A 278,808-nucleotide genomic window follows, 5' to 3' on the forward strand; every position below is an offset into this window, starting at 1 on the left:
TCCCTTTACCTGTTAAAACTAATAAATCTGCCACTGGACCACTTGATTTTTTTTTCCACTTGCAGTTAATTTTTAACAAATACTTGGAACAACAGCTTGTGTTTTGTGGTCTCACAGAAAGCAGATTGAATCGATGAATAGTCTTGAGTTCAGGCATACCGCATCTGCCCAGCTGTGACCTGGAAGAGAATGACCCAGTGCATCTGGAACATTGACTTGAATTCATGTTTTTCTTCCACACGTCTGTGAGCCAGATGCCTGGTTGCACTATGGCATTCCTCATCAGGGAAGAAACTTTCTCCACACTGCTGATGGTCTCAATGTCTCCATCCTTTGCCTTTCTCATGTCTATGTCTACCAGTTGGATGCAACGGAAGCAAGGACTGTGCCACATACATTTCCTTGTACTACAAACTGCGTTGTAGCTGGGAAGGAAGGCACAGCTTTCACCGTGGACCTCCATGGGCTGCAGGGGGCCAGCCCGCCCTCTCGCCACAGGCTGCAGGGGAGTCTCTGCTCGGGCAGCCCCCTCCCCTGCTCCCCAAATCCCTGCCACACACACAAGCCCAACAGGCCAACCAATGCCAGGACACCCTGAGGACAGAGATGGGCTGAAAACACGGGCACCGCGGAGCGAGGCCAGCTCAGGCCTCAGCTGGGCGGCAGCAGGAGCGCCGGAGGCCCGGGCAGAGGCCGAGGGCGCGGGCCCTGCCCGGCCTGGGGGGAGCACTGGGGCTCTCCAGCTCTGCCTGCCGGCATGGGCCTTGCCTGCACCCGCCCTTCTCCCGAGAGGGACCAGGCGCAGACGAGCACTGGGGGAAAATGATCATCTTTTATTGGCCTCAGAAAGCACCCACGGCCGAGCGGTGGCCGGCAGCACGATGGTCTCGGGGCAGCTGAATGCCTGGGGCGCCGTCCATGCACCCATCCCTCGCGTGCTGCTCCCTCTGGGGCCTGCGCAGGCTCAGGGCCCGCGGCCATCTCAGGGGACCCGCCGGGCGCTGGCAGCGGGGCGCTACTGCTCCTGCTGTCCCGCGATGCAGGAGCAGCAGAACGCCCCGCGCAGAGCCCTGAGCGCCCTCCTGAGGAGGGAGGGCCGTCGGCGCTGAGCCGGGGCGTGCGAGAGAGCAGCGATGCCTGCGGGGGAAGGAGAGTTGTAGGTGAGGGGCTGGGCGGGTGACGGGCAAGCTCCTGCCTGCCCCCCGCCACCAAGGGCTGTCCCCAGGGAGCGGGGGCCGCGGCACGGCCAGCCCCCGTGCGCGCAGTGCTGCCCACCTGGCTCCAGAGGCAGGGGAGATGCTGCTGCGTCTCCTCTGTCATCTGCCGGGTGGGATGTGGCAGTGTCTGTCGGAGGGTTCTGAGGGAATGAAGAAGCCGCTTCATCCTCGTGCACCGCCAGGGAGTCAAGGGCTGCGCTGGCCTCTCCTTGCTGGGCTCCAGACATGGGAGACAGGTTTGGATTGTCCTCCTCTTCCTCGGGCGCTCCGGCCAGGGCAGAAGCTGCCGGCTGAGGGTCCATGGGACCCGCTGGGGCAGGAGATGCGTCCTGCAGGTTGCCAGCTGCCTCTCCTGCTGCCTCTGGGCCCATGATGCTGGTCCTGCCAGGCCCCTCCTGGGGACAAGTTGGGGGGGGACCTGGAAGAGCTCCAGGATAAATGGGTTGATACAGATGCTGTGGATGGTAATGTAGGACTCTTGGTACATCTCTTTGTTGCTGAGACCTTCCTTCTTAGCCAAGGCCCCTCGCTTGTCCTCTGGCACTTGCTAGGCTGTTCTCATTGCAGCCTGGGCCACTCCTCTCCAGATCCTCCAGAGGGTCTGTCTTGATGGAAGGGATGGCCAGATAGACCGCAACAGCCCTGTCCTGCATGGGCAGCAACCTACTACTGATGTAGCACTTGATACGCATCACCGGCATTGCCAGATCATGCTCTGATGCTTGACCCAGGCACCTTGGCACGACGTCCCTGCATGGAGAAGCTGGCACAGGGGATCTGTCAGATGCACCGATGCCCCCACCTCCATGGGGACCAGGTGTGGGCTGAGCTGCGGGGTTCTTGACGCTGTTGGCTCCCTTGTCCTCAGCTGTTCTTGCTGCTGCTGCCTCCCCCATGACTTGTGCATGGTCCCGCTGTGCCACCGGCTGCTGGCTGTGTCCCTCGATCGCATAGAGAACCTTGTCCAGGACCTCAGTTACAACACACTGTGCTGTTTCCATCAGATCTGCGACATGGGAAGCGGGGCTGCGTGGGGCAAGCCCCCAGCTCTCCACACTCCAGGCTGTTCCCGAGTCATGACAGATGCCCGAAGAAGATGGGAACAGCTGTTGGTGGCCACTGGCTGCGGTGCCGCTGGTGGTTTCCCTGATGCTGGCAGAAGATGCAGAGGGTGCTGCTGGCAAAGGAGGCAGCCTGGGGCAGGTGCTGGCAGCTCCATCTGGATGAGCTGCAGTGGGCGCATGCCCAGGTGCCGCTGCCTTCCTGGAAACAGGCAGCAAGATTTCAAGAATGGCTGTCTCCTTCCTTGTTACCCTTCTGTGAGGCAGGGTCCCCCTGCATGCCAGGCTGTCCACCTGCAAAAGAAGCCAAGGAGAGGGGCTGCGTGAGTGCGGTCCTTGCCCCTGTGCCCCCCATGTCCCCACTGGAAGAGCTCCTGCAGCTGGGCGGGCAGTGCTCAGAGAGTTCTTTCTGCTGGGAGACCCTGGAAGAAGGGCTGGCTCCCTGCTTTGCTGACACAAGTTTGTTAGCTTGGCAGCAGAGGGATGGAAGGAGAGGGAAAGACTGGAGCCACCCCCATAAAGCAACACACTGGCAATCTTCCGCGGGAGCTCTGGCCAGGGCAGAAAAGCTTTGTGCAGAGCCTCAGTCACTCTCCTGAGGAGGGATGGTCGTTGCTGGCCAGCTGGGGCATGTGAGAAGGCAGCGGATGCCTATGGGACAAGTAGAGCTGGAGCCAAGGGTCTGGGTGGGTGAAGCTGCCCAGCTCAGTGTCCATGGGACCCGCTGGGGCAGGGGACGTGCTCTGCAGGTCACCAGCTGCCTCTGTGCCTGTGCTGCTGCTGGGCCAGCATGGGGGTCCTGGAAGAGCTCTCTGGGACCAAGGGGTTGATGCAGGTTACCATGTCTTCCCCTTGGGACAAGCTCTTTGTTGCTGACATCTATCTCCCAGCTTGTCCTCCTCAGTGGCCCCCCAACCTTGGGCCTTGCTGCACTTGGCTGCCCAGACTTCCATTGTTCTTGCTGCCCAGCTTGCCTCAACCATGCAAAATGGCCATCCCCTGCTGTTCAGCCAGCTGCTTGCTGGGTCCCTGCTTGGCAGTTGCAACCTTGCCCACAACCTCCCTCACGAGGTGCTGGACTGTGTCCTGCAGAACCATGGCACAGACCTTGGCACTCACCTGCCTGGATCTGATACTGAGGAGCCATCCTGGTGCCAACTGGGGGAAACACTGCTCCTCACCTTCCTGCTGCTGCTGTGGAGCTGCTCTGGCCTTGCGTTCCTGGCCAGGGAAGCTGGCACAGGGGCCCTGCCTGCAGCACCAGTGTCCCCATGTGCAAGGGGACCAGGCACGGGCAGAGCTGAGGGGGCCTTGCCACCGTTGGCCGCCCAGACCTCAGCTGCTCTTGCTGGTGCCGCCTCAGTCGCGCTGTGTGCCCAGTTCCACTGGGCTGCTGGCTGCTGGCTGGCTCCCCAGCTCCCCAGGAAGACCTTGTCCAGGACCTCAGTCACAAGGCCCTGGGCTGTCCCCTTCACAGCTGCAGCATGGCCAGCATGACCCTTGCAGCAGTGTCCCGGTCATGGCGGATGCCCCAAGAAGATGGGATGAGCTGTCGCCAGCCACTGGCTGCGGTGCCGCTGGTGGTTTCCCTGCCGCTGGCAGAAGATGCGGAGGGTGCTGCTGGCAGAGGAGGCAGCCTGGGGCAGGTGCTGGCAGCTCCTGCTGGCCGAGCTGTGGTGGGTGCGTGCCCGGGTGCTGCTGCCTTCCTGGGGACAGGTGGCAAGCTTGGCCAACGAGCTGTCTCCTCCTGCACCACCTTGTTGCGGGGAAGGGTCACCCTGTGTGCCAGAACGTCCATCTGCAAGAGAAGGCGAGGAGAGAGGCTGTGTGAGCGCAGCCCTTGCCCCTGCGCCCCCACGTACCCCCACCACTGAAAAGCTCCTGCGGCTCTGCTCCCCTCACAGCGTAGGTTCTCTGTGATTGTGCCTTTCTGTTGGAGCCCTTGTGGTGCAGCGAGCCCCAGTGCTGCCCAGCACTGCTACTAAGAATACCTGCTTAACAGTTTTATTGGATTCCAACTGTTGAGTGAATTTCTGTGTTTCAGTCTGGCGACCCAGGTGGGACCCTCTCTACCTGGCTGCAGGACCCGTTGAGATTGGGACTCTCTTGGGTAACCCCAGGGATTTTTTTCCCAAGAGACTCCTGTCCTTGATCGGATTGCTGCGGGGATGGACAAGGACCATCTAAAATAAAGGTATTCTTTTTGGAACTGTGTTTGGGGACCTGTCCATTTGGGAGCTACCCGTAAGTCGTTTTGTGTAGTGCAGGGTGAGCATATACTGGGTTGCTAGCACCTCCAAGTTATATCTGGAATTTTGTGTGCCTGCAATTGCCTGCAATGATCTGGTTGTTTAGGAGTTTTGGGGACAGGTTTTTGCAAGAAACCCATGAAGAATTTGCAAGCAAAAAACCCCCGAATTTATGTGGCTCTGCCTGTAACTTTTGGCATATTACTGCAGTAGTTGTTGCAGTTCTTTCAGGCACTGCCTAGTAATTCTGGATGCCACAACGTTGTGCTTATAAACACAGCCTTGTTTGGGGGGTTAATTTAAATATGCATGCTTAGTGCTATCCTGTCAATGCATCCTCCTCCATTTCTGGTTGGATGGCAGCCTCTTCCGGTGGTGTAATGCTGCCCTAAAATGAGAGGATAGATGCTGCTAGCATCAAAGATCAAATCAATACCAGTATGTGGGTATAAAAAAAGAATGGCCCTGCTGTTCTACCATTGAAAATTAACCAGGCCAATTAGCATTCTGTTCCTTCAGGCTGGAAACATTGCAGAAACAACTGGTAGAGTGGTGAATGTTTGGGAATGATGAATGTGTGCTGGGATGGTGGAGAGTCCTTCAAAAATGCGTTACTTGCCTTGTAATATGTTCTTCAAGGTAAATGGATGAAGAAACCATTGTGTGGTAATCTGGAGTATCTCCCTGTACTTCCTCATCTTCAGGAAGGTACGTGACTGTGCTTGCAAGGCTGGTGGTGCTCTAGTGTCGGGGGAGACAAAATGGAAATGCAGGCTAGGCCTTGGAGCAGGCACCTCAGCCTGAACACAAGTACTGAGAAGCTCCTGCTAAGTTGACCCTGGGAAAAGTAGAGTTAATATTTCTCTTTGGTAATTAGAAGAGTGCTGTGTTATGAGAAAAATGCTGATAAGCACACTGATGTTTTCGGCTGCTGCTGGGAAAGAAGAAAGCAGGAATACTGCCAGGACTGCGTAATTAGCACCTAACCACCTGGCGTTGTTAAGCTGGTAGGAAAACACTGTAACTTGATGGAAAATTTCTGTAACTTACGAAAGGTATATAAGCAGCCTGTGTACTGAAATAAAGCATCTCAGCATCACCCATGATCTGAGTCTGTGCCTCAATACGCCACAAATGGTGCCCGAACAGGGACCGACCAGCTCCTGGGCCTGAACTTGACTCCAGTGGCATAGCCTGACTGAACGCAAGGATCCGGTGGGGAGCACCGCAGAAGTCCGTACGGCATAATCGCCTGAACTGACAGGTGAGCAGTCAGGAACTATGGGGAACCAACCGTCTCAGGCTGAAGAGGCGGTGTTAGAGACTTTTAACCAGCTTTTGAAAAAGCATGACTGTAAATACAAAGAATTTGATTTAAAGCTAATGCTTAAATGGATGAAAACCACTAACCCCGATATAACTAGCACATCGGTTTTTGACTGTGATATCTGGGATCAAGCTGGGGTTAAACTGTGGGACTCAGCCACGCAGAATAATGCTCTTGCTAAAGATCTGTTATCCATCTGGTGAACAAACTTTGAAATGCTTAAAAAGCACATAGCTTCTAAAGCTGTATCAGCGCCCACAGCACCTGCACTATCAACTGAGAAGAACACTAATGATGATGATCCTTTAGATCCTGGTCCAGTAGACCCTGAGCAGGAGCCTGATCTTTATCCTCCAGACCAGGCTCTGGCTGCAGCAGCCACTGGCGGTTTTGATCTTAGACGTCATTGGGAAAAAATCCATAGGGAGGCTGCAGAGGCTGGAGACTCTGATATTGCAGAAGCACTCCAAACATATCCTGTAATATATTGTCCAGGTGCCCCACCTCAGTGGGAAGGGTTGCCTTTCTCACTAATTAAGGAACTTCAACATACGGTCATGGACTATGGAATAGGGTCATCTTATGCCCAAAGCCTTTTAAAGAATGTGTTTGATGGATATATTCTTACTCCACATGATTCTAGGACCATTGCACAATTAGTCCTCACTCCCGCTCAGTTTGTTCTGTGGGAAGCTCACTGGCATGGAGGGGTCCAAGCAGACACTGTGGCAAATTTGGACAGGGGGGAGGATGATCCTTTACAGGCAGGAGGGGTGGATCAGCTGACGGGTATGGGTGTTGTCACTACCCCTGCTTTGCAAGCGCGATTAAATGTCGCTATTCTAAATCAATCAAAAGAATTGGCTTACCGAGTGCTTCTTAAAGTCACCGATACTGGCAAACTGCAGCAATCTTTCGCTATCTTACGACAAGATGAATCTTACAGCTATCATACGCTGATGAATCATTCATGCAGTTTATCGACCATTTGAAGGAAGCCTTAGATAAACAAGTGGACAATCCAGAAGCAAAGGAAATTCTGCTAAAGCAAATTGCTACAGAAAATGCTAATGAGGATTGTAAAAGGGTGTTGTGTCCTCTACGAAACCCCATCTGTAATTGAAATGTTAGAGGCTTGCCAGAATATTGAGTCCTTTTCTAATCAGGCTCGTGTTATGGCTACAGCTTTTGCCTCAATGTGGCTGTCATCTCAAACGTGATTCCATTGTGGGAAGCAGGGGCATTTCAAACGAGAGTGCCCATAACTTAAAACAAGAGCTGTAAGCCCAGCTAATAATAAACCTGGAATATTTTCCCAGCGTAAGAAGGGACCGCATTATGCCAATAGGTGCAGATCTAAATGGGACATTCAGGGTAATCCACTTTCAGGAAACTGGACACAGAGCACAAATTGGAGGCGTGCGCCGACACAAATACCTCCACAGACTGTCCTGAAAAGCACTTATCGGGTGGATCAACAGAGCTCTTCACTTGCACCACAGGAAGTGCCGGGATGGAGCTGGCCACCTCCTCAGCAGTGGCACTTTTAGATAGTGCTGTTGCCCTTGCCTCTATAGGAGTGTTTGGACTGCTGGGCAACAAATTAAGTGCCTTGCTGTAAGGAAGATCCTCCACCACTCAGCAAGGAATATTTGTATTACCAGGGGTTATTGACGCTGACTGTCAGGGAGAAATAAAGATAATGCTCTGGACGCCTTCGCTGCCGCTCACTATTCCTGCAGGCTGGTCCCTTTTAAAGTGTCAGTCACAGCTCGAACATAACTTTCTCAAGGAAGCCGCGGATTTGGCTCCACCAGAGCTCCCCTTGTAATGTTGTCACAATCAATCACAGAAAAATGACCCCTGTTTAGATGCAGCTTACGCTTAGGCAAAGGATCACCAGAGAAGGTTATGTTATCAGGTCTAATTGACTCTGGGGCCAAGGTGACCGTAATAGCTCTATCATATTGGCCCCCACAGTGGCCACCAGGTGCCGTTGTGACCCCATTAACTGGGATTGGTGGGTCATAGATACTAGATACTCCCGTTACCTTGTGGGGCTGAGATGCTTTGAGTCAAGTGCAGATTGAGCTTACAGACACGGGGCCAGGCAAATTTATTTTAAGGGCCACTGAGGTGCAGAGAACTTTACCACTAACTTGGCATACAGATAAGCCAGTTTGGGTAGACCAGTGGCCCCTGCCTAAGGAAAAGCTGCACCACCTATGACTGTTAGTCGAGATTTTGGGACTTGGACTGTGTAAAAATGGTATCATGAGAAGCGAGGGTGGGGAATGCCCACCACCAAGACACCGAGAATCAAGAGGACCCACGGGACGCTGCTGCATCCACGGGTGGTGATACCTTTCAGGAGGTTTACGTTCTGGGATTTTGAAAGCCCCGCGCTTGCATGTGCCCCTCCTGCTTGCCAAGCCGTGGCACGGGCTGCCCAGGGAGCCTGTGGGGTCTCCCCCCTTGGAGATGCTCCCCAGCCCTCTCTGCGCATGGTCACGCACAGCCGGCTGCAGGTGGCCCTGCCTGCGCAGGGGGCTTGGAGCAGGCGACTGCACCCCCAGGAGACCTCCCAGCCAGCCAGCCTCGAGTAGCCTGGGATTCTGTGAAATGGCTGCCTAGAAGAGGCGCCAGCCCCCAAGGCTGTCCCGCTCAGGCGGCCACGGCCAGCGCCGGCAGGAAGCTGCAGCCCGCGGAGAGCCCAGGCCCGAGCGGGACCCTGGCAGGAGCTGCGGCCCCTGGCGAGGAGCCCAGGCAGCAGCAGGTTCTCCGGCCGGAGCCGGGGCCTGCGGGGCCCAGCCGGGAGCAGGACAACAGGCTGCGGAGGAGCGGGTGGCAGAGGCGAGGCGCTGCGGGCCGCCCACAGCCCCATCCCCGTCCCCCTGCGCCGCTCGGGGGGGCACAGCGGGGCTGGGGGAAGCGGTTGCCGCTTGGTTTTGCTGCTGCTCCCCCGCCCCCTTTTTCCTCGGCAGCAAATGACACTGACACCCCCCCCCCGCCCCCGCTCAGGCCCCGCTCGCCGGGGCGGGGGCGCAGGGCGGCTCTGGGAGGAGGGGCCCGCCGGGCTCTGCCCGCCCACCATTGGCCACGGCCGAGCCAATCAGCGGAGCTGGAGGCGGCCTGACAGGCCCAGCCGGCCGGGGGCGGGGCCGGAGGGGGCGGAGCCCGAGGAGAAGCTGCGGGAGAGCCGGGGCAGCCGGGGCGGGGGGTGGCCCGTTCCCCGTTCCCCGCTCCCCAGCCGAAACCAGTTCGCACCAGCGTAGCGCTGGCTCGGGACGCCCCAGGCGAGAGCAGCCCGAAGCCGGTTCCCCGTTGCCGCCCTCCGCCCTGGCTGGCTGCGGGGCGCAGCCGAGGCAGAGGCCGGGCCGGGCGGGGCTCATCCCGCCCGCAGCTGCTGAGGGCGGCAGAGGAGAGAGCGGCCTGAGCCTGCTGAGCCCCGGCCGCCCCTCGGCCCGGCGCTGCCGCACACAGCCCGGGCAGTTTGCCTGCTGAGCGCTGGGGACGGCTGCCCCAGGGGAGCGGGGAAATGTCCCCGCTCCGTCCCGCTGCGGGAGCGGGGCTCGGCCTCGGTGCTCTCCGGCCAGCTCCAGGCAGGAGCGGCGGGGCAGCTGCCTGGCAGTGGCACTGCCCGGGGGCGGGCACGGGAGTGACGTGCGGAAAACAGACTCCACAATCTGATAGATTGTAAAGTAGGTATGTTTATTCAGCGCTGGGCACACAGGGGATCGCTCCTCCAAATATGTGTGCTACCATGTGGCACCGTTGCCTTAGATTTATAGAGCAAATGATTACATATTCATAATATTTCGCAATACGCCTATACATATGCATCACCTATCCCGCTTCGTATTAAAATTAGCATTTCCATAATCTCCTCCCAGTTGAGTCTGCACAGTGAGTTCCTTTGGTCCTGGGCAGGGGTCGTGAAGGGCTGGGCGGTGGTCGTGGGAGGAAGTATCTCCTCTTCCTCAGTGCTGAACTTTTCACCCCAAATTCCTGCGCAGTCTCTGTCACCTCCTGGACCCGGGCTAAACCTGCAGAGCAGGTTTGTGCCGGTTGTGGGGTAATCTTCTGCTGACACCCACTTACTCAGGGGTGGAGGGGGCTTTGTACTTAAACAGGAGATAGTGGTCGAGCAACACAAACACAGCAATATCTATCTCGTACAAGCTAAGCAAACTCTTATCTCGACTATTTCCCTCGTCATCCCCTTCTTGCTATTCCCATATTAACCCTTACATCCCCTGTTCCTATCTAGGCCCTGTATCAGGAGGAGGCTGCTCGCGTGCTCCCGCCTCGTCCTTTTCCCCTCCTCCGTTGTGCTGAGGGAAGAAGGGGGTTGAGCCCTGCGTTGAGGAGATCCTTTCTGCTCGGAGATGTGCTCTTCTCCCGCGCAGCTCACTGGCCCGGTTTCCGTGGGGACGGAGTCAGTTTTCTTCCTCGGAGCTGGGACGGTTTTGGCTCTTGGGTTTAGTGTGAGTCCAGCATTGACAAGACACGGGTGTTTTCATTGTTGGTAAGCAGTGCTTATCCCTCAGTTGAGGACTTTTCCCTTTCCCGTGCTGCCGGCGAGCAGCAACAAGTCTCCCAGGAACGGAATTCTCTGAGGTGGACTCAGGAGCTTTAAATGTGCAGTGTCCTGCAAGTGTCACATGATTGTCTTTTTTTTTTTTTCTTTTTTTGGGGCATGATGCTATTGTAGCAGGAAACTGCAAGTCCCAGAGCTCAGCTGGTGAGGGGATGGAATCAAGTTCACAAAGTGGGACCTGCCGTGCCCCTGCACAGCCATTCCTGTGAGTACTTTCAGGAACATCTTGCAAATTTGTTGGGCACTTCCCAAGGATTCCCAGAAACGCCTGTTAACAAGGCGCTGCGTTTCTCCTGCAGTGCCATCCAGCCTTGGGCTGTTGTCAGTGTCCTCACACATCAGCCATTTCAGGTGGTCTTTCCTAGCAGGGCTCTAGGCTGCTCCCAAGCACTTGTGAGCTCTCTGAAGCTAGCTAATGTAGAGAAGAGGAGAAATGGAGGCTGTAGTAGGTATCGAGACAAGGTCTTGCTCTGACAGGGGCTTGCTCTGACCTGGTGGGAAGGCCACAATTGAATTTCCTATTTGTAGACGTGGTTAAGTCTTCTCTCTGCCCTAGAAGCCGCTCCAATCCAAGGGAATGGCAGGCTGGGACTGAACCCCAGCCAGATGAGTCTGCAAGAACAACTCTAAACAGAGATCACGCTTTTCTCCAGGCACTCAGATTTGCAGCTCGGAGGAAGGGCTTCTCCTCATCGGCACCATCATACGCCCGTTCCTTCCTCGCTCAGTGGGGGGCTGATAGCAAGCAGGCGGGTTCTGTGGGACCACAGTGTTGGCCTGGTCGGAATAAGGTAACTCTGGGGGTTGGGTCACGGCACCAGATGGACAGTGGATTTCTCTCTGGGATCTTGGCACTGCTCTCTTTTTCCATCCCACGCTGCAGCTTTCTTCACATCAGCCCCTGCTGCAGCCACACTCGCTCCATGAGTGGCTGCTGCTAAGCTGTGAAGCCATGCTCTTTCAGGTCTCCACCCACGGGGGGCTTTCTAGAGCCTGCAGTATGAAGCCCCAAGCATCATGGTCAGACCTAGCAAGTGCTGCTTGGAGCTGGAGGGCTGCAGGACTGAGGCTTTCCTGGTATCCTATCCAACGGGAATAAACCACTGACCCTGTCATTTTCCTGCTCTTCTTTTCCACGCTTCTCCCGCTCCTACCCATACCGCCTAGAGCCATCCTGTTCGTCTGCCTTTGGTCCTTCCCAAGGAAGGCCCTGCACCGTTTCAAAGACCCTTTTGTGTAAAGAGCTTTGGGAGTTTAAGCAGGAGAGCTCTTGGGAAAGTAGGTTTTCTGCCATTCTTGTAGGAGAGAACTACTAACTTCTTACTTAGGAATAGAACATTTTGTGCCTGTCAGGCAGGAAGATTCCCACAAGTTCTTACAGCGTACTGTCAATGCCATCATACAGAGAGCTTGTCTGAGTGGAAGCAGCGAGTAAGCACAAAAAAAATCACCTTTTCCATGTACCCAAGCCCTTTGGACACCTTGATGTACTCCCATCGAGTATTGATTTCCAGCTTTGAGTATGAAAGTAAGAGGGTTTGTAATTGTGCTTCAAGATGTATCAAGGTCCCTGTAGCTTTACAGAATAAATGCAGTTGACTTAAAAATGTATACTGCGACCAGAAGAGAGCTTGGTGGTGGGTGGGCAGTGGAACGGCCTGTGGAAGTCGGGCCTTAAATGTAGCCAGTAAGACATATTAATACTAGATCCTGCATGAAGGTGCTGCATGTCATCTAGCGAGTCACTTGCCACGTAGGATTAATGCACAGTGATGTGACGCAGCTGGTTTTTGTTGTTTTTTTTTTTTTTAATATGGCCTTATGCAACTGAATATGCTTAAAATGGCATAAGATGTGTGAGACATGAAAGTTTCTCTGGCTTGCTGGGGAGAAAAAAGGGTGCATTTCAAGGGTGCATTTCAGCCCCTGGCTCTGTGCTTGGTTTCAGGGCATGACAAGGTGGCTGCCGCCTGCAAGAGGTTTACAATGCCTCGCGCACCCGAGGTTCTCGCGGTGTGTCTGAAGAGGTTTGCTGATTTCTCCAGCGGGAAGAGCAGCAAGGTGTGTACGCAACTGGAATGCGACTTGCTCTTCCTGGAGCAGGAGAGTGCGCTCTTTCCCATGTTGTTCATGTTGAGTTTCTCGTGTTTCCTTCTGGGGAGAGGAGAGTTCTGCTCTGACAGAGCTGCTTTGGCCAAGAACAGACTCCTGCCTCCCAAACCATGACTTGTTGCTTCAGGGAAAACGAGGTGTTCATGACCCCCAGAGATGTATTTATACACCTCTGGCCCCTGGTCTGGGAAGGCTATTTCATGTAGTATTTCAGGATGATTTCCGAGCCCTCTTGGTCTCTCTGTAAAGAGCAACTTCCTAGCACAGGGAAAATGTGTCATGGTAGCCAAGGTTTTAGTATCATAGGATCATGGAGGTTGGCAAGGACCTCTAAGATCCTCGAGTCCAATCATTAAGCCAAGACTGCCAAGTCCAGCCCTGTCCCATGTCCCTAAGCACCACATCTACACGGCTTTTAAATACCTCCAAGGAGGGTGACTCCACCACTTCCCCAGGCAGCCTCATCCAGTGCTTGACAACCCTTTCAGTTAAGACATTTTTCCTAATATCCAATCTAAATCTGCCCTGCCAGGCAGGGTCAGCATAGCCTCTTATGTGGGTTTCTACACACATCACTTCTTCCTGGGCTGTGATCGAAAATGGATTTCCAAAGAGAAACTTGTTTCTAAGCCTCACTCCTGCCTGCAAGTTTTACAGTAAATCCCTCCACAATGAATTAATTGGACTGTCTTGTGTGATCACAAACTGATGGTATAATAAATGTGGACCTACTTCTGCTAATAAAGGGATTTTTACCCCCAATGGATTTTTATCCAATGGAGCGATCCCCCTCGCACCCAGCGCTGCAATAAACATTCCTGCTTTATAACTCTTTGTGAGTTGTAGAGTTTGTTTCCGTGCTTCAATTTGGCAACCCCAGTGGGACCCTCTCTGCCCAGCTGCAGGACCGGCTGAGAGGGGGACATCCTAGGTTGGGGTTTGAGTCCCCGAAAGGTGGTGGCAGGGTAAGTAGGACACCCTGACCAATGGTAACTTGGGTTCTCCTGGCCACGGTGGCAGGAGCAGGGGGTTGCAACCATTGTTATTGTCATCTGTTGTAAAAATCTGGTACCGTACATCATGTGTTGAGGTTTATGTTGTGATCACTGGGGCCTCTTTGTGTGAGTGTGTGACAGTTGCATGAATGAGACGCAGTCTGACTGCGAAGCAAGTGTGGAGTTCCAATCTGCAATTCCATGTTCTCTGCAAGGAGAGCGGCCGGAGATGAACGAAGCGCATGTTTTGAATGTTTTTGGTGGGGAAGAGAAGTCTGGGTAAAGTTTGGAAGTGATTTTTGGTGTAATAAATGTCAAGGGAATTGGTCTGACTGGGACAGAATCGAGTGCTCAGGTCAGCTTAAAAGAGCATATTGTGGGAATTGGGAAAATACAGAGAATCAGTAAAATTTGGGTAGGTCCTCAAAGCCAGTAGTATGGGGGGAAGACAGAGTGGGGGAATTTTGAGAAAGAGCCCTTTGGGCTGCATCTTGGCTCACTGGAAAAATATAGGAGGATCACCAAGCAGGAGTGTGAACAAGAGGACTTTAATAAAATACTGTAACCAGTGGTGGCCCTTATACAAATTAGAAAACGGAGAAAAGCAGCCCTTTAATGGAACGGTAAATTATAACACCTTGTTACAGCTAATGTTGTTTTTAAGATGGGAAAGGAAGTGGGATGAGATGTATGAGACAAACCTACAGAAAGCTGAAATCTGGAAGTACTGTTGGATGAAGCAGGGAAAGTATTTAGTAATGGCAGGAGGAGGATCAGAGTGGAGATAAGTGAGCACTGGTAGCGACGTTGAAAGAAAGTAAAAAGATTTGAAGGTGCTTGGCCTAGGAAACCCCTGGGAAAAGACCAACGTGCATGGTATAGACACCTGTGGCACCTGTGGATGAGGATTTTGTAACAGTGAGGGGAGCTACTGGCCAAAGTGAAAAGGCATACTTTTTAAAACCTCTATTAGGATGAGATCTCCTAGAACATTTGGAGGCAGAAATAAAATTCGAAAGAGGGTAAGTGGAACTTCGAGTAGGAAATGACCAGCTAATTGAAATTTTGAGCCTCATAAATACTCCTGTCTGCTCGGAAATACCTGAGGAGTTATCGAATAGTACAGGATTTCAGAGCTATTAATAAGATTGTTGAGGATCTGCACCCTGTTGTGGCAAACCTATAGACATTATTGACCAAATTAGTAGCTGAATTGGCTACCCCCCGTGGGGCACAGAGCCCACGACTCCCCCCTCCTCAGGCTTGGGGCTCTTCATCGGTGCCAGTAAAAGGACAGACACTGATTGTTATTAAAGCTTTTTCACAGACTTTCTCCTTATCTCCCATCCGCCGTCAGCGGTGTGTACTAGGGGGAGATTTACTTGCCATACCGCTGTTTAGTCTGAACAGACTGTGACCACCCACTCTTCTCTGACCAGAAATTTTGTCCAGAAAATATGCACAAAATGCATGTTGTTGCCTTCCAGAGTGTATTCTAAAATTTGACATTACTCAGTAACTTCTTTCATATCTGAAAATTGCTGTTGAATCAGTTCACTTGCACAAGTCTCCTTCCCTTTATCCTTCTCTTCCTCTTACTGTTCTTCCTCCTCTTGCTCCTTGTCCTCCACCTCTTCCTCCCCTGTTCTTACATTTCCTCCTGCTGTTATTCTTTTTCCTGTTCCTGTTCCTACTCCTCAACTTGCTGTTGTCTCCTTCCTCATCCTCCTCCTTTTTCCTCTTCCTCCTCCACTTCATACTTTTGTCTCCTATTGATTCCTCCTTCTCCACCTCCTCCTCATCATGCTGTTCTTTCCTAAATCTTATTCCTCCTCCTTGTCCATATCCTTGTGTTTGTCAGCATTGTCCTCCTCCCCATTCTCCTCCTCTGCCTCCTCCTCTGCCTTCTCTTTTTCCTCCCCCTCATGTTGGTGCCTCCTGCTGGTGCCTCCTGCCCCTCCTCCTCTTCCTGGTCTGATGTCTCTTGCTCCTCCTCCTTCTCATGCTGTTGTCTCCTGCTCTCTCCTCTTCCTCATCCTCCTCATTCTTTTTCTCCTTCTCCTCCTCCTCTAGCTCGTCATGCTGCTACTTCCTTCTGAATCCTCCTCCTTGTCTTTCTCATCCATCTCTTCCACCTCCTCCTTTTCCTACTCCTGCTGCTCCTTTTCTTGGTCAGGCTGTTGTCTCCAGTTGCCTTCTCCTCCTCTTCCTCCACCTCCTGCTCATCTTCCTCTTCCTTCTCCTCCTCATCCTCCTTCTTCTCATGGTCCTCCTCCTCATAATGCTTTTCTTTCTTGCTACCTCCTCCTCTGCCTTATAATGCTGATGTTTCATACGGCCTCCATCTCCTACTCTTCTGCCGCATGCTGTTCTCTAGTGCTAACTTCTACTCATCATCCTCCACCTCCTCGTTCTCCTACTCATCCACCTCATCGTCCTTCTTGTCCTCCTCATCCTCCTCCTTGTCCTCCTCATCCTCCTCCTTGTCCTCCTTGTCCTCGTCCTCCTCCTAGTCATCCTCCTTGTCCTTGTCATCCTCCTCGTCCTTGTCATCCTCCTCGTCCTTGTCTTCCTCCTCATCCTTGTTTTCCTCCTCATCTTCATCTTCCTCCTTGTCCTCCTCCTAGATGTCCTCCTCTTCATCCTCATCTTCCTCCTCGTCCTCCTCATCCTCTTCCTCGTCCTCTTCCTCATCCTCCTCCTCGTCCTCCTCCTCGTCCTCGTCCTCTTCCTCGTCCTCTTCCTCCTCCACATCCTCTTCCTCCTCCTCGTCCTCCTCATCCTCCTCCTCAACTTTGTCCATGTCCTCCTTGTCCTCGTCCTCCTCCTCATCCACATCCTCCTCCTTGTCCTCCTCATCCTCATCATTTTCCATGTCCTCCTTGTCCTCGTCCTCCTTGTCATCATCATCGTCCTCCTCATCCTCGTTGTTCTCCTCCTGGTCCTCCTCCTCATCATCCTCCTCCTCAACTTTGTCCATGTCCTCCTTGTCCTCGTCCTCCTCCTCATCCACATCCTCCTCCTTGTCCTCCTCATCCTCATCATTTTCCATGTCCTCCTTGTCCTCGTCCTCCTCATCCTCGTCGTTCTCCTCCTGGTCCTCCTCCTCATCCTCCTCCTCGTCCTTGTCGTCCTTCTCATCGTCATCGTCCTCCTCATCGTTCTCCTCCTGGTCCTCCTCCTCGTCATCCTTCTCATCATACTCCTCATCATCTTTGTCGTCTTCCTTGTTCTCGTCATCCTCCTCCTCATCTTCCTCTTTGTCCTCGTCCTCATCCTCTTCCTTGTCCTCCTCCTCATCTGCCTCATCGTCCTCATCCTCCTCCTCATCTTCCTTTGTCCTCGTCCTCATCCTCTTCCTTGTCCTCCTCCTCATCTGCCTCATCGTCCTCATCCTCCTCATCTTCCTTTGTCCTCGTCCTCATCCTCTTCCTTGTCCTCCTCCTCATCTGCCTCATCGTCCTCATCCTCATTCTCCTCGTCTTCCTCATCCTCTTTCTCCTCTTCCTCATCCTCTTTGTCCTCCTCATCATCTCCTCCTCATCCTTCTCATCTTCATCCTCCTCCTCGTCCTCCTCCTGTTACTCCTCCTGCTCCTCATCCTGTATTTCCTACTCCTCTTCCTCCTCTTCGTCCTCCTCATCCTCGTCCACCTAGTCATCATTGTCCTTGTCCTCCTCATCCACCTCCTCTTCCTCCTCCTCCTCTTCCTCCTCCTCCTCTTCCTCATTCTCCTTGTCCACCTCCTCCTCGTCGTCCTCCTCCTCCTCGTCCTCCAGCTACTCCTTGACCTCCTTGTCCTCATCCTCTTCCTCCTTGTCCTCATCCTCTTCCTCCTTGTCCTCGTCCTCCTCCCCCTGCGCGTCCTCCCCCTGCTCGTCCTCCTTCTCCTTGTCCTCCTCCTCCTCGTCCTCCAGCTACTCCTTGACCTCCTTGTCCTCATCCTCTTCCTCTTTGTCCTCATCCTCCTCCCCCTGCTCATCCTCGTCCTCCTGGTCCTCGTCCTCCTCCTCGTCCTCATATTCATCCTCCTCGTCCTCTTCCTTCTCGTCCTTGTCTTCCTCGTCCTTGTCCTTGTCCTCCTCTTCCTCATCCTTGTCCTTGTTGTCCACTTTGTAGTCATCCTCCTCCTCTTCGTCCTCCTTGTCCTTGTCCTTGTCCTCCTCTTCCTCATCCTTGTCCTTGTTGTCCACTTCGTAGTCATCCTCCTCGTCCTCCTCGTCCTTGTCGTTTTCCTTGTCCTCCTCGTCCTCATCATTTTCCTCATTCTCCTCATCCTCATTGTTCTCCTCCTGGTGCTCCTCCTTGTCCTCCCCCCTCATCCTTGTCATCCTCCTCATCATCCTCCTCATTGTCTTCCTTGTCTTCCTTGTTCTCGTCATCCTCCTCCTCGTCCTCCTCTTTGTCCTCATCCTCCTCCTCCTCGTCCTCCTCCTTGTCTTCATCGTGCTTCTCGTCCTCCTCCTCCTCCTTGTCCTGTTCCTTCTCGGACACAGCTCTCCAGATAGCCATGACCTCTGGAAAGCAAGGGAAGGAGGTGGCAGGCTCTGGGCTGGCCAGCTCACACACTCGGCAAGCTCCTTGCCTGGGGCTTTACAGATGCTGGGGTACACAAACAGCCCAGAAAAACACTGCCATGGCTGTGGAGCTGGGCTGTGCCCCCAGTGCAGACTGCCAGCTCCTAGAGGAAGCTGACCCTGAATCATTCCCCCTTTTGGGGGGACCACCCTATGCCCACGGGAGACTCGGTCTTCAGGGCAGCGCAGGCACCGTGACCTGGCAGTGCTGGCAGCCACGTTGTCCCCCTGCTTTTGGCAGCTGACAGCCCACGTGTGACTCCTCAGCTCGGAGCTCCCGAAACCCTCCTCCTTGGTGGGGAGCTGCAGGAGTGTGGGGAACAAGCAGCTGAGCTCTGAGCTGACGGCCATGGCGCAGCAGTCCTCCATCGCACTTGCTGCTTACACTCGGCTCAGGAAATGGGACGCCCTTCCCAGCTCCTTGCCCCAAACTCCTCTCTGACGTGCTCCCCTTCTCCCGCCTGTCAGCCAGGGTCCCCCAGCACCTCCCTGCTGCCTCCCGATCCTGCTCCTGGCTGTGGAGCAGCAAAAAAGGGCAGCGGTGGGGAGCCCCTGCGCAGTGCCCAGCAGCGCCCAGGCCTCCCCGGGAAGTGCCGCCCCTGCCGTGGTACCGGGGAGCCCTCCCTGTGACGCAGTGCCTCCCCCTGTGACATCAGCCCAGGTCATCTGGAGGTCCATTAGGACACCTGCCTGCTCCTACCCTATCAGCACCTCCGGCAGAAGTGACCTCACCAGCCCCCGCCCCAGCCATCACCTCGCTGCCGGCCCCTCGCTGGCCCCCCAACCCGCCTCTCCTCTGCCCCCCCCCCCCCCCCTCGTTTCTCTGTGCTGGCACCGGCGGGCACCCAGCACCTCAGTGCCACCTGCTGCTCCTGACCAATCAGCTTCCTCCCCCACAAGTGACGTCACCACCCCCCGGCACACGCAGCACTGCAGGTGCAGAGAGCTTTGCAGATGCCACGGCAGGTTCAAAGGATGTTGCAGATGCAGAGGCCGTGGCAGACACTGATCCCACCGCAGCTCTGGACAGCATTGCACACACCGACGGAGGTACCGACACCGGTACAGCTGCACACACAGCACAGCGGGGCATCATCCCCCAGCTAATGCCGTGAGCCAGGCAATATCTAAACCAGTAAAGTCAGCACGCCCCCGCTGTCCCTGGCTCTGGGAAATGGAGCGGCCAGAGCATAGGAGTGTAGCTGATGGGAAAAAGAAAAAGTCAAAAGAAAAAAGTCTTGGGGAATCTTAAGTTCTAGTTAGAGTGACACCTCCTCTCCCAATGCACTGAGACCCTGACAATGATTTCTTCTGATGGAGCAGAATAAAAAGGAAAAACAAAAAGAAGCCAAGAATTGTATGCAGAACAGCTTATGTTCCAAGATTTGGAACTTGTAGACAGATGCAGATGCCACTGCATATGCTGATACCAGTGTAACTACCATTACAGATGTAGATACCATTTCAGATGCAGACAGCATTACAGATTAAGATGACATGGCAGTGGGCAATGCCACTGCAGATGCAGATACCATTGCAGTTATGGTTGCACATACCATTATGCCAAAGATTTTATATTCCAAGATTTTGTAACTTGCATCCAAGCTCTGTCCTCCCCAGAATATTTTTCTGCGTTTTTTCCACCATCTCTTTCTGAGATCAAGACTCATACAAATGCCTGCCACTGCAGAACGCCCAGCTCCGTCGCCTGCCCTGCGCCAGGCACACTCAGCTCCCAGGGCTGCCGCATCCCTCGGCGCTGCAGGGGCCCGGGGCCCTTCATCTTCCCCTTTGGCTCCTTACCTGCACGGCTTCTGCTCAGGCACCTGGCCCTTGAGGCACAGTTGTCTCCAGCTGCCCATGGGGGAAAGCAGCCTCTCCTCGCCCAGCGTTTCACTGGCCCACCTCAGGAGGCTGGGAAGGAGGTGGGGAAGCACTTGCCGGAGCTCCTCTGTGCTGCACATTGGAGATAGCACGGCTGATCTGCAGAGAACCATGACCAAGAACCACCTGCTCAGGCAAGGCCTTTTCCCACCAGCCCGGTTCCCCCACCTGCCTGGGGTGGGGAGGGGGGGTTACTGTCTGCAGTTGTCACTTCTGCGACAGACTGTGGCTCAGGAGCACAAAACTGTCCTGGCTCCCCACATTCCTCAGAGGCCGGCCCAGCACCGTGCCCTGGGAGTCTCCTTGGGCACAGGGCACCCGACTCCCCTGCGCTGAGGTACGAGTTAGAAAGCAGATGCAAAGCTGCAGAAATGTGTCTGCCATTGAACTCTCTGTCAGTCTCCAGAGCAGTCCGATGGTTGTGCCACTCACAGGCGGAGGAGTCAGTCCCCAGGTGGTCCTCTCCTGCTCTGTTCAGTTTCTCCACTAAGCACCTCAGGATCTGAATCCCAAAGATGCTTCTCCCCAGGCTCCTCCACACCTCCGCCGTGTCACTGGAAGGGAAGAGACCTTCACCCCCTAAGCCCACCTCCTCGCAGACCTGCAGTGCCCTCAAACCTCTTCCGCTGCAATGGGGTTTACAAAGCTCCACTCACGGCAGAGACACAGGCACACAGTCTTGCAACACTCCAGACTGTTCAGGCAGAAAAAAAAAAGACCTATTTCTCAACCAGACCCCCCCAGAGCAAGCAAGCCGCAGGGTCCCTACTGGACTGCAGCGGGGAAGTGGGTAGTGCACGTACCTGCCCATGGGCAGACCTGTCTGGAGGAGACACCTGATCACGGGCACCCGGTGAAAGCGGGTGAGGAGAAACACTGCACGGAGCAGGAAGGGCCTGAGGGTGCTCTGCTGCATGGAGCTGTAAAGGGTGTTGAGGATTTGGGGCACCTGAATGGAAGAAGAGGAGAAAGAGGCTCAGTGCGTCCTTTACCCTGCCCTGCGGGGCCCAGACACAGTCACTTGGCACATGAGCAGTGCCCAAGCCCTTGACACAGCGTCCAGATCCCGCCCAAAACCTCACCCCTTCCACCTTGCCTGACCCTGACGCACGTCTGGAGCCCAGTGTGCTCTTGGCAATCGTGCACACGCACACACGCACACACACACGGGCACTCACACAGCAGCCTCAGGTCGCTGGGTGTGCCTGGGCCCGACCGTATGCGCAGCTGCGTGCCCTGTGTGCACACAGAGGACACTGAGACAGTTCACACCCGGCGCTTGAGGAGCTCTCCCCATGTGTCTGGAGCGATGCAAGACCAAAACCAGACATGCTCTTCGAGAGCCTGAAGATGCTGTGCAGGACCTTTGCAAGGGCATGTGACTCCTTCCAGCGGAACCCCGCTCTCCAGGAACACTTTCCCTTGCCTCTGCCCTCCTCATTTCCCAAAGCACAGACCCCTTCCCCACACAGAGGTTTTTCCCCCAAAGGAAGGGATATTTGTCTGAGCCTTTCACAGCTAGAAGCAGTGGCTGTGAGAAGGACAAAGAGGCAGCCAGGTCCCTCCTCCCGGGGAAGATTCCCAGCTCCTCCCACAGCTGCCTACCTCTGGCCCGTGGTGCAGACACAACCTGCTCTGTGCCTGGGGAAGCAGCAAGGGGTGACCCCGCAGCCCACAGATGCAGCGCTCCCGCTGCCCAGAGCGGCCGTGGGCCCTGCAGGGACAGCGCAGAGACACCCTGCCCTGGCTCCAACAGCAGCAGGCCTTACGGCTGGGTGAGCTTTAGCTCAGCTGGGCGTGACCCTGGGGCTGCCACCCATGGCTGTCCTCACGGGGACCCACCTCTGTCAGCGGCGGACGGCCACGGAGGCAGCCTGGGCTGCGCGAGCCACTGGTGCCCCTCGAGCCCGAGGGGAGTGCAGCCGAGTGCCAGTGGAGGAGGAGAACAGGAGCCTCGACAGGGCAGGCACAGCACAAGGCCAGAGGCTCCCAGGCTACAAACGGGCAGCAACTGAGGGCTAAAGGAAGGGCAGCTCGCAGGCTGGGTAACACCACAGCCGGGGAAAACATTGAGAACAACGAACAAGTGTCCCACCTGAGGAAAACCTAGCGTGCCCAGCAAAGCTCAGAGTAGAGGCAACTGGGGACCAGGGAAGAGCGAGCAGCGTGAAGTGGGTCCCAGGGCAGGGAGGACTGTGAGTGACCTTGGAAGAAGAGGAGGAACGGCAAGGTTGGTACCTCCTAGTGCCTCACTCATGGGAAGGACGTGGACCAGTGGGAGACTTTGGACAAGAAGTGCCCATATCCTGGTCACCAGCTGGAGCAGGTGCCAGCAGCAGGTGCTGATGCACGGCCCAAACCATCAGTAGCCTCTTGGCTCAGCACACAGGCAGCATTTCTTGAGCCCATGCCAACTGAGCGGGGTGTACTGCAACTGCCAACAGGAGAAAAGACCAAGTCAAATGGAGAAAAAGGTCTCATTTACCTCCTGGAGTATTTCCTTTCTGCATTCCACCTGGAAGACAAACACCCACTTCCAGGCTCCTCTTGCACTTGTGGGTAGGCCACGCAGCAAGCTGTCCAGGATGGCAGTCAGAGAGTCTGTAGCCCATGCTGGAGGGATGCGTTTGCAAACAGCCTGGAGAGAAGCCAGGAAGAGGACAGACCGCGTCCCAGCTCTGCTCCAGCAATTCAGGAAGGAAAGGAAGCTTGACAGGACTCTTAGCTCAGCAGTCCTGGAGGGGGCAATCACTTGACCCTCCTGCTGTGCGTATAGTGCTGTTTACATCTGATGCAGCTAACCCATGTGGAAGTGTCTCCCCCATGCTGTTTGCTGAGATACCAAATCTGTATTCTGACAAGAGCACTCACACACAGACGTGCACACACACACACACACACATCATGGTACCTGCTCCATCATGCCTAAAGGGTAACTCTTGCCTCAAAGGCTCCTGCTACTTGCTAACACCAGCTGTCCCGGCAGCTTGCTCTGGTGACAGAGAGACAGTCTGGAGGGGAGCAGGGAGACGTGCAGGACCCCAGGAGCTGGGCCCCCACCCTGCTCGTTTGGGGCCAGTTACCTTTCCCGTTTTGGTACAGGTCTCCACCACAGTCTCAGTGTCCGGGATGTTCAGCTCCTCACAAAGGCACCTGATCTCATCTGCCTGAGGCACCACCTTCATGGTCTGGGCCGGAACAAACACCAGGAGAAAAGAGAAGTCACATCTACGGAAACTCAATCTCTGGCCCCAGATACCGATGAAGGAAAACCCAAGCGGTGGCAGTGAAGGCCACAGGGAAACCCAGGGCCCTCCTGAACTCGGGGCAGCAGGATTTCCCCAGCCTGATAAATGGCTGACAAATCCTGGGCTGGAGAGAGGCCTCTTCCTCCTTGAACCCTTTGCTGGGGCTTCAGGCTTCCAGCAGCCTCTGCTCCCAGCAGCTGCGTCCCCTATTCCCGCACAGACCACCAGCATCTCTGGGAGGCAGGAAACCTCCCAGTGACTTCCTCGGCACAGGCAGACCCTGCTGCCTGAAGAGGAGAGGGTTCAAACACAACCCTTTGCAGCAGGCTCGGGGCCTGCAGCTCAGAGCCCTCCTCCCTGCCCACTTTGCTCTGCGCAGCACATTGGTTTCCTCTCTTGTGCTCAGCAGGAGGTTTCTCCCCTGGCAGGGATGAGTTTGGAGACTGCCTGGGTAGCTGCCTGTCTCTCCAGGCTGAAGGCAGGCAGCGAGAGGGAAGACGCGCTCTGTAACGCTGGGGACCTCATCACAGCGCGTTGTCTGGCCACCTTCTGTCTCTCCTGGAACGCGGAGGGGGACAGATGTGGAGGGGAACAGTCGCCAGCATTGGTGACAATGTCCTGCTCTCAGGCAGCAGTGAGGGATGGCCCAGACCACCCAGCCTCACACATGCCCCAGGGAGGTGGGACTCAGTGACCCTCTCCCAGGGATTCTTCCTGAGATGGCCGGGGAGGCAGAAGGATAATGGGGTGGGGACACAAAACCAGCTGAGCACCTTGCCTCCCCCTGCCCTGCTGGGGATGGGGCCCTGCCCCGTGGGACCCCCGTGGTGCCAGGCCAGGAACAGAGAGAGGATCAGGATTAGCGAGGCTGGGAAGCACCTGCTCTCCTCACCCTGCATTTGCAGAAGGTAGCCAAGGCAGACCAATGCCTTCTGGCGGGATGTGGCCAGACAGTCAGTGATCAGAAACCCCAGCAGCCCCACCACGGAGATGAACTGCTTGCAAGGACATCCTCTCTGCAGGGGAGAGCAGCAGGAAAAGGGTCGCAGGCAGCCCCAGCACCCGCTCGCCTCTGCTGCCCACCCTGCTCCCTGAGCAGCGACCGGGCAGAGGGGCAGACAGAAGGGCTGCCCCGTAATCCCAGGAGCCCTGAAACCCAGCACTCAGCCAGGCAGGGCTCCCTTCTGGGGCCAGGAATGGTGGGAATGGGGCACCAGGGCACACAAGGGTCTCTACTCACCATGAGCTCAAATTGCTCCTTGCAAGCACCCAGCACATGGGCACAGACCTGCAGGGCTCTCTCCTGTTCCCATTCCTTGGCTGAGGTGAGCCAGCCCTTCAGGACCTGGGGCAAGCTGCACCTCTCTCACAACAGGAATCTTTCTCTCCCTGAGATCCCTCCCCCTTCTTCTCTGGCCCCTTCCCAGCACAGCCCCCAGCCCCACCAAGCCCTGGCACTGCAGCCTCCACTGCCCCACTCTCTCCTGCTGACTCTGCCTGGAGCCAGGTGCTGCTTCCCTGCCAGCATCTCCCCGCTCCAGCCTTCCCCCAGGCTGCTCTCGCCCAGCTCAGGGCTGGCTCTTGGCTTTCCCTCCATCAGGACCCACTTCTCTGCCTGTCCTGAGGCTGCAGTGGCTGGGGGCTCTTGTGCCACAGCTCAGCCCCTGGCCCCGGCCAGATGCACAGCCCTGGAGCAAGGAGCCAAAGCCCCACCTTCCTCTAGGAAAGGTGTCCACCTCCTATCACCTCCTAAGGCCTTGATTCTCTGCCCCCGCAACACTTTTCCTGTTGCCTCATGGCTACTCACAGGGACCACGTAGTCAAAGCCAGTGGAGGTTACCTCTGCCTCCAGAGGGTTTCTCTGAGCAGGCCCAGATCTTCCAGGTTTCTCCCACGCAGAAGCTAAAATCAGGAAAGGAGAGCTGAGGTTCTGCACCCCGGGGGCTGCCAGGGTGCGCTGAGGTGGGATCCTGACCCAGAGGTGGGCAGGCACCGGCCGGGGGGTTCCCGCATGCTCACAGCTGCCCCCACTGTCTTCCTGTCCTCCTTCACCTGCTCCTCGGAAGCACAGACCAGGACACGCCGTCAGCACACTGACAGCAGGTTGTGATTTTCCTCCCTGCTCAGAGGTGGCCTCAGCTTGCTGGCCAGAGGAGAAAGGAAGAGAAAAGAGAAAGGGGATTTACTAGCCCTCTCCAGAGTGGCTTAAACCACAGCTGGGTTCACCCTAATCAAGGAACCCAAACCCAACACCTCCAGCCCTTCCTCAGCCACAGCCACCCAGCAGCAGCACCCAAGGGCCCCACCAGCTCAGCACACAGCTCCAGGAGCTCACATGAAGCCAAGAGACCATCGTACCTCTGGGGAAACCAGTCCGATGGTGCAGTCCAGAACCCCCCATGCGACCGCCCCGGCTACAGGCACTTACCAGCAGCCACCAAGGAGAGGGAGAGAGCTGCCACAGCACAGCGGGGCATCGCCCAGCCTCCTCTCCTCACCCTGCGGCACAATGCAGCGGGACAGCACTGCCTGACGGGCCGGGCCAGGCTCCCGGCTCACATCAGAGAGCTGTGGGAACAAGGTCCGTGTTAGAGAAAGTCACGTCAGTGCTGAGAGGGACTGAAACCAAACGGTGCTCTCCGCTCTCCTCTCCCTGGGGGGTCTGGGCACGGGACCCACAGCCAAAACCCAGCCGACCCCACGGTGGCCCTGGGTGCACACAGAGGCTTGCAGGACCCCGGGAGCTGAAGCTGAGCAGTGTTGAAAGGCAGTCCTTAGGGTGCTGACGCTCCGGAGTCCTCCTGTGGCTTGGCCAAGAGGGAAGTTGCTGTGGGAATGGGGCTGCCCCTCGGGCCCGTTCCAAACAGCCAGGGTCAGGCCTCCTGCAGCCCTAAGGATCACAAATCCTGGCGTGCTCCTGGACTTCAGGAAGGTCCCGGCGGTGGGACACCCTGCCCTGCCCCACCCTGCCCTGCCCTGCCCCACCCTGCCCCGCCCTGCCCTGCCCTGCCCTGCCCTGCCCTGCCCTGCCCTGCCCTGCCCTGCCCCACCCTGCCCCGCCCCGCCCTGCCCCACCCTGCCCCGCCCTGCCCTGCCAGCTGGCAGCTCTTTCCCCTCCACGGCAATGACACGTGTGGGCCCCAGGCCGGCGGCAGGACGCAGGCTCCCCTTACCTGGCGGTGCACAGCAGTGCTGACGGCAAGAGCCATGCCCTGTGGGACTGGGGTCTGAACTCCCTCCAGCACCTCCAGGACAGAGCTGGGGATTCTACAACAGAATGGGGGAGGAAGAGGAGGCTAAAGCCACCTAAAGGCACTTGGCAAAGGAGAAACCCAGCACCACTGGGATAAGGGGAGTTCCTAACACCAGCTCCCAGGGAAAACCCCACACCCCCCAGCACGGGGCTTCTTGTTTGCCCTCCCCTCAGAGCAGCACCAGGAGGGGCTCTTGCCTCTGAACAGAGCCCGGTGTTGACAACTCTGTTTCCTGGCACTTCCCACTCAGCAGACCTTGACCATCACTGGACAGCACTGGACATGGCCCTGGGCATGAGGGCAAAGCTCTTCCCACACAGAGCCCCAGGGAGGTGGCAGTGCCTCCCTTGCTGAGAAGATGAGCCCTAGGGGCTCTTGCCTCCCTCCTGCCCCGAACCCGGGGTTTTTCTTTTTGTGCCCAAAGAGCCTCAGGGCTCCTCTGCTCTCCCCGATCCTTCCCTAAGGTCTTCTCAGCTCCTCCTGGCACCGCACAGCTCCCCAGCGCCTCGTGGCACGGGCACAGACCCGCTCCAGCAGCCACGCCGGGCCCTGCGCAACACCTCACCTTGCTGACCCGGGGAGTGTCTCGCACCTCCTGATCTTGGTGCAAGAGCCAGAGGAGCTGCTCCCAGGCACGCTCGCGGTGCTGCTCCTCACGCAGAAGGACCCCCGTCCTGGCAGGCCACCGCCCCAAGGACAGCCTGCTTGTCCTGAAGAGGGAAGGAGAGGCTCTGCTTGGAGGGCTGAAGGTCTGCCTGGTGCTCAGCATCCCCTGCACACTGCCCTGCCCTTCCCGCTGGCAGGGGTTTCCCTTTCCCTTCTGCCCCACAGGAGAAGGGCTCACTCCGGAGGAGAGAGAGCATCTTCCCCATGCTGGTGGCCCAGCCCTCCCTGCAGAAAGGCCCCAGGACTCGGCTACTTCCCGTCAGGGAGCCCTCCTCCCCTCACCCCTCTGCTCACACCCCACTGGGCACAGACAGACCCCCCCACTGCGGCCCCAGGCGTGGAAAGCAGCACTTCCCACCTCTTCCTCCTTGCAGTCCAGCCAATTTACCACCACGCAGCAGGACATCAGGCAAATGATTTCGCAGAACTGTGCCACCCTTTGGCGAGGGAAGGGGCATTGCTCCCAGCTGCAGAAGTATATAGTGACCCCTGATCCAGAACTGTACCAGGAGAAAGGAAAAGGGAGCACGTGAAAGTCTGCAGCAGGGACCATACCTTGCACCCTTGCCCAAGCCTGTTTTAAGGATAGACCCAGGTACGGCAGGGCTCTTGCCAGGACCAGATCTGGATCCGAGGGCAATCTCTGCTCTGGAGGTGTCTGGATTCAAACACCCCACCGTTTCTCTCCTCCTCCCCATCACACCTTCTCCTCCTCAATGGTAGCTCCTCCCCTCCCTTGCCCTTCCATTGCTCTTCCCTTCCTGAGCAGGGATTTTAATCCCAGAGGAAAGCAGGGAAACCGGAGCCATGGGAAGGGACCCAGGAGTTTCTCCATGCAACACCACCATTTCCTGCCCCCAGAAACCCCCCGATACACACTTGCAGCAGTTTGGGATCACCAAGGCCTGACCATGCTGAGGGCTGACGCCCACCATGTTCCCTCTGAGATCACATGGATGCATCCAAGGCCACCCCAGCCCCTCTTCTGAATAACCGAGGAACATCTCTGCGCCACTCTCTATTTCCCCCAAAACTGGGGGCAGAGGCAGGCTGCTTTGGTGGCCTCAGAAGAGAACCAGCTCCCCTGGGCTGCTCCCTGGGACGCTGCTGCTCCCTTTTTACTTGGCAGCAAATGACAGCACCCCCGCCCCGCTCAGATCCCGCTCCCCGAGAGAAGAGTCTGGGGCTGCTCCCTGGGAGCTCAGGTTGCTCCAAAGGCAGCAAACAGACTGCGGTAGCTGCCTGCCAGGACTCCTAAGCAGCTCTCGGGCATGGACACGCCTCTGCCATCAGCAGAACATTTCGGGTAGGTGCCTTCCAGGACGCTGGGCCTGTGGAGTGATGCTCGTGCCCTGGGACAGGAGGTCTGTGAGCCAGCCCAAGCAGAGAAATGCACTGTGGCACCGAAGGGGCTGGGCTCTGGGGCAGTCTGACAGCTTTGGTGGGACTGCTGGGGTGACACTGGCGTGCTCACCGGGACCTCAGCTCACCGCTCTTGTGTCTTCCCTAAGCACAGCTGTCAGCGCTTTGCTGCCGAGGATTGCCTGTGCGCAGCCTGCTGGGAGCAGGAAATCCAGGCTGTTACCTATTTTTCTGCAGCGCAGAGTCTCTCCAAGGCTGGCCTGAGCCCTGGGCCCAGTCTGGAGGACCAGATGGAAGGACTGAACATCACCATGCGCGGAGAGGTGGCGGCAGCAGGAGCCGAGGTGCTGAAGGGCCTTTTGGAAGGCCTTGGCTCAGCTGGCAGGGGCCGGGCACAGAGCGTCTCTCCTGGCTCCGAGGGGACTCCTGCCCGCAGCTTTCTGCCTTGTTCAGGACCCTCAGCTTGGAGGGAGCTCCTGTTGTTTGCTGGGAGTGTGGGAAGAGCCATTCGAGTAGGAGCAGCTCCTGGAGCCCCGGAGCCCCCCCGCCCGCTGTGTGCCCCCGCCCTGGGCGTGGCCCCCCACGCATCACAAGGGGCACCAGTGGTGTCACGGACACCAGTGTCTCCCGGTGCAGCACTGTGCTGGCGCGGGCAGTGCTGGGGAGAGACGGGCTCTGGCAGGAGCACCCTGGCACGGGGACATCGCTGCCCAGCCTCGGAAGGCCTTGCGGGGCCTGGCTCTTCCCCTTGCTGAGCGCTTCCACAGCCCAAGTGTCTGCCTGGCCGCAGCACGATGGGCCAGCTGCCCTCCTGCTTCTCCCGGTGCGTGCCTGCTCTGTCCCTCTGGCACCGGGCACGGCCTGTTCCCGGCAGAGCCGTGTGCCTCACGCCCGCAACCGTGTCCTTTGCAGGGGTGGCTCTGGTGGCAGCCAGCCGGGTGCCCTCGTGTCCCGACGGTATCCCGAGCTCCTCCACTGCGACTGTGTGGAGGTGACCTGGCGTGGGAGGACAAGGAGGAGAGACCTCCTGCTTTTCCAAGGCGCCCTTGCTTTTGCCAAGCGCAGGTAAGAAGAGAGGATGGCAGTACTCTCTCTTCCCACCTCCTGCCTCCAATACCAGCCCTCAGGAGGCATCTCGCAAAGCCCTCTCGGGCTGGCCATTGCTCCAATGGCCCAGAAAGTCCCAGGGAGGCTTTCTGGGGAGGGTTGGCCGCTCAGAAACCAGGGCTACAAGAGCCAGGGGGTGTCCCCGGCAAGGATGTTGCCGATTTGGGTGAGCTGTGAAGCTGGGCAGCCCTTCCCAGGGCTCTGTCAGCTGCAGTGGCTCTCCCAAGGAGGATTTCCATGGGTGCCCCCCCAGAAGGCAAGCTCACCATCAGCCCCTGCTCTTCCTGGCTGCAGATGTGGCACCAGGTTCTGGCTGCAGCACAGGGTGCGTCTCGGCGAGCTGTGGGTGCTGTGCCAGGAGGAGGCGGCGTGCGGGTGTGCACAAGAAGACGCAGCGTTGGGCCTGGACTGCAGCTGTACCCTCATCCTCGTCTGGCCCACCAGCCTCTGCGGGGTCACTTTCGGGTGAGTCGCGGTGACGTGTCACCCAGGCGTTGGGCTGTCTGGCCCAGTGCTCGCCTTCAGAGCCCAGCTGGCTCCTCAGGTTCACGGCACGGGGCGGGGAGGGAAAGCAGAGGCACCGCTTTGCTTGGGCAGCGTTTTGCAGCTCGGCTTCTCTTCTGAGCTGAGCCTCTCCCCTCTGGAAACAGCCCGTGCACAAGGTGTGCGCTGTCAAAGGGGTGAGGCAAGGCGTGGGCTGAGGCGGGGGCTGTGTGCAGACAGGCGGTCCTGTTTGCTCCCAGGAAAACCCAGGTGCAGTTCTGGCAGAGCTGGGCTGTCGCTCCCCGCTCTGGAGAAGCCCCGTGTCTGCGACAGCGCTCCTCGGCCCAGGGGCATCCCAAAGGCTGCAGAGTTGCAGCATCAAAAGGGACTCCTGGAGAGACGAGGCTGCGTCATGAGCAGACGCTCCTTGGCGTTGACTTTGTTCTCCGGAGGGAAAACTGCACAACACCTACCTGGTGGCAGTGGGGTGTGACACTGGCTCTCCTGTCTCCTGCAGCTTGCAAGAGGTGAAAGAACTCTGGCTGGACGCCATCCTCAGGTAAGCCCTGCTGGAGTAACAAACCTCTGGTGCCACCGTGGCAGTTGGTGGGATGCTCCAGCTGCAGCTGCAAGGCAGCTCGAGGGTTGGGGCAGAGGTACCGACACTTCTGGGGCAGCTGCGGGGCAGCACTGCCCGAGCTGCTCAGCCTTGCCTTGGGAACGTAACGGCAAGTCAAGATCCGGCTGTCGCCACTTGCCCCTTTTGTGCCTGGACTTCTTCTTTGGCTGTTTGGATGCAAATGGTGCTGGACAGGCTGTCAGGGGAGAGGGCTAAGCCAGGCTCAGTGACACAGAGCTCTTCCTTTGTCCATTCCCTGTGCATAGGCAAAGCAGCACAGTCCAGGGAACGAGAGTGACCACACTGCCCTCGCTTAATCTCCTTGTGATGGTCTTGGGCCTCTGCAGAACTGTAAGTGTCTAAGTTGTTCCAGCTGGCTCAAGGAAGTGACGCTGCTTTCTAGCACAGACCATCAGAGGAGCGTCTCCCACTTGGCCTTTGTTCTCTTGTCTAGCCGGTGACGATGACTGCCCAGATCATCGAGACTCTGGTTCAGTGCCAGGCAAAAGTAAGCAGTGGCTACCTTTCTCCACCTTGGCATCGTGTATGGGTGGGAGAGGCCTCAGGAGAGGAAGGGCAGCTTTTCTGGGATGGGAAGCCATCAAGACAGAGGCCTCTTTCTCCCTGGCAGGGTTTGGGCAGAAATCTCCAGTGCCAGGGCGGAGAGCACAGATGGGCAGCCCGTGTCCCCTGTGCTCCACGCCAGTGACTGGTGCCCGGCTGTGGCTTTTCTGGACCACACAGCAGCCAAGAATGGTGCTGGGGCAGTGCCCTGTGGGCAGGTCCTGAGGAGCTGGGTGCAGCCCCAGCCTTGGGAGCAAACACCCCTGTGGGGCACAGAGACCATGACTCCCCCCTCCTCAGGCTCGTGGCCCTGAACTGCAAGTCTGTGGGGCCAAAGGCCATCGTCTTCATTTCCCTGTGGGGAGAAGGATTACCACTTCCACACGGAAAGTAATCTGGGATGAATTCTCTTTCCTGCTGCCTTCCCAGAGTATCCCACATTGCTGTCCTCAGGCTCAAAAGCACCGAGAAGAAGACTGCAGTAGAGCCGTGGCCAAGCAGCAAGAGAGCCCAAGCAGCAAGAGAACCCAGAAGCAGCTGGAGCCCAAAGCGCCTGAGCCTGAGGACAGCAGAGAACACACTGATGTGCAGACAGGTAGAATGCTGTAAAGCTTTGAATTTCAAGTCCAACTCAAAGCACGTGGATCCAGATGAACCTGGAAAAGGCGATTCATGGGGCATTTGGGAGCGTCCCCTTGGGTTGCGGTTCTCTCACCGTTGCCCTGGTAACATCCTGGAATTCACCGCTTTGAACATTAACACACGGGGCGAATTAGGGTGACCTTTCCCAGAGGTTAGATGACCTTTCTTCAGTTTCAGTGCACCTCCTGGCACACAGGCCAGGGCTTCTTGCTTTGGTCTTTCCAGATGCTCCTCAGACGTGGCCTGAGGTTTGTGAACAGTGCCACTGCCGGCGCCCTGCCAAGCCTGCTGCACTGCTGCCCGGCGGCCCCCAGGCTTTTCTCCCTTGGCATTGGGTTTCTCCCAGAACGAGGTGGTCTGCGCTGAAAGTTTTGGTCTCTTACGGCCTGACTGATGCAGGTTGTCTCGTGGACTCTGTAGCCCTTCTTTTCTGAGCAAGGTCTGTCAGCTCTCCTGTAGGAGACAGGTCCCATTCAGACCAAGTGCCCACATTTCAGGTGTGCTCTCACCTCCAGGGCTCTTCTGGCCAAGGTAGGAAGAGAATGTGCATGTTCTTCATGGTGAGAGCCAGCGCTCTGGACTGTGATGACCGACATCTGCTGAGTGACAATGCTGCGGGGACCGTTCCCAAGGGGGGCAGCAGATGGCATCAGAGGGTTGCTCCTCACTTGGGGTGCAGGGTTTTGCCAGTTTCCTTCAGAGGAATCATTTTGCAGCACATCCACATGTAATTTGGCCTGCGGAATCAACAGGCAGAGTCGTGGCTGTTAAAGCTCATCTGACCCCAACACGTGTCATTCTTTATGCCTTTGCTTTCCAGAGCTGTGTTCAGATGAGCCTGGGGACCACAGAATAGAGGCGGGCGTGGTATGTCAGGCAGAAGTGCCCCTTGAGCGACCACCCTCATTGCTCTGCAGCCTGGCAGAGGGCAGAGGAGCCATGGCCAGGGCAGCCGACGAAGGAGAGGTATGAGGCAAAGCTGGGCTCACAAACCCTGTAGCAAAACACCCCCTATCTGCAGTCAGTTTCTGTGGCAGAACCGAGGCAGCAGACTGCTTTCTTGGAAGCAGTCATGCTCTGGTGACTTTGCCTCGTTAGATGGCTCATCAAGAAGGCAAGCCTGAGAGCAATTTTTTTGTGTACCTCGTACAGTTTTAAGTCAAGCACTTAGCTGTGTTCCTGATGATAACGCCCTAAAAGAATACTCGCAAGGCTCTGAAATTCCAAAAAGTATCCTTCTACCTCAAAACCTAATAGTAGCGCACCTGCACCCGTGATTTCCAAGCTCTCAATATGAGTAATTCCCAATCAGGAGTAAGCAGAAAAGGAAAGCCTTTATTATTCATTCTTACTCAACCTCACACATTTGTTTTCTCAGTCTTGCCCTCTAAGGCTATAGTCAGATTTCCTGTTTGTTATAACAAACAGGGTAGAAAAACACCCATGAATGCTGGAAAGTGCAGAAAATCCTGGACCACCTTCCACTTGCCCCACGGCTAACTGTCATCTCTGTTTGCCACGCCAGTAAAGCCACGTGTCTGGAGATCAGGGCACACTAAAGCAGCAGGAAAGGCTTAGTCTGGCCACTCACCAGACGCTTGCCAGGCTTACCAAAAATAAAACCAGTACATCAAGGAAGAAGTTCCCCTCTAGCCCACAGGGGTTTTCCTACTGCACAGGTGCCATGCGAGCCTGCTTTCCAGAACTTTCTCCTGTGAATGCTTTTTGCGGAAATAGAGGTTGGAGGGACCAGGTGCTGCATATACTGATGTCCTCAGTCATTCTGTTGTTTGCCGAGTCGCTCCTCCAGATCAGAGAAGTGACAGCTAAAGCCTGAATGTTTCACAGGCGGCGTTGTCTCGGCAGGAACCTCGCGAACGCCAGCAGACACAACCGCTGCAGGCACGGGAGGAGAGCTCTCAGAAGTCGGCAGCCCGGGCATTTGCTCAGCAGGTCTTTGCTGAGCCTGACCTGGTCTTGAACAACCTTTGTGAGAGCAAGCGTTCTAATGACCCCATTGAGAGAGGTTTGTATTATTTTTTTTTTTTCTTTTTCACATGTGAGTGTAGCAATGTAACAGGCAGAAATAGCCATAAAACAGACTTGCCAGTCCTGTTCTGTGGTGTTATGTGTGACAAGGAGAAAGTGTTGGTTGCAGGTCTTGGGTAGGGTCTTCTGATGGAAGTGGGAGCTCTGGGGAACTCAGGCGTTTGGATTCCAGCACGTAGCAGGAGGTAATGAAGACAGGCAGGCATCCTACCTCCTGCAGAGGGCCATGAGAAGCTGGGAGGATGGGAACCCCGTCTCCTCGTCCGGTCCTTACTGCTGGATGCTGTGCGTGTCCCAGGTGGTGTGATGGGGGGGGATGTGCAGCCTCCTCCCAGTTCAAAGCTAAATGTGGCCCTGCAAATCCCAGCTGGATCCTTTCCCCAGTAAAGCAGGCAGGAGAAAGGACCTTTCCTCGGGCTGCTCCTGTGTGGACCCTGATATCTTTGGTGTGGTGTGAAACACCCACCCTGGTCTTAGAGAGGAGCCAGACACCGAGCTGTTGGGAGCTTTTCAAGCCAACCTGCTTCTCGGCATGCCCAGGCACATCCTCAGCTTCTTCCACTGACTTTAGACCTCATGGTCGTGGAGAGAATGAGACAGGGGCAGAGGGAGAATACAAAAACAACCTCGCAGGAGCAACCTCATATTAAATAGAATAGGAGCAGCATTAGTGCTTCCTGGGAACACACTGCTTATGCTGTTAAAGATGGGAAGTAGAGACATAGCTGTGAGTTAAAGATTTCTAGGATAAATTTATCTCAGTCTCTTAAACATGCAGGTCCTTCCAACAGTGAGCATTACAACTGAATTTGCTCCACTTTTCCAGCTGCTTCTAATGGCTTTGCTGGACCTTTTTACACAGTCAGGCCCTCTCTCTCCCTCTGGGCTCTCTAAATAAAGCCATCTACAGAGACAGCGTTCCAGTTATTCCTCTAGTTGCTGCAGCAGAGTGGTGAACATACATATTCATATTTTGGTCTCTTTCCCACGTGACAGGATGTTTTTGAAGACAAGGAAGCTCAGCAAATTTAGGTGCTTTACTTTTTGAGCACAAGCTGTCTCTGTCAGCACTGTTTTACTCACAGCTGTGTTTCACTGTGTGACTATATGCAAAACCCAGCATCAGGACTGATAGATGTATGTATACATATAACAAGGTCATGTTTATGCAGTAAGAAGAGCGGTAAGTTAAGTTCCATGGTATCTAGACTTTGGCAGCTATGAAATAGTGCTGAAGTTGCAAATACAAACAAGTTGCACAAAAAGACTAAACTTTCATAAGCTCGTATACATCCTGAGCTGTAGGAATCCTGTTCTTGTGGTCAGCTGGCAGCGTTCCTATCACAGATATTCCTTGACCTTTTTCCTTTTTCCCATACTGTAATCTTACCATTTAGATAGCCAATGGACAATAAAATGCACACGAGCAGGTTTGATCTTTATTCTTATAGCAGGAAAAATCTTCAACAGTCTAGTACAAGCAAAATGTTAATAGCAAGGCCAAGAGACCATCCAAAAAGGTATCCAACCACCTGTAATGGCCAGAAATAGCAGACTGGGATGCCATACACCAGGCGTGCATGTGGGGCTATTGTGTGACCCTGTGTAAGGAATGTATATGCTGTCTCAACACACATGTATACATGCATGACGTGGTGTTTCTGTGCTTGCATCCTGTCCCAGTAGAGCAAATATACCTAATCTGCTCTCCCCGTCAGCCCTCTGAATGCAGTGGGCTCTATGGTCACTGTGCTGTGTCATTATCCTTGCACACAGTGCAAAGAGCAGAGTTAAACGCGGGCCACTTCCACACCCAAACGTGGGTGCGATGGCTGCACCGCACGGGTGGGACAAAAGGATGTGTTTCTTGAGAAATGCTAACCTCTTTCATGGTTAACGCTGCTTCGGTGGGCTCTTCTGGGGCTTAAACGTGTGAGCTTTTGCAATCACATTGTCCCAGTGACAAAAACAGTCAACAGGCGTCCCTAGGGAGCTGTCAGCCGGGAGAGCGGCGTTAGGAGAGGTGAGAGGCCGTGTTCGGCTCCTGCCCGCACTGCTGCTAGGCACGGAGTTTCACCGCTTTGGTAGGGCGTTTCTAAGACAGAAGTCCCAATTACCCAGGAGCATATGTTGCAATTAATATTTTATGGATAGATGCCATGATGTTTTTCTTAGGGATGTTTACCAAATGGGAGAAAATATTTTTTAAACTCTCCTAGTACCAGTGCTGTTGAGCTCTGCTCTACACAGAGCTGGCTTGAGCATAAGTAACACACTTGGAACCAATATTAGCAGTGACTCCTTTAATTTTTAAAATGTTCTTGAAGAGCCTGTAAATAGCCACACACCTAATTTTAAGCAGAAGTAGTCTCCTGTGCTCAGTGTTAAGCTGGTGTGTAGCTGTTATCAGAATTGGGGCCAGATGGGTTAATTTATGCTTTGCAGACACATCGCTGGGTCTCAGATGCAGTTCACGCTCTCAGAAAGCTCAGCCTTTGGGGTGGTTCCATTTTCAGGCTCTGCTCACTCTTACCAGCCGTGCCTAGCTCGGCAGCCCTTCCCAGCACTACGCTGCAAGCCAGGCGGCTCAGGGAGAGGCTATTATTAAGCCTCGTTTCCTCAAAAAGCTTTTGATAGCGACATCTGGTTATGATGTGTTCTACTTAACCAGAGACGACTCTTGGCTAGGGCTCCTCTTCTCTGTGCCACAGCCAGGACGTGGCTTTGGAAAGCTGCTGGCATCTTTAAAGGGGTGGAATGCTATGGGGGCATGAACACCAGAGGTATGAAATCTGTACGATGTGTTTACCCGTTCAGGTCTTGATTGGAAAATTAGATTTGGGAGGACCGTGATACCAAGAAAGCATTTGGTATCTTAATCTCTTAGATGGGAATGTTTTGTTTATCAGGAAAAGACTGTTGCAGCTTCAGACATTGTGTCCCATGGGCATTTTGGTTCCCCAAGGAGGAGGGTCACTGACATCTGCATCTGTAGGAACGATATAAATACTCTGTGACACAAAGAGGGTTTGCTGCTTTCCCTCCCTTCCCTTGCAGACTTGCAGGTGGCTCTGATTTGGTTCCAGCTGTGGCCACTTGAGTCTGATCATCAGGGGTGTCGTACTGGTATGGAGTGGATTAGCGGTGGTGAAACTGGGCCCCTGGGATTACCCTTTGCAAGAGCTGGGCTGTGCATTTCAGCACTCAGCTCGGGCCGAGGAGTATCTGGGCTGGGCTGAACGAGAGGCACAGAGAAACAGGGGCTGATCCCAACACTGGCACATGGGGAGGCTGGGAAAGTGTTGAGTTAAATCCGAACACGGCTGATCCTCAGACCGCTGGCTAAGAGTTGCCAGAAGGTGAGGGTGGTTGGTGGATGTCTAACCCTCTTTAAGGCTGTGAAGACACGGGTCCCGGGTATGGAGGGGTGCAAGACATCCCCGCCGAGTCCTAACATGGCTTCTGTAGCATCAGGGGTTCGTGTCCAGATGTTTCTCCTGCTCCTCTGGAAGTGCCAGTTCTGAAGCCATGTTGAAAATCCAGTGCTTGCCCTTAGGGATGGTTGAAAATTCATGCAACTTCTAAAGTTCACCCAGCACACACAAAAGGATAATGCTTGTGATTCGCTGTTATTTTGAAAACAGTCTTTGCGTTCTACTTTCCATCATGTTTCCAGTCTTCCCTTTTCCCTTCCAGGGAGTGAAGCCAATTTCATCTCTTCAAGCAGCACAGGCACTATTTCAGCGCATCAAGTCCCCATGTCTGCTGCTGAAAGCAAAAGATCTTCTTTTTCTCTCGAGTAAGCACAGCATTTTTTTCCGGCATAGTGCAAGTGTTGCTAGTGCAGAGGTAGATGACTAGGTCTGGTCTTGCAGCTAATACATACACTATCAGTATTGTGAGTGTTAAAACAGTTTGGGTAACACTATGCTCTCAGGCAACACTTACACAGATAAGAACTGTGATACGAGAAAGAAACAAAAAAAGAGCTGTATTTGGAGGAAAAAAAAAAAAAAAGGAGGTTTTTTAGTTCTAAAAAGTTTTTGTTGTAAAAGTATTTTAAAGTTGAATGTCACATTTGATGGCATGGCACTGAAACCAAGGACAGCAGATAGTAAACTCTGCACGACAGCCACAAACCAGCTGTTTCCTCAGGGATGTTGATTTGCCAGAGGAGCCACTTGTGAGGACACTGGGGAGCCCCAAATGAGTCAAGCTTTGTGTCAGTCTATGGGAAGTCTTTCTTTTCGGCAGGACTGAAGACCTCTAGGAGTGATGTTCTGTGACGGTTCGGGTTTCTTCCCTTTCCAGGCGATCAGGGATATACATTTCTTGTGGTGACAACCACGGCATTGAGCCACAAAACCGAGAGCAGTACTTGAGTCATCTGCAGCAGAAAGAAGTTACAGTACAGCATTTGAAAACAAAGCTGAAGGAGTCTGAGAGCAAACTTCAAGAAAGGTATATTTCACTTTGGAAACCAGAGTTAGAATGATTTACTCAGGAGCGTTTTGGGGTGGGAATCCAGGACCTTTTTTCTCATTTTCTGACCATGTAAAGACTTCATGAAGAAATCTGAAATATGATCAGACTGATTAGTTGTTTCAGGTTTCATCGTGATGCTCAGTGCATACGTACCATGCGGCTTAGTTAAGAATACGGCTGTCTGTCTCTTTTCCCTATTTTTGAACTTGCCCAATAGAATATTTTTAAAGGGTAGTTTTTTACCAGTCTGATTTAGCACTGAGACCTTTTCTACATCAAGCGGTTTTTACCTGCAAGCATGTATTTGCTCCATCTCTTGTTCCACCTCGCTCAGAGACAGATGGCTACCAACGTCCCCCTTCTCCCCTAGCGAAAGAAAAGCTCTTACACACACCAGCGTGCCCACTGGTGGTTTTGCCCCTTGGGGACTGAATGGTTCACAACAGCCCTTTGTATGGACGCGAAGCGAGGCAGTGACACACAACCCAGGCGGGCACAGAGCGGGCTCTGCACGGAGCCCCAGGGCCAGAGGCCCAGGGAGCGCTTGGTCCCGCTCGCATCGCCCGACCTCCGCATCTGCGCGGGCTGGATCTCACGTGGGGGCCCCCTCTCCCCACTCCTCGCAGGCCAAGGCAGCAGCCCCTGGCCCCACGCGGGGCTGGGTGGGTGCAAAGCAAGGCGGGGGGCTGCAGCCCCGAGCCGTCCTGTGCCCGAGGCCCGTGTTGGCTCTGGCTGCAGGTGCCGAGCTGCTGGCAGGCACGGGGGACGCATCCGGGCAGCCGCTTCCCATCGCCTCCAGGGCGAGGCAGGAGGCCTGACGGCAAGCGCTGCACTCTTTCACTGACCGTCCACAGCACTGCCACTGCATTTTGCTTTTGCTGCAGGGAAACAGAAATAGAAGAGCTCAAGGCTCATCTGGCACGGATGAAGGAAGACTGGGTTGAGGAAGAGTGTAAGCATGTGGAGCTGGAGCTGCACTTCTGGGAAGCGAGAAGGGAAAGTCAGGAACTCCAGCAGGCTGTTGAAAGCATGAGAAACAGCTTGGCTGAGAAAGAGAAAAAATTTCAGAAATACTTCATAGACATAAGCATTGAAAACAGGAAACTGGAAGCTTTGCTGCAGGGCATGGGGATGGCTCAGAAGAGCTCTGTGAGAGATGAGCAGTGCCTGGAGTCCACGTGGGACTCAGAGGGGAAGCCGTTAGCGTTGTGTGCCACGATGCCATGCAGCCTCACCACGGAGGACCAAGCTCTGGAGGAGGTGGCAGGCAGTGGGCTGCTTCTTAATGAGGACACCGCTAACGGGACTGATTAATTTGAAGAGCATTTGACCACCACAACTTCTGGGTCGAGTGATCCAGCTCCCTCCAGTTCTGCTGTGTATCAAGAGATGCTTGAAAATGTTCTGGATGAAAAACCAACTTCTTCTCAGGAGGAGGAGAAAATCAGCAAGGTGATGGTGGAACAGGCCATCCTGACTGACCTGGTGCTGTAGAGCCTAGATGTGGAGTAGCTCATTGAGAACATCTTCAGAGCTTGAGATGCCTGCCCTCTAATCCCACCTGCTTCACTGAAGGAATTGGGTGAAATTTCTCTCGGAAGCGTCCGTGATTCTGCTACCCTAGTGGACTTAACTCCAAGTGATCCAAACTCTGCCGTCCTCTTGTCTCCTATGGAGGCTCCATGCAGGAAGGTGGAGCACAGAGTTAATAAAAACTGTTTTGTGAAAGAACTTGATTTTGCAAAACCTCATCATGCTGAAGCTTTTGGCTATGTCAATACCCTCTCTTGGGCAGCTTGAGTATTTCACTAGTCTTGTGCGTATACAGGGACTGTAACCGAAAATGTACATTGTTGGGAGCCTTGAAACATCTTACAATGATAAGTACAGGCGTGGATACGCTCTGAATATTAAGACCTGCCTCATCCTTGTGACGCCCAGGTTCTTAATTACTTGGGCTAGCCACAAAGATCCAGGACGGTTCCTTAAGCATTGTATTAAGGAAGGGAAGGGAAATCTAACAGACAAGTTGTCTCTGTCTCTCTCTCTTTCTCTCTTCTCCTTTCTTTAACAAAGTGTAACTAGCTCCAACTAAGCATGGGACTTGTTTACCTAGTTAAGAAGTTGCCATTGAGTATTTGTATCTAACCACTTGCCATGTCTTTTGTATTAATAAATTGTTAAATGGGTTGGCTGGTGGTGTTTCACCTCAATTCAGTATGAGGGTATCTCAAACTTGGTCGTAGGTCCCAAGGGGAGGGAGGGTGTTTTGAACAGCTTCTTTTGGGCTGCAGCATTTCTAAATTGATGTCACAGACAGGATGCCCTTGTGATATTGAACCAGCCAGAAGGGATCAGGGACCTTAGCATGGCCCCTTCTTTAAGGAAGTACCTGACAGGAGAGAGGACAGTGGATCTTGTTGGAAAGATCCACGCTGGGTCCATAAACGCACACTAGGCCGAATACTTTAGAGTAACCCCTTCGTATTGTGTAACAGTTGTTGTCGGGATCGATTTGGGGATCCAACAATGGTGGAGAAGCCCCTCCTTGAGAAATTGAAGGGCTATAAATCCCTGTCCTCTCCTCTTGGCATGGCTTGGGCCCAAGAGAATTGGCATGACTCGCAGGCATTGGTGGATAGGATCACACTTTTGGCAAAGGAATGAAAACTGGGATTGGGGAAAGGAAAAGCAACCATCTGTGCTGTTCTAGGGGCTGTATTAATTGCAGCTGGAAAGGAAAAGCAAGCAGAGAAAGAGACAATTGAGTGCCTGCAAGAGCAGATAAGAAACTTGCAAAGTCATCTCACTGCTGAACATAACACTCCTCAGAGGCTTCATGCAATTTTTTCCAAATTCACTAGACTGAGAGAGAATCTTACAGTATGAATTGCAAGAAAACAGGCAGGTGTTTGATGAGAGGATAGATCCGGGCTCTGATCGGGATAGCGAACTGGGATTTTTGGGTTTGGCCAAAATACAGGAAAAATACTCTCAAGCCCCCTGACAAACTGAAACAGAGTAGGTCTGGAGAGTCTCCCTCACCAGGAGAAATCATATTCTGTCAAGCTAAGATGAAGCTAGAGGATACTGGGGACCTGGAGTTTTATTAACTACCAGTGATAACCATGAACCTTGGTCCTTGACCCAGAGGGTGGTTTATTGGGCAGGAGAATTAGACCCAATGGAAAGAGGGGACCCTTTTTGTATTAAAACACCCACGTCAGGTCACATTTTGGAAAGCGTGCAGAAAACTGCTTGCCTCCAATTAATGCATGACCACTTGCTGTGCCCATGACAGCCCTCCCCCATGCAGTGTGTGGCAGACCCTAAGAGGTTTCATCCTTTAATCAGCAGAGGACTTCCTAATGTTTTAATAGCAAAAGTAAACTCTGCACTACAGCCACAAACCAGCTGTTTCCTCAAGGACGTTGGTTTGCCAGAGGAGTCACTTGTGAGGACACTGGCAAGCCCCAGATGAGTCAAGCTTTGTATTTGTCTATGGGATCGCTAGCCAGGAACGGGTGGGGTGTCAATCGACGGGTGGTGAACAATTGCATTGTACATTACCCATTTATACTGTCACCGTATTATTTTATTACTGTTATTAAACTGTTTTTATCTCAACCCGTGAGTCTCCCTTTGCCCCTCCAATTCCCTCCCCATTCCCAAGTGGCAGAGGGTGGGCAAGCAGCTGCACTGTGTTTGGCTGCCGACCAGGCTCAAACCATGACACCTACCAAGCCAGATTGTTCAGCCGTACTGGCTATCTCTCAAATGCCTAGATTCAGAGCAGGGAGAGAAGGGGCTGCTCCAGAAAAATCCCAACCCGGGCTGTAACACAGACACTGCCCAGGTGCCTTCCAAACAGAGAACATACAGCTCCTGGCTCCCAATGCCCTAAGGCACAGCTTAAGAGCAGTACTTGACCTAAGGTCACAAGTAGTGATACAGGGAAATAACTGCTTTGCAATTTCGGAAAAATTTTGTTTGCCTTGAATGTTATTTTGACGCCTTGAGTGTTCTTTTGAAACTTGTTTATTAGAGACTGGTGCCTAAGCTTATCAGGGACTGGTATTCGCTAAGGACTGTGTGTTAGACGCAGGGGGGGATAACAAGAATAACGGTGTCAGCTTGACCAAAAAACTGGTTAAAAGGCTGCTGAGATCACCAAGTACAAATAGAGCATGCGTGAATGGCTAAATTTCATCTAAAGGACAAAAGAGGAAGAGGAAGATAAGACCCCTGAAGAAGTAAATGACCACCAGAGACAGATCTGAGTCTGTGCAAACTAAGCCCACCTTGCTCATATATACGTATGTTTGTGTTGCGTAATCCCATGAATATGTATATCTGCATTGCATAAATTTTTGGCAAAGTGTGCTGTTGGTGTGCAAGCTAGGAGGAGCAATCCCCCTCACACCCAGCACTGCAATAAACATACCTGCTTTATGACTCTTTGTGAGTTGCAGAGTTTGTTTCCGCGCTTCAATTTGGCGACCCCAGTGGGACCCTCTCTGCCCGGCCGCAGGACTGGCTGAGAGGGGGACGTCCTAGGCGCGCCCCGAGGCTTCTCAGAGGACCTCCCTCGCTCATTCGATCACTGCGGGGGCAGACAGGGACCCTCGGGGGACCAGGGATGTGGATTTAGGAGGGGATATCTGTAAGCCCTGAGGAGACGTCCTACGCGAGGTAAAGAGCATTGGTGCTCACCCCGGGGAGGCTGGGGTTTGAGTCCCCAAAAGGTGGTGGCAGGGTAAGTAGGACACCCTGACCAACGGTAGCTTGGGTTCTCCTGGCCACGGTGGCAGGAGCAGGGGGTTGCAACCATTGTTGTTGTAATCTGTTGTAAAAATCTGGTACCGTACATCATGTGTTGAGGTTTATGTTGTGATCACTGGGGCCTCTTTGTGTGACTGTGTGACTGTTGTATGAACGAGACGCAGTCTGACTGCGAAGCAAGTGTGGAGTTCCGATCTGCAATTCCATGTTCTCTGCGAGGAGAGCGGCAGGAGATGAACGAAGCGCATGTTTTGAATGGGGAAGAGAAGTCTCGGTAAAGTTTGGAAATGATTTTTAGTGTAATAAATGTCAAGGGAATTGGTCTGACTGGGACAGAATTGAGCACTCAGGTCAGCTTAAAAAAGCGTATTGTGGGAACCTGGGAAACATACTAATGTTGTTTTTGAGGAGAGAGGGAAAGTGGGATGAAGTCTCATACACGGACATGTTCTTTACCCTCCAAAATCACCCCGAGTACCAAACAGCCTGTGGACTGATGAGCCCATAGGATCCAATGGTTTTGGCTTTAGAGAAAGAAAATATGAAGGAAGGAAAAGGAAAGTTCAAGAGGTGTTGTTCAGCATGCAGTATAGGTCAGAGATGTACGAGATTGGGGAAAATAAGGGATCCTGAAGCAGGAGACCTGCTGGAACATTACAAACCTCTGGTAAAAATACAAGAGAAAAGTGAGGACTCTGATACGGGAACCCTTCGGTAGTCCAGTCTCCTCTTACACCCAGAGTAAAAAAGAAAAAGTAGTGGTACAAGCACCTCTGAGGGAAGCAGTGGGACAAAGCAGAGAGCCTGTCTTAATAAAGGTTCCCTTCTCCTCATTTGATCTTGAAACATAGAAAAATGGGGCAAAAAACTATCGCAGTGATTCTGTGGGGGTCACTAAACATTTCCAGTTTCTGATAAAACAGCATAATCCTGACTGGGATGATATTCAATTGTTATTAGACCATATGACAGAAACGGAGAAACAGCTGATACTGAAAACAGTCCAAGATCTGGCTAGTGACTTTATTAAGAATACAGGGGAGGATATAAAAGAATATTTCCCCTTACAAGACCCACGTTGGAACCCTAACAGAGGGGCACACGTAAGATTGCTGAATACATACAGAGATTGGGTTGGAAGAGGAATGGAGCGGGCTACCCTGAAAACAATTAATTGGTCAGCTTTATATGCCATTTGGCAAGGTCCAAGGGATACCCCCTCTGAATTTTTAGATAAATTACAGGATACTATGAGGCAGCATACTCCTCTAGACCCAGGGTCAGAAATAGGGATTCAGCAGTCAGGGTCTCTGTTCATCAGACAATCAGCAAGCGACATCCGGAGGAAGTTGCAGAAATTGAAGCCTGCAGAAAGCAGGAACCTGGAGACTTTACTAGATGAGGCACGGAGGGTGTTTAGCAACAGGGAAGAGGATAGCTCCAAGAACTTCTGATACTGCACTGAGGAAGTTATGCATACCTTCAAAGAAAAACAAAACAAAACAACCCAGATCCAGTAATCAAGTTGTATTTCTGCTTTTATTCAAATAAATTTTAAAAAATACTTAGAGCAAATATTTACATGTTCAATCCAATTACTCTTCAAATCCTCCTGATTAATAAAGAACAGGTTCTTACAGTAATTATCAGAAGTTCTTAGAACAAAGCCTTGTACTTTTGGAAAAGCAATTAAGTGTTTGCTGAACATTTAACCAGTGTTGAAAAATCCACAAGAGAACACTGTTCCTATAATATGGTATTCCTCCATCTCCCCCTGAAGGCAGAGGCATTTTCAGACCATGAGCTGCTTTACAGGTATTGAAACCACCTAGTAATGGGTAAAGGACATTTCAGAAATATGGCAAATTGTATCACTGATCTGAAAAAACTGAAGACAGGTTTTTGTAATAAAAGTTTCATTTCAGTCATAACATCATTTTTCAGTTTTCTCAAAACATGATGGCACTGGAAAAATCTGATTTCTATCCAAGATAGTATCCAAACAGATGGCTTTTGCAGGCAAATTCACTTTGTATCTTTAAAGTCACATAACTAAAGCATAAATGTTTTAAGTTCAAACCTTTTGTCTCTTATTCCAAATACTGCTAGTTTTTCTGTGCTTCATTTCTCAATCAGCCATGTTTTCTGCACTAAGACAGCCTTTTATTCTGTGGCTCTATTGTTAGAGCCAATATGATCTGCATTTTCAGGTAAACATACTCCCGTGCTCTGTAAAATGTTAGAGGTGGGTCCTGCCAGTCCAGATTGAGCACTGTAGGATTTGATCAGGTTAGCTACCAGGTTCTGATCCACATCAACTGGTATCAACTCAGTATCATCAGGGCCAGCACTTTGAGACGTAGTTGCATTAACAGAACTTGCCTATAGTAAGTATAAAGACAAAGTTTTATAAAACTTTATAAGCAGGTTTTAAAAAAAAAAAGACAAACCACAAGAGAGAAGAAAACAAGGAGACAGTTCTGCAGCCAACAAAGTTCAGTATGTTCCACACTGTCTTGACAGACAGGAATTTAGTCACCAAATGCTCATGCCAGTTAAAAATCATCACTTTCCATTATACAGATAAAGTTCCAAGAGAAGGACATAGAGGGTTACTGAGTCCTGGCTCACTTTCCTATGGGCATGATCTTCTACAGGAACTCAAATAGTCAAGCTGCAGCTGCTTGCCTTACTACTGACACAGGGTAAAACAGGGAAATGCAACTAAGTCTTGGAAAGAATGTGCAAGTTAAAGCTTCCCTAAATTGGTTTTCTTCCCATGCCCCCACCCCCCCAGAAAAATACACCATGGTGCAGCTGCAGCACATTTTGCTTGCGCATGTGATTTTCGCTTTATTTTTTAATAATTAGTTAGCACATGATTAGAAGACACAAGTTTTTGATTACATTACTCGGAATGATCACTTTTAGTATACTTCCTCTTTCCTACCAAAGCTCTCAACACTTTATGCTACAAACTAGAACTTGAGGCATACTTACCCCTCTCTTTTGGACGGGGAAACTTTTACCACCATTGGTATGTGCCAGTTCACGGTCCATCTCACTCATGTATGACTTGAGACTGCCTATAAGCTCATCAGGCGGCACTTCCTGGTCTTGCCTTTGATCTTCCACATCTAAGTCTTCATCATCCTCGTTCGAGAAATCAAACTCCTCCTCTTCATCCAGATCATCAGAATCCAGCTCTTCTGAGTCTGCCCCTACATATATATTATTTTGTGTCAGTACAGATAGCAAACAAATCAGCACAGCGACCATGGGTGACGGATGGATGACCCAGGAAAGCCAAATAACCATGAGATATTCTGACAAAAGAAACCAAGAAGCAATCTCACCTAAAATTCTGTCTAACGCTTTTGTAAAAGAATCTACATCAAAGGTAACATGGGATTCATCAGGTGACCTGAAATCTAAACAAATTTTTAAATAAATAAAGCTTTTAGGCTTGCATAAGCTGACACAGACATAACCCATACGGCATACAGATTTCTCTCGAGCCTAGACTGAAGTTGGAACATTTGAACTGATGGTCTTAGAAGTGCTTAGAAGTCTGAGGCCTGTATGAACTAGGAACGAAACAGCAACGGGAGGAGTTCCTGGCATGAAAGAGAAAATAAACCCAACAACTTTAACCGTTTATTGTGGTCAAATAAAAATTGCACCGAAGGGAACCAAAATAAACATGCCTGAATCTTTCTGGAACGGAGTGGTGGTGGTACACCTTAGACAAAGATTTAAAAAGCTGAGAATCCTGGAGGTCTCCTGCCTAGAAAGAACACTGCAGGCTTCATTCTAGTCTCTTTTAAGCTCAGTGGTTTGCCTTTTTTTTGTTGTTTTTTTTTTTGTTCATTTATTTTTTAAATAACTGACAAAAGTCCACATTATAACTCAGACATTGACACTAACAGTAATTAAAGAGGATCAAACAATTAAGAGTATAAATTGAGTAGACCCTTATACGCTCGATACAGTCTACACAGCATTATTTTCTCAATATTAAAGCTATTAAAAAGAACTTGGACAATATGCTCCTACATCACCCTTTGGTTTTTAAAATTAAAGGCCTGTCCACACCACAGTCACACACACTTTCTTAACTCCAGCACTTAATCTAGCGGCATTCTGCTGTTGCCTAACTAGCTAGGTATCTTCAGTTAGCACTCCCACTGTTGGGAACAATGACAGGGATCCACAGTGACTTGATTCTTTGCTCCTGCTTCTAGGTGTACAGTATGTGCTTTAGGTGTGGAAAAGCAGGCCTAGTATATTCAAAATACTAATCTACAGGAAATCTAAATTCAACTGTACCACAAAAATCAATAGTCTTAATTCACAAGTTACCCCAACTTAAGTTTCATTTTTATTTCTTCACAGCTTCATCAGTAGAATCTTAGTCTGAACAGTCCTTCATGGCAGAAAAATTTCAGCACAGATGAACTTGAGATATGCATTTTAATAACAGTGCTAAGAACTACTGTAATGAACAACACCAAGCCTTCAATTTAAAAGCGTTAAAAAAATTTTAAAAACCACAAAACCAAACTAAGTAAGAGTGCTGGAAAATAACACAGCTTCCAGCATTTTTACCTGCACCACTGTCAGAGTGGTGACCAAACTGGTTTAAAAGCAACTACATATTCACTGGTAACAGGGGTTTGTTTCAGGCCTCTGCTACGCAGAACGCTTTCAAACGTTGATTCTGCGCATTACAGAATCAACCAAAGGGCTACAGCAGAATGAAAACACATTCTACACCACACACCAAACTTAAAAATACTACTGCCATGGCATTTCTGCTCCTTCATGTGGTGAGACTTTGGATACAAAAGCCTTCATACTTTCAGCAACTGCTTCCAAGTCGTATTTCTGCTCTTCCTCATTTGAGGAAGGAAGGGACTCATTTCTTGCCTCCTTCAGCATCTGATCTAGATCATCTGCTGTAATCTCCAGCCAACTGTCATCTGAAAGAATATAGGACATATTCGTTATTCGGCACAAATCTGTCAGCCCACAATGGCCACAAAACCCAATCCAGATGGCTGAGAGTACTGCTAGCATTTTGTAGCTTGTTTTTGCACTGTTAAGTTTTCGTGCTGATACAAAATAACAAGGGGTATAAGGCAGAGAGAGGCTGAGAAGAGTGTTCAGATTTCATTTGACTACTTTAAAACTCTGCTTTACATGCAGCTTCAAACTAGCAGAAATTGTTGTAGCCACAGGTAAACCTTCTGCCACTAAATGAACGAAGAAAAGGCTTACACTATAAAGGGAGACCTTCCACTACAATCATTAATGCTGAATGTTGGATTTGCATGCTAAGGGATCATTCAGAAATCCAGATGTGACCTGTGCTGCACGCTGGCAACAACTGCATTCCTGTGACATGAGTGAAAAGAACCTATTATATAAAGTTTATGCTGGTCTTGTATTGGCCATCAGAGTAGACCAGATAGTAATTAACTTTGTATTGTCAGTATTGGAATTGATTTATTATTATTCTTAAATGTTTAAATACCTCCTGTCTGGTATCCAGTTGACACAAAGGACTTGATCTGGTATAAGTGTGCATGGTGTTATCAATCTAGTGGTATCAAACCACAAACTGGACTGCGTATTTCGCCAATTCACAGCCCCGAGCTTATACAAACGAACTGGTTGCCTTCATCTTAAATGATGGCCCATGAATAACACCTCCAGCAGTCACATGGTAGGAGACTAAATCGATAAAGAGACTGGTACAGTGCTGTGAACATTCACCCTCTTCCCCAACAAATACTCATTTGTGATAGGAATAGTCCACCCCCCATCCGGCTCACCATCCTCTGGAGGAAGACAAGCTGCTTCTCTCTCAAATTCCTTCAAATCAACAGTTGTTGTCTGTAGCACTGTCAAGATTTCATCACCTGGGCTCACTTCAAAAGAGCTAGAAGAAAAAAATGCCATTTACTGAAATGGATTTTTACTAGCATTACGATACCAGTGGCATCACGCACACTACAAGCAAGTTTTCACTCCAATTCCTCACGATTCCTTCTGTGCAAAGACATCAAAAAGGTAAGTGAATCTGGGGGAAGTACCAGAATACTACACCAATAGCATTAGCCAAAACAGGACACAGTCAGTTACTGTTATTCCTTGTTGATGGCTCCAAAGCAAATTTCTCATGCTTCCTTTGTTATTTATATTTATTTTGTCTTGGTAAACATTAGGACTGCCAGATCCCAAACAGCACAAGACTGGAAACTCAAGCAACTAACAGTCAAGATATTATGAGTTGGCAAACCCTCAGATATTTTTGTGAGACCATCTTCCATAACAGTGGAGGATGAAATGTGCTAGGTCTTCTGATGGCTACGAAACATGTAGAGTAGCTTAGGTAGAGGGAGCAATGGTTTTAGTGCATAATAATACGATGCATTCTCTCAAGGATCCCTCCCAAGTTATTACTTTTCTTATGTTCACCTTCCCTATTGCCAAAGTGGTTTTACTTTGCAGAGTTGAACTCAATGTGAATAGAATGTTCTGGGAATTTACCAGGTGTGACTTTTCAAATATGGTGTTTATGAAAAAGATTGAGCAAGTAAGAAAGTGGGAATACAGAAGAACTTCATAAATCTAAGAGGCAGGCTACAGATTTTGAATAGTGTGATTAGCAACATTTTTATAGTTGTTGGATAAGGAATTTTTGTGAACTGCCTTTGGACACAGATGTATCAATTTAGCCTTTAGACACTAATTCATCAAAGCTAGAAATTATATTTTTGAATAATAAAACTCAACCTGACAATAGATGAATCATAAGGATTAAAGCTAAGATTTTTAAATGGTAAAATTTAAAATGATAGACTGGACGTTGCAATTAAATTGTTCATAGACAGTTGTGGTGAATGTTTTTCAAAGGCTATTTACCCCCCCCAAAAAATTATGGATGTTCAAACAAAGTAATTAAAATCTTATCAGAATTAATCAGAAAGAATACAGAATGATAGTATCTTAATTAAAGTAACTCAGTTACCAACTGATCTAATTTATTGTGAATCTTAAAAGCTCCCCTGAGAAGGACAGGAGCTCATATTCTAGAAGACAGAGTAGTTTTCCCTATTTAGCAATGACATGTTTAAATCAAGCCTTCCTTGCCATTTTTTTTTCATGCTGACAGAAAGCTGTATCTACACAGAACTGGCTTCCAGGGAGAAGGGAGCAAGATGATAGTGTGTCTTTTGAAAGCATCTATTGATTGTAGACTATATTATACAATTTTGTGGGGAATAGTAAAATAAAAGCCTTTTCATCTCTTTAATTGGAATCAATGGAATAGAAATAACAATAGTCTGATTTCACTTTAATCTCTTCATGGTCCAAATAATGACTGATACAAGGACAAGTCTTGTATAACCAAATGAAGATATACCAGAAAACAAAAGGAGTCAGTCCTTGCACCTTGAGTGTAAGATAATGTTAAAGCAAGACAGAAATCCCACAGGAGTTCGCTGAGTAGAGGCTGACAAGTAACAGGTAGCGTGTCACTGTAGAACCAGTGTCATTTAGTGACTGCTTCAAGCTTTTAATGGTTAAAAAAGAAAAACAACTCTAGCTTTAAAATCCAAACCCTTTTAGCACTCTGCCAGTCTGAGACTGGCATTGTGTACTGGTTTTATTTTTCTTCGTAGTAGCTTGTATGATGCTATGTTTTGGATCTGTGCTGAAATCATTGTTGATAACACAGGGATGCTTTAGTTATTGCTGAGCAGTGCTTACACAGCGTCAAGGCGTTTTCAGCTTCTCACGCTGCCCTAACAGCTGGCAGCCGGGGGGCCCACAAGAAGTTGGGAGGAGACACATCCAGGACAGCTGACCCCAACTGGCCAAAGGGATCTCTCATACCATATGATGTCATGCTCAGGAATAAAAGTTGGGGGAAAAGAGTAAGGGGGGACATTCAGAGTTATGGTGTTTGTCTTCCCAAGTAACCGTTACCTGGGATGGAGCCCTGCTTTCCCGGACATGGCTAAACACCTGCCTGCTGATGGAAAGTAGTGAGAGAATTCCTTGTTTTGCTTTGCTTACGTGCACAGGTTTTGCTTTACCTACTAAGCTGTCTTTAACTCAACCCACAATTTTTTGAACTTTTATCCTTCCAATTCTCTTCCCCATTGTACTATGGGTGGGAGTGAGTGAGCAGCTGTGTGGTGCTTAGCTGCCTACCAGGTTTAAACCACAACACGCTCCCAGTATCAAACTTCATTCTTGAGTGAAATTGATTTAATTTGAAACAAATAATGCATTTGCAATGACAGGTTGTAACATCCTGCATAATCTAGCAGTATGAATGGATGTAAATTGGATGTAAATTATGGGAATAATGTAGCATGATGCACTAATACAAACAAAACCATGAACTCATGTCACTAGTCCAACAGACTAGAGAGAGTAGCTTGTTTGAGGCTCTTCCAATTCTCTGTTTTATTAATTCAAACATAGTGCATATTAAGATACCAGTAGATTAGATGAGTTTACATTCTTCCAGGACTAAACATTTGATTAATAAATCAAATTACAACTATTTAAAGAATTTTCTTTCTGAACCCTGTATCAGCATTAAGATGACTCTTTATCTCTTACATCTACAGGTACAATTAAATATTTGAAACTATTCAATAATCTTTTACTCCTAAAGACAGCCCTTTCCACTCTTTTTTTACTCCACTTCTGTACATGTGGATTCAGTTTTCCATTACCTTGAGATGGACAAAACTAAAAGTCTGGAGAGAAGTTGTGTAAACACGCTGATGAGAGAGGCTAGGATAACTCTTGCATCATCTACTCCATGAAAGCTGCAGTCTTCCCGCACTGGACGGCGGGCGCCATCCTGTGCTTGCCCCAGGGCATGCCGGGAGCTGTAGTTTTCGCGGGCCCGGCCGCCGGACAGCTGCGCTGCTCTCTGCGGTGCGTGGCCCGGCGCAGCCCTCTCTACCGCCGCGGGCCCCGCAGCGCGGCTCGAGGTGCAGTTTTGGTGCCGGTTTTGGGTGTTTTCCTGCGGGCTCCCGGCTGCTCCCCGATAATGCGGTCCTGCAGCCCCGGGGCCGCGCCTGCGCGGTGGGGGCGCCCTCTGCAGCGATCGCGGCTCCCTCCGCGGTTACCGGCACCGTGACGCGGCGGTGCTTGCGGAGCGGCGCCGCCTCGCCCGTCGCTTCCTCCCGGTCAGGAGCCGCCGCCGCCCCCTCCCCCCTCCCCCCCCGTGCGCGGTGCCGCCGGGCGCTCTGCGCGCCGATCGCGGTCCTGCAGCCCGGCGGTCGCGCGCCGGCTCTGGCCCCTCCGGCGCAGGCGCGGTGCGCGGGAGAGAGAGGGGCGGGGCGGGGCGGGGCGGGGCGGGGCGGGGCGGGGCGGGGCGGGGCGGGGCGGGGCGGGGCGGGTGGCGGTGAGGGGAGCGAGCCCCTTGGGCGGGGGGGGGGGTGTCTCCTGGGGGCGGGGGGGCGGGAAGCGGCAAATTGGGCTGTTAGCGGGAACATTTTTGTTTCACTTTTTATGATAGTGCTAGATGAGTAGTTCTTTTTTCTCTTTTATGCTCTTTGAATTGTTTTTTTTTGCCAGTTTCTTTTATGATATATTAAAATTGCTAAGTGTTTCTAAAAGCTGTGGGATTTTTAAATAATTGTTTTCTGGTGGCTTTATCTGTGCAGGGCTTTTTTTACTTTATTCTTTTTTTCTTGTGTCAACTTTTCTGTTCTTCTGGTGGATGTGCATACTGTTTTCAGCTCCACTGGATTTCAGAAAAGGGAGGGAGCAGGGGAAAGCCAATGCATGATGTAGTGTAGACGTTTGGCCCAGCTCTTTGTGACTTTCTTTAAGCATGTGTCTTCCTTCACCTTCCTTCCCCCCGTGTACTACTTTTCTAGGATACTGCTTTGATATGTCTCAATGTTTTTTGATGAAACAATGATGACCATCATAAACTAAAGATCTTGGCACTCTTGGCTTGCCCAAAGGCTTTCTTATACTCTGAATTGCAATGGCATAGCTATCATAAAGAACAAACATTGCAGAAGTTGCTAGTGTGACTGTGAACAGTAAATGGGACAGATCCGTGGCAGCTGTATTAGGCTTCATACCTCACCAGCACTGAAGGAACCAGGCCTTTGTGAACTCAAACCATGAAAGGAGATGTCCAGATACAATTTCCAAGTGGGTGCAAAATGCTGATCGCATACATACACTCTGAAACACTGTAAATATTATCCGACAAGGAAATTGTGACAAATTCACATTTCTACTGACTCACACTGCTACTGTAATGCTTTAATAACAAAAGACTACAGCGCCCACAGTTTCCTTCCCACTGGAAATGGAATAGACTGCAGCATATGCTTTCACTGATAGAAATTAAAAGTATTCTGACATTAATTATTAACATTTAAATCACATTTCAAATATTAAATGCAAGAGAAGTCATTTTATTTCCTTGGGAAAGCTAACTGCTTTCAGGGTCTAATGACAGTGAAATGAGCCTTCAGTGCTGCCAGCCTTTCCGGCTTCTTGCCCTCCCAGGGCCGCAGAGGCCCTCAGTAGATGGTGAGGTGTCCTGCCTGCAGTGGCACTGAATGTGTTTGAGCCATTCAAACATGTTCATGTCACCTAAAACATTCTACCGGTGGTGATTAGGCAACGGATACAAAATGTTCTCCTTTTTCAGAAAGTCGGTATTCAAGATACTCCTGTGGGATATGTAAGTATTTTTTGGTGAGTGTGCTCTCCCACCGTGTGTTCTGTGGGTCTGCGTGTGCCTTTCATCACACAAGTGAAAAGGCTTCTGAGTAAAGGGCTGCAGGGTGGGGAACATCGACAGTATTTGGTTTACACCGCTTTTTGTTGAATTGTTTTGCTTAGTTTCAATTTTTTTTTAGTAGTGAAACGAGAACACAAGCTGAACCCATACCGTTTCTTTCAAGATAACTAGAATTCAGTAATTCAGTTACTGTGGAGGAACGCCTAGTGATTCCTTGTACAATTAAAAGTCATTAGACTAAACATTTGGCATTTTAGTGCACCAAAATCAGAGACATTAGGTGAACAGGATTTTAGATACTAGAGAATCTGCCAACCAGGATGGCCCTGCCCAGTCAAACCTTCTACGTACTGTAGATGGAGATAAAGTCCCCATAGGGCACATTAAAATTATGCAGGGGAAGACAGTCTGGGTTATTCCTGCCTCTGGTAAAGGTAAACTCATGCGTGGGATTATTTTTGCCCAAGGACCCGGGTGCAGTTGGTGGGTAATGCAGAAGGATGGGGAATTCAAATGTGTGCCTCAAGGGGATTTGGTTTTGGGTAAAAATAGCTGATGAATTGAACTGTATGATGTTAATTGCTAAATAACCCTGTTATTGAAGATGGTCATCACTACGGTTGGTATATATTATACTAACGACATCATATTAAGAATCACCCAGGTTAATGAGAAATGAACTTTGATAGATTCAGGACTGAATTGGTGCCCAGCAACTTCCTTGAGATCAACATCTTCAGCTCGCAATCTGTGAGCATGGACCACACCAGATACAGCTGCTAGGAGCTCCAGATGTAGCAGAGGCTACGTGCCCTCCTCCTGCTGTGCCCAAGACCACCCGCTCCACCCACCGAACCAACGCCACATCACCCCGCCTGACTTAAAAGACTGTCGTGACAGTGGACCCCACTTATGGACTATATGAACTCACTATACATGTTGGAGGGATGGCCTAGAGCCTAAGGGAATGATATCTGTGTGTATACCTCAAAAACCAGGAAATGGGATGGTGATTCCTTAGAACGTACTGGGAAACATGGAACCTGAGCATAACATAAATGGTATGGAATCAGGAGTGGATACTGTCCTGGTTTTGGCTGGGATAGAATTAATTTTCCTTCTTAGCAGCTGGAGTAGTGATGTGCTTTGGATTCAGTAATGGGTGTGGTAGGAGAAGAATCTTGCTAATACACTGATGTTTTCAGTTGTTGCTGAGACCTCAAAGATTCTCCAGCTCCCCATGTCCTGCCTGTGTGTGGGTGCACAAGAAGCTGGGAGGGAGCAGAGCAAGAGCACTGGACACAAATTAGCCAGTGAAATAATCCATATCATGTAATGTCGTGCTCAGTGTATAGAGGAGGGGTGGTCAGGAAGGGAGGGCTCTCGCTTCTGGGATTGCAGTTTTGGGATCTTCACTTCTCTGGGATCACTGGCCAGGAATGGGCTGGGCATCAGTGGGCAGGTGGTGAGCAATCACATTGTGCATTACTCCTTTGTATTTTACTGAAAAAAAAAAAAAAAAAAATTTACACTGTTTTTATCTCAACCTATGAGTCTCTTTAGCTTTACCCCGCCATTTCTCTCCCTCACCCCCGAGGGAGGGGAGGGTGAGTGAGCAGCTGTGTGGTGCTTGGCTGCCGGCCAGGTTTAAACTACATCAATCACTATCTGAAAAATCATTATTGGATTAATTAAGATACGCCCACTCACAACTTGAAAAGAAGTCAGTCAGAAAAAGGAAAAAAAATAATAATCTTGGTTCTGCAGTTACCATAAGGCAGTATATTTAGACATCTGTAAGGTTCCAGTTTCCAACAATGCTAGCTGCCTTTTGATTTTTTGAGATAAGTACTGTTAGCAGTAAAATCAAATGTTTCTATTGGAGTTGCATTCAGGGCAAGCATTCAGTATTCAAGTAGTTTGTATTTACCGTAACAAGTCATTCACTCATTCATTCATTTACGTAAGGGCTTTGCTATTCTCTATATATTATGAACTCCCTGGGCTTTCTTTCCAGTTTTATAAAGGACTCTTGTGAGAGGTTTCAGTGATAGCAGATACCACAGCCTGCAAGGAAGCCGTTCCTTGTGTCGCCCTCACTGCAGATGAAAGCCCTTCGTAACAGATAAGGACAGAAGCAGTTAAAGCTTTATTCCTATTGGACAAGACACTAAAAAATGTCTTCCACAACCTCAAAAAACGAGAATGGAGTTGCCTTTTAGATATCATTTTGTTTTATAAATAAACAAATGAGGGCATGTATTGAGTTTTCAGTATCAGCACCTAATTTGTCTTGTTTTTTCTCTATACTCAGCTAAAACAATGTAGAGCTTTCTTAGTTCAAAAGAATATTGGGTCTTGCACCCCAGACTGATATCAGGTATTTCTATTTGTGGCTTCGATGACTGCCTACAATCCATATTCTTCAAAGTGAACTTCTATTAACTGTAGACACTGGTATGGCCTGCAGCATTATGGAAATAGTTCTCCCTTTTTGCATATTAAGGGAGCTTTTAGAGCCAGCATCATTCCCACGGGGTCTTTGCCTGTGCCTCTTTAAAGAGAATGTTTCTTGGACCATTCTGGAGATCTCCTCCCACCTTAATTGTATTGTGAAGCCAAGAGAAATTTTACTTCAGATACTATCTGTCAGGAAAAGCTGAGATTGTTTGGATTTAAATTGTAAGAAGTGTTCTTGGCCTGTAAAGTAGCATTGCTGGAATTGAAGGGTGCTCGCACAGTCATTTTCCTTGGAGCAGAGCATTTTTCTGCACTTCATCACCACGTTCTCCAAAGGTTACTCTCCAGTCTTAACAGGTAGCAATGTTCACATATGCAGGAGAGGAAGAAGTGCAAAGCTGCATTTCCAACTTACACTAATTAACTAAGTGTATATCAGATACGTGTTACCCTCACACTGCAAATAAGCTACACTGCAGCAACTGGCAAAGAGCCTTAAGAAAATCACCATTAACGAGTTCACGGTGTCTGGCATTGGTTTTCTGTCTGGTATATGGAATAAAGCCCTGAATCAATCAATGATCAATACTATTTTCTCCAGTTTTGTTAGATGTATCAGACTGAGCTATAAATACTCAGTGTGAATTCCCCTAGTATCATTATTTTATTTCTTTGCCAATTGCTCTAACTATCTGTGAAGGATCAGTCAGTGGAACAAGGGCTGTGACCAAAGTGTCACTCTCCTGATGGGGTGTGCTGACTGTCATGCAGTGCAGTCATTACTACACCTGTTTACCCTAGCGTAATCTTGGAGTGACTTTGATATGACAAATTGAGAGTCCTCCTCCAGTGTAACCTGTAGCCATGGAGTTAGTGCACTTGTCTGGGAAGCAGAAGGCCAGTGTTTAAATCCTTGCTCCAAAAGCCTTAAGAGGGCATTTGAACCATGGGGTTGCTCATGGCCAAGATGTCATGCATCCTGTAGAGAGCACTGGAGTTGCCATGTTCATCAAGTCTTTTCTTTCCAAACTTTTGTTGCTCATGTTAAAGGCTCATGTTCAATACATGCAATTGAAATGAAACAGTGCTTTGGGTGGGAGAGGGGAGGATTGGACAATGTGCTATTTCTAATGTGGGTGTTTTTATGTTACCCTGGAATATTCGTAACTACAGGTGAACTTGAAAAATCATTTATTCACACAGTTGTAGTTTGGAAGGGATTCGAAGTGGCTCTTTTCGTGTTACTTAAAGGGAAATATTCTATCAGCCCAAGTGTACTGAAAATTTACTGGAGGTTCATCTGAAATGTTCATGAACCTTAGCTAAGTTGTCAACAAACTTGCCTTGGCTTTCAACCATGTCACACCATTTGACACCAGCAGACTCTTGTATGTGTTTGGAGCAGATAAAAAAAAGTTTCATCTCTGTGCCCTGCTGTATTAATTGCATTAATTAACTTAATCTGTAAACAAAGATGCTCGTAAGTGATCTCTAAATAGTCCAGCAGAGAATATGCATTAAGTGAAACAATGGTAACATAAAATGTGTGTTTTGAAGGCTTAAACACTTACACATATTTGCATAAAAACCTATGCAAATCCTACCCTGCAGAGAGTCACCTGCTCTGCTCCTTTCTATGTCCAAAACCAAAAGTAAAGATGAAGGGGAAAATGTCAGTCTTTATTGCGTGTATTTTTCTTGTGCTTCCTTCTGCTAGATGAGCATTTTCATTTTGAAAAAACACTAACTTAATAAACCAGAGATTTGAGACTGGAATAGTGAGTTTCATCTAATTACCTCCAGGTGCCTGTGAGAACTTGTTTTCCCAAGGCTCCCTCTGTAGACAGTGGAGACAAGAGGAAGCACTAGAGGCTGGGTCCTCCCAACCTATAACTGGCATGCGAAAGAAAGGTTACAAATCTCTTCCAGATACTCTTCTCTTGCTCTGCATTTAGGTCAGGACATCTGATAGTAACATCAATGAGCAACTGCTTGGAAACAACGGCATTTCAGTGCAGGCGGATGTCAGACAAGACTGTGTGACAGACTGTGTGGAACCATCATAAATTTCAGTCATTGTTGAGAGCACTAAAGAAGATGAGTGATACTTGGTCCCTACTCCACCCCCTCCCCCTTTGCTGAGGAAACAGAGAGCAAGAAGCTGTGGAAGAAAGCATGGAATTACAAAAGAGATACTTGATATTACTTATTTTGGAATCAAGAGATTCTCAGGGATTCCTAGTCCAAAAAGGCAAGCGTTGAAAAGTAGAAAGCATAGCTTTCAGCATACGGATTTGATGTGGTTTGATTTGATGGTCTAGCATTCGTGCAATAGAAGAAATGAGTCTGGCTCGTAGGTGAGAGGTGTGCAACAGGTCTGAGTGAATTTGGTATTTCCCATGAATAGGGTGAAACAGCTAACAGCCTCTTGAAAATCTTCTGTTCTGGAGAAAGGATCCTTTGTGAGTGTTTGAAAAAGGCAGAAAAAAGACAACAGATTCTCTGAGGACTAAATGAAATGTAAAACATACAAATCAGGGTGTGAGAAATGCTCGAAGGACTCTCTCTGCCTGTATTATGGAGGAAGACTGCTAGAAAGGAAAGAAGCAGAAAAGGAAGAACTTTTCACCCAGACTGTGACATTACCACACATGTTTGTTGCTGTGCTCCAGTCTCAGCAGGATGAACTGAAATTCCACATGGGACCAGAAAATGAAACTGCGGTTACTGAGTTCACCCTAGAGGGTTTCTCGGGGCTTGATCGACAACTACAGCTATTTCTCTCTCTGGCCCTTCTGCTCATCTACCTGACAACAGTGATGGGGAACGCAACCATCATTTTCCTCGTGTGTGTGGATCACCGCCTGCAAACCCCCATGTACTTTTTCATCAGCAATCTGTCCTTCCTGGAAATCTAGTTTACATCCTCCACAAGCATCAAATTGTTTCTGATCCTGGGTTCTGGTAGGAGAACCATCTCTCTAAGCAGCTGCTTTGCCCAATCCTATTTCTATTTTGCCCTGGGCTGTACAGAATTTGTTCTACTTGTTGTTATGTCCTTTGACCGCTGTGTTGCGATCTGCCAGCCTTTGCGTTATGCTGCCGTCATGAAGCCTCAGCTCTGCATCCAGCTGGTTGTTGCTGCTTGGGTCATGGGCATCACACTCTCAAGTTACTGTCGGGTCCTTCTCTACCAGCTGACTTTCTGTGTCTCAAACAAGATCTACCATTTTTTTTTGTGACAACTGTCCCTTATTCAAACTGTCCTGCTCTGACACCAGCCAGCTTTGGAAAATAGACTCTGGTTTAGTATCATTTGTCATACTGGCTTCCTTATGCTTAACTCTGGCACTTTACACAGTCATTCTCCTCTGTATTCTACACCTTCCAGCAGCCTTGGGGAAGAAAAAAGCTTTTACCACATGTTCTTCCCATCTCACCTCCTTGGCTATTGCATATGGGAGCTACATTGCTCTCTACGTGCATCATTTGGAAGATGTTTCCTTGGAGACAAACAGAACTGTAGCTTTGCTGAACACTGTCCTGTACCCATTCTTAAATACCTTCATCTACAGTCTGAGAAACAAGACTGTGATAGCAGCCCTGAGTGAAGCCGTTGGCCGTGCAACACTGCAGGTTTTCCCCTAATCATGATGCATTTCTGGACAGCAATTCCAATGATCTGCTATGATATGTTAAGTAATACCAGTGCAGACGTATGCCACCTCCAAAGACAGATGCCTCAGGAGATTTCTGTTCTTGGATTGTGTGAGGTTAAGTGATAAGAAGCTCGTCTGCACACACCAAGGAAGCACTAACCATGGCAGGAGGAGTAACTCAGTGAATATCCTGACCCAGCTGCTGCCAGGACCATCACAGCACAGCCAGCAGCTCATCAGGAACCCATCTCATCAGGAACCCAAGAAGAGCACAGAGGCACAGTGGCAGGTGGGAAAACAATTTACAAGCTCCTGAGCGATGAACATCTTGTCCCAGCTGCTGTCCTGGTTTGGGCTGAAATAGAGTTAATATTCCTTTTCAGGGACTAGATGAGTTCTGAGTTTTGGATTTAGCTTTGGATTTGGTAGGAGAAGAATGCTGATAGCACACCGATGTTTTCAGCTGCTACCGAGACTTCAAGGACTCTCTGACTCCCCGTGTCCTGCCCGTGCACAAGGGCACAGGGAGCAGGGAGGGAGCACGGACAGAGCACCTGACCCAAATTGGCCAGTGAAATATTCCATATCATGGAACGTCATGCTCACTATATAGAGGAGGGGTGGTCGGGAAGGAGCTCTATCGCTTCTGGGATTGTGATTATGGGATCTTGGTATCTCGGGGTCGCTGGCCGGGAACGGGCTGGATATTGGTTAGCGGGTGGTGAGCAATTATGTTGTGCATTGCCTGTTTATATGTTTATTTTTTTTTCCTATCATCATCATTGTTCTTATTTTATTGCCATTATTAAAATTCTCCTGTCTCAGCCTGTGAGTCTCCCTTCACCCCTCTAATTCCCTCCCCCATTCCCAGGTGGGGAGGTGGAAGGGAGGTTGACCAGCTGCAGTGGTTGGTTGCCGACCAGGCTCAAACCAGGACAGCTGCCCTGGAAGAGCCATCAGCCTTGTTGTCCAGGTGTGAAACCCTTCAAGATGAGCCACTGAGAGCAGCTCTCTGGATCACCATTTGGACTAAGGGGATTGTTGCCTAGGGGTGGAGGACATGTTATAGGATGTGGGGCACGAGCATTTTTGGACTGCACAGGACCTATTATTAGCTCTTTAGTGGAGGACCCTGACCAGTGTATTCCATTCTATCTTCTCATTAAACTTATTTTCTAATGCCTTCCTGTGTGAGGGAATCTCTCTTCTGAGTGAATGTGTGAGCATGGGGGTGTGAGTGCAGCAACTAGAGGTCAGATAGCCCACATCATTAGTGCCACCAACTGAGTGGCTGGAGTGAACTTAAAAGTCTGTGTGTGTGTGTGTGACTGGGGTGGTCTATACCATCATCTGGAATGGGGGTGCTGCTTTGAGGGCTTGTATGTCCAGATGCCTGCAACTGGAAAGGCTGGTATCCAGGGGCAGCTATTGACGACACACAGTGTCTGAGCCCAGCTGCTGGAGGTATCCACCCTCTACAGTTACATATACAATGAAGAATAGAAAGGAATGGAATGGAATGGAATGGAATGGAATGGAATGGAATGGAATGGAATGGAATAGAATAGAATAGAATAGAATAGAATAGAATAGAATAGAATAGAATAGAATAGAATAGAATAGAATAGAATAGAATAGAATAGGAATAGTTCAGTTGGAAGGGTCCTACAATGATCGTCTAGTCCAAATACTAGACCACTTCAAGCCTGGCAAAAAGATAAATCATTTTATTAAGGGCACTGTCCAAATGTCTCTTAAACACTGATGAGCTTGGGATGTCGACCACCTTTCTAGGAAACCTGTTCCAGTGCTGGACCACCCTCTTGGTAAGGAAATGCTTCCTAATGTCAAGTTGGTATCTCTCCTGTTGCACCTTTGAACCATTCCCGCATGTCCTATCACCGGATACCATTGCCAAATGCTCTCCTCCTCAGGAAGCCATAGACAGCAATGAGGCCACTCTTCAGCCTCCTTTTCTCCAAAATAGTCAAGTCTGGAGTCCTCAGAGGACGTGCCTTCAAGCCCTTTCACCAGCTTTGTTGCTCTCTTCTGGGCCCATTCAAGTACCTTCACGCACTTCTTACATTGTGGGGCCCAGCCCTGCACACGGCACTCACAGGGAGGCTGCACCAATGCTGAGTACAGCCGGATAATCACCTCTCCTGCCCGGCTGGTTATGCCATGTTTGATGCAGCCCAGGATGCAGTCTGCCGTCTTGGCTGCCAGGGCACACTGCTGACTCCTGTGGAGCTGCTGCTCACCTGCACCCCCACATCCCTTTCTGCAGGGTACTCTCCAGCCACTCCTCTCCCCCGTCCATACTTGTGTCCGGCATGATTTCATCCCAGGTATAGAAACTGGTATTTGTCCTTGTTAAACATGGTGACTCCTCTGGGTCATGGATACAGGTGTTAAACTGAACAGGATCCAGCACAGAGTTCCTTGTGCTGCCCTAAATGTGTCCCAGTAGGTACCCTTGGTAAGTCCATGCTGACTGAGTTAGGACACACTCTTTTAGGTGCCCAGAAGAGTCACCCAGGAGGACACTAACCGATGACACACTCCTCACCAAAGTGAGCTTGTACATCCTGGGGTTCCCTGGGCTACACTTTTGGCCTCTTTCAAAGATAGGTACGACATTGGCTTGTCCTCATTCACAGCAGACCACTACCAATCCCATGACGTTTCAGTAGGTTCATTCCAAAGAAATAGTGATTGTCCCCTCTAACTTCATTACCACTATGCTGCCTGTTATGCGGTGCATATAATTTCTCAAATCTTTCATACATTTTTCCCCCATCCTGATACAATGAACATTTCTAAAGTCATCTTTTCAGATGATGGCTTCCCAGACAAAGGCCCTTTCCGTTATTCTTCAGTTTTCCTTTCCCTTTTATTCTTTGTGCATTCAGACACCTCTCAGCTATGCTGCTGCTTTGAGTTTCAGGAACTAGAGGCCTGCCAGTCTTTCAGTATTCCAATTGTCTCTTAGCCAACTCTTTCATTATGTTTATACCTACCTTTTTCTATCAAGCTATCTAAACCATTTCTCATAAGATTATTCCTTGATCAAAGGCAATCCCATTAGAGAAATCTTGTGCTCAGCGTACAGCTGGGGAGTGTGTTTTATTGTTTACAAAATTGATGATGATTCAATTTTCTTTGTCTGCAAAGAGGAAAATTCCCTCTCTTCCTGTGTGCAGCCAGTTCTCTAAGGAAAACAGGTGAGAGGTGGTCCAATGGAGTTGGAAAATTCAGCTGCAGACTTCAGTGGAGAAATCTTATAGAAGGAAAAATGATGTAAACCCCAGCTGGACAATGACAGAAATGGTGACTAGGGGAAATGAGGAGCAAGGTTGTCTCTCCATATGCTGTCAGACCTCAGAGCACTGTTTTTCCTACCTGTCCAGACCTCCCGAGGAGAGACGCTGCATCAATATCAATTGCAGAATGTTTCCATCACCTCTTCTCTGAACAGAAATTGATGAAATAGAACCTTTATTTATTTTTATTAGGTGCAGTTTGAAACCTTCCTCTTTAACTGCGCTATGAAACTATTCCAATTAGCTGTACAAGTCTTGAAGGCTTGAAGAAAGTGGAAGGAGGATAAATAGCTCGTTAGGGCTTTCTCTATTTTAATGAGCCCCAGAGTGTGTTTGGCCCTGAGTCCATGAACCTCAGATACTGAGAGGAGCCTGAGCAAAGTACTCAAGAAGTCAATGTCAGAACCAAAACGCAAAGTACCTTGAAGCATTGATTGGCCCCACTGAGGGCCATTACTGACAAAGCCTCCCCATGGCCTCCTTAGGGCAGATAGTTGGAGGCTCTGATTGCAGGTAGGCAAAGGCACTGTGCAGGTGGCTGTAATGCTGAGAAAACCCTGGATTTGTTTCCTGAAGCAGAAAGGCCAAACCCTGACCTCAAAGGTCTTGGGAAGGCTGATCCTGACCATCACACATGGCTCAGGGCCCTTCCTGGGAGCATTGGGGTGTGAGGGTGAGCAATGTCAAGTATAGGAAAACTGTACAACACCTCCCGGCTTCCCCAAGCAATGGTGAAGAACAAATGAAGTCCAGAGCATCAGAATAAAGTGTTTCCTGGGAGGCCTTGGCAGCAGACGCAACAGCCATAGCCAAGTGGAGAAAGACCTAGGTCCTGTTGGGATGTTTGTCCTTGCCAGAGCCACAGGCCATCTCTACTGCAGGCTGTCCTACACTGCACCATGCCTGCACCTGGTAACACCCCCGGCCCTTCTCCTTGGGTGTACTCCTATGCCGGTCAGGTCCCAGCATGCCCTCATCTATGGGGTTATTCTGCCTCCAAGAAAGGGCTGGCTCCTTGTCCTTGTAAAACTAGGTGAATCGTCCATTTGCCAAATCTCAGAGTTTTTCAGGGTTCCACAGGGATGAAGCTCCATTGGACCGGATGTTAATGTGTATGTGTAGATGCATCACCCTGACATGGGGTACCTCTGAGATGATAACAGCTTCAGGAATTGCAGGATATAACAGATAATAAAAGGAGTCACTTGTTCAATGCTATTGTTCACAAGGTACACATTCCCATGGTGACAAGCTCAGACAAACCAAATGAAAGTACAAAGGAAGCCAGACTAGGACCTGGGAGGTCAGGGCAAATAGATATGGGCTATTTGCATGGGAGGATACAAGGATGGTCCAGGGGCATAAACTGTTAAAAGGAAAAGGAAAGAAAAAGTGAAGCAATGGAAATGATCAGGGCTGTTTGGAAGTATCACCCAAACAGCCCTGAGTCTGAGCAACAGCACCTGGAGAGGGACAAGACCTTCACAGATCATCTGACCAAGTGTTCCTGTTGACATAAGTGGTGACTAGGAACCTGAGTGATTTCCCTCCCATAATGGAGCAAAGATCCCTGGTAGATCAAAATGCAGAATCATTCATGCTGGAAGGGACCTTAGGAGGTGTCTAGGTCAAACTTCTGCTCACAGTGAGGTCACCTGTGGTGTCAGTGTTATCAGTCGCAGTTGTGAAAAGAACTTATCTACGCAAAGCAAATAAGCAGGCACTCTTTTATTCCAGCGCTGGGGAACACGGGGGATAGCTCCACCAAAGACATGTTCACCAACAGGTACAAAGCACAACGTATTTATACACTCTTTCAGCAGAGTCATGGTTACATAAGATCAACAAAATTCATTAAGTAGACCTTAATAATGATTGGCTTTCCGTTACCTCACCTCACCTATATTCCTATTCTACAGAAACCATTGGTCACCTTTACTGATTAATTGAATAGATTGAGGGGAGGGTAATGATTAGCATATTCATGTTATTTCCTGGAAGTCATTATCATATGCAAATGTCCCTAACACAATTGTGATTATGTGGGACGAGGGTCCTCTGGTGGTCATCGATAGTCTTCCTCACTGGCTCCGCTGCCTGATCTCCATCCTTGCACATGCTCAATTCATCTTTGGCTGATGCTCATTTCTTCTTTGGCTGATCTTCCAAACCAAACCCAGTATCTTCTGGTACCTACAGTTTTTGTGATAAATAACAGAAGAATTTTGCTTTCGCTAGAAGTAATTAAACAATTACTTTTATTGAGCTAGGCTAAAGCTATTATTAGTAAAATTATTATTATTAAATGTTCAGCAGAGCCAGAACAGCACTTTTAGGCCCAAAGCGAAAACTTCTCACAGAAAGCCCCTACATGGACGATCGTCGCTGTACAGCGCTGTTTCCTCCAAACTACCATGCTGCACATAGCAATCCCTGTCTAGCTGCTTCCTTTCACTGGGAACAAACAAACATTACCAGAGACTCTACAAGCTCTTTTAGGTTTACCACGAGCACTTCTCACAGAAAACCTTTATTTATTCTTGTTTTTGTTTAATGGTTTTTGGTATTAATTGTCAAAATGTTGTCTGTTTGTTAGCTGTGGAATAGAAGTGTATCAAGATCTCAATTGTTGTTTTCTTTTTAAAATACTTCGTTAAAAAATTTCTTCAAGGACAGAGAAGAGCTGTACTGTCTGATTTGAGCAATAAATATAAGCCAGTTTTTCTTCAGAACTTCAACTGTTTTGAATCCCTTATGTTTATCAGGTGTTTATGTTATTGCTCTCTAACGAATTCTTCCGAAGACCCTTGTGCTGCAAACTGGACAAGACCAGATTTGCCCTAACCTGTCTCAAATGACAGCTGATAGCAGCCTCTACAGAGGGATACCGGGAAAATCTCTTATGCATGGTTCTGGAAAAACATCTACTTGGAGGCTCTTTACTTCTGGTCTGAAATAGAAGGTGAATTATTAGACAGACTAAAATTAAGAAATCTTATGGATAGTTGGTGGTAAGTTTTGTGCCTGTAGTAATGTGATGTAGAGAAGGAAAAGAATACGAGAAGTATAATTTTGTGTTATGTGGGGAACAGAGCAACATATCTCAGTGAAGAGTGACAATATTAAAAAATAAACAACTCATATAATTCAGCATCTTTAAGGAAATAATAGAGCATGAAAACTTCTCAAGACTTTGGCACATTTTCAGCATTGTCTCGAGTCACCATAAATATTTTGAGTCTATACAAATTTGAAAATATTCTTTTTCATATTCTTGGATATTTTGCATTGAAAGGACTCCTTTGACATACGTGTTCATCCTTATCTGCATGGCTTTTGGTGCATGCAAACAAGTTGTCCCCCATGGCTGTATAGATTTTTATAACCTCTGGGGGACTTGCTCTCCAGGAGCTCTTCTGTACTGCCTTGTGCTGTGCACTTACCTGTCTGCAGCGCTCAGGGTGAGGGAACAGAGTGGGTGTTTGTATAAATGGAGCTCTCTGTTTGCGTAGAGCTTTCAGTTGCATCTTCAAAGAGCGGTGAAGAGCATCCGATTGTGTGTTCATGCACAGATGAAATAGGCCTAGTGAACTTTTGGAAGACACCTGCTTTCTTTATTTTATGTTTAACTGTAACGAGCAATTACCTAATTCTTCTCTTGTTCAGCACTTTACCTGTCTCACATTGATGGTAATGGCTGATTTTAAAATGTTACAAGTTCACAAGCAATTAGGGCAAAGATATATCAACAAAAGAAACTTTTTTGTGTGTTAAAAATTAGTTACAATTCAATTCAAATAGTATTAGAAAGAATAGAAAGTGTTGAGAACATGACTTTTGGTTGCTTTTCTTCAAATCTATTATACAGTCTGATTTATTTCAACTTGAGTGTGGTAGGACTGTCTACAAATGGCAGAATCACAAGCAAAATGAACTTCTAAAAATGCTGATTTTAGTTGCATGCACTAATTAGAACAGTGAACTCTTGGGCAGATAACAAATCATGGCACATCCATCATATCACACCTATTTGGTGAGGTACTAATGAAATTTGAACACTACACAGGTCTGGTTCTGGCCTCTGCAGCAAACCAGATAAACACTTCAGAAACATTTATTCAGTAGCTATATTAATTCTATGTGATATCAGTTACTCCCTTAATAATGCAGCTTTATGTTTATTGTACTGGATCGCAGACCTGCTTCTGTATGCAGAATCTTTTCTCTTGCCATTTTTTCTGTTGGCAGGCCAACTTATCTGGTGCTAGTACATCACCAACCACCTGCTGTGGGCTGTGTATCTGTTTTCATAATTGCAATTAAATCATTTATGCCAAATAATGCCACTTTACAACAGCATAATTTAATTTGGAGCTGTTCATTATAGTTTTATTACCCTTCAGCTCTGGCACCCTCACAGAAAAGGACCCATGAGTAGCAAGTTCGACAGTTTCCTGAAGTGATAGAAATGCACCCCACACAGCTTGCTGCCAGGTCTTTTCTGCTGCAGAATTCTGGCATAATTACATTTCTTGGGTACTGCTTGTGTCATGCTAAAAAAATAATAATAATAGTGGGGGTTTTTCTTAGCCCTTCAGGTCTATATCGCAATCTCTTGCTATTCTAACTTAATCATGCTGTACTATGAAAAATAAGGGGGTTTAAGATACGTTACAAATGTTGCTTACATTTGAACAGTGTGGCTTTTAACTTAAAACTTGTACAGAATTATGCTCTACATTAATAGACGCTAAGGCTAGAACAAGTTCAGGGTTCTTCACAATTATTCCCTAATAAGAATAGTAATGAAAGTTGAACTTGTGAGCATTTGGCTTTTTGTAGTACTTTGAATTTAATGTACCTGGTTTAAGGCATTTACTCCATTATAATTTAAGGTATTACCATGCAGAATGTAGTTTATTAACCATTCCACTGTTTCTCTAAAGGTATTTAGGTATTTACAGAAAACTTTTTACAATTAATCAAAAACAGACGTTGTAAAAACGAAAATCAGATTTATTGCCAAGTTCATAAATGTCAAGTATACTGTTATGCAGGCTTTGTATTACTTCACTTGCAACTTTTAAGAACATTTTAAGTGATTGGAAAAAGGAAGTTTATTAAAGGCTCAGCAGGTCTTCTCTGCACTCTACTGTTATTAATGTAAATCATTGCATCATGTGGTAGAGGAGCAGGCAACATGGTAGGAGCAGTTTTTAATCAGGTTTTCTCTGTGACTGCCAGTGCCTTCAGGAAGAAGGACCCTGTTTCCTCTGACAAACAAATGCAATGAGATTTCAGAAGAAAGGATAGTGCAAACCATCCAGGGTAGTTAATCGCTGAACTTGTCTTTGAATATATCCCTGTGGAGACATTTTACATCAATGAAGGCCATGATACTCTTGAAGGCTTCTGAATAACAGAAAAATAAGGGCTTTGAATAACAGAAAAATAAGGTCACAACAGACCTTGAAGGTTTGTGAATAACAGAAGAATAGAGTTTCTGAATAACAGAAAAACAAGGTAACAACAGACCTTGAAGGTTTGAGAATAACAGAAAAATAAGGTTTTGGAATAACAGAAAAATAAGAACATTGTCAGTAAACAACAGAGGACTTTGGAAGAACACCAGGAGCAAAAAAGTTATTGTGACAAAGGAAAAAAAAGACATGTGTAGTTAAGCTAGACAATTAAATGTTAGAATAGGTGTGTGAGTAATGTATGTTAACCAATAAGCACTTATGTTGAGGGGATTGACAACTTTGTAGGGGGTCTTTGATCTTAACATCGGAGTCCGTGTCGTCAATCTCCTCAAATGGTGACCCTGACATCCAGGACGCTATCCAGGACCCAGGGTGGACTAAGGGATCGGACAAAGCGCACTCCAGAGTAGCAGTGTCCGGGGGAGACGTCTCAGCTGAACGATCATCTTGCCGGCTGGACTGAGCTGACAAAGACCCCGGGGCCATATCATCACCTTTGCCATTACCAGGAGCAAGTGAGCAGCCGAGAAACGCGATGGGAGCGAATGTGTCAGCTGACGAGAGAAAAGTTTTTAAATTGTTAAAGCATATTTTAAAGAAAAGAGGAATTAAATATGAAGAACAAACTTTAGAGCTGTTACTAGCCTGGCTCAAAAGTAAGGGAGTACACGCGGAATCATTGTGTGCTTTTGATACTGTAACTTGAAAAGAAGCAGGAGAGTTACTTTTTGAGCATGCTTCAAAGGGTGATTCAAATGCAAATCAAGTATTAACAAGTTGGCGCTTGGTTTATGAGACCTTAAAAGATTTACGTGCATAGAAACAAGTAGGCAGCGCCACTCAGAAAATTCTTTTTGACGCGAGCGTGCTGCCTGAAGAACGCTTGCCAGGGATCGTCTGTAACGATCCGCCTGCAGAGACGACCGCGGCCAGCCTCGTCACAGCAGGCACTCAGACCATCATAGCGGTGATGGCCACAGGGAGTCGCGGGCAGATAAAGAATCTGACTGTGGGACTGTGGCTTCACGACAAAGTAACAAGTCACTAAGGTCGAAAAAGGATATCAGGCGTTCTTTGCAAAAAACGAGTGATGACAGCGGCAGTGAAGCGGAATACATTCAAGGGGCTAGAAAGACAAGAGGCCAGAGGAGAGAGTCTATTAGGGAAAGCTGGAGAAAAATAAGAATGGATGGGTTAAAGGATGGCAAGAAGATAGACTTGGCATTTCCAGTTATTCTCAGACCAAACCAGCTGCCTCAGTTCCAAGCTTTTGACTGGCAATTAGTGAAGGAACTAAGGAAGGCTGTTGTGCAGAATGGATTACAGTCTCCATTCTCACAAACGTTACTGGAAAATGTTTTGTGTGGGCAATTAGTCACTCCATATGATTGTCAGCAATTGGTATCACTAATCTTAACGCCAACACAAAAGCTACTGTGGAAAGACAAATTTATAGAACTCTGTGAAGTAAAAGCAATGCAGAATTTGGGACGCCAGCAGGGGGATCCCTTGCTAGGAATTGGCGTGGATCATTATGCCGGTATGGGTCAGCTTACAGACCTTCAATTGCAATCAAGAATGCTACCGGATGTTTTGAGAGAAACCGGACGGATGGCTTTAAGGGCATTTTTAACTTTGCCTGAAACTGGCAAGGCGCCAATTTCATTTACTTCCATCAAGCAAGGGCCAACCGAACCTTATATGACTTTTATAGATAGGCTATGTGATGCTGTAGACAAGCAAATTGAACACCTGGAAGCCAAAGAATCGTTATTGCTAAAATTGGCTTTAGAAAATGCTAATGTCCATTGTAAAAACATATTGATTGCTCTACCTCGAAATGCCACCTTAGTAGAAATGGTAGAAGCAGCCAGCCAGGTGGGAACTATGGAACAAGCATCAATGTTAGCAGGAGCTTTTGCGGCTGCGATGAAGCCCTTAGGAGCAAGGAGGTGTTATACCTGTGGACAGCAAGGGCACCTGAGCTTTCAATGTGGTCAAGGGAAGCGACAGAACAGACCACAAGGGGACAGCATGCCAGGGATGTGTCCACACTGCCACAAAGGACGTCATTATGCCAATCAGTGTCAGTCTCCGTTTGATAAGAATGGCAATCCTATTAATCATCAGCAGGGAAATGGGAAACACAGCGCAGGCCAGGGCTGCACCAAGACACAAATGCCCCTGGACGTTTTAAACCAAACTCCATCTTGGGAAAACAGCAGTCAGGGTGTTTGGACCAACTGACAGCCAAGACTAGTGGAAGCGCCAGAGTGGATGTTGTAAGTACTGAGGATGTTACTTTAACAGATAATAGTGTACATAGAATACCAATAAATGCCCATGGCCCCCGGGACATGGCCTTAGTGCCTTACTATTGGGACACTCTAGCGTAACTGTACAAGGAATTTATGTTTTACCTGGCATCATCAATGGGGATTATATAGGACCCATACAAGCAATGGTGTGGACACCTAGCCCCCCTGTTGCTGTTCCGGCAGGGACACATTTGGCACAACTTGTACCTGAAACAGAAAAGGCCCAAACAATAGGCCTCAAACCAAAGTTGACATCTGAGTGAATTCCCCGACCAGCAACCAGCATCTTATCAGCATGAAAATGCACCCCTGGGAACAATCCCTGGGAACTTTAAGTAAATAACAGGAAGTAACTATAAATCCCAAATGTAAAGAAAAACAGAAATTCCTCAGATGTGCAAATGTGCAAAATCAATGTGTAAAGATTCAGAAACAGAAAAATTAAAAATTTTGGAATGGCAGTTTTTTTCTCACCAGCCTCAAAAAACAATTATGACCAGACCAGAAATGTTTGCACAGTTAATCATGAAGGATAAGAACCGAATTGTGGCATTAAGTGGGAAAGAACCCGAAACTATTATCATTCCTATGGCAGAGCAATATTTGCAATGGTGTTTACAGAATAGTCAGTTTTTACAGATTGCTTTAGCAGCTTTTAGTGGACAGATAACGATGCATCATCCAAGTCATCGACTCATTATTTTTACGGAGCAAAAGTGTTTGGAGCAGAAGCCTAAGTGTAGTACCACTCCAGTAAGTGTGCTGACTGTTTTTACAGATGGTAGTGGAAAAACTGGGAAGGCAGCCCTGACATGGCTCAAAAATGGACAGCGGAAATCACATGTGGTGATTTTACAGACCTCTCCACAAATTGTAGAATTGCGAGCAGTAATTGAAGTCTTTAAAAAATGGATGAAAGAACCGGTTAATATTATCACAGACTCAGCCTATGTAGTTGGAGTGGTGTAGCGCTTGGAATGATCATTTTTAAAACAAATTAATCATGAATTGTTATTTAGTCAAATGAAGGAATTATGGTTGTTATTACAGCAACGAAACCATGAATATTATGTGTGTCATCACCGTAGTCATATCAACCTACCAGGATTTTGTGCTGAAGGAAATGTGAGGGCAGACAAACTTACACAACCAGCCTTTAAGTTACCTGTTCCTGATACATGGCGACAGGCTCACATATCACATGAATTTTTCCATCGGTCAGCAGAAGTTTTAAAAAGACAATATAATTTACCAATTTCAGAAGCAAAGTCAATCATACAAGCATGCCCAGACTGTCAGCAAATAACAAAAGGACCAACAGTAGCAGTTAATCCAAGAGGATTGCAGTCACTACAATTGTGGCAAACAGATGTGACACATATCCCAGAATTTGGGAAATTAAAATATGTGCATGTATCCATTGATACATATTCAATGGTGGTTTGTATGACAGCACTGAGTGGTGAAACGTCTCAGCATGTACAGAACCATTTTAGACATGTTTTTGCGATGTTAGCCATCCCCCAAAAGATAAAAACAGGTAATGGCCCAGCATATGTTTCACAATTGACAGAACAATTTTTTAGCAAATGGGGAATACAATATATTACTGGCATTCCACAATCTCTGACAGGCCAGGTGATTATAGAACGTAGACATCAAACATTAAAAAATTATTTGCAAAAACAAAAACAGGGTGAATCTGGAGAGACACCAGTAAACAGATTAATGAAAGTACAATATGTCATGAACTTTTTACGATTAGCAGGGGAAGACACTGTTCCTCCCATCTTGAAACATATGCAAGCCATGTCAACAGGAATGTCAACATATAAAGAACAAATTAAGGTGTTAGTGAAAAACAAGGAAGGAGTATGGGAAGGACCGTTTCAATTAGTAATGTGGGGAAGAGGTTATGCTTCTGTCATTACAGATAGTGGACCTACGTGGATCTCGGTAAAATGGGTGAAACCGGTGGTAGAAAAGGAACCTTTGTCGGATGGATCATCTTTGGAGCAGCAATCATCGCGACAACGACAGCAGGACCATGAACCATCCAAACAAGACAAAACTTATGGGTGTCTTTTGCAAACCTAACAGGGCAAGACTCATTGTGTCTGTAATTAGCCACACCTGGAGATCCATTCAGAACATGTCTTATTGGGAAAGCGGTGAAGGACTTTAAAGATTTTAGGGAGCATGTGAATGACACTAGAGTCTTAAATAACGTGCGAAATGCTAGTGGCATTCAAAAGATCCTTCAGGCATTAAATCACATTGGGCCAGACCCTGAAGAATTAAACATTCTTTCATCAGGAGGAAATAATAGTTGTGTGAGATTCAGTAAGAGAGGAAAAGTCACAGTGGAATCATTGGGGTTAATGACTCAATTTCTCAGTACAAGGATTGGGACAGAAGGAGTTAGGGCATGGCTGGACAATTCAGACATGCAAGTTGTAGACCCACATAACCCTATATATCAGAACACATCTTGGTGGTGTGGAGGACAAATTAAAATAGTTGAATCAAGGTTAATTGACAAACCAAGGATGCTACCACCAGGAGTATTTCTGATATGTGGTGATAAAGCATCACCTGGAGTCCCAGACAAACCAATAGGAGGACCTTGTATGCTAAGGAGATTAACTATGTTAGCCCCATCCATGATGCAGTTATTAAAACAAACAAAAAAAAAAAAAAAAAACCAAAGGCAAAAAAGAGATTTAGGATATCAGCAAGGTTGTAATTCAAAGGTGGTTAATTGGGGGAAAGCAGTAAGAGTATTAGTAGCTTTGTTTGCTCCAAATGTAGGTATAAGTAAAGCTTTAGGTAACATAGGTAAGTTGTCATGTTGGGTGGCAAAGCAGATGAATTTAACCTCAGCTTTAATATCAGAATTAGCGGTAGATATAAATTCAGTAAGGCACGAGATGCTTCAGAATAGAGCAGCCATAGATTTTTTTATTGTTAGCTCAAGGGCATAGATGTGAGGATTTTGAAGGAATGTGTTGTATGAATTTATCAGATCATTCAGAGTCCATTCACAAACAATTAAGACAAAAGATTTGACCAAAGATTTGAAGAGTAAAAAGGACGCAGAATGGTTAAGAGGGTTGTTATCTGGATGGAGGATCAGGGGATGGTTACAAGAAGTAATTCTCTGGGGAGGAATACTTTTATTGGTGATTTTGATTGTTGATATGATGTTACCTTATTTTTTACAGTGTATTCAAGGGATGATTTGACGACAATATCAACAACTGCAAGCCTCGGTTGTTGAAAACAAAAAAGGGGGAGTTGTGGAGACATTTTATATCAACGAAGGCCATGATGCCCTTGAAGGCTTCTGAATAACAGAAAAATAAGGGCTTTGAATAACAGAAAAATAAGGTAAAAACAGACCTTGAAGGTTTGTGAATAACAGAAAAATAAGGTTCTGAATAACAGAAAAACAAGGTAACAACAGACCTTGAATAACAGCAAAATAAGGTAAAAACAGACCTTGAAGGTTTTGGAATAACAGAAAAATAAGGTTTTTTAATAATAGAAAAATAAGAATGTTATCAGTGAACAACAGAGGACTTTGGAAGAACTCCAGGAGCAAAAAAGTTATTGTGACAAGGAAAAAAAAGACGTGTAGTTAAGCTAGCCATTCAAATGTTAGAATAGGTGTGTGAGTAATGTATGTTAACCAATAAGCACTTACGTTGAGGGGATTGACAACTTTGTAGGGGGAAAAAAATGCAGCTTTCTGAATAATAAAGGGTCTTCGATCTTAACATCGGAGTCTGTGTTGTCAATCTCCTCACCCAAGGATTTAAGAACAGCCCAACAATCTTTGGTAGCCAGGTAGCCAAACAACTAGAGATATGGACAAATTAAAAGACAGTGACTCCACGACCAGAACATCTGCTCTTACAATATGTGGATGACATCTTAATAGCTACTGAAGAAAAGACAGCCTGTATACAGGTAACCATTGAACTTTTAAATTTTGGGGGATTTAATGGGTACAAGGTGTCTAAGAAGAAAGCCCAAATAACAAGCCAAACTGTGATATATTTAGGCTTTGAGATTTCAAAGGGGAAAAGGAGATTGGGGACTGATCGAAAAGAAGCAATCTGTGCTATTGCGGAACCTCGGACTGTATATGAATTAAGAGCTTTTCTGGGAATGGGCGGGTGGTGCCATTTTTGGATTATGGATTATGGTCTTTTGGCCAAGCCATTATACGAGGCCCAAAAATCCACCCCTTTCATGTGGGGTAAACAACAACAAGAGGCCTTTCAAAAACAAGCTCTATTGTCAACACCAGCTTTAGGATTGCCTGATTTAACTAAAGACTTCCAGTTGTTTGTCCATGAATGACAGCACCTTCCCCTGGGAGACCTGACCCAGAGGATGGGAAGCTGGAACAGACCGGTGGGGTACTTTTCTAATCAACTGGACACAGTGAGCGAAGGATGGCCTTCCTGCTTGCGGGCAGTACCGGCAACAGTAATAATGATACAAGAAGCCAGGAAGCTCACCATGGGAAGAAACATCATGGTTTCTGTTCCACATATGGCTGTTACAGTGCTGGAACAAAAAGGGGGGTATTGGCTGTCCCAAGCAGAATGATGAAATATCAGATAATCCTTACAAAGCAAGATGATGTGGTCCTAAAAACAACTAACCCTGTAAATCCTCCAGTTTTTCTGAGTGCTTCACAGGAGAAAGAAGGACCCAAGCATGACTGCATAACGACTATTGAGCACGTGTATTCCAGCCAAGAAGACCTGAAGGATGTCCCTTTTGAAAACCCTGAACAGGAGTGACCCTGTTCATGGATGGCAGCAGCTTTGTACAGAATGGGACTCACTACACAGGATACGCAGTAACAACTGAAAGTACTGTGATAGAGGCAAATGCACTGCCCAGCACTGTGTCAGCACAGAAGGCAGAATTGATTGCCTTGACAGGAACTCTGGAATTCAGTAAAGGAAAGAAAGTGAATATATGAACAGATTCAAAATATGCTTTTGGAGTGGTTCATGTCCATGGAGCTTTATGGAAAGAACGAGGACTATTGTCCTCCCAGGGGGCAAATATTAAGCATCAAAAGGAAATTTTACAATTGTTATTGGCGGTTCAAGGACAGGCCCAAATAGCAATCATGCACTGTAAAGCGCATCAATATGGAACTACAAAAATAGCAGAAGGAAATAGATTGGCAGACCAAGCTGCTAAGAATGCAGCTCAACAATGAGGGTTGCAAATGGCAGTAATTCCTAATAGAACTGTAACTCTCCCTAAAGAATTACCAAAATATTCAGAAGAGGATGAGAAAGTAGCACAATTCTTAAATGCAAAGAAAAATTCAGACGGATGTTGGACAACCTCTGAAGGTCAGGCGGCTGTGCCCCCCATTAATTATGAGGGAAATACTAACAGGTAAAACATCAAGAATGCCATTGGGGTATAGAAGCCCTGGTGACATTCCCGAAGGGGCACATAGTGTCGGCAAGAATGTTAGAGATGGCTAAATCAGTTGCTGCAAAATGCAAAGTATGTTTAGAGAATAATCCAGTGGTACAAAAAAAAAAAGGGTTCAGACGGATAAATTAAAAACAGGAGTAGAACCTGGTGACTATTGCCAGATTGATTTTATAGAATTATCCAAATGCAAAGTTATCGATATGTTCTGGTTGGGGTTGATACCTTTTCTGGATGGCGGAAATGTTAAAATTGACTCTGAAGCATGATTAAGTATCTGAATTTTGGTTTTCTGTAAATTTGGGTTTCTGAATTTGGGTTTCTGTAAAAATTCTATGATGGTAGAAACATGGATGAAGGAAAAATAAAATCATTATCAGGCCTAGCACAGGTGACCAATGGTGTTCATAGTGCTTGGTCTGACATACAATTATTTGAAACATGAATTGACCCTTAAAGCAGAGTTTAATTGAATTTATACAAGCAGAGGTGAAGCAACAAGAGAAGTCATTAAAAGATACACCATCATATGACAATTTGGCATTCAGTGAGACCACAGTTTGATTATGTGAAAGTATTGAGTATGATTATCAATACTTTCAAAGGGGGAAATGTTGCAGTTACCTTAACAAAATAGCCTGAATCCTAGAATATTATTTTGATTTTAGTTTAGAATATGATTTTGATTTTAAAATGGAATTATAGTAGCTATGAGAACATATGATATGTTAAGATCTTAGGAGCAACTAGCATTGTGTTTGCCTCAATTACTATGGAAATCGTTATGGACTCTGAATCAAAACAATGGGTACTGGTTATGGATCTTGAGTCAAAACAATAGGTACCAGAAGATACTGGGTTTGGTTTGGAAGATCAGCCAGAGAAGAAATGAGCATCAGCCAAAGATGAATTGACCATGTGCAAGGATGGAGTTCAATCAGCAGACTCAGTGAGGAAGACTATTAACGACCACCAGAGGACCCCCGTCCAACACAACCACACATGTGTTAGAGACATTTGCATATGATAATGACTTCCAGGAAATAACATGAATATTCTGATCATTACCCTCTCCTCATTCTATTCAAATCAATCTGTAAAGATGACCAGTGATTTCTGTAGAATAGGAATAGAGGTAAGGTGAGGTAACTGAAAGCCAATCATTATTAAGGTCAAACTATACTTTATGAATTTTGTTGATCTTATGTAACCATGACTCTGCTTAAAAAGTGTTATAAATATGTTGTGCTTTGTACCTGTCGGTGAATGTGGTAGGATTTCTTGAGGATCAGGGACGTGCACTGATTCTACAGGGTTTGGACAATCCAGGCTGGGCCTCAGAGCAGAAATCTGCCGTATGATAATCTTGCCTTTGAGGTCACCTTGAAAGGCAAGAATGAGGAAGTCAAGCGAGTGCTTCCTTCCTGTTGAATGCCCAGATACACTAACCGCAAAGTAGATTTAGCTTGTACACGCGTGCTAACGATGCAGACCTATCACAGCACTCCCGGGGGCGGGATAAGTGACTTTAGCCAATAGATTGTAAAGCATAGAGCACGTGACCATGTGGCTCTGTATATCTTGGTGCTATTTGGGCAAAAAAAGGACAACTACTTTCATCACATCGGTGTGAGGTCGTTACTCGGGTCTTGCCTCCATATGGGGTCCTTCCTACAGGTGAACACGTTTTTTGGTGCAGTTGTCCCCCGTGTTCCCCAGTGCTGGAATAAAGAAGTGCCAGCTTATCTGCTTTGTGTAGATAAATTCTATTCACGATTGCGACCGCTAATATTACTGATTTTTAAACTCCTTTTAAAATTAAAAAAAAAGTGTTAAAAAATCGTCAGAACCAAAATGTATGCAATTGTCAAGCAATTCCTGCAGAGAAGGTGAAGAGAAAAATCAGATACAAACCATGTCACTTAAGGTACCCAGATAATACTTAGGTGAGAGCAGCAATGAGAAAATTGTAAAGAAGAGATCATGGAACTGCTAACTGCAGTACAGACTGTTTGAATTTATACTGGTGTAGTAGAAACCCTGTGCTTTAAGATAAACTTAAGTTTCTCTCTTACAATCAATACACGTTCTCTCTAAATTTAAAAAACCTAAAGCATTCTCTTTTGGGGGGGGTGGGGTGGGGGGAGAGTGGTATAGTTAGGAGGAGAATGCAATTTTCACTGAAAAGAAAAATAGCTCTTAGAAATATTTAGCCCCTTTTGTCAAATGAAGATTAGTGTTATGATAACTCTCCTAACCTCTCCTAATCCTCTGTCAAGATTCAGCTATACGCTGCACCACCATCTTCTCTGACAGATTACAATCTACCATCCTACCTCCAAAAACATTCAGGACAGAGAAAATATGTGCATTTATGTGGTTAATGCTAGAGTTAATCTGTAATGGTTGAATTTCCACAGTGACCATTGCTTCTGGGGACAGGAGGACAACAAGCAGCTGCTTTGTTCTGGCTAGGAACCCCTCACATCATGTCCCTGGAAGAAGGCTGATAAGCTCCATGGTGGCATTTCGGCTGGACAAGTGAGGTCTGAGCATTTCTAGCTGTCTTGCAGTCATCTACCATTGCAATAATTTATTAAAAACTAAACAACAAGCAGTTATTCATGATAGTTACCAAGGTAATAACACACATGTGCACCCATGTCCAAGTGGATGTCCTCCTAGAAAAGGATCTCACGTGTGTACATATGGATGCAAACAACATCACATGGATGCAAAATAAATTGCTGCAAATAAAACTCATTAACTGACACTAATCCTCTCTGCAGACATTGCACTTCAGAAGCCAAAGAGGCCTCAAAGTCTCAACTGAGCATGAAAAAACAGTCATCAGGTTTCAGCTCACCCCAGAAAAGGCTCATGGTATTGGTGCTGGCTGGGAATGACAACAGCATTGGGAGAGGGTAGACTGAAAGTACTCATCAAGGGCAGATTTCACAGCAAAGGAGATTTTTGATAAATAAAATATTTGCTTCATAGAAGTTGACTTCATTTTGCAGAGATTGCTACCTACACTCAACCTGAAGTCACACGTGACCTTTCGCACCAGTGCAACAAGAGCAGAGATGGCTTCTGCGCCGTGAGAGATGGACTTGCACAGGAACCTGAGCTCGAGAAGAACTCGAGGATAATGCGAGCCTGTGCTTCAGTTCTCATGACATGCCATGGTGTCCTGGGTTTGAGTGAGTGGTGGGGTTTTTTGGTAGCAGGGGAGGGGGCTATAGGGGTGGCCCCCTCTGAGAAGCTTCTTGAAGCTCCCCCAGCTCCAAGTCAGCCCCACATCTGCACCAAGGCCGAGCCCATCAGCTGCACCTCTGCGATAACATATTTAAGGAGGGATGTGGTGATGTGCAGTGGGACTTGTGAGGAGGAGTTGCAGCAGCTGCTTGAACACCAAGGTCAGTGGAGGAACGGAGGAAGAAAGGAGGGGGGAGGTGTGCCGGAGCAGAGACCCCCCTGTATCCTGTGGTGAGACGGCAGGGTGGCCCCCTCCTTGCCACACATGGAGATCTACGGTGGAGCAGACACTGATTTATGACCTGTGAGGGGCTTCACAAGGTCGACTAAGGTGACTGTGCCGGAAGGACACCGCAGACTTCTGGGAAGAAGTAACCTCAGCTGCTGTGGTTCAGCGCTGGGAGGATTGCAGCATGCGGGGGTGTCCCACGCTGGAGCAGCTTGGGAAGGGCTGCAGCCTGTGGGAGGGATTCCAGTTGGAGAAATTTAGTGACCCACAATGGAACAGTGTGGGGAATGCTGTGGCCCGTGGGAGGGACTCGCATCAGCAAAAGTTTGTGGAGGACTGTCTCCTGTGAGAGGGGGACCACGATGGAGCAGAGGGAACAAGTTCCAGAAGCTCCCCACACTGAAGATGGAGAAAGCGGCAGGACTGCCTGCACCCCCCATTCCCTGCCCCTGCGCCCCTGGGGGAGGAGGTAGAGATATCGGGAGCAGAGCTGAGCCCGGGAAGAAGGGAGGGCTGGGGGGAAGGTGTTCTCAACATGTGGCAGTGCTTCTCACTGTCCTACTCTGTTAAGTGTTGTTATTAGTGTCTGTAATAAATCTATGTTCCCTTTTTCTTCCCCTAACAAGTCTGCCTTTTGCTCATGACTATAATGGGTGATTTGCCCCTCCCAGTCCTATCTTGAATCCCAAGCCTGACTTATTTTTCCCTTCTCATCGCTGGGAGGGAAGGGAGGAGTGAGCAGCTGTGTGGTGCTCAGTTGCCCTCTGAGCTCAAACCACAACAGCCCCACATGCAGATGCCCTGTATTTGCATTTTCAGCAGCTCTTCCTTTGCATTTCAAAACACTGATTTTCCCCAAGCAAACCATCATAGGTACCTGTTGGAGGCTGTGAGCATCTGTTTGCCACTTCTGTGGTTTGTGCTCTTCCCCCAGCAAAGCAACAGTTCTCATGCATTTCCTCATTGCTGTGTATGGGGCTGCGTGTGAGCAGTTAACATCTGACGCTTATTTTGGATGAGGCTCTACATTTCAGCTGACAGAAGCAAAACTTTGCTTGCTGGTCCTGCATGTGCCTGCTTTACAGTGTGTTCCCACATGAGAGCCTTGGCGATGGGCTTGTTTGGTGGTGGGTGATTTAACAAATGAAGGGAAATGTTCACTGGAGCAATGTCAATGAAATGACCTAAGACCAACAGAAGAGGGAAAAAAGTCATCTAATCCCTCTTCCTGTGTTACCAGTCCTAATGGGCTTCTCTAGCCTGCTTTAAAAACAGCCAAACTCTCCCTGACTTTGCCTAAGGCTGTTAGAAAGACCTTTCTCATTTCTACCTGAACCTCCATGGCTGCACTCCAAGGCCACCACTGCCACATTACCCAGGGGAGGTGGGGAATATGTTACTGCCAACCTCTTCCTCGTGTGCCAACTATTACCATACCTTCCCTTTATTTACTTCAGACTAAGCAGCCCCCAGCGATGCAGACCCTGAGGTGGCTGTGGGCCCACTGGCCCTGCGACAGAGAAGGTCTGTCTGGGGGGGGGGAGCTGCTGGCTCCCAGCTGCCCTCCTGGTGCTTCCCCCCTGGCCTATGGGTGCCAAATCACTCACGGGCCTGGGAGCCTGCAGATTTATGCAGGAAAGTACTGGGAGCCCTGGGTTTATACTGCAGGGTTTGTGTGAGGCAACTACGGACTTCTAAAATTGCCCGGACTTATCCTGGGAAAGGAGGTGTCAATGTGACGGTACAGTCAGATGTCAGTATTAGAGGCAAGCGTGGCTGTCTGTGAGTAGCTGAGGTTATGCTGTTAGGACATAACCTCACTATTTCTGTAGGTTAGAAGTGACTTGAGCAGACTAGAACATGAAAAGAATGAAGATAGAACAGGCTTCCCCCATTCCTCTGTCCTCTGGGTCTATGTATTGATCTGTGTAATGGTAGTAGATCTCCCAGGAAGGGGTTTGTCTTGAAAGAGCTGTGCCACGAGGCAGTTCTGAGAAGGGTTTATAAAATAAATACACCTGTTTGCCAATAAAATGACTTTTCTCTTTTTCTCTGAACAGGAAGCTTGTTAGTTGAGTCCTGATAGAAGTGATTCACCACAGTTAGAGGGTGCAGATGTGAATATCAGGACTGCAGGCTTGACGGATAAGATTGAGTTACTTAAAGCTTCTGTGAAAGGTGTGTCTGTAGGCTTTCCAAGTGAGACACATCTGATGTTTTTTATGGTTCTGGGATTATACAGTTAATGTAGGTTCTCTCAGGGGGATGCGCAGTAGAGCTAATTCTCAACAAATAGAAGAATAGTGACTCTAGTGCTAGCAAATGGATAATTTTTTGTTCTCTCCCCCTCTGAACTTTGGCAAGAATAAACTCAACAGAATACAATAAAAATAATAATTATCAGACATGGATAGTAGTCGTCTGTCTTAATGGTAAATTTGTGAATACCACGAACAATATATACTACACGAGAGGTTTTGTGTCTAATGGGAACACAGCAAGGACAAATCCAGATAAAATGTCGACTGTAACTTAAATGTACCAAATAATAGTAATAGTGGGGACTTATTATGGAAAGGGAATTTGTTTGTTCTCAGTTCATGAGCTACTTTGGGGAGCAGGTAGTAATTTTATGACCTGATTCTGGACCTCAAAGCCTGAGTCTAAATTAGTCTTTTATGAAATTAATGACAGACAAAAGCTGGCTGGTTTTCCCTGTGCATGGGTGATGAAGTATGCATATTTTTTTTTCCTTTTCAATATATATTTCTTACCAGAATGGTAATAAATATTACTATTTCTCTTTTTTTTTTTTAAGAATATATATAGCTTTATTTCTCACTTAAAAGCTGTGATTGCACTTGGCTTCTAGGATAATGGAAGATATTTTGATGTCAAGCTTTTCTAATACTGAATGAGTAACTGATGTCTTTGTCACTGGTCAGAAGCTGCTACTTCTGCATGTTTTGAGAAGAACTGTAGGTAGCTTGTCCTTCCATTTGTAGATAAAATTGTTATGCTGAAATTGTTGATCCAAGGATGGTCTGAGAAACATCTCCAGCCGGTTCTGGAAAGGCTGGCATAGCATCACAGCAGGGTTTAGGTGGAAAGGTACTGCTAGAGGTCTTTAGTCCTGTCATCTGCTTGGAGTGGGGCTAACCCCAAATCTGGGTCAGGTTGCTCAGGGCCTTTTCCAGTAGAGGTTTGAGCATCCTGAGGGGTGGAGAACCCATAGACTCACCTTTCACATGCTGGCTATGCTCTGGCCAGCACAGCCTTCACCATCACAAGGGAGCAGTGCTGCCTCATGGTCAAGACAACTATTCCCATGATACAAAGACACTACTTCCAACAAAATCCAAGTGATTCTGGCTGTAATGTAACCAGATTCTCGGGGGGGAGAAAAGGGGGATGGAGAGGAATTTAACATGGGGTTCCTTGACATTCATACATGCATATCTGAACATCTGCGCTAACTAAAGTGTTTGCAAACTTAGCTCTTCTTTTGCATTTCACTTGTAAAGATGTACTGTGTGTTGAGAAGCAGTAATTAGTTTGGCATCATGCAGTCCCCTGTTAGGAGAGTCCTCCTCTCATACCACCAGAAACAAGGAATCTGCAAGCTAAACCACACCCATGCATTTGCCTCTTTCCAGTCTGCATTGGGTTGCTGGCTTCATAGTGCCATTTGTGAGGATAAGTACAGAAGAAGTGATGAATCTGGGTGCATAACCTGCAAAAGAGCTGGCAGACAGTTTTGTAAGGTGAATGAGGGCCTAGCTACTATTCATTTTTCAGATAGTCAGATGTAAAGACCTGCCTTTGTTGTGCAGCACTGCTGTTGCCTTCATAAAACTTTGAGATTCTGATTTCGGATATTCTGTTTGGGAAGAAGTTCAACATCACAAAAGACATATAGCTCCTACTGGATATTCTCCAGGAAATGGAGAAGTATGTGTGGCCTTTGACATGCTTGGGGTTTGGTGTAAATGTCGTGATGGTTTGAGATCCTGAGTGTTCAGCCAGCTTCAGCTTTGCTTTATTCCAAACACTCTCCAGCTCCGTAATCTGGTCCTGTGCAGGCTGTGAAAGTCTGAGTCCTTTATTTGTCCCTTAGAGGCTGGTGTAGCTTGTCTTGCAAGCTGTGGAAGTGCTGATGATAGTGCAAGCTGACAAGGAATGAGCTTGTTGTGTGAGCCACACTCACAGATATTTTTTTACAAGGCATGATGGTGACAGAAGGAAAGAGGGGAGGATGATCTAAACAAACTTAAAGCATGGCCAGGCAAACAAAGCAACAAATCCTTTCTTTGTTGAGGTCTGCTTGTATAAAGTCATAGGCTTTCCTTTTGGGTTCACAAGCAGGCTTTTATCAGCCTGCATTGGCAGGAAGTATCTTAGACCAGAAAATGGTGGTATGCATTTTCCCTTCTGTTAGTATATATTGGCATATCCAGCTAGCCACCTAGTCTGCTTTTAGATGCCTCCTTTCATCTCTCACCCTATCATTTTCTGTCAGAGTTGAGCCAAGCTAATAGTGGGCTAATTCTAATGGGCTGTTCAAACCATCTGCTCCTTTATTTCATTTAATTTCTTGGCTGAAAACACCCTTTCTGTAGGGTTGGTCTTCAACAGGTGTTGATCTTGTTCACCCAGTGCAGGAATGTGGTGAGAAGATGGTGGAGAAGGTGGGGTAGCTCCACAGAATGGCAGGCTAATCTTATGTCAGTTTACCCTGACCACCCCTCCCTTTGGCTGTGCTTGTCTTCTGGTCTCATTTGCTCCATTGGGCCATCCTAAGTAAAATATTATCTTGGAAAAGTGGAGATGGGGAAGGGACCACTACCATGAGGGCTCCACGGGAAAGACTGTTCAATACACTTGCTGTGAACAGAGCCAGGATAGCCTTTTCTTTCCCCTCTTTCAAAGCCAAGTGTAATGATTCCTCATGTACTAAGAAAAATGGATTGCAAACAACAGTTAATTTTCCTTTGTTTCCTGAGTTTAAAAGCCATTAAGGATCAGTGCAGCATGGAAAGAACAGACCTTTTAAAGTTTCTGAAAGGAAAGGCCAGCTTCAGAATTGCCTTACCAACCTGGGAAGGTCTTGCTGCCCTTGGAAGCAGTTCCTTTGCAGGCTGGTGGGAGGATCATGCAACCTATAAATGGGGTTTGAAGGTGATATTGCCCTCAATCCCTGGAGAATACAAAGAGCAAAAAAATGGGGTCCATATTCCTTGCTAAGCCAATAGAAAGATCTCCCAAGGTTGGAAATGTTTGCAAGTCAGGACAGGGCCCAGTTCTCCCATTAGGAAGAGTTATGAAGACAGGGAATTTAAATTCCATTTGGAGATGTAACTTACTGAGTTGACTCATGATCCTTAACATGCTTAAGTGTTTTATCAAATGCAACGGGCATCTGAAGTGTCAGCAGCGTTGAGTTCTGCACAGGCAGGAGGAACACATAACCTTTATTTTTCCTGCAATTACCATAGTATTTTGTGTTGGAGGGACTATTGTATTGCTGCTGAGCCAAGATCCCCATGAGTACATGGATGGCATTACCAACTGTGCTGAAAATGACTCTCCTAATGCCACTTCCAGTGCCACAAATGAAATCACCACTGCAAAAGCCCTGAATATTAATGGGGATTAATCCTTGGTTAAAGGTGTTGGACAATCTTTTCTTGGCAGCTGACAGACATGTTTTGGGTCTCTGGTGCTAGACAGCATCTGTGGGGTTAGTCTTGGAAAGATAGATGCTTTCATATACAAATACAGGAATATCTCTACTGCTGGGAATCAGCAGCTTTATTGCACTGTGCCAAAGTGAACTTGAATCCTGATACACTTGAAAAGCAGCACAGCAGTGATCCAGTGGAACCCTGCTGATCCAAACAAACCGTGTGACATTTGTTAGCTCACCTCACTTTCTTTGGATGCCCTAAGGCGTTGCTTTTCTGTCTCTGTTTTTTAGGAGAAGTGGAAGATGCCTACTAATGTTTCAAATGTTTTTACTGTAAAATATTGTATTGAGACAAATCCTCAAATCCTTGTCTAGGCAAAGCCTTTCAGTATCAGGAGGAGTTTCTTTAGGAGAGAAAGACTTCATTTTCAGAACTGCAAAAACAAATGAGGTAATATTAAATATAAATGGATTTTCACCTTCAGCAATGTTCTTAGGAAGCACATCTTGTCTAAAGAAGTCCCCAGCTCTTCTTGAAGTCTGGATGTTTGCTCTACCTTGTGCCTAGCAGTATTACTTTAAAGGTAGTTTCTGATGAGTTTGAAATATTGCTATTCAGATCTCTTGGAGTGGAAAATAAACTATTTTCTGTGTTAATTTTTTGTGGCATTTGCATGTCTCTAATGGGTATGCTTTAGCTTTTTAGGGTGAAGAGACTTATTTCTATCAAAAATAATGCTTTTCCTCACTTGGTAATGTTACTCCAAGCACACAGAGTAGAAGATGGAAAAACTTGCCACATGGATGAACAATTCAAAGTGACTTCTACCTGCAGAGAACATGGGAAAAACAAAACAAATCAAATCAAAACAAAACAAAAAACACCACAAAAACTCCTGAAAGCTCCAGAAAGCTCTTGAAAAGAGAGAAGTCTTAGCAGTTCTTATAGTCTGCGCAAGAGCTATTGGTGGGGAGAGGATAGTCTAATTCAAGGCTTCCCTTCGCTGAGCTGACAGTGAAGTATTTTTATAGAGAATGACTGCAGATTGCTTTCAGATGCTATTTTGGACAAGCATTTGTAACTTGGCAAGCTGGAAGGTACTCACACGTTGTGTTCTTCTGCTATGATTAGTACAGAGATACTATTAATAGGGTGTCTGAGGTTTAGGTTGGGGTTTTTTGCTTTCCTTTGTTTTTTCTTCTTGATTCTGACAAGGTGCTTTGGCTGGGTAAGGGAAGAGATATTAATCTTCAGGCTAACTGTATTTCAAGATACTAAAACTTACTGTTGAGAACTGATTGTGGAGCTCCCCACACACACACTTAATACAATGCTGAGGTGTCTTCAATATAGTTGTCACACCTGTGAGAAGGGGCCTCTGGTGGCCCCCAGCCTCCTCTTTGGAGCAGACCTATTGCCAAAGCTAGATCACATCAGCTGGGGCTTTTATATACAAATACGGGAAGATCTCTACTGCTGGGAATCGGTATCTTTCTTGCACTGTGCAAGAAACCTCCAAGGGTGGAGAACCCTGCCTCTCTGGGTACATGTCCCAGGAGACACCACTCTCCTGGGGGAGAAACTTTCCTTATATGTGAGCCTCCCAAGCTGTATTGTGTGTCTGTCCCTTGCTGCATTGGCTGATGCTGCAGGATTTTGGCTCTCTCATGTCTATAACTGCCTTTCAAGCAGTCACAGGATCCTGGTAGATGCTCCCTCTGCCTCCTTTTCACCAGACTACACAAGCCCAGCTCCATCTCCTCACAGGCACTGTGCTCCAGGCTCCTTACTATTTTTGCAGACTTTGCTAGCCCCTCTCCTATTTCCCCACACGCCTCCTGAACTGGAGGACTATTGAGTTCTGGGTGAGGCTTCATCAGCCCTGAACAGAGAGGATAAAAATCACTCTTCTGGCTCTGCTAGCCATGTGGCGCCTAGTGCAGCCCATTTGTCTTACCTGCGATAGGAACATGCTTCTGGCCAACGGTTAGCCCATTGTTTGCTATAACCCCAAGCCCTTCTCAGCATGGTTGCTGCCCAGCTTAAATCTCACAGCCTGGCTGAATGCATGGGGTTGTGTCACCCCATGCACAGAGCTCTGATCATCTCCTCCTTGAACACCACAAGGTTCTACTTCTCAAGTTGACTGAGGTCCCTCTGGGAAGAAGTTCTGACATTCATTATGGTAGCCACCCCCCCCAGTTTAGTGTCACCCATGAATATTTGTGCTCTTCACCCAAGATGGAAACAAGTTAAACATTCTTGGTGTTATATTAGATGTATAAACTATGTGGAGAGAGGATTTCTGCCTTGATCTGTGTATGACAAGGCAACCACATAAACAGGTATGATCTGGCTCCAGCAGGACCTAACTGCTTGCTGAGAGACATTGCTCTGTGCTCAGTGGTGAAACCAAGCACAGAAATGCAGGGAAGGCTGTCCCCAAAGCTGTGTTTAGTACTGATGCTGGTTTCTCCTGCCATTGCTTCTTGGCATATTGATTTCTCCCAGATCAATTAACTGATCTGTTGGGTTTTAGTCTACTTTGTATGATAGTGTTTCTTAGCTTAATTTGACACTGACTTTTTCTGATGTCATTTAATTGATGGTTACTGCATTAAGGCAATACTTGCCTGTTCCACCACACTTGTCTCTCACCTTCTCTTCCTCTCCCACTCTTTTGGTCTTCAACCAACATCTCACATCTCCCTTTTTCTCTTCCAACATCTCACATCTCCCTTTTTCTCTTCCCAGCTCTATGCTCATAATACTCTGAGTTTGACCTTTTCCCCCACCATTCCCCTTTGTGTTCATCCTGTACTTTGTGCACATCCACCCTTACTACAGAACTGGCTTCTCTGATTGCTCTGCTCCATTACCACCGTCTGCTTCATTCCTGACAGAGTCTGTACCCTCTGCAGGGCAGCCTGGGGGACCTTCTAGGGGCCTGGCCAACTCTTTCCCTGTGCCCAGCAGCTGTGAAACACTAGTCTGGCAATGAATGTAGGGATGCCATGCATCAAGGGCAACACTGGCTTTTAGAAGATGGCAGAGGTTCATAGCTTTGGATGAGCTGTGACAGATGCATCAACATAGCACTGAAGTCTCTTAATTGTGGAGACTGGCTCTGTCAGTTTGAGTGCTGTCTAACAGATCAGCATGGGGCTCTCATCTGCCAACTCACATGTCCCTGCAATTAAGCACTGGAAAATACAAAACCACGCCCCTTCTAGCATCTCCCCATCCCTCTGTTGCCATAGGTGGCTTCTTGGCCCAAGCAGGAGAGGTTCTTTGGGCCTCTAACTCCAGCATGATGCACTGCCCCATACGGATGCTTGGTGAAACCACTGTCCAGGCTACAACCCTCCTGATTTATGAACTTTCTCTGCTTTGCAGGATACACCATTTCCAAGTCATGAAATTGCAGTTGATGCAAATGCTTTTGACAGAGACAGATATTTTATTACAGATACTGTAGCTTGGCAAATGCCAAGAGCTCATCCAGGAATGTAACAGGAATAATTTAATCCTTCTCACAGTGCAGCTCAGGTGCTCAGAATGGAAATCTTGGTTATTTACAAATTACACAGGAACTTCATGTACAGAGGATACACAAAGAACACAGGTACGTGCTAATTTAAAAGAGAAAAGCTCTGGTTTGGAATTTTGGGAGCAGAGGGCCACCAAAGCCTTCCTTTAGGGTCAGGTGCAGAAGGCGATGAAGTAAAACACTACAGATGATGCTCTGGGGGAGGGGGTATAATTCTGTCTAGGATTCATTTGGCAGCAGTGACTTTTCCTTGATTTCTTTATGTACAGATCCTTGAAAAAAATAAATAGCCCTAAACTCTTACAGCAACTTTCCTCCCCCTTTTACCTTCCAGTGCAAATATATCCCTCTGCATGTACTTGGCATGCTGAACTGAAGCATGTGATCCTGAGATCTGTCTGAGAGCTGTCTCCTTTCCAAATCTCTCTGTTCAGCAGCATGGGAGAACAGCTTGCTGAAATGGTAAAACAAGATGGTCAGATTCTGAAGAATCAGACTTCTGTGCTTGGAATCCTGACTTCAGTTTTCCTTTCACTTCTGCTTCTTTGAGTAAGTCTCGAAAAATACCATTCAGTCATTGTTGAAGGGTGTTGGTGGCAGGTGGACAGTCATATGGACGTGTCCCTGGTAGACATCAGCTGCGTAATGTTGCCCCTGCTAACAAATGGGTAAGCTGTGCAAAGACATCCAGTTGCTGTTGTAAATCCCAGGCTGCACTAAGCGCAAAATACAGAGCAGCTGTATCCATGTTTTACATCATCAGGAAGATTATAGATGAATATGAAAAGATGATATGCTGGCTGCATAAGTGCAGAGACATAGTGCAAAATACTCCTATAAATGAAATAATCACGTTATTATTTTGAGATGTAGCATAGCATGAATAACAAAATAAATGTTATGCCTTACTAATCAAATAACTTTCACCCAGATTTAATGGTATAAGTTATCTTGGGTAGCACACAGGTGATAATTACCATCATTTATAAAGTTTTTGTGTATTACCCAGTTACACAAGGCTAAGCACTAGCTCTGTGGTTGTGAATTGCATGCAGCAAACTTTCTGGTTTTGATTTTTAAGAATAAGAGTCTTTGTAATTTCAGTCATGCCCGCCCTTCAAACAGAGCAAGGTAGCCAAAACCTCCATCTGTGATTGGATCTGACCCATGGGATGCAATTACATCGTGCAAGCTGGTGTTGTGATGCCAAATCCCCTCTGTGGGAGTAGAGCCTGCTGCATGCCTCAGAGTAACCAGGGGAAATTGTTTTGCATGTGCTGCATGTGATCTGATCTGGACGTTATTGGGCAGGTAATCTACCACTATGGGTGGCCCTCCACATACCTCTACAGAGGAACCACTCAGGCTAAATTGCTCCCCACCTCCATGCTGATACCCTTCTCCCAGCCTAGATTTTCTGTTGTGTCATTTTTCCCTAAGCATCTAAAATAGCCATGCTCAGTGAGCCTTTCAGCAGGCCTGTACTTTCCAAATGTATTAAGAAAATATAGCTGTGCTGTGCATTACAGCTGATCAAGTCAAAATTTTTCATTTGGCAGAAGAGAAGGTGTTGTGCTTAGCCTCATGAGTTTGAACAGTTCAAACCCATGCCGGCTTTCTGTTTGTGGATTTTACCCTTCCTCCCCCTCTAAACAACCTCTAATTTTATGACTAAGACTTTTTTTTTTTTTTTTTAAGCATTCCCCTTTCCTACTTCAGTGTTAAAAGAAATATTTAGTCCACCATCAAGGACTGTAAACTGCATCAAGGAACTCTTCTGTTCTGGAGAAGACAGAGATTGCTTCATACATAGAGAGGAGGAAACAGTTGTTTTAGCCCTGTGCTCCTTTCCTGCTGCTGTATGAAGTCTAGAGCATTTTTCACAGGTTTTTTTTGTTTCTAATTATTGGGTATTCTGCTTGTATGAGTAAGCAACTCACTTCATGCAAGGCACAGCAACTGCAGAGCTGAAGAAAAGGCATGTTTTACTTAGTGGCAATGCACGCTGCCTATCCAAGTGAAACCTGGTGAAGCCTTCATCCATAATTAGCATGCTAGAACAACACGTTACCTGTTGTCAGGAGCAGCAGACCTGCCACGTGCTGATTGAGGCTTTCCTCCCAAAAGAAGCTGACTGCTGCCACGATACACCTGTGGAGAACAGCTGCAGCCATGCCCAAGAATCCAGCCATGATCCCTCTCAAGTCTGTTTCCACCAAACCCAAGAAATGAAGAGTGGGTGTTACAACAGAGAAGCCTCTGACTGCAGGAGGAAGTGGAGGGACACCTAGAAATAGCCCATTCCAGGCACACCCATAGGAGGAGTAGTCCTGGACCCAGGAGTGAGTACTTTTAAGTAGAAAGCGATGCTGTAGCAAGGCTGCTACAGGCTAGTGGGTTTGTAGTTGTGCTATAAACTTCCCACTATCATATGAACCATATAATCATACGGCTTCGGCCATACGACCTTCAGGCTGTGGGTGCAGCATGGTTTTATGCAGAAACACTGTGATACATTTTTTCTTCTCTATTTCCTTCCAGAGTTCAAATTTAAAGTAACTTGGATGGACAGAAATGCTCCAGTTTCTAAATGCCATGGAGTTTCCATGCAGACAGGTTCTGCTATAATTGCTTAGCCTGTGGCTTCTGTCATCAGCTTCTGACACATCTCCTGCTGGACATTTTCCAGTGACATGAGAATGGAGGCTTTCAAGCTGGTGTCTACAGACCCCTGGAGAGGCAAGGGGAGAGGTGATCTGCCTGTGAAGGGTGGCTAAGAGCAGGTTATGTTCAATAAGCTTAGAAACCCTTGCATGTAGTGTTCACACTTTCCTGGACTGACCATAGTGGCCTGCAAGCAAAAATGAGGGTGAAAATTGCTGATGACTGGGCCCTGGTGGGATCCTGCCTCCTCAGCCCCCTCCTCTGCACACTAGTGTCTCATTGCTGTGTTTTTCACATGAAAGGGAGAGTGTGAGCCACAAGCCTCACCAGGGAGGAGTGGGCCGTGCTGAACACTTACAGAGAAGATGCCATTTGTCCTGGTGAATCATCTTCATCAGGTTGAAAGGGACACTGCACAAGCATACCAGCTGGGAAAAGAGGTACTTCATAGCAGTGCATCTTTGAGAGATGCCTACCAGAGAGGAAGATGAGGTGTTCCCATAGCAGGTAACCAAAACCAGAACCAATCTCCCTTCCCTGTGCTGGGAATTACCCCTCCTTCCTTCAGATAGTCCTTGATGCCTGCCCACCTCCTCCCCATCCTTTTACCATCTGCTCAGCTCCTGCCCACCCTTTGTCCTCTGAGTAATCACCTCTGTCCAGCTTCTCCCAGTACCAGCACCTGTGTCCTGGATCCTCTGGAGACCACTGATGGCCAGCAGCACTTGTAAAACATTATCCATTACACAGGAGCCTGACTTCTTTCCTCCCCCTTGCCCCTTCCAAAAGGATACTGCTTCTCTCTGAAAGACACAGATAAGTATTTCTACACAGAGATGTAGAAACATGGGGAAATACTACTGGGCTGCCAAGCAAAGGCAATCAGTGTTTTTCCTCTTACACTATACTCGTGCTTCTCCCAGCAAAGACAAAACCTTCCCAGAAAAGGCCTGCACTGCAGCAGGAGAAACAATGCTCTAACACAAAATCTCAGGCAGAAACCCTGTCTACTGGGAACTGGCTATCACTAACTTGCACTACCAATTGGCATCCCTAAAGTGCCACTGTCTGACAAATGCCATGGAGACATGCCCTACCTTGCCCCCTACCCAGCCATCACTGCCCTGGAGCACCATTTCCCTAAAAAAAATGACAATTTTGCTTTCTGCATTCCTTGCAGAGAAAATGCCAGTATGAGCTGTCACTGGCACCTTGCTCCTTGGCCTGACACCATGGAGGTGGCTGCATTAAAAGGCAGTTTCGGGGCATATAGCCACTTACAGATAAACTACACATGTAGCACAAAGGGTCTTATCCTGTGTGGGTGCCCCTCCTTGAGTCTGGGTGCTGGGTGCATGGGAGGGTACAGTTGGTTTTGCTGAGCTGAATGGGGAGCAACCAGCAAAAGCATCCCAGAACAGACAGGAGTCAATGTGGGATGCAGCAAGGAAGTGGTACCCAGGAGATGCTGGCTGCAGGACAAACAGCTGCTCTGGTGAGGTGTTAAAGAGGAGGACAACATGGAAGAAGCCAAGTCTTTAGACTGTTGACATCACGATGGAAAGATTTATCTTCTGTTTTCTGTGAAGCACAACATAAAAGCCTCATGATTGAGGGGAAAAATGTCCAGGCTGTACTGCTGTTTTTTTACACTGTTAAAGTCATCCTTGGAAGTTTGAGGATTAGTTCTCCACCCTAGACATCAGGAGTGACTGCAACAGGGGTATACCAGTATGGGATGTGTGTACGTGTGCCTCCCACACCTGGAGCCAACTGGACCCTCTAAATTTAAACTTTCCTTCAGTCGCTTTCTTTGAGGCACAGTTTCTGACCACAACCAACCTGCCCTGGGACTGAGACAAACTGCAGCTGTTCCTGACCAAGGTAAGTCTTCCACACTCGCAGATAGCACTTGCCTGCCTCCATGTCTGATCCCACCAAGCTCAAGTAGGTGCTCTGCAGCTACTGTAAGGACACCCTCCCTCTTGCAGCAGTTCCATTCCCATAAGCAAAATGGGCAGGCTTGGCCCCAGGCTACACCTTCCTTCCACAGCACTGGCAGATGCAATGCCTCATCCTTTTCATCTGGTATGGAAAGATGACAGAGGGGTGGGAAGAGGTCTTTAACCATGGCAAATTGCATTGGCATCACCTGGCTGGAACCAGGTGGAGCCTGCTAATGCATGCCAGCCGAGGAGCCAGCACTCCTGCTTCCAGAAGTGTCCAGGTGTCCTAGTTTGGGCTGGAATAGAGTTAATGTTTCTTTTTAGTAACTAGAATAGTGCTGTGGTTTAGGTTCAGCATGGGGTTTGGTATGAGAAGAATGCTGATAGTACACTGCTGTTTTCAGCTACTGCTGAGATTTCAAGGACTCTCTGACTCCCCGTGTCCTGCCCGTGCGCAAGTGCACAAGGAGCAGGGAGGGAGCACGGCCACAGCACCAGACCCACATTGGCCAATGAAATATTCCAGATCATGGAGTGTCATGCTCACTGTATAGAGGAGGGGTGGTCGGGAAGGGGGGGGGGCTCTCTCTTGCTTCTGGGATTGCAATTGCAGGATCTTGGTATTTCGGGATCGCTGGCTGGGAACGGGCTGGGTATTGGTCAGCGGGTGGTGAGCAATTGCATTGCACATTGCCTGTTTATACTTTCTATTACTGTCATTGTTTTTATTTTATTACCATTACTAAACTGTTTCTATCTCAACCTGCGAGTCTCCCTTTACCCCTCCAATTCCCTCTCCCATTCCCAGGTCAGGGGTGAGGGTGGGTGAGCAGCTGTGTGGTGTTTGCCTGCCGACCAGGCTCAAGCCACAACACCAGGATTTAGGGCTGTAGAGCACGGAGTGGTATTTTGGATCTAAGCAGCAGCTGCAGAATGGATGGGTTGTGAACACAGCTGGAAATAACAAGGCATCCAGCCTCAGCAAGCCTCATTTTCTGTGGCTGTGGGGTGCCACTGACTACAACTGGGGCTCGTGATCCCTGGAGGCAGAGCAGTCAAGTGTGACGAGTCCCCCAACATCATCGGAAGAACTCTTAAAATAAAAGCATTGGCTGAACTGCCACAAAAATGTTAAACAGCCAAATGCAGTTTTACTGAATTCATTTGACCTTTCTGAGCTGTGCTGAAGAGATGCCCAGCCTGCTTCTCTGCAGCATATGGCTCAACTGTCCTATTGTAGCCATATCTAAGGAATAGGAGGAAAAAGAGAAAGCAGGTCAGGTCGCCCCAAAGCTTGGATAAGGAAATTATACCAAATACCCATTTGATCTGACCTGTTTCTGAAGGCAGTGGAGGGCACATCTCTCAGCTCCATCTGTCTCGTACCAAGAAGGGACATGGACACTCCCAGAGAAACCCATGGGTGTTTTTACAAAAACAGAAGAAGCGCAGGCAGCTGTCAGGGATAGAAAGCAGGATTTAAGGGGAAAAATAACGCTGCTTGCTTCATTCATAACCATTTCTACCCAAGCAGAATTTGGCCAGAATATAACATGGGAAGAACTATAACCCATTTCCCCTCTTATGAGATAAAAATGAAGACTGCAAGAGCTGGCAGGTGATGAGGTTATCAGTGCTCCCCAGCAGGATGTCCATTATCCTTTCTGGACGGAGCTCAAACTCCCTGGCATTTCCTTCCATAACTCATTCAGAGCTGCTGCTTCTCCTGAGCTTGTCACAGAGCCCAGTCCCCTTGCATCAGCTCTCAAAGCATCTGTGTCAGCCTCATCCAACTAATCGATGCCTACCACCTGTCCTGGCTTTTCTGCAGCAGAAAGCAGCACAGCATGCCCCAAAACCCTCAGTCACATGCCAGGAAGAATCACAGTGGCCTGAATCCAATTCTGGCAAGTTTGAGACTGCTTTACTTGTGAGAGAAAAAGTTGTAAAAATTAAGCCAAGGACGGGGATGCATGGCCCAGGGTGGCTGGTGGGACTGGCAGACACTATGCAACTTCACAGCCATCACTGTTACACATGCCAGAGCTCAGCCCCTTCAGCTCCTTCTCTGCTCCAGTAATCACACATTGAAATGGGGCCACGTCCAGCTCCCTGTCCCCACACACCTTCTCAGTGGAGAAAAGGGTTCCCCATGCCAACATCCTTGGCAAGGTAGGCAGTGGCAGCAAGCAGACAGTGCAGCTTTGTGTCCAAAGTCACGCCTCGTCCCACTCTATTTCTTTCACCCATCAGTCACTGGCAGCAGGAGGTGGTGGGAAAAGCCATTCCCGGTTCACCAGCACAGAGGCCAAGAGGTGCCCTGGGACCTACATGCTACAGAGCCACGCTCCAGGGGTTGCACATCTGCAGAGAAGGGTTCCCACAGCCATCTGGCATTTGCTCCCCACACAGAGAGGATGGGGGGCATGGCTGGGTGTTGTGGTTTGGGCCTGATCGGCAACCAACCCCCGCAGCTAATCACCCTCCCTTCCCCCTCCCCACCTGGGAATGGGGGAGGGATTAGAGGGGTGAAGGGAGACTCGCAGGCTGAGATAAGAACAGTTTAATAATGGCAATAAAATGAGAACAATAACGATGATGGGGGAAAACAAAAAGAGATATATAAACAGGCGATGTACAGCGTAATTGCTCACCACCTGCTAACCAATATCCAGCCCGTTCCCAGCTAGCAACCCCGAGATACCAAGATCCCACAATCGCAATCCCAGAAGCGAGAGAGCTCCTTCCCAACCACCCCTCCTCTATATAGTGAGCATGACGTTCCATGATCTGGAATATTTCACTGGCCAGTTTGGGTCAGGTGCTGTGGCCGTGCTCCCTCCCTGCTCCCTGTGCCCTTGCGCACGGGCAGGACACGGGGAGTCGGAGAGTCCTTGAAGTCTCGGCAGCAGCTGAAAACATCAGTGTGCTATCAGCATTCTTCCCATGCCAAACCCAAAGCTAAATCCAAAACACAGCACTCATCTAGTCCCTGAAAAGGAATATTAACTCTATTTCAGCCCAAACTAAGACACTGGGGATGGAGGCAAGCACCCACATGCCTCCTCCAGGTTGGAAACCTGTGTGCAGGATGGGAGTGGAAGCGGGACCAGCAGTGCTGGTGTGAGAGGAGGGGGATGTACACTTTATCCCATGGGGGCATGCACGACACTCCATAAAAATCAAAAAATAAGGTGAAGTGGTCCTGTAGAAGAGTGGAAGATGTTGCCCCACCAGGGTGTATTGGATAGGTGTGCACAGATGCTGCTCCACTGGTGTAGTGGACTGGCAGGTGCACAGCATCGTGCAGATGTGGGAACATCCGTAACGCATGGCTCCCTGCCTCACTGGGGAAGGACAAATACCGCACAGGAGCCAGCAAAGGCCCCAGGAGCTCCCTCGGGAGCTGACACCAGAGGCTGCAGGCAAACGGGCAATGCTGGGGTCCCAGTAGGTTCCCAGTTTTGTGCCCTGGGGCAGAGAGCCCTGGGTTCTCACACACCAAGGTGTGGGGAAGTACCCTGTCCCAAGCTAGAGACTAGAGGCTGAGCACCGGGGGACACGGAAGGTGGTCTCCAGTGCACAGGGACAGCATGGGGGGGTCCTTGGGCTCCAGCTGCTGCAGGGGCCCCCAGCTGCATGCACAGAGGGGCTGGCGCTGGGGGGGATCCCCAGCTGCAGGGACAGGGGATGGTGAATTTGCGGGTCCTCAGCTGCACACTTGGGCTCCGGGGGTGGATTACGGTTCTTGTTCCACAAGGGGCTGGCTCTTAAGTGTGCTGTCTTTTTTGGTAGGGGCACGGGGCTGTTTTTTTAGGTCCCCGGCTGCACGCACAGGGGCTGAACTAGGGGGAATATCCGAGCCGGCAGGGCCTCTCACCCCTGCAGATGAGGCTGTCGAGGCGGGAGTCGATGCCCACGTAGCTGCAAGTCCGCCACAGCCCTGCGTGCCCGGCGAGGAGCGGCCGGGCGCGGCCCGGGGGGCGGCGGCGGGAAGCGGCGAGGGCGGCCTCGCAAGCGCTGCCGGTGCCGCCAGCGTCGGTGCGGTAGCAGGGGCGGGTGCGGCAGCAGGGGCGGGTGCGGTAACAGGGGCGGGTGCGGTAGCAGGGGCGGGTGCGGTAGCAGGGGCGGGTGCGGCAGCAGGGGTGGGTGCGGTAACAGGGGCGGGTGCGGTAGCAGGGGCGGGTGCGGCAGCAGGGGTGGGTGCGGTAACAGGGGCGGGTGCGGTAGCAGGGGTCGGTGCGGTAGCAGGGGTCGGTGCGGTAGCAGGGGTCGGTGCGGTAGCAGGGGCGGGTGCGGTAACAGGGGTGGGTGCGGTAGCAGGGGCGGGTGCTGAGCGCCACTGCCAGCACCCCCAACGCACAGAAGCGTAGCGAGGGGTCGGGAGAACCGTACAGGACCGGGCACGAGGCGGAGCGCCGCGCGCCTGCGCAGGAGAAACCTCCGCGCTTCACGCCGGCCCGAGTAAGCGCAAGGGCGGGGGGGGTGGTGGCGCTCTGTGCGCCTGCGCAGTGTGGAGACGTGGCGCCATGTTGTGGGAGCGGGCCGGGGGGAAGTTGTGAGTGTTCCGGTGTCGGGTTCCCTCCCCCGGCTCGGGGGGCTGCGGCTGAGTGGCGCCTTCCCCCGGCACCATGAGCGGCGGCGGAGGCGGCGGCGGGCGGGTGTGCGACCTGTCCCGGCGCAACCCCCAGGAGGACTTCGAGCTTATCCAGCGCATCGGCAGCGGCACCTACGGTGACGTCTACAAGGTAGACGTAGCACCGCGGTCTGGCGGGGGAAGGGGGGGAGTGTGTCGCCCCCCCTCCCCTTCCCCCTTCTCCCTTCCTCCCCCCCCCCCCCCTCCTCCCACGATGGTGGGTTCCGTTGCCAAGCAAGTGGGTCGGCCCTCCGAAATCTGAAGGGGGCTTCCGTTGCCAAGGGAACACCCTCGTCCCCGGCCCTGAGGGGGCTCTCCGCCATTGCGGGCAGCAAGGTCGTTCTCCGTCCCCCCACTTCTAGCGGGGTCTGCCCCGTCGCGGCGACCCCCCGCCCTGACCGTCTCCGGTTCTACTCCGGAGGGTCCCTGCCCCTCTCGCCTCCCCCTGCCGCCGCTTTGGCCGGCCCCGGGCCTCGGCGTTCGGCGGCGGCCGGGCCCCACTGCCGGCCTGGGGCTGGCGGTGCGGGACGGCGGCGTTTTCCCGGCTTCCTGCGGCCGCGGAGCCGCCCTGGGAGCCGGTTCTTCCCGCTGCTGGGCGTCTCTTTCACGGGCGGGCTCCGAGGGTCGGCTCCCCTCCAGGCCGAGCCGGGGGCTGCGGTGGTGCGGGGAGCGCACGCTGGCTCGCTCGTCTCTAGGCTAAGTTGATACCTTAAATTGTGTGCCTGAAAGCGAGCAGGGCTGTTCGTCCCGGCTACTGCTCCTGTTGCTGTCTTGCGTGGCAGTACCAGTGTTTCGTGCTTCTGTCTCTGTCAGACGTGAGGCTGACCAGTCAGAGGGCAAACTGGGAAGTCAGGAAAGGTGTCGTTAGGATGAGAGTCCTTCGTGATCCTTTCTGAAATTCAGAAGCATAGGAGAAGCAAAGCTAAAGCAACAGCAGCTGAACATAAGCTTGGCTCTGGGCTCTATAGCGTACTTCGACGTTTTTCTCTGCTCTGCAGCTGATGTTGTTATTTGTGTATCCGGTTGAACTCTTGCCTGGTGGGATGCAGCAGTCTGTCCCACAGGTAGGATGACTGGTTGTCACGTGCTCCTGTTTGGTGCTGGAGCACCGAGGAGATTTGAAGTGCAGCCTTTTGCACTTCAGAGGGGAGAATCATGTGCAGCCGGTTGGACGCATCACTTTAACCATCTGCTTTCCAAGTGTCTTCTGGTCCATTTTTGCCATCACAGGGTGAGTGGGTGTGTTTAAGTAAAACTTGTATTGGTGGGCAGGACTGCAGGGGAACATTTAGAGCTATTCCACAATCTGAGGTGCGCAAAACTGGCACTGTTACTGCTTCTGACTAAGTGAATATGCCTAGAATTAAATCTTGTTTGTTTTGGGGCAATTTTGGTTTAATCTCAGCTTGCTTAAATGTTATGAAAGTTTCAGGACAGAAATCCTCTTGTTACTGTGCTCTTAGTATGCAAACTCCCTACTTTATTCATTGTTGAATTGAAAGGGGGTTTTGTATTGTTTTCCCCACCTTGCCAGCTTTCTTTGAGTATTTGTGTACTATGCCAATATTTTAATTACCCAAGTTTACTTGCCTTATGCTCTGTTTGTCTGTATTTCTGCAAACTCTTATTTTGATGTGCTCAGCTCTATTTCTGATGCAGTTTAACTGGCCTGTGGGCTTTGATGTCTTATTAATCAGATTTCAGTGTTCTGTACCTGATTTTGATGTATGTGAATTAGCTAAGTTATCCATGTTTATGGCTTAATTTTAAGGACATTACCTCCAACCATAGAGTGAATATTTACATTTGCAATTCCTCTATGCATCTGAAACCTGTTGAGTTTCATTGGATTTGTCAAGGTTTTCTTGATGATTATCATACTTACATTGCAGTAGCCTTCAGTTTGGTGCTCTGTGAGTGGCCAGTGTTTGGCACTGCTTGTGACTTTTCTTGAGTGAGACCTTCTTTGAGTGAGTTTATATTTACAATCTGTTTGTGACAGCTGAGATAGAAAGTGATCTATCAGGACCAGGATACACTAGGCTGGTATTACAGGTTTGGGGTTTTTTGTTGTTTAGTTTTGTTTTGGGATTTTTTTTTTTTTAGATGAGAGAGAGGTAAGTGCTTTCTGATTATATTGTGGACAGTGAAGGGAAAATTTCTCCTAGATGGATTATTGCCTGTTTCATTTTGAGGCAAGGTCTTGCCCAAGGCACCTTCAAAGTGGAGTTTAAAAGTAGCCCAAAAATAATAACAAAAGCTGGTTACTTTTAATGTGACAAAGAGGAAGTAATGTAGTCCTAAGTGGTATCCGCACGTGAGCTTACTAGGGCTTTATCTTAAATTTGTGAGGGGTTTCATAAAGCCTCTTTCATTTGTTTCATCCTGTTGTCTGAAAGTGAACTTCATGCTTGATGAAATAATTGTGTGAAGTTGAGAATAGCCATGTGATGATGATGCTCACCAGTGGTGGGGTTTCAGCAGAGTGGATCCAAGCACTCGGTGTACTCAGGCAGCTTCAAACTGTTATTTGTAAATTGTGGGCTTCCCCCCTTAGCAGGGAGATCCATGTAGGGAGGTGTCTCTGCTGTTAGTGGGTAGGGATTATTGCCTTAATAAGATGACAATCTTGTTATGTTGACATTCTTGCTAAATGCTGACCTTTCTGTAACCTGCTTTCCTGGCAAAGTGTTGAGGAGTTGCAAGCAGAGCAAACTGGCATCTACTTCCTTGCTCTGTTTTAGTTGAACTGAGCTACAATGGGGCATGGGTTAAACATTTGATTTGTTTTATTTGTTTGGGGTTTTTTTGTTTGTTTGTTCGGTTTTTTGTTTGTTTTTTTTTTTTTTTGTTTTTTTTTTTTTTTTTGTTTTGTTTTGTTTTTTTTTTTTAAAGGCAGAGTCTCTACTGTGGAAATTTTTGAATTTGAAGTAAGAGCCTGTGGTGCAGACTCAAAGGGAGTGAAGATATGGGTCAGATTGATATGATCCTGATGCTGTGAGCCCTGCTGTTTAGCTGGTAGCTGGAAACATACTAGTGCACCCCATGGATTTTTGGCTTGAACCAATAGTTTATAATTACCTACCCTCCCACCCAAGTTCAACTTTCAAAGAGGCCTTGGAGAAGATGATAATGAATGCATCACAAGAAAGATAATGGGTAACTTGTTCATGTCATTAGCTCTCTGTCAAATATACCCAGTCAACAATAATGCATCTCTTCTAACTAGTGCCACTGCAAGTTTGTTGTAGGAGATGAAGTGTTATCCGAGTTGCATAGTTCTTAATATATCCCAGGGACATAATCACTGGTTTTCAGTGAGGGTCTGAAAAAGAGATGATGTTTGGGTTTTTAAAATTATTTTTTTTTTAGTGATCTATGTTGCCACAATAGATAGCTAAAACGTTAATATTACAAAGTTCATATTAGAAGTTTAAGAAAAACACAGGACTTAAAATCGTTTCCCTTTTCCAGAGCTGACTCCGCTCGACTGCTAAAGTTAATGGTGAAATATAGTTACTACTTTGTTGGATGGTGGACATATCTGTAACAAAACACAGACAGACAATCTGCTAATAATGTTTTTTTGGAGTTGAGTATTGCGGGTTGCATGTCATGTTTGCATTTGTGTGGGTTTTGTTTTCTATGTCTTGGTAAACTTGTCAGGTAATTTAGCTTAATCTAGTTGAGAAACTGATAGGAAAATTGCTTTTCTGATGGCAATTACATATCAGGAAAGTTCTTGAATTTCACATTCTGCTTTTGTCAAATATTTTCATCCAAAATGTCACCCTACAGAAAGGGTGACAATTAGTTACACTGCTGTACGAGTAATTTCTGTCTTTTGTGTTTCTGTATTTCACTGTTGCAAAGAATTTAATTGGGTTGGGTGGTCAGCAGAGTGTTAAAAGAAGAGTTTTGGGGGTTTGATTATGAAAAAGAGACACTGTTCTGTCCTGCTCACTTTCAGGAAATATTCCTAGAGTTAAACAAGGTGGTTGCTTAATTTTGTTTGCTCTGTGTTTACTCCATCTCTCTTTTAGAAAGACTTTACTTTCTCTTGATACGAAATTGCCATTGTAATTGTCCCTATTCCCAGGCCCTCTGTAATTTATGCCATTCTTTGGGGGGTTTGGAGTTAGAAGTGCTGCATGTAGTATTCCCACGGAGACCATATTAATAGGAATGCTGTAAATAGTTTCTGTGACTGTGGTTTCCTTAACCAAGAATCCATGCCTTATGTAGGAATTTTTGTTTGCCTTTGTTTCAGATCATTTTGTTTAGCACCACCTTTATCAAAGCATTGCTTTCTAAAATTGTAGCTGTCATGGTTTGGTAACATGCCTCCTACCAGACTGTGGAACCTAATTACTTTGAGCATAATTCTGAGTAGTTCGGTTCCTGTTAATTACAGCTGTGACTTTGTAGGATGGGCTGAACTGATGTTAAAGGTCACTTGTGCCTGAGAGGGGCAATTCCCTACCCTGCTCCTGGCTGTCTTGCCCTCCTTACCTTGCGTTAGCTCTGGCCCCCTGGACCAGTGCAGTTAGCTAACCTGGCAGAAAAGTAACCCAAAAAAGGGAAGCAAGTGGGTTTCTGCTGGCTTGAAGGATTGAATTGTCTTCTGGAGGAGTCATATAAGTTTGAGGGAGGCTGAAGGGGGGAGGACTAGGTTTTGGAAGCAAGGAGGTTGGGAAGCTGTTTGGGTGTGTTTCCTGAAGAGCAGAGCTAATTGGGGTCAGGTGGCCTGTCTGTGCCCTGGGACCAGTTATCTTGTGAAGTAGCAACTTGTTTAGAGATCACTTGTCTACATTTTCTTCAACAATTCCCATAGGAAGTAATCAAAACTAGAAGTATGTTGCTGTTACTGACTTAGACTTTGCTTTTCGGCCTAGTTTTTGTTGCAGCATTATATATTTTATATTACCAGTTTCCATTTGAAGGACAAATATAAACTTGGCAAGAGATTTACCTCCTTGGACCTTGGATTTTATGTCTATACAGGTTCAGCTGCACAGATCTTTCCTTCTTATGAATCTGCTGTTGTGGCATCTATTAAGAGGCAGTGCTAAATACTACCCTTCCTCCTCCTTTTCTTCTTCCACCTCCTTTTCTTTTCATACACATACCATACACATCTCTTGCTTGGCTGACATTTCCCAAATAGAACTCATCTGAGTGCAGCCCTACCATTGCTCTTTCTTTCTCTATTTCATAGTAATAATGTCTTTCCAATTGTGAGGCATTTTGGTTAATGAATTTTTGTATAATGCAGTAACAACAAAACCTAGATTTTTCTAGGTTTTACTTCTAGTCAGTGGCAGTTTTTTATACAACATTTTGATCTGATATCCTACTACTGTCACAGAAATGCTAGTAATTATTTCCTGTTTAGTTAGGTAGTGCTTCTCCAGTTTAACTTTGTGGTTGGTGGATTTTTTTAAAACTCCTCCCTGCATATGGCAGTCTAGATCTCTGGAAGAGTATGTTTTTTTTTTTTAGCTACTGGTAGAATTGAGGATCTCTATATGGTTTTCCAGAACAGACATTGTACACATTTAGTAAAGTGACTGCATGTAGGTGCAGGCATTGTAGGCTTCTGGAAGACCTGTGTAATGTGTTCCTACTGACATAATGAAATCTGCATGTGAAGGAATTAGTTGAAGGCTCCTGATCCTGGAAACGGGGATGGGAGGAAAAACTGTTGGCTATTGCTATTAACGTCATCGTCAGAAAGGCTGGGAGTTAGAGTGCTTAAGGTGCAAGAGGAAACAAAAAATGAACATATGTTTTCTTACATGAGCCCCTTTGAAATTTTTGGTTGCATTTGCTAACTCAAAGATAGTTGTTTGAAATTACTTTTTCAGCCAGCTGTTCCTTATTGATGCTCCAATCTAAAAACTCATAAGTAATTGGTAACTTTAGTGTGATTAGGCTAAATGAAATCATAAGGCAGTGTCCTCAACATACTGAGCTATTGTATGGTACATATACAAGCACGCTCGAGTCGGAGCCAGCTCCAACACATATTGGTAAACATAAGGTACTTCAGTCTTTCCCAGTCTCTCACTCATGAGTTTAGGCAAGGAATTGTTTTGTAACTGATGATTTTAAAGGTATTTCATGAGATCTCATAAAACCTGTCAGGAGTGCCTAAATCTTCATCCTTTGTAGGGAACCCTTGTGTCAGTAGGATCAGAACAATCCCTTTTTTTATATACTCAGATTAACAAAGGCAATTCATATTATTACTTGTGACAACACCTTCAATGATAACAATCTAAATGCAAAGTGGTAACTCATTCAGATTGTCAACTTCAATTCATGTTTTCTTAAGTAACAATTTATGCCCTTAAGGAGTTGGTAACCTGCTGTTACTTAAGGCATTGGTGACCTGCATTAAATCAGATTCTGTTCTTCCTTTCTGGCTTTCATGAGCCCTGGCACATACTTGTCCAGAGAATGGCCAGCTGGCCAAGGAGTCCCACTACTGCTGGTGTTGAAGAAAGAAAGAAATACTTAAGACACATTTGGTTTTTCCTGCTCATGATTTTGAAGACCTGAGAACATGACACTGAAGAAGAAATCCCTTTGCAGTGGGAGGGGACTGAATCAGCCATGAGGTGTGGAGAGCGCAGGTTTGACAAGGCTGCCTGCTGCTCAGACTCTATTCCTTTGACTGGGATTTTGTATATCCAGCTCCAAATGTATCTATAGATTTGTCTGTCTACTATTGATAGTTTTTTGGGATTACCATTACAGAAGATTTTGTGATGAGTATCCTCATGCATTTCAATCAAGTTTGTTCCGAAGTTGTCACTAGCTCCTTCCTACCTTCTATCTTCTTTAGTTGCCATAGCACCTATGGAGCCATAGTCAGAGAAAGAAATATAACAGCTGGACACAGTATTGTTAAAAATAAATAATAAAATGACAAAAAAATTATCAGACATTTTTTCTCTGGCTGGCAGTGTCCTTTAAGCCTATGAAATTTTTCCATCTTGGTTTGCACATCCCAGCTGCATGCAGGATGCATATCTTCAGGATCTCCTCACTTGTATCCGCTACAGTTGTCTTACTGATTACCTTACTAGTAAAAGTCGCCCCAAAACAGGTCCTTAAATAAGAATCCCTGATGATCTCATGTCTTTATTAAAGCTTCAGTAATTTTTCTTGTTAATGTCAGAGGTTAAAAAATGCCAACCTTTGATTCATGGGCATCTTGCTTCTGTGTTTGTTTCTCACCATGAAAAGCATGTATTGGGAAGAGAAATAAGGAATAAAAATATTAGCTCATGCTTCCATGGTGCCACTTTTTCATGTGTTGCCGTCATTCTATGGTACAGATAAAAGGAGCTCCTATTTTTGCTGTTAATGTTTTTAGCATCTTTTTTTCCACCATACAGTGATGAGTGGAGACACTGCTGCCATTGGTGGGGTGGGCAAAGAATGACTTACAGGGAAGGCTGACAGAGAAAATTTATTTTTTAACTGTTTTTTTTTTCCACAATCTATCAAGTTTGGACTACTCCTTGACTTTGATAGGATTTCTGCTCGTCTCTCAAGATCTACCTGTAACCATCAGCCAGCAAATATCAGTACTCCCAGCATTGTAGAAGAGCATTACTACAGCAAGGAATAGTGAGAGGTTTGAGATTGGCTGTGCTAATTATGACCTGGGTAGATCTCTAAACACAGGAATGCACACTGCATTCATTTCCAGACTGTATTGCTGGCTGTTTTTCATAGTGTTAGGGTGGTTTTTTTTTTTCCTCCACTTGCGGTTCCACAAGCTTCTATATTAAGAATCAATACTGTCGGTATTTGGTGAGTCTCATGGCCAGTCAGTAAAAGCCTTTGGGGTCCAAAAGTGACTTAAATTAGACTAATAGCCACTGTAAAGGTGGGCAGCTGTCTGCATCATTAAATTCTGTAATTCTGGCCTTTTTTGATTTGAAAGTGGATGGGGGGGAAAATGTAAGAGCAGGGCTGGTCTCCCCTTCTGTGCCCTGTGTAGGGGGTAGAACAGGTACAGCATTCAGTGCAGTGGTGGTCTAGCACAGTGCAGCTCTGGATACCAAGACCCCTGAGGAGAGGCTGTAGCTGAGCATCCTTAGGAGCTGCTGCTTCAGTGCTGGGGAGCAGCTTTGCTGCCCTCTCCCCGTAGCAGGGTGTGGGGGCATGGAAGTATCCTGAAAGCACTGGGCAAATGGCTTCTTGGTTTTCAGTTAGTAGTCAAATGTAACAGTTTTAGAAGAGAAAGCATTGTCATAATCATTTATGTTGCTTCTTAATGACTTATTTTATAAAATGTAACTTCCTTAGTTGTTCAGTAGAATGTAGGCTTTAGCATGACGAACCCTGTGCAAAATGCAGCTAAGTTGCTGGGTAATTGCTGCTGAAGTTAGCCACAGAGCTGCTGTGGGAATGCTTTCAAACTCTTTTGCTTGCTGGCTTTATTTTTTCACACTCTTGCAACAAGGGGAGGGTGCTGTAACTGGTGCAGAGTAAGGATCAAGTCACATACACTTCAGGGTACAGCCCTTGGTACTTCCTGGGCCCTGCTTGTCTGCCGTGAGATCCATGGATGTTATAACTGCTTTGAAGTCGGTATTTCAGTGGTTTATTTATGGATTTTAATATGGAAGTACGGCATGGTCAAGGACTTGCATAATTTAGGACTGTTGTGTGGCAGTGTAATTTCCTGAGCATACTTAAGGCTTTGGGTCTTGGTACAAATTAACTGCCTAGTGGTTTGGGTTTTTTTTTAGGTAGATTGCTTTGTTGTTAGAAAATAAGTCCAGGATGAGAAATTTTGATGTGTACCTGAGATGAGGATGCTAGCTACAGAATTCTTATTATTTGGTTCACTGTTATTAAACACAGTCATGGATTATTTTAATTAAGTGTTTTGGATATAATGGAATTCAATAATGATGCTTACCTAAAGAAAATATATGCTGTAAATCCAATAAAAAAATAAATGCATTTATTTGGGGAAAAAAATTAACCTTGCATGAAAGGTAACTCTACAAGATGTTCTTATTGTCTCCTCCTGAGGTGCTTTCACTGTTTTAGACCTTTGTGTATCTCAGTTGCTCTTTGACTCTATGTTGTCAAAGATTGTTGAGTTGAGAATGCGGAGCTGATTGCTGTGTTCTACTCTCTACGTTTTATTCATTTATTTATTTATTTTTGTAGGCTCGAAATGTCAACACTGGTGAGCTAGCAGCGATTAAAGTAATAAAACTAGAACCAGGTAAGTGTTTCTTGACTGAAATAGGCCACAGAAACTAAGTATTTTCATGCTTAAGATAGAATTGTACAAAATCAATTGAGTCCTCTTATTGAAAGAAGGAATAATTGTTGCCTTTTCATGTAGGATAAAATACACTTCTAAAAAATAACAAGCATGACGAGTGAGGTGCAAGAGGAAAAACATAACTGGAGAACAGTTAAAGGAAAGCTGACTAAACTTTCAGTGGGAGTTTGTTTTTTTGGTCTTAAGTACTATGTTTTCAACCCATGTGATACAAAAACCTGTGTAGAACAAAAGAAATGAGGAAGATGGCAAGGCAGAGAACTCACCTGGAGAGAATTGAACGAGAGAGAAAAAGAAGGGTGAAATAATACCCGAGTATTAGTACCCGGGCATTGAGTACATTTCCTGAAATTCTCTTTGAGACTCTGATTAGTACTTCATGGTATGCTAGATTTATGCTTGAGCTGTGCTTATGTTGTGATTTCACAAAGTACATACACCCTACAGATCAGTTATCAGCCTGCAAGTGCTGCTGTATTAATATGGCTAGACATTGAACAAGAGTACAGTAATCTGGGAATTAAAATGTCCAGACTTTTTGTTTAACTTCTAACTGTTGGTGTTCCATTTCAAGATCTAATGTTGGGGACAAAGGGGAGAGGGGGTAATACTTTAACTACTACCTGGTTTGATCCTTAAGGCCTATGAAGGCAAGAAGGGAAAGAAGTTACTAGTTTCTTCAGTTTTTTCTTTTGCAGTTCTGGAAGTGATTAGAAATGTTGTGTTTATATAATGCATGCACATTTAAAAATTTAAGGCAGGATAATAGGTTACTGTGTCGTTCCAAAAGTGTATGTTCCTCATGCTTCTTTTGTTCACACTGAAAGTTGTGTTCTCAGGTTATTTTGTATAGTTCTGCTGCTTTGGCTTGGCTGTGAATGATGTGGATTACCAGTGCAGCTAAGTCAAGCAGCTGTGTGGTGTCTCTTTATGGAACTGAAAAGATAAAATAGGGAAGGAGACTTGTGTAGTGGGGAAAGAACCATAGGACTCAGCAGACTCAGATGATGTCAACCCTTAAAATAGTGCAACTTTTTACTTAGTTGACTACCACTCTCAAAAGTATGAAGTGACTTGGTTGAAAAGAGTGTTCTATGGATTGTGCTGAGTAGGACTTGAGAATTGTGTTGTGTACATTATCTGAGCTGTAGACAGAGCCTGGGGATGCACTGCTGCTGAGATAACTTGCCCTCATGCTGTGCTCATGGGGGTAACAACTGACATCTTGCAGCTGAACCAGATACTTTTGGCAGCCTTTAGGTACCTGAGTGGTGCACAGAGAATGCGCTTTAGCTACTGTCTTTTTGCTCAGCGAGCTCAGTTTCTCTCTGTAGTTTGTTTCTTCCAGTTGCAGTAGAAGCTTGATTCACTTGACTTCAGATGGGCAGCATCCGCATTCCAGAAGTGTGGCACTGGCTTTCTTTGCAAGTTTTGCAGATTGGAGGAGAGTGTGAAGATGGAAGGTTAATAATGTTTAGGCACTTACTCTAAAGCTTATGCTACTTTAATATTTTGGATGCAATGACAACACTGGTCAAATACTGGAGGAATCATGTCATTTCATGAAGATACCTGTCCATATGTGAAAATAATTACTTGTTTGATCTTCAGTGTTTACACATCTAAAGGTTTAGCCAGGATATAGCAGCAATATACCATGGAGAATAGATAGTCTGTTCTGATGTTAACTTGCAGCTTGTGGTTTGAAACTTGCTATCAGTTAAATAAAATACACGTGAATATCAGATTTCTGCTTAAAAGAACCAAATGGATAGGTCACCAGAATGTTAAGGAGTTGGGAGAAACTTAAAACATATTTTCTTAGGTAATAGCTTGGCCAGTTCTATTGGAATTTGTTGTGTTACATTTGAAATTTATTAACAGCCATATTTGAGCAGTGAAATTGGGTTGTGATAATTGATAAATATGGACTTAGTGTCTATATTCAGCTTTTTAGACAATGGTTTTGGCTTCTGGTTTAGAAAACTCTTGCATTATGATGAAATGTGCTACAGCAGTACACTGAAGGGAGAATTTTGACATACTTAGAATTTTTCTGTTTTTAACTCATTCATAAAGTTCAATGGCTGTTTTAGGCCTTCAGGCTTGTTTCACCTGTCACGTACTTGAGGTTGGTAAGAATTAGTTGCTTTTTGTGAACTGTTATGTCTAGTAAGTAAACAAACTTCTGAAGAACTTTAGAAATAACATACCAGACTAGCTATAATTTGCCTTTAGGATTTAGGAAATTTCAGAGAAGCTCCAGTGTAGGACTCTGAACTGCAAAAGAGCCAGAGCTCTGATGATGATGTATTTCTTAAAAAATAATTTAAAAGGCTGACAAATATATGTTACCATAATTCTTCCCTTCCCTTATTAACTCACCTACAGAATCCCTCACAGCACCCCCAAAGCAAAGATATGTCTGTTGGTTTTCAATTTCATACATAATTTTCTCTGTGTACACATCTGGTAAGAACCTTTTATAGGAAGACAGGGACAACTGAGGTACCAAATAGTAAGACTCAGATAAATGCCACATCTATGTCAGTGTTATGCACGGTCCATAAATTTATGTGGTTACTGAGTTTACTGGAAAGTTGCATCAACAGCATACTGTTGAATAGTTTTTGCTCAGGAAGATTATCTAATGGGTGAGTGTTGGACATGTGGCCAAAAGTAGCAAAGTTTTGTCATGTTTTTGAGAACCTGGGCAGGGCTTATGCAGATGGATGCAGTGGAGTCTCGGGGAAAATAAAGACTAGAAAGAGATATGGCCGGTATCATGAGGTATCAGATAGCAGATGTGAGGTCCATCTGGCCAGGAATGAAACTTCATAAGAATATAGTTACTTATTGCTAAGCTCTTGCTAATAAATACTGATTTACAGCTGCTTTATATGTCTGTGAAACTGGCACATAATTAGTATTAATTACTCAAAATGTTTATAAACGTACTGCAAATCTAGTTGAGATGTGAGTGTGAACCAGGCCAATGAAAATATTAATTCTTCTGCTTTTCAGGAGAAGATTTTGCTGTTGTGCAGCAGGAAATCATTATGATGAAAGACTGTAAACATCCAAACATTGTTGCTTATTTTGGCAGCTATCTCAGGTACAGTTTGTTTCTTTTGCTCACTTAAAAATGCCTCTCTTTCTCTTTGTAAAGGACAGGTCTGTAAGGTGACTTAGGCAAAACATAATTTACCAAATAAGTATTATCTGCTTGTATGTTATTTTTTAGTTTACCTTAAAAACTGTTCCATTTACTACAGTGTCTCTCTATAAGTAATGTTTCTCTTAGCAAAATCTTTTGGTTACCATGTAGTCATGTTTCCTTGGAAATGAGTTGTCATTTAAAAGCCTTGAATTTAATACATAAATGGAAAATAGAGCAGAAGTATCACAAGCATGAAGAAAGAGTGTGTGTATATAGTATCTTTTAAATCTGTTTCAGTAGAATCTCTTAAATTTGCAAAACTTTGGGAAGTGTAAATATTGCCTAATACAGATGGAGTTCTCTGAAATGTTCTGACTTAACTGGTGTTGGCATGTAAAATTGTCTGAGAATTCAAAATTAAACATTATGGAGAAATAAGGAGGAAAGAAAATTGTTGTGTTTTTCCTTGCTTAAGAGTAGTAGCGCTGTGTTAAGTTTTAAGGACAATTTCATACTGAAGTACCTAAGAGTGTAAACAGTGCACTTTAAAAAGCCCACTGATGATTTGTGTTTCGGATTTGTTTTGAAATCTAAAAGTGATTGATATTTTAGCTCTTTTATCTTTATTTTTTTTTCTCTTGATCTGCAGAGAGGTTTAGGACACTTACGTAGTATATATGAATTTTTCTGTCTCATTTTGTGTAATTCCTTTTGGAAGGTATTATTGTTACTTGTCAGAAGTACAGTAAACTCGTACTCCAAACAAAGTCTCAGTATTGAGAAAATTGATGGCTAGTTTCTAATAATGTTTGTTATTATAATTCTTTTTAATACATCCTGACAAATGTTTTTTGCTAGATATAGCAATTGCTTGATATTTAAGGACTTGACCTGGATTTTGTGAACCTAACGTTGTCATAATTTTAGGCATATCATGCCATGTAATAAAAAGCTTTGAAAAGGCTCTGAGAAGTCATGATGCTCTTTATGGCAGAGGTTTCTTGTTCCTTTCAGGTATTCCCATATCTTCTGTCTGCATGGGGACAGTATAGGTGGGACGTGGTAGCTCTGTGTGTTGTGAAGGTTACTAGACCCTATTCGTAATGGGAAGATGCCAAGTTGAGTTACTCTTATGTGTACTAGACTTCAGCAGTTTCAGCAGAAATGTTCCATAATGGCTATGTGCTGCAGTGAAAGGCTTTTCAGCAGTATAGGCCAAGTGCTTTTGGATTGGGGTGGGAAGATATAGGTGGTATTTTCACATGAAAAGTCTTGGTACATGAAAGCCTTTCAACAAAAAATTACCATCTTTGAAGCAGGAATATATGACAGAATTTGGCTCTTGTATATGGAGCTCATCTTTTCCTTGTAAAAATCCTTTCAAATTTGACCAAGTTATCTTCTGAAATACTGCGTTTCTTTTACTCTCGTTCTAGATCAGTGTGCTGGGTTTCTGTGGCAGGGTTTTTGGTAGCAGGGGAGGGAGCTACAGCAGTGGCCCTTGAAGCTCCTCCAGCTCCAAGTCAGACCCACCTCTGGTCAGGGCCGAGCCAATTAACGATGGTGGCTGCACCTCTGCAATAACATATTTAAGAAGGGGAGCCTGGGAGGAGGAGTGGGGAGTTGTGAGGAGGACACCTATGTGAACACTGAGGCCAGTGGAAGGAAAGGGGGGAGGTGCACCAGAGCAGAGACACCCCCCCCCCCATACACACACCCCCCCTGTATCCTGTGATAGACAGCAGGGCCCACCCCTTCTGCCACCCGTGGAGGTCCACGGTGTAGCAGAGGCTGACCTGCATCCTGTGGAGGACCCCACAATAGAGCGGGTGTCTGTGCCTGCAGGAGGCTGGGACTGTGGGAAGCAGCAGCCTCCACTGTTGTAGTTTGGCACTGGGAGGACTGCAACACATGCCGGATCAGCGTAGGAACAGCTGCATCCCATGGCAAGGACTCAGGGCAGAGAAAGCTGGTGGAGGACCCTCTCCTGTGAGAGGGGAACCACGCTGGAGCAGGGGAGAATGTGAGGAGTCCTCACCTTGAGGAAAAAGGAGCAGCGGGCTGACTGTAACCCCTGTTCCCTGTCCCCTGCGCTGCTGGGAGGGAGTAGATGGAGAGATCTGGAACAAAACTGAGCCCAGGAAGAGGGGAGGAGTGGGGGGAGCTGTTTTTACGATGTGGTAATACTTCTCACTGTCCTACTGTGTCTGTTAAGTGGTGGTGGTGGTATTTAAATTAAAGTGATGTTCTTTTTCTTCCCCTGATGAGTTGCCCCTGACCCTAATGAGTCATCACTCCCTGCCCTTACCTCGATTCCCAAGCCAGTGCTGAAGGGTAAGGGGCGGGATTGAGCAGCTGCATGGTGCTCAGTTGCCCTCTGGGCTCAAACCTCAACAATCAGCTAGAGTTTAGGAAATACCAGTTACTGTTTCTTTTCAAGCCAGCACTGTCTGGTTTGGTGCAGGTTTGCAGTGCTACAGAGAAGCTAAGGTGTGCTTGCTTGTTGAATGTTCCCTGTATTGTTCTGGGGTGAACTGGGACAGCATGTTGAAATGGCAAGTGTGGAGCACATTGTGGTGCTCTTAGTGACCTTGCTGCTGAACATCTGCATAGTTGGAACAAACTGAAATTGGGTAAGTTGGTTGTGCCAGTACTTGGAGGCAGTGTTGGGGAAGAGAGAAGGTTCTGATAATAAATGCTAGAGGAGAAGAGGTCTCATGCAGAAGTTCTGCTGAGTAATGCTGTCCTAAGGAGTTTCTTCTCCCTGCCTCTTGTATTCAGTGTTCTTAATAGCCCCAGGTGCTTACTGAAACCATGTTTTATCACTGAGGGGCTTCATTGCATCCTTTTCAGTATGAGTGTTGTTAGCTTTTGTCTGATGAATGAAAGTATTGCATGCTGATAGATGTGATTCAAGTCCCTAGAATCTGGGTTTTTAATTGTGTTTGCTTTATAGTTGTTTCAAAGGTCTGTAGTGGAAAAGCTGGTCATATTAGTTCTTCACATAGTTTACTGTGGAGCATGAAGGAAGTTTCTGAGAGCAAATGTATTTTTAGAATATGATTAAGTGTCAATGCTCTGAAAGTATGAGAACGAAGAGAAAAGCAAGCTATTGATTAGCTCATTAGATGAACAGCTTCTGCATGCTACACTGGGCAAGGCTGGGAGTGTGTGACTGTGTGCTGCTTGCATTATCATGTATACATATGCAGGAAGGGTTCAGAGTGTTACCAGAAACTGGTAATGAATTCACTCTCTAAGACTCAATTTTGGAGTTCTAGAAAGCAGGCATTCTTTATTACAGCGCCAGACACACAGGGGAGAGCTCCTCCTAATGTGTGTGTGTGAGAATGAAATCAACAAGCATTTATACTACCTTAATCATACATATTCATTGAATTTTTATCATATTCATAACTTTTCCAGGAACTCATTTAGCATATGTTAACGTCTCTTGCGGATGTCCATTGGAGTCTTCAGGTGGTTGTCGGGGGTCTTCAGATGAAGGCTCGTAGTCTTCTTCACTGTGTCTGCCAGTTGACCCTTACTTCTGCGCAAACTCAGTCCTGTGGTCACGTATATCTTGTCCTTCCAGGCTGGCCTGGTCTGGTTTTATTGCTAATTTGCAGCTTTTTTATGTTTCTTTGCACCTGCTACTACAAGGCCAAACCATCTCCAGTAAGATTATTTATGAGTTGAGTTCCTCATCCTACAGTTATTCCAGCTGTTCCTCAAAAGATTAGTATTTGTCCTGCAGCACAATTGTTAAATGGTTAAAACATCTTCAATTGATCTTAATAATTCTATTCCACAAATATCTATTTTCTAATAATCTTATTTGCAGGTATCAAACGTCTAAAGATAAAATCAACAAGCCTTGCTGTTCTGACATCCCATACCTTGAAAGGTGCTTGTCTTGGCAGCCTGAATGCCTTTTTAACACTGAGCTGGTCTGTGAGCTGCATTGTGCACAAGTTCGTGCAGGTGTGCATACAGATAGAACATGTGTACATGTAGGGACTTGGTATTCCAAACTAGGAGTTGTTTGCACTTCAGCTTTGAATATTTAAGGTTAATTTGAAAGTTAACCTAAATTGTGAGTTACTTCTACTCTGGGTACTACAGGCAGGCTTCTTCTTGTGCATGGACAGTCAGTTCTTAATACTGCTGGATACCTCAAAGTCATGTTAAATTTTTTTTGAGCATTTGTGGAGTTACTAGACTATTTGACTGCAGTTTACAGATTGTCAGGTAGTAAAGTTGGCAAGGGGTCTTGTGAACTCCTAAAGGCAGTATTTGGAAGCTCCATGTTATGATGACTAAGCTTCTTAAATGGATCTTGCGTATTCTGAAAGTTGTATGACTGGGACCACATAGTGTCATGCCTCCTTAATCTTCTTCCCAACCTCAAAGCCTGACTTTGTTTGGGAAGAGATCACCTTTTTGTATGTTTAGATGGCTTCCAATGCATGTGATGAGGTCTGCAGTACTGGGAAGGAAGTTGTGTTGACATATTTCTTGATGTGTGACATTAAGTCTGGTGTGCTCCACAAACCTGAAAGTCATTGTTACAAACCTTTTCAGAAGACAAATTTAGAAGAAAAGTGAGGAATGGCAGAGGGGAGGACTGGGGCTCTGCAGTGCTGTTGAAGTTACCCTGAGCTGTTTTTCTAACATACAAACTTCTGACCGGAATCTGACAGTTCCATTTGTGTTTGTTTCTTGAGATGAGATTATTTGCATTGTAGAAGCACTGACAGATGTGTCCAATTGTCTTACCCCAAAAATGAATTTGTGCCTGGTGTGCAATAAACCATTCTTAACATGCTTAGGAGAGATACTGTATTTATTCAGGCCCGTGTGCTCCGTGGACTTTTCCACAAATCAAGCACATCACCAGCAGGTTTTGGTGCTTCTTCTGTACACAAAAATTAGAGGTTAGTACTTTTCCAAATATGCCTTTAAGATGCTGTTTGGTTAGTGATTAACTATCACTACGCATGTTCAGGGGAAGGGTCTTAACCTGGGCAGAGGTCTTTTTGACCTGTGGGTGTGTTTTTTAGTATTATAATGAAGGCAGTTCACTTTCAGGACACTTTAAAAGTTAGTTACACTGCCAAGTTAATTAATTGATTAGTCACTTTGTCAGATTGTCAAATAATTTGCCCTTAACACAATCAATCCCTGTTAGTCTCGTTATGATCCAGTGATTTACCCATTTTCCAGAATTTGGAGATCAAAGTCTATTCTTCCTGAATTCTTTATCGCTAATCAGGGTCATCTTAGCCATGAGTTCCCAGTCTCACTCAACCAATCTTTAAAGCTTTGTCATTGTCCCCATATGTGCTATAACTATGGCTATGAGCGAATTTGATATATACTAAATTATTGGTCTATAGCCACCTGCGAGTGTGAAGTATACTACTATATCATTACCAGCTGCTTCTTTTAACTAGTCATAGTGGGAAGAGATTGCTTAGTATAACTAATATAAAGCTGTTTCTGGTGACTTAAGATTTCATGTGAAAACAGACTGTGAGCAGATTACCGTTGCGTTCATCTTTCTTTAAAATTTTTAGATTGAAGTGGTATCTCTTCTCATGATGCTGTATTCAGGCTGGGAATGCTTTTTCTTCAAAAAAGTTTTTTGTTAGTTCAGAGTATCAAAATATACCTTTATAGACCCAGAATTAAATTTTGGCAAATGTAGTTTATATTTTGGCAGTCTTGTGCTCTTGCTTGGTCTCCTCCCCTGTATTCTCTTTTGTCTGGTCATTTGGATGGCGGTGTTTGAGGCCTCTGATTGTCTGACCTTTTGCTTTACAAGTATCTTTCAGTGCTAAGAACAGTAAGAAAAATACCATCATCCTGTACTTGGCAGTTATCAGCATGCTGTTCCTCATGCTTTTCTTCTGTTTACATATGGATTTTTCAGACAAATTTCTGCCTTGCTGTTAGCCTAGGTGTTAAGATGCAAATGCTAGATGATACTGTTGATTGTGTGTCTGTTTTGTTTGCTGCTCTTGCCACGTGCTCTGCAGACACAGACAACCGTGTACACTGTTACTGTTGATTACGTGGATTTTCGCCGGTCTGAAAGCACTTAGGCGCAGTAATAAAAGGCTAGATAGCAAATTAGAAATGCAATTTCCTCTTCTGATCCTCCTGTGGTTTTTTTCTATAGGGCTTTTCCACACTGGGAAGTTATTGCCCAGTAAGCAAAGGTGTAAATTTTCAGCACTTACCTACTTCATGCCTCTTACTTTGCCAGTGCTTTGCTGCTGTCCCAGGGCTGCTAGGGTTGACCTGGCTTTTCCCCACTTCCACGCTGCTGTTGTTGGCATCAAACAGGATGCAGCCATATGGGAAAGAATGCCTTTCATGAGGCCTGTGCCCCCAAAAGTGTTGCTGTCCGAGTCCTGCATCATTGTGGGGAATAAACAAGGGGCTTCCAGATGTTTGTCTCCTCAGTGTTTCTTTCTCCCTTGCTGCCTTGCTGCCATTGCTAATTCTGTTTTCTCTTCACAGATAGTCACACTGCTTCTGTGTCTGACTTTGATCAGTTATTTCAGTGAAAAGCCTTCATATTATTTCAAGCAATGTTTTAATTAACCCCTGGAAATGTTAACAGCCAGGGACTTCCATTACCTAAAAGCTCTGTAATGCCTGAACAATAGCTTTCCCACAACTAGAGGAAGCAGCCAGGGTGTAACTTTGAGGGTTAAGTGGACTGTGGACATAAAAGGGGAGGACATCTGAAAAAGACAGTTATTTATTGGCACAGCAGCTATTCTAGCCCTTACCTGCTGGTGAGAAATACTTGCAAGTTGCAACTCGGGATAAGCTCAGCACTTACACTATTGCCTTGCAAAACACTTCCAGCAATGTTGGCATTGCCCACTGGAGTGTCTCAGCTATTCGAACAGAGCCTTATGAGTGAAAGAAACCAAAGACCACAGATTAAGGGCAAGCTGCAGAACAATCCTCTAATTCCTTTGTTTGTCAGTGTCCCAGTTTGCCCTAAAGTGGTCATCTGTGATTTTGCTTTCCTATGTGTTTTGATGGCCAGGAATGACTGGGCAAGTCCCAGATTTTCTGCTCTCCAGAATGCCTTTCTGCAGCCACATGTGGTACATCTGTCTTACCAGTGAAAATTACTAAGTGAAAATAGACTTTAGTGTCCATAATAGAAGATACCTTTGAATCCTTCAGTCTGTTGTCTATTCTTGGAAAGTACCTTTTATGGAGGTATAGTGAATCACACTGAATTGATTCCCTTAGTAAGAGGAATCTAAAGATCTTCACTCTGACCCCTGCCACCAAAAATATCCATAGGTATTTTTGAGGGAAAAGACTTCATATGAGAAGGCACTTACTCACAGCATGGGCTCTGCTCTGCCTAGCTCTGACAAGCACTAGAGTTTCATTCCATTTGGTGTGGAAGAAATTGAGCTGAGAGATATCCCTATGGTTCTTTGTTTTGGGTTGGTTTGTTGTTTGATTTGGTTGTTGGTTTTGTTTGGTTTTTTTTTTGTGTGTATGTTAATTCCTCTGCTCTGAAAAAAGTGGAGAAGTGAAAATGAGGAAGAAATAAGAACCCACATCTGTTTTCTCAGTACTCTCAGTAAAAATAGATTTCATTTTCATAGTAGATCTTGAACAAAAATCAGTGTGCATGTTTCATTAATACTGTTTCTATTACTCAAATAAACCCTGGAATATTTGGGGTATTTTATTAGTTATTATTTTTACAATGAACTATCACAGAAAGATTAAATCATTCATTATTTAACTTTTCATAATACAGAGCTTGTTATGTTGTGGTTTATAATGTTGGAGTCCTTTGACTTATCTTTTATAGGTGCTGTTTTGAAATGTAACAGCTAATGAATGTTTTTGTTCACTTTCTAGACGAGACAAACTATGGATTTGCATGGAGTTTTGTGGAGGTGGCTCTCTACAGGATATTTATCATGGTATGTCAAGACTGTAATTTCTTAAAATCTAAGTAAAGCTTATTTTAAAAAATGGAGATGATTACAGTGTTTTGGAATCAGGGAGGAGAAATCTTAAATTTAGTATCCATAATAATCCATTGAAGGTCTGTTTTAGCTTTGTATTTACATAACTGGTTGGGTTTGGGTTTTTTAAAACAAAATTGGCTATGGTGGGTTTTCTTTGAACAGCAGAAGTTATTTCCTTCCTTCAGTAGCTTATATTACCCATTACTACTTTTCTAAGGCTTTAAAAGTGCATGGTATTTTATTGTAAAAATAAAAAAAGTATCTCCTGATGTGCTGTTTTACTTCATAGCCATTTTGTTTCTGTGGGTTTGTGGTGTTTTGGTTTTTTTTTTTTTTTTTTTTAGTATAATCTATACCACTGCCTACAGATACCTAGATAAATGGATTGATAAGCATGGATTCTCTGGTCCTTTGTCAACAGTGATCTTTTGTATGTTTGTATAGCAGTCGTGTCATGGGGATCTTACCTTTTTTTATGCTGGATGCATGATGTGAGAAGCAAAGGTATATTTACTTTAGGCTTAGGTGCAATGAGTGGTCAAAGAAACAAGGGGTGTGAATCTATTGCATAAAGAGAGGATTATTCAATTGATAGCTAGTTTTCAAGAGACAAAATCAGTTCTGAGGTATTTTATTGCCCCAGAATTAAGACTTGCTTAGGAAAGGAGTATGCCATGAGTAATGGCTCTGTGGTTCTCGGGTGATATTTTACAGATAGGAAATCCATCCATATTCTGAATTATGAAGATTTTACATGTCAGGATCTTCACATCCTTCTCTTGTGCATAAACAGCTTGTATACCTTCTTACATTTAAATTGAGTGCAATTAAAACAAAGCACCAACTCACAGGTTCACACCATGCTCAAGGCATAGTCATTTGAGCATGGCTTTATTGAACCTTTACATCTTTGGTAGTGTTGATAAAAGCTTTGTGTCTAATAGGCTTTGTTATGTGGAACACCAGTGGAGTAGGAAATGAGCTCATGCCACCTAAATGCCTGAGCAGATGTTACACAGGAGCAGTTTCCTATTGCAGCTGATTTTTGGCTTCTCCGCTAGTAGTTAGATTGGAAGGTTCTTTTCTGATCTTAATCACATTCCAAAGGGTTTTATACCAATTGAACTATAGGCCTCTAATCTTAAATAATTTAATTTAATCGGAATAACATTTCTCATAATAAACATACATACCTAGAAATATGTACTCTGGGTGCTAATATATTTAGTTGTATGTGGGTTTGGACCTTTTCCTTCAGAAAAGGGAAAGATGGATCTAGACCTGCTTTGAAGATATATATATATTGCATGGTGCTAATTTATATTATGGTTGTGTGGTTTGTAGATGCTAAGCAGTTGGGTCCTTAAATTTTGTTTCATTTTTAACTCCTTCCTCCTTCAGTTTCCTTAGAGAAACCCCGTCCAGATTTTCTATTTGTTTTCTCTGCAAAACCTCAGAAGCTTGCAGTGCGGACTGCATTTCCTGGTCTTAAAACCCTTTAATTTCAGGGTCAAAGTCCAGTGACTGGGGACAGGTCACAGGCCGTTCCTTGCTTGCTGTTCAATGTTTGGTTTACCTATTTGTTCAGAACTTAATTGTTTTCCTTTAAGAGACTTGAGTGAAGTGGGACCCTGGAGGGAGAGGAAGACTCCTCCTTCCCTTGGTAAGCTGCTGAGCATGCTCAGAGGGAAAGTTTGAGAAGGTGCATTGTTTGGCAGGCCCAGAGGCAGCAGTGCTGGTAGCTCATGCAGAAAAGGGTCGAAAAGCTGCAGAGAGTAGATCTCATGGCTGCATGGAAGAGAGAGCAGGTTGCACAGCAGCAGGAAGGACGGAAGGAGAGAGCAGGTCACAAAAGGTAGAAGGAAATTCCTAGGGCTCAAAGGGGGACTGAGCAGAGTTTGCTGCAGCTCTGAGTCACTGACTTGAAAGTCCAGCACTGCATAAAGGACATAATGGGTCTGTGCAGGGGAAAGAGTTTTGCTTAAATCACTACTTCTGTTTCTTTTTCCTCTTTATTACTTTGAGATTTGTATATAAAGGGAGCTAGTAGTTTCCGTTCCAATGAGACTAGACATTTTTGAGTTTAAAAAGTGTTTGGTCGTCTTTGGGCTGTTCAGTCTGGGGAAAAGTCTAAGCATGTTTACTTTGAGGCTTCTAGTGTAAGATCTTATCAGTGTGAATGAAAGCAATCAAGGTATGGGTATGGAGTGGGCAGTATCTTCCCTGATTTTGAGAATTATTATTTTTTCCTTTCCATTTCAGTGACTGGACCACTTTCAGAACAGCAGATTGCCTATGTTAGCAGAGAAACACTACAGGTAGCGTGCTCTCAGGTTCTTGTGGTTGACTTTTAATGTAAAAGTATTAAAAGCTAAAAATAAAAGCTATAAATATATGTGGTGCTGTGGAAGTACAGTGTTTGGATGGCTTAGCATGTTTCTCAAACTTTTGAGGAGGTCCTGTGTTATAGCCTAGAACTCATTTATATAATTGCATAACCTCAAACTATCCTGAATTATTTGCAGAAAACTGTCATCTTTCTGCTGTTAATTTTAATTTATTTAAAAAAAATGGGGGGAGGGGAAGCAGCATATCTATTAAGCCATATCTGTGGTACAAATTAGTTATTACGTGTTTGAAGGAAAACGTAAAGACTCAGTTTTGCTTATCCACCAGTTGATCTGTGCCAATAAGAAAAAAAATTGCCTGTGTACTTGAGATGTTCAAGTTAAGGTCACCAGCCTCTCCTCATGGGAATGCTAGCTTTCATTTTCTGTTCCTAAATTATAGGTTCAGTTCACCAGGAAAACTTAATCAGGAACTGCTTTTTAGTAGATGTCTTGCTTTCATGTAAGAGAGCAGTTCTTGGCTTCTAGTGAATGCAGATCTGTTGAGAGCTGCTGCCTCTCTCAAACACTCAAGATAGCTCAGTCCCTGAGCCAGCTCCCTTGTATGACACTTACCATCTCTCTGTGCTATGCCAGAGACATCTGACTTACAGGACATGGCTCTTTTTTTCCTTACAGTGAAGTTTTATGTGACATCTGGGAGTGTTTTGGGTTTTGAACTTTTAAACCCTCTTGTTCTTATAGAATCACAGAGTGTTTTGGGTTGGAAGGGACCTTTTAGAGGTCATCTAGTCCAACACCCACCCACCCACCCCACCCGTCCCCCTGCAATAAGCAGGGACATCTGCAACTAGATCAGGTTGCTCAGAGCCCCCCATCCAACTGGACTTGAATGTTTCCAGGGAGGGGGCATCCACCACCTCTCTGGGCAACCTGTGCCAGTGTTTCACCACCCTCACTGTAAAGAATTTCTTCCTTAACTAGCCTAAATCTACCCTCTTCTTACTCTAAAACCATTACCCTTTGTCTTATCACAACAGGCCCTACTAAAAAGTTTGTCCCCATCTTTTTATAAGCCCCCTTTAAGTATTGAAAGGCTGCAGTAAGGTCTCCCTGAGGCCTTCACTTCTCCAGACTAAACAACCCCAATTCTTTCAGCCTTTGTTCATGAGAAGTGTTCCATCCTTCTGAACATTTTTGTGGCCTTCCTCTGGACCAACTCAAACAGTCCATGTCTTTTCTGTGCTGAGGACCCCAGAGCTGCATGGATTATTCCAGGTGGTGGCTCACCAGAGCAGAGTGGAGGGGCAGAACTATTCCCCTTGACTTACTGGTCATGCTTCTCGTGGTGCGGCCCAGGGTATGGTTGGTTTTCTGGGCTGTGAGCACACATTGCCGACTCCTGTCCAGCTTTTCATCCATCAATATCCCCAAGGCACTCTCCACAGGGCTGTTCTCAGTCCCTTCATACCCCAGTCTGTATTGGGGTATACCCCAACCCAGGTGCACTTGGCCTTTTTTAACCGCATGAGGTTCACGTGGGCCCACTTATTGAGCTTGTCTAGGTCCCTCTGAATGGCATCCTGTCCCTCAGGCCTATCAACCACACCACTTACCTTGGTGTAATGTGCAAATTTTTTGAGGGTTGACTTGATCTCACTGTCTATGTCATTGATGAAGATATTAAACAGTACATCCTGACATTGAGCCATTGACCAGTCCTCTCTGGATCCAACCATCCAGCCAATACCTTATTCACAGATTAGTCCATCCATCAAATTAATAATCTCAGAGTATGGAGGAGTGTTTCAGTAGTCTAGAATGGAATTTGTGAAGTCATTATTTATTGTGTGGGAAGATTTCTTTGTTAATATGTGTAAATTGCTTGTGAGAAGGAAATTTGCTACTCGATGTATTTTCTAAGTGTTATCCTTGGACCCATTTTTGTATATTTCAGAGATGTCTCTAAATACATGGTTATAAAACTCTGACCAAATATAATGTATATAGTTTCTTGTTGTAACTTGTAATGCAGCAGTCACTTTTCCTAATAAAAAGTCTGAAAATATAGGCCATCCATAAAAGTAATTTGTCCAATGTTAATTTTGCCATCAGTTTCCATGAATCCGGAGTTTCACTTTAATGCCTAAAGTTAGTGTTCAGTCTCCATATTTAGAAACCCACTAGATGGTCTGTTTTCAAAAAACAGTTGCTGTCAGTTCTGGTTGGAATCAGTGACACTGATTCTGAAAATAGAGGTCCTTTTAAATATGGCCTTTAAAGTACCTGCCTCCAGACATTCAGTTTTGAAAATGGTAACCTCAAATTATTCCAGGGCATTGGTAAAAATGAGTGATTTGTTGAGCTTTCTGTGTCAGTAGCATCCAAACATTTAAATGAAAGGAGTGTACATGGGACTCTTCTAGCTAATGCCAATTGTTGCAATGGTCAGGGTCAGGTAGGTGTTCTGTACCAAAACCAAACTGAATCAGATTTTTGCGTCTGCGTGCCTGCCTGCAGAGAGGACTCTGAAAACCCATTGGACCAACTGGGTATTGTTAATCATTTCCCCCAGAGGAACAGGTTAATATATCTGAGTGTTTTTTCTTTTTCTTTTTTAGTTTATTTAAGGAGTTGAATTTCATAACTGATTAGCACTTCAGCTGTATTGCATTCAGGTTTTCATGAACTGACAAAAAAAATACCCCAAAACTGTATCTTCAGTGGTACTGTTCTCTATCTGTACATTGTTGTTAACTTGAAAATCTCAAGTACCAAGTCATGTAAGTAATTGTTTCCTCATTTTTCTTGTTGGTGTATTTAGGACCATTCATGAAAACGGTGATAATTGAAAACAATCCTAATTTATTTTTGCAAATGACTCTGTCTTGTGTGAGCTGGCAAAAAAAAAAAAAAAAAAAAAATCTGTCTTGACATGGGTATCTCACATGAAAATGTAGTCTTTATGGAGGTTCATGACTGCAGAGCAAGGAAGGTGTTTATATATCATTTTATTTGTGGAAGAGAATTCTAGAGATAAACCTGGAATTTGAAAAGTGACATGCTCTGTGATTTGTCATTCAGAGATTCAGTTTCATAGAATTCTTCCAGAATTTAAACTTGAAGTTTCTAGCTCATGTTGAGTCCTAAAATGCTTTGACACTGTCATTGAGACCCAGAAATCTACAAAAATCCATGAATTAGAGTAGAACTCGTGTGTTAGATCGGAAGTGCTGCCTGCTAGCATGCTTCTAGACTTAATTGAAGTGTGTAGTGATATAGTAGATAACTGCATTTTGTATCCAGTGATCTGACTGCTGAATGTAAGACTTTTAGGCAGTTTTAAAGTAATTAACTTGGTCTGAAAAGGTGACAGTCACCATGTACAGAGGAAGACTTGGTCAGGGAATGCTTTTCTTACAATAGATGTGGTGACTGTCATTTCCTTCTATCCCGTGTTTTAGATATTACGCTGCTACATATATTGAATTTGCAAATGCAGTTCAGTTACACTGAAATACAAGAATGTTCTTCAGTCAGAGAGTCATTTAGATGACTGAATTGGATCCTAAATATGCCTAGTAATTAAGTAAGAAATGTGTACAAGATAAAAAATATTGGACTAAATTATTATCTAAATATTTTATGCAGGGTCTGTATTATCTTCACAGTAAAGGCAAAATGCACAGAGATATAAAGGTAAGCAAAAACCGAAGGGAATTTTGGTAGTTTTAAAGGGCTACATCACCTCTGATGGGTCTTTACTATTATGTATCAATTTTGGGGATATTTTTAAATATGTAGGGGATTTTTATCTATTGCAATAAAATAAAAATTTCTGCCCAAGGGAAGAAAAAAAACCCTCTTTTTAAAAATGCATGCATTGAAATAGTTTGTTCTTTTAATTGGAGCCAAGCACCCTGGTTATTTAGACCAGTGCTGTAAAATATAGGCATCAGCTAGTGTCCAGAGCAACATGTGGCTGTAAGGGTGTGCTCTGTGCAAAAGGAGAGGTTTGGTCTTTCCCACACCTTTCCAAGAAGCTCAAGGTACACTTCTCTTTGAACCAGCTAGGGAGTGGAGCTGTTGCTTTGGGTTCTTGCTGCTTTTCTTGGTGAGCAGATTGCAGGGCAGTGGCTGCTATTCTGTGTGGTTCTTGGAGACTACTTCTGTCCCCTCCCTCACATGCTAAAATTAGAGCGGGTACCACAAATCAGGCTCTTAACACTGATTTACTTTAACCTTCATCTCAACAAAGCTGTATCAAAGGCAGCTTGTTCAGATTCTGACACTATGTTATAGTTTCCTTCTGGTGCTTCCTGTTGACTTTTTGGCCCTGGAGTTTTACTACCCACTCTTTGCCTTTCCAAACTCTTCCTTGCTCAGACTGCAGCTTAACTCTGGCAGTCTCCCTCCCGGAAATCTGACATTGTTGTGTGGGGGGTTGGTGTTGGCTGGTTGGTTTGGTTTTTTTCAGACTAGGAATGCAGTATACATAGTAGCTTCAACTGTAGATGCCTTAATGTAGCCTAATTCCAACTTGTTCTCACTGACTGCAAAAGAATATTTAGGCTTTGAGCAATCATGAGAATATCTTAATGAAAGATTACTTTGGACACAAAAATTAAAAATTTCTCATTTTACTTTACAAGCATGATTTTGCATTCTGTAAGCATGCGGTGCATAAATACCTGTTTCTAAACAGAACTGTGCTGATAAAAAATGCTTACTGTGAGAATTTTGGTTTTTTAAAGCTGTTCTCATGAGCATGGAAAAATCCCATCTCCTGACTTGAATTATGTTTGTCTCCCTCAGTAACTAAGTAATGTATTTAAAGTATCTGTCCTGTTAGTTTTGAAAGATAAACGAGGTCAAAAGCATGTTACCTGGACTGTCACACTATTTACCAAGCTTCATTTATAAGGCTCATTAACTATACTTGCGTGACATTTGCCAAAGTAAGCTGCATTTTACTGCAGGGCTGACTTTTTTCCTTCTCTGTGAAAAGCCATAATCTGTAAAAACAAGTTTTTGAAGGCCCACCTGTGCTGCCTTTCCATCTAGCTTATGGGCAGTGCTGACATCTGCAGCTGTTTAACCAGCTGCAGCCTTTGCTCAACTCAACCTGTACCTGGTTTCAGCCTTCATATCAGGTTTGTTCTCAGTCCTTTTATGTTGTAATTTTGTGGTAATAACTACCATTTCAGGTTAGTTTTGTTTATTGAACTGAAGTGAGTGGTACATATAGCCACACAACAGTGAACTCTTCAAATCTAGCAGTAACAGAATCTCTGTTGCATAAGGACGGAAATAGTTTTGCTAAACACTTGAAAAATCAAGGCAGGTCCTTAAGGCTATAATTATCCTGGCTCTCAAACAAGACAAAACCAGCTGCTACATATGAAAATAAAATCAAATTACTTCCTCTTTGACCTTTAGAATTTCTATTTCCTTTCAGTCATTGTAAGTAGAAAAAAGTAAGAATTCATCAGCATAGGCAAATCAACATATTCTGCTTTTTGAGAGCAGTTTTGTGTACAATGAAGACTCTGTAGTACCACAGGCTAAAGAGTACTAAACTAAAAATTAATGCAAAACCTTCTATATCCAAGTTTCTTTATATAGTAGAATGGCAACCTGCTAATTTACCAAACATTTCCTTGGTAAGGCTGCAGATTTCTTGAACATGCAATCCTTGTTTTTTCTTTGGCTGCTAGTTCACCATAAGATCTCACTTTTTTTTTTTTTTTTTTTTTTTTTTAATATGGCATTGGAGGAATCTGCATGTTTTAATTCAAATCTACTTACTTTTCTTTAAGGGAGCAAACATTCTTTTAACGGATAATGGACATGTAAAATTAGGTGAGTTAATACAATTTAGTGTTATTAACAGATTTATTTTTTTTTTTTTGTGCTCTAAGAAGCAGTCTTCTGTATTTTGTTTAATTATGTAATGGTTCCTGTAAGGAATTAGTGAATATCAGAATTCTTTTTCTCTTGCTGGTAATATCTAATTGCACCATCCCATTAGTGTCTGAGGAGTAACTGGAGTAGTTTTGGAACACTCAGGTAAAGGACTTTCTCGTGTTGTAAGGGGGAGGTAAAAATCGAATCACAGGTTTTCATAAATTTTTAATAAAATGTACCATCCAGAATGCTTAAGTGTGAGATGTACCTTGAAAGGTTATCTGAAAGAATCTCATGGATAATACTAAATTATGTATTTTATCATATTAAAACACTGTATGTAACTGTTAGGACTCCTGTGCTAGCCTGTTCTTCTGTTGATGAAGGGCATGTTTCTGTGCAGCCTGCATATTTGGCAGGTGACTGGGAGGAGCTGACAGATGGTGTCTGAGATATACCAAGTTTCCATTATTTGCTTTTGTTATTTACTTTTTGTTAAATATTTTCAGTATATTTAAGAAACTCTTACATTGGGAAAACTAAGCTTGTGTTCATTAAGAATTAACTACATCAGTTATTAACTGTCGTTTTGTTTTGGCTTTTTTTAATAGCTGATTTTGGAGTATCTGCACAGATAACAGCTACAATTGCCAAAAGGAAATCATTCATTGGCACGCCATATTGGTAACTGTGTTTTACTTGTCTGTTAATATAATAGTAACATATAATACTGTTGAAACATTGTGATAAAAACATGCTATGTCATTTTCTGGGTAATCAGTAAAGGCTGTATCAGACTTCCTGGTGATCATATCTTGTATTACTTATGCTAAATCCTGAGTTAGCTGAGTATCAGAGAAAATGATCTAATGCTCTGAAAAATTGACAGGCTGTTTTCTAAAGTTCAGCATTGTATTTTCTCCTTTTTGTACTTGAAGCGGTTGTTCCCTTTTTGCCTTGAATTAAATGACACACATTCTTCACTGTAAAATAGCTCTCTTGTCATATGTTTCCCAGAAAGATATTAAAAATCCTGTTGTCTGACAGCACAGTAGGTACAAGATAAAAATGTATATAATGAAAAAACTCCTACATTCAAGTATTCAGTCTTGAAATCATCAAACACAGCATTTTTATCATTCTTCTGCAGTGTAAGTCACCCAAGGCGTGGATTCACTTCCCTCTCAGAATAACTCAAACACCCATCAGTCATGATTTTTGTTTGTGACTCTCTTTTGTAAGATGACTGGGTGCCCAATCCTGGCCTGGATCACTGTGTAACTTCCAAATTGTTCTAGGCTTCTCAAATGATGTGTCATAACCTCAAAAACTTTGAAAGCATTATATAGGTTAAGTGCTGATGAAAAGCATCCATTTTTCATTGCAAAGCTTCTCAAAGATTTTGAGAGGAAAAGCAAGGAAGCAAAATTGTTAAGATCGTGGAGAAGAGAATTTAGTTGGAAACAATGTGAAGGTTTTAGTGGTCGTTAGAGGTGTCTGGGCTGGGAAGGCTATGGTGCTCAAATGGGAGAGAAAAGAGGGGTAAAATTGCTGTGCGGTGTCTTTTAGTTCTAGTAACCCGCCTGTTTACATTTGTGTTCCTCCTCCATGTCTTTCTGAAGTTAACCCATGTTCCCCCTCTACGTTGGTAACTCCTTCCTTTTTAATTTAGGGTGATTGGCATTTTTTGTGAACTCTTGAAGAAATTTATGTAAATATTGTTTAACTTTGCAAATTTGAAGTTGTACCACCAAACCTGATCATGTTTTCAGATCTACAGATATGGATGTCTGTGTTTAAATAATGCATCATTTGAGATGCTGCCTGCTGCTTTACTGGAGCACTCATTGAGTGACATTCATCTCTCTTACCTATATTGAGTTAAATCTCACGTTCCACCGCTACTTTTCAGGTGATCTGGACTAATAAAGTTCAAAGCTAAAAAGTATTAATGTTTGCCATTTCGTATGACTATGTAGTACAATCAAATAATATTCATTCACTTTGGCCATAATTCACTTTGCCCATTCAAAACATGTAACAATGCCTAGTGAATTCCTATTTATGTATCAGTTATGTTTGTTAATTTTTGCCACCTGAGGATGTGAAACAACTTTGTTAATTTAAAAGAGGTCTTCTTCGTAAAGCCTGCCTTACTGTCATGTCAGAAGTGCTCTGTGCAGAGGTGACAGTGAGTCTTCAGGTCTCATGCTTTCAGGATACAAGAACACTGATGTTTTGAAAAGAAGAATTCTAACCAAAAAAAAAAAAGTAACAGAGTCACTTGATCACTTTCTGGGGCAATGTGTGAATCTGGATATTATTTGGGTTTTACTGTAGTTGAATAATTATGCCTTAGGCTCTTTGGTTGAGTGGTAGTTCATTGTGGGCCTACGAAAAAGTCTGAGATGGATTGGTATCATCCACTTACTGCTTAATAGCTGTTTTGGAGACGGCCTATTAGTTACTAGAAGATTGAGGAAAACTTTATGAATATATTATGTAACTTTTTACACACACACACATTCCACATGTGTATAATGTGAGCTTATAGATTGAGAGCTTTAGGGAAAACAGTTGTAAACTGCTGCCTACAGAAAATTATTTGATTTGTGGTGAGACGTTTATCTCAAAATGTCTTTTTACCCTTTAGGATGGCACCAGAGGTTGCTGCAGTAGAAAGAAAAGGTGGCTATAACCAACTCTGTGATCTGTGGGCAGTTGGAATAACTGCTATAGAGCTTGCTGAACTTCAACCTCCGATGTTTGACCTACATCCAATGAGGTTAGTAAGGGGTTAAAGCTTGGTGTGCAAATACATCTTCCTAAATAATCCATTTGGAGTAGTGGCTATGTGTGCTTGTGGTGTTTGGGGGTACTGCAAGGATATTGGGTTGTAAGTATTCTGAATGTACATGACAGAAATTGTAACTACTCTTTTTGGTGCATAAATGTGTAATGTTGTCCTGGTAACATCTCTTAAACTGATGGACTTCTTTCTGACAACTAAATAACGTATTTAGTAATTCTTCTTGTATATGAATTGCAGTGTAAACCACAGAAATGCTGGTTTTTTTTACAGAGCACTTTTTCTAATGACTAAAAGCAACTTCCAGCCTCCTAAATTAAAGGACAAAATCAAATGGTAAGTACTTTTCTGTTTCAGTAGATATTGATCATGTATTTCCCTGTGCAATTGATTCTGATGTCTACCACTTTATTTTACAGGTCCAATAGTTTCCATCATTTTGTGAAAATGGCACTTACAAAAAATCCTAAAAAAAGACCTACAGCTGAAAAGTTACTACAGGTATAAATTTATATATGGGATTTTTTTTAAAGTTGTAAAACTAAAATATGCTTAATATAACTGGTTGGAATTTTAATCTGTGTTTTTCCTTATCTTTCAGCATCCTTTTGTTACCCAGCCATTAAATCGAAGTCTTGCTATTGAACTTCTGGATAAAATGAATAATCCTGATCATTCCACTTACCATGATTTTGATGATGATGATCCTGAGGTAGGAATATATTTTAATCACAGAATCAGATTCGGTTTTAGTTTGCTGACAAAACTAAATTATTATGATTTATTGAGCCACAGAATGTTTTGTGATCTGGAAATAGTCTTGAGTTACTTTTACTTTTGGTTGTGCTGCTCTGTCGCATGTCCAGGCACTTTACCAAAATTCATTATATTTGGGGGAGAGAATCTCAAAGAGAAAGAGATGTAAACACTTTAAAATTTTGTTTATTGTTGTCCTTCAGTAATTTTACAACAGTAAATGTGGACTACTTCTCCAGACCTGAGTTCTGTTATGCATCCTGCTTTCTGTTTCTTTGTGGAATTATGTTTCCATTACTTTGCAAAGAAAGCATTCATAAAAATAATTTCATGCTTCTGTAGAACGTGTTCTTTTGTTCCCAACTTACTTTCTTGTGAGGAGAATGATCCTGTAGTTGTTTTTGTCAAATGGTTTGGTCTGTGTTTCTTGCAGATATTTTCTGTCTTGGAATACTGTGAAACTTGATTTCACTTAGAGTTCTGTCAAAGGCAAAGTTTTTGATTTTCTGCTTTAACAGCTAGGAAAGAATAGCATGCTTATGTAAGATGATAAACAGCACAGGACTAAAGTGTTTCATAAATAAGAGAGAACATATACTCTGTTACCGATACCTGTCTTTGTACTTAACTGTATGATAGTGAAGACTTTCCAAATGTTTACAGTTCTCTGACAATCTGGTTTTCATGGGGGGAAGAAAAAAATAAATTACTCCTTTCAACACAGAAGCCATTGATTCATTAATTGCATACATATATTTTACTTTTTTTATGGATAAACTAGTCTAAAAATGCCTTCAAAGGAAAATAAGCTTGAAAGAAGCAACTACTTGAAGATACTAATTTTCAGATTTTACAAGTTTAATGAGCTTTTAATTTCTGGAACAGCAAAGGCAAGTTGACATGTACCAAGTCTGTCTTCCTTAGAAGTTGAAATAAATCAATGTGGAAAGAAACCAAAGTGAAATACGTCTTTTTTTTTTTTTTTTTTTTTTTTTATTATTGTAGAGTGCAATGTTTACATTTTTCCTAAATGGGAGGGAAGGAGATGAAGGCATAAGGATTGAATAGTCTGTACTTTTAAAAGCAATTGGAAATAGTGTAAAATACTACAGTAAAAACTAGTAAAATAGTGTAAATTAGTAATTTTTTTTTTTGCTAAAAATATTTAGGGAAGTTAAGCACACAAAACCTTTAATGTGGTTGACTTTTATGTCAGTGTTAAGAGAAAGGTATCTGATTCCTGATGGAAACAGCACTGAGGAACTTGGATCTTCTCACCATAAGCTCTAAGGATCGGGCATCCTTTAGTTCTCCGTTCAGTGATGATAGAGAGCTCTGAAGCCCATTAAAGCAATATTTCTGTAAAAAACAGAAAACTGAAGCTTTCATGAGTGGTCATAAGAAGAAAGGTAGCTGTTTTCAGTGTGCTTCCTGCAAGTGAGCTACTCAGATCAGAGTAGCTCGCCCTGCAAGTCTTCCCTGCTTTCCTGGAAACTGTACTGTAACCCTGATGTGCCATTCCCCCGTGTGACCAGTGTATCTTTCAGTAAGAATTCGGGCCACTCAGATGGAGAATCTTTCTTCTCTTTCTGTATGGAGTCATTTCAGTACACATTTTTTTGACAGTTACTTGTAGCTTTCAAAATAGTGTTCGCTCTTTTATGCCCCTTCTGACTTATCATTATGAAGGTTCTACTGTTGTCTATGTATTACTTATTAGTTATCCCATAATGGAGTGTCATATCAGGGGAAAAGGCTATGCTTTGTGTGGGGAAAAAATTAAGAGAAAACAGCCTCACAACAGTGATCAGAAAAAAATGCATATTTTCATCGTTTGTGAAGGAGTTAGAGGACAGGCAAGCTGCTTGCATGTCTTTTGATATGCATTTTTTCAGTTGTTAATTCTTCTGTTGTTTAGCTTATGTTGCTGAGGGTTTCCTGCTGCATTCATGGGCTTCTGTGCTAGAAATAATGATACTTCTCCGTCATCGTTCATCACATGGCCTTGAGCTCTCCAGTGAGATTCAAATACCATTACCTGTGGTGCTGGATCATTTTCATTGGCTAGACAGATGTCTCTTCTCATTTCTCCCTTAATCATGTTTCCAGATAATTTTCCATTGTGGCATTTAATCCACCTCCAAAAAGAAATTGACAGTAATGCTTGGGAAAACATTTTATTTTGCAACAAGCAGATGTAGAACCCACCTCTGTGAATAAAGCAGGCGATAATGAATTATCTAGTGCATCTTGAGCAAAGTCAGTATTTCAGGTGAAGAATCCTGCCACAGGCAAAGCAGTTGTTGGCATTGTGGTTTTTCCTACAATAAACTGAAGGAAATAAGAAGTATACATGCTTCTTTTATACATAGTTGAACTTGCTCCAATACCTGCCTGCACACAGAGTTAGCTGGTGATCTTAATCCAAACTTGGAGATTGACCACTCCTATACTTGTGTCAATCACCTGAATGCATCCATCAAAAATTGAGAGAAGCAACATAACATGGTACAAAGAACACTGGTGATGATCTTGAGCTTCAGTCCTGCTCCCCAGTTTGTTTGAAGTTTTGGTGGTTGTTGGGAGTGGTGGCGGTGTTTGTGTTGGGGGGTTTTGGTGGGTTTTTTATTTGGGGGCTAGAGAGCTTTTCTGCCTATCAGTGGTCTTGGAAGGCAAGTCTACTGTCCACTGTAAAGAAAGCTCTTCATCTGGCCTATACTGCTTTTATGGGCATGCTGTCTGTTACAGCATAGGTAGTCTGCAGAGTTGTGTGGGTAAGGTGGAGACCAAGATGTGAATTCGCCACCTCTTTGAGGAGTGCTGTACTACATCTTTAAATCATTCTAAACTCCAAGGTGAAATGTTTAGTGTGTAAAAACAAAACTAAAAATATGCAATCAGATTATTTGAGTATAATTATGAAGGTCTCCCCATGATACAGTTGTTACTCATTTGGGAGCAATATCTGTAACTGATACTGAGTGTTTTTCTCTACCCCCAACTCACAGAGGACCTCATTTGATATCCCATTCAGTCAGGCAGGATTTCCATTTGGGACTCTGCTTTCATTCCATTAAGAATAAACCTTTGGACATGTTGACAACTGCCTGTTCACAACATTTCTGTGACAGTGACTCTCATGATGGATGTGATATTAGCTGAAAAGATTGCAAAGAGGAAAGTGCTCATGTTTTATCCTTGGCACACTGTAAATTTTGGGGATAAGATTGCTCGTGAGATCCGTACTGTGAATAAAACTGTGCCCAAATGGCATTTGTGTCGAGAAGTTAACCTACATTCCTTTGTCCTCTTGCACAGCTCAGATGTCAGCTGTTTGTATTAGATTGTCATTAGCGTAGGTCTTTCAGGGTGACTTGAGGACTTTGTCCTCCTGACTGAGAGATGAGGATTTGACTCCTGCCAATAATTCTCTGGTCACGGAGAAGGAGGTGTAAGGACAGTCTCTGGCTGTTGTGCACTACAAACATATGTGGCAGGATGCAAGGAATTCACACAATATCACTGCAAAGGCAAAAGTACCTCCCACCCCACTACAGTTGAGCTCCTGGTGCTTGCCTTTACAGATAGGCATGCATCATGGACAAGTGGGCAATGCCTCTTAACAGAAAATTATAAATAAGCAACCTTTTAGCTCTTACATGTTTGAAATACTGAAGTGGAAAACCAGATCAAACCTTGAAACACATCCTGAGCTATAGCAAACTGTTTTTAAAGCTCAAAAGAATGCACAGTAGACAAACCAGAACTGAGGAAGGGGAAGGTTGGCATAAGTTACAAGAAACTAAAAACTGCCTGTGAGATATGTGAGAAAATACATACCCACAATCTGTAGGTCTCTTCAAAGAAGACCAAAGTGAACATAAATGGGAGGTGAAACACTATGTACATATATGTTGGATCTTAAAATAAAGCAAGGAAGTAGTGTGTGATAAAAAGGGGAGAAGGGAAATCATGTTTTCAGATAATATTTCAGGGATGAACAGTTGCTGAGCTATTTGCGACTCCGTGATAGTTACAGCAGTAGAAGTTCTCTAACTCTGTCATCACTTCGTAGTCAAAAGTGAAGATTATAATTAATATATATAAAAGCAAAGCTAACATATCAGCAAATCAGATTTCTGACACTATTGTGTCAGATTGCCTTAATTAAAAATTGTTTTGCTGCCACATATTCAACACAGAAATGTAGCAAACATCCACTTTTCAGAGATTACTTGGGCTGACATAATGGAGAATGAAACTTTTTCTGAAGAGTAAGATTTAATTGCAGAGTACATAGTGAGAGCACACTGTTAGGATTCGTGTTGCTGATTTGGGGGCCTGATTGTATACAGTAGTCATCTGGTCTTGTACTCTTGTTAAGAAACCTTAAGCTATAGTTTCTAAGAGAATCTGTAGTAGTGGATGTAGAAAGAAGAGAGAAAATCCAACAGGGGTGAAGAAAAGTCTTAAAGTTCATGACACTGCATTCTGTAGAGAAGTAAGTGGAAATCCAGGGAAAGAACAGAAGTGGAACACAACTATGAAGATGAATTTGTAGAAATGATGGCATTGTTCTTGCCACACAGCACAAGAGTACCAGGAATACTCTCTTCTGTTCAACTCTGAAAACCTCAGGCTAACTTCTCATCTCCTTAAAGAAACTAGCTGGTGACTTTTTAGAAATCAGCTTAAGTTAGTAGCTGGGAAAATGGCAGGGGTATATAAATGAAGGAAATGCTGCCAGTAAGTCAGATTTAGTCTTGCTACTTATTTTGGAAACTACCAATACCCTTAAACTGAAAGGCACAAAAAGTAAAGTTACCTGAGCAAAGACAAATGCTGTCCGGCATTGTCTTTATTTGCTCACATCCTGTGTTTAAAAAACCTTTATTCTGAAGTTGAAGACACTCTACAGATAAAAGATCTCCAAATAATTCTAAATTTAATGTAGAAAAACATACATGCAATCATTATTTTTAGCTTCTGCTTGATTTCTTTCTTTCTTTTCTGATATGCTGAAGAAACCTGCTAAAAACTAGGTACATGATACTGGGTTTCAAGTGAGTATATTTTGGTATTGAAGTAGTTTATTTTTCTCTTCTAGCCTCTTCTAGTGCCTCATAGAATTCATTCGACAAGTAGAAATGTGAGAGAAGAAAAGACACGCTCTGAAATAAACTGTAAGCATGTGTAATGTGACAACATGAATTATTCTTAAAATAATCATTAATATTCACTTATTTCAACTAGTATTCTGAGTATCTGGCATATATAGAAACATTTTTAGTGGTATATAGGAAAATAAAAATTTATTATGTTTCACTTACAGATATAGATTCTAGGTGACTATGCGAAAGAAACAGTAGTATAAAATATTTGAATACACCTTTTGTCAGCACTTCAGCAAATCTCACTATTGCTTCATCTTAATTGAACAGGATGCAGCCTGAGCTCTTCTGAGAGCTGATCAGTATAGCTTCATATGCCACTTCAGCAAGGATATTCGTTGTGATGCCGGATTCGGCTAGGTAACAAAATGGCAAAGGAAGGTTTTTCTTCCTTAATTTAGTATCTTGTAATTTTTGCTTTTGAATTGAAACAGTCACGTGAAATCGGGAAAGGAGGAAGGTTGAATACTGGCCACTAAAAGCAGACTCTATCCCCAAATCATAGTAATTATTTTGCTTGAATTAGAGTAATACTTGAAGTTTTAGTTGACTTTTCTTAAGCTAGAATTGAGGGGAGGAGTGTTAATGGGTATCTGCCAAAGAGCTGTCATAGAGGATGTGATTAGCTCTCTGCAAACTTCATTCAAGTCTCTTTAGTGCTAGTGAATGTCCCAGAAGAACAGATCCAAGAGTGAATTCACAATAGATGTGTTTTTTCTATAAACTATAGCTGTATTGTTCCTCTAAACAGGGCATTTCACTTCCCTATTTGCTGAATGGTTTTCCTAATCCTTCTAATGAATAGGTGGGGCAAATGGTGATTGTGCTGCCTTTGTGGTCGAAGAGTATTTTCTGTGCCCGTTAGTTTCTAGCAGGCATAAGTTGGATATGTCCATGTGTCAGAAATTTCCATCAGTGGGGATATGATACATTCATTAAACTGGACTTTTTTTATTAGCCTTTGTAGATAAATTTTGTCTAACTACAGTCCAATTTAAATTCTTGTTTTCCTTTTCTCCTCTTTAGTTGGTCAAGTAAAATTTGATCCACCCCTGAGGAAAGAGACAGAGCCGCATCATGAATTTGTGAGTAACAAGCAGCATGGGCTGTGCTCTGCGCATTATTCCCTGCAAATATCTATGGAGGAAGAGAAATTCAAGATGTGTAGGATATTTTCTTAGCACTGCTAAGCTTTGCAGTGTTTTTTCTGACAAGTTCTAACATACTGGTCCTAAATTTTTTGGTGCCACTACATATATGCATGCAGCAAGACCTTTTATTTGTGGGCTCTGTCAGGTATGAAATATGTGCTAAGCAACAGCCCATTGTCTTGTGGGTTTCCTCGATCCATTATACCTCATTGCCAAGTATATAATTCCCTTTATTTATTGAGTTATTTTTAACTGTAGAATTACTGTGTATACTCAAATGTTTCTCTCCCTTGTGTTTGTATGGACAGTGATTGATAGTGGAAATAATAAAATTGAGAGTCTGGGAAAGAAGTGTGCTGCATTCTAAAAAATTGGATTTTTGTGGGGTTGTTATTTTCCCATGCAAACAGTCTTTCTGTGGTCTTGCATCACAACTGAGTCACGCTGAGTCTGGCAGTTGATGTATTCTTTAAAGGTATATTGCCAATGTTTTCTTCCAATGGACCCATCAGTACAAGGGGTATGAGAACTCAAGCAGTGAGGGAAAAGGCATCTGTGCTGTCTCACCTACATCATTGCAGTAGCTTCCTCTCTTTCACGGGGACTGTTGCTTTCCACATTTGTGCACTTGGGCAGTTTCTTTACATTCCTGGTTAAAAAGAACCCTGCTTTGCTTCCTTACTGCAGACTTCTGTGATCCCTTTGTTTTTCTGAGGCAGATGTTAAGGTGAAAAAGTTGGCTTAGCATGTAGGTGGGAGGGACAGTTGGTTTCAGGAAGGGTGTGTACCTAGCAATGTATTTCCTCTTCTAGCCTACAAACCACATGTGAGTGGTATTTTTGACACAGATTTCCTTGTACTGCTCTGTAGTTGTACTAAAATCTCCTTCCTGCTGCCATGTCCTTTGGTAGTGGGTCAGCTGGCTCTGGATGTAATGAGCTTGTATATAATCTTGTCCTTCCTCAACAACTGGCTGTACAGGTACTCTGCAGTTTCTAGTGTCTGTTCGAGACAGAGAATAGTTTACCAAATCGCACATAGGATTTAGGCAATTATTTCGGGTATGTTATTTAGACTTTGACATAACTGCATAGCAACATCATTTAGGAGCCCTAGTTATACAGGTGTTTATTAAATATGGTAATGAATTCAGTGTTTCTACCATAAACTCATCAGTTACCTCAAAATGATTTTTGAACAGATTCCAGGTTATCTTGGCTTTGCTTCCCTTTGTCTGGATTTTAAAGAAAAATAAATTGGTAGCATAGTAGAGTTCAAATTATAAAGCTTTTTCTCCTTAAGAATTTTATTTATTTATACACACACAGAATCATAATTGCAGAAAGATGTTAACAGAGAAGCTGAAGTTTTAAAAATAAGTTTTAAATTTCTTTATTGTTTTATCAGTCACTGACTATATAAACCAGTTAACAACCAACTTCATAGGACAGAGAGATTTTCGTTGCACCTTAGGAACCTGAGCTGCTAAACAGGGGAGAGAGATTTTCTGCAGGGATTAAAGCACAGCTTTTGAGATCTCTTTTGGCAGGTGTTTTTGGAAGGGAGGAATTGAGTCTTTTCCTACCTTGTGTGGTAGCACTCAGGACCTTTGCTCTTCGGAATCTCAGAAGCTCTTGCTGCTCCAAGAAGGGACTTGAATGATCCAGATTAGTTCTGCTGATAAGGAAATCTGTTAGTATTGTCTGTACCTGTCAGAGTTTGAATATTGAAACCTGTCCGAAGAATTTGCCTCATGTCCCTGTCTATTAGGAAGATCTGTAACTGGCTGTTTGGATTTTTCTGAAGGCGGAAATTAACTGCTCCACTGCTTGTATCAGAATGAAGCATGCAGACCTGATATGTCCTTTCCAGATAAAACTTAACTATGATTTTGAAAACGATGGTGTTTGGTCTAGAGACCAAAGAAAAAACATATTTTGTCATTAAATATAGATCCAGCGGACACTTTAAATTGGCGTGTTAAATGCAAGCATGAGATCTAATCTAATAATAGATGCTCTAGCAAAGAGCCTTAGCACAAAGCAGGCAGAAGGAGAAGTTTATAACAATCCACATGCTCTGGGAGAGAAAGTCTTTTAAATGGAAGTGGAAGCAAGAGATCCCTGTCTTTCTCCCACAATAACATTGTGGATCCCTTTTCGTTAAAACAGTTCTTTTGACCCTTAAGCTTCTGCAAAGCATGTTTAAACTTTATGCTAATTTACTTACGGGTATGAGTGCACAAGACAAGGGACTGGACCACTGCAGCATGATGAGTTACTGTCGGGGGTGCACTGAGATTTTGAACTGGTACATACTTGCCTCTTACCGAGACAGCTTGTTGCTCATTACCACAGCTCAGGTGATGAAAAATAATCTATCTATTTTGGTGTAATTCGGTAGTGCTTGGTAATGTGACCGTACCCTTAGCTGTGTTTTACCCCCCATCCCCAGAACTGTCTTAATGTGATTTGAGTTTCAACTAGTAACTTCCCTTTAGTAAGAAAATTTCCCTTTATGTATACCTGGCTTTCAGTCACAATGTAAATAACTTGAGTTTCTTGATCTCTATCTAATGAACAGCCTGACAGTAGCAATTTTTTGGACAATTCAGAAGAAATATACTACACTGCAAGATCTAACCTGGTACTTTTCATCTTATGCCTTTTTTTGTCAGTGTTAGTTTTACATTTGCTTTCATTTTTCAAAGCTCATGTTTTGTCCCGTTGTACTGGTGTTTTCATCTGTGTAAAAGCCATTCAATATAAGGACTAGTCTGTATGTGTCTTTTTTGTAGTTTAGCAAGGAATTCTTACCATGTGCAGTATTGAAAGTATTTAAACTGTATTCATGTTTAGTTGAATCACTTTTCTAGAAGGGACTCTGTATTATATAGTCATTCTAATTTTGTCATTTAACTGCCTTATAATGCATAACTTGTTAATTTTTTGGAGGGTGATTAAAAATAGAAGGGACATTCTCTTCATATTTATGTCTGGTAGTTCCTTTAAATAGTCTCATGGAAGACTATAAAATTATATAAATGTAAGTATCTGAATTCTCCAGAGGGTAATTTTCTGTTACAGAATGAATATATACTTAACACAAATAAAGTAAGGTGGGGTCATAAGTGTTTTCAATGGCATTTGGCACCATTTATAGTCTTGATACATTTTTCATATTTTCTCTTACTGCACTGATAAAGAATTTTATTTGTTAGCACTGCAGTGTAGAAATTACTCTAGAAAGTGAGTTTTCTTATTTCTCTGCTCTTTAGGCACTAGGTAATTAGAAAAGTAATGCTTTTCAATATTGGACATCATCATATACTGTTGGAAAAAAAAGAAACATGTACTAGGTGAAGAGCATTATTCTGCTAACTTTCTTTAATTTGTGATATGTTTAATATAAGTGCAATGAGGGGAAAATGGAAAACGGGAATGGGAAGTGGGAATGGGGAATGGAAAATGGGTATGTTGTGGTTTTGTTGTTATGATTTGTTTGTTTGTTTTGTAATCAGTTGGCTTGGTGTGACTTGAATCTGCCAATACCATAGTTACTGAGAGCTTGGACTGGCTTCCCCATTCTTGGCAGGAACTTGCTGTATTACTTGATGATAAAAACGTTTTGCAAATTGTTTTGAGATCAGTAGCTTACATTTCTCCATATATGGTGGGACCACTTCCATCCTCGGCAATTGCTCTGGGTTTGGGAGTGTAGGTTGTTTTTTTTATTTGGTTTGCTTTTGGTTCTGTCTTTTCAGTTTAATGCTTTTAAAAATCTTTCTTTTCCAGGTTACTTTCAGTGTTGTCACATATCTTGCCCTGTGCTGTTCAGTACACTCTTCAAAAATTATTATTATGATAAAGTTTATAATAAAGTACTACTGTTGTCACAATTGTGAGAGGGTTTTTAAAGTCAATCAAGAGCACTTTCTGTGTTTCATTGCTTTCTTCACAACCTCATGTGCTCATTGTGAATCAAAGAGGAGAATTCTGATTTGGTGGTAGTGCTTCACCCATTTGTGAGATTTTTTTTCAGTAAGACCTAATCCTTATGGAAATTAGAAGAAATATTTATTACTTGGTTCATTCTTCTGTTGTGGACCAGGGCATACTAATCAGACTTCCTCTCTGTCTGTCTCCTTCCCCCACTCCCCTCTCCTGCTCTGACAGTATTGGCTTCAGATATGTTCAGTGTGAAGTGATATGTGGATTTTTCAAATGTCATCAAGAGGAACGGATTATACTTTTTCACAAGCATAATATATCACCTGCTACTGTTGCGCTCTTTCCCATGGTGTTCTGTTGGTTTTATAAAATACCTTATGAGCAACAACTCTTTTGCAGAGCTATGCATCTCTAAGATACTGCATAAAAAAAAAAAAAAAAAGATAAATTGAGGCCTATTTTGGGCAACATGAGGCATAAAAGGTATACAGTTGAGGCTGAAAGCAAATCTGAAGAGTGAGAGTATTTTTACTATCTATCTTTTAGTATCACCTAGCATTTTGTACAACTGAATGGATCATATGGCAGCTTACGCAGTTACCATGCATGCTACCTTTTAAAAATTTGACACCTAGCTGAAATACAATTCCAGTTCATACACAGTAGACTGAACTGCATGCCTTGTTAAGTTATAAATACCGTCAAAGAATGCCCCAAAAAAAGATGAGGTGGGAAGGGAACTCCTGGAGATCTCTAGCTTACTCCTGCTTAAAACAGGGGCAGCTTCTAAGCTACATCCAGAGATGACTTTGGACTTGTCCAGTTGAAGTTTGGCTCCATCCCAGAACGGCGACAACTGAGCATCTCTAGGCCCTGTTCCAGCGCCGCACTTCTCCCATGAGGAGGATTTGGTTCTTTATGGCTGAAGTCTGCACTGCTGGCATTTGTGCCTGTTGCCTCTTGTCTTTTCACTGTGCATCTGAGAAGAATCTAGCTCTGTCTTCTCTGTGACGCCCTGTCGGATAGGTGAAGTCAGGAGTTACTTGGAGCCTTATGCTGACTTCCCTTGAATCTGTCAACGTCTTTGTCCTGAGAAGCTCAGAACTGGCCACCACATGCAGATGTGGCCTTCCAAGTGCCAAATAGAGGGGGTAACCCCGTCTGGCTTCACTGTGGTTGGCCACCTATACCACAAGTATGTGCTGCTGATGCACTTGTCTTCTGGGACCTCTAAACCTTTCTGCAGATTGCCCTTCCTGCCCCCAGCCAGCTTGCTGTCAGCTTCCTCTTGTGTGTGTGTTTGGTCTGTCCTAGCTGCAGGACTTTTCAGTTGGCTATGATAAACCTCATGGGGTTTTGTTGCCTACTCCTCCAGCTTGTTGAGGTTCCTCTGACCAGCAGCCCATTCTGGTTTTGGCCTCCCTCGGCCTCTCTCCTCTTTTTTTTTCTTTTTTTTGTTAGAGAGTGGTCTCATAATAATGTTGGCCAGCTACCTCAGCACCTTGGATGCATTCCACCTGGTCCTAGTCTGCATCATGCTGATTTGTAACGGTATAGCTAGTGATTTTTTTTTTCTTTGTATTAGGGGGAAAGTTAAATGTTTCTGCATTGAACTTTATTGAATTTAGTCTGGAGTATTTAACAAACAGTGAAAAATGCTGAATTCTACTGTTTTAGAAGGTGACAGAGGAGTTGAACAGAACTTTGATATCTCAGGTTCCAACGTACATTTGATTTCAGTTGTTATGAATGTAGCATTCATTTTAGACTTCTTTAGTAAAGAATTCAGTAACAGGTTTGCAGTTACCATTCAATCTGCACTGTTGTATTTGCCAGATATATTTATACATTTGTTCCTATTTAAATAACTTGGTTGTGGTTATGTTTTGTTTTGGCTTATAAATATATTCTGTGTTTTATAATTTGTAATAGTTTTTGGTAACAATTTTAGGAATGTAATGTTTCAGTGTAGCTGTTCTGTGTTAGTTAATTATTTGTGGCAGAAAAACAAAAATATTCTTAGGAAAAGATTGCATTAAGGAGATCAACACAGAAAACAGAGGACTTTGCCCGGAGCCTTTTTCTTTGTTTTAAGTAATTTTTCTCTTTACTACACATGCATACATGTGCTTTTCCTTTGTTACAAGCCATAAAAACTCCTATCCTACTTAGTTACAATGTGTTTTTAGAGTTACATTAGCTATCAGTGCTGGATTTCAGAGTCTTCATGCTTCATTCAGGTAATGAAAATATTCTTGGTCCTTCTGATCAGCAGAAAGTAAGTGGAAATGGGGGGGAAAAGTGCCTAAGGGCTTGGGATGTGTTTTTTGATCTTTCTTTTCCTGCCCTGTATGTTTTGGGTATTTTCTGCCTTGGCAAATACAATTCAGAAAACGATATGTTCACTTTTATTGCTAGGAGGCAGTTTAACAATCCCGTGTTCAATTGCCTGTTGCGTTGAGGCCTTACCGTAGCTAGTTAGGGTAGTGATGTTCTATTACATGGATATGAAATAGTGCTGTTTGTGCCAAGTGGACATCCACAGTCAAAATGCATAGAGAACTGAAATACAAGGGAAGAGGGGAGCAGTGATTGTATAGCAGTAATGCACAGTAAACCCTCAGTCATTCACCAGGGAAGAATTATATTTAGCATGTTTAAAAAAATATATATAAATAAAACTTACTATTTCTGATATTCAACACATCAAATGTTTAACTAGCCAAAGAAATTAAAGAAAGCACTTTTCAATGAAATAAAGGCATTAGCAGCATAGCATATGCATGAGGTAACACTAGGCTCTTTTTAAAATTAATACTTTTTATGAAGCAATGTGATAGGAATTGTTTAATCATTTTACTGAGAAAGAGATGTGTATGTGCCTTTGTGTTTGATATGTTAGTGGTCCAGAGGTGATTTGTGTTCTTTCAAATTCAGAGTTCCTTCACCAGCACTTTGCGGATTTAAAGTCTTAATTTTGTCACTTCACATGGTCTTGTTTCTCACTCAATTTCAGGATCAGCAAATGTAGGAAGTAACTGTGATTTGTTGGTTCACTGTACGCATTCAGTTTTGTTTTTTGAAGGACTGAATACCTAAAAATAGATTTCCAGTACAGCTCAGGCCTACAGAACAAATTAGAAACATAAGACTGTCAAAGTTACAGTAACAATTAATAATAAAATTCTGCAGAAAATAAATACCAGGTTTTGAAATTTAAACTGCAGAAGGTATTGTAGATTTGATCATTCCTGGGGAATTTGTTTCATACCATGGCCTTACCACCAACTTTGTCTTTGCTTTGAGGAAATCTCTATACTGTTTTTAGTCATTGATTACTTTACACATGTGATTTACCTGAAGGTGTGACTTGCCTTTCTATGTGACCGCTTCATTTAATATTACCAGGCTGTTGAGAAGTACTGGTAATTATTCCCTATATTACCGCTTTTCCAAAGTGATCATTGCTAGCAAATAGCACTCTGTCTTGTACACAATTGTGTTGGTTCAGGAATGGGTCATTGGTAACCTGAGGCTCAATGCAGAATAATATGGGGTTGCATCTTTAACTTAATACCAAGATTATCGACCTCTTCTCATTCTTATTGGCTGTAGATAATAAAGATTCTCTTGGAAAATATCTGTCTAGTCAGATTTATTCTGTATGAATATTATCTGATGTAAAAAGAATGTTAATTAACTAACCAACATTGTACGTATGTTAAATGAAAATATTGATGTAGATTCATAAAGTTGTTGGGTTACTTTAGGGGTGCAAGAGAGGTAACAGCTTTTATTAAGACAGTTGTTGCATCATTTAGTAATTAATGCTAATCTGATCTTCCCAGTAGGAACCCATAACTAATAAGATTCCTGTTTTGTTGAAAAATACCTTTATGTTTGGCTTTAAAAAATAAATAGTTATATTGGTTGTTCTGATAAAGTATAACAGCTCACTGGAGACTTTGCAGGATACATATAGCATTTGCTCACGGTTTTGTATTAAATATGTAGCTGGAAGGTTTATAAAATTATAACTTCTGGATATATTTGAAATAAAAGGTAAAGGAAAAGTGTGTTGGGCTTTTTAAAAGCTAACTCTCAGTATTTATTGGTCAAGAGTGCAAAAGAAGGAATTTCCCAAGCAATGGATTACTTCACCCCATATTTGGAGTGAAAAGCAGCAATCTTTAAACGGCATAGAAGAAAGTTAACAATCTAGATAAAGCAAAAAGTATATCCAATCAGAATCATAGTCAAATAAGTGCTAATAGGCAGCACAGTAGTAAACTAAATCAAAACAAAGCTTTTGTCCTTTTAAAGCATTTAAACCTAAGTAATTCTATCAAATTTCATTTTTCATAAAGAAAATTCCAGTAAGGCTTAAAAAGTGGTGACAGATGAAGGCTCTTTGTTTCATGCAGGTTTGCTTATTTTCTTTTACTAATTTTTCTGCCACTGCTGACAAAATACATGACCATGCTTTGCACAGTGTGTAAATTAAAACGGACAGATATTTTGGCTCTGTCCAGCATAAGATCTTTGTTTGCCACTTTTGATTAATGTGTTTTTGCAATAAAATTCTTGTCACTTCAAGGTGAAAATCTCAGATTTCATTATACTGATCTGGGGTTATTTTTCTCAACAACCTCCCAATCTTCGATCTGTCTTCCTCTTACATAGACTCACAGAACCTCTTTAACCTCCTTGTTTGTGAGTCTGGTAACATCTTACGTTTCCATTCTTGTTATTTTCTGCTTTGAGCCTGAATCTTCAAAATACCTGTGCTTATATGTGCAAGTTTTTGAGATTGCATAGAAGTAATATACTCACAGTAAAAAAAATTGAATCTGTGTTTCTTTGTGGTGGATTTGGGAGTACATCAACTGGTGGTGAGGCCCAGCAGAAAGGAGTTGCCTGGATAAGGTGACATATTGGGAGTGTTGAAGAGACTGAAATTGCAGAGGGCCTAGGATGGCCTTTCTTGAAGGAAGGAGGCTTGCTGAGCTTGTTTGGAACAAGGAGCAGGAGGACTCAAGATTGGAACAGAAGAGGAGGATGAAACTGTGAAGAAGGAAGATAAGGATAGCAGGAGGGATCAAAGATACCCGTGATTGAGGCCTGACCTCTTTCACTTGCTACCTTGCAGAGCCTGGGACATATTCCTGGAGAGGAGTGAGCCTTCTTCCCTGCAAGCACAGACACTTATGAGCCCTTCTTTCCTGTCACCTAACTTTCTAGGTCTGCTGACAGATGTCCAGGGGGAACATTGGGTGGCCCTTGTGAGTCAGATCCATAGAAGTGGATGGGGTTTCTTCATTTAATTCTAGAAAAAAGTTGTGTAATAAGGTTGGTATGAAGATTAAAAAGTCAGTCTCTCCATCGTTCAGGAAATGACAGCATTGGGATTGCCTTTGCCATTTTTATTCAACTCTCTGATCTGTCCATTCTTTTACATCAGGTAATTATCAGTTACATACTGTTTTTTCCACAATATCTTTGTGGAACATTCTTTATTGTCTTGGAACAATATAGAAAGTCACTGAAGCAGTCAAATGCTACTGATACCTGTGGTAGAAAAACCCATGTGGAAACTGCTACTTAGCTTTACTGAGCAGAATTGAGGGAGCAGTAAACCATCTGGAACTCCTCACCCAGCAGAAAGCAATATGCATAAATTTGTATTAAAGTGATTGTCCCCTTCAGTCTGGAACTGAAAGCTGCAGTGGCTTCTGCTTTGTCGGCTTGGAACAATGGCAAATCTAGCATGAGACTTTTCCTCTGATTTTTAAAACTGCCCTTTTGAGAGATCAGCTGCATGAGTTGTCATCATCTAATCCAAGTTTATTGCTCTTATAGCTTGGATATCTGGGCATCTTTGTGAAGGATGGCATGCTTTTGCTATGGGCTTCAGCTGAAACAGGCCTGTTTGACAGAAGATGTTGGGAGACCTTTAAAATGTTTCTTGGAAAGGAGCAATGTAGCTCCATTTATCAATAGCTTGGGTGATCAATACCTCATTTCTCCTGGTGAATCCACTCAATGTCTTGGCAGCAAATTTATGCTCAGATTTTTCCTGTTGTGATCCACCTGAAGAAAAAAATACCCTGTAATTACAGCATTATCGTCCTGGCAGATGCAGATTTGATGATGCTTCAGTATGGTCCTTGTATTCCCATTAATGCATTGAATTTGCATGCCATATGGTGTGTATTGAATAATAGTGTCAGAGGCCTATTGCCACTTCTTTTTTACATAGCCTGTGCTCCGTGATTGCTTGAGTACTTGACTTTGCTGTTGGTACTGTATTTCTCTTTTTGATACAGAAGGTGATCTTAAAGTACGCGTGAGAACATATCTAGTTGTCCTTAAGAAATGCATTACTATAACCAGAGCTATAAAAACACTTTTAATGTTCTCTCCGCTTATTTCTTTAATGTCCCCATGTGCTAAAGGCTTATCAGACTCCCTGACAGAACTATCCCCATCTGAAATGAATACTACAGTGTGCCAGTGAGGAATGGCTGGGTTTTCTGCGGGGTCTGGTAGATCACAAATGATGGGGTTTTTGGTGTTTTGGTTTTGGGTTTTTTTTTTTTGTTGTTGTTGTTTTGTGGAGGTTTTTTTTACTTAGTTTTAGTGCTGTTTTGTTTCCTTTTCTGCAACCAACTTTATTTGAGGAAAGGATCTGTGTGTCCAGGGAAGGGGCTAAGACCAGAGTTTTAAAAAGAATTAGAGGCGCAGCAAAGTGGGAGAGAAGAGATTTTTGGGTGTGATAGGCCTGAGAATGGTGTTAAGGGCCAGGAAGACCAGAGGAATGAGCTTGTTTGGTAGCTCAAGCGTGGCAGAGGGGTTAACAGCAGCATGACACAGGGTATGTGTTTGATGCTTACCTTTTGGTATTAAAGATTTGTGCTCTTATATTTGTAGGATCTACAACTAGAATATGGTCATGGTCCTCAGTGTGGTTACTTCTTGGGTGCAAATAAGTGAGTAAGCAACAGCATTTTCTGTCTTTAATTCACTCAAGACTGTTTTAGTATAAAAATCAAAAGTGTGTTAAATATATTAGCAGAAACAGATGTAGTAAAATGTCAAGCTTCTTTATATCAATTACAGTTACAAAATCACTATTTCTAAAATAACACTAATTCACATAATACAGAATTACAGCACTTTTCAGTATTTGAGGCTGTGTTGGCCATATTGTCTCTATGATGCTGTAAACTTCCTTTTAAGAGCAGTTACCTTGATCTGCTTGTTAACAAAATGTTCTGCATGGTAGGTTCCACAGAGCACAATTTTACCCAATCTAGGAACTACCAGTGCTGCTCTTTGACATTGCTTTATGGCCTTCTTCATGTTGTAGGGCACAAGGAACATTCAGTTATAGATGCTTTAAAAAATAAAACTTATCTGTCTCAGGAAAGTCCTTTGACTTCATGTTCACACACTTAATAATTTTGTTGTACTAATCATATGAACGTTTTTCATGTAATTCTTCCTTTCCATCCAATTTCTTAATTGCATTTATGCATGTCAGAATTAGAATGCCTAGCTTTGCTTTGATAAATCATATTTAAAAAATGCAGAAAATCTAAGCATAGAACATAATATTTTTAGGCAATCGTTTAGTTGGGGGAAATACAAATACTGATATTTTCCAAAATCCCATTGTCTCTCATCCCTGTGTTTTGCCTGCTATTCCTCCCTGTCTGTTTTCAGACAAAGACACAAAACCAAAGTTCAGAAGTTCAGAATGTTACAAAAATTAACTAGGGAAGAATTAATTTATTCCGATAGTAGTTTAATCCTCTTGTCAGTCTGATTTTTTTTTTTTATGACTGATTTTCTTGAATGGTGTGGATTTGTTTTAAATTGGATCAAGTTAGGACAGTCCTTGTTTTGCAGTACAAGGAACAGAGACTACTGTACTTAATAGCAGTACATTAATAAATGCATATGGAAGTGTGTTGTGTTTAAAAAAAAAATGCAGCTATGTTCATTTGTATGTTCTGAAAGCCAGCTGAAATAATATGCTTTGGATTATTTACTGATAGAATCATAGGAGCATTTTCCCTGGCTTTTGATAATTAAGTTGGTATGCCATAATTAAATTGTGTTCTTATTCTTATTTAATGCTGAAGGAGTCTCTTAAAATCAGTTGAAGAAGAACTGCATCAACGGTAATTGTATTTTTTTTTCCCCTCTTGTGTGTTTCAAAGTGATTTGTGCATTGATTTCTTATGTCTATCATAACTAGTTCTTGTTTGTCCCTGTGCTTGCTGAGAGGATATGGGAGAGGCTTAGTTGTCTGGATTGCAGCTGTGCCTTAAAGAAGAATAATAATGATAAAAAGCTAAGAGACAGTAAAACTGTAAAAGAGGTAGCGGTCCTTGAGCTCAGAATTTTTCATGCTAGCCAAGATAATTTAATACAACTCACTCAGCCATAGTACCTTGTTCATTTTTAGGGGACATGTGGCACATTTAGAAGATGATGATGATGCAGAAGATGATGCTAAACAGTAAGTCCCTTCTTGTAAAAATAAATATATAAAAAAGCTGATTCTTGAACAGATTAAAATTTTTTTTTAAAGTTGAATCGTGTTCCTTTCCTAATAGCTCAGGATTCTTTTTCTTCTGTAGTGTTTTTAAAGATAGGTATTTAATGTTGTTCCCAGATTACATCACCAGATGTTTTCTTATTCTGCAGATAAACTTGTGATAAATTAGGGAGAAAAAAATCTTCCTTGCTTGATACAGTTGTCCTTTTATCTTCTGTTATTGAACAAAGTCTTGGTGTAGTTACATTGAGCCAGTAATTCATCTGACCTTGGTCTTGGTGTCTTCTTTAGAACTGATGACTGTATATTAAAATAAAGCTCATAAAAAATACATAAAATATATATATACATAACTGTCATCTCTAGATGACTGAATTTGTTCTGTCCACTTTCTCAGCTAGGAGGATGCTTGTATGGGTGCTTGATTTTGGAATAGATCTGGCTCCCTCACCACAGAGAGAGCAAGATTATGTGACTGCAAAGGCTGTATCAATAGGCATGTGTTAAATTAATTATGCTCATATTAATTTCCAGTGGTATAAGTATTATTGGGCTCTTTTTGATTGACACATGAGAGCTGAAACAATTTAAAATGCGCAGCCAGTATGTGGAAATTTATATTCCTAAATAGATCTGATGCAAAGACCAAAAAGAAAGATGCCATTGAGGCAGAATTCTTGTTTACTTTCTGTTAACTGATAATTTTAAAAGCTGTTACTTCGTACCAGAAACCTGTAAAACATGTGCTGTCTATTGCTGGTATCTCTGACAGAGAACCAAATCTCCCTCTTTTTTTCTTGAGTAATTTTACTGCTGTTCTTTTATAACAATGGCATTGTTTTTTATCACTGTACTGAGCATGTGGGACAGCCCTCTTCAAGAAAAGTAAAGCTACTGATAGTGTCTGATGTCAGCTAGGTGACAAATAACATTAAAATTGCATTAATGATGAACTTCCCAAAACACAAGTATGTTTGCTGTTTAACACAACTGGTATTTATAAAGAAAAATTATTTTAAGACAGTTTTTAGCAGCCTTTGTTCCCTTGCTAATTCCTTAAGAAATTCTTCATATTTCACTGTTAAGTGGTTGTTTAAAGGCATGACTGATTATGCAGTTTGTCAGTTAAATGAAGCTCCTGTGTCTTGTCTTTGAGAGGAAGAGGTTGATAATGCTACTCATTGATTTGTTCCTCTGCATTGGGACCAAGCTGAGAACCCGCTTTGCTCATAGCTGGATAGACCTTGGTTAACTCAGGCTTCCTGCACTGTAGGATGTAACAGTCTCCTATAGCTTCATACTGCCAGCTCCACACTGATGGCCTTCAGCGAAGATGCTCTGGATGTCTGTGCTGTTGCAAGTCAGCTCAGCTTGGTTCCTCCATCTGTACTAATCTCTGGATGTTTTTTGTGTACAGCGCTCAGTTAATTTTTGCTTAATGTTTCCTTTTTTTCTCCCATTTCTTGCTGTGGTTGCAGCCAGTATCATCAACTTCACTAATGTTCCAGGGTTTGGAACCTTGGATCCCTGTTGTCTTTGAAGTGCTTGCACAGATTTCTTTGTTCAGTGCTTTGAGATCCTTGTTGCTTGCATAAGCTGCATCAGAACTTCTGAATAGCATTGGCTTTAGCTGCTTCTGTTGCTGTTGTGTTTCTGTGGATTTCCTTTTTCAGGTTAAGCAAGAAAGAGCCTGATAGCTTACAAGGAGGTTCCAATTTGTCTGGCCCTAAGAACAGTCACCACTGCTTTTCCAAAAAAGTCCTGATGTTTTTTGCTTCTTCCTGTATTTCGTCCTCTGTACCCTTGCCCTACAAAGAGGGCCTGACAATTTCCTGTAAGCGCAGGGGTAAGCCTTGAACGCCTCAACCTTGGATCAGACAGATTCTGCATCTGTGCCTTTCCTCTTGGTAACTGCTTGAGCCCAAAGCTGCTACTGCTTGTTAGTTCATCAGCTCAGTCTTGGATATCTTTCTCTGGAGCCCGCTGAAGATTCAAGGCTTTTGTTTGATTTCTATTCTGTGAGATGGAGCTGCAATTGAAGAGCATGTGTGACACCAGTCACTTCTCCCTTCAGATCCAGAACAAAAACAGTGAAGCAGCTGTATGCCTCCCAGTCCAAACTGATGCCACTGCGTGACTGAAGCTGGCTGATTCGTAGCAGCAGAGAATCCACACACTTCAGGGAACAATGTAAAATTATCTCTCTTCATCTAATTTTTATTGTTTTGATATTTCTTTTTCTCTCAAGTGCAACAAAGCTGATGATGCTTGAAATTCCTGGTTATGGAGGCTGGGAAAGCAGAAATTATTGGGGTACTGCCTTTTGTGGTCAGTGGTGACAAGCTGCACATAAAGATTGCTGTTGAAACCATGGAACACAGTCCCTTGTACAAACATCTGTCACATTTATGCCAAATCATTGGCTTTTTTTTTTTTTTTTAAACGTTTGGCTGCCCAATAACACTGATGGCTGCCTGAGATGCAGGGAAGAATGTGAAAGAAATACAAATGAAGCTTGGACACACATGACTGAGAAAATAAGGTTGGTTCCATGTTATGAAGAGAATTTCTACCACCATAGCAGCTGAAGTACATGACAGAGGATAACCTATTCTCAGAAGTCCCCTTCCAGCTTCTCTGAAATAAAAGCAACTGATAAGATGTCAGGACAGAAACTCCTGAAAAGAATGAAGCAAAGCAGACAAGCTGTTGATCTGTAAACAAGCGAACAGATATCTTACTAGTTGGATATTTTCTCAAAACTTTGGAACGTGATTTAAAAACAAGGAAAATATTGTGCAAGTATGTCACGTTCTCACAGCTGTATTCCTAGTTTATTTAATGGAAATAATTTTCTGTTCCAAAATATTAGGAAACAGGACAGTGTAAAAGTTTTTTAAAAACATAAATTTAGGAATTTAGGATTTTTTTTTTTTTAAATGCAGCATATTCTTTAAAACACAGAACCAGCAGAGGAAGAATGCTCCTCATGCTTCAGCTTTCTTGTTTCCTACTGATACCTTGTACTGTTGAGCCAAGCTGTCAAATTGTTGTGTTATGGAGTTGTCTTACCCAAGATTTCTGTGAAAAAAAGAAACTCACAGAAAAAAAAAAAAAAATAACCCAGACAGTAGGTTAGCTGTCATTTCAGATGGATTTTGCTTTCATGTGTAAGGCTGTTCTGAAGAAGTCAGTGGGAAATTTTTCAAAGAATGGTATTCATCAGTTTTTTGTAACTCCCCTTTGCCCTATATACCTACACATGGCCCTTTAGAAAGAAAGCTCACTGATATCCTAAATCTTTCTCCTCTCAACAGAGTAAGTATTAGGCCTGCTCTGCATCTCCCTTCTTTTTTCTACACATGTGCATCTTCAACAAAACAGTTCATGTGCTCTCTGGGGAGGTTCTGTGATACTTGAGTTTTCGGATAATGTCTGTGGTATGCACAGCAATAACAAAAAGTTTGAAAGTATTCATGATGCAGTTATTTGGGTATAATAGTGCTGTTGACAAGTTAATGCTGTTTATTTGTATGGCATTTATAAAATCCCATATCCTCTTGAACACTGCAATGTTCAAAGAGCTACGCTGGATAACAATCTGTTTTGTTTCTTTTCTTTGTAGTGCTACTATGAAACCTAAAGTGCCACCTCCTTTACCACCAAAGGTAAGTGAGAGGAATTTTGTTGCCCAGAGAAAAAGGGCACTTTAAATAAAGAAACAAATGCAGAAGTGTCTGAATGACCATACTGATGGTTTTCTCACCCGAGCCATGACTTGAAGACTTGAATTGAGTTTTAAGTCAAGGGTAAATTCAGGAAGTTGAACTCTGTATGTGTTTGTACCCTTTAATTGCAAATCTACATGAAGTCTTGCACTGTGGGGTATTTGTCAGTGTGAAAGTGCTGTTTCTGACTCATAGCACTTCTGATAATTCAGAAGGAATTAATTGGGTAGTTAAAAAACTGTTCCACAAGTAATTTTTAATAAAGAGCTGCCAGATAAAGCATCTGTTTGCTAACCTTTCATGTCTGAATAGTGATCTTCAGAGGCATGCCTGGATCAGATTAGGTTTTGCGAGCTGCCACTTGGAGTAAGTGAATCTTTTCACACTGAAGTTATCTTAATATGAGCAAAAATAAAACAAAAAAATATATTTTTTGTCTGGCTGTCAATTCCCCAGGCAAAAACTGCAGATTTGATTACTTACCCTCTTGCACAGCTATCTTTGCATAACTGAGAAGGATTTTACAGGGCAGTATTAGTGCAGCCAGTGTCTAAACACTGTTACCCTTTGTGGTTACATCCCCTACTTGGGATTCTTTACACAAAGTTCTGGTGGTATCCTTGAATGTTCCCTAATTTCTTCTTGAATGTCTTGGTTTGGTTATCTGTAGTCATAAACAGTGACATTTCCACATGCCAAATAATTGTTTAATGCATGACTTCAAATACTATGATTTTTTATTTCTCCTTTGTCGATAACAAGGTTTTCCTTATTGCTATGCATTTCCTTCTAGTTTGTTTTTTGAAAGAAATTGGCATGGCAGAACATGCTGCTTTATCAATTTACCTGTGAAAATTCCAGGATCCAATATTGCATGTGATTTGTTTTTTTTATTTATTGAGAAGTAGCATGGAGGGTGCTTTGAATCTTTTTCATTATGTTTTTTATTATTACTCTGTCTTTCAGCCTAAATCCATCTTCATCCCCCAAGAATCTCATTCTTCTGAAAATGATAATCAAGGGACAATCAAGAGATGCCCAACATCAGAAAGTCCAGCAAAATCTGCATCTCAGGTTCCACCCAGACCGCCACCTCCTCGGTTACCTCCACTGAAATCTAATGTTTTAGGTAATAAGAGTAACACCAAGAAGTATACAAATATTTCTTAAATAATCTAATGTGATTTTATTTCTACATCCTCCCCTATGCACACATTGAAACATACTGTGCTAATTTTTCTGTGGTGGGCAAGTTACAGAAAGTGCATGAAAGCCAAAATACATGAAGAAAAAAACATGCTTAATATCGTAAAAGGGTCAATGTACCTTCTAGTAAAGCCACTGACATGATTCCTGCTGATGCCACTGGTGACATAATTTCTTTTATAAGCAACAGGTTTATAATGTAGTATATCAGGATTGTCAGAGGGAATAAAAAAAAGTTTTCCTGTATGTAGGTTTCAGATTCTGGCCTTGTGTGTCAACTGTTGCTGTCATTTGACATGTCAAGAATAGAGTTTTACTTTCAAATTTTGCTTTTATATGTAATGACCTGGGTTGGGTAGTATATTGGTAATTGTGTTTGTTTACTGTTTGCTCAGGCTGTTCCTTTTATGCTTTTGTTAAAGTCAGATGCTTTGAGAGTTGTCCTGGACTGGTTTGTTTTAAGCAAGCTTAATAGTTGACTCTTAATTAATATCTTGCTAGTTCTTCCTCGCTACATATTTAGTACTGCAGTTAACATGTTACAGATTTGACTGTAACGCTTAAACATCCAGTGCTAAGAAATATCTCAAGGCTGTTTATAAAGAGTTGATAATTGATGTGTTAGCTATAGCCAAGTTTTTCTTTAGATATGTTAAATACATTTTTCCTTAAAACAGTGATTGCATCCCTTTATATGCCCACATTAGATTTGTTATATTAATTATGAAAAGCCATGGACTGAGATTGAATGTGACTCTGTAGATGGTTATATGTGGACATGTAGGAACATGTATGCTTTAGAAATGAATTAGGGTATTGGAACATTTTCTGACAGAAGTGGAAATTTTGGCCTTTCAAAATTGTTTTTAGGCTAGACTATTTGAGTTGAAGGTAGAAGAACACATTTTTCAAATATGAATCTTTCTAGGTAATGGAGTCACTTCTGTACAATTAAATGGTGAAAGAGAGGGATCACCACATCAGCAGAATGAAGCTAGAGACACTAATTTTTCAAGGAAAGAAAAGAAAGAAATACTGGTAGGTATTTAAGCTTCTAGGTGTTATTTTAAAGTTGTCTTAACTGTTTTACATGTGCAAGGAAAAGGAGTAGGCACACTCTTTAGTGTAGAAATTATACTCGGTGGCATCTTGTTTACTTTGAATCAAAGCACAGTATTGCTAGATACAGTCTTAAGCTGAAGTTGGAGCCTGTATTTAATTTTCATTAGAAACTAACATAATCATGGATATACAAGATTTACTTGCTTGTATTCACATACTTGGGGGACATGTATGTAACGAGGGCGAGATCCTGTGAGAGGTGTAATGTATCGTACTGAGTAATGACTATCTAAACAAATGAGGAAATTAAGGAATATGCTGCCACCTGATGACTTGCTGGAGGATTTGGCTGACCCTGGGAAAGGAGCTGAATCAGTGCTGTTCCCAAATGAGGCATCCTCCTATCACAAGTGTAGGCATACAGGCTTTTTGGTGTTCAGCAGAAAAAAGATGGAGATATGGAGGTTGATGGTCCAGATATGCAAGCTGTTTGCCTGCTGGCCTCTGGAGTTCCAGGTGTCAGGGTTTAGCAGCTTGGGTTTAGTGTCAGACTTGAGCTACATGTACTTATGTGAGGTTGCAGTCATGGAGAGAATATGGGTTTACATCATGTGTAATCTAATCCAGTTTTGAACTGAGGGAAGGGAATATTCCTGCATCCCCTTTTCCTCTTCCAAGTAAGTTATTCCATCAAAGCAGCAAATGGCTTCCAGCGTGGTCACTGTATTACTGTGATGTGAAAGCAAAAGTGGGAATGTGAGACAGGAGGAAGTGGGACACCTGTAGTTAGATCAGATTAAATCTAACATGAAACTGCACTCTTCGGGGGCTTCTTCTAAGGATGAGGTGGTAAATGTCATTCTTTTAAGAGAAGTGATAGCAGCAGAGCAGAAATATTGTGTGGTTTTGTTTTGTTTTAAGGAGTACTGGCGATACTTTGGAAAGTATGATTTCCTGAACTGCTTTGAATTTGGCATTTGAAATTGTATGTTTGAAGTTTCCTGTGTTACATGTAAAATACATTTCTTCAGGAGCATGATTTTACTAGGAGAAATTGATACTGACACAGGAAAGTGGGTGTGTTACCGATTGATAGTTTAATGCTGCTTGTAATATGGAGAAATTGCTGCAACATTGCTGTATACTGTATATTGCTGGTTATGACATTCTTTTAGACATCATTGTAATATGAAAATATTGCGTGATAGACCATGCAGGCATTCAATAAGGAGATATTAGGGAATCGTAATAGAGGTTTTAATGAAGGAAAATGATACTAGTAGTTTGATGTGTGTGTGTGGTCACTAGAGACCTGTGGTTAGCAAACTCCTATAGAATTATGGAAGTGTTGGTTGGAAGGGAGGTCTCTAACCTAACCTCATGCTTACAAACTGGACTGTAGCCAAAGCTCAGCCATGGCTTTCAGATCTACTGCTTGTGGCACTGGACACAGTGAAGTGTCCAAGTAGGTGCCTCGTACCTTTCATGTAGTGTAGGGTGGAAATATACAATGCAACTCTAACTTACTGTCTTAAAAAAATCTGCAGGGAGGGTTTTGTATCTATTTCTTATATGGATATAAGTATTGACTCGTTACTCTCTCCAAATAGATTTATGCTCAATTATTTATCGAGTGCTTTTAACAGAATTCTAAAAAAAATTTTTTAGTCTTGTATTTTGGTTATGCTTTGAAGTGGGGAAGAGAATATGCATGTTCATGCATATGTGTGTATGTGAGTGTAAACATACTTTTTAACTTTTATTTTCTAGAAACCAATTAGTAATGGCCTTCCTCCCACACCTAAAGTACATGTGAGTATTACTGAGTCGTATAAATGCATGTTGGAAGCAGGACATATTTTCTTACTAAAGCTGAGAGAGTACCTTTTTTGGGTCTTTGTAGTATTTAAAAAAAAAAAAATTATAAAAGCCCAAATCTCTTACAAATGTTAAGCCACAAGTATGGTAATTCAGAAATCGCCCTTGATGTTGTGTTCTTGAAGTAAATTTTGGAAGGTTTTTGTTTGCTTACTTCATTAAAAAAGTGAATGAGAGTTCTATAACTGAAGTCACATAAATTCTTTCAGTGTACTGAAGGTACTTCCTGATCTGAGGAGCTGATGCCTCTCAGGAATTGCAAATACTTCAGAGTTTATACTATGCAGCTCTAGGTTTCAAAACTTCTGAAGACAGGATTTATAGATGCCTTATGTCTGGATATAACTTACAGACATCTATGTGCACCATCATAGCATAAAACAAACTATAATTTAATTGTAATATTTGCATGGACTTGTCACTGTGCTTTTAGCCAGCACTGTGATCAGAAGAGCCAGTATTTCCATCTTGACCATTTGTTTCTGCCCTTACCACTTTCCTCTTCGTGTACTGGAGCATGCAGTTATGTAGTGCTGTGCACCAAATGGGGGATTCATCTGATTTTTAAACTAACCTTTTTGCTACATTACTCCTAAGCCAGATTAGTTTCTCATCTTTAGATAAGAAAATAAAATTGCTATAAGTATGTGTAAGTGCAAATTATACATTTTTTTTTTTCTTTTTGCTTTCTATTCGTTTTAGAGAAGCAGGACAGGTTAAGGCAGATGTCATACTTCTGGTCCTTTAGAACTCTGAGAAGTACTGAGAAGTAACATGCTTAAGTAGTATTTTATGTTTTCACTGTCCTCTAAAATAGTTAAATGTTCTGAGTCTCTGTCTAAAATGGTATCTATGCATGGTTGCCTGTGACCAGAGATTTTGTTCAACTTAATAACCTAGTCTGGTAGCATGTTTTTCCCTGCTATTTTAGGTGGCTTGCCTCACAGGGAGATGTGTTAGATCCTACCAATGAGGGATCCTGCCTGCTGAAATTCCCCCCAAGACTTAAATGCCTCCATGGCAGTGGTCAGATCAAACATCCTTGCTTCTGCCTTTTATTTCATGCTTGTGGGGGTATTTTTCCCCACTAGTAACTCAGTTTAATAATTTATCTGATTCTCAACTATATACTTGAGATCTGTTTGGCATTTAGAGATGATACCCTCAAGGTCCATTTACCATTCTGAGGCATTTGCAGCAGCATTTTGGCTCTGCAGGCGTCCTGGAGATAAGGGCTGAGAATGGCCAGAGGAAAATGATCAGTCTCTTCTGATTTCCATCTCCTCCTTTCTTATCCAACTTACGACTACAGAGCTCAACTAGGTTTTAGCAGTGAGCACAGTGCTAAGACCCTCCACTGTGCAGCTCTTCAGTTGGAAAGGGTCGAGGGGAGTTGCATAACTAGTTACACAGGAGCAGCAGAAACACTTACCAGTATCCTAGATCAGTGCTTCAGGTGTCATCTTGTGTACTGTCTGCTTAGTGTCTCTCAGTGCCCTCCGCACTTCGGAAGAGGATTCCATAAAACCTCCCCCAAAATCCTTATTCTGTTTTTCTTGATTTCATAAAACCTCCCCCAAAATCCTTTTTCTGTTTTTCTTGATTTCATCCTCCCTTCAAACTCCTTGCTGCCAAGGAATTTGACAACATTGAAGCTGTCAGTACATTGAAGTCACTCTGTGTCAGTATCTTCTCATACTCCTGCCTCACATGTACCTTCTCTTGCTTCTGTTCTTATGCCTGCAGAAGGATCATCTCACTGTCTAGCAAGCAGCCAGCTCCCTGCCTTGGTACTCAGACTTCTGCAGCAGTACTAGGAGTGCTGAAGTCCTTCCCCTTGCCTTTGTGCATTGGGGTCTTAAATGTTTTGCTGATTACCTTAATGAATATGATTCTGCCCTCACATAAACATATATGGGCAAACTCAGGGACTTCATTATAGTGATGCAAGAATGAAAGATGTCTGAAGCACAAAGAAGGGTCTAATTTCTGCCGCTTTTCATTTTGAAGGGTTAATTTTGAAGGTCTTTTTCTTATTGAGCTAGACTATGTTTAGAAGTTACTGAAATGTGAGCAGACTTTCTCGTTCAGCAAAAAGCTTAACAAAAAAAAATTGTCCAAATGTTAACACGAGAGGTTTTGGTTAATTCAGTTTATTGATGGATAATAATTCACAATGTATTAGTATAAAGTGAAAACATAGCCATTCTCTAGCTTTGTGTAAAGGTAATACCTGCTTATATTCAGGATGGCAGCCCATATCTATGACTGGTTCTTACATTTGACTATAATTTGATAAAGGATAACATTTCACTCTACTAATTGTTGTTTACTACCGCATCATTCCTTTCCATCTACAGTACTATCAATCATCTCTGTTTCTTAACAAAATAGGATGGGTAATTGTTATGTTGATATTTGAGGGGAAAGGAGGGATGTTTGCTTTTGCTTTTCTGTCATCTTGAAGCAAATTTACAAAGTGTTCTTATAAATGTCTACAAATGCTTGCACTTCACTAGTGGGAAAATGGAGAGATTAATTACATCATACTGTGCAAGACACTTGTTTAACAGGCAAACTGCGTTTATTAGGGTTATACTGAAGAGGAGGTGGGATCTTCTACCAGAGGTTTCCCTTTGGGAAGCAATCAGTACTGAAAATAAGTTAATTCAAAACAACTAAGAGAGAGTCTGAGGCTAAGATTTTGATTGTTGCATGACCTAGAGTTTTATTTTAAATGTGTGAAATAGAGCGAGCATAGTTTCTCTGTTGAGACTTTCTAAAGTCACAAAACTCAGGAACCTTTTTCAGGTTTGTCACCTTTGTAGTAAGTATGTACTGAGACTGTTCATTTAAGAGCTAATTCCAAAATGCTAATTCTGGTATGTTTGTTCAAAATGGTCTTACAAAGGAAAAATCACTTTAAAAAAATCCCTTCATCAACTTGTCTGGATGAGGTTATTTTCCACATGGCAAATGAAACTACTTTTAACCTTCTGTTACTCCTTTAAGTAAAAATAATCCTATTGGATATGTCACATTTTAATTTTCCATATATTTTTTTTTAATTGGTTTTACTTCTACAGATGGGTGCTTGCTTTTCAAAGGTTTTCAATGGCTGTCCATTAAAAATTCATTGTGCAACATCATGGATAAATCCAGATACAAGAGGTAGTATATTACTTATCTTTTACCCATTTTGTTCTCTCCTTGGATTTCAAGAGTGTTTAGATAAGCAAGACTATTCCTTTTAAAATAGGCATATTGTAAAATAGGTTTATTCATATAAACAGATGTTCTTCTTTGATTATGCCACTGCTGTCTGAAGTTCAATTTTTTTTAATTATGTTACGATATATGTGGCACAGTTTTCAGCTTTGATTAAAAATAAATTATATATCAAATGTAAAAAAACGTGTTTTTTTGGTTTTGATTCCAGGCTCTTCTCAACATTCTAGTTCAAAAGATGCCAATCCTAATCTATTTTTTAAAAAATCTGACTTCTGGGCATCCTAGTTGAGATTGATTTTTTTTTTTTTTTTTTTAATTCACTTGATTTTTTTTTTTTTTTACTTTCCCCCTAAATCTCTCTAGTCCTACAGGTTTCTGCAGCTCTATTTTTGCATACATTTTAGTGCTTTATTATACAGCCTGATGTTAGGGATAGTTGGTAACATTGTACTTGCATTGCCTGCAATTTCACCTTTTGATTATAGGCATGCTACTGAGCCAGTAAGCAAGAAAATACTTAAGCTTTTTAGAAACAGAAATTTCAAAAGCCAATCTTTTGCAGTTGGCATCATCTCAATATAAGATTTCTGTTGTGTTTGCATACCTAAATGTTCAAGAAGTGAGGCACCCCCAAAGTACTAAGAAAACATTCCAGTCAATACTACTTTTGAAGTACTGTAAAAGAAGGCTATGAATATATCATAAAATATACGGAAATATTTAGGTAGGTTAATCTATATATGAGGAAATCATTCACATGAATTCTTGCTTATGGTTATATCACTGCTGGATTTTATTCCAATTGTTAGTCACAAAAGAGACTGATCTTTCCTAATGTCTTAAAACAGCCTCATTGACAAATTTAAGCTTCCGTAGCAAGATTAATTTTCCATGCTTTCAAAACACCGTAACTATTACAGATTGGTTTGTTTCAATGTGTGTAATCGTTTTAAGTAATTTTTTTTTTGGTAGAGCTGCCTACTCTTATAAAACACACCTTTCTTAAATCAGGGTTTCTAGATATTTTGTTTATATTTGCAGATCAGTATTTGATATTTGGTGCAGAAGAAGGTATTTACACACTCAACCTCAATGAACTTCATGAAACATCAATGGAGCAGGTATATTTCTGTTTTAATATTTTGGAAAAAAATACTTCTTTGTAATTTTTTTTTAGCCACTCGATTAATGCTGTATAATCCTTGTAAAAGTTGTCTTTACTGCAGTCACATAGGCACTAGCTATGTACTACCTAGAATTACTGTAAATGTTTACTATCAAGGATAACTTTCAGTCATGTTTAAGTAGGAGATATGCATATATCATGTGTTGAACTTCATCGTAGTGCATTGTCCTGCAGTTAAATGATCTGTTAAACAGTGTGGAATTTCCCTGATAAATTTTTGATTAAAGTTTCTGTTTTCTTTAAAGCTTTGTTACAGGATAGAATATTCTGCAACAAACATTGTGTTTCAGTTACAGGGAAGCAAGATGATCCTTTATACACTATATTCCATTTTCTTGGTCTTAAAAGCAGCTTTGCTGATGAGACTTGGTTTAATGAATCCCAGTTAAAACTCTCTCTTTGCAGAATCCTATAAATAATGATTTTTTTGAGGGGATACTGGGGAGGGGAAAATGCCAATTGCGGTCTACTTTGTATGGTGTCTTCTTCAGCTCTTTTGTTAATCTCTGAGACTTGTTTTCTTTCCTGCCCTCTCCCTAACTTAGGGAGCTATGCATCTGCCATCAAGATGGAGGAATTTGCAAGGACAGCCTTCACACTGTAAGCTGGAGGCGCTGGTGTTTGTTCATTTCCCAGGGTCCAGACATTGTAGATATGTTTGTTGTGTTGAGAAGAAGGCCTAGCTAGCTTGCACTGAGCTCCATGTAAACTGTAATTGTACTGGTGCTTGAGTTAGCTAGTTTAAACTCAGCTCAGGTACCTCTCAGCTGCTACACTGCAGTTGTACCTATGCTGAGAAATATCACTAATATAACAATTCTTGTAGGCCAGGTAGACCAATGAAAGTTTTGTTTGCCTTTTCTGTGTTGTTTATTTTGTGGTTTTGGGTTTTTTTTTTTTAATTAGCAAGGAAAATGGATGTAATGAAACTCATGTTCTCATATCCATCCTTGTTTTCTCTAAGTACCACGTTCTGTAGTGAGATGAGACTCACTCTAGTGCACTGCCACTTAGAGACAAGAAGAGATTCTTGTAAAAACAGCCAGTTATGTGTGGAACGGGAGGAATGAGTGACAGGTCAATCAGCCTGCAGATCTGAAGTATTGCTGTTCTTCTGTAATTCTCAAATCAAAGCCTACTAGGTCACAATATACTTACACAGCTACAGAAGATCAATCAAACTTGCACATTAAATTTGGGTACAGCCAAACTATTAGATGTTACTGTAGATTTTTTTCTTACAGTGTGTTTAGGTGATGAGACAACTTCAGGAATAGAAGTGCACCCTCTGTGCTAACCATTTGTTACAGCATTATTTATGATAACAGGCAATGGCATTTTCAAGTTCTGTGTTTCGCGTCATTGTTTACTCTAGGTCTGATACAATTCTTTATAAAAACAAAAATCCGTGGTTATTTTCCACTACATTCCACTTCAGTAATGGACAAAGCGGAAATACCATGCATTTCCAGGAGTTAGCACAACTTCAAGATTAATCTCTTGCTCTTTGGCAGAAAAAATTTTCAACTAATTTACAGATCTCTTCAAATCTTTCTAATAAACCAGCAGTGAGGGGTGAGGTTTTTGGTGGTTATTTTTGTTTGTTTGTTTTATCGGTGGTTTTGGGGTTGTTTAAGAACAGAACAAACGTTCTCCTGAGTTTTCTGTCTAGCTCAGTAGTCTATTTTCTAAAGTGGCAGTAGGAAATGTCCATGAGGTTGGCCACTGTATGCTGTCCATTCTCCTCAGACTCCACTGCAGTCATTAAATCGGGGATGTTGGAGCTTCCTTGCCTATTTGCTTTTTGTGTCCATTTATGGACCTGTTGGACATGAGTATGTCTAATCCCTTGTTTACACTGTTGATACTTTCTATCTTCATGACCTCTTGTGGCAATAAGTTCCAGAAGTTATGTGAGAGGAGAAAAAACGACCATCTTCTTTCTATCTAACTTTTTTTGAAGGATGTCTTGTTGGTTTCCGCCCCATCTTTCTAGTAATGGTGGGTTTTGACAAATAACAATTATGCCCTGACCATTTGTTGCATTCCTTGATCACTTAAGTGAAACATGTAATCATGCAGATGGAGAGTCCCTTCAAGTGCCAGTTTTAATTGCTTCAGGAGATTTGGACTGTCAAGGGCTTTAGAATGGCTGTAGGTTTGTTGACTGTGCTTTGTTTACTGAAGTTTGTTGTTAAGCTTTTCTCCCTTGACAGAGAAAATTTGGTGGTTTTAAAAATTTTTTTGAAAAGGATTGATTGATCTTTGACATCTTGTGGGCTAATTACAGTATACTTGAAGACCTCAATATAAAATGTGCTAAATGTCAATGTGTATGTTAAATATCATGTGTGTGCCTAAGTTTTACTCTGAATTAAATCTGGAATCCAGGTAAACATTACTAGACTTAAACTAGTTTCTGCTACAAAAAGCAAGTCAATATTGGTTTTGTCCTGTTGTCTATGCAGATATTGATTAACTTAATGTGCTTACATTTCGTGTATATCAAATTGAATGCTTTTCTTTCGTTGTTTTTCCTTTCCTTTATCAGCTATTTCCTCGAAGGTGTACATGGTTATATGTCATGAACAATTGCTTGTTATCAATATCTGGTAAGTTACTGTGCTAACTTTGAGTGGTAGTGCTGGTAAACATTTGGTTTCATATTTGAAATGTGGTTTTGTTTTCTAATTTCCAGGTAAAGCTTCTCAGCTTTATTCCCATAATCTACCAGGACTCTTTGATTATGCAAGACAAATGCAAAAGTTACCAGTTGCTATTCCAGCACATAAACTTCCTGACCGAATACTTCCCAGGTAAATACACGTCATCAGAAATATCAGAATATCTTAATTCTGGGAGTTCAGGTTATGCTTGTGAAACTCTGGGAATACCAAATAATGTGGAGCTCTGTTCACAGATTGCCATGAATAATTCACATGGATATTAATCAGAGGGTAGACCCCTAAATTTACATGAATCAAGATGTGAATATACTCATATTAGAGAAATGGGGTTTGGTACATCTTACCTTCTTGTCATGAAGCCTCTTGTTTCTGGGCGTAGTTCTTTTCAGGTACAGTCTAGTATGGTAAATCCTGGTTGTACGTAACGCTTAACAAAATCTAGGGTCAGTATTGTACCTATGATATTTCAGGGAAGTAGAAATTGTGATCTTACATTAGTTACTCTGGGCACTATCTTTCTATTAAAAAAAAAAAAAGTAGGAATATTTAATTTCTTACTGCAGAGGGAATGGGCTCATGGGTTATTTTGAAAGCTGGAAAGATTAGAACTGGAGAACAGATTTGATATTCACCATTGGCTAGTCATTTTTTGCAGGCTAGTATAGAAGATACTTTTGTCCCCAGATGCCTACAGCACATTGTTCATACAGTCCCTCCAACTTTATTTACCAACAAGAAAAATCCCAGACACTGGGTACAGTGCTGGCTTCCAAACAAGCCTTCAGAGCCCACTCAAATCCAAGAGGAGGAGGTACAAAACTTGTCTGAAAATGGTATTCTTCTTAGAGGCGAAATTCTAATTACCTAAGAGATAATTTGTGTTTTGAATTGTTGTCTTGTGTGCCTGCACCACTGTTCTGCTCCTTTCTCTTCCAACCTAACTTGACTTTGGCTTGAGGAGTGCATCAGCAGTGGACTAATAACCATATATGCCATAAGGATCATCGGAGGAAAACCTTCAGACTACATTCAGCATAGAATGACACCTCACCTAAATTGCAGACAGCTCAGAAAATTTCTTGTCCAGTCATGTCACTTCCCAAGAAAAATGCAGCACAACCTGAATGTACAAGTACCAAGCCTGTCATTCAAAGGCAGGAGAGATTCATTTAGATAATCCATTTTGCTGTTTTATCCCTTGCTGTAAGGCATCAGGGTACTAACATTTATCCAGGCAGAAGTAGTACATAAGACCATAATGTTTTGTCCTACCAGACCATAAACTGTATTGTTAAGCAAGTTCCTGGATACCATGATGATGAGTGCTACATGAAAAATGTAGGTATGTTAAAAGCAAAGTTTCAGTAGAGAAAATGCAAAGCAAATTAGAATTCAGACTTATTTGTGAGGTTTGTATATTGATCTGCAAAATGGTCTAAGCTCAATTTATGATACCTGGTAGGCAGACGTTAAGTAGCAGAAAATATGTCTGTGATAAGTCTCTTTTCCAGCTTCTTTCCCCTGAGTGTCCTTGAGCAGTTACTTTCAAGCCTTCCATGAGTTCTTCCAACCACAATTTGTGGCCAATACTTAGTTTTCACACTGCTCAGTCCTGCTGCATTATCAGTCACTTCTGGACAGCTTCATTTGAAATGCTATGCAAGTATTTTCCCAATTCATAGCTTTGACTGCAGTATCATTCTATCTGTCTGTCTATCTATCACTCCACTTATTCCCATCTTTTCTACAGCATCAAATTAGTTATTTTTATTGTCAAGGCTACTGCGGCCAATCTCCATACTGTCTGTCATCTTATAGTCTGTGTAGAAACACTGACTCCCACTACCAGCAGATAACATCCTCTTCCCTGGCTTATCTGATAAATTTTCAAGGAATTATTTTCATGATTTCTCAGGGAGCATCCCTTGCACATGAGAAAAGATCTTGCAAAGCTGCATTCCACTCCTCCTTCAGACCTTCTCTTGAAACGCACGCTGTGCTGCCTATGAAAGGTTTTGCAAAATTTAGGCTGTTGCTTTGCAAGGACTGGCCCAGCAAGCTATCCCATATGGCACCTTTTCCTGCACCCCTTGGGTCCATGGGTCCTGTCTTTGAACTTAGTGCCCTTGGGACAAGGGTGGACTTCATGTTGTCTGTGTAGTATCTGGCACAAGATGCAATCAGTTAGAACATTCTAAAGAAGAAGGATTATGTGGGAGTACCAATAGACTATTCAGGCATGTGTATAAATACATATAAGTAAATAGCAAGACATAGTGGTAAATGGTGCTTGAAGGTACTAAAGTACTTACTCCTCTCCATTCCTGACTTAACTGCATTCATAGTGCTGCATAACTAAGCAGCATTACGGTGCTAACAGAGGGGGGTCACCGTGTGTGTTCTAGGCATATCATTTTGAGAAGAAATATACAAATAAATATATTTTTTGTTTTTCCGGGGGGGCAAATATAATTTTCCCACCACCAACTCTCTAAAAAGCAAATTCATTCAATTGTTTTAGTTGATCAATAATTCTGTATTTATATCTTGTAGGAAGTTTGCAGTGTCTACAAAAATTCCTGACACTAAATGGTGTCAGAAGTGTTGTGTTGGTAAGTAAAGATCTGCAGAATAAATGCCAAGCAGCAGTACAAATGGTGGCAGTATTAAGATTACTGAATAAGGTTTAGGAAGTAAAGGGAGAAGAGACTTTTGTCATTATGAAACTATGTCTTTGCAGACAGTGAGCTTGTTCAGGTTGGTCCTTGCATTTAAGCAGTGAAAACTTTCTCATTTCACTCTTTAAATATAAAGACAATTCTCAAGAAACGCAGAGAAGAATGCATGTAAAATTTAAACGAGCCCTCAGAAAGAACCTAATCTCCATGGATGGAGTGACTTAAAGTTACCATCAGGCTTAAGTAGCTTTACTTCCTAGCATGAGTTCAGTTATCAATATTGGATGATAAAAAGCAGGGAGTATTTTTGAGGACAGTGTTGTCTCTGAAGCCTTTATAGGATGTTCAGACTGCCAGAGCTACTGAAGTGTCAAAGCTGCACTGTGTTAATATATGTTTTAAAAGGGAGATGGGGCAGATAGATTCAAAAAACCAACCAACCAAAAAAAAAAAAAAACCAAAACTGAGCAGGAAACTATGGATGATTTCTTGGGGTCCCTGGAAATGTTTCACCTGGTGTACCATAATCAAAAGTTTGGTGTGAGGAGTTGTATTATACAGAAGATTTTCAGAGACTTGGTGGTAAGCTTCTCTCGTTTTCCCTGACAAAAATCTGCCCAATATTGCTAAAACACCTGCTATTTGTTAACACTTCTTTGTCCAGCTCATCCCTTAAAACTTGGCTTTTTCTGGGATACAAATTCTCTAGGGCATGGTAGGGTGTTAACAAAATCCAGGCCTTGCGCTAATTGAGGCATCTAATCAAGCTGTGAGTGTTAATGGCTGCTGAAGGCAGCACCCAAAGGGGTGGAGCGAAAGGTCTCTGTTTATGACATGAGAAACCTGGTCCTGTGCTCCTCTGTAAACTTAGGGTTTGTGTACGAACAGGCACGGATTTTAACAAGAGTGCCATGGGACTTGGCATTTATTAGGCGGAGTCTGCTGTCCTGGCATTCAGAGGTAGCTTAGCCTAATAAGCCTGGAATCCTTGCATGTTAGGTGTAAGTGATAATTTGTGATGGCAACAAGGGTGGCTGCAAAAGGCGGGTTCAAAGGGAGAAAAGATTTCACTCTTCTGCCTTCTGTGCAGCCTGAGCCTCCATTCCTGCTGGTGGTGTAAGCATCCCTTTGGCCTGGGGGAAGCAGCAGTGCCACAGGAGGCAGAAAAAAAGACAAGAACTTCTGGTCTTGTTTTTCCCACCTTATGAGTGGTAATTAAATGTTTTATGGTTTGTGCTGCTGAGTTCAGCCTTAACAAAGGTCATGCGAAGCGTCATTTGCTGCAGTTTGTAGTCAGTTTGACTGATGTTGAGTGAGAGCTTGGATTAGTGAAATTAAGCTTTGATGTTTAAGAGGCCAAGTGCTTGCCAGTGGATTTCCTTGGCAGTAAGGTAGCATGAGCATATTTCACTTATGTAGATAGTACTGGATTGTAGAAGCTCGTTATCTGAACTGTGCTGTTAACTGCCTGATGACCCACAGTCGCTTTACAGTATTTTAAAGTCTGGTCTTTAGATATAATTATACAAAGTTCGAACTGACACTTGTTCATCTTAATGGATATGCTGGCAGCACTTAGGGAGTGAAATTTTGTCAATACTGTAGAATTAAAGTTGTGAAATTTAAGATTTCAGAGTAGCCAATTTTGCAACTTTACTGTTATCTTCCAATTTTTGAGTTATGACAAACAATAGGAAAAGAGCAGTTAAGTGGAAATAGATGATGTCACTTAAAAAAAAATATTTCCTTCTGATCTAGAAGTGTTCATCAGAAATATAGAGCTCCTAGATTTCAGACTTGCTGTGACAGTGCTTGGAAGGCAGCTGAGCAGTTCTCAAGTGGCACTGATTGTTCAGTGCCTCCTGGATAACTGTCTGTGTGTCACGGAAAAAGCCATTCTTTAACAGCTTCTCATGATGATTTGGAGATAGCTTAGGCAAACCAACATGGTGGAGTAACATACTTCAAATGTATATGCAGTCAACTATTATTTTTCAAGACTATCTAAAATAGTAAATCCCACCTACCAGTCTAAAAAAATCAACAATAAACTTTGAGTTGGAGAGGTGAAACACCACAGTGTTCTTGAGAGCCATGTGCATTATGGCTTATTTGTCACCAGCTACTGGGTGTTCATGTCTGGTGGAAGGGCAGCCCCTCCTCCAGCATGCTCACTGTCAACATTTTCATAGTGTGGATGTTGACTTTTTAGCAACTTCCTTATATAAAAATTAGAGTGATGGTGGTGGGTGTTTCCCAAAACTGTATGGACTGTTACTTAGTTGGAAATTGTTTCTGATTTGTATTTGCTTAGTACACTAATGTACTCTACCTCTCCTTTTTTGGCAGTGAGGAATCCCTACACAGGCCACAAGTACCTTTGTGGAGCGCTACAGTCTAGCATTGTTTTGTTAGAATGGGTTGAACCAATGCAAAAATTTATGTTAATCAAGGTAATATTATGATAAGCTGAAATACTCTTGTGTTCAGTTTTATTTATCTTGTAGTGACTTGTTGAGAGTAAGTATTAGACATTTCTTGAGTTATTAGACTTTTCTGTTAAATTACACTGAAAATAGCTCTTTCAATGTGTAATATGTACTAACTGACTCAAAATATTTATATTAATGTTTTTGTGGTGCACTTCAGTTAAAGAACAAAGCCCTTCTCTCTATGAACACTGCCTTTAGTTGCACAGTAAAAAGCTGGCTGACAGACTGAGACATGGCAGAGTGGAATGTTAACATCGGTTAACAGCAGGCTTGCTCCCATACCAGAGAGAAGGTGGCCACTTACTCTGTGCTTTGTGACACTGGAGGTGCCCAGAAATGCTTGTTATCTACCCATCTGACACCACCTGAAGAGATGGAGCCAGGGTAGACTCATGTTTGTAGGGAAGCAGCTGCTGTAACTTAATCAGCCTGGGAAACAAGGCTTAGAGACTCCATATGGGGGAGAGCAATGATGGGTATAGTGCTCTTACCATCTGTAGGCACAGGACACACATGATGACAGACATCCTGTCTTATTTTAACTGAATCAGCATGAAGACTCTCTAAAACTTCTTAGCTTGGGCTTTTTGTATCTATCAATTATTATTATCTGAAGTAGTAAACATTATGTTACAGAATGTATGGCATAAAATTTACCATACAGTTCAAATAGCTAATAGCAACTCAGACTAAACTTGTTTCCCTTCTAATATCTATTTTTGTTTCTAATCTAGCACATAGATTTTCCTGTTCCTTGTCCGCTGAGATTGTTTGAAATGCTGGTAGTGCCTGAGCAGGAATTCCCTTTAGTTTGTGTCGGTGTCAGTAGAGGAAGAGACTTCAACCAGGTGGTGAAGTTTGAGACTGTCAACCCAAATTCTACCTCTTCATGGTTTACAGAAGCAGGTTTGTGTGCTGTTGTAATTGCATTCAGAAATGTTCCTTCTTCTTCAACTATACCTGAGGCACTAGAAAGGTAATTTCATTTGAGGAAACTAATGGTTAAATCATTATGACCGAGTAATCATTGTAAGTCCTCTGTTTAAAGGGGTATGTGGTTGGTTGGATGTTCCTACATGTTGAATTCATCGGATTTGTTGAGATTTTGAGTATAGCAGAGGATGGAGTTGTGGTTTCCTGCATTTTCATAAATCAGGCTGGACTTGACTATTACCCACTGTGCTGGTCTGTGCTCTCCCTTTGCACCATGACTTCTGTTTTGTTTAATAGATTTTAATAGAATTGCACTTGGCAATTTCTTTTACCATCTTTGTAGGTGTGGTTTGGCTCTCCTACAGTAAGCAAGTATGGTTAGAAATGGTGTTATCACCCTCCTGCTGAGAGAGAGAGCATATTTATATTCTTCCAATGTTTATGGAAAGCGAAAGGGATTAGGCCCACTGGTAGCAGGAAACCAAGTGTCTGTCCCTCACTTGTCTGGGTGCTGTGAGTGAGGAGGCCACCACCTGAGCACCAGTGGAAATTCTCTTAAGAAGGAGATGTGTCAAGAATTACCTTCTAGAATTGCAAGGTTCCCCTAAAACCTAGATACAGTGATGAGCTGGCTTCAGTCATAGCTTGCAGGTTTAGAAGCAGTAAATAGCTTTGTTATTACCAGGCACAGAGCCCCTTTTGATCCATGATGAATTATACATGGCCCTGTGCTGGCATATATAAGTGTATGAGTCCAGCTGATTGCATACCGTGGAAATCACTAAGAACAACAGCTTCCAGTAGGAAGATGCCTGCTGACTTTCTTGCTGCTGAAAAGTCCATTAGATGTTGACAAAATTTAAAGCATAGTTACAAAAAAACAGTGATCAGTGGATGGCCAATTAATACACTTAACTATTTCAGAGTTAATGCATTTTATTTTCAGACTTATACATATATTTCTGTAACTGTGTGACTTCAGTAGAGTCCATAGAAGTATGCTGCAGAGAAATTCTTTGACCCATAATGTCCTGTTGTCATTCTTCTCTCAGAATTGTCTGCATCATTGTGTTAATACAAGAGTAGTAATCCCTTCCTGGCTCATTTTTTATTAATATGGAAAACTTAACATTGCATTGTGCCTTTCCAAACTGCTTCTTTAGCTTCCTTGAATCATTTGTGTGTTCTCATGTTGTGTCTATGTTGTTGTTTTCTTCTATTAGTTTGACTCTAATTTAATCCCTCATGTATTGGTTTATTCCTGTCCCCTGCTGGCAGGAGAGCAGTAATGCAATGAAACAGATTTTTCACTGTTTTTTAAATGAGAAAAGTGTGTACCATATGGTCACAAATAGCTTCCATCAAATAATAGTTTTCATTGTTTGACATTTGACCTTTTTTTGTAAATGTCTGATAAAGACATTTAAAAAAAAATAGCTGGCAGAGGCTTACTGCAGGGAGTGTCTCACCTTGCCATGCTCTTCCTGTTAGCTTCAGCCAGTGCAGTGCATGTTTCCACATCGCATAATGTGGTTGCACCGATGTATATCCTCCAATCCTTCTGTTGCATGTTTTCATCATGGCTATATCCACCTTTGGTTGAGATCATGCATTAGAAATTGGTTAACATCACAAATGTAGGCCTTCCAAGACATACTGCAAAAAAGAGATGGAGGGACCATCTCAAGGACCACATTTCTGCCATCATCCCCAAGGAGTGTTTTGCTTCTCAACAGGACCACGGATTTTATTATTTAACTGAAAGCTGCTTTTGTATTTTAGGAAACATGCTCTAATTTCTCATCTCTAACAGATTTCATGAGTTTCTCTTTTCTGTATGAAAGAATGCCTACAGAATTACTGGCAGTAATGCTGAGTTAGTAAGAGCTGATTTTTGTGTAGTTTTAACAACCAAATGGCCCAAAACTACACTTCTCTTTTGAGTTGATGTGTCCACTTACCACTTGAGGGTCAGATTCCCCTGTTTACTGGGATGGAAACTGCTGCAGCTGTAACCTAGAAGAGAGGAAGGTAACCTTCTTTCAATAGTTTGGAGAAGGAAATAATCCCCTGTTTTTGGAAGATCTGAGGATGGAAAGTCTGAAAATAGCAGCAAGAATTAAATACTGATATAAAAGTACCTAGCAAGATTTAGAAATAAAGGGAGAAGTAAAATGGAATGAAACAGCATTCAGGTTTAGTGTGAACAGTCTCATATATCTGCTTTTTTTTGCAACAGCAATATTAAATGACACCAACAGAGAATAAAGAGAGAACAGTGTACCTGTGAGTTTGATTTTGTGACAAGGCTCAGAAAAGGCTGGATTAAGTCCATACTTTAATATTACAGTTTCAGTTTTCCTGTCACAGCCAGTATGTTGGATAAGTGGACATGCCTCTCTAAGAGAAGAGAAATGTCAATAGTAAGATGATTATTTTAAGTAGATAAAACCACACTAACCCATTAAATTCTCTCAATCTTTAGAACTTCCACTTCAAATTTCATGCTAATTTATGTTATGAACTAACACTGTCATTTTTTTATAGACACTACAGAGACAAGTGTTGTACATGTAACACAGCTGGAGAGAGATACCATTTTGGTGTGTTTGGATTGTAAGTTTTAGTATCAACTAAATATATATGTGTGCATATACATGCATACTGTCTGCCTTTAAATTAGGTCACATATTGAAGATTAATTCTTGGTTGACATATTCTATTTATTGTCTAGGCTGCATAAAAATAGTGAATCTGCAAGGCAGGTTAAAATCCAGCCGCAAACTGTCCTCGGAGCTTACATTTGACTTTCAGATTGAATCAATAGGTAAGTTGGATTTCATTACTAATATCTGGATAAACTAGAGAGCTGGGCAGTTGTCAACTGTGTGAAATTTAACAAGAACAAATGCCGGATTCTGCACCTGGGACGGGGTAATCCTGGTTATACATATAAATTGGGGGATGAGAGTCTGCAGAGCAGCCCCGCAGAAGGAGATCTGGGGATTTGGGTCGATGGCAAGCTGAAGACGAGTCAACAGTGCACCCTGGCAGCCAAAAGGGCCAACCGTGTCCTGGGGTGCACCAAGCACAGCATCACTAACCAGTTGAGAGGTGATTGTCCCATTCAACACTGCACTGGTATGGCCCCACCTCGAGTACTGTGTGCAGTCCTGGGCACCTCAGTATAAGGAGGACACCAAACTGTTAGTGTGTACAACATCCTCAAAGTGGGCAGCAGAGGGGGAGGTGCTGATCTCCTCTCTCTGGTGACCAGTGATGGGACATGTGGAAGTGGTATGAAGCTGCATCAGAGGAAGTTCAGGTTGGACATTAGGAAAAGATTCTCCACTCGGAGGGTACTCAGTCACTGGAATAGGCTCCCCAGGGAAATGGTCACAGCACCAAGCCTGTCAGAGTTCAAGGAGCTGAAAGGTTCAGCACGCTATGTAACGTGCTTCCCTAGGAGCAACTGGAATGGAGCAATAACCCTGGAGTCTTGCCTAATTGGGCCAATGTCTTGGGAATACGATGGAAACTTCAGCCTCTAAAAGAATACCATAACACAACCTACATGAACTCTGTAAATCATTCACAGTTAATTCATTCTGCATGTGTGTTTACACAGTCCATTTCTATAAAACAGCCCAGAGACTAAATTATATATGTCACACTTTACATAAATCTTGGATTTTTTGTGAAGAATCTGAATGAATTAATTTGTGAAACAGAAAGACAGAATGAATTTATTTTTGACAGTTCTCCACTAGTTACATACCTGGATTGCATCACATGCTTTTGAAAGAGGGATGCAGAAGGATGTATATACAGATGGAGGGTAGCACCATGTCATGGTTTGAGCCCAGAGGGCAACTGAGCACCACGCAGCTGTTCACTCACCCCTTCCCCTCTCAGGAATGGGAAGGAGAAAATGAAGCAAAAAGGCTCAGGAATCCAGATAAAGTCAGGGAGGGGTGGCTCACCCATTAGGATCACAGGCAAAAGACAGACTTGTTAGGGAAATAAAAGAAAATATCACTTTAATTCAAACGCTAACAAAGACAACACTTAGCAGACAAGGTGGGATAGTGAGAAGCGCCACCACACCCAGAAACACCTCCCCGCACCCCTCCCTCTTTCCCAAGCTCAGCTCTGCTCCCAATCTCTCTCCCTCCTCCCTCCAGCAGCACAGGGGGCAGGGGATGGGGGTTACGGTCAGTTTGCTGCTCCTTCCTTCTTGGGAGATGGGGTGGATGCTGCACATTCCTCCCCTGTTCCGTGTGGCTCCCCTCTCAGTGCAGACAGTCCTCCGTGAGCCTTCTCTGCAGTGAGTCCTTCCCATAGCGTGTACCCATTTCCAAGCTTCCCCCGCGTGGGTCAGCCCCGCGTGTTGCAATCCTCCCAGAGCCAGACTACAGCAGGGGGGCTGCTTCTCTCCTCAGAGTCCTGGCTTCCTTTAAGCACTGCTGCCTGCTCTGGTGTGGGCTTTTCCACAGGCTTCAGGTTGGCCTCTACTCCACCGTGGAGCTCCGTGGGTGGCAGGGTGGGCAGCCCTGCCATCTCACCACAGGATAACGGGGGTCTGTGCTGCAGTGCACCTCACCCCCTTCCTCCTCCTTCCTTCCACTGATCTTGGTGTTCGTCCTTCTCGTAACTCCTCACAACTCCCCAACTCCTCCTCCCAGGATCCCCTTCTCAAATACATTATCACAGAGGCACAGCCACCATGGCTAATTGGCACAGCCCTGGCGAGGGGTGGGTCTGACTTGGGGGGGGGAGGGGGGGGTGGCTTTCAAGAAGCTTCTGACCCGGGCCACTGCTGTAGCCCCTTCCCCTGCTATTAAAAACGCCACCACAGAAACCCAGCACACACAAGAAGAGGAGAAACAGTGGGAAAACAAATAATGAGTTGGAGGGAATTTACTTCTGAGGAAAAGCTTTAAAGTTTTAAAAGACGCTTCAAACATAATGTCTCCCAGAGAAGAGGACAAACAAATATTGTCATGAAAAACACTACTTTTATGGCTCCTGTTGGTTGGGAATGGGGTACAGGAAGGAGTATGCATACTTGAAGCTGCTCACTGTGGGACCTCTGGACGTGCTGTAGTTCTCTCTACTCATCACAAATGAGCTACCAGTGTCCTGTTCTGGCCTGATATTGTCTCCAAAGAGCTCCTGCCCAGAGACAGAATGCTGGATGCAGGTGGGATAGATTCTTTCTGGGGACTCAGACACTTGTCCTGTCTTTGAGGAAGGCCCTAGACCCGTTTCCTTTCCCAGTGTTCCAATACAGGTTTCTGTCACCATGTTTGTGACCAGGGGAGGGACTGGGAAGTAGAGGGCTCTGTAAAGCTTTACACTGCTATTGCAGAAGGACTGTATTAGCCAATAGTTGCTGAGAAAGTGAAAAATGTCACTGCAGTATCCCTGTAAATTTCTGTTAAAATTCAATATACATTTTCTGCTACTGTTAGAATAAGATGGTGTTTCCCATGCAAAGGAAAGGGTATGTTTAGGACTAGACAGAAGGACAGGTTTGAAATTTTCTCTTGTTGTGTGGGAATATTTTTAAGCACCACTCATTAAACAAACAAATGAATATATAAATGTGCCTACTTTGAGGCAGGTTCAGCAATTCTTAGGAGTCATTTTGCAGTCTGTGCAGGTGAACCGTGATACAATAAAACATACATGTACGGATTTCAAAATTGCAGTCCTATGCTTTTGGCCTTAAAAGCATGAGTTGACATTGTGCCCCAAAACTGATTCCAGTGTTCTTTGTTACCAGTGTGTCTACAAGACAGTGTGTTAGCATTCTGGAAACATGGGATGCAAGGAAGGAGTTTTAGATCAAATGAGGTGAGTAGTGCATTTTGTTTCAAATTCTAGCTTCTAATATAAGCCAAGTAGAGGATGAATGCATAATGCTGTGTTGTGAAAGAGTAAAAAACTTCAGTAACTTCCTAGGTTACAGCTGGAAGCTGGAGTCTCATTCTAAACATGTTTCATAAGCCCCTGTTAAGTCTAATACACAAAGCAGAAAGCAACAAGAGACCAGGCCATGATGCCACAGAAAATATCTCAGCCTAATTCTTGGTAGCATTAATCTTCTCCTTAAACTGCTTTGAAGACCATCATCAGTCCTTTAGCTTCTCACATGTGGATATCAAAATTTGGGCTTTGTCAGTGGTTGCACGCTCCACTGCTGAGCTTGAGCTTTTTGCTGAATGAGTTGCCCGTTGTTTTTTTAGACTCTTCCACATTCCCTTGGCTTACAAATACTTTGAAGACTTTAGTGCCAGGCTTCCATAAGAAGTATTTTCCATTCCCAGGAGAAAATTGTCAGATTGAGCTAAAGATTTTTCTAAACTTTCTGTGTAGTCCTTTTTTTCAGCCAGTTTGATGTGATTTTTAGACATAGTTCAACCATTATAAGTACCTTCCCAAATTGTGGGTTTTTTGGGTTGGTTTGGTTTGGTTTTTTTTTTTTCTTTCTTGCTGTAAACCTTGTGCATCTATGTGTTAGTGGAAATGCTGTGCTTTGTAGGTTTTTAAGAAATCTTCTATCTTGGTTATTAAAGAATGTGTACAAATGTCAACAGTTGTTTTATCAGTGTTGCATTGGCTGATAAATTGAGCTCATTGCGACTAATTGTATTGTTGCAGCATGCCAATCTTATATATTCCACATTGTTACATAACTACATTTATTTGCACAAAGATACAGTTGACCTAATCTGTGCTGACAGTAAGTCTGCTCTTTGTGGCAAGTTGGACCAAAGACTCGAGTCAAACTACTTCTTACTTCCAAGTCTGCAAATGGTTCTTCTGGCATTTATGTATGTTTGATCCCCAGGCGTGACTGTCCTCCTCCCAAGAACTCATAATGGTGAACTGCAGCACCTTGCTGTTAGCACAGGAGGAGATGGTGCTGCTAGGCACTTCCCCAACGCCAGACTCCTGCCAGCAGCATTCTGCGAGGCTGGGTGGATTACTCCACCCATTGGCACTCAGTAGCTCTGATCCAGTTGTTAGAGGACGTGCTCTAGAGTGCTGCAGCACAGGTGGATGCTTTATGTTGTTTATCTAAAGCGTAAGGAACACTGTCTTGCTTTGTTAGTGTCAAGCCAAAGCCAGCACCTAAATGGAGAATGGAAGGCAGAACTGAGGTATTGTCAGAAAGCAAGCAACCCAAAACTTTTTCTCTGTAGAACATGTGTAGGGTAAGCTCTCAGGCCTTTTTAAATTTCTTCTCTCCTGGCTGTCTTACTAGCCACAGCTGTTTAGAAAAGAAACTCATTTTCATCTGTAATATGAAAAGCCAGCGTTACCAGGCTCAGATCTTGACCCTATTAATTATTTTAGGGGAATTTTATATCATGTAATATGTAGGAAGCAGTTACACAGGTAAAAAAACCTGACCAACCTAAATTTGCAGCACTTTTGTCTTTGAAGACATTATCAGTTCAGATTCCCTAATCTAATACCAGTTGGTCTAACGGGATTATTTGAGCTGCTTGCAAAGTTACTTCTTTCCACAGTGGTTTGATTGGGAAGAATGAAACGGGGAACTGTGTTAATTCTGAGACAAGATGCTCAAAGTTTGGGCCAAGATTGTGCGGGCTCAGCCCCACAACAATCGGGAAGTAATTTTCTAACAGTGGGGAACTTCTTCATTCTTGTGAATTAAAATTATCTTAAAAGTTCTCTGTGACAGAAGTGAATTCACTAAGTCAACTAACACAGCTAGGATCTGAAAGGAGAGAAGAATCTCTTCTTTCCTCAGGAACGTGAAATGTGGCTGTGCAGAAAAGGATCTTCGTAAACAGTGCTGCCTGTTGACGGTGTGACTTTGGAGTATTCAGTGGGCTGCAGTTTACTGATTAATATGTATTCTTTGGTGCTTTGGTATTCATGTGATCATAAAGATGTATCACAAAAGTACAATTCACCCATAGCAAATAAAGAAAGCTCTATTGCATTAGCCTGAAATGTCAAAATACTATGTTTTCTTTTCACAACAGTCATAAGTACCACAAATTAGCTTATGTGTCTCTGTTAAGGTTTTCAGAATGTGAACTTAACTGCATCATCACTGTGATTCAGAATTTCAACAAAATGCATTTTATGTGTGATTTATCTGAACCATTTTGGATATCTACTCTACAGTGAGACAAATTGCACCCTACAGCTACCTATTTCAGTCATGACTGCAAAGAGAATTGTGCCGGTAGCTCAGATGCTGTGCAGTGCTGAGACTTGCAGTGGTGCTTGCAGTTGCTGCCAGAAGAATTCACACAATGTGGCAGGAATTACAGAAAACTTTTATATTTCATTTAAAAGTGACAGTTGCATTAACTTCTCTAGTGGATTTAAATCAGTAGTAAATTGTTAACATCAGTCATAGTCAATTATTTTTTCTAGGTTGGTTTTAAACACAATAAAAACACTTGTGTACTTAACATGTAAATATCTGTCTTATTTTTATTGTCTAGATCACACAAGAAATTTCTGATAATACGAGGATATTCAGGCTTCTGGGATCTGACAGGTATGCAGAGAAGTGAATATGGCATGCTAAAATAGAATAATAATGTGTGCTCATCCTGCCTTGTAAAAGTTCTTTTTGCTTGTTTCTCGTGATTCCTTTTTTTAGCCATCTTACACATTCCTTTATGTACGTGTCTACCTTTCAGCCCTTCAAATTTACTTCTTTCTTCCAAACAAAAAAAAAAAGTCTTCTAAAAGTGTTCACAGGCTTCTAGAAGTACTCAGCCATGCCAGCAAGCTTGTATTTGACTGCAGTCCCAATCTCCAGAGTGTCTTCCTTTTGTTATGTAATTCTTTTAACTTGGTGAAATATTTACTTTCAGATGCTCTGCTGCAGTAATTCATCAAGATCTACTTTTTGAGACAAATGCAAAAAATACTTAAAAATTTAAGTATCTCGCTTTCACCCCCAGAAAGGAACTTTACCAGTTGTCCTCCCAGTGTGACAGCTCAGGTCTTGTAAGAGCTCTTGATAATTCCCAGTGCAGCTGTTCTTTGACATCTGCTTTACAGGACGCTAATACCATGTCTGTCTGACCCATCAGATACCAGCTTGCTGAGTCAGTAGATTTTATGAGTGTCACTGACTTTCTCAACTTTCTCTGCCCTGCTGTCAAACTTTGTACTTCTGTAACAGCCACAGAAACAGCAGATATCTAGTCTTCTGGGGAGTGCATGCTGACATGATGGTTTTACCAGTACTGTATTCATATGAAGTGCAAAACTAGGCTTTAATTTCTGAGAATTGCCACTGTCTTATGCCGCTTGCAGTAAACTCACTTTCTTGTGGCATCTTAGAACTACCAAAAAGGCTTCACATCAACCAAAGGCTCTCCCCATATTCTGCTTCTCCAAGCTTGATGCATAGCCCTGTAATTATCCATAACATCGACAGCAGTGAATGGTGCTGTGGCTTTGCTGGCTAGCTACCAGCAATTTTTGCTGGCTGGGTGTTGAGGATTCTGCCTTACATGCAATCCTTGATAGGTTTTTGGTGATGGGTAGTTGTAAGTAATACTCATCTCTGACCTGAGGGTTTTACTTTCTCTGTTCCAGTGGGGTGTGTGTGAAGCTCAGCTTTATTATGTCATTTCTCTTAGTTGTTGAGAGACAGCACAGCTTAATTTAAAAATGAGTCTGACGTCACAATGGAGCATGACATTGCAAATCATTGCCTTGGTAAAATAATGTCCTCTTCCCCAAATACGGTTCCATCTACTTCTGACTTGCACTAATAGTCTCCCAAGTCTGAGACGATGTTTAAAGACTTTGCACTGCAATAAACATTAATTTCTATTTCTTCAGTTACCATTTTGATTGCAGTTCTGTCATATTTTGTGCTTGAGCTGTGAAACCTTTTTCCAGTAACACATGTAATTTCCTAGGTAGTTCATATGAACCGGGCCTCTGAGAAACCAAAAAAAACCTGACATCAGTCCAATAAGAGCTTGTGTGTTGCTTTCTCCTGGTGAGCAGGGAATGCCTCATGGCATGATGTGCTATTCCCTTTGTGGAACACATTGAGCAGAGGGTAGGTTTTCTTAGTGATAGTTTTGAAGCAAGCAACCTCTCCTTGGGTGAATGTACAGTAGATGAATTTGAATTTCCCAAAATCTACCTTCATTTCAGGGTGCTTGTGGATGAGAATTCAGTCATGAACATCCTGGTCCATTTAGCAGTTTTAGCAATTCTTGCCTGATTAAAAAATGCCAAATAGTTTGTGAAACAGAATTGTGACTGCTAATTTCTCTCCTTTGAAGAGAAAGGTCTGATGGGACATGTCTTATGGTCTTTGCAGTTATAGTGTAGGTCCAGCTAACCCAGTCTCCTGTCTCTAATGCTGGACAAAAGTGGGTGGCAAGAAGAGAGTGAGAGAGAAGATTCCGCACATAGTGATCTTTTCCTTGAAAACTCTCAGCCCGCAAGACTTTGTCTCTGAGGCTGTCAGAGCTGGAGGAAGTTTCTGTGGAGATAGGTTACATGGGCTCAGGGAAAGACTAGAAATGCTCACAGAAGTCAGCTTTGGTCATCTGTCATGCCCAATGGTAAAGCACAGACTAACAACTTCCAGAACTTGGAGCCTGATTAACGGGTTAGCTTTGCAAAGCTCTGGGGAAGCACAAGCCCAGGCAGTAGGGGAGTGATGAACCCTCTTGAGAAGCCCCCACTGAAAGCACAAGAGGCAGCAGGCATAAAGTGAAGCAAGGGAAATTCCAGCTTGATAAAAGAGGGGAAAACAACATGGTGAGTGTGGTTGAACACTGCAGTAAGAGCCCAGAGAGGCTGTGGGAGATCCTTGGCCACCTTGCCTGGACAAGACCCTGAGGTAGCTTTGGGGTTGGCCTTGCTTTGAGTGGCTTTTGGACTAGAGGCATCCAAGGAGAGAGAAATGACCACTCATCAGATGGACCCTGGGAAAGAATATTTACAGTTATATCCATGGATCTTTTTCTAAATGAAGGCTTACTTGATGTTATGGCTTTTTTATTTTCATTTTAGGGTCGTTGTGCTGGAGAGTAGGCCGACGGATAACCCAACAGCCAACAGCAATTTATATATCCTGGCAGGGCATGAGAACAGTTACTGAGAACAGCACATGGCAGGCAGCTAGCTCACCATGAGAAGAGAACGCTCCTGCTGCAGCAGCATTCATGGCTAAAATAGCACAAAAGCTGCAGTAGCCCCACTTCAGTTACTTTATAATTTATTGTGGCACGAGAGGAAGAGGAGAATTGTTTGTGGTATGGACACATAAGCAGCATGATACCACAGAAGTGCTTAATTTACTGTTATGTAATCTTTGTACATATGCAGTATTTTTCAGTGAAACTTGCTGAAGACCTACACTGACTTTCTGTAGATAGTGGTCCTCTTGTTAAGTACAGGTGTCTTACCTGTACAGATGTAAAAGTCGCTGAGGATGCAAAAATTAAATCGGGGTACTATTTTAAGGACTTCTCCTGTGTTTATTATTAAGTGGTATGCTAGCGACAAATATAGTACATTTAACAACACTATTGTATTTTATTATAAGTAATTTACTAATACAAATGAATCTTAACTTTTAGAAATTGTAACCAAGGCTGTAATCCAATTACAATCTTGTTTTAATTTTGATGCAACACACTGGTGTTCATGTTTGCACAACATACTGAGATGTGATGTATTTAGTCACAAAGGTAAACTGTGACTTCGTGTATGTGACTTGGGCTTCAAAGTTACTTTTTTTTTTTTTTTTTTAAAGTTTACTTGGGTAGTTTTCTTTGTGAAAGTTAAACACCTGTATTTTTATATTTAATGAAAACTTTCCTTACAATTACTTCTCTGTGCTTGAAAACAGTATTTTCTGGGTGGGTGTCAATCCCAGACTAGTGGTACCTGGCTGTAACACTGCAATAGGTGTTTGAATTATTAATGTATACAATGATAAAAATGAGTATTACTGTTCATCTTACGAAATAGTTTCTTATCACAATGAAAAGGAGCAACATTCCACATTGTGGAAATGGATCAAAGATGTTGCCATTTTGACTTTTTTTTGTCCTTATAACCATTTTCACACTTTTTTTGATTTATGATGTTAACACATGGCCAAAATAATTTAGTTACTACCTCATTCAAACAATACAATGGTTACTACACATCACAAGAACTTAGTTTTGATCAGAGGTATTTTTGATTGTTCTTTTCCAATGCAGTATGTAAATGCCAAGGTTTAGCAAAATGCAAACATTTGACTTTTTTTTTTTTGTATATGTTCTTTATATTTTATTGTGATAACATACACTATAACCAAACTAGATTTAAAGTGATTCATGGCCTGCATTATTGTTGTGATTGGTAATGCTTTGAAATATGTTCCCTAATGTATATAATGTAAAATAAACCTTTTTTTTTAACATGTTGTTGTACAATTAGATTATCATCTGTGCTAATTTTCCACATAAGACTAAAATGGAGCATACTGAATTTTGAATGCTGCTATTAAATGTTTGTGCCAAACACATAAGCTGGGCATTTCTGAATATATGAATGGTCAGACTGCTGGAGCTCATCTCAATTTAGGCTAGCGCTTGAGGGATAGGCATTAATACACTTTTGACCTATAGGCAATGGATATATATGTATTTGAGAGAAGTCTTTCCAAATTACAGCTTATTTGATTTCTTCCCTCTATCACCTGCTTTTCTACTTCTGTTGACTGCAAAACTGTTGGGTTTTTTTTCAACAGGGCTTTTTTGTCTGCCTGTGGGACTCAAGCTTGCAGCCTCTGCTGGCCCCATCTTGTCTGTTCCCTTGCATTGATCCTCAGATCTGCCCTGTGGGAGAGGTGGTAATGTAAGCCCCACTGCTGAGAAGTTGAATTCTCTGAAGAGGCAAGAACTTGTGTTTTTTCACAGCATGCTTGTGCTGCCGCTGCCCAATGGGAATTTCCATCCTGCCTCCCATGGACTACTCCTTACTTTGACATGACAAAAGTAGCTATATTTTAACCAAGCACAGTATAGCTGATATGCTAGAAGCATGCTTCCTTCTGTGGGGTTTCTGCAGCATCAGTGGCTTGCTGTTTGGGTCTGTAGGACCATTGCTGAATTACAGGCAGCAGGAGCTAAGGAATATTGGGTTTTAATCTGGTTGAGCATTCTTTGTACAGGCGGTATGCATGCTGGGGTGCAGCTGGAAGACCTAAAAATAAAGAGGACAGGGTAACAGCGTGTGAAAAGAGTAAGAGCATTGTGCTAGGGAATGCTTATCTTAAATCTATTGGTAGAGCCAGGACAGCTTTGCTTTCCACATGCTGCTTTCTAGCCTGAAAGATGAAGTGAAGGATTCCTGGTTTTTGAGGTATTGTCCTGTTGAAGGATTTGGGGTCTCTGCCACAAAACTGCCTTCCCTATCCCAAGCTGCTCCATCCCTCTTCCAGCAGATGCCATCAGCTGAGTCCAGGGGCTTGAATGTCCAGTAGAGCAAAAGGTCTACTTTGCAAAACCTGCAATTGCCGTGAACTGAAAAAGCACTGAAAGCCGGGAGAGGAAAGCTAGCGGCTGGTGCTGGTGGCTCTGTGTGGAAGGAGAGCTCAGGCCCTGACTGTCCTGTGGCCTTCCCAAACGTTTGAACCAACTGACCATAGTTCCTGCAGTCTTACATTACCCAGCGCTGCACTGTTTGAAGGGAAGAGGTGCTGTAGGCCATTCACTGGTATTTAGGAGTCTCTGGCACCTTCATCTCCCAACGAAGTGGCTGGAGAGCAGAGCAGTGGTGCAGTTTTACACCCAGTGTTGCATATACTTGGCAGCAGCTGGAGATTTAAACTTCAACAGACTCATTTTCCATCATAAGGCATGAAGTACAACAGCTCCACAGTCTATGAGGTGCTGTGATGGTGTTCTTGAACGCACAGGCAGGCTCCTAGACCAAGCAAATAGTTCTGAGATGTGAATATTCCAGATTTTCATCCTTGTTCCAGCAAACTCAGAGTAGAAGTCTGACTCCTTCAGATAGCACTGTCTAGAGGAAAAACACCCAAGGCAGAGCTGCAGGGTAAAGACAGCTCTTTCTGAGAGTCTCCATCCACCACTTGCTAAAGTATTGCTCATCATCTCAAGAACATCTGTTTTCAGGGCTTCATAAACACTAATTGAGCCTCCTGCCATGCATACCATTCCTGACAGGTGTCTGCGTGACCAGCTCTTGAGAAGAACAGAGCATCAGCACTCTGTCCAAGCAATCTGTGCAGGTACTTTGCTCTCCTCCCATCTGGGAAGCTGGTCCTAAACCATGCTTGCAGTGACTGGTGAAGGTTTTCAAACATCCGTCTTCCTGTGCTCCGTGACACGAGCTCCCTCTTTCCTCTTCTGGTACTTGGGCTCTCCCTGACCCCTTTCTTTGCAAAGCAGAGTACAGTGATTCGCCTTTAATCTCCAGCATCATTCTCCTACTTCTGCCCTGCCAAGGCCCTGTAGATCGCAACAGACTTTGCCCTATTTAAACCATGGGGCTTTATTTGCATTCCAGCTTTGCTTTTTTTCTGGCCTTTTTTCCAAGAGTCAACCTTTTCATCCTTAAGGCTGCTTCTGTATGCCTTGAATGGGGTGTTTATCTGATCTTGGTCCCCCTGTGAGATGACTTCCAGACAGGGGCTGATAGAGATCTCCAGGCAAGAGTACCACCACCCCACCACCTCCAGCTCTGAGCAGACACCAACTCCTTGTGTTCCAGACCCCACTCGGAAGGGAGGCTGGCGAGAAGCTGGCAGTGAGGGTGTCAGCCATGGCCTACAGGGAGCAGTAGCCTCTGGGGCATGCCCACAGGGGCACAGGCTTGGAGAGCTACTGGGGGGGCCACGGTTACCCCAGCACAGTTCCACTGGGGTCCCCAGACCTCCACAAGGCTGTGTGTGCGTCCACCACCCCTCCACTGGCCGACCCTCCCTCAGTGGGCACAGCCCGTAGCATGGCCCGTGTGGCTGAAGGGTCCCAACGGCTCCCCAGCGCCCTGTCCCGTCCCGTCCCCCCCCAGGGTGGCTTGGTGGCCGCCGCTGTGCCGGGCGGCTCGCAGCCCACCCCCCCCCGCGCTGCGGCGGCGGCGGGGGGGGGCGTGGCAGCGTCATGACATCACTTCCGCCGAAGGAGGCGGGGAGGGCAGGAAGATCCCGACCGCGCGTCAGCGGGGCGCAGGCGCGGCCGGCGTGGGTCGCAGCCGCTGCCGCGCATGCGCCGTTCGGCCGCCCGACCGTGCGGTTGAGGGACAGCGAGTCCGGCGTCGCGGGGTGGGTGGGGGGGGGGGGGGGGAGGCGAGGCGGCGGCGCTCGCGCTTAGGGTGCCCGACCCCGCCCCGCGCGCCCCCGCTCCCGCCGCACACCCCCCTCCCGCCCCCCCTTCCCCCCCCGCCAAGACGGCCACCGAGAGGCGGGGAATGCGGCAGACGCCGCCTCCCCCCGCCGCTGCGGGCCTGGCGGCGGTGGGGGACCGCCGGGCCTCGTGCTGAGGGGCGCCGAGCCCCTCCCACGGCGGCCTCCTCGCGGGTCCCGGGCGGCCCGCCTCGCCCGCCCGCCTCGCTTCGCCTCGCCTCTCCTGGTGGGCCGGGCCTGGCGGCACCATGCAGGCGCAGCCGCTGCTCTACGAGTTCTTCAGCGAGGAGAACGCGCCGAAGTGGCGGGGGCTGCTGGTGCCCGCCCTCAAGAAGGTGAGGAGGGGGGCGGGCTGGACCGTGGCGGAGCGGCCTCTCGGCCCGGGGGCCCGGCGCGGTGGTGGCCCGGCCCCGGCGCGGTGGTGGGCCGCGGCCGGCGCGGCGCCTCGGCCGAGCCGGGGCAGCGGGGCCGGCCGGCGCTCCCCGCACTCTGGAGGCGGCTTCGGGGCTTGGCGGGGGTCGGTCGTTGCTACCCGGCCAGGCGGGCGCCTGCCCCGGCGGAGCCCCCGGGAGGGGTCCGGCGTCCCCGGGAGCTGCGCTGGGGCCGACACTTGACAGGCGGAGCTGTGTAAATAAAAACTATTTTATGGACACGCGGGTCCGGCCTCCCCCCCCCCGCCCGCCCAGGAGGAAGCAAGCAGCGTTGCTGCGGGTTTCTGTTAGGCTCCCTGAGCACCCAGAAGTGATACGGCTTTGGGGGGGATCGTTATGAGGAACTGCTGAGAGAATTTTGGTTAATTAGTGTTTGGGGTTAATGACTTTTAGTTTTAGTTTAGCTATAGTTAAGCTTCTCATAGTTTAAATACCTTTTTGCTGGGAAGGCTTCATTCGGACAAACTAGCAGGTCTTGCTCCCGTGGGTTGGTGAAGCTTGCACCTGTGGTGTGGAAAGAATTTATTTCGAAAGGAGAAAAAATGGCGAGGGTTCTTCTTCCACTTCTGGAGCCGGAGCCAGAAAATAGAAGGCTTCAGAAACAAGAGGTTTCTGACACCGTTGCTTGAACTGGCTTCAGATTGCAGAACTTGGTGCTTTTTAGTTGTACCCATCAATGCTTTATGAGTCTGTCTAGTTACAGTGATTAACTGCAACTTTTGCATTAAAGACTTGCTCCTAAGGCTGTTTGAACTATTGCGTCCTCCAGTATGGATTGGAAGTCTCGAGTGTTGCAGTTGTACTGGTTCAGGATTTCTTCCTAATTTCCTCATGCAGTGTATTGCCTTGCTTTTCTGGGCATGCTCTTTGAGATCTCCTGCACTGTGTGGTTTCATCTGGTTCTTGGAAGTCTTTTTACTTGTCTCATCCGTAGCATGTACTGTTAATCCCTGATCAGTAATCACTTCTTTGAACCTATACTTCTGCACTAACTGTAAAACTTGCTGCTTCTTGTGCATCTGAGCACTTGGGCAGTGATCCGACTGAAGCAGGCTTGGAAACTGGAGCTACCTGAGGTCTCCACCAGTGAGAGCTTATTCCTTTGGAGCGTGGTTTATTCCATGGTGTAGCAGAGGTTCATCAAATTTGGAATGAGGGTCCATGCTGACTACTGGAGGACATAGAGTGAGGATTTGAGGCGAGTATGAGCTCAGACTTTGGAATTACTCGCTACATCTGAAGCACAAGATTTCTTCCCAATGGACAAGCCATTCGTGGAGTCACCCTGCATTAAAGGTGCTTGCTGAAGGAGTTGGATAAATTCCTTGGGGGAAAAAGCAATTCTGGATTCTGAAGTTAACAGAGAAAGCCAGCGATGACAAGCTACCAAGGATGACAAACTGGCCCTGCAAGGTATAGTTGTCTTGGTTTTGTTGTGCTGTGCTCTGTTTCTTACTGTGGGTAAACTGGTAGCAGGAATGAGGTGGAGTTAGTTCTGAAGGCTTCACACACAAACTTGCAACTGTCTGGCAGGTATTAACTCTTTTAACCTCAGTTCTTCATGAGATCACCACCTGTTTCTTATCTTCTCTCAGTCTATTTCCCCCTGTGCTCCAGAAACACAGTCTTCTGCTGCTTACTATTGCTGTCCCTGTAAAGGTAGACGTGAAGAATCTGTCCATATTGTCACCTACTTTACTGAACAGCCAGATACTTGAGTTATGGGGAAACTAAATGGCAGATAAAAATATTAAATGATTATCTTACTGGCTTCTTCATTAATCAAGAAACCAACCTGGGTATTTTACTAACTTATATAGGTACAGCTGGTGTTGGCTAGTGTGTTTAGCCCTGATAAAGGCCCTATAAAGTAATGAACCTGTCATAGGTGGCAGGTGAAACCATGAACATTGCAGCGTACTTGCTTTGACAATCATCTGTTGTTCACAAGACAGGTGTGATGCTGCAGCTTTGCAGGCATTGGGTTTGAGACACTGACCCCTTGCTCTGCCAGGCCAAGATCTGAGCTGTACCTGGAGACCAGCATGTGGGACTAGTAGAGAATGTGGCAGCGTGTGCCAGTGAGGTCAAAGGGCAGAACTGTCCTGTGAGGAAACTAGTGCTTTGTGGCTTTGTCTGCTGAATTGCAAGAGTGTGCTATCTCAGTAGGAGTCTGATTATCTGAAGCTCAGGTACATCCTGTTGTTACTTCATTCCCCCTGTTAGCTGACCAGATGCTGACACTCATTCTCAGATAGTGACAACAAGCTGCTTTCTGAACTCTACCTGGAAACCAGGTAGATGCGCAAACAGGATTGTGATGATTTCCTGCATAGTTGGAAAGGAGACTTAATAGTTTGGGCAGACCTATGTTGAATTAATATCTCCGATGAGGAGAGTGGCATCGAATTAACACTGTTAAAGTATATATACCAGGGTGGTGTGTTCATAGCTATTGGGGAAAGCTGCCACGTGTGGACTGATTCATTAAAAAGCCGTTGCCATTTTGCAACTGTGGGTTGGCTTGTAATGCAGAGCTCAAACTGCAGCCTTGGAATTAATTTCTTAAAAAAATCGGTATTGTTGAATCATTGCAGATAGCTTTCTTTTTCCCGATGAGTTGAGTCTGGTTTTTTAAATCATGTGACAAAACCAAGAATATGTAGAAAGAATAAATCTCTTCCTACATCAACAAATTCTTAGAAGAGTGTGTCTCGTATTTCATTAGATATGAGCCTTAATAACAGAACTGTATTTGCACTGAACAGCTGCATTTGCAAAAAGCAGCTCTTATACGATTCAGATTATAATGTAATCCCTTTTCTTCCAATTCTCCTTCAGATGCTGTCAAGATAGACTCCAATGCAATTAGGAAGAAAATTATGTGTACTGAGATGCTTCTCTGCCTGGTCACTTGTTTTGAAGCAGCAAAAGAGGAGCGTTGTTGACGAAAGAAACAGTAATCATGATGATGAGGTACAAGAAAAGGAAGTAAGAATAACAGCTGGTGTCTGAAGTTGTAGTTGCAGAGATGGACAGAAGGTGAGATGCTGGGGCTGAAGACAGAGGATTCAAGACATATGAAAAACCAGAGCTCTTGAGTGGCTGGAGATGGAGATACATGACTTTTAATACACCTTGGAAAACGGACTCAGAAAGGACACCTGCAGAGTGATGCCTTTTCCAGCATCGGTGTTCTTTTGCTAGTGAATTTTTTTACTTTATTCTGGTCATAACCTTTTGGATAGTTTTTCCTAAACGTCTTTCCTTGTGACTTCATCTTACTTGTATAACTCTTGTTTATGCAGTCAAAATTTCTCTGTGAGCCTATGGGTTGCTTCTTCACTGGTATGTTACTTTTTACAGTAGAAAGTACACCATCCTTACAGATTGATACATTAAGCAATTCAGTGATTGAGAAAAACTAAAGAACTTTCTTACCATACAGATAATTCCACTGTTTGTGTACCTCAGGTTGTTTTGGATCAGTTCAGCAATTAACAAGGGATGCTGCTGGAATTTGTTGTGGTCAAAATGATTGGACTGGTGTGACTTGACAGCTGAGGGGGATTTGCTTCCTCAGTTAAGGGAACTGTTCCAGACATCGTGCTTCCAGGTACTCCATGTATCATATAGTCAGTCTTCTGTACCTTTCCTGGAGCAAGAGAGACTGGAAAAGCTGCTTCAGTGTCTACAGAGTGCTCAGGAAGCTGTGGCTGACAAAGATATTTCTACCTGACTTTTAATTACCTAGTTTTTAAAATTGATGACAGTCCAGTTGCCACTTGCTAGTCAGAATGGCACTTCTTATTTTTGGCACTGTTTCATGGCAGATGTAGAGCATCCTTAATTTCTGATCACTTTGAGTTCTCTGGTCTTCTGATGGCTATGGAGGATAAAGTCAAGATCCTCCTACAGTTCAAGTCTTTACTGTAAGTTTTTTCACATGCTCACTGGTTTACACTTCTGCCTTGATATGTCAAGAGAAATGTAAGCAAAAATCTGAGTCTTGTGGCCTTTGAATTGTTGTTGAAGAGTGGATCCAAGAGATTCATACTTTGTTTGATTTACTGGATTTTTAATTGATTGAGATAACAAAACATGAACAGGATTGCCAAATATCAGCAGAGATGTATAGAAGAAAGATGAATAGAAGAAAAAACTTTTCATGGGTGCTTGCACCATGAGAACACTCATCCATGAAAGCTGTACGTAAAATATTTCATCCTGGAGTATTTTAGTGATAAGCGATTGCTTGTCAGTAGCTTTGTCGTCATTGAGAGAAGATTAACAAAAGTTATGTTGAGAAAAATAAGGTTATAACATTAGTGAATACTTTCAAAGTTACCAAAGTGAAGATAATTCTTCCCCCACCCTGTTGAAAAACCTGTTCCGTGGTCAAGTAATTTCTGCTAATAATCTGTTGAATAAACTGCATCTGCAAAGGTTTAGAAAACTTTGTTTAGATAAATTTTAGAAAAATGCTCATAATCGGGAAAGTTTCATCCTCTCTAGGGCTTTGAAAAACAGCTTGGCCTGTTGTCTCTTTACAGCTTCTTCCATTTGATTATCAAAATGCTCTGGTGAATATGATGGGTTTTTTCCTTTAGATGCTGTCTTACACGGACTTCAGCTGCCACTAGAGACTAGCAGGGCAGCAGTACCTGTACTCAGCAGTGAAGCACAGTTGTTCGTTAGCAGGCATTGGATTTTGGTTCATGCTGTGACTTCTTGCCAGAATCCCAGCAGATGGGTAGTTTTGCCCAGATATGAAAAAAATTATCTCTAATCAACAGTAGATGCTTTGTTTTTATTTCAGTTTGTTATGTAGCTTTAGAACTACTTCCTTCTGTTACACGCTTTTCTGAAGCTGGTAGAACTGCTGTTCCTGATGGGACTCAGTTTGGTGGTGTTCTCTCTGCAGCCTTTGACATAGGATTTTTCTGGTGTGTTCTGTATTTATCAGAACTGAGAACCATGAGCCTGATTATGTTGATTGTTAATGATGATTTGGGAACATTACTCTGGTGTTTTTGTGTAATACGTGAAGTTGCTTGAAGTCTTTGGAGAGGTTTTTTCATCCTAAGTTGAAATTTCTCAGCTTTACAATCAACATAAATTAGGCTTTTCCTTATGATCATGTGAGGAAGAGGTAACTGAAAACTGTTGCTAAGGAAGTGTGGTTTAGTATCAATGAGATTGTTAAATTCACTGTGCGAGTCTTCCTTTCTTATCTGTTATTAAAAACTCCTTCTAGTGTAGAATTGGGTTATCTTGACCAGCCTAGGAGTTGTTACATTGGACCAGTTGGAGACCAAGCCTCTGTGTAAGCTGAAGCTATTTGATTTACTTTAACTGAAACTTGATTCGGGTTTGGTCTATATCCCTGCTGCTTCCCATGAGGCTTGTGGGAGTGTTTATGTTCTGATTAATTATGTAGAGCTTGAAAGGAAAGGTTTGAGAAAACTTTATATAAAAAAGTTGCTAAGGGTTATAAAGTAAATCAGATATATTTGTCTTTGTATTATTCATTAAGCATTTTCTTTGTTTGTGTCATTGACTTTTTCTGACAGTTTAGATTTATGGTTGCATAATTCTTGAGGTGTTGCTATTCCTGATATAAATTCCTTGCTTTTGTTGATTTTAAGGGAAGGAAAAAAAAGGGGGAGGGGGGGAAGTTAAGTGGTTATATCATAGGATTTTCCTGAAGTGCTACAAATTTTCTTAAGCAGACACTGCTTATGTCTGCTTGTGTATCTAAACAGAGCATGAAAAGCTGTTCAAGAAATGCTGACTGTGCTTATCTTCAAGTGAAGAAAATCCTTTTCGTTTCCCTTCTGAGAATTAAAAAAGATTGAGAAGACTGAACATTCAGAGTAGTGATCAGATGAGTGAAGACGGAGCCGTGGAGGCAGGAATTTGTACTTGATGTAGACTGTATTTGCCTGTTAGAATTTGTTGGGGTATTTCAAAGAACAGAAACTTCTGTGAAAAAATCTTAAGCTGCTATTTTAGTAATTTCCTTTATCATAAGATAGACATTTTGGTGTGTGCGTAGGAGGGAGGGGATGGGTTCTGTCATTATTTAAGGGAGAGGTTAGATAAGATTCTTATCTGAACATTACTACACTTCAGAAGTTGTATGTCTGTTTTTATCTGTTCCTAATATAGGACTGTAAAGGATCTGGTGGGATTCAAGCCATACTCCTTTTTAAGGGTGATAAGGCAGGGTGGCCTAGTTTTTTGGTTTTTTGGGGTTTTTTGTTTGTTTGTTTGTTTTGTTGGGGTTTTTTGTTTGTTTTTTTGTTTTTTGTTTTTTTTTTTAATTTAAAATCTGAGCTGACTGTGAGAAAGATGGAAACCCCCTGGTAACTTGATCTTCTTTTTTGAAACTGGTCACGCGACAGTGTACGCTAACAGATGTTCTCATTTCTCATCTTCTCTTACTAAATCTTGCGTCTTACCCAGTCTTGCATCATGTCTTGGATAATGGACTTCTTGGGACTTGCTTTGAGTACTCTCAGATAACACTGTTTCATTGTCAGTCAGATCCTTAAAGTACTACAGTAGTGCAGATACTAAAATTACACATTTCTGTGATAATTGTACACCAAGCTATCCTGTAATTTTCATTGTTAGTCTGTTTGTTATCTTGCTTTCGCTTGTATGACTTTGAACCCTAAATTATACTAAATCTCACTTAAGTAGTAATGAAGCTTATTTACTACCTACCTAATATAGATAAATTATGCTTGCAAGCCAATGCCACCTCATGATGTTTTCCTCTCCTGAGGTTGATATTCTACTGAAGCAGAGCTTGATAGTGCCAGAAGACAGTGGCCTTTGAGAAGAATGATATAATTGCTCCCCAAACATAAATGCGTAGGAAAAATGTTTGGAACTTTATCTCCTGAACTAGGAATAGGTTATCATTGTTGACTCTGTTTTGGCTGACTATAGATAAAGTTTCAGGTCACGGCCTGATGTGGCATTTTTGTTTGTTCGTTCTGAATCCTATAGACTCTGTGTTACAGACCGAAAGAGTTGTGATGAGGCTATTTAATTCTACAATCAGTTTTCGAAGTAAAGGAGAAAATAGAGCTGTTCTTCATCACTCTGGTTTATCATACTCTGCATTTTTACTGCCAGATTGACTTGGTAATTTAACACTTCTCAAACTACGAAGTGCTAGAATATACTGTAGGGAGAATGTATATGAATTTGTTTGGTTCAGCTTTAAAAAATACATTAAAGGCAGCATCTTACAGGCAGCTCAGATCAACTGTGATCTTTAAGAAAATACTTCTGCAAGTCTATAATTTCTGCTGTTAAGATGTTCCAAGCTAGTACAGTATTTGATGTCAGTGTTTGAATTGTAAATAATGCTTGGGACTGCTGGGCATTTTGTTACTTGGGTACCTCCACAGACACACTCTGTAGCTGTGCGCAGTGAAGTTCTTAGGAAAAATGAATTATGTTGGCATAATCAAAATAGTTGTGTTCTCTAGTCAAATGGAGATTTCTCCTGTTCTGTTTTTGCTAGAGTACTTTTAAGTTAAAAAAGCAATAGCTTCTAGAGATTTTTAAGACACATAAGCATGTGCAATCTGCAAGAAACTAAAAGCATGATCTAGCATATTTAAATCTCAACAGCAGTTAAAAGAGTACCAGAACTGTGCCCAGACATGAAGTTTTCAAACTAATGAGTGCCTTAGTAGGCAAGTGGATTTCTATTTGAGGCTGTTCTGTGTTTGAACTTCGTAATGTTTAATTCTTGCTATAACTGAAAACAGGAATGAAAACTCAGGTGTGAAATTAAGTAATTATGGCACCATTATTTGAATATAGACATGGGTTTAATATTTGGATGAGACAGATTGTTGGGTTTTGGTTTAAGGTGGTTAAACTCTTGTGTTAGTGACTGAGAGAATCGGAGGCATTTTGAGTTGTATGCAGTGAAGTGGTAACATGATGAAATTGGGGCTTGAAAGATGTGTTGCAAAAGCTAGCAGTCACTTTGCCCTGGCACAGTATCTGGCACAGTATTTGCCAACAGTGTAGGATTGAGATTAAACTGCATGTCTGTTTATGGTCTGAAACACTGAACTTTGTGTACCTGAAATTTAAACTGGTTAAAACTGCTGCTTAGTGAACTACTAAGGTGCAAAGAAAAGCTATGCTGGAAGCTTGTTTAAGAAGTTAAATGACTGTTTGGAAAAATAATGGGAAGAGCAAGGAGGATTGTTCCTCAGTGGATTTACACCACTGAGAATTTAGACATGTGGGTCTGTATGGGGACCAAACTTTCAAAACTTCTGAACTGCCATTTAATGCTAGGACAACACTATGGCCTCCTTTGAAATGTTTTTCATTCTAGAGGCTGACAATTTTTTTTCCTTTTCTTTTTTTTTTTTTTTTTTTTTTTAATTGGTATGGAAACAAATTTCTAACCCAGTCTTAATTTAGTGAGACCTAATTGAGAATGGATTAAAAAATTTGAAGGGTAATACTGCTTTAGCCATTGCTGTTTCTGTAGTGCTCTCACTGTGGAAAGAGTTCTGCATTTCATTATTAAAGATTGAGTGACAAACAATGAGTTGTAAAAGGGAGAAGACCCCATGTCTAAAATGTCTTATACAAACAGTGGTTTAAGAGCTAAGAGAGAAAGATAAATATATGCATGGCTTTTAAACAGTTTTCCTAATTGCACTGCTAAGCACCATTATTAATTAGCTGTTTTCTTGACATTAAATGTCACTTACAGTGATTTGAGTACATTTACTATTTGAGATTCATATTTCTATCAGGTATAGAGGAGTGTTTCACTCATGTTTGTCTGGTGTGCCTTAACAGAGCTACTTTTTGGGTTGGATTTTTCTGAGCCTTTTGGCTCATTCTTTCATCATCTTTTTTTGCAAGTAAGGCATGTGGTTTGGGGAAGAGCAAAACTCAAAGCTTGAATTCTTCTGTTTCCTATAGGTTCAGGTGCAAGTCCATCCTAAGCTTTCGTCTACTGAAGATGCATTACAGTATGTGGAGGAGTTAATTCTCCAGTTGTTAAATATGTTGTGTCAAGCCCAACCAAGAAGTTTTCTGGATGTAGAGGTATAGAGAATAACAATTACAAATCTGTAATAATTTGAACTGTTACATGAGAAGTTAATATATTCATCATTTCACAATGTGAAAAGGAAAGCAGTAGTTACGTATTTTCCTATCAATTGAATTTATTCAATACACAGTAAAAGTATCTCTGAACTGTATTACTGTAAAATAGAAGGTGAGTGTAACTTGTGTACATAAAGCTGACTGGTTCCTTTCAAAAGACCTTTTTTTTCCCTGCTGATATTGTATGCAAAGTATAGCTGCTTAGTCTGAGGCTCTGTGCTGCTTTCTCAGCATGGTGATTCAGGCTGATATATCCCCTTCCATCTCAGAAATTTGAGCAAAAATAGTTCAGTCGCTTTCTCAGAATGAGTTGAAGAACAGTTCTTTCCTCTATATAGAAAAGTTTTCTCTGAAAATTGCCTTTTCAAAGATCTACAACCTCTGTTGCTCAGAAAGCAGCTTGGTTTTTGAGAAGAGGGCCTAATCCCATGAATATCTTGGTAGCCCTTTGTGCTTTACCATGATTTGAAGACTTCGGTGTCATGCTGCAGACCTGGTGTGCAGTGTGCCTGTTGGTTTCCAGTACTCAGGGGCTGTGCCTGTGCTGGGTTAGGTAACAAAACAAGATGCAACTTCCTCATGTTCTGAAGAAAATGAACTAATGGGTAAAAGTAGCCAAACCTTTTTTTTTTTTTTTTTTTAAAAAAAAAAAAGGGGGAACTGTCTCTGAGGTAAAGATTAATGAATTTCATCCTTCCTCTTCTGTTACGAACATTGACACCTGTAATGGTGTTCCAGCGTCACCTTTAATGGCTGGCCTGTTCTGCAACATCATTCTGGTCTGGCAGCTTAAGACAAGAGGTTTGTGGAAGGTTGTTTAATGCTGTGTTTTAAACAATGCTAACAAAAAATTTGGCACACAGCATTGCATTATGAGTCTTATGGATGTGAAGTCAGGATGAGAAATGCAAGAATTAGAGATGACTGAACAACCTCAGTTTACCCCCTTTATGTTTATGTGTAATGATGTTGTCTTTAATTATGTGGTCATACACATTTATTTTCCCCCCCCAGGACACTTCCATTGTTCAATCAGGAGGCTGGACAGTGTTAGGGGAGTGAATTATTAGATCGTGAATGAGACTTTTTTTTGATAGGACTTCCTTTTGCAGAAGTGTTATGATGAGGGAAGAGAAAGAAAAGCCTGTACTTTGGAAAGTTGGATGGCACTTTTATAGAACTGTATTCTGTCCCAGTTTTCTGTCAAAAAGTTTTTGTGTACTTTGTCCTGTACCAGCTCTTTGTAAGTGGTCATTAACTTCATCTTCCTCATTTCATGGTTGCTCAAATGGGGACCATCTTTACATAAGTGAGAACCAGCAAGCAAAACTGTCAGTGAGAGCTGTGGTCTGAAAAATATAAAATGTTAAGTTATCTGAGGAATTAGATTTCTAGCATTTCTGAACACCAGGGCTACTGAAAACTGAAGCCTTTGAACCTCCAGAGACCCGTGTGTAGGTTCCAGCAGGAGAGTTGTTCAATGTGTGGGAGAGTATAGATGTTCTCAGGCACCCTGCCTGCTGGAAGGAGTAAAACTGGGGTATATATGGTCCAACTGTAGTCCATAAAGGTGTCCCATACATGGGTGCTGTTGGACATTTTCCATTGTATTCATTTCCATCAGAGCAGTTTGCATGTATACAATCTGGACCATGTGCTGATCAGTAAAGATGAAATGGAAAATTCATTCACTGACCATTCTGTACAGGGAATAAAGTGCTAGGATAAAACGTAGTCATGTATTTAAATGTTGAATTACCAGGCACGTGCACAAGGGGAGCAAATTGTGCTTGCAGTAGAAACTTAATTCTGGCATTTCTCAAATTTTGAGCACTAGATTATTCTTTGATACTGATATTCTGATAGTCTTGTGAATGTAGTGAGCAGCATGTATCAAAATGATAAAATTTACACATTGTACAAGCTTTTATAGTTGAAATACTAACATTAGCAAACATTCCTTTGTTAAGTGATGGAAAACGATTTGATAATGTAGTAATATTGCTAAACTCATTCAGATTGTGCATTTACCCTTTAGTCCTGTTTTTTTAAGGATCGTGTTCAAAAAAGTTTTCCCCATCCCATTGATAAGTGGGCAATAGCTGATGCCCAGTCTGCTATTGAGAAGAGGAAGAGAAGAAATCCGTTATCTCTCCCAGTGGAAAAAATCCATCCCTTATTAAAGGTAAGCAGTGATGTAATCTTACTTTTAGCATACAATTAGACGTTGACACCTTCTTTTCATGTAATGTCTGTATGTTGCCTGAAATGTAAACAAAAAGGCTTAAGAATATCTGTGTTTGTTACATAGTTTTATTTTAAATGTTCCAGTTTAGTTAATTGCATATTTCTTTTTCACTTAAATTAGTTAATTCTCTATTGGACAAACAAAGCCAAGAACTCATTTGCTGTGAATTTGATTGTTCTTGAGTTTTATTTTGCGTGGCTAAGAAAATGCTCAAGAAACTTCTGAAAATAGCCCTAGATGTTTAAGTGAGGTTTTGGGGACAGTCATTGTCTGTTGTCACTTCCACAGTTAATAGAGCAGCCTCTACTATGACACTTTCTTTAGGCTGACAGACTACTGTGTTTCTATTACTAAAATAGGCTGTGGATGTGTGGTGAATGTTTATTGAATAGGGTGTTAAACTTACTGGTTTTAGTTGCAACCCATTTCATCAACTGAGTAACGGTGGAATGATCTTTTTTTTTTTCTTTTCAGGAAGTTCTAGGCTACAAAATTGACCACCAAGTGTCTGTTTACATAGTGGCAGTATTAGAATACATTTCTGCAGACATCTTAAAATTGGTTGGGAATTATGTGCGGAATATAAGACATTATGAGATTACAAAACAAGATATTAAAGTGGCAATGTGTGCTGATAAGGTAAGCCTGACTCTGTTATCATAAGAAACAAGAGAGTTTTAGTTAAGTTTTGGGACGACAATGTCTGTTCCTTATTGAGTACATGGAATGTTATACCTTTCAAAGAAGAAATTACTGCCATAAAATATGGTTCCAGTAATAGAGCAAAGCTACCAGAAAGCTAATTGAGCTTACAGAGCTGTTGCTTGTGCTTATTAGTAGTTAAGTCTCTCTTCCTTTTGATATCACTTGCCTAATCTCAGCAATGTGTGAATGCTTTAAGAATTTTTGTGAAGTGGCACTAACTTAAAAATTTAAGATTCCTAAGCTGTAATCATGGAGCCTTATTTTGCAGCTTGAAAAAAAGAAGGCTAAAATTAAGCTTGGGTGTTCTTCTAAAATGGGTAAGACTGTACTGCATGTTAAAAGTAGCATTTCGATGGTCCAGCATTTTAAAACAGAAAACCTACCTGCATTAGCATATCAGCCTAATCTTCCTTAGTGGTCCATATTTTTATCTGCAGGTAGTCTTTCTTGTATCATCAGAAGATTCATTAGGTTCAAACAGGAATAGCCTCTCTCCAGCAGTGATAGAGCAGGGTCCACTGTCTTTCAGGTGCCTTTGCATTCTAGCTTCTGTGGCCACATCATTAGCATCTCAAGTCTTCCACTGTTTAAAAAATAAAGCTTAAAGTTAATCCTTTAAGGGATGGAACTTATGAATCTCTAATCTTGCTGAAGTCTAGAAATTTTCAGATTTATCACCTCTTCTCAGTATTTTGTCTTGGTCTATGTTTATATCTTCAGTTGGGCTCATCTCTGTGTTTCAATTAATGCCTTTGTTTCATTCCTGCTTGCTTTTTTTTCCATCCTACTTTCTTCACCTTTCTTTACTTTCTCTTAAAATATCCTGTGAGGTCTTGAAGAGTCAAGTACTTCTCAGTCAGGACAGACTTGGTCACTTTTGCTTTTGGGCATATTTGCCTGGGTCATTAGGGCAGGGTTTGAGGGCGTATGTTTGAATATTTGTCGTAGAATAGTAACAGGAACAAGTGCTGTTGCTGTATGCTGCTTTTTATCCTAGGAAAGGTGGTGAGCAGGAGAGCCATGTTGAAGTTGATTTAGGAACTTCCATTTCATTCCACTGGAGGAACACTTCTATATGTACACAGAAGAAACTTTTGAAAGGCTCTAAAGCAGGCCTATTGGTTTACTTCGTCAGCAGAAGAAGCCATTGAAAGGTGCTCCCAAGGTGTTTTCTATCCAGTTGTATTGAGAAACCACATAGTATATTATGTTCATACCCATAACACGTGTTCTGCTTGGTTTTATTTTTTGAAACAGATCAACCAGAATGCTTTCTTGGCCCTGTGTGCCGTTTTTGTCTCAAGCACTTTCACACTTGATTTTGTGCCATTCATCCATCTGGAGAATTTTGCCTTGCCTGCAAAAAGCAAACTCCATTAAAATGCAAGCTGTTTTTCTTCTATCTGCTCATGCTTCTGATTGCTCTACGTCTGGGGTATAGTTACTTCAGTTTGTTTCTGTGGATTTCATAGTAGTGAGATACGCACCTTGTGAATACAGCCTGGAATCTTCAATGGCTGGGTATATGCTAGAACTGTGTCCATGAAGTAAAGTTACAAATGTTAGGGCCTTCTTGAATACCTGGATTATTTTATGTAATTTCCTATAGTAGTGACCCTATAACATCCCATCTCTTAGAATTAGTCAGGATTCTCCTTATAACCTGAGTTCCATGTACATTCACTGGCTTTGAAAGATGAATCACCTTCTGTTCTTAGAGCTTCAGAAGTTGGTCATAATGCAAAATGTCCCTTGTTCTGCTTTCAGAGAAGCTTAAGACCAGGGTGTGTAGCAGGGACTTTTGACTCACTAAGAGATAGAATCTGCAGTGTGTGCCCATTTCCCTCCTCGTTAGACCTGTGTAATTCGACGATTATTAGGACAAGACGTGGGTGAAGAATGACTGCTATAGGTAGGTATGTTTCTTCCAGTATTCAAGTCTGAGGAATCTACCAGACCATCTCTTGAACTTAGAGATCCCCAGGTATTCTCTTGCAGAGTAGTTCATTTGTCTAATATCAGTAGACAACATCTTGGTTAACTGACATGTCTTCTGGAGAAGCACCTGTAACATGCTTTAAAGAAAGATTTTTACTGTAAATACCAGAGTGTAAATGTCATGTTTGTTGTGGCTCATTCAGAAGTTTAATTCTTCATCTCCTATTTTATAATTATTTTGAGAAACACCTTTTCATTCTGTTTTCTGCCATTTTAAAAACTCTGGTTCACATTTAATGTGCTAGCCTTCCCTCCTGTGGTTCTCAGAGCAGTATTTACAGCTTTGATCCTGTAATCTTTCCCTCAGGGTTTTTGGTTATTAACAGCTGTCATGTCAGTGTCTGCAGTAACAGGTATAGGTTGCCATGGCTTCAACTCTATCTGTTTAGAAGGGAGGCTAGCAAGCAGCACTTAAGTTCTCATTTATTTTGAAGTTCACATGCATTGTTTGATATACTTCATGACTTCCTGGAAGAGGTGTAGCTCTAGGCAGCAGATCTGTTATAAATACTGTCCAGTCTGTCTGTTCCAGGACAAAGTAATCTTGTATGTTGAACTACATCTTATGCTGGCTTATTAAGATTTGCTACATCATTGTAGTTTTCTTTTTTTGTGGACCCTCTTTGTTTTCTTTCTGCTAAAGATACTTTAAATTAGGATGCCTTTTACTAATTTGCAGTCAACTTATTTAATTACTTTTTAGAATGTTCTTTCAGTATCATGAAAACAACCCAAAGTGTGATTTCTGTTTGCTACTTGCTGAGTCATTGTAATGGCTCCTGCTCAGGTACCATGCTTGGAAGAAGTGTTCAGTGATTTACTTTCCTTGAGCAGTTCAAATTATTTATTGCTTGTGTTTGGTAAGCCTTGCTTGGGTATGAATTGGGGCCTCTGATAGTCAAAGTTTTTAGAGGTCCTTTTGTCTATGTAGTTCTGTAATATGACTGCCACCTTTCTGAAGCTGGTGCACTTCCTCAAGGGTCTATTTTAACAAGAGAACTGGGGAGTTAAGGACAGAAACCAGGCCACATACAATGCATGGGCAGGCCAGTATTCATCACAGATAGATTATAGGATTCTGAGCATAATTGTGTGTGTTAAAGCTAAAGCTGAAAAGCCAAAATGCATACACTTTTTGACTTAAGATACTATAGTATCTTCAGAAACTTAGATTATGCACAGCTAATTAATTCAGAGTAGTAGAATACAGCTAAACACTAAATGTGTCTCTGTACTTCATAGACCTCTTAAAATTGTAATTGATTTTAGGACCACATTCTGGAGAGCTTCCTGGATTGGTCTAAATGACTGGGATTCTTCAGAAATTGCCACTGCAAATAATGACTTGCATAATCATAGCAGTGAATATTGCTTTTATAATGCTCAACTGCTTGCAGAATGATAATACATAAATCTTAGTGCTGATCAGTCTGATTTCATGGGAATAATAGATTTTCTTTACTGGCAACTTACTGGTAGATCTTGAAAAGAAGTTGTTCTCACTTTGTGGGTTTCCTCCTCTTTGCTACCTAGGTATTAATGGATATGTTCCATCAAGATGTAGAAGATTTAAGTGCACTAACTTTATCTGATGAGGAACCATCCACCTCAGGGGAGCAAACCTATTATGACCTAGTGAAGTCATTTATGGCAGAGGTTCGACAATATATAAGGGAACTAAATCTAATTATCAGAGTTTTTAGAGAGCCATATGCCTCCAACTCAAAACTGTTTTCATCTCATGTAAGTATTGTGCAAACCACAAACAAAAAAACCCCTACTATAATATCTGTAAATCTAGGTGAGCACTTCTAGAACTTAACTGTTGTCCAGTTTAACATATCAATGGTAGAGGAAGCACTTGTCTCAAGTTCTGAAATGGAAATAGTAAAGGAGCATTTGTGGGGAAGCAAGGGTTTTGTAGAAGTGTAGAAGAAACCACCCAGTTTATTATATTCACTTGCAAGCTTGTAATTTAAGGTTTGTCACTCTGGTTCTTTGCCATGTTTCAGTCATTGTAAATTTTTATATATTTTTATATAATGGTCATTATTTTAAAAATAAATTATATGATCTTACATGAAATATACAGAAAGTATACTATAAAATATATTTAAGGAAGTGCTTGACTTTCATATCATAACAAAGTAGCTTTGCACATAACATTCTTCCTCTTACAAATCGTGTCCAGTTTCCTGTTGACATGTGTCTGGTTCTGTTGCTTTTTACAGGATGTGGAAAATATATTTAGTCGTATATCAGACATTCATGAACTTAGTGTGAAATTATTGGGTCATATAGAAGACACTGTTGAAATGACAGATGAAGGTAGTCCTCATCCGCTAGTAGGCAGCTGTTTTGAAGACATGGCAGAGGTAATAAAATACTTGGAGGTTTTTTTGTTGTTAATATGTACTTTAATGGCTTGTACTTAGCATCTAAGTGCGCCTCTGTTCTAGCTGCTTTTTTTGAGGTTGAGATCTCTTCTTCCAGCCCCACCATGATGAATGGACTGCCCATTTTTGAGAGTGCTTTTACCTTTTTAGTCTCTAAACCTCAGCTTCTCACAGGGGGTCACTGTTGTAGAACCGTCCCCTGTTACCAAAGCTCCTGGCATTCACACAAACCCAGGACAGTAGGGCTGTTTAAACTTTAGAGAGCATGGTGGGGAGGGGGTGGGAACCACCTGTGACTAGACTTCAGCAGAAATGGAGGTATCCTGTAAATTGGCTGTAGATCAGGATTGCTGTGGAAAGACAAAGTGGAACAAGGGCTCCTTTGCCAACAGGGTTGCTAAGCTGGTGAGGAAGCCTTTTGAACTAGCCTTATTAGTGGATGGAGACCAAAACTGGCAGACTGAAGAGTTGAGAGGAGAAGGGGACATGCGTAATGGAGAGCATGACAAGAAAGGCTCTTGCACCTTCCATCTGAGAAGGTGGGATGACCAAAGGTTTATCTGAAGCATCTGCTTCCCCAGGGTGTATGTGCTCATGTACAGATAGGTGGGTCTGGGAGTCTGTGCACAGCTGTAGAGCTGTCACGTGACTGGAATTAGCCACATGTCAGGAAGGGTTGCATGATTCTTGTGGTTTGAGCCTATAGGGCAACTGAGCACCACAGAGCTGCACTTCTCCCTTCCCCCACCACCAATGAGAAGGGAAAAATAAGCCAGGCTTGGGATTCGAGATAGGACGTGGAGGGACAAATCACCCATTACAGTCACGGGCAAAAGGGAGACTCGCTAGGGGAAGAAAAAAAGAATATAGATTTATTACAGACACTAACAACACGTAACAGAGCAGGACAGTGAGAAACATTGCCACATCTTGAGAACACCTTCCCCCCACCCCTCCCTTCTTCCCGGGCTCAGCTCTGCTCCCGATATCTCTACCTCCTCCCCAGTGGCGCAGGGGCAGGGAATGGGGGGTGCAGGCAGTGCTGCCACTTCCTCCCTCTTCGGTGGGGGGAGCTTCTGGAACTTGTTCCCCCTGCTCCACTGTGGTCCCCCTCTCAGACAGTCCTCCACAAACTTTCTCTGACGTGAGTTCCTCCCACGGGCCGCAGCATTTCCTTACACCGCTCCATTGTGGGTCACCAACTTTCTCCGACTGGATTCCCTCCCACGGCTGCAGCCCTTCCCGAGCTGCTCCGGTGTGGGACTCCCCCACATGCTGCAATCCTCCCAGCGCTGAACTACAGCAGTGAGAATTACTTTTTCCCACAAGTTCCTGGCCTTCTTTGGGCAAAGTCACCTTGGTTAGCCATGCAAAACCCCTCACAGGCCATAAATCAGCATCTGCTCCACCGTAGATCTCCATGGGTGGTAGTGGGGGGCCTCCCTGCCGTCTCCCCGCAGGATACAGGGGGGTCTCTGCTCTGGCACACCTCCCCCCTCCTTTCTTCCTCCGTTCCTCCACTGACCTTGGTGTTCATGCAGCTGCAGCAACTCCTCCTCACCAGTCCCACTGCTCCTCACCACGTCCCTTCTTAAATACGTTATCGTAGAAGTCCAGCCGATTGGCTCAGTTTTGGTGCAGAGGTGGAGCCAACTTGGAGCCAGGGTAGCTTCAAGAAGGTTCTCCCAGGATCCACCCCTATAACCTCCTCCCCTGCTTCCAAAAAAACCCCACTCAGGACAATGATGGAGGGCTGTATGAATGAATACAGATACTCAAGAAGGACAGGTAGGGAAGATGAGGTCAGGAGGCTTAGCAGAAAATCAGCTCAGATACATGGAACTCTGTTACAGAATGAATGATGAGCTGGTTGAATGCTTAAGGATTGGTCTCAGAAGAGGAGGCCAGCAAAGGGCATTTTATGGTCAAGCTTCTCCTGAAAAGACTGCCCAGTCAACAACTGGCCAAAATCTTCTCCAAACAAGTAGGAGTGATTTCCTTACCACCAGCCCTGGTTTATTAGGAGACTAACCTTCCTGACATGTGCTGGGTGGACAACTTACTGTGGTTCAAATAATCCAGAAGATTTCTGGAGGGCACTGGGGACAGTTTTGTGGCACATGCTGAGGGGCCAACTAAGAAAGGTGCTGCACTTGACCTCTTCCCCATGAACAAGGAAGAACTGGCAGGAACACCATAGCTAATGGCAGGCTTGGCCACAGGTGGTAGAGATGGTAGAGCTTAAGATCCTGAGAGAAGTGCAGGAGATGAGCAGACTGAAGACCCTGGGCCTTGGGGGAGAGTAGACTTAGCTTGTTCAGCGAAGTGGGAGGCAGGATCACATTGCCTTGAGGGTTGAAAGGGCTTAGGAGAGCTGTTTTTTTCAGAGGTGGTGTGTTCAAAGCACAAATATGCATCCCCAGTCCCTAAGAAAAAAGTCAGGTGTAGCAGGAGGCAAGGACAAATGCCGTTTGGAGCTTTCTGTCTCTAGAGAGGTCTAGAGAACAAGTCTTATGAGGAGCGACTGAGGGAAATGAGGTTGATTAGCCTGGAGAAAGGGAGCCTGAGGGGAGACCTTATCGTTCTCTACAACTACCAGAAAGGAGGCTCTAATGAAGTGAGTGTTGGTCTCTTCTCCAAGTAGCAAGTGATAGGACAAGAGGAAATGGCCTCAAGTGGCGCCAGGGGAGGTTTAGATTGGATATTAAGAAAAATTTCTTCACCAGAAGTGTTACCTAGCACTGGAACAGGCTATCCAGGAAAGTGGTCAAGTCACCATCCCTGGAGGTATTTAAGAGACATGTAGATGTGACACTTAAGGACATGGTTTAGTTTTGGACTTGATAGTGTTAGGTTTATGGTTGGACTCAATGATCTTAAAGGTCTTTTTCAACTTAAACGATTCTATGATTAAAAAAGAAACCCAGACTTCCCAGGATGAATGTAGATGCATTTGGAAACGGTAGTAAGAGGGCTGCAGCTCAGCTGGGGATGCCTGACAGGCTTGAGAAATGGACCTACAGGAACCTCATGGAGTTGAGTAAAGGCAAATGTGTGTAATTTTGCACCTGGGATCAAACAATCCCATGCAATGGTCCAACTGCCTGGCTGAGGAGTAGTTGTGCTCAACAGGGCTTGGAGATACTCGGGAATCAGCAGTGAAGGCTGCCTACTGGGTTATATTAGTAAAAATGTAGCTAGCAGCTTGAGGGATCGCTTCTGTGTAGCACCTGAGACCACACTGGCATGCTGTGTCTGGTTTTGGTCTTCCTGGTACAAGATATGCTTATACATGAGGGTTGCTGTGATGATTAAGGAGTTGAGGCCCATGATGTACAAAGAGGGTTAAGAGTGCTGGATTTATTCAGTCTTAAAAAGAGAAGTCTGAAGAAGGCGGTCTTACTGCTATCTTCAGTTACCTGATGGGAAGGTGTAGAAAAGACTGAGGCAGCATCTTATTGGGCGTTCATAGTAGAGAACTATGAGATTAGGTGAGAGAGAGCGTGCGAATGGTAAAAAGAGTAATCCTGATTAAATATTGGGGGGAAAAAAATCTGCAACAAGAACAACTGAACATTGGAATAGGCTGCCCAGAGAGATTTTGGTGCCCCTGTAGCTGGATGAGACCTTGAGCAACCTCAGCTAGCTTTGATGCTGGATCTGACTTTGTCCCTGAGGTGGGCCCTGCTTTGAACAGGGAGTTGGACCAGTTGACCTCCAGAGATCTCTTCCAGACTGAATTACTCCCATGAGTCTGTGCACGTAAAAGTATTGATTCTTCTCTATAGGTGTTCTGGAAAAAATATGCAGAAATTTCTCTCCCATATGGCATATGTATTTTCTTTACGAAATATGAAGTTAAATCAGTCTTGTAAAATTGTTCTGTATTTCTTCTTAGGAACTAGCATTTGATCCATATGAATCATATGCACAAGATATTTTGCGACCTGGTTTTCATGATCATTTTCTAAGTCAGTTATCAAAGCCAGGAGCAGCATTTTATTTACAGGTAACTTTCTTTTAAGTAAGCCATATTATTGATGTTACCATTGTAATTACATTAAATGTATTGAAGTAACAGTATATGATTTTAAGACTGAAACTTATTTTGTTTCTAGTCAATAGGTGAAGGCTTTAAAGAAGCTGTTCAGTATGTTCTGCCCCGGCTGCTCCTTGCCCCTGTTTACCACTGTCTTCATTATTTTGAACTGCTAAAAGTAAGAATATTGCGTCAATCTGGTATTTTTTTCATAATTCTCAGTGTTGGATACCAGAGGTTTGTGCATTCAATTAGGTGTAAAGCCTTTTACTAGAATGTGAATAATAAAACTGCTATGATGAAAGAACAGCAGGTTATGTGCTCTGGTGTGTGTTATAACTAACTGAGTATCAGCTTGTAATTTCCTGGAAGTTTTACAGCAGCTAATGATTTGTGTTGAATAATCAAGTTACTGTTAATTTAGAAAGCAAGAGACATCTAGGTACTCATATTCTTGGAATGATTGTTTCAACAGTGGTAAGAGATAATGGCAAATGGCTGTATTACAGAAAATGTCCAAGGATTTCTCAAGCTGTCACTTTGTAAATATAAAATCACAGTAATACTTTTCCCTCAGACTTCATTTTATTTTTATAAAAGTTTCAATGTTCTTGCACAGCACATCCCATGATGGTTGTAAAGGTGATATCCTTCCTTCAAAGGGAAGTCTTGGGTGATGTATAGACTTCTTGGGCTTTCTGTAATGAGACCTCACGTCGATAGGGTAACAGTGAAGACTCTTAACATACATGTGTAAAGAAAATAGCTACAGAATGTTTTTCTGGAGCATTTATCATTATTGAATAATAATCTTTAAAGAGTGTAGAGCGTTTTGAGGAAAAGTTTCAGGGAAAATCTTCATTTGGACTTAATGGAAACTCATACAGGATACAGTATTCCAAACTTAATTACTGGGGGGAACGTGGATCAGAAGTAAAAAAAAAAAAAAAAAAAAAAAAAAAAAAAACCAAACAAACAAACACCTCTGCTCTTTTGAAGAAAACTGGGTGTGTTTCTCAAATGTTTGGTTGTTTTGAGATAAGCCAGTAGTTAGGTCATCTTTGAGTCTTAAGTGTCTATAATTTTGCCACCACTTTTACTGATTCAGATCTACATGTACAGCTTTGGCACATAACTGATTTTATATAACATGCTTTTTTTGAATTTTGGAAAGTATACTTGATCTGTTTGTCTAGCTCATGGGTTTGGTCTGACTTTTCAGACACCTTTAACATATTAAGCATTTCCTTTTGTGACAATCCATCAGAAGGGAGGTATGATACAGCTTGTCTGCATTTTGTATGATAAAGACCTGCACAGACATAAGGTTTCTCTGTTCATAATTTTATCACACAGTCTCAAAATGTAGTACCTAGTGGTTTTGCATACTTCCATGTGAACATAGTATTATTGTCTTACATAATAGACAAAGCATGAAGGATTAATGCTGTCAGACACACTGGCATCCTGTGTTTGCTCCGTGCCATTGGTAATTTTAATGGGGAAAAAAGGGCATGTGTGCTTGTGGAAATAGGGAGCGGCTCATGTTCACCTTTTCTGGAGCAAGCTGGAGTCTAAGCTAAACCCACCTCAAGCAGGTTATCAATCTTTTTGTAACTCCTGACCTGTGCTTTATGTAAAATTCTTGTCTTTTCTCATTCATGTTCTACACACACCCCCCTCCCCGCTCCATCCTGTGTAAATCTGATATTGTTGGGTTGGATTTTGTTCTGTATATGATAACCTTCCTGGTTTTATTCCCACTGTGTTGCTTGTCTCACATTTTAGTTAGACACCCATTGCTGTGGTCTGTCAGATGTGATGCACATAATAGGCAGTGATGGATAAGAGGAGCACATGAAGAGACAGATACTAACTCTAATGGCAGTAGCTTCATCTGTCAATTCATACATACATGTGCACACAGCATATGAATCCCTCCCTCAGGTAGTCTCTACTGGCAATAACTCTTTCTTATATCTGGAATCTTCAGACAGGTTCCAGCTTGGTTATACTTAAAAGCGGCCTGAGAGAAGGGTATTGGTGGAATTATTTAGGCATATAATCCTGCCAATTTCACTGATGAAAGGTTGTATTGAGTTCCTCTGTACAGTGAGACACCTGATTTAATGACTGCAGGCCTATCTATGAATAATCAAGTTAAAAACACTATGAAAATGGATTTCATGGTATGAAGAGACAAAATGTGAGCGAAGTAGTTAACGTGGAAAAAACATTTTATTTCTCTTGAATATACATGCACTTAAAGGGGTTAGTATTTTTCTTTGAGCTATGTTGTGTAATCTTGCATAGTTTGAAGTTACCTATTTAGAATGCATCTAAGTTACCTTCTAACTATGCAGACTACAAAAAAAGTAGATGCCTACCCACTGATGGTTATCCTATTTAGAAACTAAAGCCATCCTGAAGTTTGGCAGGGCACCGGGAATGTGCAAATACATATTCTGTGTTTAGCTGAAGCTCCTTGCTGTAGCTTTGTTGGAAAATTAGCATATGACTAAAGGCTGTGTTTTCCTTCAACCTACCTGGAAGTCTCCTGACTTTCATACAAGAAACTAACTATATAAAATTGTAGCTTCATATGAGACTGGTTTTTCTGCAAATTTGCAGATAATACGAATGGGCTTTTCTAAATTATAGGATCACAGAATTCTGTGAATAGAAATGTGGACTTTTAAGTGAAAACGAGGTTGGTACAAATAGTGCAGTTATTTATGACCTTGAGAAATTGAAGAAAGAAGTTTACAAGACTCTTAAATTGAATTGGGCACTGTTTCAGATGCTGCTAAATTTGTGTGCGTGCCTTTCCTTTCTTCGGGTAAATAGATTACTTTAAAACTCCTACTTTTCCAAGTAGGAATGGCTCAAAGCATGTATAAACTGTGCTTAGATAAAACAATATGTTCTGGAAAACAGGAGAGCTAGGTAAAGTTTTGGGGATTTTTTTTTTTTGTTTTTGTTTTTTTGGTTGGTTGGTTGGTTGTTTTTTTTTTAAAGACCTGACTTCCCTTCCATGACTTATGAATTGAAACTTCTTGTCTCTTTGCAAGTGTTTTTATAGTTGGAATTCTACCTATAACGATTTAAATTCTCAGGATACTTTCATTTCACAACAGCATCTAGTGTGTTTTATTTTTTCAAACTTTGTTCTTAGAGGAATAATAACTTGCCAGTCTTTACTGACTGGCAATTCAGATCAAGTAGAAATACTCCCCAGTTATTTTTTTTTTTTTTTTGTTTTCCTCTTTCACAATGCTAATGTAAATTAAAAAAAAAAAAATTCTAGTTTGACAAGGTCTACCAAGATAAGAAACCACCCCTTTCCCAACCTGATGGTGTTAAATTTGCTACATGTTTGCTACTGCTGAAGAAGACACTGGGTAGTGAAATGTTAGTAGTTTAGGACTAGAGTATTTTTAGGTTGGTCCCATAGGTCTGTTGCTATGTGTTGTATTGGGCAACACATCCCAAACTGTTTTGGGTTTTGACTTCACTTTGATTCTCAGTCTTGTTTCAGCCAGGCTTATGACCCAGAGTGTAACAAATTTAATGAAGTTGGTTTGCAATCCCATCTGTAACTGGTGTGACCCAGCCCAGGGTGGTGAATTAGCGAGTCATAATTAGTTGAACTTTGGCAGTCTGCAAAGTTTTTACAATATCTGCAATTATAGATTATTATCTCAAAACACTGTCTGTGTTGCTTGTATTTAGTATAGGCACTGTAATTAACAGGTTCTTGCTTCAGTCAATTCTTAAAGTCTCCTTCAATTAATATTAAAAACAGTTGTCATGGTTTGAGCCTGGTCAGCAGCCAAACACCATGCAGCCACTCAATCCCCCTTTTCTGGCAATGAGAAGGGACAAATGAGCCAGGCTGGCTTGGGGTTCGAGATAGGACCGGGAAGGGCAAGTCACCCATTATGGTCACAGGCAAAAGGCAGACTCATTAGGGGAAGAAAAAAAGAATATAGATTTATTACAGACACTAACAACACGTAACAGAGTAGGACAGTGAGAAGCATTGCCACACCTTGAGAACACCTTCCCCCCACCCCTCCCTTCTTCCCGGGCTCAGCTCTGCTCCCGATATCTCTACCTCCTCCCCCAGGGGCGCAGGGGCAGGGAATGGGGGGTGCAGTCAGTGCTGCCACTTCTGCCAACTTCAGTGGGGGGAGTGTCTGGAACTTGTTCCCCCTGCTCCATCGTGGTCCCCCTCTCACAGCAGACAGTCCTCCACAAACTTTCTCCGACATGAGTCCCTCCCACGGGCCGCAGCGTTCCCCACACTGCTCCGTCATGGGTCACTAACTCCCTCCGACTGGATTCCCTCCCACGGCTGCAGCCCTTCCCGAGCTGCTCCGGCGTGGGACACCCCCGCATGCTGCAATCCTCCCAGCGCTGAATTACAGCAGTGAGAATTACTTTTTCCCACAAGTTCCTGGCCTTCTTTGGGCAAAGTCACCTTGGTTAGCCATGCGAAACCCCTCACAGGCCATAAATCAGTGTCTGCTCCACCGTAGATCTCCATGGGTGGCAGGGGGGGGCCGCCCTGCCGTCTCCCCACAGGATACAGGGGGGTCTCTGCTCCGGCACACCTCCCCCCTCCTTTCTTCCTCTGTTCCTCCACTGACCTTGGTGTTCACGCAGCTGCAGCAACTCCTCCTCACCAGTCCCACTGCCCGTCACCGCGTCCCTTCTTAAATACGTTATCGCAGAGGTGCAGCTGATGGGCTCAGTTTTGGTGCAGAGGTGGAGCTGACTTGGAGCTGGGGGAGCTTCGAGAAGCTTCTCACAGGGGGCCGCCCCGATAGCCCCCTCCCCTGCTGCCAAAAAACCCCACTGCTCACTCAAACCCAGGACAACAGAAAATCACAAGTTCAGACTAGCGATTAAATATTTTAAGAAAGTATTTACTTAGTGTCAACAAAGGATTTTATTTTCCAAAATCTGACTGGTGTGTTTCACTCCAAATGCAGTAACTTGTATGTACAATACTGTTTTGAAATAAAGGTAAAAGCAGAAGTATTACATGTTTTATGTGTATTTGTATATGTAACTGCAGATGAGGATGACTTGATCCACTGGAGATAATGAGCAGTTTTTTGTCTCTGACAGGCTTATTTGCTGGACGAAATGTAGTTTGCCCAAACCATTGCTAGTGTGTGATAAGGACTGCAAAGCGTACTTGAGTGTTTCTTGGGAGAAAAAGCTGGGATGATGTAAAAATTGGTCTCAAGTCTAAGAAGAGATTTCTTAGAATATGACAGTAGTTGAAAGATTTAAGTTACTACTTCATATGGTTATGGTATGAAGACTTACTGCAACTGCAGTGTTGTATAGGTACAGAAGTTATGCCATTTATTAGAAGTTGGAGGTGATACAGCAAGGTAAAAGAGGTTCTGTATGTCTCTCTTGTTTGTGGAGTTCCATTGACAACACTTCTCTTGCTTTTCTCCTTTGAATGCTAGTGAGTTTATGCTTCAAGACAGCTTTGTGTTTGGCAGCCAAAGTGAAGGTGATAGGGGAAAATAAAACTTGGTTACATGTATGTGTGTGTGTGCACTTTTTCCACAAACTTGGTTATCTAACTGGGCTCTCTGAGGTAACTCTTTAATTGAAAACGTTATTCAGAATGTATTTAACTTTTTCTTTCTGGCTGTGGTACTTGTTGATGGATTTCCTGTGTGTTTATACCTGATAGAAATATCTGTGCATGTGTATCATTTCATTTCTCAGTGACTTATGTCATCTGTTACAGAGTTAAGGGGGCCTTGTTCTGTTGCATAGCTTTTTTTCTTTTTACACAGGATATATCTGGGCTTTTGAGAAGCACATGTCTCTTTCCAGAGAAATTTCTAATGAGAAGTAATTACCTTGGAGAATATTTTGCCATTATCCTGCTAAAATTGCTTCTCTGCAAAAGCTGTATAAAATCTAAGAAAAGTAAAAAATTCCTCCTTCCACTTTGCTTACAGTCCTTGGTGACACTTGAGCCATGTTATTGTCAATCTGCTAGTGGACCAGCAAATGCTGTACTTTGATTCCTTGAAGCAAGGAGTAGGATGGCACAGGGTCAGACTGCTCTTATCTAGATGATGCCCCCTTAGGGGGGAGTCAAATGAAGCACTAACTGAGCTCCCACTTTTGACATATGTGTTTAATTGTAGTGTTCCAGAGTCCTGTTTTCTGATCTGCTTTCTAGGAATACCTGCAGGGCAAATTCTCCGTGTACTGTGGGAATTAGGAAAGCTGTAATGGGACAGACTGTTCTCTGGGGCTGGTGATCTGTTCCCAGTTTTAATGCCTGTTGCTAATGATGGTAGATAGATCTTTAGCTTACATGTCAGAAGTTTATGCTGAACACCCAATGCCAAGCTCTCATGAAAATAGATGGGTGGACAAATTTTGATTCCCCCCCCCCCCAAATAAAAGTTTTGACACAATCCATTGAAGATTGAATGTAAAGAAGCTTATTGTAGCTGAAATTTTCAGCTTCTGTAGGATATTAGTTTTTGTGACTGTGGCAGTCGTGATGTAGTCCCTGATTGCTACGTAGTCTTTTCATAGCAGTAATATATTTCCCTGTCCTCTTCTGCCTCCATTTCTGTCACCTTCTGTACAAAATGGAGATTCTCAGAGAGAGGTAGTGCTATGGTTGAGACATTCATATACTAGATTTATTCAGTGGAAATGTTTCTGGATGTGGAGCTGTGGATTTAGTTCCACTACTCGCATGCTTTTTCTGTGCATTCTTACATCAGTGGAGGTTTATGTTTTCTGTCAATAATTTCATATCTTCAGTGGAAACCAATGGAAAGATGTAGAAATAACAAACACAAGTAAAATGATAAGTTACATTCATAGTTTCTGTAGACCGAGTCTACAGCTCGGATTCTGCTTGTCATCACTCATTTCCTCTGCTGTTTTTTCCTTAATCAACAGGGTTGTTCTTAAAATCAACAGGGTTCTACTGTTGCTTCCCAGAATAATCTCTGAAATTGTGAATTCATCATATAGCGTTCAAAAATGTACACATTTCTGTCCAAACATAGAGATGCCATCCAGTTGAGTTTATGGCCTGGCAAACTTGGCTGGCAAAGATCAGACTTGAATTGTGATGAAGCAGTGAAAGTGGATTTTAATCCACTTTGGAATTACAAAAGGAAAAGGGAAGATGTTTTCAAATGTAATTGTCTTTACTATGATGGAAAATTTGGGGGAAGAAAATGGAAGACCTCATTTACAAGTGTGGAAGCATAGGTAAATATTTTGTGATATTTCAAATACTGGTCTAACTAAATGTTACCAACTTAGTTATGAATTTTAAATTTTTAATATATTCTGCAGGTCTGCTAATAATGATGAGACAAACCAAAGTGACAGTAAGAAAGAAGATAATTTCAGAGCATGAAGGCTCTGGAAGGATCACTGTGAACTTGTACGTTTGTTGCAGAAAGGTAATGAATCTGCTGTGGAAGAGACATCAGCATATCCAAAAAAACCCCTCCATGTTTCTGAAGAATGCAGAGCAAATGGGTTTTCCATACTCTGAGAAGACAAGACCTCCTGTAAACAAAGTAGCCATTTCCCTGGTAATGGGATCTGAGCGTATAAAACTCATGTGTTACAGCTAGCAGCCTACGAAATGTCTGAATGTTTAGGAAGTGGTTTTATGAGACCATCAGTGAAGTTATTTGAAAACAAAGCTTCCTGACTTTTCCTTGGTATCCATCCTGGTTTGAAAAATGGCATGCACTTCAGAGTAGTGTAATACATTTATGAAACAGATTTATTTTACTTTCATTCCCCCCTCCCCAAATAAGAGCATCCACATGGAGTAATCAAAGTAGAAATTCCTTAAATTCACATGTTTCTTCGGTCTAAATGGTTTCACTTTTTTGGGCTTGGGTGAAGTTTGATGTACTTATGTTTTCCCCATACCTTTGAGATCTATTTTAAGTCACAAAGTCAAGCTGTGAAAGGACTGGGAAGCTTGTGCTAAAAGTTGAAATGCTTCTTATTTTCCTCCGTTTTAGTGCTATACTTGTACAATACGCTTCCCAGTGGGCTGGCTGTATTTTATGAGTTAAAACATAATGTGAAATAAAAGATGAGGTCTTCTTAGTCTCTGTCTTTTAAAATGTACTTCCACAAGAATGCTGGAGGCTTTTTGTAACAAATTATCTGGTATCTGAGGCTTGATATTTGCCATGTTTATGTAAGATTGTGATTTAATGTAACTTTTTAAAATTAAACTCAGAAGGCATAGCATAGTTAAACTTTGAGTGAAGAAAATTTTACCGTTAGTTCAGTAATATATTAAGTTCTGTTCTACTCTTAATGCAAATAACACTTCTGCTGTAACGTAAATCTAAATAAACAGTCATATAAATGTATGCATATTTTTACTGCACTGTGATCAAGATTGTCTGAGTTCATATGAGAACAAAATTGCTTTTGAAATTTCAGTGCATTAAAGCTGTGTATGTATATCCAGGAATATGGCATATGGAGATTTCTTTAAGCTTCAAGTGTGAAGTGCCTTTTAGACTGCTAGCATGTTCCCTGCAGTTGTCCCCACTTGTTGTTCCAGATGAATTCCTGATTCTTTCTAAAAATTAGTTTCTGGATATGAGAGCACTTTTTTCCCAGCATACTGCTGCTTTGGGCTGAGTTTTTTATGATTTGGAGGAATTGCAGAAAGTCAGCAAGAGCTCTTGGGCAGCTCAGCGCTGTTGAGCCAGCTTCCAGGATTGTTCTATGGCAAAGTGCCAGCAGACTTTCCTGCTTGCATTTATCAGAGGAGAAACCTTGTTCATTTTTATTCTTGATCGTAAAATAGCCTGTTTCAGGATTGCCTTTTGGTAGGTACCTCATTCTCAAAAACATTTTGAAGAAAATGGTGAGGCATTAGAGCAGAAGCTGAGGTAACTGGTGTTCAGTGCTCTTCAGGTTCTCATGAGCATTGCTTGCTTATGTAGTATTTGCCTACAGAGCAGATAACTAGGTCACACTACAGATCAGGCTTGCTTTGCCAGCTATGCAAGTGTTTTGTTGCCTTGCTGTCAGCTTCAGGATATCTGAAGAAATTATAATGGGCTTTGAAGAGGCTTCTCTGAAGCAGCACTAGCTCGAGCTCATTGTTCCAAGTATTGCAGTGTGCATCTTCCACTTCTAACGTGGGAGCATTTGTGCACTGAACTTCTTGGGTTAATGTTTTGAGGGGCAATAAGTACCACTAGCACCTGCCACCAAGTGATCTGGAGTTAAGCTTAAGCAAATTCAGTTACGATTTCCCTGCCTCTCATATGCTGTTGTGTCTTCTGTATATAGAAGCTGATTTGTGATCTCTCCTCCCAGATGAATTGGGGAACCTGCAGTTCACAGGCTTCAGTGATTAGATTTAGAAAGGAAGACAGAAGTCTAGATTGTGATGTAAGCCCTGAAGTAGAAGATTTTGTATCCAACGTGATACCTGCTATTGTTATACCTGCATTTTTTTCATAAGTATAAATTTATTTTCTGTCATTGCCTTTCTAGATAGATGCTTCCCTGACAGCTTAAGAGAAGGACTACCATAGTCTAATTTTGCACTGAGTGAGGAAGATTTCCTTTGTATCTGTTTGGAATTTCCTGGTTTTATAAATATCTAATCCTTGTGTTATGCAACAGGTAGAACAAAATACCTTGTCTTCCACTTTTCGGTATCTTTCAGAGCTTGCGACCTAGAATGTAGAGTACTTGTTTTATTAGAAAATTCCCTTAGCAATCTATTTTCCAAGTTTGTTTTCTTCACACAGCCAGGATACTGCACCTATAGTATTGTGAATCATTACAATCGTTATAAACCAGTATTTTTTCAAAATATTATTAAAAAGCACGACTATAATACTACTGATAATCAGAAATCTACACCTCTTTCCTGTAATAATACAGTATTCTTCACAGGACACTATCTAAAAAAAATAAAAACCCATACACTTTGATTTAGCATCTACCTGATTTATTCTTTAGGGGGCACTCCACAGCTATAGAAGAATCAGAGGGATTTGCAGAGAACCTTGGATTTGTTTCCAGTGATACCACTTCACTTTCTATAACCTCCTCTTCTGTACTGTCAGGGGGCAGTGTAGGATGAAAGTCATTGCTGTAATTTAAGCTGAGTTCTGACTAAGACTGTTTTTGATAGCAGTTTATGGTAATTATACAATGTTAGAATGTAAACATTCAAATTCTGTGTGCAGATAAGTGTCTTCATTCTAGTTCACAGCACTGCTCTTATTTGCCATTTGTGTTGGTCTTACACTTAAGAAGAGACATACTTCTACATACTACTTTCTAAAAGTTAAACCTGGAGCATAATTGAACTCACTGGACTTTGATTTAGTTTGTATATACAGTTGGAAATATGGGTTACTTCCAGTGGATCCTGATGGGGAAATGTTAGTCTTAAACAATTACTTTCTCTCCAGCACTGTATATAAACACGTATTTTGCTTTTGAACATGGATTTCTCTGTGATGAATACCGAAATTTTTGCAACTGGAGAGAAACTGCTGTAATAAGCATTTTATAAACTCAACATAGGATTAGAATGCTTTGCAGTGATGAACATTTATCTGTACCAGTGTGTTTCTGAAGAGAATGTACAGGGAGTCATTTTTTTTTTCCAGATATTTGAGCTGATAAGGTGCTACATTGAGGAAATTTCTGATTGCTTTCTAGGGGTTTATTTTTCTTTTTGTTTAGTTTTGCACTGTCCTGATATACATTAGCCTACATTTGCAACAGGCTTCTGGGATTTTTTCCAAATTTCAAAAACTTTTGGGATATAGGTCATTTTTGTTCTGCCTTATGCTAGGCACCATGCATCTGTGTTATTTTGACTGGAGCATTTACGTAATGTAGACAGTATTGAAAATAAATAATTTCATAAGCTTTGTTCCATGTTGAGCCTAATTTTCATCAGTTTTGTCCTGTGTTTTATGTGCCTTTTGCTACTTCATCTCCTGTAGTACCCTTACAAGCAAATGGCAAAGTATTTTAGGACCTAATAAGGCTTGTTTTCAAGGAGACAAGGCTAAAACAATATTGTCCATTGTTGAAGAGTAACTAGCCAGAGATGATAGGAAATCCAGCCAAACTTTCAATGGGACTTGGCAAGGAGGCAGTGCACAAGGCAAAGAGCATCCTTTGAATTCTCATGCAGGGAAGATGCAAAATCTGAGAGGTAGTTACATATTTTTCGTAGCTTTCTTTCAGGACTTATGCCAGTGGTGCTGTACCTGCCTCATTTGTCTGAAGACCTCTCTAAACTTAGATGATCTACACAACTGAAGCAAAGGGAAGGTGATCCCTCTCTGTTAAATCTAGAGGGTAGAGGAATATGACAAGGGTAGTCTGTTCCTTCTTGGAGTAATGCATTCTCCCTGAGACCTTTTGAGGAGAAGTAATGCTTGTTATGGTGCGTTGTCAGCTCTACTTCAGTTGTTGCATGACTAGGCACTCATGCCTAATGCCTCCTAGGTCAAGAGTATGACAGATAATGCTACATGAACCAAAGGTGACTAGAATAAATGTTGTGGTCATCCTTATGACTGAAAGCACTAATAAAGTAGTCTTTGGCATTGCCAGCTATTGCACTGAATGATTAACTCTGGTCAGGTAAAAAAAATAATGCTATTCTATGACCCATTCAAATGTCAGACATTAATATGTTTTTTTTCAGTTGTATTTTGCTTCACAGTGGAAGCAAACTGTGTGATTGCACTGTTTCCAAGGGTGTCTTATTCTGATCCGTGCCAGCCTGTCGCTTCACTTTTACCACCTCTGTCAAAACAAATCTTCCAGTTATGTTGAGTCAGTGCTTGGTGTGTAATATTCTGAAATGCTTCTTGTCCAGTTTTAGTTTTTAACTTCATTTTTTTTTGTCCTTTGAGAAAAGTTGATTTAGAATATGAAGGCATTAATGTAGCTGTGTATTCGGATAGGTATTTATGTACCCTGGTTTTACAGGCTGGCCATGGTTAGGTGCCCCTGTGTTTTTGAAGGAGGAACATTTAGTTCTCCCACCATCCCTCTGATTATTGTTCCCCCCCCCCCTTTTCTTTTTTTTTTTGCATTAAAAAAAAAATCATGGTCCTGGTGGATAATAAGCTGAATGCAAGCCAGCAGAACACCCTTACAGCAACAAAGGCCTGTATTGCTGTATTAGCAAGTGTGTAGCCGTCAGGTTGAGGGAAGCGGCAGTACCTGTTCAGTACCAGTAGGGCTGCATCAGGAGAACTGTGTCCAGCTTGGGCTTCCTGTTGACATTGGTGTACTGAAACAAGCCCACTGGAAGGGCTTGTCAAAATGACATGAGGAACGGAGCATGTGATGAAGGAGAAACTGGGAGTGTAGGCTTATTCATTCTGGAGAAAAGGGGTCTGAAGGAGGGGAAACCTTTTTGCTATCTTTGTGTGATGGGGTGGAGAAGACAGAGAAAGACTCACAGCTGCAGAGTGTTTCCACATATTCCACTATGAAAAGGCAATAAGGGAAGTCCTGCTAGGCTACTAGAAAAAAAAAAAAATTTGCCATGCAGTATTTCAGACATTGGAACAGACTGTTCAGAAACCTTGTGGCATGTCCATCCTGAGAGCAATTCAAAACTCAGTATGGCCCTAGGCAACCTAATCTGTTGGCTCCAGTTGAGCTGGAGGTTGGATAAGATAATCGTCAAGGTCCCTTCCAACCTGAATTATTGATTATCTTGTTGTTAGTGAGGTGAGAGCCCTTGTAATCTTCTTCTTATAAAAGCTTTTGGTCCAGCTTGCCTGTTCCAGAAGCGTTTATAGCTGTTAAGCATACAGACATCCCATAGAGTTCATCTTATGCTGTAGAATGGTATATATGGGGATCTCCTTCCTCACTTGTTCGTCTCAAGATTTAACACCTCCAGTGGGTTCTTGTTTTGGGGGTGTATGATAAATCAAACTAGTTTTGAGGTAAATAATATGTGCTTCAGTGTCTATATCTGGAGGACTAGTGACTACTGCTCTCATTTTACTGAGATTAAGCTCTTAGCAGGCAGTTGTCTCACCTGTGTCAGTAAAGCACCTGGTTATTTCATTAATAACAAGCAGGAGCATGCAAATTCAGCAGATGGTTGGATTTCTTCCTAGGTCAGACTTCTGGATCTGCACATACCAAAATGCATGTAACACTTCTTGTATTTGACTTTCAATGTTCACAGCAATTGGAAGAAAAAAGTGAGGATGAAGAGGATAAAGAGTGCTTAAAGCAAGCAATAACTGCCCTACTAAATCTTCAAAGCAGTATGGAACGGATATGCTCTAAAAGTCTTGCAAAACGAAGGCTTAGGTAAACATGTTTCCATTTTTCCTGCTTTCTGCTCTTAATGCTTTGCTATAAATCCAGGGCTCCCAGTTTCCTCTTTTAGTAAACAATGAACAAAATAGTTTGTGACAAGCCTGCTTTTTCAGAGGAAGTGACATCAAAGCCAAGATAATTTGTTATTGTTTTAAAACCATTCTAATTTCTATGTGTCCTTGCACACTGGTAGTTGAGACATTCTGAGAATTCACTGGTAAGTAGAAAGTTATGGCATTTGTGGGTTAATTGTGCTCAAATAATAAATATCCACCTAAAAATACTGTAAAAGTACATTTCTGTATGATTAGAAGGGAGTGTACTTGAATTTGAAACTACTTAATCTGAAGAGTTTTTTGTGCAATGGGTAGTTCAAATTGCCATTGGGTAATAGAAATAGATGTATAGATAATTAGTACTTAGTTGCATTGTTGTAGCAAATTCTTGAATTATGTTATCTGCTGTTCAATTTAATGCTGATATTTTTGCAGTTGTTTAAACATGTTAAAACCTTACTTTTGTTCTTAAAAGTGTTTCAATGTTTTCTTTGCCAAACAAGTTATATGCTACAAAGTGTAATCTCTAGGCTTGGACATGAATACATTTAACAATTTATTTTCTCAAAATGTGCTTCTTTCAAATTAATGCAGTCTAAAATTGTCAGCTATGGAAATGAGTGATTTATTAGGCAAAGAATCACTAATGGCTTGCCTACTTCTGGTTGCCTGTGTTTAGGTAAAGCATGTATTGAATAGAAGACAGGAAAAATTATCAGATGAGGTACTTAAGAGAAACATTAGTCAAGGTTTGCAGTGGTGCTGTTATTGAGTGCTGAAATTACATTCTCAGTGGAATTCTCACCCCTCAGAAAGATGATCTTGTGGTTTTGCTGTTAGTGGTGGTTGTGGGTTTAAAATACGTGTATACTGATATGCTGCCTTTCTCCCATCCTTCACTGAAGTGAATCTGCATGCCGATTCTATACTCAGCAGATGAAGGGGAAACAGCTAGCAATTAAGAAAATGAATGAAATCCAGAAAAATATTGATGGTTGGGAGGGTAAGGACATTGGACAATGCTGTAATGAGTTCATCATGGAAGGAACACTCACACGTGTAGGAGCAAAGCACGAGAGACACATATTTCTGTTTGACGGCTTGATGATTTGCTGTAAGTCAAATCACGGCCAGCCAAGACTCCCTGGTGCTAGCAATGCAGAATATCGTCTAAAAGAGAAGTTCTTCATGAGAAAGGTACAAATCAACGATAAAGACGACACTAATGAGTACAGACATGCCTTTGAAATCATCTTAAAAGATGAGAACAGTGTTATTTTTGCTGCTAAATCAGCTGAAGAGAAAAACAACTGGATGGCAGCATTGATATCTTTGCAATATAGAAGCACACTGGAAAGGATGTTGGATGTAACAATGCTGCAGGAGGAAAAAGAGGAGCAGATGAGATTTCCAAATCCTGAGCTTTATAGATTTGCAGAACCTGACTCTGAAGAGAATATTGTGTTTGAAGAAAACATGCAACCCAAATCTGGAATCCCCATCATCAAGGCAGGAACCGTTGTCAAGCTCATCGAGAGGCTGACTTACCACATGTATGCAGGTGAGGCACTTCATTTATATAATGAAAACTCAAGGTATTGACTTGTTTATGCTTCTCTTTCTGTATTAAATACATGCAGCAAAATATATTAAGTGTATAGAAAGAAAATATGCTTTTTCAGTGCACATATTCTAATACATTTTTTGAGTTAAGGTTTTGAGATCTAAATATGCACTGCTGTACAAGCAGTTAAAAATATGAATCCTGTTTGGCTGAACGTAGTGGCACATGCATGTGCATAAGGTTATTCTCATGCAAGGCATGGGGGGCAGGGGCCTGCAGGATTTTAGCTTTAGACAGTCTTTTTTACTGTATGCATCAGGCTACAAGAATTGCCTTCCCTCAAGACTTCCAAAGCTGGGTGGCATTGCAGGAGAGAATTAAGGGCCCAGCATTTTCAGCTGAGGGTTGTATTCTATCAGCTGTTACCAGTGTCCATGCTGGCGTGTAATGAAAAGACCAAATATCAGCTTGCCAGAAGTAGTCACTCACCTTAATCATAATTTCAGTAGGGATTTGGGGTTTTTTTTGTGTTGAAGATACATTGAAGGCATTTATGTGATCATCGAGTCCAACCTCAGTGTGTGGAGTTTTTCTTGATAATTTCCCAGGACTTTCATAGGCTGTGCTGAAAATCATGGGCTTGGGTTTTGGGTTTGGATGGTTTTTATTTTCTTGGTTCTACCTGTATGTTAGTTATTCTAAAACTTAATGCATCTTAGTATTAGTGCTTCTCATATTCAACTGTAGATTTCTTTCCTTTCTTTTTTCTTCCTTTTCTTCCTTTTCTTCCTTTTCTTCCTTTTCTTCCTTTTCTTCCTTTTCTTCCTTTTCTTCCTTTTCTTCCTTTTCCCTTCTTTCCCTTCTTTCCCTTCTTTCCCTTCTTTCCCTTCTTTCCCTTCTTTCCCTTCTTTCCCTTCTTTCCCTTCTTTCCCTTCTTTCCCTTCTTTCCCTTCTTTCCCTTCTTTCCCTTCTTTCCCTTCTTTCCCTTCTTTCCCTTCTTTCCCTTCTTTCCCTTCTTTCCCTTCTTTCCCTTCTTTCATTTTCCTTCCTTCTGTCCGTCCTTCCTTCCGTCCGTCCTTCACTTTACACCCTGGTTATCCTCAATTATTCTTCTGCACCTCATTCCTGCATACCCTGCATATTTGCTTGAAAGTGGGGACTAGGCAGAATATAATTACTGTAGCTTAGTACTTGTATTTATTTTTAAAATATTTGTAAATATATCTGTTTCCTCCAATTCTTTTATTATTCTTCTCCACATTTTCTTCAGTTGAGCTTTCCTAACACTTATGAGAAATCCAAATGCAATATTGTGCTCTCATTTTTTATCAGAGCAGTTTCGTGAGTTATTTTCTTGTAACTTTATAAACTTTTAGCTCTTGGCTTCAAATTTTACAGGCATGATTTATGACATAATTTTATGGTTTTGGAAGTTAAAATTCAACAATTTAGCCTTAGAGAAAGGAAGAATTTTTTTTTTTTTTAACTAGCATTGTATTTGTCAGAGAATTAGTGAAAATAGTACTACTTTAGTGCCCTTGTGAACATTTGCTTTGCTTTGGCTAATTTGCCCACTGTTGAGAATTGCCCTTTTCATATGTGCTGGGACTTTGGTGCCATATCCTTGGCATTGCTCCAGGTGCAGGCAGTGCTCTCCACGCATCATCTCTGTCCAGGGAGCCACAAACTATATTCTCCAGCTCCATAAAACAGAAAGTCCTGTTTTTAAGGAATGTGTGACTTACTGAAATAGGTCTCTTGTTTTTTTTCATTTGCATGACTTTTGGGAATTTTAGTACATAGGACATCAAGGAAGAACTCAAATAGATTGATTATATCCACCTTCATCCACAGCCATTTAAATCCCTGCTTGTAACAGCCCCTATTTAGTAAAGCTTTAAGTAGGTTGCTTGAAGCCTAATGTTGTAGGTGTGTGTAACATTAACCAAACTATTGTATGACAAAACTGAGAATGAGGGTACTATGAGATACACTGACTTTGACCAAAAGAATAACAATTATTGTCTTGTCACGTATTTAGCTTGTCTTTGTAGCCTTAAAGATCTTAGTGCAACATACATGGACCTGATGCTGATTTGCTAGATTGCGCATCATTTCTCAACACCGTTATCTTTCATTCTATACCTTCTGTTTTAGAATTGGTTTTCTATGAGGAAAAGTGGCATAGTTCTAACCATTCTGTCCTGTGTTTTCCAGGAGAACAAAGAAATAGAGATATAATGACTCAGCCAAAAATGCTCTGTTGTATGGGAAATAAGGTCCATTTACTATCTAAATCATTCACTGTTTTGTTGCATTTTATGAGATGCAGTGAGCAGGACAATAACCTTTCATAATAACCATTTATCTCTTTTGTACATACATCAGCTGAGCTCAAGTCTTCTGCTTTGCTTGAAGATATGGAAAGATGAGTGCTCTGGTGATACCTAGCTAAACAGCTACAGTCTGTAGAAATGCTTTTCTTGCCCCACATAGGACTATGTATATGTGATTGTGAGCTTAAAAGATTTTCTTGACTTTATATTCATATGCCCAAATAGTAAGCTGTTACTTTTCTGAGGCAACTTTTCTCAGATACAATATGACTGATTACGGCAGCCCTTGATCTGACAGTCTAAAGACAGTATTTACTGTAACTGTGACTCTTCTCTAGGTTCTTATCTTTGTAGGTCAAGTACTATAAGGAGTAATTACAGGTGAAATTGCAGAGGTGGTACCAATTTGTTGCAAGCAGCTAAAGAGCAGTTTATTTAGTTGCATATTGAGGAGTATATGGGCAGTGTTCAGATGGCAGTCAAATCAGGTCTCAACTTTTTTGTTGTTTGAAGATCCACACAGTCCATCTCATTCGTAGATATGGTCATTGGACCTTTTATTTTTCTTCCCTCCCCTCCCTGACAATGCACAAACCAGCTTATCAGCTGAAATATTTGTTTCACTGTTGACCAGGGACAGTCAGGTAGCCTAGCTCTTAACAAAGCAGTGTTGCCAGGGGTAGGAGGCATCCAGCCACTGCGAGAGCTGGGACTGGGAGATAGCACTGATGGCCACGTGGACACAAGCTGCAGCACTGTCCAAACTATCCTGTGGTGGAGCAGCAAAACAGGGAGAAATCTCCTATGCAAAAGCAGCTTTCCATGTATTTTGACATGAGAGAAACTGCACTTCAGTTAGAAATTCAGGTTCTGATCCTATTTGCGTATTCTGGTGGGGTTTACTTGTTTTAATGTGTTTCTGCATTCATTATCTCCTCTGCTTGATTCTTGTTTAAGAACAGCTGGGTTAGGTGGTACCAATATTTGAAAGTTGTGGTGATTTTTTTTTTTTTTTTGTCTATAGGACAGTGCTCTTCTATTTTTAAAGCTTTGATATGGTAAGAGTGCTTGTGCGTCATCACAGTGTCCGTTTCCTTTCTTAAGGAATTCAAGGGTGATTATTTATAAATCGTTGTAGAAGAAGTTATTGTTCTTTTTTAGCTTTCCAGTTGGCTGTATTGGAGAGAATTATCACATGAGCAGACATCCTGACTAGTGTCTGTATTTTTTTTTGTGCTTGCTCATACATAGTACAATATTTTAAATTACAGATTTTGCTAGTAAGATAACAAGGTTAGATTTGATTTTCTGATACCCATCATTTGAAATTCAATATGTATTATAGATTTAAACACTGACCCTACCTGAAAATAACAACAGCTATGACTCAGAGCTTGCAGTGATCTGAAAATGTTAATTGCAGTGGAGGTTTTCTTTTTCATGTAGACAAAATGTATTTAGGGTGGATGCTGTGTGCAGAATGCAAGCTGTAAAAACATGAGTTGCTGTGTTTACTTCTATACTTGTTTTTAGGACAACAAAAATTATGAATTTTCATGATGAATATGATTAGGACAGGGATGACATTCTTTGTGCAAAAGTATTTGGAGTTTTGCCATTGAAAAGGATTTTAAACTGTACAAGGACAGGTGGAAGAGGCATTATGATTAGAAAAATGGAGTAGTAAGGGACATAGAGATGGTAAAGCAGAATAGCCAATTGTTTAAGAAATGGAAATTGGCGTACAACAGAAATGCAAGAAAATGCTGTGTTACACAATACACAGTTAATCTGTGCGACACATTACAGTAAACTGTTGCCCGAATGAAGAGCTCAGGAGGATCCAAGAAAGGTAGAATGTTCATTCAGATGGACAAGATGCTAGTGAATAGTTAAGAAGGCTTTTAAAAAAGCTCTTAAAAACCCATATTCCAGGAAACAAGTCTAACTGCTTAATATAGTTTTAGGTCAAATAATGCAGGCATTTTTTTTCTTCATTGCAGCCTATAGGCACTCCTGCTTCAAGTCCTGTGTGCTCCTCGTCAGCCACTCTGTTAGAAAAATTACCAGTTGGGGTTTGTTTCTAAAATCTGTATATGGATTTAATATGCAAACCACTGCAACCTGCTCATTCATTTTGTTCAGTGATAACAATGTTAAACTTGTTTCTAGTTAGCTTTGTGCTGTGCCAGCATGCTGTCACTGCATTTCCCCATACTAGAAAACAAATGGTTTTGCTTTTGTAATTAAGGAAGGCACTTTGGTTTTCTGTTTTGAATACTTGCTTGTTCTTAAAACACACTTGAATATTTAAACTAACTGATAGGTAATTAGTCAATTTAAATGAAGTCTGTTAATTTTAAGTGAAATAAATATAACCTCAAAGTATAGCTGTCACTTGAAATATCTACCCTGCCTTAACCATGACTGGTTATCAGTTGTACCAGTTTAAGGAAAAATATTTTCCTCTTGAAGAAACCATTTCTGCCCAATGCAAAGTTACTTAGCATGTCTTTTGAGTTATCTTGTCCTGATCATTGTCAAAAACAAAGTTGTTTATTAGATGGCTGATAAATACAATCATACATTTATCATTTTCAAAGTTGTTGAAAAAATAGCCAGTCTTTTAATTGAAGGGAAAGAAAAAGACATTGTTTTGAACAGAATAAAATTTGTTTTTAAATTATACTTTGTATTACTATTTTAAAAGCAATGTTGGTTTTAAAAGCAATTTTGGTTTATGGCATCTTCTCTGTAAATTGATAGGCCAGCACCTTTACTTTCAAAGGATACTTCAAGTCATTCTGAAGTATAAAAACATTAGGTAATTGCTGATATGAACATAAAATTATTCTTTGTCTTAGATCCCAACTTTGTTCGGACTTTTCTCACAACATACAGATCCTTCTGTAAACCTCAAGAGTTGATGAGTCTGCTAATAGAAAGGTATGCCACTGTTAAAAATACTGTTCATACAAGTGCAAATTTCTTTTTATTATTTTTACTTGCAGTAGAGTTTGTAAGATTCTTGTTTTGCGGTTGGTTTTGAATCACTCCAAACACTTTTTAAAAAGTGGTGAAGTTCAAGGATTGCAAGTAAAATATGCAAGTGATATTCAGAAGCTTTAGGATTGTTCAGGTAGCTTCAGTAACTTCCAGCATTCCACGGTTTTGTCTTTGAAATCTGTATTATTACTGAATTTAGCAAATCTTTCTACATGCTTACCAAGATGTACGATTCTGATGTGTGGAAGCATTCTGAATTTTGAGCTGTCTTTAATCAGCATTTTGGTTTAACATGCTGTGAGCAAGATTAGTGTTATAGGAGCCTAGTATTTATACCCGTCTTCTGTGCTAGATTTGAAATTCCAGAGCCTGAGCCAACAGAAGCTGATCGTATTGCCATGGAGAATGGAGACCAGCCTCTTAGTGCGGAGTTAAAAAGATTTAGGAAAGAGTACATTCAACCAGTGCAGCTACGGTGAGTTTTGCATCAATGAGCCAAGCTGACTTTAAGTCTTTTGAAGTACCATCTTTTGGATGAAGTGGCTTTTTGTGATACCAGTAGCCTTTCTTGTAGATGCTTTAGTAGAGAGTGTGCATGGGCAGTTAGCTATTTCGACCTTGCTGCTTGAAAACCTGGTGGAAATTTGAATTCATGGCATGAAAAGCCTTGGGAAAGGTTTATGCTGAGTTTTAGTCTATTCATGTGCAAAGTAGTTTCTTACACTCACCATTTTCTTTAAATACATGTTTCTGCAAGGCTGTAGAGCATAAGTGTGCCACAAAGATGTAGACAGAGAACGTTTTAGATAATGTTCTTTTTATGTACAATAGCATTATTCTGACTTCTTTAAAGTAGAAAAATGCTTATAGCTATTTGCAGGTGCAATGCAGACAGTAGAATAATTGCATTTGGTCTGCTGATTCCAGTATTCCTGTGGGACCTCACCTACTAAAAGCCATTAAATGCTTGACATGAAGATAGACTGTATTGTAGACTGCTTACTTATCCTTTTTTTCTGCAGAGTATTAAATGTATGTCGTCATTGGGTAGAACACCACTTCTATGACTTTGAAAGAGACGCTGATCTTCTTCAGCGTTTGGAGGAATTCATTGGAACAGTAAGAGGTACTTATGGTTTCTTAAGTGCTGGCGTTTATCATAAAGCATCCCTTTTCAAAGGTATTGTATGGGATCACTTTTCCTTTCAGTGAGCAGATACAGAAAAACAGGACTGACTGCTTATTAAATACTTCACAAAGAACATAAAATAAACGTTAATTTAAAAAAAAATAACCCCAGTATTATTCAGAGTCTGGCCTCTGTTTAGAAGAAATAATGTTATTTACATCCTGATAAGTAAGTATGGGTTTTCTTCTAAAGGGACTGAAATAATGTGAAATAGTAACAACTGAGTAATGATCAGGAGAGAATAATTGCTTTGATTGTCCTCTTAAACTATACACAGGGGTAATTTTTGTGAAAGTTTGATGGTGGAAACCACTATTTCTTTGAATCAAGGGTTTTCCAGCTGTTTCACAATGCATATTAGACCTGGAGGACACCTTCCAGCTGTGATTGTACAGATCTTTCCTGTTCCATTGTAAGAAAAACTGAGACAGCTACAGGAGTAGTTTGTAGGAAAATATTATGTTAGAGAAGTGTTTAATGATTAAGCAATTAAAAAGAGGGGGAGAATGACCCAGCTAGTTTAATGTGGATTACTGGTAAATTTTCTTTGGACTTGCCATCTCATGCCTGAAGTTCTTATGGTGTGGAGCTGAACAGGCATTTGGCCTTTGGATTTTATTCTGAACTTTGATGCTAAATTCAGTAGAGGGAGAAGCTTCTCCCTGTTTGTTGTTTTGCCCTTATGTGTTATCTGAGTTAAGGATGTACTCTTGCCCAAAGTATAAACTTCAGGGTGTTTACAGAAGTGCATTTTGGGCAAAAGAAGGTTAGTTCCCATAAACTCATAAAGCCAGAAAAGGAAGGAAAACGCCTGATTTGGACCAGGAGCCTAATTTGTGTGTTCTGAATCGTGCTTGGGCAAACTTGGTATGCTCAGCACTTCTGTTGAGGAATTCTTTATATGTTCAAATGCTTTGAGACTTCTGTGAAAACACCATTTACGCACTTCCAAAGATTATATGGTTGCTTTAATTTAGCAGGTTTTGGGTTTAAATCCCAAAATTTCTAAATTATTCTGACCTCTTTGAGAAAACAGTATTTAGAGTAACTAAACAGTAATTTTCTTTCTGTGTGCCAGGCAAAGCAATGAAGAAGTGGGTTGAATCTATCACAAAGATAATCAACCGGAAAAAGCAGGCACAAGCCATTGGGCCGAGTCACAACATTACTTTTGAGAGCCCACCTCCAGCGATTGAATGGCACATAAGCAAACCAGGACACACAGAGACTTTTGACTTGCTTACTTTGCATCCAATAGAAATTGCTCGACAGCTCACTTTACTTGAGTCAGATTTTTACAGGTAACTTTCCCCCATTGAAAAACACATGACATAAACCAAAATATTCTCCAGCATGAAATTGTTTCTGCGGGCCCCTGCTGTGAAGCCCCACGGTAGGTCAAGGAACTTTACCAATGCTGTATATTAATTGCTATTCTTTCAGAAAAAAATTCTAAAAACTAGTGTTTGTCTTATCCTCCCCAAGATAACGTGCAGTACGTATGACTGATACACACTGTTAATTGCGTTGTGCTGCAGGTTTTTCTTGATATTTTTGGAGTAGATCAACCTTTGAGAAGTACAAACATTAATTAAATCCGTTTTTTTCATATCCTAGTTTGTGAAGCAAATTACGGACCAGGTCACATCTCACCAGCTGTTTGTGAGAGGTTGTTCAGGCATTGGAAGCTCTGATTTTATTATGGTGAATGAGATGTAGACTTCATTCTTAATTTAAATGAACAGAGGTGGTTAATAGTCACATAAATTAAGAAATATTTACACATTAAAAAAGAAGTGTGGAAATTCCTGTCACATAGTCATGTGGAGAGCCCTAACATTGTAGAAGAGAAGTGATACCTTAAGAATTTATTTCCAAATATTAATTCCAAATTTACTGGAAATAAAGAGGTTTTGAGAAAACAGTATCTTCTTTCTTGCTTTTAATTACATGTTTTGATTCATGCATCTGCTTTCCTAGAGCTGTGCAGCCATCTGAACTAGTTGGAAGTGTGTGGACAAAGGAAGATAAAGAAATTAATTCTCCCAACCTTCTCAAAATGATAAGGCATACTACTAACCTCACTTTGTGGTTTGAAAAGTAAGTGACATTCCTGAATCTGCACCTACTCCATTTCTGGACCTTTACAGTCTGATCAGAAGTATACTGTAAAATTCTGTTCTGGGAGAATTCCAGTCCTAAGTCATGTTTAGATGCTACAACTGGTCCCTGTGAGAATTTTAGTATAATGGTTTCAGATTTTTATTCTTAGAATATTTTCAAATGTTTATTCTCTCAACATTTTCAAAACTGTATCAAGTAATTTGATGTTTTCATGTTTGTGTAACAACTTAATATATGATTTTGGAAAACTCATCAACACTTTAAGAAAAAATCAAATGTTCTTGTGTATTTAGATGCATCGTAGAAACAGAAAACCTAGAAGAAAGAGTAATTGTAGTGAGCCGGATAATTGAGATCCTGCAAGTTTTTCAAGAGCTAAACAACTTTAATGGTGTCCTTGAGATTGTCAGTGCTATGAACTCTGCAGCAGTGTATAGGTTGGATCACACATTTGAGGTACTGTTTTCTATTTTTGGCATGGAAGTGCACCTTAACTACACTAAAAGCCTGTCTTTTCAGTAAGCTTGTCCTTCAAAGAAGGAGCAAGGAAGGTAAATCCCCCAACAAATTAATCAACTGGGGTGTCGTAGAGAGGGTTGGGGTTTTTTTTTCTTGGTTTCAGAAGCCAGAAATCAATCCTCACTTCAGAAAGTCAGAAAAAAGGTAGCAAGATCCTAAGATGGTGGGGCGCTGTCCTCATGGTCACTGACTTAAATATCAGTAGGAGACCATTACTCTCAGAATTGTTGCTGGGCTACACATTTACCCTGTCTTTCCAAACGACCTGTTTCATCTATATTTTTAGCAAATTCCAAGTCGCCAAAAGAAGATTTTAGAAGAAGCTTATGAGCTGAGTGAGGATCATTATAAGAAATACTTGGCAAAACTCAGGTCCATTAATCCTCCTTGTGTGCCTTTTTTTGGTAAGTACATTTGATTTAAATGAGCTGTATCATGTATAAACATTTGGAAATTATTGAGCTAGGGCACTAAACAGAGTATGAACAATAATGAGAAGTTAGTTTTAACAGGACAGTTGGTTTGAATTTCAGGTGCCCAGACATTATTCACATACATGTGTACTAAAAATTCAAGTGCCTACTAATTACAGATGTTATTTGCAGTAAAAATAAGTATGTCTATGATACTGTATTTACATATTTACTCATTTTAACTTTGAAAGTGGTTTGAACTGTGTTGTGACCATAAATGCCTTAAATGGAAGGCAGTCACGTTAGAAATATTATTAACATTGACCAGTAGAGAAAGGAGGACCCCCTTTCCCCGTCAAAAATTCCAAGAAATAAAGCTAGTGTTTTAATTTTTATAGCTTCTTATAACTAGAGTCTTATTTCTATTAAAAAATCTTCTGTATATAAAAACAGAGTTTGGGAGGAAAGGCTGCTCTTTATCATCAGACTTAACAGTTCTTTCAGGTAGATTGTTTGGAATTTCTGATGAAATTGTGAAGCAAATTTTAAAGTTAAGTACCTGGCATTCCTGTTCTTTAGCAAGCTGCTTGGACGTTTGCTGCAGATCAGTTCCAACTTTGGACATTACACTTGTCCAGCATAGGTTTCAGGCCAAAACTGAAAGAAAATAGTGTTGATGGCTTTTTTGGCCTTTTACAGTTTGGGGAAATACATACTCCAGAGCTCTGCAAAAAAATAGAAGAACACCTAAGAAACCTTCTGTCCTGCTTCAGAGATGAGTAGAGGTTAGAGGGATCCACATGTGAATAGCTTCAGTTACTTCTCTCAAGTTATACTTAGAAGATTCATAATGACAGTTCCAGTTATATTCTCTCTAGGCTTGAGAGCACTCTTTTCTTCCTAATCTTCGAATGATTTGATGCAATTATGAAGCCAGGAATGGAGAGTGGAACAGAAGAATAAAACCTGAAAATAATTTTTTGGTGCTTAGCTGGGGTCTCTAATGGAGCTGAGTTGAGGCAGAAGAGTTGAGAGAAAGCATTTGAGTTCACTATACTCTTGTCTTGCAAACTGCTAGTAGTGCTCAGTTGTATGAGCTTCCTAAACAATGGAAAGATGCATAGACTTTGAGATTTTGATGGAAAAAAGGCAGATTTCTGGAAAAGGCATATTAAAATTGTTGCCCTTAATTGAAAATCAGGTGTGATTCTCCTATTGACCCTAACAGAAATTTTTTCTAAATAATTACAGTGCACAAAATATATTCTTTAAGAAGTCCTTGTATTCCAGTCATGTGACTTCCTCCTTGTTTTGTACTATATGTTGAGATACTCTTCTGTGTGCTCTTTAGGGATTTACTTAACTAATATTTTGAAAACAGAAGAAGGCAACCCTGAATTTCTAAAGCGACATGGAAAAGAACTTATAAACTTCAGCAAGAGAAGAAAGGTAGCTGAAATAACAGGAGAGATACAGCAGTACCAGAACCAGCCATATTGTTTAAGAGTGGAATTTGACATCAGGGTATGTGGCATTATTTCCTTGAGTCCATGCACTAAGCTACTTTGGCGGTGACTGTCAACTGATAGACCATAAGGATAGACTCAATTCACACAGATTCAATCAGGCTGAATCAGAGATGAGCAGAAGGCCTGTCATAAAATCTCTCTCAGGTCTTACTGTAAGAAAGGGCAGAAAGCTCAATGCTTGCAGTTTGGTGGGGTTTGGGCGGGGATTTTTTTCCACCAGCTATTGGGATGTTGGTAGATAGGTCTTCTTACTGATCAGTCTTAAACAGGAACAGAAACTACCAGATTCTCACTGTCCTTCACTCAGTTGCATTTATTTGTCCAGTGACCCCAGCTGTCTTTTTCTTTCTGTGTTACACTGCCTTTATGTTTCCAGGTTTGCCTGATAGTACTGTGTTTACATCATGTGTTGGTGATGGTGATGCTCACGTTCTTATTTCTCCTGGGATTTGTTCTTCTCGGTCTATGGTGTTCTCTAAGCAGTCCTCTCTGTTTGCTTTCAGGTTTTTTTTTTTTTGTATCTTTTGATCTGTATACTTTCAGAGTGTCGTAGGATAGATTCTGCAAGATTTTATTCTATTATTTGTTCTCCTCAGAGTTTGACAGAATGCATTGTGAGATCAGTCTTCCGTGCATCACTGGAAAGATGGACTAAATAGAGCTGCTTCTGGAAGGTGCTTGAGCTAACTTGGTCTGATTTTTAGCACTGCAGAAAGTATTTAGGGTACTTGCATAGTTGGTTTTCAAGCCAAGCGTAGCAGTAGCAATGTCCAGCAACAAACAGATTTAATAACTTAAAAAGATATCATTACTTCTGACTCCAGCATTTTCTCTCTTCTCTGAAACAGTTGGGATCATTTCTGCAGTAGAAACAAATAGTACTAGGCCACTAAGAAGTAGCTTAGCTGACAAGTTTTCTTCCTTCTTGTATTCCAGAGATTTTTTGAAAACCTGAATCCAATGGGAAACAGCATGGAGACAGAATTTACAGATTATCTGTTCAACAAGTCACTAGAGATAGAACCACGAAATGCCAAGCCTCCACCAAGATTTGTTAGTATTCAATTTTTTTTTTTTTTTTTTCCAAAAATGCCTATATTTGTCTTTCACAGGTCGCAGAAGTCATTTTAGATCTCTAACTTCATAAATCTAAAGCTATGTTTAGGTGATCTTGTGGCCTTTTGATTTTGTTTGATACTATCTTTTTTTGTAATTTCAGCCCAAAAAATACAGCTATCCTCTCAAGTCCCCAGGTGTTCGTCCCTCTAATCCAAGGCCAGGTACCATGAGACATCCTACACCCCTGCAACAGGAGCCAAGAAAAATTAGTTACAGCCGCATCCCAGAGAGCGAGACTGAAACTACAGCATCTGCACCAAACTCTCCCCGAACACCTCTGACCCCTCCTCCAGCTTCTGCTACTTCAAGTACTACAGATGCCTGCAGTGTGTTTGACTCAGATCCTTCAAGTCCTTTTCATGCAAGTAGGTGCTCATAGTCTACCAAGAATGTGCATATTGAATTTTACTGTGTCAAACAGGTGAAATCATGTTTAGTCTTCTAAAGTGGCCATAGAAATAGTTGCTTTTGTCTCCTTGCAGCAGTAAAAACTTTCAGTGTGTTTTATTCTTTTTCTCAGATAAGTTTTTATTGGGTTGATAAACTCAACAGAATTAGGCGTGTTACATAGAAAGTATTACATGTCTCTGGAGAAACTGTCAAAACAGAAGGCAGAAATAAATCTCTGCTGCCCATATGTCCCAAACAAACATTTGTGGGATTTGCTGCCATATATCCCTCTCTCTCTCTATATATATATATATATATATATATATATATATATATGTATATCTGTGGTGAATGTATTTGGTGAGTATCTGGTTTTGATAGTGAACAATGAGAATAAAAATAAATGTCTTGTGGGTGCTTTATTCTGCTGTCTGCCGTTCTGAAGTGGTTTCAGTGCACATGGATGGTTTTCCTACAGAATTTAAAATCAGTATTTCTCTGCTTTAAATCCATCAGGACCTATCCACACCTGTTTTTCTTCTGTCTTCTTCAACATACAAGGAAGCTCGTATTTTATGGTACGCTTCCAGTAATTAATAGTGGACATAGCCTCCTTTCATGTATGAGGGCTTTCAAGGAAGTACAAGGTTAGTCCTGTGTTCAGCTGGTTGCTGCAAGGAGGTGAAACAAACTGCTAAAAAGAGAAGTTGCTTAAGAGAGCAGTGACACTGCTGAGTGTCCAAGCCAAATCTCTGGAATTCCTCTTCAGAAGAAGATACTTCTTCATTGTTGGGTCGGCTCATCGGCTGCTGGTTCAGGATATTGTTTTAGTGCTGTTGTGATACAAGAACAACTTTGTGGTGTTGTTTTGGTCTCAAGGATTACTTAACAACGTGCAGGAACTAATGGCAACAGAGATGACTGCAGCTCAGAAAAGCAGTTTGGAAGCTGCAAGTTAGAGGGTTATTTTGTTGTCTTCCTTTAACACCTTCTTGGTTCATGCTTCTTTTTATGAGCAATTACTTTGTTATTTATGACACGTTTATTTCCTTTATTGCTGCCAATATACAGAGTCAAAGAAAAGTTCATCATTATCAGGATTTTTTTTGTCTGCTAGGATCTGCTTCTGTGTCATCCATAAACTTCACCAAAAATTCAGATGAGGCTCATGTCCCTCCTCCAGTTCCTCCACGAAGAAGACCAGAGTCTGCCCCAGCTGAATCCTCCCCATCAAAGGTAAGTAAGGAGAAAAAAGGATATATTTTGTGGAAGCAGGGGCCAGGATATGGTAGAAAAGTAACTCTTAAAGATAGTGCATGTATTTTTAAAGAACAGTATGTGAAAGAGTAAGCAGCTGTGTATTTCAAGCCTTCACAGCTCTGCCTCATTATGTCCTGATCCCAAAATAATGAAAATTAACAGACAGGACTTAAATTTAGGGTTAGAAATGTCTCATCTGCTGATCAGCTATGCTCAGGCCCTCACATTGCCGGTGAGAACTTGAGGCTTCAGGCAGCTGTTTCTATCTGCGATAACTGTCCCAGGGTATCATTTTGAGGTGTATGCGTGGGAGGTAAATAACTGAAGAATAGTAATGTTGGAAAGTGATGTACACCTCAGTCCTCTGATAAGATTCATCAGAATATTTGATCCTGATGTTGTAGTGCTCAGTGCTTACTTTGCCTTCTTGATTACCTGTCCTGTCTGCTTGCCTGAATGAGCCATTGCTACATTTTCCTTTTACATTTGTCTGGCATTTAGGATCTGATCCAGCCTTTGTTGCAGACAGTGTCAAATGTCTCTTGATTTCAGTGGGAGTTGGTTTATGACTTCACAGATTTGGGTGGATTTGAAAATTCCACTCAAAATTATTTTGGAGCATGTATGTCTTTTGAAGAGGGCTGATATATGGCTCTTCGGCAAGTTGTTTTCAGACAACGGGTGACTGCTGTCAGCCAGCAGAGTTTAAAACATCACATTCCTACCAACATGTAATTGAAAGCATCATATACATGATAGGGTGTTGGAAACCAAGTGCCCTGTCACTGTGGTCTGCAGCTTGGAAACTGTTCACTTCAATAATTCTGACTACTTAATTCCATCTTCTGAGCATAGTTTGGTTTTTTTCCCTGTTCACCATCATCTGCCTCTCCTTTTTCCTCACTTTCTTGGAGAAATATCTGGTGTTATTACCCACCCCAAATGCTTGTTACTGGGGAGGTGGTGGAAGATATCCAGACCTACCCAGCAAGCAGACCTGGAACTAGCATGAAAATTATTGCTTTGACCTTTCTTTGCCTTCCCTTCGTCCCTCTCTGTGCATCTTCATTCCTTCAATCCCTGGCTTTTAATTCATGTACTGATATACTTCTACTTTCCCCCTGCCCGTCTAGTCTCTGTCTTTTCTTTCTACATCACTCTGAGAAACATGTTTTTCAAGCACTGCTGCTTCCTTACTTCCTTTCATTCTGTACCTTCTTGCTGTGCCTCCTCTTTAACTAAATAAGTGTAATCCGCAGGGTGGGAGCTCGGCTTCCATTTCATAGCAGGGTCCTGCTATGCTATTTACTTCCACTCTTAAATTTTTTTGAATTAAATGTTTGTGTATCTCAGATTACTTCTGCGCACCTGGACAGCCCACCAGCAATCCCTCCTAGGCAACCAACCTCTAAAGTGTATTCACCAAGGTACTCAGTGCCTGACCGGACCTGCATCTCCGACCCCCCTGAAAGCCCTCCTGTGTTACCACCACGAGAACCTGTGCGAACTCCAGATGTTTTCTCTAGCTCACCACTACACCTCCAACCTCCACCTCTGGGGAGAAAAAGCGAACTTGGTAACACCTTTTTCCCAAACAGTCCGTCTCCGTTTACTCCCCCTCCCCCACAGACACCGTCTCCACACGTAGCACGGCGGCATCTTCCATCGCCACCTTTGATGCCGCAGGATGTGGACCTCCATTCTGTTGCTGGACCACCTGTTCCTCCACGACAAAGCACTTCTCAACATATCCCAAAACTTCCTCCAAAAACTTACAAAAGGGAGCCCACACACCCATCGATGCATCGAGACGGACCACCGTTGCTGGAGAATGCCCACTCTTCCTGAACTATCCCTTGCACTGGGAGTCGCGTTTTCCTGGTGCTATGTCTGTTGCTGGCAATGGATGCACTGAAACCTGGTGGTGCCAAGGAGTTGGGATGTGTATGCCAAACACTAAAAACTCTCCAATACATTGGAAATGCAGTGTACAGAAATTAATTTGCAAAAACAGACATTCTAGTAGAAAAACCGGTTAACTTACTGTTCTCGTTTTAGTATGCAGGACATTGTTCTAAAGTAATCGGACAACTGATTGTACCAGAAAACAGACTTGAGAGACTTCTTTGGCCAATGAGCAGAGACTGTGTTTGTGTAATGATCAATAATGTCCAGTACAGGAAGGAAAACAGTCTTGTGTCCATCAGTTCCATACAGTGGCACAGTTCTTGGATTGAAAACATTATGCACTTTTTAAAATCTCAGACAGGGAACTTTATATCCTTCTTGATTTTCCTTTTCCCTGCTTTAAAATACTTTCCTAAAATTATGAGAAGGACTGTGAGGAAGATCTGTGGTACCTAACCAAGCTAGAATTAAGGCAAAGCACTGTATTGCAGTCCTGTTTACAAGTTGTTACAATGAGTAGTAGGGGGGTACCTAGGCTTCACCAAAGAGGTACTTTATTATTATTTTCTGAAATATTATGGTGCCAGTTCAAAAATAAATTTTTGCCAGGAAGCATAATGTCTAATTATTGCTTTCTTTAGATAGAGCAGATGAAAGTCTTGCATCATTAAGGTGACGGCGGATTTTTTTTAAAAAGCAGAACTATCATCCAAAGTAAATATACTACTACGTTTAGAAGACTGTTAATCTCTGCTAGGTTATGTCACATTCTTTTTAAGGTTTACTGATAATCCATTTCATGGCTAGTAGCTATTCTTTTCCAATCATGCCATGAAAACAGTCACTTGTGAAAAGAAGCACTCACTGGTCAATTTCCATAGCTATTGTCATGTTTTACTAACAATAGATTAATCAGCATACATAGAATTGCCTTGCAGTTGCATAAATCATGTGTATATAGTGAACGTTGCATAAATATACTTGCAGATTGGTTTTAATTTAATTGAAATAAAGATACGGATTTGTTTGGCTGACATATGTTAAATTATTACATGGACAAATGTATAACTCAGTTTTTCAGTTAAGCAGTGAAGGGGATGAAGCACATGTTGTGGTACATATTTCTCCTAGTTCAGTGTTATGTATTTCAGTAATAAGAGTCTAAAGAGAAGTTGGTTTTGGCATGCGTTACAAAGTAATAATTTAGTAATATTTGAGAAACTGCGTTACTCCCAAAGTGAGTTATTATAGATTGTAGAACTTCTCACACCTCCTGTATAACACTTGTTAGAAAAATTCAAACTAATATTAATCTTTGCAGTAGCTAATAGCTTTCTGTGTCCAAAATGCACATGTACTCGCATAAGTATCATGACATGGATTATCCATAAACCTGTGTACTGCTCTTCAACTACAGACAATACTGCAACAGTAATGCATGGCAGTTGTTGAAGAAAAGAAGCTCTATAATCTCTACTGTAATATGTATGTGAAGTGTAAAGTATCTCCAGTTAATGTGGCTCATGGGTCAAAGTAAAATTCTATCACATTTCCTCTTTGGAAGAAAAATACATTTCAACATCTTGGAAAGCTGTGTCTTTAGAGATGGTGTTAGTCAAGTAATGTTGAAAATCATCTTTTTTTAATGCTTTCTGCAGTGCCATTGATCAGTGCCCCTTGACCTTTTAATGTGGTCATTACATTTGAGAAAGTGTTCCGATTTCATCAAGAACAGCAGTTTTCATTGTGATCAAATGTTGAAATTTGTCAGTTGTTTTCCTTCTTTGATGTCTTTAATAACATTGTTCTGAAACATTTTCCTAGCAAAAGAAGAAAAAGTGAGGATCTCTAAACCTTGGCTTCAGAGGAGAACATTATAAGGCATCTTTGTAAAAACCCTCAAGCTACAGAAGGCATAGTTTAGGTTAGTGGTTCTTTGGATATAAACACTGTGATAGGCATACCCTTGGTAATGTCATCTAAATTATTAGCTCATCAGTGAATTACCAGGGAAAACTCCTTAAATTTAGACTTTCTAATCTGTATCTCTTCTTCTCTATGCTCGTCTGCACTATTTTGCAGCCAAGGCAGATCAGGCAGAAGGAATGATCCAGTGGCTAGGTTGCTTAGATAGGAGAGACCTCACATGGATCCTGCTAAACAACAGATTTCTTGAATGTCAGTAGGACTGTGTTTCCCTTTGTGAAATGTAGAATACTGTTTCACATCTTTATGGTCGAGGATAAAAGTGCTTTACTGGTGAGGTACCAGGACAACAGGTGATAATGGTCACTGTGTAAGAACCTAACTGAAATGTGCTTTGGAGCCCAGCAGAATGAGTTGGTCATACAATGCACGAACCATGGTGTTGACTTGACTGCAAACAGGAAAGACAGGGTGAGAATCAACCTGTTGCATTTAGAATAGGAGTTTTGAGTACAACTGCCAAGCCACTGGTTTGTCTAATGACAGCTTTATTTGCATTAATAATTATTTAATCTGGAATTACTTCTTATTTGGACCATGTTTGCATTAGTGACAATACTTTTCACATAGAAAACAAAATAATTTTAATGATGCTATCTGTCTCCTTGGTAAAGGACCCTGGATGGTCTGGTATGGCCTGGGATAATGATGTGGCCTGGACAATGAAACATACTTCTGTGGAGGCTAGGTGAGTTGCTGTATTACTCTAGAGTGCTGATGTATGTCTAAAAGTCAGCCTAAACAACTGCAAACTGTGCAGGCAGGGTTATAGATGTCAGAAGAACTTTATAGTTACAGTACTTAAAAGTTTGTGCTGTTTCATCTCAAGGTTTCAATTTTATGTATAGTCTAGTGCAACAGTGGAGCATAACCCTGGTTTGGTTTTTGGTTTTTTTCAGAGTGTCATGGTTGTGTGTTAGCTCAGCAAAGCCCTCTGGGAATTTAGAAGTGCTAGGATTCCAAGTGCAAGGTCCTGCACCTGCATCAAGGCAACCCCTGGTATCATTACAGGCTGGGCGATGAAGGAATTGAGAGGAGCCCCGTGGAAAGGGACTTGAGGGTACTGGTGGATGAGAAGCTGGACATGAGCTGGCAATGTGTGTTCACAGCCCAGAAAGCCAAATATATCCTGGGCTGCATCAGAAGAAGCATGGCCAGAAGGTGGAGGGAGGTGTTTCCCCTCCTCTACTCCACTCTTGTGATTGTGGAATACTGTGTGCAGCTCAGGAGTCCCAGTACAAAGAAGAACACGGACCTGTTGGAGCAGGTCCAGAGGAGGTGCACAAAAATGATCAGAAGGATGGAACACCTCTACTATGAAGAAAGTCCAAGAGAGTTGGGGTTGTTCCACCTGGAGAAGAGAATGCTCTGGGGAGACCTTATTGTGGCCTTTCAGTACTTGGAGGGGGCTTATAAAAAAGATGTGGACAAACTAGTAGGGCCTGTTACAATAGGACAAGGGGTAATGGTTTTGGACTGAAAGAGGGTAGATTTAGACTAGATTAGATATAAGGAAGAAATGCTTTATAATGAGGGTGGTGAGACACTGGCACAGGTTGCCCAGAGAGGTGGTGGATGCCCCATCCCTGGAAACATTCAAGTCAGGTTGGATGGGGCTCTGAGCAACCTGATCTAGTTGAAGATATCCCTGGTCGTTGTGGGGGGGTTTGACTAGGTGGCCTTTAAAGGTCCCTTCCAACCCAAACTATTCTATGATTCTGTGATTTTGCAAGTGCTGTGTGAAAGTCAGTTATTATGCTGTCTGGTGACCCCAAGGTACATGCTGTTGTCATTGCATTCATCAGCCCCTGCAATGTTTTTCTGTAACTGTCTGCGAATGGAGAATGTTAGCCTGCTTCAGGATCAGTACTGTGGAAGCATTTCAGTGGTCCATCCTCAAGAAGCCATCTCCAGGGTAGGGTAACCTGTTTCTCTAATACGCCCCTCTCTCAAATCAGGGTGGGAGAGGTCTGTCTCAGTAAGAGTATGTTTACGCTAATGCACTGCATTTGGATCCTTCAAGACAGATTGACGTCATGGGATGTTTAATTATTTTTCTTTTGCATGTATCTTAAATTAGACTTCTGAATTGGGTCTGATTCAAGCTTAGTGATGTCACTGGAGCTACCACTATTAAAGGTAGAAGGGTTTTTTGTTACATACAAGGAAGTTTCTTCTCAGCCTGAAGACATGCTGGAAAAAAAAATTGCATCACAGCAGGCTGTGTGGCAACACCAGTGCATTATAATAAGCACAGGTTCCTTTCTTTGTGGCTGTTGTCTCAACCTGTGTGGCATTTAACAGAGGCAGCCTCTACTACTGGTATTTCGAGCACTGCTACAATTTAAGCTCAACTAGAAAGAGCCCCTCATTCATGAATGTTTGTCTTATAGATTATATGAAAGTTAAATAAAATGTTTCTTAATGCTTTGCTGCTGTGAGCAGTGCAATTAGCTGCAGTATATAAAAGTCTTTCCTTGGCTTTCTCCTTGCTGCCTCTTCCAGCCAGCAAGGAGGGACTTGTTCAAAAAGACTGTTTTAAGATATTAAAAAGTTTGCAAATTCTTGTGGGTTGTTCCCCCCACCTCAAAATACCCTTTTTAAGTTGTTGAATTGACATTTCAGAATTTAGATGGTGCATGGGCTGAAGGCTTTTTAGCTCTTACTCATTAAGGAGAGAAACCTGTGTCCCAATATAGTTGTACAAACAAAAGCACTTTTAACTTCGTAAATTCCATGCCTTATTTTCCATTTTAAAAAATACCCCTAAGTGCATTTTTCTGTAAACTGTGAGCAAATTTGCCTTTTGCTTCAGTGGAAAATAGTACATTGAATAGCCAACTGCTACAGCATTATAAGGCAAACAAAGTAAATAGTAAGTCACTTAGCTTTTTTTTTTTTTTTTTTTTTAATCCTGTACCAGGTGACTGAAAAGTAAAAATAAGGTAAAAATAAAATTAAAAAAAATGCCAGATGCATGACAGTTTTAGTAGCTGCCGAAGGTGTCTTATCAAAGAACATCTGTAATATTTTTAAAAAGAAGGGTAGACCAAAGTAGATAGTCTAGGGGTGCATATTGCTGGCATTGCTTTGCACAAATTTGTGAGAATCTACTTCAGAATAAGCCTTTTTTTTTTTCTTGTGAAAAGAAAAAATTTTAGGTTCCAATAAGTTTGTTCCAGTATCTATGTATGTTTGCCTTTGATGGCATGGTTACTTGCCAAAATAAGTAAATATTAAAAGCTATGTCAGTCCAATTGTAAAAAGAAAAAAGAGTTGGCAAACTTTAGCTGGCACATCTGATGGTCTGTGTACATAACTGTCTGTAGGTGATCTTCATATGCTGTGTCTGCAGGGGTATTCAGATTGCATTTGAGTGAAAATTTGATAGTGGCTGCTATCTTTTGGCATTAAAAAAATGCATTCTAAAATAGTTTTTTAAAAGCGCCTTACGTATCCCATAATTGTACACTTTTGAATATGTAAGATACACCGAATGTCTTTGTAGTCTGAAACTGGTTTCCTTAAGCTTAAATACTGTGTGCTTTGCATCAAGGACAATTATGAGTTTGCTAAAGATGTAGATTTTGCTAAGGATAGTAAAATACTAAAAGACACAGTAGCTAGTGAGCAGAGGAACCCTATGGAGTAGAAAACAAGTAAGCAAGGTGTACATACAGTAGGGGACACAAAATAGTATCTTTTAACTGTGTTGTTCTCTGCCACAGGATTATTCACTGTAGGTGTTACTCCAGCTCTGCAGCCTTCTGTTACAACTTGCTTCATCAAATGATCTGCAGTCTATGGGTAAATACTGTCTGAAATTTTACTGTATGAATTTTTGAGTTGGGTAATTTCACACAGGAGCCTACATCTTGTCTCCTTGTTGAATCAGATCACAGTAAATAAAGGGACATTCTGTTTAATACCTTGTATCTGGCAATAGGCAAAATATCTGCTTTGAAACAGGGTGGTTTTCACCACTCACAAGTAGAAACTGCTTAATATTCAAGGTAGACTTTTCCATCTAATCCACCCCACAAAACCAGTGGTCAAAGACGGAACTACACGTGCCCCAGCTCCTCTCCAGTTTAGGCATGAGCAAGAGGGCCCCATCAACTTTGTGCAGAGTTTGGAAAAAGCAACTGGATTCCTTGAAACTTGTTTGAAGTGGTTTTTGCCCTTACTGAGGTATATTTGTACTTGTGCTGAAGTGAATATACTCTGAGAACTTGTAGGGGAAACTAGGATACATTGCAACTCTGGGGAAAAAAAGTAGGAGAAAGTAGTTATGCTGTCTTAGTGGAATGAAGTCATGAGAGGATACATTTGACCAGCACTGAAAGACAGTGTTACCCATAATCTGAGAAGAGTCTAGGGTGGCTGACTTGAGTGTAGCCGTGGAGAGGAGATCTAGAAGAGTCACAGCCAGGATGAGAGGATGTCCTGCTGGGGGCTGTCTCTGGTGCCAGCAGTTCCCTAGTAGCTAGCTGATAAGCATGCTCTGCATCCTTATGGTTGAAAGGGATTTGAGGAAAAAACACCAAAAACACCCCGCTAGATTTGCACAGGAGTAAAACTGCATTTGGGCTGTTGATTCAAAATTATTCTGGTGTATTCTAATCTCAGGCAGCTGTCCAAGTGATACAACACCGCAGGGAGCTACAGAGCAGTAGGAGGAATGCTACATGTGTTGCAGGTGCCATGTGGCGTGGGGAGGTATGAGCACCATGGGCTGATTTGTTCCTGTTTGTGGTGTCATTTTGGACCTGCTGAGACTGGCAAAGATGAGATAGGGTTGAACTAGAATTATTTAAAAAAAAAAAAACCTTGGTATGTGACAGATATTTGTGATATACAGGAAGATACTAAGAACTCTTACAGAGTTGGATAGTTGAAATTACAGTGGTGTGTATGTCAGCAGAGGAGGCTCATGGGATTTTTTTGTGAAAGCTTATGTGTCTGCTACAGAGCAGCAGAATGAGTAAAGGAGATGGAGGAAGGAGCTGAAGAAATGTCAGTGAACTGCACCAACGACAGGATCTTGAGCAGAAGGCTAGACAGTGAGTCATCTGAATGCTGGGTAAGAGTCTTGGAACCAGGTGTATGGGACCAGTCTCCTCACATGACTCTGTGTGCAAGGGAACAGGATTTTGTAATAGTGCCTCAGAAAGGGACCTGAGAAACATGTGTTTCTTCTTTTAATGGGTGCAACCTTACGGCTGATTCAGTGTGAAAGTAACAACAGCATTATTTAAAAGCAACATTTATTTTGCACAGGAAGAAAAAGAATCCAGAGCACACACATACACTAAAGATGAAGTTGGATCAGATCCCGCAAGAGGTTTGTGTGTTTCTGTGTGATGCTGAGCATCATTCATTCATTGTATTTACATTTGCAGATTCTGAGCAGGTACCAGGGACATCTCAAATGATAAGTATAGGCCTGGAAGTAAGAATTCATACAGGATCAGAAAGAAATAACCATCAATTCTGACCATGCCTTAAATCACTTAAACAGAAGCTAAAATCCACGTGCATTTTACAAGCAAGGGTCTGCCACTTTGGAAGGATTTCCTCACCCAGATGTTAGCAGGTAGGTTTTCCCAGTTGTCCTGTTACTATCCTGGCATCTGCCTGTCAAGTGTGAGGAGCAAGTTTATTCTATGAGGGATAAAAGTGTTATATATGAGAACAGAGACACAAGCATCAGAGCCCTTGACAGCATCAGTGCATTACAGTGGAAACTCATCCATACTGATATAACTCTGGTTCCATGGACAAACAAATAGGCCTGTCTATGGCAAATTCCTTTGCAGAACAAACGCTTTACTGATGCTTCTGGTACAACTATCTGGCTCTTGTTAAATATTTCTATTCTGGACCTTCACTGTCTGACTGAAAGATGTGGAGTCCTAGGAAGTGCCCACACACAGAAGGAGTGTCTTTGTGATGGAGTGGCTGGTCAGCGTGAAGCAGTCATGACTGAGAAGGGCCAGGGAATTTGTAACTTAATGAGGATGTGAGGGAGAGGGAAAGAGATGGGAGGGTTTTTTGTCATTAAAAACCTTGAATTAAAAAGAATCTTCCCAAAATCATTTCCAAGAGCTGAGGGGCAGAGAAAAAAAGATAATACTTTTTTCCTCTTTATGAGGAGGAAAAGAGGATTTTGGGGAACTATTTTGGGTCCAGTAAAATCTATGCTGCAGGCATCAGCAAAAACATCTTCATATAAAACATAATCTCTGAGATTTTGCTTGGTCACTTTCTTGAAATGTTGGGAAAACTTTAAATGAGTTACAGGATAGATTTTGTCTGTCTTGGGTGGGTAACCCTTTTTACACACACCACCTCCACCAGAGGAAGAAAAGCAGATGGTAGATGCAGGTCAGTCAACACTATGCTATAAGCCCTGCATCTGCAGTGGGTGTTCTGGGCCCTCTTCATAGCATTGCTGCTGCCAGGAGAGCCATGCAGCATAATGGGTGCTCTTCTCTTGGCACAAGATTCAACTGCATTTGTTGTGTTGTTGGACTCCCAGGCCCCTAATCTCAGTCTTGAATATTTCCCCCCGAGATGTTGCTGTTGGTCCTCAGGGACAGTTCACAACCTCTTCAGGTGAAGCTCTTCCTTATGACAGACCAGTGTCCCAACCCTACCAAAATAAGGTGATAAAACCACCTTTCCTCTTGAAACTGCCCTCAGCTTGCCCCAGCTTCTGCTAACACCTCAGCCCCTGTAAAAGCGGTGCTCTTGCTGCTGGGGTGTGACAAGGATATTGCACCAGAGGTCTGTGTTTCTCTCCATACTTTAACAAAAGCTATAATCTTCTGCAGAGAACAGCGTTACTGAGGGTTTGTCATGTTGAGATGCAAGGAGGGTGGTGTGTGTGTGGCCTTGTTGTGGGTGGAAGAGTATCCTTGCACAAGAAGGAGGGCTTGTGACTTTGAACATGGAGCACCCTTGACTTGCCTGCCATAGTGCCTAATCTTAACTAGAACCGATACAAAGCAGGGTGCTGCTTTGATGGGGCTTGTAAGGTGGTGTCAGGCCAAAGAGAGTTAGCAAAGAGTATTTTAAGTGTATTGCAGACCAGGAGTCGGGACACTGGTTGACTGTGTTAGTGTCTGCATCGATCCACGGTGGGGATAGGGTGGAGAAGAGTCATTGTCTCTTTTGGCAGGCCCTGGGCTCGGCCTGCATCACCTGCCTGGAGACAGGCAGTTCCGACAGCAGGAGCAGAGATTCATACAGGAGGAGGCAATTCAAGAAACAGCATGCCACATAAAAGGTGAAGGAGGATTTTGAGGAGTGGTGGAAGTCCAAAAGAGAGGATGCTGCTGATTAAGCAGTACAGAGCCCAGGTGCTTCAGCTGGTGCTTGTTAGACTTTCTCAAACCAGCAGGGTAATGTGAGCTGGCCTCCTGGAAGACATTTTTGATGGTGGGGTGGGGTTTGGGTTTGTTTGGGGTTTTTTTTTTTTGGAAAGTGGAGGAAAGGGTAATTTCAGACTTCTAGCCAGGATGCCAAGGCTGCGAAGGTAACCTCTTTATTGTGGGTGAGCCCAAATGAGACCTGGCTTGAATTTGGAAGAGCAAAGATGTATGGCAAATCAAACAGTGTTGGGGGATGAGGGTGAGGAGAAGATAGTGGGATTCAGCCAAAGCTTTCCAAAACTGAGGAAAGATAAGTCAGGCAGGGATGAGAGCTAGCAAGTTTCTGTGCTTATTGGACCTGCTGGCTGAGCTCCACTTCAACCCATAGCCTGGCCCTGCTCTGTGCTAGGAAAAGGAGGATGCATTTGTAAGGCAGTTGTGACAGTCTCCTCTCCCTCACCCCTCCACCTACTGTGTTAGTTGGGAGATCTTGGGGCCTTGCTGTCTGTCTCCACCCTCAGGGACCTGGGGAAGCACTGTTGCGCTTAGGCTGTGGCCTGCCTTTCTTGGGACTGCTTATTTCTTTTTGAAGAGCTTGCGGAAGGAGCTCCGGAAACCCCCCTTGGGCTCGTGCCGTGGGTTGTGGTCGCTGAAGGATGTTTGCTCATTGTCATCCTTCTGGCAGAACCTGGTGTTGTCTTCTGCATGGAGCTCCTAAAAGGGAAAAGACAATTTAACCAGCATTTGCAACCTCACATCCTTGTCCCCTTCTCTCTCTCTCTGTGCTAGGAGGGACCTGGTGGGTGAGGAGGTGCTGGCAAGGCGGGGAGACAACAGGTCACTTGGGCTTTGGCAACACTGGTACTTCTGCAGAGCGCTTGTGGGTGGCTCTGAGGCTGAGGCAGTGGCAGAGGAGTGGAAGGATAAGCATTGTTAGAGGGAACTGGAGCCTTCCTTGATAAGCTTTTTGTTCAGGGAGAGCTTACTAGCTCCTTTTGCTAATAAGGGAGCAAGCCAGCATGGGCAGTTGAAGGAACTTCCCACCCTCTCCTTGCTCATGAGCTCTGTTTACCCTAGGGGAGGGAGGCTTGGGGCTTTTTGAGCTGATACAGTGTGAAAGACTCTTCTGTTGGCTCTGCTGCTGCCTGGTTTTATGTGTGGGGCAGAAGGCTTCACTAGCACACACACCTGTGGTAAATGTGTCACTAAAAGATCTCTCTCCCTTTCAGGAGAGTGACGAGTTCCTTTCAGTAAGGCTCTGGCCAAGTCCCTTTTCTCCAGTTCTTCCCACCACTGGCATGGTGGCCTCCTTTGCTCTGTCTTGTGGTTCTGGACTAGCTCCACATCTGCACCCTGCTCTGTGCAGGTGCGTGCCAAAGAGCTCACAAGCTCTGATTTCTGGACAGGCTGTGTCCCCATGGCTCTTCTTCCTCTGCCTTATCTCACATGCTCAACTGTCCACCACCTTCTTCACTCACTAGGCTTTTTTTCTCTATTTTCTTTCAAGGTTTCCTTGCTGCCTTTTTAGTCAGGCTGTTGGAACCTTGCTCCCATCATCATCTGCAGCTATAGACTCATCTGCATCTTGCCTCATTTTAACAGGAGGGTGTTTCTCCAGGCAGCACTGAGAAAACTAGCTAAGCACCTCACAGCACCCTTGGCCTCTTCCCCAGGAGGTGTGAAGGGCATCTTCTACCCTGACTGTGACAGCTCAGAGCTGACTCTGAACAGGCACTACAGACTACAGAAACATTGTTCCTGCAAGACTTGGTGTCCCTGAAGGGCTAGAGTGCTGCCTGCCATGCCAGTGGTTGTCTGAGGGACGTGCTTGCTGGGCTCTCTGTGTTTTCACACAGAATTTAGCATAGGTCTGTGATCCATACAACACACACAGGTGAAGCAAAACCCATGGACCAGGTCCTTGCTGGTGTAAATGGGCCAAGATCAGTGAAGTGATGCTGGTTTACACTGGCTGATGATCTGATACTAAATCCATTGGTTTTCTTAACTCAGCACTCCTCACAACAGGTAGAAAGGCATCTTTTTAACTGGGTGACACTCATTAGTGCTAATTTTGAACATCTTTGCACATACTTGGTGACACTGATCAGATACAACATTTACTTGTGGGGGAAGCTCAGTGACAGCTAGGGATACATGAGAGGCTAGCTCGCCTCAAGGGTGTTCTAGCTGTCACTCAGCAGCTGTGTGCTTCAAGCCCATGCTTGTCCCTGGGGAAGATATGCATGAAAAGGAGCTGTCTTGTCCCTCTCTTGGGCATGTACAAGCAGATGAAGACTTTGTGTGGACTTGGAAGATATTTTGGCATGTTCTCTGCCCTAACTGCATCCCAGATCTTTCTCTTCCTGCTGCTGCTTCTGCACCACCGTGTGCCTTTTATTTTTTTTTTCTCCTCCTATTTAAGCCTCCTTACTTCCAAAAAGCTCTGTTTTTCACCCGCTCCTCTCTGTGGGGGGAAGTAGCTCCTTTGGGAGCTTCGAGATGAGGCTGAGATCATGTGAGGCTGGACGTTCCTCTCCTGCTTCTGCTGCAGCCGGCTCCCACTGCTGCTCCGTGTGCTGTAGAGCCTGGTGCTCACACCCTCGGCGCTCCGCGGCAGCTCCTTCAGAGACCTGCTCAGCTGCTTGCCTTTGCTGTGGAACATCTCTCGCTTGTACGTACTGCTGCTTACGGGAGTGCAGCTCTTAAGCAATGGCTGTAAGGCATGATCTGTCCTCTCCGGTTCTGATGTGAAGTTAACAGGCCTAAGGAAGCAAATGTCTAAGCTGGACTCAGAAGAGGCTGGGGAGCAATTCTCAAAAAGAGCAAGGTTTTGGAAGGCATCGTCTTCATAGGGGCCTGGCAGGGTGAAAACCTCCCCAGGGTAGTCGAACTCTTCATAGCTTGGTGCAAAGTTCCTTGCATCCTGCAGCAGCTCCACAGAGGTCCTGATGGCTCTCTCGGTGTTTGCCACTGCATCGGCCGGTGGTGCTTCATACTCCATTTCAGGGATGGATTGTAAGGGGGCTGTCAGAGCCTTGAGTTCCTGCTCTGTGAGCTGAGAGGATGCAAGAATGTTCTCTGGCCTCTCATGTTTTCTACTTTCCATTTCCCAGTCAGAAGGCTTTACAGCCTGGATGTTCTCCATCACAGTTGGCTGGGGTTTCTTCATCTGGGGCATCAAATGCCTTAAAAATGTGAAACAAAACAAAACAAAACAAAAAAAAAAAAAAAAAAAAAAAAAACCAAAAACAGAAGGAAATTGAATACTAAACGATAACCGATAGACAGTGTGACAAGCTCTCCTACCCCCTTGCTTCCCCAGCCCCATTCTCTTGCTTTTAAGGCCAAAAGGTATTTTCATATCTTGCAGAATACTAACAGAGCTGCCACTAACAGAAATTGCCTGGGTGGATTAGCAGGAGCAAACTTGCAGAGGTGGAACTGTTTATCTAGTAGCTTTGGCTGACTTTTGTATTCTACACCACAAAATTAATAGAAACTGAGATGAGAAGCCAACTGCTCCATGTCTCTCCTGTTCATCTGCGTTTTTGATTTTTACTTTACTTCTCTTCCTGCAACGCAGGGGCCGTGTCTCATTTTCCTGTGGTCTGTTTGTGTTTTCAGGCAAACAGGGTTCCTCACTTGAGTAGCATGACCCTGTTCCCAGAAGTATGTCATGGTACTTGGAGGGATCCTACCCTCTGTGTGTTCCAGGTAAGTCAGCGGAGTACTGCATTGGATGAGGTATTAGGTGCAGGGTGTGCACCCCCATGGCCTTTAACAAACACTAGTTAGGAAAGCCCCACTGTCATCTTCTGGGGACATAATGAATGGAGTGAGAGAAACAAAAACCTCGTGATGTTTAAGATGTGCAGAGCTCTGCGTCTAGGGCAAGATAACCCCATGCATCAGACCAGGCTGGGAGATTTGGGTTGGGCAGCAGCCCTGGTATGAACTTGGGGTTATAGTCAATGCCAGGATAAAGATGAGCTGGCAGCATGCTCTCATGGCAAACAAGGCAAACCCTGACCTGAACTATATTAGGAGCTGCATGGTCAGCCAAACCAGGGGAGTTATTTTTCCCCCTTCTGTTCAGTGTTGATGAGGCCCCATCTGGACCCACGCTGGGTCCTCAGTTCAGGATGAATGTGGGGAAACTGGGAAGGCACTAGCTGAGACTACCAAGATGGTGGCCTGGAGCATCACATCTGTGAGGAGAGGGAGATTGACTTGGGTAGTCTGAGAAGGAGGCTAGGGATTGATCTAATAATGCTACCGCTTGAAGGGGACTCAAAATGATGAAGCCAAACTCTTCTTGTTAGCATCAAATAATGTAAGGAAGCACAACAGCCACAAACAGCCGACATAGGAAAAAAGGCACGTCTAGCATGCTTTTCTCAGTTGGCACCTATCAGTAGGTGAGAAATGGCCAAAGATTGCTGCATGCTACCAGTAGCCTTGTCTGTCTTGAATTAGTCTTATGTCTTTTTGAACCCATTTGACCTTGCATCTTGTGATAGTGAGTCCCATCATTCGATGATGTGCTATGTGGAAAAGTACTTTTTTTGCTAGTCTGAGACCTTGGTCATGTTTCCTAGCTCTTGTAATGTTGACAGTGAATAATCTGGAGTGTTACTACGCACACTACTGCCAGGCCTACACAAATACATGTCCTTCCTAGTATACTCTTAAGACAGCTAGCAAGAGCACTGACAGCCCTGCGTAGAGCTCTGAAATGTCTCCTGCTTGTAAGCCATGTGGTAGTGGATAGCAGATAGTGGAGCCAGCCCTTCAACTCTGTGCATATCCAGGGAGTAGTCTCCAAAATGGCAGTCTGTAACTGCCTAGTGTCACTGGCATAGTGTGGGTGAGGAGAGAGTTTTCAGCCTACTTTGAAAGCCTTCTACTAGGACAACGGGCTTACGGGGTTGTTGTGCCAGAGGAAGGTGCTGGTGGGAACGACTGTATTGTCTCTTCAGAGTGGATCCCACCGTCCCGTATAGATGTTGCACTGGGTGTTGGAGACACCTCTTGGCTCGTACACTGGGAGGTGAGACCTTTGTACAGCTTCACCAGGGATGACCTGAGGGAGGAGAAATCCATCGTCGTGCTAAGAAATAAGGCAGGGAATGAGCACGAGCATGTAGAATCTCAGAAAACAGGGTTGGGAGGGACCTTAATATTCCTGTTCATCTCTTCCCACCCCAAGGAGAGAGCTGTTCCCCCTACTCTGTCCTAGTCAGCAGGGCATCCTGCTTTCTGTCCTGTTCTTAATGTTCCTCCTGATAGCAGTCCCTCCCCAGCAGTCTGCTCCAGCCCTTTACCACCCTCCATATTTGGAAGCTTCCCTTGATCTTGTCCTGCTCCCCAAATGAATCATCGCAAGGAGCAAAAGCAACCAGATTTTGATTTTAGTAAAAAGTCTCGATTTCAAGGAACAATTCCGAACCACAACTTGAGAATCTACATTCAGAGTCATTTCTATCACTGTTCATCCCAAACAGGTTATGTATGGGAGGCTTTTGTTTCTCCCACCCCACTCCCCCAGTAAAATAAGATAACACTATTCTTTCTCAGTCTTAGTTTATGAGGGCTTCAGGCAACAGTCTTGGTGTTCACCAGGGCCCAGAGCTGCCAAAGCAGCTGAAGTCCCCATGTGTTCTCCCACTGGGGAGCGACTTTGCCATCAGCTTAAGGAATCAAATGTTCTCATGAAACATGTGGCTGCTATGTTTAGAAGGATTAAAATGATTTTCCTTTCACTCTCAGACAGAAGGGTCCACCCCCAAATCTGACCTCAGCTTGGAGGACAAATGCCAATAGTGGGCCTTCTCCATCATTCATATGCAAAGGGCTTTGTTTTGTTTCAACAGAGCAGTGTGCCTGTTGATCTTGCCTGGATCCTAAACACCCTGTTGCCAGGCTTCCCCGACACCTCCCTTTCCCTGGTGATAGAGGGAATGAGCTGATGTTGTGCTTACTTCTTCAGCTTTTTCCTCTTCTGTATAAGCAGGTCTTCATTGCATTGGAAGAGGAGGCTATAGTGTGAGATGAAAACCCGGAGGCGCTGCACACACACCAGCAGCAGGTAATAATCAGGATGCTCTTGCTCCGTGAACTTCAGGACATTCTGAGGCACAGAGAAGAGCAGACTGTTTGGAGGGTGTCCTAACCCTTTCTGGGTAGAAGGTGCTATTGGCACCATGGATTAGTGATATGGAGTGCCCATAACACTGCCCTGTGGGAGCTCTTCTAGGCAGTTACTGAGGGACTTTCACAGGGCCTGCGTCCTACTAATACAGTGCAAATACACAAGTAACCACTGTAAATGTAATAATGGGGATGTGTGGGTGATGCACTAGTTGAGTTCAGCACTGAGTAAACAAACCAATCTCTTGTTTTTTTACAAGGCTTGCTTTGCGTCATTTGTCTTGGCTGGAACATTTTAGAACAATTCAGATAACCCTCCTGGGAACCAGAACTCTTTTTATTACCAGGCTCTGTGTAGGAAAGGTTGTTGGGCCCTAGGAGCCTCTAGTCCTCTCAGTCTCTCAGCTAACAGGCATGTGGACAACTCAAAGGGGTCAGCTCTGTTTCAGGAGTTAGGTCAGAGCTCACAGTAGATGTGCCCCATCTCTGGCCTCCTGTTCTCCCAGAGCAGCAGGCAGCAGAGCTTTCGGCTTCCCAGGGGACAAAAGTTGGTTCTGTCAGGCCAAATGGAGAAACTGGCAAATAGAAGCAGGCTTCAAGTGAAAACGGTGAAAATAAATTCTTAGCTGGCTTTCCCTTTCAAAAGGTTTTTTTCAGAGAGCTCACTGGGTTAGCCAGAAGCCCTGTACCTGTACAGGCCTGAATACCATCTCTGAGTTAAGTCACATGTGATAAGAGTTCAACAAGACAGTTTCCATCCTGGGGCCCTACCTGTAGATGAATAAGGTATTCAGGGATTCGCTGGACTATATGGAAGAACAGAATGTAGAGATCAGACTTGATTTCTTCTTCTACCTGAAGTAAAGAAAGCAGCTTCAGTGTCTCTCCCACCCATAAAACATGTATACTTCCAAATGGTTCTGGGGTTTAGTGAGTAGTTATGCTGTAAGTAGTTACAACAGTTCACAGGAGCACACCAGTCAAGTGGCAGTTGTGCATGACAATACACCAGTCATCTTGCTTCTGGAAGGGATATTTGCAGCTCCTTCCACCAGCAATACTAGTTCTAAGGATGAAATTCCTTAGGTTAGGGATCCTCTATGAGGGACACTCAGACTAATTAAGTAGGGGTGTATGTTTAAAGAAACTAAATAAGTTTCATTGAAATCCCAGGTAGATGCTGCTGTTTGGACTGAAGTTCTTAGTTTAGGGCCAAATTGAACAAAATGCAATTGACTTCTCAATTAAGATGTGTTGGAAGCGAGCTAGTGTAGTTTAGTTATTGCACTTGAAAATTACCTTTATTTTTAACTTTCCTAGTTTAAACCAAGAATCAAGAGCATGAGACCAAATACCTGAAGCTGAACTTGAGGATGTTTTCCCTCTAAGCACTTACAGCCTCACTCTTGGTCTCCCTGTTAGGATGAGTCTACCATTTTCCAGGAGACACCATTTGCTAGGGACAGGTCTGGATAGCGTGTGCATAGGCAAGCTTTCTGGGAGGTTTGATCTGAGACATTATTTCATGTCACAGCAGAAATACAGCTTTGGTTACTCACAGTGATGAACACATTAAGGCTGCCTTTTGTAGGTGCATGCCAGCCATGGCAACGTTCAGGAAACTGGCATTTGGTAACAGAACAAGTGGATTGGCAGAAGAGTCCTATCATGGGCAGGCATAATGGGAAGAGATCCAGGCTTGCATGTTGCCATTATGTGTCTGTGAAGCAGGCAGGAAGTTTACCTCCTTCAGGATCACCACGTGGATCAGAGAGATGCATTCTGGCAGGTCCCTCAGGTAGGCAACATAGTAGTCCAGAAAATTATTCTTACAAAAGGAAAAAATAAAAGAACAAAGAAACTTGAGAGATTCTTGGTCATAGAGCCAGTCAGAATGAGAAACTGTTGATTTCCCCACCATCACTCCTGGGACCTCATCACTGCAGCCGAGCAGCTAACTCTGTGAAGCTTTCAGGTCTTGGGACTTCTCAAGAAAAGATGTTTAATAAAATGTGTTCAGCTGTTGAGCACAGTGTATAAAGCATTATAGCAGATGGGAGGGGTAGAGAAGCTGGGGATGAAGAAGCTTTTTTTATTTAAGACTCTTAAAATTTGTAAAGCATCAGATAAGTTTCTACATATCCTTCCAGGAGAGGTCCCACTGCTTGCCAGGGGTTAGGCAGACCTTCACCCTGAGAAGGAGGTGCTGTTTTGCTTAGGGCTACAAAAAATACAGGATAAGGGGCCTGCCCACCCGCTCATCATAACTCTGAGCAAAGTGTATTGGGGAAGAGAAGCATGAGAAATACACTCTTTTCACACCCTCGTGATGAATACAGACATCCAAGTTGTCAAGGCTTACCTGGGACTTCTGCAACCAAGTCTAGGTCTCGTGCGTTTATTACCGGGCTGTGTTACGTGGCTGCATGCCCCCAGGTGGGTCTGGTGTCTGGGCCCCCCTGACCAACCAAGTACTACAACAGAGGGGCTACCGTGCACTGGGACTCTGCTCAGAGGAGGCTGGCTGAAGGGCCTTACCCTAGCCACAGCTCCCCAGCACAACCCCTCTGCTGCAATGGATCTTGGCCCACCTGTGGGCCATTAGCACAACACAAACCATAGCCAAAGAGTCCAGAGGTCTGTAACATACCTCATCATTTGTTAACTTCAGGAAGATGTCTCCTAGGATCCCTTGTCGTGGCCAGCTCAGGACTCGTTCTTGTAGAGCGTGAAGTAAATCAACATGCTGCTGGACCAGGTACCGCAAAGAGTTGGGGAAGAAACTGAAAGGAGGTGATATCAGACTGGTTACACAGAGCAGAAGCACAGCCCTAACATGTACTGCTGAAGCATGCATTCATGAGTGGTCAACACAAGCTTGCTTTAAACCCAGATATTAACTACCTTTATTGGAGTCCAGGGTGCACCAGAAGGCCCTGTTTTGGCTGCTGTGTGCATGCAGGTACCCTCTCCAGTAAGCTATTATTACAGTGTTTTGAAGGTTTCTTAGTCTGACTCTCTGGTGCACTGTGTAGCTGACCAAGATTTGCAGAACTGAAAAGCCCAAGGCAATGCTGCTGTGGCTAATGAAACAGGACCATGGTCCTGTGCCATCCCATAGTGCTTCTAGGAAAGCTCCTCAGCTTTGTATGTTGTCTCATTTGTCAGGCCCTTTAACAAGCCACCCCACTGATGGTCAAAATGTGGTACTACCTTTCTGTCATTTCATGCCAATTTCATTCAGAATCAGAATGAAGATGTCGAATATCGAAATGTTTTGTCAGATGGAAAGGTCCCAGGGACAAAGAGTGAAAATAAAAACTCGCTTTGGACTATCATGCTTCAGTTTGAACTGGGTGTGTCATGTAACCGCTTAAATGAGTCCACATCAACCCATGTACTACATGTCCCACAGTGGACTTCTGTCAAATGACTCCTTGGATGCGGTACTCCTAGGGACAGTGGAAAGAGCCAAAAGAGAGAGAGCTAGCAAAGGCTGGGCTACGCAGATGTGCTTAGGGGCTGGGAACTCCCAGGCCAAAGCTGAGCAACTGGGGAGAGCTGTCGGAGCTACCCCATCCTGGGAACTGAGCTGCCACGGGAGATGGCCTTTGCAAAGGGCTGGGTTTAACTGCTAGGCTGGGTCAGTCTCACTGGTCTTGTATTTGTGTGTAAATACGTGTGTATGTCTGTGTATATCGATACCTGATGGATGGCAGCCACTAGCCAGGGGCTTATGCCCACACCAGCTTCTAGCACTGGAGCTGTGGACTGGGAGAAGCAGGCAGTGAATGCACAAAGCTTTATTTCTGCCCACACAGGAGGCGTGTTGAAAGAAGAATAGGAAACTGATAGGACTCGGGAGGAGACTGAAATGAAGTAGCAGTGAAACAGTTTGGGATGCAAGGTGGATGAGATGCAAGGACAGGCAGGAAAGTCTTTTATCACTGCAAAAACCTCCCAATCTCTCCAGTTTTCAACTAGAAATAAGCTCTAAGTGTTCAAAGATCTCTGGATGAAAGAAAAGTGGGAAAGAGAATGATGCAGAAAGAATATTGACTGAAGAAAACTCCCCGAAAGAGAGAGCACACTAAATCAAATACCTTCTCTCTTTGGTGCTCCTTTTCACATCTGGCCCTTGCAATGTGGCCTTGATCTTCAGGATTAGGGAAAGGTTGATGACATATTTCCTTTCTGACTCCAGCAGCTCCAAAGCGATGTTCTGCCTTTTGGCTTCCAGAAGATAATGGTTAAGTTTAAAAATAAGGAAATGCTGACCTCAAGAACAGCCTTATGTTAGACTGGTGATCTGACATTAAATCATGAAATGAGAAACTGTCGAAAAGTGACATTAATCTTGTCTTTGTATGTCTACTTTCTCCAAAATATAAAATTCTAGCATGATGCTACAGCTTGCCCATACATGGCTGGAGCCACAGTTTGCTAAGAAGGCTCCAAAGTAAATGTGGTTTCCCATACGAATACCAATTTTTTTTTTCTAAGGATAACAAAACAAGCAATCAAAGGCCAAAGAACTCATACCAGAGATTCACATCCAGTTTCCTGCAGAATGAGCATTTTTCACCCGCTTCAGTAACTACACTGTCGCAATCCTATCAGCACGCTGAACCTTACAGGTCTTGGAAAGGAGAGTGGATGTTCTGGGTGCAGAGTGATTCTGTCAGTGGCACAGACCAGCAAATACAAAAGCCAGAAGTCCTGGAGACTGGGCCCTGAGACATTCCCCCCTAGCAGGCAAAACTGGCTTGTGTGTCTCCCTTGGTAGAAGCTGATTACTGACAGCTCACACCAGATGAGAACAAGCCTCTCTAGCCAGAGTTTTCCACTGTCCTTACCAGCCAAAGAGGGTTCACATATAATGTCTGCTGAGCTGTATCTGCTTTGGCCCATGTCTTTCCCTCTCTCTGGTTGCTCTTTAGAAATGTATTCATCTCCCCAGTCCTTGGTGTCCTTGGGCTGCTTCCACACCGTTGATGACAGATGCACTTTTGGCTGCCCCTCTGTTGTCAAGGAAGGCTTGAGGCTATCATCTGTCTCTGTGGTTGCTCCTGCAATGACAAACAGTTGTATGGATCTTGACATCAGTTGACAGGTTATGCTACAGCAGGCACCTTACCTGCATTATCATCCATTTGAAGTACTGGAAGGAGAGTTTGAAGCATTCTCTGTGCTTCACAAGGGCTGTAGCCTTGTAGCATTAAGTCACAAACAGAAGTGCAGTTGGTAAGCACTTTGGCAGAACAAGGTTTGCACTCTTTCAGCATTTATTTTCAGACCAAATAAGGGCCAAAATTAGATGCATGTTAAAAAAAGAAAAAACATATATTCTAAGTGTAGTTGCACTTCAGAGTTTTGGGACACTTCAGGACCTAGTAATCTGACACTTATTGGCAGGTATTATAGAAACAGAAAGTATTATTATAATTTGGCCTTAAATGCCATTCTCAATGGATATAAGCATTCATGGGTTTTAAAATTTTTGTTAGCATGATGTGATTATGCAGCAGCAGCAGGACTCGTAGTCTGAGGCTATTAAAGAGAAGGTAGGGGAGGTTGCAGGTGCATTAGAGCCATTGGGCTAGAATTGCTTTAATGCAAATACTTTGTGTTGCAATGAACCATTTTCTGTAGCTTTTGTTCTCGCTCTTTTTTTTTTTTTTTTTTTTTTTTCAAGTGGATTCAAGCAAAAGAGCCATCCAGAACAGTGAGGGCTTCTAGTGAATAATGAAAACATCTAATTGCTATTTTCATGTATCCTTTTGCTGGCCAGGATCCTTAGTATCCCCTTATGATACCATTCCCTTACTTCTGACCAATTTTTATTTTTGCCCAAAAAACTCCTCTGTTACTATTCAGACATGTCCATAAGGAATCTGGAAGCTGGTGGGCAAATAAACAGCTCACCAGTTCTACTGGTATGTAGTCCCTGCAAAGACCATCTTTTCCCAAGTGGCAAAATGGTGTTCTCGTTCTTTGCCACATCAGTAAGCCTCAGTTCTTCCTTTCTGCAAAGGCACTTAAAACCTGTGAAAGCAGCAGCAGAAAAACTTTCTTGCCAAATATCAATCCTTTGCATTGTCTGGCAGGTATTTGACACTTCAGGGTTACAGGTGTCTCAACTGCAAGTATGAAAATGGCTGTACATGGCAAAGTGAAAGACATTCCTTTAAAATGTGTGCCCTGAAAGCATTTCTTCAGTGCAGTAAAGCAAGCACTCTGAATCATTGTCCTACTGTTTTTTGGCAGTTCAGTATTTTCCTACCTGGACCTGCTATGATTTTCACATTTCCTTCTCCCATTGGCATGATCCTGGTGTCAGATCCTGTTGAAGAAAAAAGGGAAACTTTACAAGAGAAGACAGCTGTAGAGCATGCTTCCTCCTGCCAAGACCAGTCGGTGTGGTTAGATCCTCCATTCTTTCACATTTTTGATATGGAAACACCCCTGTTAGATCCTCCACTAGCCTGTTTTGGGTCTTGTGATCTTTGTTTCAGTAGCAGCTGCGGGCAGGCTAACGTGGGGGTCCCTGTTGTGCTTGGTGATGTATGACTGCAGAGGAACATTAGCAGTCTTGACTTGCCTTTGCTCAGTAGGTGCAGGTAGAAGGCATCCAGCAGGCAGAACAAGAGGATGGAAGCATGACACAGAGACACGGCTGCCATTTTGGGTGGAAAGGAGCTTACTGAAGAGGGGTGAGATGACTAGAAAGAAAGGGACAGTGGGAGAAGTAGGAGAGAGAGGTGGATGTGCAAGAGGGATGTGAGGGAGGAGAGGGCTAACATACCACCTCACAGTAGGGCAGAGGTGGAGCTGTGGCTGGCCAGATTCTGAGCAAAACAGAGTAGAATATACCACATAGTTTTCATCCAATCTCTGCCTTTGATGACATTTTAAATATATGTTTTTAGTGTCTTCCTATCTGAACGGCAAGTGAGTGACAGACCAGTTTAGATCCCCAGAGTCAGTTATACAAAACAAGGGCTCTGGTCCATCACCTTTGCTTTAATTCCAACCTTCACAAGTGTTTGGCAGTTGACAGTGTTTTCCTGGTCAATGTGTATTCCTAACATCATGGGTCAGCAGCTTCTGCAGCTAACAAGGAGCAGTGATTCTCCTAGCAGAGTGTATATATGCAAGGAGCAGTGACACCAATAACCTAGTGTGTGTATATGTACCAGCTCCCCTGTCCCCTTGTCAAATCAACCACTGGTATGAGCCAAGTGTTCTCTGTCAGCCCAATCCCTGTGATCGTCCTTTCTGTGCCCTGCTCCCTTAAATGGAAACAAATCATGGAATCATAGAATGGTTTGGGTTGGAAGGGACATAAAAAATCATCTGGTTTCAACCCCCCTGCCGTGGGCAGGGACACCTTCCACTAGATTCAACCTGGACTTTAGCACTTCCAGGGAGCGGGATATGCGCAAATTCTCTGGACAACCTGTTCCAGTGTCTCACCACCCTCAAAATAAAGAATTTCTTCCTTATATTTAATCTAAATCCACCCTCTTTCAGTTTAAAACTGTTACCCCTCGTTCCATCACTACAATCCCTGATAGAGTCCCTCCCTGTCTTTCATCTAGGCCCCTTTAAGTACTGGACTTTAAATACTGGCTGTTATAAGGTCTCCCCAGAGCCTTCTCTTCTCTAGGCTGAACACCCCCAACTCTCTCAGCCTGTCCTCATAAGTGCTCCAGCCCCTTGATCATCCTCGTGGCCCTCCTCTGGACACAATCAGGCAGGTCTATGCCTTTACATTGGGGTTCCTAGAGCTGGACACAGTACTCCAGGCGGGATCTCACAAGAGTGTAGTGGAGGGATTGTAGTATTTTTATCAGGGCTCCTGCTTGCCTTTGTGTTTGTGCCACTAGCATTACAGGGATGAAGATTCAGCCTGCTTCCCTTTCCTCGGAGGAGGCAAGCAACAGTCTTTGGGATAGTGTTCACAGGGCAGCATCTCCTGAATCCAGGCCAGCACCAAGGCTGCTACCCTGTGACACTGCTGAGGTGCGTGCACGAACCTGGGAGTGGTGCTGTTGAGAGCAGCACCCCCATTCTCTTTTTGTGCTGCTGGCGCCTGAGGAAAACATGGCATCCTCTTACTCTACTGACCTTTTTCTGGATTTTTTTTCCTGAGGAAGGCACTGCATTTGCCTACTCTATTTCCTACCTTTTTCATAAGTCACGTTGTGTAAAAGACTTGTAAAATCTTCGTTGATCAGCACAGGTTCTGGGAGGTTAATGGATCGAAATGGGCTGCCCTGGAGAGGTGTAGGCACTGTCTGTGACCCATGGTCATCCTTCTGTGCTCTTCTGTACAAATACAAAGAATGAGACAGTTGGAAAGTATGAATGCTACAGGTGAAGCTCCTATACTACAGTTGTGGCAGACATCAGTATAAGTACAAGAACAGAGTCAGAAGTAGGACAACTCCAGCAGAGATCAGGAAAGGAGTTGGTTTTGATGTAGTTGGCTTTGATTGCAGTTCATGAACAACGTTCTGAAAGTAACTTCCACTGGCTATAGGGAAAGTTTATTTCAGCTCTGTTCTTTTGCAGAGCATATTCCATCTAATTAAATGGCTTAATTAGCTAAGGGGCTAGCCTAGATTTACAAAGTGTTTGCATCAAAACAGCTGTACACACATTAAAACTCTGTTTTCAGAAGGAGGCTAATCAGGGCCAAGGTGGACAAGCAGTCTGCTTCATCACAGCAACAGTGTGGCCCACCAGTGTGCAAACATGCTCCTGCATGACCCTGCTCAGAGAAAAAAAGACTGGTGACAGGAAAGCAGAGCATGACTGCTTCATCAGAAGCCCAATGAATCCTGCATGCTTGGAAAGGGAAACTGCAATGCTATTGTCTGGATGGGGGGTGATTTAGCAAGAGCTTGTAATGGTGAAGGCTCCTACCTTTCAACAGTATTGCTGCCCCAACATGTCTCTAACAGGTCTGAGTATTTCACCAGGCCCTGGTTTCCCTGAGAGCTGATGGGGCTGTTTTGCTGTTGGAATCCCAATGAGTTGTTGCTGGTTTTCTGCTGTTTGCTCTGTGGGGTATGCATCTAAAAGCCTGGGGTAAACTGAAGGCTAGAGCTTCCAGTAATATTCAGGATAGATACACACGTCCATCCAGGGAAAGGTTAAGATATTAAGCTATAAGGAAATGAACAAAATGGACACTAGTGCTAATTAGCACTTCTGGAGCCCTGGAGTTTGGGCCCTTACTTAGCTTTCACTTTCCGTGATTCCCGCCGCTTCTCTTGCTGCAGCTGCTCAATTTTCTGTTGCATTTCCTCTTGCTTGGCACTGATTTCTTCAATCATTGACTTTGCATCGCTGAGCTCCTCCTGAGAAACAGGCAAAAGCACAGCATTCCCAGGGTGCCCATCAGCCTTACATATCACAGCTTTGAATGCTGGCTGGTGTGCACTAGAGATGCTTCAGGGTGCTGTGGAGAGTGGCCCTGTGATTAGACACTCTTCCCTTTCAAGTCCAGTGTGTGTAATACATGCCACACGCAGCATGGCAATCCTTAATTCAACTACAGGCAACTCACCCAAGCCAGCGTGATGTCACATGTTAAGGCACTGGTGGGAGATGGAGACACAGGGCTTCATCCACCACCAGTCCAAAGCACTGGGAGGACTTCTACTTTTAATGGCATTCGGAGGTAGGCCTGAGGAAGCACGTTTCCCTCTGAAGTTCTCCAGCATGTGTATTAACATGTTGCACTTGGTTCAGATCCCAGTGTGATCACTCACATGTATAAGCTTTTGCCAGTCAGGCCTTGGAGCTGTCTTTTTAGCCTGGTTTCCTAAGGAAACGAGGCCCTCCGTAACCTCCCTGTCAGCACATCCTCCCCCAGGCAGTTTCAACCAAGCCTTTCTTGGATGTAGAGCTCTCCGATGCATGAAGTAAGTTCCTGCAGGTTTCATCAATGTGAGCAGCAGAATGGAAGAGAGAGACTCAAGAGTTTCTTGTGAATCGAAGGAGAGGGATTTTCCCCAGTCAAGGAGGTGGCTTCACTGGGAGCTCAACATCTGGACAGTCAACACAGGCACGAGGCAGAGGAAGAGCAGCCTTTGCCCCTCCTGTTGTTTGTGTAATTCCTTGTATCTGGATTTTAAAACCCCTTTTTACCCCATAACTATGTCCTGGATAACCCTGCCTCTGGTTGCTTTGAGACCTCTGCCATGTACCCTTACACCTCCTGTTGTCTCCCTTGCTCATCTCGGACCACAGGGCTCCTTTTGCCCAGTGCCATCCGTCTCTCCCTGTCACAGGGTCAGTAACAGGATTTTCCAGTAAGCAGCTCTCTTTAACTTCACAATGTATTATTGACTCAGCAAAACCCCAGGGGGAAAATTTACCATAAAAACAATAAAACAGTTCCTCTGCCTGCCTCCTCCCAGGCAGTCATCCAGTTTTTGCATCAAGATGCTGGCTAGTTTAAAGTGTACATCAAGCCTTCTTGCTAGGCTCTCCCTCCAGTCCTTTGTCTTTATCCTCTTGGGCCAGATCAAACCAGGCAGCACTTCCTCCCAGCCATGTGGGAATGCAACTTGAAAAGGCTTTAGGGTTTTGTGTTAATTCCCTGCTCCCCAGAGGCTTTGGTTCCTGCAGGAAATGCAGGAGACCTGACCCAGGGAGAAGTATGCCACGGTGGCCCAGCAGCAGCCTGTGAACGGGCCATATGCCTGTTGCACCTGCAGCCCAGAGCAAGGGTTGCTTGTGCCCATGGTAGCTCCCAGCATGACCTCGTGGTCCATCCATAAGGTTAAACAGGCCAGGGCATGGGTTACATTTGGGTTGGAGTAGTCGGAGGAGACACAAAGCCAAAGGAAGTGCACCAGATATGTCTGAAACAATTGCCAACTCATTTTCTTTGCAAGCAGGTAGGGTTGCTGGAGGCAGGGGAATGCTGCCCCATGCCACCTGAGCTGATGTGGCAGGTACGCAGCTCCCCCCCAGGTAACACTCCTACCTTGAACGTGTTGAGGGAATTCTTCATCTCTGCCACTTTCTCTTCCATGGCACAGCGGCAGCTCTTGACCTTCTCCTCCAGGGCGTACTCGCCATGCTGGATTCGTGACAGCTCCTGCATTGCTTCTGTGAAACCCGCCTTCAACTCAGAGGCTAATGCCTGCAACTAGAGGAACCACAAACACAGTGGGTTCAGTCCCTCCTCCCAGATGCAGGTGGCTGTGTCCCTGAGGGTCACCCACGGTTCAGAGTGGCATGGAGGCTGGGTGTAACCCATCCTGTAAGGTGCTGTCCTCTTTCTCATCCTCCTGTCATGGCTGGGAGACATGGAGGGAGGTTCGGCCACTGCTGCAGCCTCAGTGTAGGGTAAGAGGTATTTGTCTTGGGCAATCAATGTGCCCCTTTTTAGATTTAACATTTTTCTAGGCTCCCTGGCAGTTTGCAGCCTGTCAGTCTGTAGAAGGAGAGGACAGCCTGAAACATGCCAAGAAGGTTTGCAATAATATCAGCCAGTATATCAATCCCCAAAGCAGCTGAGCAATCAAGAACATGTCTGGTTTTGAGCAAGTCCTCCTTCCCTTAAGCTTTTGGGGCTGGTGCTCTCCCCAGATGGGTCTAACACCTCCTCTCTCCCCAGGGGCTGTGGAGAAGCTCCGTCCTTGGTCAGTGAGTTCTTTCCAGGGAAGGAGGCAGCTCTTTAACTTGTGAAGGGGAGGGAGCAGGAGGTTCTCTCCTGGCCTGCAGTGACACTGTGCCCACTCTACCTGTTTTCCATCCCTAGAGGCCCTAGTGCTGCTGGAAGTGCTCACAACCTAAGCTCGAGACAGCTGGTTGATAGCCAGGTGAAGCAGGAGTCAGGCTGGCATAGTGAGCAGGCAAGGCAGGTGTGGAGGTGGGCAGTATGGGGGGGTAGGCAGCTTGCAGAGGATAGGGGATACCCTCTTTGGGGGCTGCTTGGGCTGGCAACCCTGAACCCTGCCCCCCGCACTGTGAGCAGGGCGCTCATTCTGCCTGCACAAAGCCCACAGCGAGGTCACAGCCCAAGGCGCTTCGGTACCAGTGGTTTTTACCTTTACAACAGAAATTCGGCCTAACATCTGGTTATAAACTGAGTCCAAAACTGGAGCACTGATGGTAAGAGGACAGCCACCCCGGGGAACTCAGGCGCTTGAGTCCTGTAAATGGAGCAGAGATGGCTTCCGATACCTCAGGGCAATGGCATGCACCATCCTCTGATCAAGACTGGCAGAGTCTTTACAGAGGACGTCTGCTTGACATCCCCACTCCTACCCCAGTGATTACCCCACAATCCCCGGTCTGGTTTGGCTGGACACACATTCCCAGAGCTGCCTGGGTAGGAGAAACAGGGCTGACAGGAGCTGGGACAGGGCAGAGGGGAGCAGGAGGCTGAGGACATCTTCCCTCCTCAGGCAGTCAATCCTGACTCCCCAAGCCCACTGGAGCTCCAGACCCCTTGGTTCAATACCTTCACCCACCCTTCCCAGCCACAGTGGACACAGGAGTGTCACGGGAATTGTCATCTTGTGAGTGTAGCCTGAAGGATTAGAGGGGCTGCTCGGGGCCATGGCTGCTGGTGGAGGCAATGACCATACTGCTTCTGATATCTCAGCCTAGGGGGGTTAGCCAGATGATCTGGGCATCATCAGACATCCTAACATACATGCCTGGAGAAGTGGAGGGATATAAAGTACTGCAACTGTGCAAAATGTTGATATTCCCATCCCTGCTCACAGGTGCTTGCCCCACTTCCACACTGAGCTGACGTTGCCAAGGCAGTCTCCCTGCTAGCCTGCATCAGGGCTAGGCATTGTACACTTCCCTCCAAACGAGAAGCGGTGATTCGTCAGCTCTGTCCTTTCCAACTGAAATATGCTATTCTGTTCTATGATATCCATTTTAGAGATCTGCTTCCAGATGGAGATGTCATAGACTCAAGTCTTGCTAGCAGTGGATCGGCCCTGGAGATAACAATGTCTGGAGAGAATAAGCCCAAAATGAAATGTTTCTGCCCACAAGCCTGGCCATATCCTTCTCAGATGCTTCCAGGAAGAGGGTACACTTAGACAGATCCTCAGCAATGATGCTGATCTGGAGGATTCCGAGTCAAAAACTGCTAGGCATCAGCAAGTCAGCAAAAAGGGACCGCTGCAGAGACTTTGGTATCCATGTGCACCAAAAGGCTATGTGAAAGCAGAGTTCAAGCAGTCAAAAGAAAGATTTGGACTAGAGGTTGGACTAAGGTATCTTCTGCATCTACGAGCAGTTGCTTGTTATTTTGTGATTCACTGTTCGCAAATCTCTGCTTCTGCAGTCACGATGCTAGCTTGGTTTGTTTGTGTATCCTTTCCAGTGCTCCAGACCCCAGCCTGGGTTTGTCCTGCCTAGTACATCCTTCCTCAGACCCATGCAGCTTGCAGTGGCTATTTCAGACACCAAAATGCATCTTACACTTATTTCCGTTTGTTGCTACTTGATGGATGAAAGCATCCAGCAACACCAATCAGCCACATCTGCCAGGGCTTGTATGGCTGGACATGAAGTGCTGAAACCCTGAAAACTCCCTCCTCTGCTGCCCTCAGTGCTCAGAGCATAGAAAGGAAACACAGCCTTGTGGCATTGGATGCAAGTTTGATGCAAAATTGAGTGGAGTGGTACAGGAACAACACGTTATCTTTGAACTCCTGCCAAGCGCAATGTAGTGCTTGAACTGTGGATTTTAGTTTGAGCTTATTTCTAACAACAAGCTGCAGAAAACTATCCTTTAAATCCCATGTGCTGTTAAAACAAACGGAAGCTGCTGAAGCATTTGCTCATGCTTATGTCTTGCCCAAATGATTATGCCTACAGGACTGGAGAGACATTTCACTCCTGGAACATCAAGCCAACCCAGAGTTTCCAAAGTTTATCAAGTGCGACACATACCAAAAAGACATATTTTATACTACCACTGAAACTTGGCAACAGTTTAACTGTAATGTGTTGCCCTGGCTCACCTATTAGTGGGAATAAATACACACCTTAACATCTAAGTTGTGGAAGCTAAGGAGCACACCTTAACAACTTAAGTTGAACCAATGCCTAGAGGATAAATGAATCTGCATGGTCACAGGGAGTCCTTAGAACCTGACGAAGAACTGTTAAAAACCAGCATTTAAGCATCTAAGTAATTTAGTATGCAATACATGCTTCAGCCCCCACCTGCCTTCGGAGTGTGGCCCTCAAACCTGACAAAGCAATGCAGTGGGGGATCCTGCACAATACATCTGTAGCAGATTATGTCTTTCTTGGGGGCCATGAGTGCTATTTTACCTGCTGCCCTGACATTTTTCAGCTTTGTGTGGAAAAACCATGAAAGTAAAATCTCTAGTGGGACCAAGTAACTGCCCTGGGCTCTATGTGCCCGTAGGGAAGTGAAGGATTCTCCTCTCTTCTTTGCATGACTGATTAATAGGACATTGAGGAGCAGACAGCTGTGACTCTCACTTGCCCTCCAACCCAATGAGAATACAAACTCTCTGTCAAAGTCCATGTGGAAAGGGGAGAAAGTGTTTCCCAGCATGGAGAGAGGAACTGTGACCACGTGGAGGAAGTAATGGTAGCTAGAGGAGAGAAGGGTGAGATCGGAAGACAAACAAGGAGCATTTCTCAGCCTGGCTTTGACTTTATTTTGCAAGAGTGAAGCTATTTTTATATATATATATATATATATATATATACACATATATATAAAACAGCTGTGAAATCTTCACTGAGCCTCTACTCTTGTATCACCTGCTGTACTGTCCCCAAAGGGTGGACCAGAGGCAGCAAAACTGCAGAGCCTTCCTATCCTGCCTCATTGAGTGCCAGCAAGCAGAGCCATTTGCAAAAGATTGTGACCATCCCTGCAGCCTAAAGCTTTGTTCAGGCTTTGAGGCAGTCCAGGGAAGATGGTCATGGCCAGGAGACGGGGATGGCTAATGGAAGCAAGGGCTGGGATGGAAATCAGAGGCCAGAGCCTAGTGGTCTGGATTTACTGCCCTGGCTGCCACTGAAAGGGTAAGAGGGAACCCTTGCTTCCATGAGTATCTGTGTCCCCACATATCTCCCCCAGCACTAGCCAGTCTGACCAGGGCCCTGTGTCTCTAAAGGGATGGCTATTTGCATTTGCCGCCCTTGGCACCTGCCTAGGTCCTTACACCAGAACAGGGCCTGCTCTCAGGGACCTTGCGCTGAAGCCTGTCAAAACCAGTAGAAAATAGGATCATGATGAAGAAATACTGCACAGGAATAATACTGCTGTTATAAATATATCCCAGAAAAGAGCAAAACCTTCTGTGGCCATGAATGAGTATTGTCTGTGTTATGTTTCCCAGCTTATCAACTGTCCATCACTTGGCACATTTTATGTGGCTGATTTGAAGTAAGTAAACCTTGTGCCACACAAAAGAGGGCTGCCTGAGGACACTAATCTGGCACAAAGTCCAACACTTGCCACAAAGTCTGGATCTGATTTTTCTGAGCTGCGTGATACATGCTTTTACCAGGAATAACTAATTTCTAGCCCAACTACTAACTCCTACATTTAAGGGTAGCACTTCTACAGCCAAGCATTAGGAAGGCTTGCAGTGCCTCATAGTGAGAAAGCAGCAGAGCTGTGCTGATTTACAGTGGGAGAGAACCTGGACCTAGGAGTATATCCAGCATTTATATTCCTAGGCAAGGATGGTAGGAATAAAGGCAGAGCAGCAAAGAAGGATGGAGATACTTAAAGGAGGCTGCAAGCACTTAGCTCTTGTTTCACATCTGTGCAGTCTTTTTTGGTAACTGCAGTGTCCATAGGGCCCTTGCTGAAGCAGAAGGGGACAGCCAGATGGTAACTTTTAATTTAAAGGGCTTGTCAGGATATCCACATCTCAGCTGGGTTTTTCTGGGAAAAGAGTGTGCATGGTGTTACCAGCACACTTTCCATGCATGTGGATCCACTGTGCTGGGCCCTTCAGCAACCCAGTCCCAGCTCCTGCTTGGAGCTGTCTAGATGGGGAAAGAGGGTGATACAAGAGAAGCACTGACCAGTTTAATAGGAAGCAGTATCTTCTCCACTTGCCATGGTACACTTACAAGCAATTACGGGCATTAGTGTTGCAGTGGTGACAAGGAAGATCTCAAATAGTCAGGATTTCCAGTTGAGGGATATGTTTCTTCTTCAGAGTATGGTTCCATATTGTACCAGACGAAGGTTTAAAGTGCTCAAAACTCTGTTGCATTTCCTGCAGACTGGAAATGCGTAGGAAACGTCACTGTGGAAACACTGAAACTGCATCTTACGGGAAGGATGCTCCCTAGACTGTGGTATAGACAATCTTGTTGCATTTGTGGTGGGTAATTGCAGCAAGAATGTCAACTCAAAGAGTGGCTGCAGAGCTCTGGAAGTCCTGATCACTTTGAGCCAATGTGGGCATCTCAGGCAGGGTTTCCAAGCTCCTGCCTGGAGATCCAGAAACATGCAGCAAGACTCGATGCTCTGGCTGCTCTGGATTATCAGGCAAGAAGAGCACCCCATGGTCCAAGGAGCTCTGAGGCTGCCAGGATAATCCAGAGCCCCCCCCAGAAGAGTGGACCTCCTGCTGGCAAAGGCACCCCTGCCCCATGTCAATCAACAACACATCCTTGCTCCTGGGACAGTTCATCTGTTTTGGTGAATGCTCATCAGAGCTCAGCCATGAAACCTCCCTCCAGCCCAGTGAATTGACATTCTCTAATCAGTGCTAATGAGGTGATCTATTTAATTAGCTGAACTCACAAATCACCTGCCTAAACACCACTGGTTGTCAGCAGAGAAATTTTACTGAAGTGTCTTTTAAGATGAGGCCTAAGATGTGATATGTATGACATTTGTCCATGCAGTGTGCTCATTTCCACGTTCCTTGTGCCTACATATTTCCTTCCACTTAATTTAGCTTTTTAACTTCTGTTTATCTACTAGTAACTCTTTCAACTCTTGAATTATTTAGGGCATTTTGATCATCTTTACCTGGGAAATCTGTGTTGCAGGGGTACTCACAGGCACACTTTCAGTCTCTCCTGTGGGAATAAAGAACTTCAGTCAATTAAAATGACTTATTATGGTTGCTATAAATAACTGGAACAGAGGGTTTGAAGTCCCTCTTGAGGTACACATCAGTTTTAAAGGACTCAAGTCTCACTTTAGGAGGTGTGAACACCATATAATTTGTAAAATAAACTGCAGTTGTGAAACAGGAATGGCCCACCTAAATCAGATGTTAAATTCACCTCATTTGCTGTCCTCTGTCTGTCCAAAGCTGATTCATGTGAAGAGGTGAGAGTCTTGTATGTGCAATTAAGACTAAATTGCTCCCTGTGAAGTTCAGTTCTGTGTACCAGCCTTAAGTAACAGGATTTTTACCCCAAAGTGTATTTTTACCCTAAAGTATTTTTACATATTTCAAGTATCTCCACAAAAGGCTGATCTGATCTGTATATTTTAAGCCCTAAATTATATTTTGTCATAATGCATTCCAAGCAATAATCACGTCTTTTGTAACACCAATAAAATACATCTTTTCATCAGTTTCATCATTGCTAGGTTTTTGTGGCATTGTGATCCCACCTGATATTGTACAACGGAGCTACACTTAACATTGCTGAAACAGTCTTAGCTCATGGAGGAGCTTATATCTATTTTGCAAAAGTGTTTCGGACACTGAAGAGACATTATCTCTAGGTATTAACTGATTGAAACCAAAAAGTCCATATTTATTATTTCTTCTTCAAACACTGTCTCTTCTGTGAAGAAACCTTCAATTATCCAACAGAAATTATTGCTTGTTGTGCCACCGTTGCACTTTGAGGGAATTTGCAGTCCTGTGGCCATCAGTTCCCACGTTATTCCCTATGTCAGGCTCCTTGGCTAGCCTTCACTCCCAGAAAGCACCATGCCACCCAAATACATGTCTGGATCGCCTCCCCTCAGCAATGTCACTTCATAAGGGGGATTTTCTTTTGCTCCCAAGCATTTGCTTCACCCATCTCTGCTGTCAGTCACAGATATGACTAGTGACCCCATGCCCAATTCTAGGGGCAGCCAAGCTCCCTCTTTCCATGCAGAAACTCAGTGCCTTATCCACCTGGGCCTTTAAGACCACAGAAATTCAGTTCTACAGAGTCTTGAAACAGTGCAGGGAGGACTCTATGCAGTCAGCCAGTGCATGAAGGGGAAAGCTGAATACTGGAAGTCAGAGCTTTGCAGGGCACAGCTATGCTCTGATTTCTTTACCCCTGAGGGGAATATGGGTTACCACCAAGGGCACCTACAAAATGGCACTGTTCTGGTCTCTCAGATTTGTCCTGATTCAGAGGAATGTGAGCAAATTCCACAGTGACTCACAGAAGTGAGAGGTGAAGGAGGAGAGGCCATGTGTCCCTCTCTGCCCATGTGCCACTTTCTCCCCATGCTGACTGGTCTCGCATCTGTGGGGTTGGGTATCACGGTCAGACACTGACCCTCCGGAGAATATCCTCCGAGGTTCCTCCTGGGGAAAACAAGGGGCAGTAGGCTGACTGGGAGAAGTAATCATGACCCTGAACTGCCAGCTCTTTGGGGTCAAAACCCATCAGCCAGCCTGCACCAAGTCCCAAGTTTCATCTTTTAAATGACAGGTTGTTTTCATTTTCAGCTTTGGCACTTCTGGGTCTTTTTTTTTTATTATTATTTTCTCTGCACCCCCACAAACTGGAAACTGACTTTTGGTCTGAAGTGAATGATGAAGCTTTCTCACAATGACTGGAGCTGAGGCTTGAGAAGATAGTTGGTGTGTACTGCAATCCTCCTGAATCAAGGAAAGTGAGGTGCATGTTTATTCTGATGTAAATGCTACTGCTGGACTTACTGTGGGATGGTAATGACTGACCCAAAAAGAGCAAGAGGACATGTTTCTTAATTAACAGCACAATACAAACCAGATGCTGGGAGGACAAGGAGATGCTGTTTTTGCAAAGGGGTGGATGTATTGAATGCCGAGTTTTGTGAAGGGCAAGAGATGTCAGGTAGAAACACAGGACAGCAAGGAAGAGCCATGGTCTCCTCACATTTTCTCTGGGTGTTTTTCAAGCTGATACATAACATAGAGGACTCGACCCAAGCCCTGCAGAAGTCTGTAAGGATCTTTTATTTGGGTTTGGATATGGATCAGTCTGTAACGTCCTTGGACACACTCAAAGCAAGGAACTGCTCCTGAGCAAGACTAGAAGAGCGGAGAGGATCCCTGCTAATGTGATTTTACCTCCCACCTTTGCTATAGGCATAAGCAGAAGCACTCTCTGCACATACCCAGTCAAAACCCAGATCATTTCTATAAAGCCATTGCCAGAAGCTGGAATAGAGGAGGCTCCTCACAGTTGCACTGTGGGAAGCAAGGGGTTTTGTGGTTATCTCTCAATTTCTTCAGTGAACATCTGCAGCCCATGAGGGAATACCAATTAATTGGAAAAAATTCCATGAGTTAATTTCCTTTTTAGCCTGCTGTAGTGCAGGGGCCTAGGTACACAGAGCTAATTTAGTCAAATTAGAATAATAATAGAGAAATTAACTCTTCCGTTACCAATGCCATGAGTGAATGTTGGCACTATGAAGCATCTTTTAAGAGGGAAAGAGATGATCCAGGCTCTCTCTTGAGCTGACAGTTATGGGCACTCCTAAAGCTGTTCTCCCTGTTCCTCATAGTTTCAAGAGTTCCTCAGCATATGGACACAATGCTGCAAGGGATTTGGGGTGGAAAGCAAGTACCACCAGCCACACTCTCCCCTGCAAGAAGCACATCTAAAGCAAATAACCACTAAAACCCTGGACCTGAAACCCCTGAGCTTTGCAGACTTTCTAAAAAAGTGCTGCTGACTGTAGCAGGACTGGTTGCATGCAAGCAGTTGTGGCCTGTGGTGCTTGCAAGATCAGAACTGGTGCAGAAGTCTGGGTTGTGGCACTGACATAAACGAGAACCGCTTGCAACAAAGCATGTGGGGGAGAGAAGCAAATCCACATCACAGAGCCCTCATGTAGACGTAGCTTTTGACAGAAGTCTCTGTACATCCCAAGGCAGAGGTGGGTCCAAGACAAGAGGGAGAAGTGACTTCCCACATTTGAAACATGTCATATGCCACAGGATTATTTTCCAGAGGGGAGAGGGAGGTATTTCTAAAATAAGAGATAAAAACCTCAAACCCCAGATATTTCTATGAAACTAAAAGAAGGGAACATTTGTCCACAGCTGCTGTGGCTAAGAGGTGCTCTTGGGGGGCTTGCTGGCATCTACCAACAGACACTAACATGAGAGCAGGTTTATTCCTCACTGTCTTTCATACTATCAAGAAGTGAAATAAGAAGATGCTTTACCTTCTTGTTTGTTTGAGTCCATGGCTGCTATAGGGTGTGCGTCCTTGCAGGGACTCCTGTCCTCACTCTGGAGGGTTCTGGCTGGTCACTGGGAACATCCCATGGCTTAGAGCTGCCCACATAGGAGCCCTGGGATGGGTCAGCTGGTTTGAACCCTGAGTGCAGAAAGATGCAGAAAGGGTTTATTGAGCAGAGGTGCTCAAAGTTCAGAAAACAGAGGGAGGAGGAGGGATTTGAGAGGGAATGAGGCATCCGAAGGGTTTGTCTGGGTTCATAGTGCCCCCATAAGCAGGATGGGCACTGGCACAAACACTTCCCTCCCAGCCCAAGGCTATTTGTGCTTATATGGATGGGTGATGAAGAGGCACTGTGTAATCCCACAGAGACTATTTGCTCAGCAAGGTGCTTTTTGTATGAACACAGAAGCAAAATGAGATGTATTTTGAATGGCACATGAACATCTTGCACGAGTGCTCATCATCAAAGAAATGACTTTTTGCTACACAACTAATCACTCAAAATATCCTCCACTCTTGTGTTTGGGTCACAGAGATACTTACTGCCTTCACAGTGCTGCTGCACAATCATGATGGCACTTTTGGAGTCACTTGTACTGCCATACCCGCTTTCTCTATCAGTTGTCTCCCTGACTTTTGGAGGGCACAGGAGTGCTGTAAGGCACCTTGATGTGCAGAGCTGCAGCCTCTCTGGAAACCATGGTCAACAGAGCATGATGCCATGCCCATGTCACTCCCTTGATAAAGCATCTCATCAGTCCAGTAATGAGGTGAGGACCTTGGGAACAGTCTTAAGATAATTCCTGAGTAATGATGCAGGCAGAGCCCCGGAAAAAATGGACTGCACCAGCTCACACTTTTATCAGCATGGGCACTGCCCCGTATCCATGCTTCCTCTCCCCAGGGTTTAATTCAGGTCAGCTTTTGTCCAGCCTTACTAGGAAACTAGATGTGATTTAGGAGTCTAGAATAATGTCCCACTGCCATCCTGTTTGACAGACATGCCCAAGGCTGATGTGAGTTATCATACAGCACAGAGCTCTGCAGACACAGCTCTGCCAGGAGGGCTGTAGTGGTGCAGAGAAGCCTGGGGTGATGCTTTCAGGAAAGCAGGCACAGAGGAAGGCACGTAGCACTAGATAAATGAGAGAGATGCAAAAGATGCAAGAGTCCTGAGTGGCTTTAGGAAATCACTGCAGAAGCAGTTGCTTCTGGTGCAGTCAGCAGTGTAGCTTGGGAGCCACACACTTTCGACCCGGCAGCTTCCCAGTGTAGCACTCACAAGGCAGGAGGGTGGTGGCACCACCAAGGCCCCAGAGACAGGGTGACGCTGAGCATTTGTGAGCTGTGGCGGGGGCTCTTGTGGTCAGGCTGCGAGTGGCACAGTCATCAGCACAGCCAGCCAGCCTCTTGCTGAGTGTATGAGGTGGACTGAAAGGCCTCCAGGACAGTGCTGGATGGCCTTGGGCTTTAGCATCTTCTTGAGATTGAGGATTATTGAAAGGGTAAACTGCTTATTTGTCTTCTCGGGACACAGGATCCTCTGGTGACACATGGAAAGCCTGAGCAAAGGTGGAGGGACTTTGTATGTGGGCTTTGTACAAACAGGCTGGAAGAGCTTCTAGGTGGATGTCTAGTTACAGTGAGATAAATGTAATAGTTTATTAAATCTGTTTTCTCTCAGCTGATAGTGTAAAAGTTTTGTTGGTTTGTTTTGGTTTTTTTTTTTTTCCTTAAGACCCTCAGACTCATGGCAGAGTTTAGGTGGGCACAGACCTCTGGAGTTATCTGACTCAAAGCAGGGCTACCCTCAGAGATAATCAGATTGCTCAGGGACACATCTACTCAAGGTCTGAGTATCTTCCAGAGTAGAGACTTCTCAACCTTTCTGGGCCTGTCCCAGGGCTGCCCTTCGACCATGGGGAAGAATTTTTTCCTTATGGCCAGTCAAGGTTTCCCTTGTTGGCTTGTTATACCAGAGTAATTGTCTTTCGTTTGTCCTCTAGTTGCAGTCTGCAACTTCCTGAGTCAACCCTTGGTTCTTTGTTATATTAAATAATCACATTACATTGGCTACTTTCCAGCATTTACGGCTCAGTGCTGGACTCTGTGAATATATAACATTGCCTGCCTGTCCCTGGTTCATCTGAACTGCCAAATATACAGAGCAAAACTAGTCAGCCCTTCCTCATCACTAAAACAAACAAGCTTGTGCCTGTGACAATTTATCCTTTCATTGTGTCTGTGAGAAGAGCCTGACTGGTCTCTGACTCCCGTTAGGTAGTTGCAGATGGCTGTAGGACCCCCCGCAGCCTTCCCTTCCTCAAGCTGAACAAACCCAACTCCCTCAGCTTCTCCTCCTATGCTGTGTGCTCCAGCCCTCTTCAGCAGGGGAACAAAAAAAAAAAAAAAAAAAAAAAAAAGAGATTTGTTTTTCTGATAGGTATTCCAAAGAATGGCAAGAATGTTATTTGCTTCCAAAACACATAAATATGCAGTTGTTTTTCAAGTAGCTAGACCTCCCCGCCAGTATTTTTAGGGAGAAGGTACTTACGTTTGGGTCTCTGCTACTGAGTAAGCTGCTACTGAAGTTGAAGTTAAAAGTCTGTTTCACTCAAAGTTGTTAAACTTTGCTCCCAGTTTAGACTAGTCAATGCCATAGAAAATTCCTGAGGCTTTTGTTATTGGGCCATTGAACTGGGACCAGGTTGTTTAACGCTGAGAACTGGTTTCAAAATTCAGAATTGTTTTTGCAATGTTGAGGAAAAAGGAACAAATAAAGGAAAGGCAAAACAGATATGAAAGAAACATAAACCTCCTCTGTGATAAACACTTTCACTGGAAACAACAAAAACATCTTTTTGCTGGAAATTCATTGAATTTTTTCTTTTTAACAAAAACACATACATATTCTTAGCCATTCTGCTTTTATATTATTAATGTTTTATCATGCCAGTCACAGCAATATAACAATATATAATTGTTAATTATTAAAAATAGTAATTAACATCAATTAGTATGGAATTAGTTATATTAATATAGCATTAAATACACTAACTGCATAGCCTGTCTTAAAGATTTTATAATTTTACTATCCACTTGCTGAATTATTCTGGGGATCCCTAGTCTCCAGTGACAATGTGACATTCATGGCCTTTGCAAGGCAGGGTGACCATACCCTTCCAGTACCAAGAACACTTATTTGGGGGAGCATGCAAAAATTAGAATCTCTAATGCATCCTGCTGCACAGCTTTAAATGGGGGACAGGGGACTGTAATGCATAAGGAAACGATGTATAAACAGGTCGCAATGGCTGTCATCCAAGGTGAGGAAAAGTCAGAATTAAAGCATAATTTAGTTCCACCAAGTGCTCTCTAATTCCACTCTTAGACCAGCTTCTCTCAGGCACCTGAGACATCAAAATTCTTGTGTCTCTGTCCAGGTCCCACTTTGGCAGGTCCCCTTGCCCAGCACATCACCAGGGATATGCCATCAGTCCCACAGGTGGTGATTCGGAGTGAAGGATGCAACGTGAAGAGCATCTGTGGCTACCCTCCATTAGCACATGGAAACCTGCAGTTGTCATGAGGGGTGATGCTCACAGCAGGGCATTCCCCCCTCTGCTATGCTGCAGGTGATGACGTGAAATGCCTACGGATCCAGTACAAACAAAGAGGTTTGTCCGATATGGAGAAAAATAACCTGTGTGACATTTTAATGAGAGAGAAATAATACCTGTAGAAGAAGGGCTTGTATAAGGATGCATCGTTGCCCCATTACCTACCTTCTGTTCTCATGCACTTCCTACTCAGGGCCACATGGGCCTCCAAGGTAGCCGTTTGGCATGATAACTTATCTCTAGGGTTGTAAAAATGCTGTGGGTTCCTGGCATCAGAAGTAATTTTTCCTTGCAGAGGGAATTCCAAACAGTATCTGTACAGCATGGAGATTTAACTGAGGAGCTTCCACATCACACTTACAAGGACAATGTTTGAGCACTACCTCTGTCCTCTGCAGAGCTCAGGAGTGAGGCTTTGAAACTGGGACACCAGGGATGCCACTATCCCCTCCTGCTCCCTGCACCACCAGGAGCTCTGCTATATGACCGCACTGGAAAGTAGGGTGACCTTGGTTAAGTGGGTCCAGGAAATCTTCCCTGTTATACCAGAGTAAATGTCTTTCATGTGTCCTCTAGCTGCAGCCTGCAATTTCCTGAGTCACCCCTCCGTTCTTTGTTACATGAAATAATTGCATTATGTTGGCTACTTTCCAGCATTTAGGGCTCAGTGCTGGACTCTGTGAATATATAACATTGTCTGCCTGTCCCTCGTTTATCTGAATTGCAAAACTAGTCAGCCCTTCCTCATCACTAAAACAAGGCATACACCTCACTATGGTTTGCAGTGAATGCTTGTCCTCTGTTCCCCTGACTACTGGGTGGGGAACTACCAGGGACAAGAGTTTCAGTCAGCCTGAGTTGGCTGAACAGTGCCTGGCTTGTCCCTAAAGGGTGTAAAGAGGGGTTGGAAAATAGGACTGACATTTGGCCCTAAGACCCTGGCTGTGGTCTGCTTGGTCCTGCTTCTTCTGGCAGCAAACAACTCCTAGCTCACAGCAGTCTAGGCGAGTAGGAGCCTTGTACGTCTCTA

General features: G+C 43.5%; 6 protein-coding genes, 1 long non-coding RNA gene and 1 pseudogene across 16 annotated transcripts; 5 read left to right on the forward strand and 3 right to left on the reverse strand.

Annotated features, from left to right (window-relative positions):
• Window positions 1-33,723: 33,723 nt before the first annotated feature.
• Window positions 33,724-40,410, forward strand: LOC122153199 (annotated as a pseudogene).
• A 3,882-nt stretch (window positions 40,411-44,292) lies between these two features.
• Window positions 44,293-52,485, reverse strand: LOC122153200 (protein ecdysoneless homolog). 2 transcript variants are annotated; one of them, XM_042789841.1, is made up of 6 exons: window positions 52,043-52,485; window positions 49,121-49,227; window positions 48,143-48,265; window positions 46,640-46,714; window positions 46,284-46,504; window positions 44,293-45,665 (listed from the first exon to the last, which is right to left on the reverse strand). In XM_042789841.1, the coding sequence occupies exons 3-6, from the start codon at window positions 48,222-48,224 to the stop codon at window positions 45,447-45,449; spliced, it is 597 nt and encodes a 198-aa protein (XP_042645775.1). In that variant the 5' UTR covers window positions 48,225-48,265; window positions 49,121-49,227; window positions 52,043-52,485; the 3' UTR covers window positions 44,293-45,446. The 2 variants fall into 2 exon arrangements, with proteins under 2 accessions (XP_042645775.1, XP_042645776.1); XM_042789842.1 differs by lacking the exon at window positions 46,640-46,714 and having other exon boundaries at window positions 52,043-52,484.
• LOC122153201 lies at window positions 52,445-55,461 on the forward strand. The gene is made up of 3 exons (XR_006165066.1): window positions 52,445-52,504; window positions 53,995-54,027; window positions 54,777-55,461. It is a non-coding gene; the product is annotated as an uncharacterized LOC122153201 (long non-coding RNA).
• Window positions 55,462-59,246: 3,785 nt separating this feature from the next.
• LOC122153191 (olfactory receptor 49-like) lies at window positions 59,247-60,264 on the forward strand. Its single transcript, XM_042789767.1, is given in 2 exon segments — window positions 59,247-59,777; window positions 59,779-60,264. Coding segments are annotated over 2 exon segments (948 nt in total). The 3' UTR covers window positions 60,196-60,264.
• Window positions 60,265-89,416: 29,152 nt separating this feature from the next.
• Window positions 89,417-98,670, reverse strand: TMEM178A (transmembrane protein 178A). The gene is given in 6 exon segments (XM_042789791.1): window positions 89,417-90,312; window positions 90,314-90,360; window positions 91,596-91,735; window positions 92,552-92,665; window positions 98,020-98,481; window positions 98,661-98,670. Coding segments are annotated over 6 exon segments (948 nt in total). The 3' UTR covers window positions 89,417-90,137.
• On the forward strand, window positions 98,620-183,471 carry MAP4K3 (mitogen-activated protein kinase kinase kinase kinase 3). Of its 3 annotated transcripts, none has more exons than XM_042789282.1 (34): window positions 98,620-98,887; window positions 107,977-108,034; window positions 111,122-111,212; window positions 119,169-119,233; window positions 121,544-121,599; window positions 125,281-125,328; window positions 127,449-127,491; window positions 128,148-128,220; window positions 130,190-130,321; window positions 130,619-130,681; window positions 130,765-130,846; window positions 130,947-131,057; window positions 136,209-136,284; window positions 137,299-137,357; window positions 140,007-140,069; window positions 148,304-148,362; window positions 149,521-149,559; window positions 149,847-149,900; window positions 153,565-153,607; window positions 154,634-154,796; window positions 155,802-155,911; window positions 157,706-157,747; window positions 160,900-160,984; window positions 162,086-162,165; window positions 164,782-164,842; window positions 164,935-165,046; window positions 167,471-167,529; window positions 169,945-170,048; window positions 170,822-170,993; window positions 173,568-173,636; window positions 173,755-173,847; window positions 176,809-176,879; window positions 179,516-179,571; window positions 182,070-183,471. In XM_042789282.1, the coding sequence occupies exons 1-34, from the start codon at window positions 98,771-98,773 to the stop codon at window positions 182,155-182,157; spliced, it is 2,697 nt and encodes an 898-aa protein (XP_042645216.1). In that variant the 5' UTR covers window positions 98,620-98,770; the 3' UTR covers window positions 182,158-183,471. The 3 variants fall into 3 exon arrangements, with proteins under 3 accessions (XP_042645216.1, XP_042645215.1, XP_042645217.1); XM_042789281.1 differs by having other exon boundaries at window positions 98,621-98,887; window positions 164,929-165,046; XM_042789283.1 differs by lacking the exon at window positions 140,007-140,069 and having other exon boundaries at window positions 98,621-98,887; window positions 164,929-165,046.
• A 2,800-nt stretch (window positions 183,472-186,271) lies between these two features.
• On the forward strand, window positions 186,272-239,247 carry SOS1 (SOS Ras/Rac guanine nucleotide exchange factor 1). 7 transcript variants are annotated; one of them, XM_042789307.1, is made up of 24 exons: window positions 186,696-186,755; window positions 187,904-188,264; window positions 189,693-189,893; window positions 195,831-195,956; window positions 198,073-198,204; window positions 198,742-198,906; window positions 202,504-202,713; window positions 203,202-203,345; window positions 207,265-207,375; window positions 207,485-207,583; window positions 220,664-220,791; window positions 221,762-222,417; window positions 227,621-227,702; window positions 228,115-228,237; window positions 228,785-228,888; window positions 230,030-230,252; window positions 230,932-231,051; window positions 231,369-231,531; window positions 231,881-231,998; window positions 233,359-233,531; window positions 234,473-234,589; window positions 234,756-235,020; window positions 236,163-236,281; window positions 237,659-239,247. In XM_042789307.1, the coding sequence occupies exons 4-24, from the start codon at window positions 195,915-195,917 to the stop codon at window positions 238,151-238,153; spliced, it is 3,789 nt and encodes a 1,262-aa protein (XP_042645241.1). In that variant the 5' UTR covers window positions 186,696-186,755; window positions 187,904-188,264; window positions 189,693-189,893; window positions 195,831-195,914; the 3' UTR covers window positions 238,154-239,247. The 7 variants fall into 7 exon arrangements, with proteins under 7 accessions (XP_042645240.1, XP_032850646.2, XP_042645241.1 ...); XM_042789306.1 differs by lacking the exon at window positions 187,904-188,264 and having other exon boundaries at window positions 186,272-186,755; XM_032994754.2 differs by lacking the exon at window positions 186,696-186,755 and having other exon boundaries at window positions 187,689-188,264.
• An 8,817-nt stretch (window positions 239,248-248,064) lies between these two features.
• On the reverse strand, window positions 248,065-274,729 carry ARHGEF33 (Rho guanine nucleotide exchange factor 33). The gene is made up of 16 exons (XM_042789792.1): window positions 274,702-274,729; window positions 270,767-270,816; window positions 264,734-264,898; window positions 262,975-263,096; window positions 261,917-262,059; window positions 260,012-260,071; window positions 258,926-258,937; window positions 258,585-258,794; window positions 257,832-257,961; window positions 256,379-256,511; window positions 255,473-255,556; window positions 254,500-254,583; window positions 253,560-253,708; window positions 252,503-252,661; window positions 250,010-250,763; window positions 248,065-248,289 (listed from the first exon to the last, which is right to left on the reverse strand). The coding sequence occupies exons 1-16, from the start codon at window positions 274,727-274,729 to the stop codon at window positions 248,152-248,154; spliced, it is 2,421 nt and encodes an 806-aa protein (XP_042645726.1). The 3' UTR covers window positions 248,065-248,151.
• Between the last annotated feature and the right edge of the window lie 4,079 nt (window positions 274,730-278,808).

Source organism: Tyto alba, unplaced genomic scaffold, assembly GCF_018691265.1.
Source record: "Tyto alba isolate M040663 unplaced genomic scaffold, T.alba_DEE_v4.0 Super-Scaffold_16, whole genome shotgun sequence".
In the NCBI taxonomy this organism is placed as follows: domain Eukaryota; kingdom Metazoa; phylum Chordata; class Aves; order Strigiformes; family Tytonidae; genus Tyto; species Tyto alba.

What these genes read in the sequence shown, in the direction of transcription:
- LOC122153200 (XM_042789841.1), bottom strand. Translation starts at nt 48,224, where the DNA reads ATGCTGAAGGAGGCAAGAAATGAGTCCCTTCCTTCCTCAAATGAGGAA. An exon ending in AGCGTTAGACAGAATTTTAG is followed by an intron (nt 46,505 to 46,639) that starts GTGAGATTGCTT and finishes ATATATATGTAG; the next exon opens with GGGCAGACTCAGAAGAGCTG. An exon ending in TCCCCGTCCAAAAGAGAGGG is followed by an intron (nt 45,666 to 46,283) that starts GTAAGTATGCCT and finishes TACTTACTATAG; the next exon opens with GCAAGTTCTGTTAATGCAAC.
- SOS1 (XM_032994755.2), top strand. Translation starts at nt 186,669, where the DNA reads ATGCAGGCGCAGCCGCTGCTCTACGAGTTCTTCAGCGAGGAGAACGCG. An exon ending in TCCTTGTGTGCCTTTTTTTG is followed by an intron (nt 231,999 to 233,358) that starts GTAAGTACATTT and finishes TGTGCTCTTTAG; the next exon opens with GGATTTACTTAACTAATATT. An exon ending in TTCAAGTCCTTTTCATGCAA is followed by an intron (nt 235,021 to 236,162) that starts GTAGGTGCTCAT and finishes TTTGTCTGCTAG; the next exon opens with GATCTGCTTCTGTGTCATCC.
- MAP4K3 (XM_042789281.1), top strand. Translation starts at nt 98,771, where the DNA reads ATGAGCGGCGGCGGAGGCGGCGGCGGGCGGGTGTGCGACCTGTCCCGG. An exon ending in CAGCTGAAAAGTTACTACAG is followed by an intron (nt 130,847 to 130,946) that starts GTATAAATTTAT and finishes CTTATCTTTCAG; the next exon opens with CATCCTTTTGTTACCCAGCC. An exon ending in TACTTCTTGGGTGCAAATAA is followed by an intron (nt 148,363 to 149,520) that starts GTGAGTAAGCAA and finishes TTAATGCTGAAG; the next exon opens with GAGTCTCTTAAAATCAGTTG.
- ARHGEF33 (XM_042789792.1), bottom strand. Translation starts at nt 274,729, where the DNA reads ATGATTGTGCAGCAGCACTGTGAAGGCA. An exon ending in GCAGCAGCACTGTGAAGGCA is followed by an intron (nt 270,817 to 274,701) that starts GTAAGTATCTCT and finishes TTATTCCCACAG; the next exon opens with GAGAGACTGAAAGTGTGCCT. An exon ending in AATACCTTATTCATCTACAG is followed by an intron (nt 253,709 to 254,499) that starts GTAGGGCCCCAG and finishes TCTGTGCCTCAG; the next exon opens with AATGTCCTGAAGTTCACGGA.